This window comes from Salmo salar, chromosome 16 (assembly GCF_965601325.2).
Source record: "Salmo salar chromosome 16, fSalSal1, whole genome shotgun sequence".
In the NCBI taxonomy this organism is placed as follows: Eukaryota; Metazoa; Chordata; class Actinopteri; order Salmoniformes; family Salmonidae; genus Salmo; species Salmo salar.
The window spans coordinates 26,430,053-26,685,503 of NC_138306.1; the positions used below are offsets into that span (position 1 = coordinate 26,430,053).

General features: G+C 42.5%; 2 protein-coding genes and 1 non-coding gene across 3 annotated transcripts; 1 reads left to right on the forward strand and 2 right to left on the reverse strand.

Moving 5' to 3' along the window:
• Nucleotides 1–3,778: 3,778 nt before the first annotated feature.
• Nucleotides 3,779–43,686, reverse strand: LOC106573447 (hepatocyte growth factor). Its single transcript, XM_014148499.3, has 18 exons — nucleotides 43,484–43,686; nucleotides 41,931–42,087; nucleotides 39,744–39,856; nucleotides 39,214–39,328; nucleotides 38,090–38,232; nucleotides 37,287–37,407; nucleotides 26,939–27,057; nucleotides 25,608–25,773; nucleotides 25,326–25,459; nucleotides 17,254–17,347; nucleotides 8,714–8,850; nucleotides 8,530–8,562; nucleotides 8,320–8,425; nucleotides 8,077–8,151; nucleotides 7,816–7,965; nucleotides 7,604–7,710; nucleotides 7,358–7,500; nucleotides 3,779–7,244 (listed from the first exon to the last, which is right to left on the reverse strand). The coding sequence occupies exons 1-18, from the start codon at nucleotides 43,530–43,532 to the stop codon at nucleotides 7,065–7,067; spliced, it is 2,142 nt and encodes a 713-aa protein (XP_014003974.1). The 5' UTR covers nucleotides 43,533–43,686; the 3' UTR covers nucleotides 3,779–7,064.
• A 30,543-nt stretch (nucleotides 43,687–74,229) lies between these two features.
• On the reverse strand, nucleotides 74,230–234,832 carry LOC106573448 (voltage-dependent calcium channel subunit alpha-2/delta-1). The gene is made up of 39 exons (XM_082962632.1): nucleotides 234,348–234,832; nucleotides 211,292–211,373; nucleotides 211,054–211,170; nucleotides 184,460–184,519; nucleotides 181,952–181,987; nucleotides 181,236–181,365; nucleotides 161,619–161,750; nucleotides 161,100–161,169; nucleotides 158,416–158,466; nucleotides 157,192–157,291; nucleotides 147,549–147,707; nucleotides 146,862–146,966; nucleotides 146,160–146,238; nucleotides 145,991–146,040; nucleotides 145,776–145,865; nucleotides 145,579–145,653; nucleotides 145,244–145,318; nucleotides 144,912–145,023; nucleotides 143,427–143,446; nucleotides 137,300–137,371; nucleotides 136,761–136,832; nucleotides 136,482–136,543; nucleotides 136,086–136,162; nucleotides 131,384–131,444; nucleotides 131,049–131,143; nucleotides 130,210–130,291; nucleotides 127,897–127,959; nucleotides 116,268–116,371; nucleotides 113,701–113,787; nucleotides 113,456–113,523; nucleotides 113,308–113,346; nucleotides 113,131–113,202; nucleotides 88,963–89,115; nucleotides 88,745–88,797; nucleotides 88,614–88,669; nucleotides 86,718–86,844; nucleotides 76,937–77,049; nucleotides 75,913–75,995; nucleotides 74,230–74,624 (listed from the first exon to the last, which is right to left on the reverse strand). Exons 1-39 carry the CDS (start codon nucleotides 234,434–234,436, stop codon nucleotides 74,514–74,516), a joined length of 3,282 nt encoding a protein of 1,093 aa, XP_082818758.1. The 5' UTR covers nucleotides 234,437–234,832; the 3' UTR covers nucleotides 74,230–74,513.
• Nucleotides 123,024–123,097, forward strand: trnav-uac (transfer RNA valine (anticodon UAC)). The gene has a single exon. It is a non-coding gene; the product is annotated as a tRNA-Val (tRNA).
• Nucleotides 234,833–255,451: the final 20,619 nt, after the last annotated feature.

The window sequence follows — 255,451 nt, forward strand, 5'->3', positions numbered from 1 at the left end:
GCTAAGAAGCTATTTTGACAATTGTATTTTAAAACAATCACAGTGAGGTACTTAATTGTTACCCAGAAATGATTTGAATTTGAGATAAAAATGGCTGCATTGGACCTTTAATGCTACATCAATAGATTCAGCATTTAATCCCCTCTCCCTCTCTATCTCTCCCTTCCCTTTCCACCCCTCCTCCCCTCTTTCTCCCTTGGGTTTCAGTGTCTCTCAGTCATGTCCCTGTTTAAGCGTTTTTTGGATGCAGAGTGGGTTATGTGGGCCATGATGTGGGTGCAGGGCTATAAGAGCAGCCAACATTAAAGACACAGTTAGGGAGAGAACCCTGCTCTAGCTCAACATCACTGCTGTGACAAACACACAGTCCTGAGCCAAAGAGAGCCCTGAACGTGTGTTCCTGTGTGTGTGTGTGTGTGGCTCAAAGATATTTAGGTCTTATTCATCCTTCACATATTGCCTGTACGCTAGCACAGCCCAGTGGCCACCCAGTGTCTCTACAGCAGAGTTCCATAATGACTCCACACATGCAGTAGTTGTTGGCCTATAAATAGGCTAGACGGGTGATCCTTCTCACAGCATTTCAGTCTAACTAGCTTAGAAATAATACCATAATTTAGGATGCAACTGAGGAGGGTTTGACCAGCTTCTGCAGCTCGTCCGCTATTGAGGTAAAACATGAAATATGTCATTTCCATACTGGGAGTAGGCTAATGATGAGATACACTTCAGGCAGCTGATTCACAACCAACTGTAGACTAGCTTACTCAGCCAACAACCAGCCCCAAGATACGACCAAAGGGCGCTATTATTCCTGACGTTGTTTGACCTCTGACGTCCCAACTCAGCCTGCCCAGTGGGTTATACACTTGTGTCCCCTGCGACCAGCTCGTACATAAAACATCCTCCATTCAGGGTGCAAATATGTTGGTTTTCTCCTTTACTATACTGAACAAAAATCTAAATGCAACATGTAAAGTGTCGATCCCATGTTTCATGAGCTGAAATAAAAGATTCCAGAAATAATCCACACGCACAAAAAGCTTATTTGTCTAAAATTCGTGCACAAATTTGTTTCAACCACTTTTAGTGAGCATTACACATTTGAAAAGATAATCCATCCACTAGACAGATGTGTCATATGAAGAAGCTGATTAAACAGCATGATCATTACACAGTTGCACCTTGTGCTGGAGACAATAAAAGACCAATGTAAAATGTGCAGTTTTGTCACACAACACAATGCCACAAGTTTATATATTTTTTACCTCTTTTTCTCCCCAATTACAATCTTGTGTCATTGCTGCAACTACCCCAATGGCCTCAGGAGAGGCGAAGGTTGAGTCATGCATCCTCCGAAACATGACCCGCCAAACCACGCTTCTATACATCCACCCACTTAACCCGGAAGACAGCTTCACCAATGTGCTGGAGGAAACACCGTTCAAATGATGACTGAAGTCAGCCTGCAGGAGCCTGGGCCGCCACAAGGAGTCACTAGAGCGCGATGAGCCAAGTAAAGCCCCCCTGGTCAAACCCTCCCTTAACCCAACCCAATTGTGCACGGCCCTATGGGACTCCCAGTCACAGCTGGTTGTGACACAGCCTGGGATCGAACCTGGGTCTGTAGTGACACCTCAAGCACTACGATGCAGTACTTTAGACCACTTCGCCAATTGATGTCTCAAGTTTTCAGGGAGCGTGTAATTGGCATGGTGCCTGCAGGAATGTACACCAGAGCTGTTGCCAGAGAAATTAATGTTAATTTCTCTACCATAACATTGTTTCAGAGAATTTGGGAGTACGTCCAACCGGCCTTATAATCTCAGACTACGTGTAACCAAGAAACCTTGGGACCTCCACATCTGGCTTTTTCACCTGCGGGATCGTCTGAGACCAGGCACCCAGACAACTGATGAAACTGTTGGTTTTCACAACCAAATAATTTCTGCAGAAACGGTCAGAAACCGTGTATGGGAAGCTTGTCTGCACGCTCGTTGTCCTCACCAGGGTCTTGACCTGACTGCAGTTCCGTGTCGTAACCTACTTCAGTGGGCAAATGCTCACCTTCGACGGCCACTGGCATGCTGGAGAAGTGTGCTCTTCACGGATGAATCCCGGGTTTCAACTGTACCAGGCAGATGACATCGTGTGTGCGAGCGGTTTGCTGATGTAAACGTTGTGAACAGAGTGCCCCATGATTGTGGTGGGGTTATGGTATGGACAGGCATAAGCTATGGATAACGAACACGATTGCATTTTATCGATGGCAATTTGAATTCACAGAGATACCGTGAATAGATCTTGAGGCCCATTGTCATTCCATTCATCCGCCGCCATCACCTCATGTTTCAGCATGATAATGCACGGACCCATGTAGCAATTCCTGGAAGCTGAAATGTCCCAGTTTGTCCATGGGCTGCATACTCACCAGACATATCCTCCATTGAGCATGTTTGGGATGCTCCGGATCGACATGTACGACAGCGTGTTCCAGTTCCTGACAATATCCACCAACTTCACACAGCCATTGAAGAGGAGTGGTACAACATTCCACAGGCCACAATCAACAGCCTGATCATTTCTATGCAAAGGAGATGTGTCACGCTGCATAAGGCACGCTGCATGGTGGTCACACCAGATACTGACTGGTGTTCTAAACACATACACTGCATCGCTGTATCTGTTCCATTATAGCAAATGTGAGAGCTCGGGCAGCGCCATTGAGGCTATCTCCATTTTGAAGTAGTATATTTTCTTCTTTTTCTACTTCTATGAGTTCGCAAACAAACTGAGCGGGTGCATACTGCCACCTGGAGTTTCTTCTTTTACTACTTCTATGAGTTGGAAAACAAACTGAGCGGGTGCATACTGCCACCTGGAGTTTCTTATTTTACAACTTCTATGAGTAGGAAAACAAACTGAACAGATGCATAGTGCCACCTGTAGTGTGTTGTTTAATGGGTATAAAGCCAAGGTTGGCTGTTTACAGCCAGCTGTGGTTATGGAATGTTCATGGGTATAATTCATTGGCTGATCCCTCCTGGTGACCTGGATGGAATTATATGATCCTTCCTTAACAACTAGACGGGTGGGTTGTTTAGCAACAAAACCGTTGCGTGCACAACTATGTGGCAAAACAGATGGGGTTGGCTTAGATTGTTGACAACATGTAAACTATATTTTGTCTCCACATATTTATTGAAAACCGAAACACATTTTCACAATGAGCACTTGTTGTCTCTCAAATACATTGTTACAGTTCTTTGTTAGCTAGCTAACAATATTTTTGCCATATTAGCATAGACTTCACATGAGTCAAAACACCACAAAACAAGACATGGTATCAATGATAATGAGTTGAAACGAGCCACCATAGATTCCTCACATGGCAGCTTGTATAATTTTAGTGACGTTGTCAACCAACCCGTCGATAGGAAGTCCCACCCAGTACTTCAAAATGGTGAAAGTCCTCAATGGCGCAGCCCATGCTAAAATATGTTTTTTGGGCATTATAGTTCTCCATCTAGATCTATGGGTAAACAACAGACTGCTGCAACCTGACTGAACTCCATACGCAACCTCAGGAAGTAGAATTAGCCACTAGCATGGTGTTTTATTAAGACATATTTTCTACATTTTAATCTTGTTGCATTGGGACATCACGGGGCAAATGTTGTCAGGAATAATAGCACCCTCTGACAGACCTTGAGGCTGGCCAACAATTTGCTCCCAGCTTCTTCTACAGTAGGCTACACATTCAACGCAAAAGCAAACATCCACAAAAAATCCTTTATTCCTTTATTCCATATAAATTTTTATTAATTTATCAGACGCTATTATCGGTGTTCAGCAAAGTCTCGGTGAAACATAAGATATTACAGTTTTTAATGTACCGTTTGTAGGATAATCTTAATCGCAGATTGTTTAGTTTGTTTTCCAATGATAGCACATTGGCCAATAATACCGAGGGTAGTGGCGGTTTACCTACTCATCTGTGAATTTATACAAGGCACACCGCCCTCCTCACCCTTTTTCTACGTCTTTTCTTCACACTGACAGTGATTTGGGCTTTTTCTTGACAAAGCAGTATATCCTTTGCATCGGACTCATTAAAGAAAAATCTTTGTCCAGTTCGAGGTGAGTTATTGCTATTTTGATATCCAGAAGCTCTTTTCGGTCATAAGAGACGGTAGAAGCAACAGTATGTACAAAATGACTTGCGAAAAAACAAAATAGCACAGTTGGTTAGGAGTCCGTAAAATGGCAGCCCTCCCCTCCGGCGCCATTATTATTGTTGTTTTATTTGACTTACAGTAGTGAGTGCATACATTTTCATACTTTTTTTAAGACATTAGCGCCTACCTTTTTATTTTCTTGTCCCATGTATGTCAGCGTTGGAGTTTTCAATGTGCATTACAGACCTATGTGAGATATGCGTCAGACATCTTCCTTCCATCCTTTGATGGATTCTTTCTGAATCGAATTGAATAGACACCTGTTAGAAGCCTACTGTTATAATGCCTGGTTGTGAACACATCAAATTCTCGCTGAAACATTGAAATTGAAATTAGGCCTAATGATTGCACTCACAACCACCTAATGCAAATTAAATGAACAAACTCATTGTATGTGGGTATGGTAATATACTGTAACACTAAAATATAAACACATTAAAACAGTATTCAATGATTGACTTACAGATACATTAAGATAGGAACACGGTGTACTACAGGTATATCATAGTACTGTAATATTGACATGGAGTATTCAAATTAAAAACAATATATGAACATTAGCCTATAGTATACATGTACATATAATGTAATATTTACAACCTTGTATAGCAGCATAAAAAATTCACATCACACATATACACACAGACACAGAATGCAACTTCACTACATTTACAAATACACCCACATAAACAATTAAAGCTATAAAGTAGGGGTTACTTGTTTGAGGGACCACTCACATTCACAGGTGAAATAGTCAGATCAATGTGTGATAGAGATAGAGGCTAATATTCTCACAATAACACTGAACATACAGTAGCCAACAGCTCCATTTTGATAACAGTTTGCGGTGACAGATTCTGTGAAAATTCATTTCCAGAGTAGATAGTTACTGGATGTCTGCCAGAGGCTGAGGGAGGTGAGGGAATATAACTCACTCTGATAGAATTCACAGATCCCACTCGCACACACACGCACATACAAACACACACAGACACGTAATCAGTCATACTGATTGTGTGTGTCAAACAGAATACATCACTGCAGGAAGAGAGAAGGGGAGAATAGATGACAAGGAGAGTTAAAATTGATAGAAAGGAGAGGGAGAGGGTCCGAGGAAACTGGAAAGGCTTGGAGCTGCATACCCTTTTACCTTTACAATACATACACAGAAATAAAACATATATACACATGTATTTACCTTCAATGGCTTCATATTGATCTTTCCATGTTCCTAAAAAGGCCAACGTCCCCATCCTCTCACAGGTCTATAAGACCCATATCACATTCCGCCTGTCAGATTTACACTCAGAAAACTATTTACACTGAGACACTTATAGGCATAGTATAGTATAATGCCCTCAGATGTACAGAGCTGGGTTGTTCCACAAAAAGAGAGCCTTTTTCTTCCCTTTGATATTAAAGTAGAAATGGTGCACCAGTATTGCATTTTAAAAGTCTGTTACATTAAATGAAGTGCCCTTTAATATAGACCACATGGAGAATTCAATATGTCAATATATTCAATATATCAGATTTTTATATAAATAAAGACTTGATAAAGTCAGCATTTTTACATGTTTTTTCATGAACCCTCTGTGACTTCTAGGACGATTTTTAACCCACTTAACCACAACATTTCTCCATGTTTTCCCCATCATTGTAAATCCCTAGTTATGTTTTTGCTTTGTAAAGTCATTTCTGAAGATTATTATTTATTTCATGTAATTTGTGATTCATTTACCTCTGTCCCTCATTTTAAGGTCAAACCTGTTACGTGAACTGAACTCTAATTTTAATATGGTGAAACTATTCCTACATAAATATTTTAATCAAAAGAAACATTGAACATCTAATAGTCAAATCATAATGTAAAAGCAGGTGAGCTGGTTATACTCTTTTTGGAAATGTTCTGGTGTTTTGTGGTGGAAAACTGAGCCGGTCAAGCATAACACATCAACCCTGTTACCCATAGATAGACAGGCTCGAAATGTTTTAACAATTTAGAACATTTTGTGAAGCTGGCATTCAATTGCCACTCCCTGTTGCACACAACAAGCTTCCATCCCCCTTTCACAAGGGTTTTATGACTGATTTAAGATGAAATCATCAACCCTTTTTTTATTTAACCTCTTGAGATGGGGAAATGTTTTATTTTTTAAGTTGAACATGTGCTCTTTGTGGCAGAATGTTAAAATTTTGTCAAATTAAATGTTTTACACTTCTCAAAAGGTGGAACGACCCAGCTGTATTTTAGATCCCTTGACAGTGCCCTACAGAAGCACACTACAGAAGTGGAGAGCTACTGCTACTTTTGGTTTTCAGTATATTCAAGTAACGTCCGGAATCAAGTGTATTCCCACTTTTACCGTCTTATCTACAGCGTCTTTCTGACTCCAAACCTTACCAGCTTCAGGACATGGTCGTTGGCCAACCACATATCCACACATCTGTTGCCCTTAGTAGCATGTTTGTAACAATACCTATTTATATTATCTAAAGATCAATCCAGCAGTCTTATCAACACAATTATGTTCCACTCCGCAGACATATAGAAGCCCATGATGAGTATTTTAGCAGTCCAGCATCAAGTCTGGAGTTGCATCTGATATTTACAATACGGCTGGATTTTCCCCCCTTTCAAATGCACAAGGACTCAGCTGTTCCTTACTGGACTTACACAACAATGTGTCTATATCAAGGTGGTTCTAGTTGGTCAGATCAGGGTAAGGGTCAGGATAGTATCTGAAGATCTTATGGATCCACCGGTTGTAGGACGTCTCAAGGTTGGGTCTAGTCTGTAGTTGATGATGGGATAAAGGTTTGTCTCTAGTTGATCTGAGGTTCAGGGTAGTGTCTGAACACCTTGTGGATCCACTGTGTGTAGAAGGGGATGTTGATGAAGATGCCAGGGCGGTTGGCACGGGCACAGCCTCTGCCATGGACACTGACCCCCACTATGACCCTGCTCTCTCCTTCCTGGCACACCAAGGGGCCGCCATAGTCCCTCTGACGGAGCGAGACATAAAACATACGTTAGTCAGTACTCTCCTGGTGAGAGCAAACTCTGTTCAAGTGTTTCAGTGCAGAACATTTCATTAGCAGTTCACCAGCCTACTTACCTCACAGACCCCCTCATCCCTCCTCCCCCCAGCGCAGATCTTGGTGTCTGTGATGTGGAGGTTCCCTCTGTGTTGTTCTCTACACCTCTCATTACTGACCATGGGCAGATGGACCACCTTCAGTACACCCTCATGACCCGTCCCTGAGAGAGCGAAGGGGGGAGATTTTGATCAGTAGAGCTAATGAATAACCAGTTCCTTATCTAGATGATAAAATCTGATGGGTATGATGGTATGTGTGTGTACCTTTGGTTTCGCCCCATCCATACATGCTACACATCGTACCCTCAGCAATAGAGCACCCAGCCACTGGCAGCTGAATGGTGTGAACACTGTCTGCAGGGAGGGCAGGCCTTACAGAGACAAAGACATAATCATATCAACAAAAAGTTACTTCAGGAGTAGAACACTATGTAAACCGACCAGCTGTGTTTGTATATTTCTGTTTATGCACTCACTTGGCCAGCCGTATGAGGGCCAGGTTGGAGCCCTCGGGACCACAGACCACATGGGAGATGGAGACTTCCTGTCTGAAGGAGTCGTTAGGAGCCGAGCCACGGAGGTCTGACACACCCAACCACACACGGTACTCACTCAGGTCTGGAACACTGGGTGGAGACAGGTAGATGTAAGTATAGTAAAGAAATAGGTACAGCGGAAGAAAGGAAAAGAGCTAAAAATAAATATTGAGAGGGAGAGAGAGAGAGAGGTCCAGTTACCATGAGGAGAAACACTGTCTGTCAGTGAGAACCCACTCCTCCCGTATAAGAGAACCTCCACACCAGTGACTGGACCTGGTGAAGGAACACAACACACATGATATCACACACTGGGGATGGATCTTCGCTAACTCCAACACTGGGACAGATGGTCTATACATCTGACACAAGAGCAGTTTACCCTCTATATAATACAGAGATGCAAAGCCAATTGTGTGTCTATGTGTGTTTGTGTGTGTGTACCCTTTCTGTATGCTGACCATCCAGCTTCCGTCTGTAATGGCAATTGGAGCTCCTCCTACTATCCTGGTCCTCTTATGAATGAAACACAACACCTTGGACACCTCCACTGACAAGTTGAGAAAGAGGAAACTATGTTGAAAAAACATGGTTTACCCGAAGAGGTTCAAGATGAAAACATGAAAACCAGAAGGCGTGAGTTGAAGGACTGACCTCTCTGTGGAATGGTGTTCTCTGATGGTTCACCTGTATGACAGAGGATGAAACACGAGGTCTTAGTGACAACACAGTGATGATGCCACTACAGCAGTTGTGTGTGTGTGTGTGTGTGTGTGTGTGTGTGTGTGTGTGTGTGTGTGTGTGTGTGTGTGTGTGTGTGTGTGTGTGTGAGACTCACATAGTTTGATGCTGCAGTAGTCCCAGGGTATAGCAGTGCTGTTAGTGTAACACCAGGGGCCGTATGTATCTCTGTCTGGGTTCCTACAGAAACTCCCCTCCTGTCTGACAGTCAGCACCGCCGCATCTCTGTCACCACTAAACACACGCAAAGAAGAAGCGTAGAGTTTATATAACAGTGTAAGAGATACAGTCAGCCTAGCATATTGAGCCTACCACAGGTGTGTATGGTTTCTCACTGTCGTTTTCTCTCCCTCTCTCCCTTACATACACCCACACACCTCCACTGACAGAGAAATGATCGTAATGTTTGGAACGTGACCAACAGAATTCTTTCCCAGACATTCCTGGATGATAAGAAGAGGGGAATTCAGAGGAGGACCCATCACTGACGCACAGCGAGTGTGTGTGTGAGTGTGAGTGTGAGTTTGAGTGTGAGAGAGGGATGATCCCTCTGAGTCTCTTTAACATAAACAATAAACCGCTGATCCCTGACTAGGGTTGAATACCGGGAAATGGGTTACCGAGATTTCCTGCCCTAACCCACTTCCTTTTCACGGGATAAATAACTGCGAGAAACTGGTATATCATAATAATTATTTCTATGAACAGCATGATGTGAAATGGAACTGTTCAATTATATGCAATGTCTAAATCTGTCTTCTCTATGGCCTTCTATCTGCATGCTCAATTCTCGAGTGGCACAGCAGTCTAAGGCACTGCATTGCAGTGCTAGAGGCGTCACTACAGACCAAAGTTCGATCCAAGGCTGTATCACAACCGGCCGTGATCGGGAGTCCCATAGGGTGGTGCACAATTGGCCCAGCTTTGGCTGGGGAGGCTTTACAAGTAGGCCGTCAGTGTAAATTAAAATGTGTTCTCATTAACTGACTTGCCTAGTTAAATAAAGGTTAAATACATTTAAAAATCAACGCGCAGGGTGGGGACAGACAGCTCGTCTCAGTATGAGCGCAGTTTACAATGCATGTATCAGCTCATCATGGTAACTTTTTTTCTGTGACAGGTAGGCCTACATTTGCTGCAGCATCAGCCACATCACTCTTGATACAAGTTAGTATTCGACGTCCGTCCATGCCTGAGGACGTCGGGAGATGATGTGGAAACCGGCCACTAGATGCAACAGTGAGTGCTGTTACCTTCAAGTAGGTTTCAGTTGTAGACGGGGATAGGTTTCGGTTGTGGACAGGGATGGTGGATCTACCTCTGATTCCAAAAGTTGGAAGTTCGAATCCAGCGATAGAAAGCCTTTCCCAAACCTTAACCCTTACATTAACCATTCAGAGTTAATGCCTAACCTTAACATTTCAGAGTTAATGAATAAACTTAACCCAAACCTTAAAAATGTTGAGTTAATGCCTGTACTTAACCTTAAACACTTTGAAATTTGATGTTTGCAACAACCTCGAAATTTGACATTTGAGAAACATGGATGAACGTCTAATTCTGAAGTGTGACTTTGAGAGCTGGTTGGCAGCATAGATTATGCTACTGTAATAAGGACCGAATGCGCATCTAATTTACACATCTCCATCTGGCTTTCGGGGGTCACCTTACCTTTCTAATTGTAAAGACTTTTTCTTTTGTTAAAACAGTCTATCACTCGAACATCATTGCTTTAAATCAGTGCATAAGCAAGCACACTATCGCAATCTTTCTCGCAATCTTTCTCACCATCAATTGCTTTAAAATTGCCTACAAAACAGATAATACTGTTCAAGATTCATATATATGCACTGATATACACTGCTCAAAAAAATAAAGGGAACACTTTAACAACACAATGTAACTCCAAGTCAATCACACTTCTGTGAAATCAAACTGTCCACTTAGGAAGTAACATTGATTGACAATACATTTCACATGCTGTTGTGCAAATAGAATAGACAACAGGTGGAAATTATAGGCAATTAGCAAGACACCCCCAATAAAGGAGTGGTTCGGCAGGTGGTGACCACAGACTACTTCTCAGTTCTTATGCTTCCTGACTGATGTTTTGGTCACTTTTGAATGCTGGCGGTGCTTTCACTCTAGTGGTAGCATGAGACGGAGTCTACAACCCACACAAGTGGCTCAGGTAGTGCAGCTCATCCAGGATGACACATCAATGCGAGCTGTGGCAAGAAGGTTTGCTGTGTCTGTCAGCGTAGTGTCCAGAGCATGGAGGCGCTACCAGGAGACAGGCCAGTACATCAGGAGACATGGAGGAGGCCGTAGGAGGGCAACAACCCAGCAGTAGGACCGCTACCTCCGCCTTTGTGCAAGGAGGAGCAGGAGGAGCACTGCCAGAGCCCTGCAAAATGACCTCCAGCAGGTCACAAATGTGCATGTGTCTGCTCAAACGGTCAGAAACAGACTCCAAGAGGGTGGTATGAGGGCCCGACGTCCACAGGTGGGGGTTGTGCTTACAGCCCAACACCGTGCAGGACGTTTGGCATTTGCCAGAGAACACCAAGATTGGCAAATTCGCCACTGGCGCCCTGTGCTCTTCACAGATGAAGCAGGTTCACACTGAGCACATGTGACAGACGTGACAGAGTCTGGAGACGCCGTGGAGAACGTTCTGCTGCCTGCAACATCCTCCAGCATGACCGGTTTGGCGGTGGGTCAGTCATGGTGTGGGGTGGCATTTCTTTGGGGGGCCGCACAGCCCTCCATGTGCTCGCCAGAGGTAGCCTGACTGCCATTAGGTACCGAGATGAGAACCTCAGACCCCTTGTGAGACCATATGCTGGTGCGGTTGGCCCTGGGTTCCTCCTAATGCAAGACAATGCTAGACCTCATGTGGCTGGAATGTGTCAGCAGTTCCTGCAAGAGGAAGGCATTGATGTTATGGACTGGCCCGCCCGTTCCCCAGACCTGAATCCAATTGAGCACATCTGGGACATCATGTCTCGCTCCATCCACCAACGCCATGTTGCACCACAGACTGTCCAGGAGTTGGCAGATGCTTTAGTCCAGGTCTGGGAGGAGATCCCTCAGGAGACCATCCGCCACCACATCAGGAGCATGCCCAGGCGTTGTAGGGAGGTCATACAGGCACGTGGAGGCCACACACACTACTGAGCCTCATTTTGACTTGTTTTAAGGACATTACAAAGTTGGATCAGCCTGTAGTGTGGTTTTCCACTTTAATTTTGAGTGTGACTCTAAATCCAGACCTCCATGGGTTGATAAATTGGATTTCCATTGATTATTTTTGTGTGATTTTGTTGTCAGCACATTCAACTATGTAAAGAAAAAAGTATTTAATAAGATTATTTCATTCATTCAGATCTAGGATGTGCTATTTTAGTGTTCCCTTTATTTTTTTGAGCAGTATATATATATATATATATATATATATATATATATACAGTTGAAGTCGGAAGTTTACATATACCTTAGCCAAATACATTTAAACTCAGTTTTTCACAATTCCTGACATTAAATCCAAGTAACAACTCATTGTTTTAGGTCAGTTAGGATCACCACTTTATTTTAAGAATGTGAAATGTCAGTATAATAGTAGAGAGAATGATTTATTTCACCTTTTATTTCTTTCATCACATTCCCAGCGGGTCAGAAGTTCACATACACAAAATTAGTATTTGCTAGCATTGCCTTTAAATTGTTTAACTTGGGTCAAACATTTCGGATAGCCTTCCACAAGCTTCCCACAATAAGTTGGGTGAATTTTGGCCCATTCCTCCTGACAGAGCTGGTATAACTGAGTCAGGTTAGTAGGCCTCCTTGTTCGCACACGCTTTTTCAGTTCTGCCCACAAATGTTCTATAGGATGAGGTCAGGGCTTTATGATGGCCACTCCAATACCTTGACTTTGTTGTCCATAAGCCATTTTGCCACAACTTTGGAAGTATGCTTGGGGTCATTGTCCATTTGGAAGACCCATTTGAGACCAAGCTTTAACTTCCTGACTGATGTCTTGAGATGTTGCTTCACTATATCCACTTAATTTCATGATGCCAACTATTTTGTGAAGTGCACCAGTCCCTCCTACAGCAACGCACCCAGACAACATGATGCTGCCACCACCGTTCTTCACGGTTGGGATGGTGGTCTTCGGCTTGCAAGGCTCCCCCTTTTTCCTCCAAACATACAGATCGTCATTATGACCAAACCGTTCTATATTTGTTTCATCAGACCAGAGGACATTTCTCCAAGACGTACGATCTTTGTCCCCATGTGCAGTTGCAAACCGTAGTCTGGCTTTTTTTGGGCTGTTTTGGAGCAGTGGCTTCTTCCTTGCTATGTCGAAATAGGACTTGTTTTACTGTGGATATAGATACTTTTGTACCTGTTTCCTTCAGCATCTTTACAAGGTCCTTTGCTGTTGTTCCGGGATTGATTTGCACTTTTCGCACCAAAGTACGTTCATCTCAAGGAGACAGAACGCGTCTCCTTCCTGAGCGGAATGACGGCTGCGTGGTCCCATGGTGTATATACTTGCGTACTATTGTTTGTACAGATGAATGTGGTACCTTCAGGCATTTGGAAATTGCTCCCAAGGATGAACCAGACTTGTGAAGGTCTACAATTTTTTTTCGGAGGTCTTGGCTGATTTCTTTTGATTTTCCCATGATGTCAAGCAAAGAGGCACTGAGTTTGAAGGTAGGTCTTGAAATACATAATCAGGTACACCTCCAATTGACTCAGATGATGTCAATTAGCCTATCAGAAGCTTCTAAAGCCATGACATTCTTTTCTGGAATTTTCCAAGCTGTTTAAAGGCACAGTCAACTTAGTGTGTGTAAACCTCTGACCCAGTGGAATTGTGATACAGTGAATTATAAGTGAAATAATCTGTCTGTAAACAATTGTGTGAAAAATTACTTGTGTCATGCACAAAGTAGATGTCCTAACCGCCTTGCCAAAACTATAGTTTGTTAACAAGAAATTTGTGGAGTGGTTGAAAAACTAGTTTTAATGACTCCAACCTAAGTGTATGTAAACTTCCAACTTCAACTGTATATAGATCCACACACACTACATGACCAAAAGTGTGTAGACACCTGCTTTTCAAACTTCTCATTCCAAAATCATAGGCAATAATATTGAGTTGGTCCCCTTTGCTGCTATAACAGCCTCCACTCTTCTGAGAAGGATTTCCAATAGATGTTGGACCATTGTTGCGGGGACAGGCTTCATTTCAGCCAGAAGAGCATTAGTGAGGTCGGGCACTGATGTTGGGTGATTAAGCTGGCTTGCAGTTGGTGTTACAATTCTTCACAAATATGTTCGATTGGTTTGAGGTCAGGGCTCTGTGCAGGCCAGTAAAGTTCTTCCACACCGATCTTGACAAACAATTTCTGTATGGACCTCTCTTTTTGCACGGGGCATTGTCATGCTGGAATAGGAAAGGGCCTTCCCCAAACTGTTGCCACAAAGTTGGAAGCACAGAATCGTCTAGAATGTCATTGTATGCTATAACGCTAAGAACTAAGGGGCTTTGCCCGAACCATGAAAAACAACCCTCAAACCATTATTCCTTCTCCACCAAACTTTACAGTTGGCACTATGCATTGGGGTGGGTAGCATTCTCCTGGCATCAGCCAAACCAAAATTAGTCTGTAGGGCTGCCAGATGGTGAAGTGTGATTCATCACTCCAGAGAATGCATTTCCACTGCTCCAGAGTCCAAAGGCAACGAGCTTTACACCACGCCAGCTTACTCTTGGCATTGCGCATGGTGATCATAAGTTTGTGTGCAGCTGCTCTGCCATGGAACCCCATTCGATGAAGCTCCAGACGAACATTTATTGTGCTGACATTACTTCCAGAGGCAGTTTGGAACTCGGTAGTGAGTGTTGCAACTGAGGAGAGACGATTGTTACGCACTACACCCCTCCTTACTCAGAGGTCCCGTTCTGTGAGCTTGTGTGGCCTACCATTTTGCGGATGAGCCGTTGTTGCTCCTAGATGGTTCCTCTTCACAATAACAGCACTTACAGTTGACCAGGGCAGCTCTAGCAGGGCAGACATATCACAAACCGACTTGTTGAACACATATCCTGCACCAGCATCGCATGTTCTCTCCGAGCTTCATTGAAAGAGGTTCGTAATTCAAGTCCTATAATACAGTATAATACAATACAATACAATACAATACAGAAATACAATCCACACTCAAAAATATTAGCCTACTGGAGCTTAAAACATTTATAAACCAAAGAGAGCATAGCTACATTTATGGCCTTTTATGTTTTTCTGTCATGCTTATTGTGCGGTAGCATAAACAGTATATTATACAGTGCATTCGGAAAGTATTCAGAACCCTTGACCTTTTCCACATTTTGTCATGTTATAGTCTTATTCTAAAATGCATTAAATCAAATCCAATCCTCATCAATCTAGAGACAATGCCCCATAATGACAAAACATAAACAGGGTTTTAGAAATGTTTGCAAATGTAAAAAAACTTAAAAAAAAACTGAAATACCTTATTTCCATAAGTATTCAGACCCTTTGCTATGAGACTCAAAATTGAGCTCAGGTGCATCCTGTTTCCATTGATCATCCTTGAGATGTTTTTACAACTTGATTGGTGTTCACCTGTGGTAAATTCAATTGATTGGGCATGTTTTGGAAAGGCACACACTTGTCTATATAAGATCCAACAGTAGACAGTGCATGTCAGAGCAAAAACCAAGCTATGAGGTCAAAGAAATTGTCACTCTGACAGAGCTCTACAGTTCCTCTTTGGAGATGGGAGAACCTTCCAGAAGGACAACAATCTCTGCAGCACTCCACCAATCAGGCGTTTATGGTAGAATGGCCAGACGGAATCCACTCCTCAGTAAAATGCACATGACAGCCCGCTTGGAGTTTGCCAAGTTGGTACCTTAAGGACTCTCAGACCATGAAAAAAAAGATTATCTGGTCTGATGAAACCAAGATTGAACTCTTTGGCCTGAATGCCAAGCGTCATGTCTGGAGGAAACCTGTCACCATCCCTGCGGTGAAGCTTGGTGGTAGCAGCATCATGCTGTGGGGATGTTTTTCAGTTGCAGAGAATAGGAAACTACTCAGGATCGAGGGAAAGATGAAAGGAGCAAAGTACAGAGAGATCCTTGATGAAAACCTGCTTCAGAGCACTCAGGACCGCAGACTGGGGCGAGGGTTCACCTTCCAACAGGACATTGACCGTAAGCACACAGCCAAGACAACGCAGGAGTGGCTTCGGGACAAGTCTCTAAATGTCCTTTAGTGGCCCAGCCAGAGCCTGGACTTAAACCTGATCGAACATCTCTGGAAAGACCTGAAAATAGCTGTGTAGCAATGCTCCCCATCCAACCTAATAGAGCTTGAGAGGATCTCGAGACTGTAATTTCTGCCATAGGTGCTTCAACAAAGTACTTTGTAAAGTGGCTGAATACTGATGTAAATATGTAAATTCCCTTTATTATTTTTAATTCATTTGCAAAGATTTCTTAAAACTTGTTTTTGCTTTGTCATTATGGGCTATTGTGTGTAGATTGATGAGGAGAAAAAACTATTTCATCCATTTTAGAATAACGCTGTAACGTAACAAATTGTGGAAAAGGTCAAGGTGTCTGAATACTTTCCGAATGCACTGTATATGCTGTCTTGGATAACTGCACAATCTTTTACACTTTTTTGGGAATGGGCTCATAAAATGTTTATAATGTATGGCTAATCAGGCTCAGGTGGCATCATGCTTGAATTTTAATGCCGATTCAAGCTCTAATCAAATCGAGACACATTTATATGCTTTATTTGTTTTAGAATGACACTTCCGGTTTTGACTGGAAATACCAGGTCACCCAGGGGAAAAGTGATTCATTTTCGGGATGAAACATTTGTAAATTACCCGGAAAATATTAAACTCTATCCCTGACCTCTGACGTCTAACCCCTGGGTGGGAGCCAAGCAGAGGAGCTGTCTGGCTTTGAAGTGTGAAGTGTTCCCAAAAAAGGAAGAGGCTCAGGTTCAGAGGTGAGGCTTGAAGCATGTCCCCCAGATGCTTTCACACACACACACACACACACACACCACACACACACACACACACACACACACACACACACACACACACACACACACACACACACACACACACACACACACACACACACAGCATATGTTTTCCCTAACCCCTAACCCTAAACCTAACCCCTACCCCTAATTCTAACCCTAACTGTGACCCTAACCCTAAACCTAACACCTACTGTAAGCTTAAGATAGCCTTTGTCTTTATGGGGACATGGGGAATGTCCCAACGAGGGGGTCAACTACAGGTTAAAGATGCACTCTCAAACTTTTGTATGATTTCAGACAGTAGTTTTGAAAGTGGTGCTCACATTTTTTGTTCACTACGTCATCAAATTGTGTACTACGTCATCCATTTTGTTTCATATGTCAGGTCACGCAAAACAAAAAGTGTTTTTGGGACACTTCATCCGTTTACATGCGGAATTCATGTGGTTTTCCGTATAGGTAGGGCACTCCCTCTGGCATCCACCCACACACACACACAAAGATGTGTAGCGTGTGGTTTTGTTACCTGTTGCTGTGGTCACTCCAGAGGGAACAGGGAAGACCTGACCTGGTCCTGGAAACCTCGCCTCTGTAGTTCTCTCCACTACCCGTGTAGCAGTCTGCAACACATACATGAGACCTAGCTAATGAAATATGAAAATATATTTATGTTAATGTAATAGAATACTACAAACCAGCCCCAGGGGAATATATTGGGAAAACTATACTGAGCTATGTTGTCCTGACTGGTAGACCACAACATGACTGTTCTGGACCTGTTAGTTGTTTAGCACCCCCTAGTGGCAGTTTAAGTGCAGCAGTGTAGAATTCACCTGTTTGTGTCATGTGACAGGAAGCCGTTTCAAATGTTTATCGCAATGGGTAAGTGTGACAGAGTAGTTACAATCATTCAACATCATTCTTTATAAGCTTCATATGACGCAATGTCTGTAAGTACATGCGTTTATTAACACAATATAAATGTTTATCACATATAATGTTCATGTTTCTGTAAAATATGAATAATTGAGTTAGCTGTTAGCTACTTTGCATTAGCTTCACTGCTATTTCTCCCTAGGGACACCTAGCTGAGCAATATCAAGCATACAGTTGCATTCTACTAACTTTATTTTATATGTGGCTCTAGATTGAGTACTCTTATTCCTTATTTCATACATTTAGTACAGTTATTGTGGATGACATTCTGTGCTCTATACTACTGTAACTGAAAACATGTACTTTTGTGTTTGTTGCAGTTTCACACTGTGATTCAAGTAAACTTCCAAACCGCCACCCTGCTTCTCACTGAGTTATTTGAATGAATGTTTAGCTAACTGGATAGCTGGCTAAGGGCTACTGTACATTTAGCGAGTCCAGTATAGTGAAAAGACAGGCACGGCTACCCGTAAGAGAGAAACCTCCACGTTTAGCAGCAAGGACTAAAGATGTAACTTCTTAAGGTATAAGGGGGCAGTATTTTCACGGCCGGATGAAAAACGTACCCAAATTAAACGGCCTACTACTCGGGCCCAGGAACTAGAATATGCATATTATTAGTATATTTGGATAGAAAACACTCTGAAGTTTCTAAATCTGTTTGAATGATGTCTGTGAGTATAACAGAACTCATATGGCAGGCAAAAACCTGAGAAAAATCTAACCAGGAAGTGAGAATTCTGGTGCTTGTAGTCCTTTCAAGTCATTGCCAATCGAACACACAGTGATTTAGGGTTCATTTTGCACTTCCTAAGGCTTCCACTAGATGTCAACAGTCTTTAGAAAGTTGTTTGAGGCGTCTATGATGAACAGAGAGCGAACAAGAAGGTGGGGAATTTGGTGACCCAGGGAAGGACATCAGTTCATTGGCGCGCACTCACGTGAAGGTAGCTCTGTTCCAAAACGTTTTTCAAGACAATGGAATCGTCCGGTTGGAATATTATTTAAGTTTCACGTTATAAAGGCCCTAAAGATTGATGCTTTTAGAACTTTTTTTACTTTTCGTCGTGACATTTTCCGTGCGCTTCCTACACTTGGAGTAGCTAACTGAACGCGCTAACAACAAGGAGCTATTTGGACATAAATGATGGACTTTATCGAACAAAGCAACATTTATTGTGGACCTGGGATTCCTGGAAGTGCCTTCTGATGAAGATCATCAAAGGTAAGTGAATATTTCTAATGCTATTTAATATTTTAAATGACTCCAAAATGGCGGGTATCTGTATTGCCTGGTGTTTTTTTCTGAGCGCAGTACTCAGATTATTGCAAAGTGTGCTTTCCTCTTGAAGCTTTTTTGAAATCTGTCACAGCGTTAGCATAAAGGAGATGTTCATCTATAATTCTTTGAATGACAGTTTAATATTTTATCAATGTTTATGATGAGTATTTTTGTAAATTGTTGTGCTAATTCACTGGCAGTATTGGAGGCAAAATATTTTCTGAACGTCACGCGCCAATGTAAACTGGGGTTTATGGATATAAATATGAACTTGATCGAACAAAAAATATATGTATTCTGTAACATGATGTCCTAGGAGTGTCATCTGATGAAGATTGTCAAAGGTTAGTGCTTCATTTAGCTGTGTTTTGGGTATTTGTGATGCATCTAGTTGCTTGGAAAATGGCTGTGTGGTTATTTGTGTCTATGTACTCTCCTAACATAATCTAATGTTTTGCTTTCGCTGTAAAGCCTTTTTGAAATCGGACAACGTGGTTCGATTCAGGAGAAGTGTATCTATAAAATGGTGTAAAATAGTCCTATGTTTGAAAACTTAGAATTATGACATTTTGTGGTTTTGAATTTGGCGCTCTGATTTTTTACTGGCTGTTGAATAGTGTGAACCGTGGGTGGGACGATAGCGTCCCACCTCTCCGAGAGAGGTTAATGGGCTGTCATCTCGGCGCAGAGCAAGCCATCATGACATCGCCAGCTTAAGTCTTCACCTACATACCACGCTTACCTCACATCATGGAGGAAAGTAGTAAGGAAAATTCTACACAGAAAGATGAAAACATTAAAGAGAAACATGGAGCATTCGATGCACAGTATATAAGTTCGCGCTCTTACAAATCATCAGTCAGTTCGAGGTCGTCAGCCAGTTCAAGGGCTAGTATAATCATTTGGCTTTGTCTTTGGAAAGGCCAAGCTGGCTCCCCAGCCAGAACTCACTATCCCTAGACTGGAACTATGCGCAGCCGTGGTGGCAGTCCAGATTGCAGAGTTGATAGTTGAGGAGATGGATCTGAAGTTTGACAGCATCACATACTATTCGGATAGCAAAGTGGTACTTGTGTACATCCACAACCAAACAAGGCGGTTCTACATCTACGTGAGCAACAGAGTTCAGTGCATCTGGCAATCCACGTCCCCAGACCAATGGAGGTACGTGCCCGCAGATCTCAACCTAGCTGACCATGAGTTTAGATCCGTAACAGTAGCCCTCCTCAGCAACACGACATGGCTGTCTGGACCAGCTTTTCTTCAGAATCCTGCCCTGCACTCTTCCAAATCTCTAGAGTTGTTTGGCCTTTGTGACGACCCTCCCACTCTGTCTGCCATATTCTCTCTCTTTGCTCTTGTTTCCTTATTAGGATGCCGGTGGGCGGAGCTGGGAGGGTCGTCAGCGACATGGGAAACACCTGGGCCCGGGTGTGTCCCAGGATAAATAGACCTCTTCCACATTCATTGGGAGACTCTCTCCATGCAGACACACTATTGTGTATTTGTATATTGGGTTACTTCAGTTAACCTGTTGGGGCTAGGGGGCAGTATTTTCACGGCTGGATAAAATAAACGTACCCGATTTAATCTGGTTACTAATCCTACCCAGTAACTAGAATATGCATATACTTATTCTATATGCATAGAAAACACCCTAAAGTTTCTAAAACTGTTTGAATGGTGTCTGTGAGTATAACAGAACTCATTTGGCAGGCAAAACCCTGAGACATTTTCTGACAGGAAGTGGATACCTGATGTGTTGAATTACCTTTAAGCCTATGCCATTGAAACACACAGTGGTTGATTAATGTTTTGGCACTTCCTATTGCTTCCACTAGATGTCACCAGCCTTTACAAAGTGTTTTGAGTCTTCTGGAGGGAGATCTGACCGAACAAGAGCCATGGAACGATGATGGCCCATTAGACACCTGGCGCGCGAGTTCATGTTGGGTACCCTCGTTCCAATACGTTATAAAAGAGAATGCATTCGTCCACCTTGAATATTATTCATGTTCTGGTTAAAAAAGGCACTAATGATTTATGCTATACAACGTTTGACATGTTTGAACGAACGTAAATATATGTTTTCCCCTCGTTCATGACGAGAAGTCCGGCTGGCTTAGATCATGTCTTAGCTCCCTGCCTGTGCCATTAAACCCCTACAACTCATCCAGAACGCTGCAGCCCGTCTGGTGTTCAACCTTCCCAAGTTCTCTCACGTCACCCCGCTCCTCCGCTCTCTCCACTGGCTTCCAGTTGAAGCTCGCATCCGCTACAAGACCATGGTGATTGCCTACGGAGCTGTGAAGGGAACGGCACCTCCATACCTTCAGACTCTGATCAGGCCCTACACCCAAACAAGGGCACTGCGTTCATCCACCACTGGCCTGCTGGCCCCCCTACCTCTGAGGAAGCACAGTTCCCGCTCAGCCCAGTCAAAACTGTTCGCTGCTCTGGCACCCCAATGGTGGAACAAGCTCCCTCACGACGCCAGGACAGCGGAGTCAATCACCCACCTTCCGGAGACACCTGAAACCCCACCTCTTTAAGGAATACCTAGGATAGGATAAAGTAATCCTTCTAACCCCCCCCCCCCTTAAAAGATTTAGATGCACTATTGTAAAGTGGTTGTTCCACTGGATATCATAAGGTGAATGCACCATTTTGTAAGTCGCTCTGGATAAGAGCGTCTGCTAAATGACTTAAATGTAATGTAAATGTAAATCATGTGCTAACAACACGGAGCTTTTTGGACATAAATGATGAGCTTTTTTGAACAAAACTACATTCGTTATGGACCTGGGATTCCTGGAAGTGACATCTGATGAAGAGAATCAAAGGTAATGGATTATTTACATAGTATTTTCGATTTTAGATCTCTCCAACATGGCCGTTTGTCTGTATAGCAAAGCGTATTTTTCTGGGCGCAGTGCTCAGATTATTGCAAAGTGTGATTTCCCAGTAAGGTTATTTTTAAATCTGGCAAGTTGATTGCGTTCAAGAGATGTAAATCTATAATTCTTTAAATGACAATATAATATTTTACCAATGTTTTCTAATTTTAATTATTTAATTTGTGGTGCTGACTTGACTGCCGGTTATTGGAGGGAAACGATATCCTGAACATCAACGCCATAGTAAACCGCTGTTTTTGGATATAAATATGAACTTGATAGAACTAAAAATGCATGTATTGTCTAACATAATGTCCTAGGAGTGTCATCTGATGGAGATTGTTAAAGGTTAGTGCATCATTTTAGCTGGTTTTATGGTTTTGGTGACGCCTGTTTTTGAATTGACAAAACATTACACACAGCTATTGTCAATGTACTCTCCTAACATAATCTAACTTTATGCTTTCGCCGTTAAACCTTTTTGAAATCGGACAACGTGGTTAGATTAAGGAGATGTTTATCTTTCAAAGGGTGTAAGATAGTTGTATGTTTGAAAAATTTGAATTTTGACATTTATTTGGTTTCAAATTTGCCGCTCTTGAAATGCACCTGCTGTTGATTGGGTGCACCACGGGTGGCACGCTAGCGTCCCACATAGCCCCAAGAAGTTAATAAGTACATTTTGTTATTCTTTATCTCCATGTTGTCTCCCTTTTTGTTACAGGCTTCAAGCCGGTTCGTGACACCTTATCAACTCTGCTTCCGACTCTGAGATACGGCCACAGGTGACTTACAGGTGACCAAACGCTTTGAGCGTTTCTCCAAATGGAACAGTCTCATAAGGACAGTAGCACGCTTATTCCACATAGCTTGGACCTTCTCTCAGTCTGCACAAGAGAGCAGCTGCCATGGATGGAACATCTGTCTGAAGAATCCCACTGAAGAAGAGCTGGAAAGAGCTGGAAAGATCCAAAGTCCTTGTGATAAAGAGTGTCCAAGACGAGTGTTATGCAGAGGAATTTAGGTGCATAACTGCAGAACGCAGTTTTCCTACTGCCAGCAGTCTACGAAGTCTGCATCCTATCGTTGACAGTGACGGGCTGCTCAGAGTTGGAGGCCAAATCAAGCAATCTAAATTAGGAACAAACAATGTCAACACCATCATCATTCCAGGTCGTCACCACCTGGCAACCTTGCTTGTGCGTCACCACCATGAAGCCATGAAACATCAAGGGAGACATTTCACAGAGGATGCCATGCGAGCAGATGGACTCTGGTTGGTTGGCACTAAGCGATGTATCAGCGGTGCACTCTTCAAGTGTGTCGTGTTCAAGAAGTTCCACGGGAAGATGGAACACTAGCAAATGGCGGAACTGACAGCTGAGCGGCTACAGGTAGCACCACCTTTCACCTACGTCGGTGTGGATGTTTTCGGCCCATGGGAGGTGGTCTCACGCAGCACCAGAGGAGGACATGCCAATGGCAAATGGTGGGTGGTGATGTTCTTGTGCTTGTGCACAAGAGCTGTACACAAAGAAGTAATTGAATCACTAAGTGCTTCCAGCTTCATAAATGCCCTGAGAAGATTATTCTCAATCAGAGGTATAGCGAAGCAGATACGTTCAGATTGCGGTACAAACTTTGTTGGTGCTTACTGAGGATGAATGGATCAAGCTCCAGTTCAGAGAGCATGGAGAGTTATCTCCAAGAACAGAAATGTACCTGGGTGTTCAACCCACCTCACTCATCCCATATGGGTGGTGCATGGGAGCAGATGATTGGTATTGCACGTCGTATCCTTCACTGCATGATCCTCTAAGGTGGAACTTCACGCCTTACACACAAAGTCCTGACAACACCGATGTTTGAGGTCACTGCTGTGATGAATGCCAGGCTCTCATCCAAGTATCTTCAGACCCGGAATCACCCCTCATCCTCATCCCAGCTATGCTCTTGACACAGAAGACTGGTGTCCCCCCTCATCCACCAGCCATGTTCAGGGAAGTAGAACTCTACAAGCAAGATTGGAAGCAGGTACAAAGTCTGGCTGACACCTTTTGGAACAGGTGGTGGCAGGACAGAGGACAGATCTTAAAGAAGGGGAAGTTGTCTTAATGAAGGACAGTCAGGCTAAAATAAATAAATGGCCTATGGCCAACGTTGTGAACACCCTTAACAGCTGGGATGGGATAGCGAGGAAAGTCAACGTGAGAATTGTCAAGGAAGGAACTCTGAAGGTCTTCTGTCAGCCTACCTCTGAAGTGGTTCTCCTTTTTTCTTCAGAAGACCCCAGTGGTCAGAGTTAGGTTTATGGGGGATCGTTAAAAACCCCAGGCGGGGAGTGTTCTGGACCTGTTAGTTGTTTAGCACCCCCTAGTGGCAGTTTAAGTACTTTGCATGAGCTTCAATGCTATTTCTCCCTAGGGACACCTAGCTGAGCAATATCAAGCATACAGTTGCATTCTACTAACTTTATTTTATACTTGGCTCTCGAGTGAGTACTCTTATTCCTTATTTCATACATTTAGTGCAGTTATTGTGGAAGACATTCTGTGCTATATATTACTGTAACTGAAAACATGTACTTTTGTGTTTGTTGCAGTTTCACACTGTGATTCAAATAACTTCCAAAATGGCACCCTGCTTCTCACGGAGTTATTTGAATGAGTGTTTAGCTACCTGGATAGCTGGATAAGGGCTACTTTACATTTAGCGAGTCGATTATAATGACCACAAAACAACTGTCACAAAACTGTCCCAGCCCCGAGGTTCTCATCTGAGTGTGAGAAAAGCACAACCCTACATAATATGAATCCCACAGAATCCCTCACAGCTCCTCCCTTTTGATACTATCCAATGGGACATACAGTAGCTTCTTTCTCCTCTCTATCCAATGGTTCATAGCTTCCTTCTTCTCTCTATCTGATGGGACAGAGCCTCACATCACTGTCCAATCTGTCAGAGCTAGTTTGTTTATGTGTAGTGGGCTGTCATTACCAGAATTCTACAGATGTGGCATCTTAATTTGACGTATATTGTTACAGCAAAATAATTCACAGTCGTGGAAAAAGTAGCCAATTGTCATACTTGAGAAAAAGTAAAGATAATTTAATAGAAAATGACTCAAGTGAAAGTTACCCAGTAAAATACTACTTCAGTAAAAGTCTAAAGGTTTTTGGTTTTAAATATACAGTACCAGTCAAAACTTTGGAAATATCTACTCATTCCAGGTTTTTTCTTTATTTTTTACTATTTTCTACATTATAGAATAATAGTGAAGACATCAAAACACATGAAATAACACATATGGAATCATGTAGTAACCAAAAAAAAGTGTTAAACAAATCAAAATAGATTCTTCAAATTAGCCACCCTTTGCCTTGATGACAGCTTTGCACACTCTACAGCACTCATCGAACTATGATTGTCTGAGACCTGAAGACTTGTATCATCTCCTGGAGCTATGCTACAATAGGCTCTCACCTTGAGGTTCAGTGTTCTGTTTGCCACAGCGGGGGATGTTAGTGCAGAATGCTGTGCGAACGTTAGGGTCTGAAGTGAAGCACCATGGGAGGTCACGTCCATCTGGGTTCCTGCAGTTGTTCTCCCTCAGGTCTCTGAAACACACACACACACACACACACACACACACACACACACACACACACACACACACACACACACACACACACACAATAAAGATATATTCACACAAAGACAAACATATTGTGTGTAGGGCTGTCGATACAAGTGTGGTTCACTCACTTGCAGCGGTAGTTCTGGGGAACGTATGAGTGGTTGTGGGGGTACTGTGAGTCCCAGCGCTGACAGATCACCCCACTGGGTGTTACTGCTACTGACCCTCTGTAGCCCTCACCTTGACCCCGGAAACACCTAGTAGTCACATCCACCTCTACAACACTGTCTGTGGCTGAGAGAGGGAGAGAGAGAAAGAGACAGAGATTAAACATAGCCATATCACCTATACCCTCTGTTAAACTGAAATAGTTTCTCCTTGAGGCCAACGTGCCACTCAGACACTGTAACAAGGACAAGGCTGACTTGGACTTAACTGCTCTATACAATACATTGTAATCAATTAGCTGATCAATTAAGTTGCAATAAGAAGGAAACAATTCTGACTCAATTTTCCCAGAAATATACGGTAGCATATTAGCTGTCCAGAATTTAAACCGACAGTTTTCTGTGGATCTGTCTGAAAATAGACTGCTACTAGTAAGGATAATAAAGACAGATACAGGGAATAGAACAGGCCAAAACAATATAACTCTTTGTTTCCATGTCTTTCTTTCTGCCTTGGTTTCAATAACACCACGTTTAAGGGTTAGACCATAAAACTAGACTGGGTTGACTTCCAAGGCCTGTACCAGATACTACAATGAGACAAAGAAAGAGTCCAACTGAAAAGACGCCGTCTTGTAAAGACCCAGTTCCAGAGCTCCTGATTACTCGATCAGAGCAGAGAAGAGCCAGACAGAGAAAAACAAAACACATTTGCAGCGTTTAAGTGCTGTTCTCTGTCAACTTTCTATAGACTCTCTTCACTTCAGCCCTCAACAAGCAGAAATATGATGACTATAGAGATGTATTTCTCTCTCTTCGACTCTTGCATAAACAGGTACACACACACCCCTCATCTTGTATGTAACTGGAGCATAATGTGTGTGACTTCTGTGTGTCTGACATTAGGTTTATATAGCAGAGTACCTGAGCTTTCTAAAGTGTGTGTGCATACACGTTTGTGTTTGTGTACGCATGTACTGTATGTGTGTGTCTTTGTGTGAGTGTGTGCATGCATGTGTGTGTGCTTGTGCGTGCGTGTGTATTTGTGTGTGTGTGTGAAAAGTACTACAATTACAGGACAGTCGCAAGGGCCTGTTTAGAACAATAAACAGTGAATGAAGCAGGACACCAGAGTAAAATGAGAGGGTGTGTGTTCCTTCAAACAGCATTCCTCATCCTTAGCCAATCAGAGAGAGAGGAGGGGGCGGAATGACAGGTAAAGGAAGCTGTAAATTTGGAGTAGTTACTCACAGCACACACAGACACACATGTATGCACACACAGACACTCACAGCAGGCTGTGATGTTGCAGTACTCCCAGAGTGTGTGTGGGTCCGTGGTGAAACACCACGGTCGTTGACGTCCATCTGGGTTCCTACAGTAGTTATCAACCAGGCCTTTATCAGGATACCTGCAACACAACACACAGAGGGAAGAGTAGGATTTCAACAAGTCATTGGGACAGATGGAGATACATATGAGCAATGAGGTTATCTGGTTATCTGGTTAACTGGTTAACTGACTTGTTCACGGGATTCGATCCAGCAACCTTTCAGTTACTGGCCCAATGCTCTAACTACTAGGCTACCTGCCGCCCCGCTGCCGCCCCGTGGGTGATTGAAAGATGAACTGAGGTCCACACTCCAGTCCAGTTGGTGGCGGTAATGCACCTTAAAGTTGGTGGCCAATCACCATAAAAAGTCCACAGAAAAAGAAGAAAAAGACTGAAGGAGGAAGATTACTAGAAACTAACTAGGTTTCCCTTTAATTTGTGGATTAATTGTCTGAGTAGAGAACACACAATTTTGTATGACTCAAAATGGGTCCAAATTCTACAAAGACTCAGAAAAAAAGGACCTTGTGCATGTCAGGTAAAATGTGACTCATTTCAGGAAACTAGGCATATGTCGCTGGTCACTACTTCACAGCAGAGCCATTTGAACGTAAACTTTTTTTTCAATCAAAATTAGTTTTTTGGCAGAAATGACTTCTGGAACAGGTAAACTTTCCTGTGCCTTAATAACAAACCCGTATGTCATCTGTAAATATGAGTAAAATTGTTCAATTACGAGCCTAGTTGGTTTAGCCACAGAAAAGACAGCAATGATTGGCTGAGATAGCCATGATTGACTGAGATAATGAGTGGGCTGGACATGACGAGAGATGAGTTTGGATTGGTCTGCCATATACTGTAGCTCGCTTCTGTCTATTTGAGCTGGTCAGTATGCGTAGATAATCCTGTCTAACGCAGCTTTTAGAACTGCATAGGTGTTGCTCGCCAGCTAACATTACGTGCATGATCTTATTATTCGTATCTCAGAGCCAATTGCTTTGGTAGTTATAGCCTAATGTTAGCTAGCTAACATTGAACCTGGTTGGTTAGCTACCTGCAAATTCATGCAATGTAGTAATGTCATGAGTTGGGATAATGGTTCATTGTTTAGCTAGCTAGCTACTTGTCTTAACAAAAGACTCCACTATGCAAGTATCCATTTCAATAGAATGTCACTGCGACAACTGTTGATAGACGTAGCTGGTAAAGTCACTCTGGCTGTCTTCTCCAATTTCAGTGCACTCTCGTCTGATTGTGCCAGAGTGCAGAATAACTGACAAATTTATGAACGCCCAACACCCTTTGAATACGGCCGGTGTCAGTAAACGTTGGGGAAAAAGTGTTAATTGTTGCCAGGAGCACAGCTGCAGTCACCAATGCTCTGGATAACATAAAAATAGCCTAACCAGCTCTGCTAGGGCGAGTATAATGGTCAATGAGCTCTCATTTGTGTCTGGAAAAAGCCAACTTTAGCTAGTTAGCTTGGGTGCTTGACTGCTGTTGTTTGGACAGAACGCTTGGATCAACCCTTAAAGAGATGGGTGGGGCTAAAGCTGAAGAGGGTGTAAACAATGCTGAATGGGTGTAGACAACTATGAGGTCTCCAGTGCATACCAAAACGTTCATAGGCCATTTTCTCAAAAGTGAGGTTACAAGGATCTGACCATTTAAAAAAAAAAAATCTGCCTAAAATTACATACCCAAATCTAACTGCCTGTTGCTCAGGATCTGAAGCTCAGGATATGCATAATCTTGATACCATTTGAAAGGAAACACATTGAAGTTTGTGGAAATGTGAAATTAATGTAGGATAATATAACACATTAGATCTGGTAAAAGATAATACAAACAAAATAACATGCGTTATCTATTTTCTTTCTCCATCATCTTTGAAATGCAAGAGAAAGGACATAGTGTAATATTGCAGTTTAGGCCCAATTTACATGTTGGTCACTAGATGGCAGCAGTGTGTGTGCAAAGTTTCAGATTGATCCAGTGGAGCATTGCAATACTGCACAGTATTTTGTATCAAGTCTGCCCAATGTGCCAAATTGGTCAATTGATACATTTTCAAGTATATAACTACAGAGAACATACAAAAATGATATGGTAATACAACATGTATGTTTACACACTCCCAGGAATGTCATACATGATGGATCATTAGCTTACACACTGACTTTCACACATCTAGATGGCCGGGCAGGGTGGGTGTGGAGCCAAAGACAGCAGGTGTTCAAACTGTAGAACCCAGTTCCTACATTTGAATATAAAAATGTATTTTAGCAAACAAAACTATGCTACATTTTATCGCTGGGACCCTCAGAATGACAAATCAGAGCACGGTTACTGAATGTAAGTACATTGTATACCTTCAGAGGTGAATGTATCAAACCAGTTGCCGTGATAAAAGCTTTTTGTTGTTGTGCACTCTCCTCAAACAATAGCATGGTATTTTTTCACTGTAATAGCTACTGTAAATTGGACACTGCAGTTAGATTAACGAGAATGTAAGGGTTCTGCCCATATAAGACATGTCTTTGTCCTGGAAGGTTTGCTGTTACTTACAAAATCATGCTAATCACATTAGCGCACGTTAGCGCAACAGTCCTGTTATAGGGACAAAAATCCCATAGAGGTTATCAATTTTCAAAGTAGAATTACTTTCCCTTTGGTCCTCAAATGCAGTGTATGATATACCAGTTTGTAGCTCTGTGTCTCTGCTTTTCTCCAATGTAAAAAACACTGTTAAAATGTTTGCTACATATGACCGAATCAAGGCGGTCGGTCACAAATAACAACCCAATGTTTATATCCCAGGGCAAATTAGCTAGCATCAGCAAGCTAGCTAGCTAAATGTCCATGACGGTTTAATGTGTTTCAACCTGTCCCCAAATTAATATACACTGCTCAAAAAAATAAAGGGAACACTTAAACAACACATCCTAGATCTGAATGAAAGAAATAATCTAATTAAATACTTTTTTCTTTAAATAGTTGAATGTGCTGACAACAAAATCACACAAAAATAATCAATGGAAATCCAATTTATCAACCCATGGAGGTCTGGATTTGGAGTCACACTCAAAATTAAAGTGGAAAACCACACTACAGGCTGATCCAACTTTGATGTAATGTCCTTAACCTGTTAGGGCTAGGGGGCAGTATTTACACGGCCGGATAAAAAACGTACCCGATTTAATCTGGTTATTACTACTGCCCAGAAACTAGAATATGCATATAATTATTGGCTTTGTATAGAAAACACCCTAAAGTTTCTAAAACTGTTTGACTGGTGTCTGTGAGTATAACAGAACTCATATGGCAGGCAAAAACCTGAGAAGATTCTGTACAGGAAGTGCCCTCTCTGACCATTCCTTGAGCTTCTTGACTCTTTTTATTGAAAACTTAGGATCTTTGCTGTAACGTGACACTTCCTACGGCTCCCATAGGCTCTCAGAACCCGGGAAAAAGCTGAATGATGTCGAGGCAGCCCCTGGCTGAAAAACATTAGCGCGTTTGGATAGTGGTCGGTCAGAGAACTATGAGACTGAGGCGCGTGCACGAGGCGACCCCATGTTTTTATTTTCTCTCTCTTTGTACTCAAACACAGATTCCCGGTCGGAATAATATCGCTTTTTTACGAGAAAAATGGCATAAAAATTGATTTTAAACAGCGGTTGACATGCTTCGAAGTACGGTAATGGAATATTTAGAATATTCTTTTGTCACGAAATGCGTCGTGCGCGTCACCCTTCTTTACACTTCGGGTAGTGTCTTGAACGCACGAACAAAACAGAGGATATTTGAACATAACTATGGATTATTTTGAACCAAACCAACATTTGTTATTGAAGTAGAAGTCCTGGGAGTGCATTCTGACGAAGAACAGCAAAGGTAATAACATTTTTCTTATAGTAAATCTGACTTTGGTGAGGGCTAAACTTGGTGGGTGTCTAAATAGCTAGCCCTGTGATGCCGGGCTATCTACTTAGAATATTGCAAAATGTGCTTTCACAGAAAAGCTATTTTAAAACCGGACATAGCGAGTGCATAGAGGATTTCTGTATCTATAATTCTTAAAATAATTGTTATGTTTTTTGTGAACGTTCAATCGTGAGTAATTTAGTATATTCACCGGAGGTTTTCGGGGGGTATGCTAGTTCTGAACATCACATGCTAATGTAAAAAGCTGTTTTTTATATAAATATGAACTTGATTGAACAAAACATGCATTTATTGCATAACATAATGTCCTAGGTGTGTCATCTGATGAAGATCATCAAAGGTTAGTGCTGCATTTAGCTGTGGTTTGGGTTTATGTGACATTATATGCTAGCTTGAAAAATGGGTGTCTGATTATTTCTGGCTGGGTACTCTGCTGACATAATCTAATGTTTTGCTTTCATTGTAAAGCCTTTCTGAAATCGGACAGTGTGGTTAGATTAACGAAAGTCTTGTCTTTAAAATGGTGTAAAATAGTCATATGTTTGAGAAATTGAAGTAATAGCATTTCTATGGTATTTGAATAACGCGCCACAGGATTCCACTGGCTGTTACGTAGGTGGGACGATTTCGTCCCACCGACCCTAGAGAAGTTAAAACAAGTCAAAATGAGGCTCAGTAGTGTGTGTGGCCTCCACGTGCTCCCTACAATGCCTGGACATGCTCCTGATGAGGTGGCGGATGGTCTCCTGAGGGATCTCCTCCCAGACCTGGACTAAAGCATCCGCCAACTCCTGGACAGTCTGTGGTGCAACGTGGCGTTGGTGGTTGGAGCGATGTCCCAGATGTGCTCAATTGGATTCAGGTCTGGGGAACGGGCGGGCCAGTCCATAGCATCAATGCCTTCCTCTTGCAGGAACTGCTGACACATTCCAGCCACATGAGGTCTAGCATTGTCTTGCATTAGGAGGAACGCAGGGCCAACCGCACCAGCATATGGTCTCACAAGGGGACTGAGGATCTCATCTCGGTACCTAATGGCAGTCAGGCTACCTCTGGCGAGCACATGGAGGGCTGTGCGGCCCCCCAAAGAAATGCCACCCCACACCATGACTGACCCACCGCCAAAATGGTCATGCTGGAGGATGTTGCAGGCAGCAGAACGTTCTCCACGGCGTCTCCAGACTGTCACGTCTGTCACATGTGCTCAGTGTGAACCTGCTTTCATCTGTGAAGAGCACAGGGCGCCAGTGGTGAATTTGCCAATCTTGGTGTTCTCTGGCAAATGCCGAACGTCCTGCACGGTGTTGGGCTGTAAGCACAACCCCCACCTGTGGACGTCGGGCCCTCATACCACCCTCATGGAGTCTGTTTCTGACCGTTTGAGCAGACACATGCACATTTGTGGTCTGCTGGAGGTCATTTTGCAGGGCTCTGGCAGTGCTCCTCCTGCTCCTCCTTGCACAAAGGCGGAGGTAGCGGTCCTACTGCTGGGTTGTTGCCCTCCTACGGCCTCCTCCACATCTCCTGATGTACTGGCCTGTCCCCTGGTAGCGCCTCCATGCTCTGGACACTACGCTGACAGACACAGCAAACCTTCTTGCCACAGCTCGCATTGATGTGCCATCCTGGATGAGCTGCACTACCTGAGCCACTTGTGTGGGTTGTAGACTCCGTCTCATGCTACCACTAGAGTGAAAGCACCGCCAGCATTCAAAAGTGACCAAAACATCAGCCAGGAAGCATAGGAACTGAGAAGTGGTCTGTGGTCTCCACCTGCAGAACCACTCCTTTATTGGGGGTGTCTTGCTTATTGCCTATAATTTCCACCTGTTGTCTATTCCATTTGCACAACAGCATGTGAAATTTATTGTCAATCAGTGTTGCTTCCTAAGTGGACAGTTTGATTTCACAGAAGTGTGATTGACTTGGAGTTACATTGTGTTGTTTAAGTGTTCCCTTTATTTTTTTGAGCAGTATAGTTGGTTCAGAGTTCATTTTGATATTTCAAGCTGTGTGTCCTGATCGTGTCTAGTGTGAATGAACATAATCAATATGCGCGTGTTGGCGCATGCAAACCTACGCGCGTTCCCGGTCTAGTCAGCATGTAAGAGCTTTCGAAAACCTGGTGCAATATTTGCCCATTATTCTTTATAAAAATCTTCAAGCTCTATCAAATTTGTTGTTAATTATACCTAGACAAGCATTTTGAGGTCTTGCCATAGAAAAAATGAATTCAAAAAACTTTAACAAGAGCAAGGTATTGTTTCATTTGAAAACAGCATAAACATTTTTAAAAGCAGAATATTTCAGATCATCAAAAGTATTAATGAACAAAAACAAATGTAACATGCAACATTTTTTTTTTTTACTGATTTACAGTTCATATAAGGAAATCAGCCAATTGAAAAAAAATATATAAGGCCCTAATTTATGGATTTCACGTGACTGGGAATACAGATATGCATCTGTTGGTCACAGATACCAAGAGCTAGGGTCGTGTATCAGAAAACCAGTCAATGTGACCACCATTTACCTAATGCAGCGCGACACATCTCCTTTGCATCGAGTTAATCAGGCTGTTGATTGTGGCCTTTGGAATGTTGTCCCACTCCCCTTCAGTGGCTGTGTGAAGTTGCTGGATATTGGCGGTTCAGAGCATGCCTAACATGCTCAATGGGTGACATGTCTGGTGAGTATGCAGGACATGGAAGAACTGGGACATTTTAAGCTTCCAGGAATTGTTTCCAGATACTTGCGACATGGGGCTGTGCATTATCATGCTAAAACATGAGGTGATGGCGGCGGATGAATGACACGACAATGGGCCTCAAGATTTCGTCATGGTATCTCTGTGCATTTACATTGCCATAGATGAAAATGCAATTGTGTTCGTTGTCCGTAGCTCATGCCTGCCTGCCCATACCATAACCACACCGCCACCATGGGGCACTGTGTTCACAATGTGGACATCAGCAAACCGTTCGCCCACACGACTCCATACACGTGGTCTGCGGTTGTGAGGCCGGTTGGCCGTACTGCCAAATTCTCTAAAATGCAGTCATCATGCCAATTGCACGCTCCCTCAAAACATGAGACATCTGTGGCATTGTGTTGTGTGACAAAACTGCACATTTTAGCGTGGCCTTTTGTCCTCCCCAGCAAACGGTGTACCTGTGTAATGATTATGCTGTTGATATGCCACACATGTCAGGTAGATGGCAAAGTATCAATGCTCACTAAAAGGGATGTAAAGAAATTTGTGCGCAACATTTGAGAGAAATAAGCTTTTTGCGCGTATTGAACATTTCTGGGATCTTTTATTTCAGCTCATGAAACATTGGATCTACATTTTACCTGTTCTGTTCATATTTTTGTTCAGTGTAGATTTAAGTCAAAACTTTAGCTCTGCCACTCAGGAACATTCACTGTCTTCTTGATAAGCCAGTCCAGTGCAGATGTGGCCTTGAATTTTAGGTTATTGTCCAGCTGAAAGGTGAATTAATCTCCCAGTGTCTGGTGGAAAGCAGACTGAACCAGGTTTTCCTCTAGGACTATGCCTGTGCTTAGCTCCATTCCGTTTATTTTTTATCTTGAACAGCTCCCAAGTCCTTAGCAATTACAAGCATACCCATAACATGATGCAGCCATTATGCTTGAAAATATGGAGAGTAGTACTCACTAATGTGTTGTATTAGATTTGCACCAAACATAACACTTAGTATTCAGGACATAAGGATTTGAAGTGTTACTTTAGTGCCTTGTTGCAAACAGGATGCATGTTTTGGAATATTTGTATCTACAGGCTTCCTTCTTTTCACTCTGTCAATATTGTGAAAAAATACAGTTTTGTTGATCCATGCCCAGTTTTTATTCTATCACAGCCAATTCTATCACAGCCAATTCTATCACAGCCATTTCTATCACAGCCATTCTATCACAGCCAATTCTACTTTAACATTATGGAGTATTGTGTATGTAGGACAGTGACCAAACATCTACATTTACACCATTTTAAATGTTTCCACAACAAAATGTGGAAAAAGCTAAAGGGTGTGAATATTTTGTAAAGGCACTGTAAGTGTGTGTGTACACTGAGTGTACAAAACATTAACGAAACCTGCTCTTTCCATGACACAGGCTGACCAGGTGAATCGAGGTGAAAGCTATGATCTCTTATTGATGTCAGTTGTTAAATCCACTTCAGTCAGTGTAGATGAAGGGGAGGAGACAGGTTAAAGAAAGATTTTCAAACCTTGAGGCAATTGAGATATGGATTGTGTATATGTGCCATTCAGAGGGTGAATGGGCAAGACAAAATATTTAAGTGCATTTGAACGGGGTACTGTAGTAGGTGCCAGGTGAACCGGTTTGTTTCAAGAAATTATTGAGTAAATATACATTTATTTATTTGTGTTCTGCTAATCTAAAGTCATTGAGTTTTTGCAAGTTATTATTATTTATTTTTGAGTCAATTTAATATTTATTAAATAAATTGTTCTTACTTGATTGTATTATTTTTTAGCGTCTTTAATAAAAATAATAAAGTATTAGTCCGAGACATGGATTTTGGGGTAAAAACACTTGATTTATTTATATGGGTTGTATGTTTTTGGAAGTTATGAATACTTATTAGTGCCTTGGAACTGTTTTTAGAAGATTGTGGGTAATTCAATATTTTTGGACTTCATGATACTTTTACACAATGTTGTATTGCATGTTTGAAGCAAGAAAAGTAGATTTATAAAATAGTATTAAACAGTTTGCTGTGCAATTAGTGTGTAATTGATCATGATGACTGGATATCAAAACAATCGGTCAAATGTACGTGCAATAAAAAGACAAGCCATTCCCACCATCAACAAAATCATGTGAGCCACTCTTAATGACCGGGGCTAATGCATTATCATGTAATGCTTACAGCTCTTCTTCCAGTTACTGCTAGAGGAATGAGCACTGTGTTGAACAATTCCTGCACAGGTGGGTTAAAATGACAAATCTTCAAACACATAAAACAACATTAAACATGAAGACACAATCACTGAAAATGTGTAATCAGAACTACTTACTACTTACACTTGAAAAGAAAATGATAATGAAGGTTAATCCTTTAAGAATGGACCCTACATTTCTATGTTCACTACAACACATATTCATGTTCAAGCAACTTCAATCTTTATAGTTCAGAATAGATTTTGTATTTGTAAACTTAAAAAGGGAACCATAATATTCATCATATAGTTACTTTATGTATTGAACACTGAAATACATTGAGTTGGGTTACTTGAATGGTTCTAGGCAACTGGTTTCCAGCCAAAAATGTTGTTAGCAGAACTAATTAGTTTTTATAGTGCAGGTGTTCTCCATCTCATTCCTCCTGGTGATAGATTTAATACTCATCCCTGCATCCTGTATCAAAAGGTTGGCTGGCCCTCATTAAAGTCCCTTAGATCAATGCATTACTCCATTTTTGTTTACAAAGCCCTACTACACAAGCTTCCAACTTACCTAACTTCATTGCTAATGTATAAAAGAATGAGATAACCAACCCTGTGAACGGGTTTGGTAACTATTCAGATTCCTTGAGTCTCCATGGAATTTGGTAAATCAGCTTTTAGTTTTCATGCGCCACGTTTTTTGGAATCACTTATACAATGAATTACATTTGGATTCCCTGGTGCCACTAGGGCATTTTAAAACCCTGATGATAAATGAGTTCACCGAGGTGTGCATTTGTTTTGAAACATTGATGTAATAACTTGTTTATGATGGCTGTGATGTTGGTGATGTTCTGGTGTAGTGTACTTGTTCTATTACTTTATGGTCTCAGGGCACCATTGGAAATGAGACCATGGTCTCAATTGGGCTCCCCTGATGAAACAAATATCTATATATAATAATAATAATAATAATAATAATTTTCAAAAAATTAAATACTAACAGAGATTCAGAGGTGCTGAGGGCATTTTCATCACAGAGGTGAAGGGTATGTGTGTGTGTGTGTGTGTGTGTGTGTGTGTGTGTGTGTGTGTGTGTGTGTGTGTGTGTGTGTGTGTGTGTGTGTGTGATTGTGTGTGTGTCCTGCCCCAGCAGCAGGTGGTGTGGATTAGTGTTAGACTTGTTAACACGTCTTTAATCATCCCTTTGTTTCTGTAATGAAGAGGCCCCAGAGCCTCATACTCAACCTCATACTGAGAGAAAGTGAGAGTGTGTTTCTGTGTGTATGTGTGTGTGTGTGTGTGTGTGTGTGTGTGTGTGTGTGTGTGTGTGTGTGTGTGTGTGTGTGTGTGTGTGTGTGTGTGTGTGTGTGTGTGTGTGTGTGTGTGTGTGTGTGTGTGTGTGTGTGTATATGTGTGTGTTACCTCTTGGGGTGGAAGAGGTGTTTGTGTGGTTCCTCCAGGTCCCAGCGCTGACACTCCCATCCGGTCTCTGTGTGATCCATGGGACCTCTGTAGCTCTCCCCGTTACAGCTCACACACTCCACTGGACACACACAGGGGTGATATTTTAATTTTCTCACATGCAATGGACATTATTTTTGCATATACTGTACTTCATAAACAACATGAGGTGCTGTACTGCAAATGTTTCCGGATAATTGTCCTGTCTATCTATTTAGAATGTAATGTAAAATGAGTCAACAATCAGGGGTGTGTGTGTGTGTGTGTGTGTGTGTGTGTGTGTGTGTGTGTGTGTGTGTGTGTGTGTGTGTGTGTGTGTGTGTGTGTGTGTCCGTCCCTCCGTCTGTGGGTTTGGTTGTCTTATGTTCCAGTGTTCGTCATTACTGGAAACTTATTTTGAAATCAACCTAACCAGTCATTTTTCCTTTGACCAGAACACACACTCTCTCTGGACAGACCCACTACATTTCCTCAGGCTCTGAAAACAACCCAGTAGATTCCTCACTCACTCACACACATCCCTGATAGTCTTGTATATTCTCATACACACCTAATCACATCACTGTCAGATGTTTATTAACTATACATATAACAAAAAAATATCCACAGAGGATCATTTATCCTGTGACAGTTTGCGTCATTCAGTTTTAGATACCACAGCAGGCTATGGTCCAGCGCCACAGGGAGAAGGGAGAGCTCATATCTGACAGTACACTTAAATGGTGTTCTGTAAAAGGAAATGGACATGTGTGTATGTGTTCTACCTTGTGAGCATTGAGGTACTCCACAGTCCTGGTGTCTGACATTGGGGTCTGTAGTGAAACACCATGGTCCTGAGGTAGCGTTGTCAGGGTTACGACAGTAGTTCTCTCTCAGGTCCTTCTTCCTGTTCCTCCTCGGTAGGAAACTGGAGCGAGAGAAGGACTTCAGTTAGTGTTAATTAATATCTCCCAACATCAGGACAATATTCCCTTTCTATCTGGTGCAGAAAGTTGAGAAGCAGAAGGGAAATCTCCATTGTGTAGTGTAGATCAGGCCTGCTCCATGTGTTGTGAAATATGTGGTAGTTAAACAATACTGAGTCATACACATCTACATACTGACTGAGGTCCTCACTAGATTGTGGTTTTGTTTGCTGAGTCACATGATCATTTGGTTTATATGGGTCACAGCTGAAACAGTTTGGAAGGCACAGAGTTAGGCAACATAATGCAACATATGGTAATGGTGTGATGGAGGTGTGTGTGTTTGCCCCAGTGTGAGCTCACTGGAGAGGAGAGAGGAGAAAAGGAGAAAAGATGAGAATGGGGAGGTAAGAGGGCAACACGAGAAGACATGGGAGGAAAAGTAAGCATGAGGAAGGCGGGGGTTGTTATGGTTGGTTGTCCTCTGGTTGTGCTGCTCTAATGAACTTCTGGCACGAGACGTTTCTGTTATCTCTCGCTCACTTTCTCTCTCGCTCTCTCTCTGTTCCCGTAACAAGGCTGCATGTCATCATCCTCTGCTACTATCTCTGTATCAGGGCTGCTGTTTGTCACAGGTTGTATACTTTATCACAAAATTAATTAGGTTTTAATACAGTTTAAACTCTCTCTCTCTCTCTCTCTCTCTCTCACACACACACACACACACACACACACACACACACACACACACACACACACACACACACACACACACACACACACACACACACACACACACACACACACACACACACACATATATATAAACAGTGTGACTACAACAGGAAATGATCCCTGACTGTGTAGTGTTAGAGTGAGGTCAGAGAGGACTAGTACTGATGAATAACTGGTCCTTTAGGACTAATCACCATCCTATATATACACACACACGCACGCACACACAAACACAGGTTCTAGCTTACTTGTGTTCATGAGGGAGAGGAGAGGCCCATGCCTGGCACTTTATTCCACTGGCTGTTACTGACCTCCTCCCTCTGTAGTTCACTCCTGTCCCTACTATGCACTCCTGCACATAGGCTACAGAGAGAGAGAAAGAGTTAACAAAAGGAATGGAAAAACAGACTGTGAGTGTTTGCAAGAACAGAATCTGAAAAAATATGCTTTTCTGTTTTACTCATCTAACAGAGCATATTAAGACAGGTCTCACATCTACCATAATGCTCCATTTCACTGTTCCAATATGTGAGAATACTAACCCGGCTACCAAACTCTGATGAAAGGAGAAAGAGATGCAGCCCTGCTTTAGACACATATTGTAAGCACTGCAGTGCCTTTCTACTGACGCAGAGAGAGAGAGAGAGAGAGAGAGAGAGAGAGAGAGAGAGAGAGAGAGAGAGAGAGAGAGAGAGAGGAGAGAGAGAGAGAGAGAGAGAGAGAGAGAGAGAGAGAGAGAGAGAGAGAGAGAGAGGAGAGAGACACAATAGTACAATACATTTCTTCTGGTAGAGTTGGTAGTTGAAGTCGTGTTGGCTATGGACTCCTGGTGAGTTCCTGTCGAATGAAAGCCACTGGCATTTCTTGTTTTTCTGATCGTACAGAAATGCTCTAGTGAGAGAGAGACAAACAGAGAGAGAAAGAGAGATATTGATCGATTTACGTAATATAATAATTTAGCAGGCAAAGCAACTTACAATTAACATGCAGATAGTAGACTATTAACATGGTCTCAGTCTCACTGAAGAAACGTCAAATTTCGAAGGCTAAGTTTAAGCATTCATTCTGAATGGTTAAATTAAGGGTTAAGGTTTGGGTTAAGGAAAAAAAATGACATAATGGTTATGTTTAGGCATTCATTTGGAATGGTAAAGGTAAGGGTTAAGTTTTGGAATAGGTTTTAACCTCTCTTGGGTAGGGGGCAGTATTTTGACGTCCGGATGAAAAGCGTGCCCAAAGTAAACTGCCTGTTACTCAGGCCCAGAAGCTAGGATATGCATATAATTGGTAGATTTGGATAGAAAACACTCAAGTTTCTAAAACTGTTCGAATTATGTCTGTGAGTATAACAGAACTGATATGGCAGGCAAAACCCCGAGGACATACCAACCCCCCCCAAACAAATCAGCCAACCCCTATTTTCAATGGCTATCACTTTTATTATAAGGCCAAGTCCTCCCAGTTTGTAGTTCCCAGGGCTTCCACTAGATGTCAACAGTCTTTAGAAAGAGTTTCAGGCTGGTTTTTGGAAAAATGAGCCAGAAATGGTAGTTTTTCTAGGTGGCTCCTATTTTGGCTGTAGTGTTTCCAAGTGCGTGGAAGAGAGCGCGTTCTTTGGTATTTTTCTCCGGTAAAGACAATAAAGATTCTCCATCTTAAATTGTATCATTTATTTACATATTAGGGTACCTAAGGTTTGATTATAAATGTTGTTTGACTTGTTTGGAAAAGTTTATTAGTAACGTTTGGGATTAATTTTGTATGCATTTTGATGGAGGGAAACTGGGTGGATTATTGACTGAAGCGCGCCAGCTAAACTGAGTTTTTATGGATATAAAGAAGGACATTATCGAACAAAAGGACCATTTGTGATGTAACTGGGACCTTTTGGAGAGCCAACAGAAGAAGATCATCAAAGGTAAGGCATTTATTATATCTCTATTTCTGACTTTCGTGTCGCACCTGCCTGGTTGAAATATGTTTTTCATGCTTTTGTATGCGGGGCGCTGTCCTCAGATAATCGCATGGTTTGCTTTCGTCGTAAAGCCTTTTTGAAATCTGACACAGCGGCTGGATTAACAAGAAGTGATGCTTTATTTTGATGTATTACACTTGTGATTTTATGAAAGTTAAATATTTATAATACTGTAGTTTGAATTTCGCGCTCTGCAATTTCACCGGATATTGGCCAGGTGGGACGCACTGGCATTGAACACGTGACCCTTGGAGCCGGAGAAGGTTCACGGTTAAGTTTAAGCATTAATTCGGAATGGTTGAGGTAAGGGTTAAGGTTTGGGATAGGGTTAAAGCCCCCCCAAAAAATGAGTGCCTAGCACTGAGATTGAACATGCGAACCTCAGAGCCGGAACTCATGGCTTGCGTCTATCCACCATCCCCGTCCAGAACACCCTAGCAAACCCCAAGCTACTTGATGATAATAGCGCTCACCATTGGCCCTAGTGGCCAGTTTTGAAGTCATCTCTCAACGTCCTGCTTACCTGGACGGATGTCGGATTTCGAAGTGGATCTTGAGCAACCTGGAGGAGACTATACAGTATGTGTCCTGAAATGAAATAGGATTGACCCTGAGCCTGCTACTGCTGAGAGGAGATGTCAGAGAGGACTCAGTCTGCCAGGGAAACCTAGTCCTGCACACCAGACTCAAGCTTGCTGCTGCTGAACGACACTAAGAGAAACCAGACTTCTCATTAGAGAATGGGAGGGTATTAGACTGTAGTAAGAGTTAGAGCTGCCATATTTACAATGGAGAGTTTGGATTGCTGCTAAGGAAAGCCAGGGGATGATGTCATACTGGCTTGGACAATAAATATATTTACCTACAGGTGAAAAACAATCCCCAGACAAGCCAAAACATCATAAGGAGATGGGAAAGTTATAGAAACACAGCAGGTGAAGCTACAGGCACAGAACCCCAGGAGTTTTTTCTCAGATGCACCACACGTACCTGCAGGTGAAGAGTAGTCGCTTGTTGCGGCTGCAGCTCCGGGCACACTTCACTACGCTCAACTTCCTGCTTATAGTCTGGAGGGCGGAGTCTGGCAGCTGGAGCAATCGCACACTATCGCTTCTCTGGTAGTCCTGCAATGCATTCCTCCTGCACTCTAGTGCACACACACACACACACACACACACACACACACACACACACACACACACACACACACACACACACACACACACACACACACACACACACACAGCATGAAATAAAGGTGTTGAATGCGGTGTCCATCCCCTGGCCAGTGAGGTAGTGGTTAATGTTCCCATCAGGACTGAGACAAAACCAGCAGCATCATGATGTGTCAATTAGCCTGGTTCCACTGCCACATGACTTAATGGGATGCATTCCCTCTCTCTCTCTCTTTCACATTCACACACACACACACACACACACACACACACACACACACACACACACACACACACACACACACACACACACACACACAGTTTCTCTCAATCCCCCTCCCTCTCCAGCAGGGATTGATTGACTAATTATGTTGTTTCTCATCACCACACCATGCTGAGTTGACTCATATGTGAATACATAAACAGCCCAGTAGCAGACAGTCAGGCTATGTGTATGTTTCTTAATACTCCGGTATTTTCCTCCTCAATAAAAGTAATAGAGAAAAAAGTGCGTTACTTAATATGAACCATATTATGGATAAATACCTAGCCTACACACGTATTATCAATAGCCTATAACAAATATGATATACTTTCCTTCTAAATAATGAATGCACTGGGATCAGAGAGTCCATGTCAGACTCGTCTAGAAGCTTTAGAATGAGTGATTATCGTGAGAGAAAACTGCAAATTTACATCGTCCATAGTTCCACCAGCACATCTATAGCTGAGTGGAGATATGAGAGCTGGAGATGCACGTGCTTCTACCTGAGAGGCTGTATCTTGTGCTACAGATCGTTAGACACAGTTTTATATATATATAATTCATTCATTCAAAATTCATTCAAGCACACAGGGTTCTCTGGGATTTTCAAAAATAAAATGATGTTATGCAAGTTTGCTGTAGAATCATCACAGAAAGTCTATAGAGATGGGAGTCACAGTTTCTCCATTCCCCACAGAGAGCGTCACAAAATGTTTTTGTTGTTTATGTTTACAGTTTAATTTTGTAGGATGACAGTTTTTTATCTAATCAAAGCTCATCTGCCCTGACATGTTACATTTGCAAGATGGAGAGATGGTAGTCTGTTAAAATGGAAAACTTGCTCAGCTGACTGCAAGGTAACAGATTTTACGCAGGTTATTGTGCTGTGTGCTGCAAAAAAAAATTAAAATCAATAAACTCCACCAATCGACATTAGGCTCAGGGCCAACCTTCGTAAAATAAGATTTTATTAAATCACAAATGCAATGTAGGCTGAGCTAAGTTTTGGTGGGACCAGGCTGGAGAAAAGTTAAACAACTATGCTGAATCTCAATAACAAGCTGCAAGGCTGAATTCCTATTACGACTGTCTCCTCAACTTACCAGAATAGTGGACAATTAAGAGCATAAAAATAATGTTGTAAATCCACATGGTTGCTTCAAAGGCTGTTCACGATATCCAAACTATTACTGATATGATATCCCAATAGTAAAGGTATTGCCGTCCGTTGATAAAGTCCAGACGACGGTACGAAGAGACTGGGGATTTTCACTCAGCTACAGCAGAGATGCCTCTGAGTAGAAACACACTGTGTGGACCTCTCTCTCTCTCTCTCTCTCTCTCTCTCTCTCTCTCTCTCTCTCTCTGTCTCTCTCTCTCTCAGCACCAGCCATATTACACACTGTCAGTTCTCCTCCCACTTTACTCCTCTACCCCACTCACTCACTGTTGAACAATATGTTGGGTAGGTATATCAGTGGAAAATCAGCGGAAAAGTCCCAGTGATGATAGCATGATACACATGAGCAAAAGTATGAGAGTTTATTTTCTATAAACAGCTCTGTCTTCATGGGTGACACACAACATCTTCAACCAGGATGAACTACCTCCTCTTCTCCATATCTCCTGGGACTTGGGGAATCACCTCACCTCCTTTATAATCGATCACACACACACACACACACACACACACACACACACACACACACACACACACACACACACACACACACACACACACACACACACACACACACACACACACACACTATGCATCTTCATTTTTATCTCTCTCTTTTTGTAGATGACTAATAGGAGGTTTTTTTGTTACTTAGAAAGAAACCGCAGTCACTTGACATGATAATAAACAATCCCTGCCAATGAATCAGGGACTTTCACTCTCATAACCACACACACACGTACACGCGCACACACACGCACACACATACACACACACACACCCTCGTACCCTCGTAACTAGAAGCAGATGTGTACAGATCACTCACATGCTTTGGGTTGAGTAAATCTCCATTAGTTCAATCTAACGATCTGATAGAAGCATGTGTGTGTGTGCTTTCAGATATTAGACTGAGATTAGAGCTCTGGTAGCGCTCTGTTACATACCACTGGAACCATTTAAGACTGCACGATTTAGTGTTCAGCACCTTGGTTTGTTTTGCTTCTGTAAGATATGGCTAAGAATGTCCACTTAACAGCTCCTCCACATGCACTCTGTTACCATCCAATTCAACCTGTCACATTTAGGAGTTAATAAAGGTGCAGGAACATTCTATTATTTTTTATTAAAAATTTTATTTGGTTGTTAAAAGGTTGGTTTGGAACTGGGTATCCTTTGCGGAGAAGGGGCGCAGGGTGCTAGGACAGAGGGGTCCATTTGATTTCCTCCAGATTTGCAGGCACCAGGGCAGTGTGTGTGTGTGTGTGTGTGTGTGTGTGTGTGTGTGTGTGTGTGTGTGTGTGTGTGTGTGTGTGTGTGTGTGTGTGTGCACGCACACAAAGGTCATGTTTCATCTGCTATAAATTATCTGGACCTCAAGCTGACCCTTACCCTTCCTCCCTTTCTGTTTCTTTCACTCTCTTCCTTGCTCCCTCTTTTTTTCTCTTCTTCACTCCCTCTTTTCTCTTCTCTCTCTTCAGACCTGGAGTGACCCACCAGGCCTGAGGAGAAAGGGAAGGAAGGCAGATGAGAAATGAGGGAGCAAGAGAAGAGGGGAGTGAGATGGCGAGATTCTGGAGGATAAGGGGTTCGTCCTCAAACAAATACAATGTGTGTGCATGTGTGTGCATGTGGGTGCATGTAGAGGGTGTAATCACAGACACAGTATCAGAAGATCATCCTGTAAACAAACACTCAGATCCTGTTGTCAGACCTCTACTGCTAATTAACACGTGCTGACAGGGACTGTCAACTCTATACACACACACGGACAGGACAGTGGAGTCAGGGATACCGAGAGAGGGAGGGGTTTGCCTCTTCATCAGTAACAACTGGTGAGCTGACTCAAAAGTGGTGCAAGTGTCAGCCCATTGTTCACCCGCCTTGGAATACCTGATAGTCAAATGCCGACCCTTCTACCTCCAGAGGGAGTTTTCAGCTGTTATTGACTGTTGTATATATTCCACCTCAGGACAATAAAAATAACAAACTGTCACTTTACGAACTGTATGAGGCTATAAACAAGCAGAAAAACGTACATACAGAGGCTGCTTTTCTGGTTGCCGGCGATTTAAATTCAACACGTCTCCCTCGCTACTATGGGCGATAAAGTCCTAGACCACAGTTACTCTACTGACAAACAAGCATGCAAGGCCCTCCCTCAGCCGCCTTTTGGCAAAACAGATCATGACTCTGTACTCCTGCTTCCTGTTTACAAGCAGAAGCTCAAACAGGAAGTACCTATGACTCGCTCCATCGAGAAAGGGTCACCAGAATCAGAGATTATGCTACAGGACTGCTTTGCTATCGCTGATAGGAATATGTTTTAAGACTCTGCCGATAACATCGACGAGCAAACCACCTCCTTCATCAGCTTCATTAGGAAATGCATCAGCAACTTTGTCCCCATAGTGATGGTTCGCTACTTCCCAAATCAAAAGCCCTGGATTAACACAGAGGTTGGTGCTAAACTAAAAGACATGGCTACTGCACACAGGGCTATAGCAGACAACCCTGGGGCTACAGCGGAGGACAGGAACAAGTGCAAGAAGTCCCACTATGACCTCAGCAGTCATCAAATGAGCAAAAGGAACAAATAGGGAGAAGGTGGAATCATATTACACAGGCTCCGATGCTCGCCATATGTGGCAGGGACTACAGTCCATTATGGATTACAAAGGAAGACACAGCCTTTAGCTGCCCCACGATGCCTCTCTACCATATGAACTCAATGCATTTTATGCACACTTCGACAATAACAACATCATGCCTGGTGTGAGGGCTGCCACCGACCAAGAGGATTGGGTGATCTCGATGTCCGAGGCTGATGTGAGTAAAGTCTTTAATCAGGTCATAACCATGCGCAGAACAGCTGGCAGGCATATTCACGGTAATTTTCAACCTCTTCTTGTCCAGCATGTTTTAAAATGACCGCCATCTATCAGGTATGAAGGTAAGACCCAGATGCAGACAACGTTGAATTAACAATGGTTTAATAATCCAACAGGGGCAGGCAATAGACAGGTCAAGGCAGGCAGGGGTCAGTAAACCAGAGGTGGGGCAATGGTACCGGATGGCATGCAGGCTCAGGGTCAGGGTAGGCAGAGGTCAATAATCCAGAGGTGGGGCAAAGGTACAGGTTGGCAGGCAGGCTCAGGGTCAGGGGCAGGCAGAGTGGTCAGGCAGGTGCGCTCAGAGTCAGGACAGGCAAGGATCAAAACCAAGAGGGCGAGAAAAAGAGAGACTGGAAAAAGCAAGAGCTGAGACACAAAAACGCTGTTTGGCAACAGACAAACAGAGAACACAGGGGATAATGGGAAAGATGGGTGACACCTGAGGGGGGTGGAGACAATCACAAAGACAGGTGAAACAGATCAGGGTGTGACAGTACCCCTCCGTCTAGGGGTGCCACCTGGTGTCCTACCTGGGCGCGTACCTGGTTGACCGGGGTACCGGCGGTGGAAGTCGGCGATGAGGGCTGGGTCCAGGATGTCTCTAGCGGGGACCCAACACCTCTCCTCTGGACCATAACCCTCCCAGTCAACCAGGTACTCGAAACCCATGCCCCGTGGTCAAACACTCAGGAGGCTTCCCAACGTGTCCCCTGGATGGCCATCAATGACTCGGGGAGGGGTGGGAGGGCCGGGAAACTGAAGACAAAGGGCTGTGAGACATGGGCTTAATCCTAGACACATGGAAAATAGGGTGAATATGGAGGGTACGGGGTAACAAAAGACAAACAGCAGTGGGGCTAATGACCCTAGAGATGAGGAACGGGCTGATGAAACGTTTACGGGACTCCACCCAGAGGGGCAGGTCCTGGGTGGAGAGCCATACCCTCTGCCTGAGCCGATAGCGTGGAGCAGGGGTCCGGGGGCAATCTGCGTGTCGCCTATACTTGGAAGTGGTCTTCAACGGAGTGGCCCGGGCTCTCTTCCAGGTACGGCGACAGCGGCAGATGAACATCTGGGCAGAGGGATTGATGACTTCCTCCTCTTGCTTGGGGAAGAGTGGAGGCTGATATCCCAAGGAACACTCAAAGGGCGAGAGACCTGTGTGTGAGAAAGGAAGGGTGTTGTGCGCGTACTCAACCCATACCAGTTGCTGACTCTAGGTGGTAGGGTTGGCGGAGACGAGGCAGCGAAGAGTCCTGGTTGGCTCGTTTCGACTGGCCGTTGGACTAGGGGGTGGAATCTGGAGGACAGGCTGGCCAACGACCCAATGAGCGTACAGAACGCCTTCCAGAACTGGGACGAGATCTGTGGACCCCGGGTCGGAGACCATGTCCACCGGGAGTCCGTGGATCAGGAAGACGTACGCACCATAAGCTGGGCCGTCTCCTTGGCCGAGGGTAGTTTGGGGAGAGGAATGAAATAGGCCACTTTGGAAAATAAGTTGACCACAGTCAGGATGGCAGTGTTGCCCTCAGACAGGGGGAGACCCGGGACAAAATCCAGGGATATATGGGATTTTCATAGTGGCCGCTGGCCACATTGAAGGCGGTCTTCAACTCGTCCCCCTCTAGTATCTGCACCAGGTGGTAGGCGTTTCGTAGATCCAGCTTTCAGAAACAGTTGCCCCCTGGAGCGACTCGAAGGCCGAGGAAATTAGTGGTAGTGGTTAACGGTTCCTCACAGTAATGTCATTGAGTCCCCGGTAGTCAATGCATGGGCACAGGGTCTTGTCCTTATTCTCCACAAAGAAGAAACCTGCAGGAGAGGAAGAGGGACGGATAAATCCTGAAGCCAGGGCTTCCCCAATGTAGGTCTCCATAGCCTTGGTCTCCGTTCCCGCCAGAGAGTACAGACGTCCCCGGGGTGGTGTGGTGCTAGGGAGAATGTCAATCCCGCAGTCATAGGGGCGGTGCAGATCAAGGGGAGTGGCCCGGGGCAGGTTGTGCCAACTTCAGACAATGGGCGTGGCAGAACGGTCTACAGCCTGTGATAGCACCGGTAGACCAGTTGATGAGGGGATTGTGTCGCTGGAGCCAGGTGAATCCCAAAACCACAGGAATCTGGGGGAACTTGATGAGCAGGAATTGAATGGTCTTGCTGTGATTCCCTGACACATGTAGGTGGGTGGGAGTGGTGTTATGGGTGATCCGACGTATAGAGCGCACGTCCAATGCTCTAGCATGCATGGAAACGGAGAGGGGCTGAGTGGGGATGTTCAGCTCGGAAGCCAGTGTGGCGTACAAAAAGCTCTCATCGGCCCCAGACTGAATGAGGACCCAGAGAGATTTGGACTGGTTTCCCCACAGCAGAATGACATGAAATGGGTGCAAGTAAGGGAAGCAGAAAAGGTCTCCATATGGCCCACCAGAGAACTCGCTCCTACCGGTGAGCCTGGTCTTTTATCAGGCAAGAGGAGACAAAATTACCAAAAGTCCCGCAATACAGATTGCTCCTTGTGTTGATCCTGTGTTGCCGTTCCGCTAGCGACAGCCCAGCTCTGCCTAGTTGCATAGGCTCGGGAAACAGTGCCTCGGCCGTCTTCGGTGACTCTCGAGGAAGGTCGGGAAACCTCGGGTGCTCTCGGCAACCGGACCGTCGAGGACTTCCGGGATGACTCGGAGTTGAGGTGGAATCCCTGGACGTGCGAGCGAAATTGCATTTCCTCTCAATCCATCATTCCCGCAATCGCACATTGATGCAGATGGTCAAAGCGATGAGGGAGTCAAGATCCGTGGGTAACCCCCGAGCAGCAAGCTCATCCTTAACTTCCTCCGAGACGTTGTGCAGGAACATGTCGAACAGATCTTCCTGGTTCCACGCACTCTCCACTGCCAACGTGCGGAAATCCACCGCATAGCCGGTCACCCTGCGGGCGTCCTGCCGGAGCTGGATTAGCTTTATGGCAGCTTCTCTCATGTAGAACGGGGCATCAAATACCTTCCTCACATCTTGACTGGCTGCATCACTGTATGGTATGGCAATAGCACCACACTCGATCGCATGGTGCTACAGAGAGTAGTGCGGACAGCCGAGTACATCACTGTTGCTGAGCTCCCTGCCATCCAGGCCCTCTATATCAGGCGGTGTGATTGAAAAGCCTGGAAAATTGTTAAAGACTCCAGCCACCCACTGTTCTCTCTGCTTCCGCATGGCAAACGGCACCGGTGCATAAAGTCTGACACCAGCAGGATCCTGAACAGCTTCTATCCCCAAGCCATAAGACTGCTAAATAGCTAACTGAATAAATAACTACATTTCTACATGGACTATGTGAGTTGGCCCTTCTATTTTATTTTCACTTTTGCGCACTGACAGAGCCCTACACACTTACACACACACACATACTATGTATTTATTCTGATTCTAGACACACGCAGACCCACTTACATGAAATCCTCATATACGATGCTGCTACTCTGTTTATCATACACTGAAAGTACAACACGTTAGAAAGCGTTCCTAATGTTAAGTTGCACCCGCTTTTGCCCTGAGAACAGCCTCAATTCGACGGGGCATGGACTCTACAAGGTGTCGAAAGCATTCCTCAGGGATGCTGGCCTATGTTGACTCCAATGCATCCCACAGTTGTGTCAATTTTGCTGGATGTCCTTTAGGTGGTGGACCATTCTTGACAAACACGCAAAACTGTTGAGCGTTTAAAAACCCAGCAGCGTTGCAGTTCTTGACACACTCAAACCGGTGAACCTGGCACCTACTACCGTACCTCGTTCAAAGGCACTTCTTTTGTCTTGCAATCAACCTCTGAATGGCACACACTCAATCCATGTCTCAGTTGTATGAAGGTTTAAACATTGTAACTGCTGTCTTCAGAAACGGACCAAAATGCGGCGGAGTTAGTGTTCAACATGATTTAATAAACAGAACACTATGCAATTTACAAAAACAAGAAAACTGACATCCAACACAGTCCTGTCAGGTGCAACCACTGTGACAAGAACAATTACCCAAGAAACACAAAGGAAACGTAGGCAACTTATGTGTGACTCCCAATCAACCACAACCCTCTACAGCTGTGCCTGATTGGAAGTCACACGGCCAAAATCAACGAAACAATAAGAAACACACACTCCCTTCTCCCACGTCCTGACCCAACTACACCCTCTACTGGTCAGGACGTGACAACCATATTTTTTTACCTGTCTCCTACCCTTCATCTACAATGATTGAAGTGGATTTAACTTTGGAAAGTATTCAGACACTTTGACTTTTTCCACATTTTGTTACGTTACAGCCTTATTCTAAAATGTATTTAAAAAAAAGAAGCCTCAGCAATCTACACACAATACCCCCTAATGGCACTGGTTATTTCAATTTTTGCTAATTCATTAAAATAAAAAACAGAAATACCTTATTTACATAAATATATAGACCCTGTGAGACTCCAAATTCAGCTCAGGTACATCCTGTTTCCATTGATCATCCTTGAGATGTTTCTACCACCTGTGGTAAATTCAATTGATTGGACATGATTTGGAAAGGCACACACCTGTCTATATAAGGTCCCACAGTGCATGTCAGAGCAAAAACCAAGCAATGAGGTCGAAGGAATTGTATGTAGAGCTCCGAGACAGGATTATGTCAAAGAACAGATCTGGGTAAGGGTACCAAAACATTTCTGCAATATTGAAGGTCCCCAAGAACACAGTGGCCTCCATCATTCTTAAATGAAAGAAGTTTTGAACCACCAAGACTCTTCCTAGATCTGGCCACCCGGCCAAACTGAGCAATCGGGGGAGAAAAACCTTGGTCCGGAAGGTTCCCAAGAACCTGATGGTCACTCTGACAGAGCTCCAGAGTTCCTCAGTGGAGATGGGAAAACCTTCCAGAAGGACAACTACAGTATCTCTACAGCACTCTACCAATCAGGCATTTATGGTAGAGTGGCCAGACCAAAGCCACTCCTCAACCCGATTGGAGTTTGCCAAAAGGCACCTTAAGGACTCTCAGACCATGACAAACTAGATTCTCTGGTCTGATGAGAAAAAGATTCAACGCAGAACGAAGGAAGGGCTCGGTTTTGTTTGTTTGGAAAGTTTGTTGTTTAAAAGTATATTGGAATGTTCTTGGTAGCTACCTAGCTTCGTATGTTGGATCCTGCATCGCAGTTGGCATCAGTTGCTGGGACTGCTTGTATCTTTACAGTGATCCTGCCAACCAAGAATGGGTCTGAGAAGCAGACAGCCTAGCTGCTGTGACCTGCCCTGTCTAGAACTGCGAGGAGTAACAGCTTAACATACGTTGCTAGCTACCATGACAAAGACCAAAGCTTGCGGGAGTACCTTTGAGGACAGTGCCAGTGGTGTCGCTCTATCACACGTGATGGATCTTTTAAACTTACAAAAAGAGACCTATAAGCAGTTGTTACAACAACAAGAAAATATTTTCAAGTGTTTTGTCCAAATACGCGTGGATTCTACTAATAAAAGAATGGACAACCTGACCAGAGAGGTCCAGGACCTGAAGAACAGTTTGCAGTTCTCCCAGGGTCCCCTCGACGAGTTGAAACAGGAGAATGGCAAGATGACAGCAATCTGTAAGTCATTGAGGGAGGACATCAGTTTTGTGTGTGAATCCATGATAACAATGACAGATAAATCAGATGAGGGATAATCCCGAGGGACAATCAAGGCGAAACAACATGGTTGTGGACAGAATTGCAGAATCTCCACATGAGACCTGGATGGAGTCTGAGGACAAAGTGAGGGAAATGATCTCTGAGAAATTGAAGATGGACCATAGGAAGATTGAGGTGAGGCGTGCCCACAGGACTGAAAAACCCACCACCGGCCCAGGTGATAGGCCCAGGCTGATAGTAGTTAACCTGTTAGGGCTAGGGGGCAGCATTTGCACGTCTGGATAAAAAAATGTACCCGATTTAATCTGGTTACTAATCCTACCCAGTAACTAGAATATGCATATACTTATTATATATGGATAGAAAACACTCTAAAGTTTCTAAAACTGTTTGAATGGTGTCTGTGAGTATAACAGAACTCATTTGGCAGGCAAAACCCTGAGACATTTTCTGACAGGAAGTGGATACCTGATGTGTTGTATTGACTTTAAACCTATCCCATTGAAAAACACAGGGGCTGAGGAATATTTTGGCACTTCCTATTGCTTCCACTAGATGTCACCAGCCTTTACAAAGTGTTTTGAGTCTTCTGGAGGGAGATCTGACCGAACAAGAGCCATGGAACGATGATGGCCCATTAGACACCTGGCGCGCGAGTTCATGTTGGGTACCCTCGTTCCAATACGTTATAAAAGAGTATGCATTCGTCCACCTTGAATATTATTCATGTTCTGGTTAAAAAAGGCCCTAATGATTTATGCTATACAACGTTTGACATGTTTGAACGAATGTAAATATATTTTTTCCCCTCGTTCATGACGAGAAGTCCGGCTGGCTTAGATCATGTGCTAACAAGACGGAGATTTTTGGACATAAATGATGAGCTTTTTTGAACAAAACTACATTCGTTATGGACCTGTGATACCTGGAAGTGACATCTGATGAAGAGAATCAAAGGTAATGGATTATTTACATAGTATTTTCGATTTTAGATCTCCCCAACATGACGTCTAGTCTGTATCGCAACGCGTATTTTTCTGGGCGCAGTGCTCAGATTATTGCAAAGTGTGATTTCCCAGTAAGGTTATTTTTAAATCTGGCAAGTTGATTGCGTTCAAGAGATGTAAATCTATAATTCTTTAAATGACAATATAATATTTTACCAATGTTTTCTAATTTTAATTATTTAATTTGTGACGCTGACTTGACTGCCGGTTATTGGAGGGAAACGATTTCCTCAACATCAATGCCATAGTAAAACGCTGTTTTTGGATATAAATATGAACTTGATAGAACTAAAAATGCATGCATTGTCTAACATAATGTCCTAGGAGTGTCATCTGATGGAGATTGTAAAAGGTTAGTGCATCATTTTAGCTGGTTTTATGGTTTTGGTGACCCTGTCTTTGACTTGACAAAACATTACACACAACTCTTGTAAATGTACTGTCCTAACATACTCTAAATTTATGCTTTCGCCGTAAAACCTTTTTGAAATCGTAAAACGTGGTTAGATTAAGGAGATGTTTATCTTTCAAATGGTGTAAAATAGTTGTATTTTTGAAAAATTTGAATTTTGACATTTATTTGGATTCAAATTTGCCGCTCTTGAAATGCACCTGCTGTTGATGGAGTGCACCACGGGTGGCACGCTAGCGTCCCACCTAGCCCATAGAGGTTAAGTTCCTGAGGTTCAAGGACAAGGTAGCTGTTCTGGAAAGAGCCAAGAACTTGAGAGGAATGTATATCTTCCTCAACGAGGACTATCCTGAAGCTGTGCGCCAGAAGTGGAAAGAACTGATCCCAGGCATTAAAGCTGCCAGAGCGCATGGGGACATTGCGTACGTCCGCTACGACAGGCTCATTGTCCAACCTCCCCCCCAGAAGCCTGGAAGGGATGAGAGAGCCAACCCTATGGCTTCGTAGCCTCAACCCCGCAGCACACACACACACCAACCTGTTATGGCTAGGGGGCAGTATTTTCACGGCCGGATAAAAAAAACTACCCGATTTAATCTGATTATTACTCCTGCCCAGAAACTAGAATATGCATATAATTATTAGCTTTGGATAGAAAACACTCCAAAGTTTCTAAAACTGTTTGAATGGTGTCTGTGAGTATAACAGAACTCATTTGGCAGGCCAAAACCTGAGAAGATTCTGTACAGGAAGTACCCTGTCTGACCATTTCTTGGCCTTCTTGATTATTTCTATCCAATACAGGGGATCTCTGCTGTTACGTGACACTTCCTACGGCTCCCATGGGCTCTCAGAAGGCGGCAAAAAGCTGAATGATATCGAGGCAGCCCCTGGCTGAAAAACATTAGCGTGTTTGGATAGTGGCCGGTCACAGTACTATGAGACTCAGGCTCGTGCACGAGGGGATCCCATGCTTTTATTTTCTCTCTCTTTGTACGTAAACACGCTTTCCCGGTCGGAATATTATCGCTTTTTTTACGAGAAAAATGGCATAAAAATTGATTTTAAACAGCGGTTGACATGCTTCGAAGTACGGTCATGGAATATTTAGAATTCTTTTGTCACGAAATGCGTCGTGCGCGTGACCCTTATTTACACTTCGGATAGTGTCTTGAACGCACGAACAAAACGTCGCTATTTGGATATAACTATGGATTATTTGGGACCAAACCAACATTTGTTATTGAAGTAGCAGTCCTGGGAGTGCATTCTGACGAAGAACACCAAAGGTAATCAAACTTTTCTAATAGTAAATCGGAGTTTGGTCAGGGCTAAACTTGGTGGGTGTCTAAATAGCTAGCCGCTATCTACTCAGAATATTGCAAAATGTGCTTTCACCGAAAAGCTATTTTAAAATCGGACACCTCGATTGCACAAAGGAGTTCTGTATCTATAATTCTTAAAATAATTATGTTTTTTGTGAACGTTTATCGTGAGTAATTTAGTAAATTCACCGGAAGTGTTCGGTGGGAATGCTAGTTCTGAACGTCACATGCTAATGTAAAAAGCTGGTTTTTGATATAAATATGAACTTGATAGAACAAAACATGCATGTATTGTATAACATAATGTCCTAGGCGTGTCATCTGATGAAGATCATCAAAGGTTAGTGCTGCATTTAGCTGTGGTTTTGTTTTTTGTGACATTATATGCTAGCTTGAAAAATGGGTGTCTGATTATTTCTGGCTGGGTACTCTGCTGACATAATCTAATGTTTTGCTTTCGCTGTAAAGCCTTTTTGAAATCGGACAGTGTGGTTAGATAAAGGAGAGTCTTGTCTTTAAAATGCTGTAAAATAGTCATATGTTTGAAAAATTGAAGTTTTTGTATTTTTGAGGAATTTGTAATTCGCGCCACGCCTATCATTGGATATTGGAGCAGGTGTTCCGCTAGCGGAACGTCTAGATGTTAATGGACTGCTGAATGTATATTTTTTCTCTTGCTTTGTCTGCGCTTTTCAATATTATGTCTATCTCTGATAAGCTACCCAAGAAAGGGCTGAAAGTAGCCCATATTAATATATGTAGCCTTAGAAATAAGATTCATGAAATCAATAACTTGCTAACATCAGATAACATTCATATATTATCCATTTCTGAGACTCAGATAATTCATTTGATGATACATCAGTAGCAATACAAGGATATAACATCTATAGAAGAGACAGAAATGCTTATGGGGAAGGAGTTGATGTATATATTCAGAGCCATATCCCTGTAATGCTTAGAGAAGAACTTATGTCAAGTGTTATTGAAGTGTTGTGGTTGCAGGTTCACTTGGCACATCGAAAGCCTTTCCTTTTGGGATGTTGCTATAGGCCACCAAGTACTAACAGTCAGTATCTAAATAATATGTGTGAAAATCTTGATAGTGTATGTGATGTAAACATCATATTGACTGTTTTTTTGACTGAATATTGACTGGTTTTCATCAAGCTGTCCGCTCAAGAGGAAGCTTCTTACTGTAACCAGTGCCTGTAATCTTGTTCAGGATATTAATCAACCTACCAGGGTGTTTATAAACACTACAGGAACAAGATGATCCACATGTATCGATCACATTTTTACACTGTAGAACTTTGTTCTAAAGCTAATCACAATATAGTGGCTATATCCAGGAAAGCCAAAGTTCCAACAGCTGGGCCTAAAATAGTGTATAAGAGATCATACAGAATATTTAGCTGTGACTCTTATGTGGATGATGTTAAAAATATTTGTTGATCTGATGTGATTAATGAGGAGCATCCAGACGCTGCACTTGATGAATTTATGAAATTGCTTCTTCCAGTTACTGATAAACATGCACCTGTTAAGAAACTGACTGTTAGAACTGTTAAGGCTCCATGGATTGACGAGGAATTGAAAAACAGTATGGTTGAAAGAGATGGGGCAAAAGGAGTGGCTAATAAGTCTGGCTGTACATCTGACTGGCTTACTTACTGCAAATTTAGAAATTATGTGACTAAACTCAACAAAAAGAAGAACATTTATGATGAAGCCAAGATCAATGATATAAAAATTGGTGGAAAAAAACTTTGGAGTACTTTAAATGAAATTATGGGCAGAAAGACAAATTCAACTCCATCTTTCATCGAATCAGATGGCTTATTCATCACAAAACCATTTGATGTTGCCAATTATTTTAATGATTATTTCATTGGCAATGTGGGCAAACTTAGGCAGGAAATGCCCACGACAAACAGTGAAAAATGATATTCATGCAATAAAAAAAGAATGAAAGAAAAGCAGTGCAAGTTTGAATTTTGTAAAGTTAGTGTGGGAGAAGTGGAAAAATTATTGTTACCGATCAATAATGACCAACCTCCTGGCATTGACAACTTAGATGGAAAGCTACTGAGTATGGTAGCTGACTCTATAGCCACTCCTATCTGTCATATTTTTAATCTGAGCCTAGAGGAAAGTCTTTTTCCTCAGTCCTGAAGGGAAGCCAAAGTAATTCCGCTACCCAAGAGTGGTAAAGTGGCCTTTACTGGTTCTAACAGCAGACCTATAAGCTTGCTACCAGCTCTCAGCAAACTGTTGGAAAAAATTGTGTTTGACCAAATACAATGCAATTTCTCTGTAAACAAATTAACAACAGTCTTTCAGCGTGCTTATAGAGAAGGGCACTCACCATGTACTGCACTGACTCAAATGACTGATGATTGGTTGAAAGAAATTGATAATAAAAAGATTGTGGGAGCTGTACTGTTAGATTTTAGTGCAGCCTTTGATTTTATTGACCATAACCTGTTGTTGAAAAAACTTAAGTGCTATGACTTTTCAACCTCGTGGATATATATCGTGGATTCAGAGTTATCGATCTAATAGAACTCAAAGGGTTTTCTTTAATGGAAGCGTCTCTAATGTCAAATATGTAAAGTGTGGTGTACCGCAGGGAAGCTCTCTAGGCCCTCTACTCTTTTCTATTTTTGGAACAACGCCTCTCCCCTATTTGACCTAGATAGTTTTTGTTTATGCATTGATATCAAGGCTATGTGTGCCTTTTTAAAAATGTATGTAGTTCTGTCCTTGAGGTGTTCTTGTCTAATTATGTTCTGTATTATGTCACTCTGTATTATGTTTCATGTTTTGTGTGGACCCCAGGAAGAGTAGCTGCTGCTTTTGCAACAGCTAATGGGGATCCTAATAAAACACCAAATACCAAACTCTTTGGCCTGAGTGCCAAGCGTCATCTCTGGAGGAGACTTGGCACCATCCATGCGGTGAATCATGGTGGTGGCAGCATCATGCTGTGAGGTGTTTTTCAGCGTTAGGTACTGAGAGACTAGTTAGGATCGAGGCAAAGATTAACAGAGCAAAGTACAGAGAGATCCTTGACGAAAACCTGCTCCAGAGCGCTCAGGACCTCAGGTTCACCTTCCAACAGGACAACGACCCTAAGCACACAGCCAAGACAATGGAGGAGTGGCTTCAGGACAAGTCTCTGAATGTCCCTGAGTGGCCCAGCCAGAGCCCCAACTTGAACCCAATTGAACATCTCTGGAGAGACGTGAAAATAGCTGTGCAGCAACGCTCCCAATCCAGCCTGGCAGGTTCTGCCTGACAGGTTCTGCTTGAGAGGTTCTGCAGAGAAAAATGGGAGAAACTCCCCAAATTCAGGTGTGCCAAGCATGTAGCGTCATACCCAAGAAGACTCGAGGCTGTAATTGCTGCCAAAGGTGCTTCAACAGAGTACTGAGTAAAAGGTCTGAAGACTTATGTAAATGTGATTACATTTTTTTTTATTATTAAATAAATTAGCCAGCATTTCTAAAAACCAGTGTTTGCTTTGTCTTTATGGGGTATTGTGTGTAGATTGAGAAAAAAAAAACTATTCAATACATTTTAGAATAAGAGAATGTGGAAAAAGTCAAGTGGTCTGAATACATTCCAAAGGCAATGTATGTCATGGAAAGAGCATGTATTACTAATGTTTTGTACACAATGTATATCCTGATGCCTAATCACCTTACCCCTATACATACTACCACTATCACTCCAGTATCCCTGCACATTGTATGTATGGTTCTGGAACTGACTGACCCTATAAATAGTATGCTTACTTACTTTCTTGTGTTCTTCTTATTTTATTTCTTGTGATTTTGTTCTACCTCATGTTATTTATAGTATTACATTGTTATTGATTACTGAATTGTTGGGTTTAGAGCAAGAAAGGCATTTCACTGTACATGTGCATGTGAAAATGAAACTTGAAACACACACACACACACAAACCTCTTTTAAACATGATGTGTTGTCCTGTAGCTAATTATAAACTTAACTACTACATTTTGATGTTGCAATGATCATCTTTGTCTGTAAACCTTAGGCTTTTAAAATCCATAACAGTCTAAGGTCGGGGGAGGGGGGGTTCTACTAAGCTACATGGAATTGTTTTAAGAAGGTCATACCAAAGATAGTTTTTGTATTTAATTTTGAATTTTAAGACCCCTTGACATTTCAAAAAAAGTATTTTTGTCCTTACTGCTATGAGCCAATACAAATGCATTGATTAACATATTCACTACGTGAAACAAAAGATAGTCCCCCCAAAAAATCTAAAGGAAGTTTGTTCTGAAGGTTCTGTCCTATAGCTGAGAGATATAATAAAGATCAGGAAACATGTATTTAAAAATTATATATATTTTATCCCTTATTTTGGGGGGGGCAACCTCGTGGCGCAGCGGTTTAAGGCACTGCATCTCAGTGCTAGAGGCATCACTACAGACACCCTCGTTCAAATTCAGGCTGTATCACAACCGATCATGATTGAGGAGTCCCATAGGGCGGCACACAATTGGCCCAGCGTCGTTCAAGTTTGGCCGGTGTAGGCCGTCATTGTAAATAAGAATTTGTTTTTAACTGACTTACCTTGTTAAATAAAGGAATAAAAAATTATTTTAGCACTAATCAGTCTCCATATATAAAGTACCAGTCAAAAGTTTGGACACACCTACCAATTCCAGGGTTTTTCTTTATTTTTACTATTTTCTACATTGTAGAACAATAGTTAAGACATCATAACTATGAGTTAATACATATGGAATCATGCATTAACCAAAAAAGTGTTAAACAAATCAAAATATCTCACAAAGACAGTGGTTGGAACCGAAAATCTAAAATGTGACTCATCAGACCAAAGGACAGATTTTCAGTTGTCTAATGTCCATTGCTCATGTTTCTTGGCCCAAGAAAGTCTCCTATTGTTATTGCTGTCCTTTGGTAGTCATTTCTTTGTAGCAATTTGACCATGAAGGCTTGATTCACACAATCTCCTCTGAACAGTTGATGCTGAGATGTGTCTGTTACTTGAAGTCTGTGAAGCATTTATTTGGGCTGCAATTTCTGAGGATTGTAACTCCTCTGCAGCAGAGGTAACTCTGGGTCTTCATTTCCTGTGGCGGTCCTCATGAGAGCCAGTTTCATAATAGCGCTTGATGGTTTTTGCGACTGCAATTGAAGAAAATTTCAAAGTTCTTGAAATGTTCCGCATTGACTGACCTTCATGTCTTAAAGTAATGATGGACTGTCATTTCTATTTGCTTATTTGAGCTGTTCTTGCCATTTTATGGACTTGGTCTTTTACCAAATAGGGCTATCTTCTGTATACCACCCCTACCTTGTCACATCACAACTTATTGGCTCAAACGCATTAGGAAAGAAATTCCACAAATTAACTTTTATCAAGGCACACATGATAATTGAAATGCATTCCAGGTGACTACCTCATGAAGCTGGTTGAGAGAATGCCAAGAGTGTGCAAAGCTGTCATCAAGGCAAAGGGTGGCTTCTTTGAAGAACCTCAAATATAAAATATATTTTGATTTGTTTAACACTTTTTTGGTTACTACAGGATTCCATATGTGTTATTTCATAGTTTTGATGTCTTCACTATTATTCTACAATGTAGAAAATAGTCAAAATAAAGAAAAACCCTAGAATGAGTAGGTGTCCAAACTTTTGACTGGTACTGTGGGCATCCTAGAACAAAACATGAACGTGTTCATAATAGTCTTGCCTTCGGATTGAGACGCAGCCAATGTGCGGACATCGACCTTAGGTGGTTCTGTTGTCAGACACACACACTCCCCAAAGAAATACAGCAGCTCCTTTTCAATCTGCCAGATACAGACATGCACACACACACATGCACGCAAGCATACACGTGTACACACCCAATGACACACCTTATCTCTCTTTCAGACTAGTGTTTGTCCTTCATCTCCTGTGTTTATGGGTGTTGATGTGAAACAATCCCTGAGTAGAATACCATGTCCTTTTGTATATCACACTAACCATAACTGTTTAAGACACACATCCTTCAACATACAATACATATACGTCACACACACACACAGAATAGGTCCCATTTGACATAAAAGACCATTACAATTGAAGAGGAAAGAAATATTTTTTCCACTATTGTTTTGCTAGCTGATAAAGATTGTGTTGTAACTTTCAAATGGGTGTGGTCTATACCTACAGTCTCCTCAAAATGTGACTTTGGTGACTAATAACTGGCATCACTTCTACCATTATAATACTTCCTTACTTCTATTTCACAATGGCCTGTACTTATGAGTGTGTTTATGGTTTATAACCACTTACACAACTGGTAACAATCAGCTTATGTTGTCTGGTGGACACTGCTGTGAAGGGAGAGAGAGAGAGAGAGAGAAATAGCTCTATCTGGTCAAGCGGTTTTCTCAGCACGTGTGTGTGTGTTTGTGGTTTTGCTTGTGTCAGAGCTGATATGTGTATTTAGCATGTTGATGCTTAACATTGTGCATGCCAAGCCAGACAAGGTGCAGCTGGGGTCTCACACACATCTGCTTTTGGTTGTGCACCCCTCTCTTATGTGTGTATAGTGTGTGTGTGTGTGTGTGTGTGTGTGTGTGTGTGTGTGTGTGTGTGTGTGTGTGTGTGTGTGTGTGTGTGTGTGTGTGTGTGTGTGTGTGTGTGTGTGTGTGTGTGTGTTATTACCATTTGATGAAGCAGGAACCCAATAGCTGGGAAAGATTTAGCTACTACATACGCTTGCACCCCCCTCTACACAAGCATTGCTCAGTCTCATGTTTGTGTGTGTCTGGTGGGAGGGGGGAATCTAATTGGCCTTTACAGGTTGGTAGCCAGAGGCAGACCACTACACTATGATGACTGCCATGTACCTTAAACCACCAACAGATCACTCATTATAGTGCGTGTGTTTTTGTATAGTAATGGCCAAACTACAGCTAGTCATCACGTAGTACAGAGAGTGCTTGGGCCCCATTCCAAACAGATTGGAAATGCAGAGATCAACTCCACTCATTGTGCCACTGAGAATACTCACCTGGAGAGAGTTCTCTGTTTTCCACTGACAAGGGGAACACGCATGCGCACACACCTGGGGGACCCTGTGTCCCGCTGGTCCTGTAGGTCAAGTTGGGAATCTTGACTGTAATTCCAGCCCTCACAGAAGAATAGAAGGAATACTGGGGAATGTTGGGATTTATTGTTGACTGATTGTAAATTAATGCTGGGACATCCAGGATGAAGCTAAATTCTGGGTTAGGAGAGGGAGGAAGAGGGTGAAAAGAAAGCAAGGACGAAGCAAAAGAGAGTAAGAGCAAGTGATTATGTGGTCAGGTTTAATGTTTTGGCAAAGTCTGTGGTCTCTGAATGTGTGCAGAGGCTTAAGCTGAACCATAAATTCCTAAAGGGATGGTGTTAGGGATAATAGATGGAGACAGCTCATACGCTGCGTCCAATATGCTCACCTCACACGTAGCAATGTGGAGGGAGCCCTCTGACTAAAGGAGATGGCAAAATACCCTTACATTTAATGTTAACAGTGTTCAATAAGTGGTGATCCATTCTATTCTATTATTTTCTATTCTGTCCTGTTCTGGACCCTGCTTACGGGAACAACTCCCCCCACCCCCCTCTTTGCTCTGACTGGAAGAACTAATCTACAACCAATTTGAATGAAGGTCAGAGGTCAACTAAATTAGGGCCACTTGATAAGAGATGTTTATACAGGTTAGGTCTAATGGCCGTATGGTTACAGTTAGGTTCATGTTAGTTTTGGCCTTAGGGTGGTTGTGGCCTGTTTTACTAATGAGGATCAAATTACAATATCAATGGTCAATGCTTAGTGCGGAGATTGAGCTTGTCTTTCTCTCAGTTGAACATCATATTTCCTACATTCAGTATATCGTAACTCAGATACACATAGCAGTGTGCTGACTCTTTATGTGGAAACTTTTATTTGGGGTAATGTTACTTCATTCAGAAATAAGTTTTTTTTACTGTGACCATTTGTGAAGTTGATGAGGTAATTCCTTCACCCCCCCTCTCTCTTTATCCCTTTTTCTCATTCTCTGTTAATGCTTAGCACTGGCATGTGAGAAGATGGCAGCCATGGCAACAGCTAAGACCCCCATCACTACAGACCAGGATATCACATTACACACAGACCCCCCCAGTCTACATTGTAAAACCAAGTGTTTAGGATCTGAAAACATAACTAAACACTTTTCCCAAACGGCTTAGACTTTAAGAGGTAAAACGCATCAAGGCATTTAGAATTTCAATGAAAATGCATCAGTGTTTAGATTGTAAACACCATAACGTGTTTATCCGCTGTAACACTTTTTAAACACATTAACATGTTTTTTTTTAACACAAGGCATTTAGGTTTGAAAGGTAATAAACAGTCAAAAACATGTTTGTCATGAAATTGGATGATATTTGGATGAAACCTGATCAAAGTATGATGACCAAAGTATGAAATATTACTGTTGCATCTACGTTTCATCACAAAGTTACCGTGTGGCTAAAGGCATATTTGCATAAAGTCCTACTATAGCTCTGATTGACTATGGCGCACCGGTCTGCGTAGACTCTGGTCCTGGATGAGACAGACGTTTTTATTAGGTTTTACAGTGAGGGAAAAAAGTATTTGATCCCCTGCTGATTTTGTACTTTTGCCCACTGACAAAGAAATAATCGGTCTATACTTTTTATGGTCGGTTTATTTGAACAGTGAGAGACAGAATTAACAACCAAAAAATCCAGAAAAAACGCATGTCAAAAATGTTATAAATTGATTTGCATTTTAATGAGGGAAATAAGTATTTGACCCCTCTGCAAAACATGACTTAGTACTTGGTGTCAAAACCCTTGTTGACAATCACAGAGGTCAGACGTTTCTTGTAGTTGGCCACCAGGTTTGCACACATCTCAGGAGGGATTTTGTCCCACTCCTCTTTGCAGATCTTCTCCAAGTCATTAAGGTTTCGAGGCTGACGTTTGGCAACTCGAACCTTCAGCTCCCTCCACAGATTTTCTATTGGATTAAGGTCTGGAGACTGGCTAGGCCACTCCAGGACCTTAATGTGCTTCTTCTTGAGCCACTCCTTTGTTGCCTTGGCCGTGTGTTTTGGGTCATTGTCATGTTGGAATACCCATCCACGACCCATTTTCAATGCCCTGGCTGAGGGAAGGAGGTTCTCACCCAAGATTTGACGGTACATGGCCCCGTCCATCGTCCGTTTGATGCGGTGAAGGTGTCCTGTCCCCTTAGCAGAAAAACACCACCAAAGCATAATGTTTCCACCTCCATGTTTGACGGTGGGGATGGTGTTCTTGGGGTCATAAGCAGCATTCCTCCTCCTCCAAACATGGCGAGTTGAGCTGATGCCAAAGAGCTCCATTTTGGTCTCATCTGACCACAACGCTTTCACCCAGTTGTCCTCTGAATCATTCAGATGTTCATTGGCAAACTTCAGACGGGCATGTATATGTGCTATCTTGAGCAGGGGGACCTTGCGGGCGCTGCAGGATTTCAGTCCTTCACGGCGTAGTGTGTTAGCAATTGTTTTCTTGGTGGCTATGGTCCCAGCTGCCTTGAGATCAATGACAAGATCCTCCCGTGTAGTTCTGGGCTGATTCTTCACCGTTCTCATGATCATTGCAACTCCACGAGGTGAGATCTTGCATGGAGCCCCAGGCTGAGGGAGATTGACAGTTCTTTTGTGTTTCTTCCATTAGCGAATAATCGCACCAACTGTTGTCACCTTCTCACCAAACTGCTTGGCGATGGTCTTATTGCCCATTCCAACCTTGTGTAGGTCTACAATCTTGTCCCTAACATCCTTGGAGAGCTCTTTGGTCTTGGCCATGGTGGAGAGTTTGGAATCTGATTGATTGATTGCTTCTGTGGACAAGTGTCTTTTATACAGGTAACAAACTGAGATTAGGAGCACTCCCTTTAAGAGTGTGCTCCTAATCTCAGCTCGTTACCTGTACAAAAGACACCTGGGAGCCAGAAATCTTTCTGATTGAGAGGGGGTCAAATACTTATTTCCCTCATTAAAATGCAAATCAATTTATAACATTTTTGACATGCGTTTTTCTGGATTTTTTTGTTGTTATTCTGTCTCTCACTGTTCAAATAAACCTACCATTAAAATTATAGACTGATCATTTCTTTGTCAGTGGGCAAACGTACAAAATCAGCAGGGGATCAAATACTTTTTTCCCTCACTATATTTACTGCAGTGTCTATTAATTGTACAAACACACGGTCGCTTTCCCGCTCTATATTACTATAGAATTCTCACAAATGCCTTAGAATGTTTGAGAATTACGTATCTCAAAAAATTATGAAAACGTGAACATTACCATGTTTAACTGCTCGCAGATTATTATTTTTTTAATTGCCAAATTTCTGTATATGAATAGATTAAATAAGATTTCACATTTCTAAAATGTTGTCAGTTCTACTTTCAGGGATATGCACACATATATAATTCTAAAATCTTTTTTTGGTAGAGTATTTTATTGACTTCAAATAATGTTCAATTTGGCCAAAATTATAATGAAATTAATTATATAAAAAAATATTTATATCGTAGGTAAAGAATCCAAGCAGTACATCTCTCCGTGATAGGGTACAATCTTCATAAATATGATCAGCTGTGTTTGTTAGTGACATACAAATGATTATTGCATTTAATAACTTTCTGTTAATTTAGTTTTCACCAAGTGACTGCCTAAGTGAATGTGTTTCAATTAAAAGTAAACCCTTTATGAAAACATATTACACATTTCATAAGGCCTTCAGTTACAGCCTAGTTATCCTCAACAATGTGGTCTGAAATCACTGGCTCATGTGCAAGAACAGACCTTCAAGTCATAGGTCCGTGAAGTGATTAATAGTTCCCATCAGAACCCAGCAAGAAGGAGAATATTCAACAATTTGAATATCTTATCACCCATAACTTGCACTAGGCATGACTGCTGTGGTAAAATAATTAAATATAAAGACTACCTAAATCATATAAACTGGAACAACCATCTCAGTAACAGGTGCAATAAATCCAACCCTTTACAGATTAAATTAGCATTAGAAAAACGTTATTTATTTATCTTTGTATAGTATAAGATAAATTAATCAATCAATATGTATGAACAACTATAGATATTAAAACAAAATATGAAAAAAAATCTACCTGCAGCAAAGCATGCTGGGAAATATGATAATAGCACCCCTACCACATCTTTTTCACTCTGAGTTAATGGAAATTAACTCAACAGAGTAACAACAACACCATGCGATTGAAAATATTTATTGAATCAAATGTCCTGTTCAGTTGTGCAGAAATGTAGGTAGGGTGACAGACATTCCTAACTCTAATCTGAATAAAAGGCATGGGAAGTCACATATATTTTTATGATTAAATGCACTCTAAATAGGACGATGGGAAAGTTAACACTAGCGTTTAAAATCTGAACATCTAGGAGATATACAGTTGAAGTCGGAAGTTTACATACACTTAGGTTGGAGTCATTAAAACTCGTTTTTCAACCACTCCACAAATTTCTTGTGAACAAACTATAGTTTTGGCAAATTGGTTAGGACATCTACTTTGTGCATGACAAGTAATTTTTCCAACAATTGTTTACAGACAGATTATTTCACTTATAAATCACTGTATCACAATTCCAGTGGGTCAGAAGTTTACATACACTAAGTTGACTGTGCCTTTAAACAGCTTAGAAAATGCCAGAAAATGATGTCATGGCTTTAAAATCAAAAGGCTAATTGACATAATTTGAGCCAATTGGAGGCGTACCAGTGGATGTATTTCAAGACCTACCTTCAAACTCAGTGCCTCTTTGCTTGACATCATGGGAAAATCAAAAGATATCAGACAAGACCTCAGAAAAAAAATTGTAGACCTCCACAAGTCTGGTTCATCCTTGGGAGCAAATTCCAAACGCCTGAAGGTACCACATTCATCTGTACAAACAATAGTATGCAAGTATAAACACCATGGGACCACGCAGCCGTCATACCGCTCAGGAAGGAGACCTGTTCTATCTCCTAGAAATGAACGTACTTTGGTGCGAAAAGTGCAAATCAATCCCATAACAACAGCAAAGGACCTTGTGAAGATGCTGGAGGAAACAGGTACAAAAGTATCTATATCCACAGTAAAATGAGTCCTATATCGACATAACCTGAAAGGCCGCTCAGCAAGGAAGAAGCCACTGCTCCAAAACCGCCATAAAAAAGCCAGAATACCGTTTGCAACTGCACATGGGGACAAAGATCGTACTTTTTGGAGAAATGTCCTCTGGTCTGGTGAAATAAAAATAGAACTGTTTGGCCATAATGAGCATCATTTTGTTTGGAGGAAAAAGGGGGAGGCTTGCAAGCCGAAGAACACCATGCACGGGGGTGGCAGCATCATGTTGTGGGGGTGCTTTGCTGCAGGAGGGACTGGTGCACTTCACAAAATAGGTGACATCATGAGGAAGGAAAATGATGTGGATATATTGAAGCAACATCAAGACATCAGTCAGGAAGTTAAAGCTTGGTCGCAAATGGGTCTTACAAATGGACAATCACCACAAGCGTCTTTCCAAAGTTGTGGCAAAATGGCTTAAGGTCAACAAAGTCAAGGTATTGGAGTGGCCATCACAAAGCCCTGACCTCAGCCTATAGAAGATTTGTGGGCAGAACTGAAAAAGCGTGTGCGAGCAAGGAGGCCTACAAACCTGACTCAGTTACATCAGCTCTGTCAGGAGGAATGGGACAAATTCACTCAACTTATTGTGGGAAGCTTGTGGAAGGCTACCCGAAACGTTTGACCTAAGTTAAACAATTTAGAGGCAATACACTCAATTAGTAGTTGGTAGAATGTAAACTTCTGACCCACTGGGAATGTGATGAAAGACATTAAATCTGACATAAATCATTCTCTACTATTATTCTGACATTTCACATTCTTAAAATAAAGTGGTGATCCTAACTGACCTAAGACGGGGAATTGTTACTTGGATTAAATGTCAGGAATTGTGAAAAACTGAGTTTAAATGTATTTGGCAAAGGTGTATGTAAACTTCTGACTTCAACTGTATGTGTTCTCCTGTTTTTAAACTGACTGGAAAAAGCTGACTATCATGTTTAATCTTGCATTCTGAACACCTGTGTTTAAGATGAGAATACTTATTGGCAAATCTAAATGCCTAATGTTTATGTTTTAAACACTGACGTTTACAGTGCTTCATGGTTTTACAGTGTAACCATCCCTTCACACATAGACAAACAGCAAGACCCCCAGTACAGCCCAACGTTATCCTTTTGAGGTTTTGTTGCCCAGTATAACAAACACAAAGCTCTTAAAATGAGCTGTGGTTGCATTCATCCAAAGATAACATCAGATAAACAACAACATAAACCTAACAACACTGTGTCCTATCAGAGCTGTGATGCTGACATCTGGTCTGTAAGAAAGACCAGATCAGAAAATAGGCCAGGCCTGTCTCTGTGAATCCCCGTCAGGAGAGTGGAGACACAGTCTGGTATAGGGGACATGCTATGTCACCACACATCTCTCTGGCTTTCGTCTGCAAGCATGCCTGTCCTCTGTAATGCTGTGTACTGTATGTATGTGCGGCAAAGAAAGCAGCACTCACATCGCAATATACTTAGATATTAGGAAAAGCATTCTGCTTAAAGAAAGGAGAAGGCATATACACTATCTTTCTCCAATAGCACCTTATAGACAAAATTTGCATCCATAAATATCACACTACATAAGGGTAGTATGAGAGTTTGCAGGCCTTTTAGAGTGTGGGTCACTTTGTGGTTAAATAATGTCCCATTGGAACCAGGTCATTCACAGTGAGAACCCTTGTACTATGACTAGAACCATGATGTATCATCAGTTAGGGAGTCCAGGAGTTATACAGTCTAATTATCATTCTGAGAAAATGTATGGAAATTAAAGTTGTCATAATGAATCCCAAGCCTTGAAGAATAATACAGAAAAGGTATGCCATAGGCAGACTCACCGTAACTAATGTTTGCATAATAACATATTGCTCTTTCAGGTAATCTGAGCAATATGAGGAACATTGCATTTTGAAAAATGTATTATCAGTGTGCTGGAGAGCACAAGAACATGTCATATTTGTTTTGTCTATTAGCTAGACCGCCATGGTCATTTCATGTCTGCCAGTACCATATGATACTAAACCCAACACTGCTAGATGGCAGAGATAAGTGATTATAATTGCATACAGTGACCTTCATTATTAACTGACAGGTAGTCTAGCGGTTAAGCGCATTGGGCTAGTAACCAAAAGGTCGCTGGTTGAAATCCCTGAGCTGACTGTGTGAAAAACCTGTTGATGTGCCCTTGAGCAAGGCACTTAACCCCAGTTGCGCTGGATAAGAGTGTCTACTAAAATGTAAAAATCATTATTTCATTATTGCTTGTGAGAACAGGGGAGCCTCAAACAATAAGCAGTCATTTTACGCCAAGTTGGATGTCCATAAAATACTCTCCTGTTGAATGAACAGACCATAACAATAATACACTTTTATTGTGAATATATCATATTTGCACAAGAATCAACACCTTGTTATGAACATTATTTTCTAATTTTTTCTGTTTCTTTTTTATACACTAAATGTCATTATTGTACAAATATATACAAAATTGTATCAGGCTAGTCAAGTTCCACAAAATAGTAAGTCATGTATTAAAGCACAATCAGAGATACTCCAGGGACATGCCCGTACCATGGCTACATCATGCTGTTGGCGTTATACACACATCAACACGCTACTCCAATAAACAGGCATGATCCTGAACGCACCAATGCAGGTGGTCACTAGATGGCAATGGCAGAAGGGACAGTATTGGCAACAATCATACAGTAAGTACTTCATTTTGGGTTAGGGTTACAGTGCTGCGGTTTTGTAATGTGTAACTGAGAACTTAACTCTCATTTACAGATTTTAGAGAGCAACACAAAGAATAAACAAGCAGAAGAGGAACAAGAAGAAGATGAAAAAGAAACAGTCTTTAGATATGCTGATATCATTCTCCAGTTGTCTGCTCACCAGGGTCTGTGATACAACTTAAACCTTTTTGAAAGCTTTTCTGTCTTTCAGGTTCCTGAAATCCTGAGTCTGGGGATAGAGCAGGAAACTAACTTCAGGAGCATATTGTTCAAGCCTAGCTGCCAGTCTGAAGCTGAAACAGACTGCCACCCAGGCTAGGTTGATATCAGCTAGCTACGGAACATAAGAAACATATCTCTGAGCTACTGCTCCTGCTCTACTACTACACATAGCATACAGTACGGCATGCAACTGGAACACTTTGGGACATAATTCCAATGACTATCCATCAAAGAATAACTTTGGATAAATTAATGGTATGTTGGAGCTACATAGGCACTGGGAATCTGATGCATCAAATGAAGTTATACTGTATCAGTATCTATACTGTATCTATACAGACCTGGTTCATATGCATACTGTACTTTCAAAGACTTGAGTTGCACTAGATATAGCTTGCCTGGTGCAATGGAACAAATTGAATAGTCCCAAAAGTGCAAACGCCTGCCTACCCTGTATGTGAAGTTAAACGAAGCACACCAAAAGTATTATAAAGCAATTGGCCTAGGTGACTGATTGGTACCCCAGGAATGCTAACGTGACCATAAAGATATTTGACCCTGCATGTTAGTTGAGAAAGATCTATCATAGGTCAACTATCCCCACTCCTGGAATGGTGTCATAGTGTTCTACAGCTCTCTATTGAGTAAACCCTACTCTAGTCTACTGAATCTATTCACATACTGCTGTTTGACCGCATGAATAAATAAATACAGTTGAAGTCGGAAGCTTACATAGACTTAGGTTGGAGTCATTAAAACTCGTTTTTCAACCAATCCACAAATTTCTTGTTAACAAACTATAGTTTTGGCAAGTCGGTTAGGACATCTACTTCGTACATGACACAAGTAATTTTTCCAACAATTGTTTACAGACAGATTATTTCATTTATAATTCACTGTATCACAATTCCAGTGGATCAGAAGTTTACATACACTAAGATGACTGCCTTAAACAGCTTGGAAAATTTCAGAAAATGATGTCATGGCTTTAGAAGCTTCTGATAGGCTAATTGACATCATTTGAGTCAATTGGAGGTGTACCTGTGGATGTATTTCAAGGCCTACCTTCAAACTCAGTGCCTCTTTGCTTGACATCATGGGAAAATCAAAAGAAATCAGCCAAGACCTCAGAAAAAAATTGTAGACCTCAACAAGTCTGGTTCATCCTTGGGAGCAATTTCCAAACGCCTGAAGGTACCACGTTCATCTGTACAAACAATAGTATGCAAGTATAAACGCCATGGGACCACGCAGTCATCATACCGCTCAGGAAGGAGACGCGTTCTGTCTCCTAGAGATTAACATACTTTGGTGCGAAAAGTGCAAATCAATCGCAGAACAACAGCAAAGGACCTTGTGAAGATGTTGGAGGAAACAGGTACAAAAGTATCTATATCCACAGTAAAATGAGTCCTATATCGACATAACCTGAAAGGCCGATCAGCAAGGAAGAAGCCACTGCTCCAAAACCGCCATAAAAAAAGCCAGACTATGGTTTGCAACTGCACATGGGGACAAAGATTGTACTTTTTGGAGAAATGTCCTCTGGTCTGATGAAATAAAAATAGAACTGTTTGGCCATAATGACCATCATTATGTTTGGAGAAAAAAGGGGGAGGTTTGCAAGCCGAAGAACACCATCCCAACCGTGAAGCACAGGGGTGGCAGCATCATGTTGTGGGGGTGCTTTGCTGCAGGATGGACTGATGCACTTCACAAAATAGATGGCATCATGAGGGAGGAAAATGATGTGGATATATTGAAGCAACATCTCAAGACATCAGTCAGGAAGTTAAAGCTTGGTCGCAAATGGGTCTTACAAATGGACAATCACCACAAGCGTCTTTCCAAAGTTGTGGCAAAATGGCTTAAGGACAACAAAGTTAAGGTATTGGAGTGGCCATCACAAAGCCCTGACCTCATCCTATAGAAAATTTGTGGGCAGAACTGAAAAAGCGTGTGCAAGCAAGGAGGCCTACAAACCTGACTCAGTTACATCAGCTCTGTCGGGAGGAATGGGCAAAAATTCCCCCAACTTATTGTGGGAAGCTTGTGGAAAGCTATCCAAAATGTTTGACCCAAGTTAAACAATTTAAAGGCAATGCTACCAAATACTAATTGAGTATATGTAAACTTCTGACCCACTGGGAATGTGATGAAAGAATTAAAAGTTGAAAAAAATAATTCCCTACTATTATTCTGACATTTCACATTCTTAAAATAAACTGGTGATCCTAACTGACCTAAGACAGGGAATTTTTACTAGGATAAAATGTCAGGAATTGTGAAAAACGGAGTATAAATATATTTGGCAAAGGTGTATGTAAACTTACAACTTCAACTGTAAATCAAAACTGTTGGATTATCAATAACGTTGCTTTCCATTTCAGTTACAGGTTTTGTTGTCTTCATAGTTATATTTGTTTCTGTACTGTACAGTTTAGTAAACATCCTAAACAACACAAACTAAGCCTATAGAAACCATTGGTATCAGTGAATTATAATATTATGTTTGCATGAAAGGACAGACACTCGACCGACTTCTTACTCCAACCAAAACATATACAGTATCTCACAAAAGTGAGTACACCCCTCACATTTTTGTAAATATTTGAGTATATCTTTTCATGTGACAACACTGAAGAAATGACACTTTGCTACAATGTAAAGTAGTGAGTGTACAGCTCCCCTCAAAATAACACAACACACAGCCATTAATGTCTAAACCGCTGGCAACAAAAATGAGTACACCCCTAAGTGAAAATACCCAAATTGGGCCCAAAGTGTCAATATTTTGTGTGGCCACCATCATTTTCCAGCACTGCCTTAACCCTCTTGGGCATGGAGTTCACCAGAGCTTCACAGGTTGCCACTGGAGTCCTCTTCCACTCCTCCATGACGACATCACGGAGCTGGTGGATGTTAGAGACCTTGCACTCCTCCACCTTCCGTTTGAGGATGCCCCACAGATGCTCAATAGGGTTTAGGTCTGGAGACATGCTTGGCCAGTCCATCACCTTTACCCTCAGCTTCTTTAGCAAGGCAGTGGTCGTCTTGGAGGTGTGTTTGGGGTCGTTATCATGTTAGAATACAGCCCTGCGGCCCAGTCTCCGAAGGGAGGGGATCATGCTCTGCTTCAGTATGTCACAGTACATGTTGGCATTCATGGTTCCCTCAATGAGCTGTAGCTCCCCAGTGCCGGCAGCACTCATGCAGCCCCAGACCATGACACTCCCACCACCATGCTTGACTGTAGGAAAGACACACTTGTCTTTGTACTCCTCACCTGGTTGCCGCCACACACGCTTGACACCATCTGAACCAAATAAGTTTATCTTGGTCTCATCAGACCACAGGACATGGTTCCAGTAATCCATGTCCTTAGTCTGCTTGTCTTCAGCAAACTGTTTGCAGGCTTTCTTGTGAATCATCTTTAGAAGAGGCCTTCTGGGACGACAGCCATGCAGACCAATTTGATGCAGTGTGCGGCGCATGGTCTGAGCACCTACAGGCTGACCCCCCACCCCTTCAACCTCTGCAGCAATGCTGGCAGCACTCATACGTCTATTTCCTAAAGACAACCTCTGGATATGACGCTGAGCACGTGCACTCAACTTCTTTGGTCGACCATGGCAAGGCCTGTTCTGAGTGGAACCTGTCCTGTTAAACCGCTGTATGGTCTTGGCCACCGTGCTGCAGCTCAGTTTCAGGGTCTTGGCAATCTTCTTATAGCCCATGCCATCTTTATGTAGAGCAACAATTCTTTTTTTCAGATCCTCAGAGAGTTCTTTGCCATGAGGTGCCATATTGAACTTCCAGTGACCAGTCAGTATGAGGGAGTGTGAGAGCGATGACACCAAATGTAACACCCCTGCTCCCCATTCACACCTGAGACTTTGTGACACTAATGGGTCACATGACACCGGGGAGGGAAAATGGCTAATTGGGCCCAATTTGGACATTTTCACTTAGGGGTGTACTCACTTTTGTTGCCAGCGGTTTAGACGTTAATGGCTGTGTGTTGAGTTATTTTGAGGGGACAGCAAATTTACACTGTTATACAAGCTGTACACTCACTACTTTACATTGTAGCAAAGTATCATTTCTTCAGTGTTGTCACATGAAAAGATATACTCAAATATTTATAAAAATGTGAGGGGTGTACTCACTTTTGTGAGATACTGTAAATACATTTATGATGAAGAATTAAAGGGTTGGTTAGCTCCATAGAATACACCATATAATAGAATAGCTCAGTCAGCATGGTGGAGAAAAGAGGAGAGGGAGGAAAGAGCACCCCTTTGGCTTTGGAGAATGATTGGAGAACAGGAGAGTGACTCCTCTTCCATATTGGCAGTGAGTTAACAGATCAGTGATGGCATTCAGGAGATGGAGCGTCAGAAACAGTCCAATGTAAAACACTGTCTGGTTGAGATGTGATGTGTGTGTGTGTAGGGGTCATGAGTGTCGGGGGCCAGTGAGGAGCCACAGCAGCAGTAGTTGGAGTCCCAACATGGGCCAGAGGGAGGGGCTTAGAGAGGTCCCGCCCCCACAGTCAGAATCATCCTCCTGTTGGTCACAACAACCATTAATCAGACAAGCAGACAATCAGACAATTCAAACACAGATTATGCTGGAAAATAATAGATAACACACATTTTTGCATTCAGAAGGGTGCAACATTATAGAATTTTCAGTGTGCGTGTGTGTGTAGCCTCCTGTTGTTTGATGCCAGTGTTCAGGATATCCGTGCGTGCCTTTGGCCATCATGTGTGTGTGTTTGTGTCATACAGTACTGCACACCCTCAAAGGCAGGAAACCCATCTGGCACTTCCTCTATTTACTCTAGAGGGAATATAGACTGCAGAGCAACTTCCATAGTTCAGCTGTGGGGAGAGAGTCGTACTTTCACTCTCCATAGAGGATTTACATCTGCTGTACAATACCCGTACCTTCCATTCCCAGGCCACCCTAAACATCACTACCGGCCTGTGTGTGTGACAGGTCTATAACAGGTAGTACATCCCTTTTACTCTACAGTACACAATTCACCTGGTAGAAAATAACATGATATACTGTATTGGTACCTTATTTTCCTTTTGCTCTGGGATTATCCAAGTATGTTTAATTATTTGAAGGAAGTAGCTACAGTGCTAGAAGCCAGGTCATCATTATTACCACAAAGATAGTAGTGGTTGTGTTTAAGGCCTATCAGTAGATTTCCGGTCAGTTAGTAGTTGCTGTATGTAACACCTGACTATCAACAGTGGTGGAGAGACACAGGTCTCAGTTCAGTTTTTATTGACAGGCACTGTCCCTGGGCCCAGCATCAACTCCTGCAGCAACATGAGGAAGGGGACAGGACTCAGACCAGAGACATTGCTGATTGAACACAGTGGCTCATCCTACCATGACAGACATGAGCAGCAGCCAATGGAGATGCAAAATGAAGGATGAATTATGGAAATAGAAGGACAGAGACAAGGAGAAAGAAAGCATGTAAAATAAAGATGAGAATGTGGCTGTCACGCTAAAACACAAAATGACAGTCAGTAACAATTAATGAAAGTCAGTATAAAGGGTATAAAATGCAGGATAATATAACTTCATAAAATATATGAGAGAATTAACATGAGAACACCTGTCATGCAAGCGATCAGTTCGTTAGTTTTCACACAAAAAATATCCCTGAGACCAAAGTATGAATTAACAAAAAGATACAAACCAATTCATGCAATCAGGCAATGAGGAACATCCAAACCAAGAGATGGAAAGAGAGAGAGAGAGAGAGAGAGAGAGATAGAGATAGAGAAAAATAGAGAAAAATAAAATATGTGTGCGCACGTGTTTGACTTACGTCTACGTTGTTGTCAAAACACACGTCAGGTCCTTTCCTGTACCTGGGGTTCTGAGCTAGCTCACAGCGATCTGGACCTTGGGCTGCACACACACACTAAGGAAATACTAACACACAAACAAATCTGCAACACACACCTCAAAAATACACACATGCACACTCTGATCTTAAATACAGATGCATCTTGGTCAAACATATATCTCTAAATCACATCTATAACACACTCCCTTACAAACTCACATGTATCACCGGCAGGTTGATGTTTATTGGGGTAAGTCTTGTCCTGGAGGCAGAACTGAGCGATTTCCACTAGATGGCCCAGCTGCAAAGTCAAAATAGTCTTTTTTGTAAAAAATAATGGGGGGGAAAAAATTGCTTTTGATCTAAATTTAAGGTTTGGCATTAGGGTTAGCAATGTGGTAAAGGTTAGGGTTGAGGTTAGTGTTAGGTTTAAAATCAGATTGTATGACATTGTGGTAGTGCCAGCTAGTGACCACTCTGCAGAGCTGCCTCCAGAACCAGATTTATAACATAAAACACTAACCTGTGTATCACCCTGTCTGTGGAAGAGTGTTGCCCTTTAACAATTCCATTATAAATATCACCCCTACGATTGAACATGACACTGTGATTGGACAGCCTCTTAGTTGTGTGCAATAGAGTGTAGTGTGTATGTTTTAAATGTTTGCTGTGTGTGCGTGTGTGTGTGTGTTTGTCCTCATTAGCAGCATACTGAGCTGTAATGAACTACAGGCCTTTTGTTTGAACCCTCTCTGACCTGGGATGATGACACTTTACATCAGCAGGAATCTAAAGCCCCAAACACATATGTCTCGTAGACATGCACACACACACTTACACTTTACACTGATTGAAAGTGATCCTAACATGGGTTCCAGATGTTCCATTCAGATACACAGCTCCATATTCATTTATACTATGAGACTAAAAGTTTTAATCGAGCAGTAATACTGACTAAAAAATGAATGCAATAGGATGTGTGTGGGTGTGTGTGGAAGGAAACATGGTTGCTCTGCCTGTCGTAGTGGTCTGGGGTCACAGGACAGACAGGTGGTCTTGGCATCAGTGATCAGAAACACCAGGTTAGTGTTGGGCAGCTTCTCAGCTCGATACATCCTGAAACACACCCACGCACGCACGCACGCACACGCACGCACGCACACGCACACACACACGCACACACACACACACGTTTTAGTAAGCTACTCAGCATTATACTGTACATACTAAAAGGATGAGAGGAGAGGAACGCTAACCATCTAAATACCTCACACGAGAGAACACTTCCCCAGTATCGGTGCGTGGGCAAAATCAATGGGGAAGCCAAACATATATATTTCTTTCCAACATATGTTTTGATAATTGTGTTATTTGCTCTATTAAAAATGCATTTCTAAGGCACTGTGATAGCTGATATAAGGCCGATAATGCCATATCACAGACAATGTTCTAGAATTGTAACAACCGTCGTTAGGAATGGACCAAGGCGCAGCGGGAATGTGGATACTCATGTTTATTGATGAAAAAACAAGTAAAGTATCCACTGGAAAACCAAACAAAACAATACTCACGACGGCAACAGTGTGACATGCTAAACAAGCAGTGATCACAAACACAACTACCCACAACCCCAAAGAAAAACACACACACCTATATAGGACTCCCAATCAAAGGCAACTCAACACACCTGCCTTCAATTGGAAGTCCCAATCACCAACACAAACATTCACACACACAAAACTGCCACGTCCTGACCCCAAAACTAATACAATAGCTCCATCTGCTGGTCAGGACGTGACAAGAATACAGGTGTCACAGAGTGGCAGAATAAATTGAACCACATACAGTGCCTTCAGAAAATATTCATACCACTTGACTAATTCCACATTTTGTTGTGCTACAGCCAGAATTCAAAATTGATTAAATTGATAATTTTTTCACTACAATCAAAACAACACAGGACGTCTTACTTAGTTAAAGTGGTTCCAGTCTGCCGTTGTCACGACTTCCGCCGAAGTCGGTCCCTCTCCTTGCTCGGGCGACGTTCGGCGGTCGACGTCACCGGCCTTCTAGCCATCGCCGATCCACTTTTCATTTTCCATTTGTTTTGTCTATGTTTTCAATTCCCCAATTACATGTTCATTATTTAACCCTCTGTTTTCCCCATGGTTTTTGTGCGTGATTCTTTTATGTATGTTTGGTCTGTAATTGTGGGCTCGGTATTACGACATGTTATTGGAATATTTGAGTAAAGTTACTTGTGTTACTCATCTCTGCTGTCCTGCGCCTGACTCCTCTGCACCAGCTACACCCAGACCACTACAGCCGTGAAGCGTTCATCTGTGTATACGGGTAAGAGTCTAGCTAGCTACATTTTCAGATATTATGCATTTCAAATTTTGTCAGGAAGTTGTTTTCATTGCAAGTTAAAGTGTACTGTTAGCTAGCTAGTGAATGTTAGCTTGCTGGCTCGCTAGCTAATGTTACGTGCATGATCTGTGTAGTAATATTATTGGTTTCTCAGAAATGTATTTGCATTGTATTGCCAGTTATAGCCTAATCACAGAAAATGGCGCCAATAGATATGGCAGCCATGCATCTAGCCCCTAGGCAAATTTGCTGATTTTTTTGTGTGTGTATTTCTTATAGTACTAGCCCAGAAAATGTTTTGTGTTATTACATACAGCCAGGGATAACTTTTGGATATAAGAGAGGTGGTAACTCACCAGCATTACTAGCATTACAAACAGGAATAAGACTTTCCCAAATCTGATCCTTTGTTCTTACCCCCCAGGGCAATTGAACTGATTCCAGAGGCTGATCCAAAACATCGCCGGCGGAGAAGAGGTATTCGGAGTGGACTTCTAGTCTGATTCAGGAAACGCACACACCACCCACCGAGTATATTACTCGTTAATGTTCAGCCTCTGGATAATAAAGTTGACGAGCTCATGGTGAGGATTTCCTTCCAGAGAGATATCAGGGATTGTAACATACTCTGTTTCTCGGGATATACTGTCTGAGTCTGTACAGCCAGTTGGTGTTATAGTGATAACATACAGGAACTCAAGTCCTTTTGTTCACCCAACCTAGAATACCTCATAATCAAATGCCGACCGTATTACCTCCCAAGAGAATTATATTCAGTTATAGTCATAGCCGTGTATATTACCCCTCAAGCTGATACCACGACGGCCCTCAAAGAACTTCACTGGACTTTATGCAAACTGTAAACCACATATCCTGAGGCAACATTTATTGTAGCTGGGCATTTTAATAAAGCAAATTTGAGGAAAATACTACCGAAGATCTATCAACACATTGACTGAAGTACTCGCGCTGCTGAAACAGTCGACCACTGCTACTCCAACTTCCGGCATGCCTACAAGGCCCTCCCCCACCCTCCCTTCTGCAAATCTGATCATGACTCCATTTTGCTACTCCCTTCCTATTGGCAGAAACTCAAACAGGAAGTACCCGTGCTAAGGACTATTCAATGCTGGTCTGATCAATCAGAATCGACGCTTTAAGATTGTTTTGATCACGCGGACTGGGATATGTTCCGGGTAGCCTCTGACAATAACATTGATGAATACACGGATACGGTGACTAAGTTTATCAGGAAGTGTATAGGAGATGTTGTACCCACTGTGAATATTAAAACCTACCATAAGCAGAAAACGGGGATAGATGGCAGCATTCACGCTAAACTGAAAGCGCAAACCACCGCATTTAACCATGGCAAGGTGACTGGGAATATGGCCGAATACAAACAGTGTAGTTATTCCTTCCGTAAGGCAATCAAACAGGCAAAACGGCAGTATAGGGACTAAGTGGAGTCACAATTCAACAGCTCAGACAGGAGACGTATGTGGCAGGGTCTAGATACAATCACGGACTACAAAGGGAAAACCATCTACGTCACAGACACCGACGTCTTGCTTCCACAAGCTAAACACCTTCGCCCGCGATGAGGATAACATAATACCACCGACGTGGCCCCCTACCAAGGACTGTGGGCTCTCCTTCTCCGTAGCCGACGTGAGTAAAACATTTAACTGTGCTAACACTCGCAAGGCTGCCAGCCCATTCCTAGCCACATCTTCAGAGCATGCGCAGACCAGCTGACTGGAGTGCTTAAAGACATATTCAATCTCTCCCTATCCTAGTCTGCTGTCCCCACATGCTTCAAGATTGCCACCATTGTTCCTTTACCCAGGAAAGCAAAGGTAACTGAACTAAATGATTATCGCCCCGTAGCAGTCACTTTTGTCATCATGAAGTGGTTTGAGAGACTAGTCAAGGATCATATCACTTCTACATTACCTGATAGCCTAGACCCACTTAAATTTGCTGACCGTCTCAATACATCCACAGACGATGCAATCGCCATCACACTGCACACTGTCTTATCCCATCTGGACAAGAGGAATATTTAAGTAAGAATGCTGTTCATTGACTATAGCTCAGCATTCAACACCATAGTACCCTCCAAGCTCATCAATAAGCTCGAGGCCCTGGCTCTGAATCCCGCCTTATGCAACTGGGTCCTGGACTTGCCCCGCAGGTGGTGAAAGTAGGAAACAACACCTCCACTTCGCTGATCCCCCACAAGGGTGCCTGCTCTGCCCCCTCCTGTACTCCCTGTTCACCCATGACTGTGTAGCCACACACGCCTCCAACTCAGTCATCAAGTTTGCAGATGACACAACAGTAGTAGGCCTGATTACCAACAGTGACGGGACAGCCTACAGGGAGGGCCCTGGGAGTGTGGTGCCAGCAAAATAACCTCTCACTCAACGTCAACAAAACAAAGGAGCTGATCATGGACTTCAGGAAACAGCAGAGGGAACACCAAACTCAGGAGGCTGTATCACTGCCTGGTACGGCAACTGCACCACCCACTCTCCAGAGTGTGGTGCGGTCTGCCCAACGTATCACCGGGGGTAAACTACCTGCCCTCCAGGACACCTACAGCACCCGATGTCACAGGAAGGCCAAAAAGAACATCAAGGACAACAACCACCTGAGCCACTGCCTGTTCACCCCGCTATCATCCAGAAGTCGAGGTCAGTACAGGTGCATCAAAGCTGGGACCGAGATGCTGAAAAACAGCTTCTATCTCAAAGCCATCAGACTGTTAAACAGCCATCACTAGCACATTATAGGCTGCTGCCCTATATACATAGACTTGAAATCATTGGCCACTATAATAATGGAACACTAGTCACTTTAATAATGTTGACATATTTTGCATTACTCATCTCATATGTATATAGTGTATTCTATTCTATTCTACTGTATCTTAGTCTATGCCACTCTGACATTGCTTGTCCAAATAGTTATATATTCTTAATTCCATTCCATTACTTTAGATTTGTGTGTATTGTGTGTATTATTGTGAAATTGTTAGATAATACTTGTTTGATATTACTGCACTGTTGTATTACTGCATCATTTCGAAACACCCGCAATAACATCTGCTAAACATGTGTACGTGACCAATACAACTTGATTTGATTTAATGTTAGCTAGCTAGCTAGCATTGAACCTAGTTGGTTAGCTTCATCTACCTGAAGATTCTTACTACAGCATTTCATGCATGGTGGCTAGCTTTGACAATCCATTTGAACTGTATTGGTTGGGATTATGGTTCATTGTTTTGCTAACTATTTGTCCTAACTACATTTTCTCAAAAGTGGGGTTACAAGTTTATCAACTTTCAAAGCAGAATTATTTTTCCATTGTTCCTCAACTGCAGTTTATGATATACCTTTTTGTAGCTCTGAGTCTTTACAATGTAAAAACAGAATTACAAATTTTGCAACATAAAACAGAATCGAGGTGGTCGGTCAAACGTGGAAAAAGTCAAGAGGTGTGAATACTTTCTGAAGGCACTGTACATTTGTGTTTCATCACTGTTAAAACCGGAGAGCAACATCTGTCATGTTTAAGTGTACAAAGAAAATATTGCATTTAACAAATAGTTACATGACCTACACAGCATAGGCAAATGCAAGTTAAATTTAGTTGGCAAAGTTAATTTCACCACCGGTTTTCTCAAGTTGTAATAATGTCATTACTAAAATGTCTCTGTTTTTCTTCACCCGTTCATTGTGCCTCTGGACATTGATCACTGCAGCCTGGTCGAAAGTCTTGTTGATCCGGACTCTACCAAAGGGCTTAAGTTTTAGGTTAGCCATAATGTGTTTTTTTGATTTTCCATGTCGGTCAAGGGACCTGCCCTGGTTTGCAAGATCAGAAAAAACAGTGGTGGCTCAATGGTTGTTGAGCAAATATGTACTTTTGTCAAATAGAAGGCATGGCCAGCAAACAGCTTCTTTTGCCTAGCACTCCCAGCTAGCCAGTCGGTCCTATTGTAATTCTCAGTGTTAAAAGATTGGGTCCCACCCCATGCTCCTCTCCCCTGCACAATATCCTATTTTGGAGTCGGCCTCCCATTCTCCTTGATTTTCAGCTGCTACAAAATCGTTTTTAACTAGAAACTCTTCATCCCCATCTCTATCCATAGCTAGCTACTGCAGGACAACGACACACACCATAAGCTAACAATTACATTTTTCTTTGGTGTGATTTGATTGGTGGGAAGTCAAATCCAAACTGGCCTTCCTTGACATTATATATGTTTTGCTGTGCCAGGACCATTCACAGTTGAGCTCACTCAGCTCAGATCAACACTGATTGGTTATCGAAATTATCAAGGGGGGCCAAATGCTAGCTGGCATCACTTGCTATTGAATTCAATGCTACAGATACATGGGCTCTGATTCCTCAAGCTGATTCCTCAGTTGAGAAAGCCACTTGCCAATTGAAGGAAAATTATGAAACAGAGAGACGAAATATACATTTTTTTATTTATTTTATTTTAAATGGGGAAGCTTGGCCTCCCTTGGCATCCATGAACACATGCCACTCTACTTCCCTTCTATGGAATGTCCTATTATTCCTTCAATGGAATTCACTATTATTCCAGGAGAGAGCCGGAGAGAGACAGCTCTACCAGATTCCAACCCAAACACATAGGGAAACACACTCCCAACAGACTAACGAAGCTTTCACAACATGTTCTTCAACTGCCTCAGATGAGAGTAAATTAAAAAAGCTGTCCGTTCCTGCCGCCCGCATCATCACACACATGTGCTTACCGTGGTGATATATAACATGTTCTTCAACTGCCTCAGATGAGAGTAAATTAAAAAAGCTGTCCGTTCCTGCCGCCCGCATCATCACACACATGTGCTTACCGTGGTGATATATATCTGGTTCAGACATACACACAGCCAATACTAAATCACACACATACTACAGGGCAATGGAGCAACCCTCTCCGTCTGTGGAATGGCTCTTTCTTTATGGCACTCATTAAAGTTGAAGTGTCATTAGTTGTTAATGTTGAAGAGAAAAAAAGTCAGGCACATGTGGCTCATATACCCACTGCATTTCTACCTACATTCAACATCCACATCATGTGTGAGTTGCAGCACATAAACAGGGGTAAACGGTTGGGAGAGAGCTCTCAGTAAACAGTGTTTCCCTCTGTGTCCAGCTCCTGACAGATCAAGGTAACGTGCATCTGATCAGAGCCAAGCCGGCAGCAGCTGCCTGGAAAGAGCAGGAAAACACAGAGGAGGGCAGGAAGCTGACCTCATTCTGGATCTACCCCACCAGAGGATGACATATCGGGATGAGCTTGTAGGCTCGGCCCTAATTTATGTGCTCTCTGACACCTGCATGGCAAATGGTGCAGGAACAAAGGACAATGCCCAAATACTAGTCAGCCCTTCCCTCTCTGAAGGGTCAACATGTAAATATCTCTGTTACAGTATTCAGAACACTGAATTTTAAATGTGATATAATAATAGTATAGTATCCATGTATGGTATCTATCTTAAACTTGTTCACTGAGGATAACTTTTATGTTATCTACATGTATGTATAATCTCGGGGGTTAGTTGTATCTGTATAGGGTGAACTCTGAATTACTAAATGCAAAAAGATTTTATGATCTTCTCAGGAATTCTGTCTTATTTACATTGGTCTCATTCCCCACACATACCTTTAAATGCTGTCACATCCTGTGGAGATTGGGCCTGGGAGTGTTTAAGTTACTGGTATCATTTGATTGGTCAATGGTGGTTGGTTTTGGGTTGAAAGGTTAGTTCTTCAGATGCTATAAATGAAATGAAATGCTTTTGTATGATACATTCTCATTTGCTAGGCTTCTAGACCTCTGGTCTACATTTTAGTCATTTTAGCAGACGCTCTTATCCAGAGCGACTTACAGTAGTGAATGCATACATTTCATACATTTTTTTTTTTCTGTGCTGGCCCCCCGTGGGAATTGAACCCACAACCCTGGTGTTGCAAACACCATGCTCTACCAACTGAGCTACAGGGAAGGCTTAGTACGCATATCTTTATTCATGCTTTGTCCTGTAATATAACCTTAGGGACCTACAGTAGCAGTCAAAAGTTTGGACACACCTACTCTTTCAAGGGTTTTTCTTAAAAAAAAAAAAAAAATTCTACATTGTAGAATAATAGTGAAGTCACCAAATTACACATGGAATCATGTAGTAACCAAAAAAGTGTTAAACAAATCTAAATATATTTCATATTTGAGATTCTTAAAAGTAGCACCCTTTGCCTTGATGTCAGCTTTGCACACTCTTGGCATTCTCTCAACCAACTTCATGAGGTAGTCACCTGGAATGCATTTCAATTAACAGGAAGACCTGATTCACGCAGTCTACTCTGAACAGTTGATGTTGAGATGTGTCTGTTACTTGAACTCTGTGAAGCATTTATTTGGGCTGAAATTTCTGAGGCTGGGAACGCTAATGAACTTATCCTCTGCAGCAGAGGTAACTCTGGGTCTTCCATTCCTGTGGCGCTCCTCATGAGAGCCAGTTTCATCATAGCACTTGATGGTTTTGCGACTGCACTTGAAGAAACTTTAAAAGTTCTTAAAATTTTCCGGATGGACTGACCTCCGTGTCTTAAAGTAATGATGGACTGCCATTTCTCTTTGCTTATTTGAGCTGTTCTTGTCATAATATGAACTTGGTATTTTACCAAATAGGGCTATCTTCTGTATACCACCCCTACCTTGTCACAACACAACTGATTGGCTGAAACGCATTAAGAAGGAAATAAATACCACAAATTAACTTTTAACAAGGCACACCTGTTAATTGAAATACATTCCATGTGACTACCTCATGAATCTGTTGAGAGAATGCCACGATTGTGCAAAACTCTTATCAAGGCAAAGGGTGGCTACTTTGAAGAATCTCAAATACACTTTTTTGGTTACTACATGATTTCATATATGTTATTTCATAGTTTTGATGTCTTCACTATTATTCTACAATGTAGAAAATAGTAAAACACAAAGAAAAGCCATGGAATGAGTAGGTGTGTACAAACCTTCAACTGGTACAGTATTTTTATTAAAAACGTTATTTTAATGAATTTATTCAAACTATTTCATCCACAAGATATAGTCCTGACACAAATCTAGGGTTGCTACCCAAGCCGGCTGGTCGTTCGGTCTATCGGTTCCGATGCCAGAGACGTTACCCAGTGGTTATGTCTTTTTGTTCTGTATCTATGGATGTGACCCAGTCGTTCATTCTAAATGTTCTATCGCCATACTGGCTTGCAACGTTATCATCCCTTGCTTGATAGCTAGCCAACTAAGGCTAATTTACAGTCCCGTGAAACAGTGCAGCCAGAATAACAACAAAGTAGCTTCATTTGCAATTATTTAAGCTGTTTTCTAGTGACGTTTATTTGGATACATCCATAATCATGAGCTAATGATGCACAATTTCACCTGGCAAAGAAAATGTGCTCTCTCGTCAGGACAATGTTGTTCAGAGCTATCCAACAACACAGCTAACACAATCACTTCAAACTGAAGCTGGAAAGACTGCAAACTAGCTGCACTTAGTTTTGTTTGACCTGTTTTCTATTGATCTTTCTTTGTATATATCCATAAAAATTATGCTGATTCATGATTTCGGCTGGCTGAGAAAAGCTGCCTGTCTGTCTCATCCCAACTCCAGACGTGTTCATTGTGGTTAGAGCGTTGGGCCAGTAACCGAAAGGTTACCGAATTGAATCCCCGAGCTGACAAGGTAAAAATCTGTCGATCTGCCCCTGAACATGGCAGTTAACCCACTGTTCCCTGGTAGGCTGACATTGTAAATAAAAATGTGTTCTTAACTGACTTGCCTAGTTAAAAAAAACAACATTTAAACAGCTGGAGATCGAATTTGTATATTGAAACAATGTTGCAAATTTCTAAATCAAGGTTTAAAGAAATCTTCGCTGTTGAAAACTAAATGTCAGTAAAAGAAATGTGAGATAAAATCTAGATGCTTTTTATAGTGGAGATCACGTTTATATAATTGTCTGGCTGGGCTGATGAGACAGTGGATTGCGCAGTCAGATGGAACAGTATAAAAAGGTATTAAAGCGTCTAGGATTTATCCAGTGGTAACTTGCGGAATAAACACCGGCTGGAATGCAGTTTAAACCAATCAGCATTCAGGATTAGACGCACCCGTTGTATAAAATATCACATATAATATATATTCACATTTCAAATAGGAGACTGGAATCGACCCTTACATCACTTACACACACACGTGGACACACACACACACACACACACACACACACACACACACACACACACACACACACACACACACACACACACACACACACACACACACACACACACACACACACACCTGGAGCAGTTTCCACAGTCGAGGACTCCCGAGTAGGATCTCTCTTCGTTGTCAAAGAAATACTGAGTCTGCTCTGTGATACAACTCTCCTTAAACATGTTAGCAGACATGTCATCATCTGAGTCCACTAGAGAGAGAGAGAGACTACATAACTGTTACCATACACAACCAAAAACACAAATCAACAAACACATCTGTGCTTACATCTCCTCCAAATAAATAGTCCAAAGCCCCTTCACTTTTTCCACATTTTGTTACGTTACAGCCTTATTGTAAAATGTATTTACTAAAAAAGTACCCTCATCAATATACACACAATACCCCACAAAGAAGAAGAAAAAACAGGTTTTTAGATTTTTTTGCTATTGTTTTTTTTAAGTAAATAAATTGAAATATCACATTTACATAAGTATTCAGACCCTTTACTCAGTACTTTGTTCAAGCACATTTGGCAGCAATTACAGCCTTCAAGTCTTCTTAGGTATGATGCTACAAGCTTGGCACACCTGTATCTGGTGAGTTTCTCCCATTCTTCTCTGCAGATCCTCTCAAGCTCTGTCAGGTTGGATGGGAGCGTCACTGCACAGCTATTTTCAGGTCTCTCCAGAGATGCTTGATCGGGTTCAAATCTGGGCTGGGCCACTCAAGGACATTCAGAGATTTGTCCCGAAGCATCTTCTGCATCGTCTTGGCTGTGTGCTTAGGGTCGTTGTCCTGTTGGAAGGTGAACCTTCGCCCCAGTCTAAGGTCCTGAGCGCTCTGGAGCAGGTTTTCATCAAGGATCTCTCTGTACTTTGCTGCGCTCATCATTCCCTCGATCATGACTATTCGCCCAGTCCCTGCCGCTGAAAAAGATCCCCACAGCATCATCCTGCCACCACCATGCTTCACCGTAGGGATGTTATTGGCCAGGTGATGAGCAGTGCCTGCTTTCCTCCAGACATGATGCTTGGCATTCAGGCCAGAGAATTCAATCTTGGTTTCGTCAGACCAGAGAATCTTATTTCTGTCCTTTTGGCAAACTCCAAGCGAGCTGTCATGTGCTTTTACTGAAGAGTGGCTTCCATCTGAACACTCTACCATAAAGGCCTGATTGGTGGAGTGCTACAAAGATGGTTGTCATTCTGGAAGTTTCTCCCATCTACAAAGACGAACTCTGGAGCTGTGTCAGAGTGACCATCGGGTTTTTGGTCACCTCCCTGACCAAGGCCTTTCTCCCCCGATTGCTCAGTTTGACCAGGCAGCCAGCTCAAGGAAGAGTCTTGGTGGTTCCAAACTTCTTCCATTTAAGAATGATGGAAGCCACTGTGTTCTTGGGGACCTTCAATGCTGCAGATATTTTTTGTACCTAACCCCAGATCTGTGCCTCGACACAATCCTGTCTCGGAGCTCTACGGACAATTCATTTGACCTCAAGGCTTGGTTTTTACTCTGACATGCACTGTCAACTGGGGGACCTTATATAGACAGGTGTGTGCCTTTCCAAATCATGTCCATTCAATTGAATTTACCACAGGTGCACTCCAATCAAGTTGTAAAAACATCTCAAGAATGATCAGCGGAAACAGGGTGCACCTGAGCTCATTTTCCAGTCTCATAGCAAAGGGTCTGAATACATTTATACATTTGCAAAAACCTCTAAAAACCTGTTTTCGATTTATCATTATGGGGTATTGTGTGTAGATCGTATGAGGACAATTTTTCTTTAATACATTTTAGAATACGGCTCTAACATAACAAAATGTGGAGAAAGTGAAGGGGTCTGAATACTTTCCAAATGTTCTCAGAATCAAGAAAGCCATTTTAGCCACAACAAACATCTTGTACCATTATGACTACAAATTCACTGTTTTGGAAACACATATTGCATCCAATATATTATCCTCTACAACTGACCTGCCTCTAGGAACCTTGGGAATATGAGACTGTAGAAGAGCTGCTGCATTATCGACCTACAGAGACAAACACATTATGCTTGGTCCAAACAGCAGATGACAGTAGTTAAAGTATCCAGCCAGTTAACTCACCAGGCACCTGTGGAGGCCCACCAGCTTATACTCAGCATGTCTGCTATAGTGGGCTGGAGAGGGGAGAGGAGAAGAGCACTGAGTGCACACTTCATAATATATGGACAAAATATACACATACAGTACATGTAGCATGAAAGGTAACCAAAGCAAGATCATGCATTAATGCATTCATGTGGGTGTGTGCTGTGTGTGCGTTCTGTGTGTGTGTGTCTCACCACGTAGACAGATCGTGGCCCTGCAGCAGCCTTGCAGTCTCTCTCAGGGTTGCAGACTGACTGGTAGTCGTAGGTCTTGTTGAAGGAGTACAGAGACGTGTTGACCAGACTGATCATCACGACTGGGTCCACCTCCCCAAAGAACTGACCTATCTGTGTTCAGGGAACAGAGAGCTGTGTTCAATGTATGAGCTTTGAGAGGCTGGTCATGGCTCACATCAACACCATCATCCCAGAAACACTGGATCCACTGTTATTTGCATACCACCCAAACAGATCCACAGATAACACAATCTCTATTGCACTTCACACTGCCATTTCCCACCTGGACAAAAGGAACACCTATGTGAGAATAATGTTCATAGACCACAGCTCAGCATTCAACACCATAGTGCCCTCCAAGCTCATCACTACTTTTTGTATATTTTTTTTATTTAACCTTTATTTAACTAGGCAAGTCAGTTAAGAACAAATTCTTATTTACAATGACGGCCTACCCTGACCAAACCCAGACGACGCTGGGCCAATTGTACACCGCCCTATGGGACTCCCAGTCAGGGCCGGATATGTTACAGCCTGGTTTCCAGCCAGGGGCTTGCATTGAGATGCAGTGCCTTAGACCGCTGCGCCACTCAGGAGCCCTAAGCTAAGCTAAGGTCCCTGGGACTGAACACCTCCCTCTGCAACTGCATCCTGGACTTCCTGACGGGACGCCCCCAGGTGGTAAGGGTAGGCAACCCATTCACATCGATTGGGCTGTCGTGGAGCGGGTCGATAACTTCAAGTGCCTCTGTGTCCACTCGCTAATCCATACATTGTAGAGTTTTCTTATTACAATGATGAGGAATAAATTGTGTCGTTGTCATGGAATAAGTTGACTGAGTTTTGAAATCAGTGGAATTCCCAGTGGAAGCAGAGAGATGATTGCCAAATGTGGAGAGTCCAAAAAGAGAACTCTGAAAGAAGAATGTTGTATAAAACACCTGTCTCCGGATAACATCTTCAAACTAAGGGCAACCGTGGCATCCATAACAGAGGGACAAGCGTTCATCCATGTATACGGGTAAGAGTCTAACTGCCGTTTTACGGGCTCCTAACTAACTGCGCTATTTTGTTTATTTTTTCGCATTGTTTGTCACTTATTTTGTACATAAAGTTGCTGCTACCATCTCTTATGAACGGAAATAGCTTCTGTACATCAGAACAGTGATTACTGACCTCAAACTGGACAAATCTTTTTTCTTTAATCAGTCCGACGCAAAGGATATAGTGCTCTCTGGAGACCAGGTCCAAATCCCTGTCATTTGCGTGAAGAAAAGGTGGAGACAAAGAGGGAGAAGTTGGGGTGCCTTGTTAGGATTCATAGACGAGTGAGTAAATCACCATTACGATCAGTTCTACTGGCTAAAGTGCAATCACTGGAAAACAAACTCGATGATCTACAGTCGAGACTATCCAACCAACAGGACATGAAAAATTGTAATATCTTATGCATTGGTAGGACAGAGCAGCTACGTCTGGTAAGATAAGGGGCGGGGGGTGTGTGTCTATTTGTTAATAACAGCCGGTGCGCGATGTCCAATATTAACGAAGTCTTGATTATTGCTCGCCTTATGTAGAGTACCTCATGATAAGCTGTAGACCACACTATCTACCAAGAGAGTTCTCATCTATATTATTCATAGCTGATTCTGGCACTAAGACCGCACTCGACGAGCTGTATAAGGCCATAAGTAAACCAAAAAATGCTCATCCAGAAGCGGCGCTCCTAGTGGTCGTGGACTTTAATGCAGGCAAACTTAAATCCGTTTTACCTAATTTCCACCAGCATGTCACATGTGCAACTAGAGGAAAAAAACTCTAGATCACCTTTGCTCCACACACAGAGACGCATACAAAGTTCTCCCTCGCCCTCCATTTGGCAAATCTGACCATAATTCTATCCTCACGATTCCTGCTTAGAAGCAAAAACTAAAGCAGGAAGTACCAGTGACTCGCTCAATATGAAAGTGGTCAGATGACGTGTATGCTATGCCACAGGACTGTTGCTAGCACAAATCGGAAAATTATCCAGGATTCATCCAGTGGCATTGAGGAGTGTGCCGCCTCAGTCACGGGCTTCATCAATAAGTGCATGGAGGACGTCATCCCCACTGTGACAGTACATACCTATCCTAACCATAAGCCATGGATTACAGGCAACATCCGCACTGAGCTATAGCTAGAGCTGCCGCTTTCAAGGAGCGAGACACTAATCCGGATGCTTAAAAGAAATCCCGCTATGCCCTCAGATGAACCATCAAACAGGCAAAGGGTCAATACAGGACTAAGATTGAGTACTACTACACCGGCTCTGACGCTCGTTAGATATGGCAGGGCTTGCAAACTATTATGGACTACAAAGGGAAACCCAGCCACGAGGTGCCCAGTGACGCGAGCCTACCAGACAAGCAAAATGCCTTTTAGGCTAGCTTCGAGGCATGCACCACTGAAGCATGTGTCATGACGTTGGCCTCTTTTGGTACAGGGAGGACAGTTGACCCCTCCCTTTTGCACACAATCCACCCTGTGTGTAAAGGGTCGTAAAAACTCTAAAATTCCAGGAGAGTCTCTGGCCACATGGCCCATAGAGAGACACAGGAAATTCTTCCAACTCATAGAATTGGAGAGCCAAGCGACATTTTGTGTTCTGGAGAAGGTATGGAAGATTGGTGAAGAATCCAGCTACGAACTGATCCGCTTGGTACAATTTTGTGATACTCAGAAGAGACAATATAGCCATATTACCATAAAACTGTTTATAAAATAGACTCAGCTTAAGACTTGCATCATATGGGTGTATGGAATGTATTAATAAGGATAAAGCTTTTGTAAGACATTGAGATGCTATGTACTGATGTAATGTGATAGAATTGTATTTCTGTAACCAAATCTAACTCAGTCATAGGCACGCCCCCAGGGACCCATACAGGACCAGGCGTCATTTGACAAGCTGTTCTATGGGCACTATAAAACACCCCCTGATTTACATTTCCCCAGACCAGGCCTACACTCCGTTGGCTAATAGGTTTTACCTTCCAATTCCTCTACTGAAAGTGAACCATACCACGTGGTTAACTTTTAGACTATCGATACTGACAGAATAAGAACAAGTCTTTGATATTAATTATTAGTCTGCAGCTAAGTAAATTATATCATTGAACGCGAAGACCAACGAAACAACCATTCGATGACGACATTAATGAATGTCGCTCTGAAAGATCCATTCTAACCGAGAGAGAGAGAGAGAGAGAGAGAGAGAGAAGGCGGACAAAACTTCCCAACAGAACCGAACTCTCCAACAAAGAACGACGACACACTGAGCGTAAATATATATTGATTGCAATTGTTCCCGAATGAGTGAGCCTTCAATTGTCAATTGTTAATATTAATGAACTCTGTGTAACTTCTGAGCCTGACCGTTTATGATCCATTGTTCAACAGGCCGACCTGTCTGTTTAGCCCACAAGGGCACATTCCGATACCAATCCTTTGTGACAATAATTACTGTTTGTATGTTTTTCTGTTAATTACTTAGTGTAGTAAATAAATTATTTTAAGACAATTGATGTATGGATGATTTTAGTAAAGACTGGGTTCGTGCAGATACAACAATTTACGACGTTTGGGATGAGACTGGACTAGAGGTAAAATGCACCAATTAAACTAGAAGATAATCTGCCTATACTATAATAGAATATAATATTATAGTACAGGAAAGTTATATTAGGAAAATTATAGCTTTGTAATCTGAATATTCTCCTTGGTGCCCCGATCTCCTAGTTAATTACAATTAAACGATTAATCAGTTTAATCACGTGATAATAATTACAGGGAGCTAATTGATAAACATATCTTCCGTTTAATGGTAACCCAAAGACACGACATTTGGAGCCCCCGTGCGAGGAATCTAAGATAGAATTGGACTTTGCTGTGAAATTCTATATATCAATTGTGCAAACAGAATTGTACAAACAGCCTGCTATGTAAACAAAGTGATTGTGCATTTTCCATTGAGAGAAGCTATTTGGAGTAGCTCCGGTCTTATGTCGATAGCAGTGAGGATTAAATTCCAGATTTAGTCCGTTAGGCCAAACGGTACTATTTCTGTCGGTCAATATTAACTTCTAGAGTAAGGTTAGAAATTAGAAGTTAACTGTCCGGTAAACCGAGCCGAATAATTTGCCTACCGCACTAAGACATTGTGGGCAGACCGTATGTGCATCGATATTTAAGTACCGTGTCGCTCCGGTCAGCATAAACGCTAGCAGAATATGCTGAATGGGGTTAAGGTGAGACGTCACTAGAAAACCCACCCTTTCCTATTTTGGTGCTTGGAAGGATACTCCTGAACCAAGTAGCAATAGCTTAGCATTACGGGTAAGCTAACAGAGAGGGAACATTTTACCCTCCACCGTAACACGTTTAAAATTTCTCCGTTAGCGCGACGGAAGTCCGACCTTTGTACTTCCGTTTAATTTCAGCATTCTGCACCCTGGTGGTGAAGAATTGCCAGTACATCTCTAGGGGAAATTCAAACGTAGAGCACGGTAACATATCCAGACAATCACAATTGACTGGATATGGCGTCTCATTCAATTTAACTAACAAGTGAAATTGCCAGATTTACCTTTTCAAGTGGATCTTTCAAATAATATCCAAAATTGATTGGGCGTCTACAATGAGACATGATTAACTTTTTCCAAACTTAACTTAGATGAAGCAATGCTCTCAGGTTAATTGAAAGTTAATTCCCAGATAGCCTATACAGGTTTGATATATCATAAATTAATCAGTAAAATCTGCTTTAGCAAGGCACAGTCAGTAAAACCCCTTTACTGACGTTCAGCCCCAGTGAGGAGCGTACCCTAGTGGTGAAGGGTCCCAACATTTGAACTACGGTTTACACTTCTGATATCCAATCAATGGAGATTGTATGGATTATCGTCTCATTCAATTTATTTAGTTAAATTGTCGAACATACCTTTCTAGGTTCTTCCAATTAAATGAGACAACTTAAACTTTGCATATTAACCTTGATGAAGCAAACCTCTCAGGTAATTCAAAGTTAATTCCCAGATAGCCTATACAGGTTTGATATATCATAAATAGATTAATCAGTAAAATCTGCTTTAGCAAGGCACAGTCAGTAAAACCCCTTTACTGACGCTCAGCCCCAGGGAGGAGCGTACCCTAGTGGTGAAGGGTCCCAACATTTGAACTACGGTTTACACTTATGATATCCAATCAATGGAGATTGTATGGATTATCGTCTCATTCAATTTATTTAGTTAAATTGTCGAACATACCTTTCTAGGTTCTTCCAATTAAATGAGACAACTTAAACTTTGCACATTAACCGGGATGAAGCAACCTCTCAGGTAATTCAAGTTTAATACCCAGATAGCCTACCCAGGTAGGACTAATCATTGGCATTGATTAATTCAATTTGCTTTTGCAAATTCATTCACGTCCAACTTGCACAGTACTGTACAGTACTGATGGTTCATTAACGTCTATAAATAGATTAAAATCGTCTTTGCAGCTCCCCACATTCCAAAATTTTGGAAAATTAGGAAAAACATTTTTTCCTTTTAAATGTTCTAATAATGTGCAGGCTATCAGAGGGGGTGGTCCCCACTCGCCCGCTAATTAGTGAACCTCCACCCGTAAATGGATTGATCTCTGACCTCAGCAGCGATAACAACCCTAATTATGCCATTAGTGAAAAAGCAGACAACGTTTTCCAAAATCAACCATCGGGCGCAGGCCTCGTAAAGGTTCTCTCCAGTCTATCTCTGATGTCTTGCCATCTGAGATTGCCATCTGTCCAATACCGCAGTGCACAGCTGAAGCACGAGCAGGTAACGGTAGACATAAAGGGACAGGTGGAGAGAACCGGGAAACCAATGACAAATGCAGAAAAGGGAAAAATTCTGCTAGCTATGGAACTGCGTTCGAAAACTGAACAATTAAATGTAATTGCAAAAACGTATGACGATGAACAAGCACAAGCTCTTCAACAAAATCGTTTTCTACAGGAACAACTCGATTTAGCCAAAACTAAATACGATGATGTCCATGCCAAACTAGATAAATCTGAAGAGTTATCTACAAACAGGAGCGCTCAACTTGACAACATGCATGCTGTTTTGTTGAATGTTACTCAAAATAACACGGTGCTCCTCAAAGCGCTGCAAACCAAAGACGATCAGTTAATGAACACAATGACAAAGTTGGATGATAAATCAGCAGAACTTATTGAAGTCGCTGACCAAATGAATGATGAGAGAACTCAGGTGATGAGGTTGGAAATATTGATTTCTAAGCAAGCAGAGGAAATCTCATCACTGAATCTCTCGCTACGTACTCAAGACCTCTATCTGCAAACCATGACAGATAAGTTTGAGACCGAAAGGAGCAGGTGTGACACTCACGTGTCCAAAATCAGTACTCTAAGCGCTCAAGTGGACTCTGCAATGCAGCAGAATTCCACCCTTAGGTACCATCTGGAGGAAATCCAGAATGGTCACGCTCTACAGCGCGACTTCCCATCCAAGCAACCGGAGCCCTGTACTCACAGGAGTGAAGACAATAGGTTTCAGACCTTGCCTCCCTCATGTGTCCCTAAGTCTTCTCCTCTTGGCCCTTCGGCACTGAGTAATATGGCGCCTCTTGGCCAACAACAACAAGGCTTGGCTTCTTCTCTTGGCCTTTCGGTCCCAATCTCTCAACAGGATGAAGCCAACCCTCTCCGCCCGCTTGGCGCGGAATACCTTGACAAACTCGTCAAGAATTTCCCCACCTTTGACCCCGTTCCAGGTCAGCCAAACGATACTGAGACGTTCCTAGCTGACATAGAGGACGCGTTGGGTGGCTACCCGAACGCTACGGGTTCTGACAGGGTTTACCTGTTGAAGCGAACGTCGAATAGACACGTGACGAGGTTCATTCGTCTACAACAGCAACACGTGCTAAATGACTATGCTAAACTTGCCACAGCTTTGAAATTAGAATTCAGTGGTTCTGCGACTCGCAAACACGATAGCTCACTAGCTAACACCGTCAAACAAGCTCGGAACGAACACCCACAAGCTTTCTATCATAGGCTTCGTTCAGCTTACTTTGGCCTACTCACAGAAACAGGAATGGAAGAGCTGTTACCATTCAAACAAATGTTTCTGTCGAACATGTATCCCACCTTCATTACCTACTTGGGCCCTGCAGCCCACGTTGGCTTGCCTATCTTACAACTCAGAGAGCTTGCAAGCACAGCTTTTGAGGCATCAAAAGTTCACAACGCTAAGAGCCCTGACCACTCAGTTTTGAAGTTTAACCAGGAGCACTCACTCCAGTTAGAGGGTGCATTATCAGGTATTGGAGCGTCGAGAGATGACGCACAACAACAGTTTCTACCACAAAACCCTGATTCCAATAACCTCCGCGGTCGAAATAACTGTAAAATACGTAGCCATCAACATGACTACCGCTACAATCGACCCGTTCGCTACGTTCCTGCACCCAACCCACCAAAAGTGTCAGAGCACAAGGGTAACAAAGGGTTGAAGGACGATCAAAACGTAGACCAATGTTCTCCAGAAGTCCCACTACGGGAAGAACTTAAGCGAGAACCATTTGAGAAAAGGGTAAAAGATAAGTCACAAGGACTAGACGGGGCATTACCGGACACCAGGTCCGCAGGAATTAACACCCATAGCATGGACGTTAAAGTTCAAATTTCTCCCGCTCTCATTCAAGACCCTATCCAGGGCCCGCTTGATCAAGAAACAAGCCCCCGGGCTCTGTCCATAGACTCTGATACAAAAGTTGCGAAGAAAAAGGTCAAACGCTTCGTTAAAGCCAAGCCCACTCAAAATCGGAAAAGTCAATCTGCTTCCATCTTGAACAGACATGGCACATCACGTCGTTGCGAACGACCACTCCACTTTGTGGGGAATATGTCCACTAACCACGAATCTAAACGGCCATACCTGGAAACAGTCCTGGAGGACTGCTTAGCTTGTCATGCGCTAATTGATTCGGGTGAGACAATATCACTCATCTCTCAAACATTGTTTGATGATCTCAAAAGGGCTTTGAAACCAACTAAACGTTGGTTAAAAGTGGAACGATGCGACAGTAAACTTCGAGGGGTCACTCAGACTACCTCGCCTCTCACATTGAGAGTCATGCTGAAACTACACTTCCAGGACGTATCGCTCGTTCACCCTGTGTATGTTACCAGCCTCGAAACTGTAACCCTGCTACTTGGAGCAGACTTGATGGATCGGTTACTCCCATTGATGGATTGGAAAACCAACCAGGTATGGTCACAGGCCACAGTGCCTTCTCCACTGACCACACCGTCTCCCCCTAACGCTAGCTGCAACGCAGTCCTTCACGAGGGGTATCTGTCGAAAGCACCCCTTGAGAAAAAGACGTTTAGAAACCTCTTGGTACAAAATCCGATCCACGGAGATCAGCCAACCTGATTGACCATTCTTTTCGCGATTTCGAGCCAGCTGTCTCTGTGAATAAGCAACTTCCCTCCTCCTTGCAGTCATGTAATACGGTAGTTGAGATGAACTTTTCTTTCCCTTTGGACACTTCCGCAAGCACTGCGGCCGTCCCAGCAAGAAAAACATTGATGCGCAGAGTATACTCTGCTTCCGATGATACACCTTCCGCTTTGTTGGGGACTGTCACCCCTTACAATGACACTAATGGCGTCAGTCCAGCAACTGACCCGATGACTCCCACTTGTGAAACACTTTGCGATATCACAGACCGATATCCTCGTCTCAGTTCACAGGTAATGAAGAGGTTGCCACACGCGGACACGGTGGTGACTGACATGCCTCGACAGCCACTGAGCGTTTTGAAGCACAAACACCAGGAGATTTGGTTGAAAGGTTACAGCCACTCTCATAAAAACTCGGCCGCTGACAACTCGTACATAGGGTCCGACCTTTTCATTTGCGCATCGGACACCAACACCACCCGCTGGTGGGGGGGTCTCGAGGCACAAAGGGGGGGAATAGTAGCCCAGACCCATGATGAGCCTCATCGAGGCCGGGGGGGGGGGGGGGGGGTCAAGACTACGGACAACACCGTACGAGGCCGCCAGAGCATAAATCAAATCTAGTTGTAAACTCTCCTATGAGAACAGTGAGGAGCAGACAGGCCCCTAGACGGGGATTATCTTAGAAGACATCTAAGATAGTACTGAGGTGTACCACACTGGTCGTAAAGGAAGTCCAGTGGACTTGTCCACCTCCAAAACTAATGGCATCAATAATCATTCTTTGCCATGTGTAGGTTCAACTACAATACAACTAGTAAAATGCTCCAATCATGCGTTCCGGTAGATAATATTTCAGAATAAATCGGTAGGATAACTGGTCCCCTTGAGTACCAGTACCAATACTATCAACAGTCAGTCCAGCTACAATCAGTAAGAAGGTTAGAGACTTAACCAATCAAATTACCATTGACAACAGCGACATAGGAGTCACTCAGAGTGCAACACGTGGAGGGGAATCTCCAGTGCACTCTTCCAATGGTTAACACACATGTCACTAATAAATAGGACCCTCCATTCAGGAGTAAAATTATTAGAAGTCATGAACCATGATCACACCACGTTTGACTGGTCCAATACTTAAAGAGTACTTCCGTCGTGAGGTTAGCTCCTCCGTGGATAACATAGCTATGAAATAGACTTCATACCTATCACCACTACAAAGTGGAAGAAACAGTGACTTGTAGAAAAACTACTACAGACTCCCTTGACACCAATTCTGACTGACCTCCAGGCATTGACTTGAAAATTAGTGCATTACAGCTGTAGACTTATCATATAGTTATCAACTTAGGATAGCGCCTAAGCAACACACCAAGTAGGAAAACCCTAGATATGGCATTAGAGACAATGCCATGATAATCATTTTGCCAGAACATTGGACGTATATAGAATACAGTCCAATTAGATGATTTTTTTGTATGAACTATATTTTGTATATTTTTGTTTTGTTTATGCTTTCATTCCTTTTCGGTTCAGTTCCTTTGACACTTAGGAAGTGATAGAGCCATAAACAAAGTCCCCATACAACCATCACTTAGTGCCACAACGCCGCTCATTGGGGAATGAATGTAATTATATATATTTCATGAGTGTGTGTGCGTTGTTAACATCTGCCTAAGTTACTGCCCAGATCTTCCAGTCTGGACGACGGGTCCGGAACGGCGACCCCAAATCCGGACACCCACAGCCTATCCTTGTGGCGGCATGCCCGCTGTCAGAGAGACTACCAAGGTAAACCACCAGAGGGGGGGACCGCAACGGCGATCACCAACCAGGACATCCCCTGGCCCTTCCTGGGGTACTTTACAGCTTCCAGGGAACCTACCAAGGTACACCAATTGAGGAGACCGCAACGGCGATCACCAACCGGACATCAACTGCCCATCCTTGTGGTGGACGGCTCCGCTTTCAGAGAGCCTACCAAGTTCAACCACCAGAGAGGACTGCAACGATGATCTACCAATGGGACATCACGTGGTCATGATTTTATGTTGATTTGTAACTTGCAGGATAAACAAGATCCAAACCACCAGGGGGGGGTATGTCATGACGTTGGCCTCTTTTGGTACAGGGAGGACAGTTGACCCCTCCTTTTTGCACACAATCCACCCTGTGTGTAAAGGGTCGTAAAAAATCTAAAATTCCAGGAGAGTCTCTGGCCACATGGCCCATAGAGAGACACAGGAAATTCTTCCAACTCATAGAATTGGAGAGCCAAGCGACATTTTGTGTTCTGGAGAAGGTATGGAAGATTGGTGAAGAATCCAGCTACGAACTGATCCGCTTGGTACAATTTTGTGATACTCAGAAGAGACAATATAGCCATATTACCATAAAACTGTTTATAAAATAGACTCAGCTTAAGACTTGCATCATATGGGTGTATGGAATGTATTAATAAGGATAAAGCTTTTGTAAGACATTGAGATGCTATGTACTGATGTAATGTGATAGAATTGTATTTCTGTAACCAAATCTAACTCAGTCATAGGCACGCCCCCAGGGACCCATACAGGACCAGGCGTCATTTGACAAGCTGTTCTATGGGCACTATAAAACACCCCCTGATTTACATTTCCCCAGACCAGGCCTACACTCCGTTGGCTAATAGGTTTTACCTTCCAATTCCTCTACTGAAAGTGAACCATACCACGTGGTTAACTTTTAGACTATCGATACTGACAGAATAAGAACAAGTCTTTGATATTAATTATTAGTCTGCAGCTAAGTAAATTATATCATTGAACGTGAAGACCAACGAAACAACCATTCGATGACGACATTAATGAATGTCGCTCTGAAAGATCCATTCTAACCGAGAGAGAGAGAGAGAGAACGCGGACAAAACTTCCCAACAGAACCGAACTCTCCAACAAAGAACGACGACACACTGAGCGTAAATATATATTGATTGCAATTGTTCCCGAATGAGTGAGCCTTCAATTGTCAATTGTTAATATTAATGAACTCTGTGTAACTTCTGAGCCTGACCGTTTATGATCCATTGTTCAACAGGCCGACCTGTCTGTTTAGCCCACAAGGGCACATTCCGATACCAATCCTTTGTGACAATAATTACTGTTTGTATGTTTTTCTGTTAATTACTTAGTGTAGTAAATAAATGATTTTAAGACAATTGATGTATGGATGATTTTAGTAAAGACTGGGTTCGTGCAGATACAACAATTTACGATGTTTGGGATGAGACTGGACTAGAGGTAAAATACACCAATTAAACTAGAAGATAATCTGCCTATACTATAATAGAATATAATATTATAGTACAGGAAAGTTATATTAGGAAAATTATAGCTTTGTAATCTGAATATTCTCCTTGGTGCCCCGATCTCCTAGTTAATTACAATTAAACGATTAATTAGTTTAATCGCGTGATAATAATTACAGGGAGCTAATTGATAAACATATCTTCCGTTTAATGGTAACCCAAAGACATGACACATGCATGAGAGCACCAGCTGTTCTGGACGACTGTGTGATCACGCTCTCCGTAGCCGATGTGAGCAAGACCTTTAAACAGGTCAACATTCACAAGGCTGCGGGGCCAGACGGATTACTGGGGCGTGTACTCAGAGCATGCACAGACCAACTGGCAGGTGTCTTCATTGACATTTTCAACCTCGCCCTGACCGAGTAAGTAATACTCACATGTTTCAAGCAGACCACCATAGTCCCTTTGCCCAAGAATGCAAAGGTAACCTGCCTAATGACTACCGCTCCGTAGCACTCACGTTGGTAGTCATGAAGTGCTTTGAAAGGCTGGTCATGGCTTACATCAACACTATAATCCCGGAAACTCTAGACTCACTCCAATTCGCACACCGTACCAACAGATCCACAGATGACGCAATCTCAATCGCACTCCACACTGCCCTTTCCCACCTGAACAAAAGGAACACCTATGTGAGAATGGTGTTCATTGACTACAGCTCAACGTTCAACACCATAGTGCCCTGAAGGGCCGGCCCCAGGTGGTAAGGGTAGGCAACAACACATCTGCCACGATTATCCTCAACACCGGGGCCCCTCAGGGGTGCATGCTTAGTCCCCTCCTGTACTCCCTGTTCACCCACAACTGCGTGGCCAAGCACGACTCCAACACCATCATTATGTTTGCTGATGACACAACAGTGGTAGGCCTGATCACCGACAATGATGAGACAGCCTATAGGGAGGAGGTCAGAGACCTTGCCATGTGATGCCAGGACAACAACCTCTCCTTCAATGTGAGCAAGAAAAAGGAGATGATCGTAGACTACAGGAAAAGGAGGGCGGAACAGGCCCCCATTAACATCAACGGTGCTGTAGTGGAGCGTGTCGAGAGTTTGAAGTTCCTTGGTGTCAACATCACCAACAATCTATCATGGTCAAAACATGCCAAGACAGTTGTGAAGAGGGCACGACAACAGCTTTTCCCCCACAGGATACTGAACAGATTTGTCATGGGTCCCCAGATCCTCAAAAAGTTATACAGCTGCACCATCGAGAGCATCCTGACTGGTTGCATCACCGCCTGGTATGGCAACTGCTCGGCATCTGACCATAAGGTCATAATCTATTTCTTGAACTGCAATGTTGGTTAAGGTGTTGTAAGTAAGCATCTCAGGGTAAGGTTATATTCGGTGCATGTGACAAATAACATTTGATTTGATTTGAATTTATTTGTTTCTAATTTTGTCAGAAAGTTGTTTTCATTGCAATTTAAAGCATACTGTTAGCTAGCTAGATAAAGTTAGTTGGCTGGCTCACTAGCTAAAGTTATGTGCATGATCTGTGTAGGAGCTCTAGAAAGAGGCCAGAGTTCCCGAGTTGTTTTGAATGCGACATTAGAGTTGGGATTATGGTTAATTATTTAGCTAGCTAGCTAGATGTCTAAACAAAATACTCCACTATGCAAGTGCCCTTTTCACTGTATCGTTTACACCTTTTGAATCCTGTGCATGTGACAAATTAACTTAGATTTTATTTGATATAGTGTGTGATTACCAGAGATGTAATGTGAAGAACAACATGACCTGCACCACAATCAGAATGGTATATAGGCCAAGGAGTAGATAAAGTACATTTTTATTACTACTTTTTGCTACTACTTTCCCCACTTTTAGTCTTGAAATCTTTGGTTGTTTACTACACTGAGAATCCTTAAAGAGATGGATGGGGCTAAGGCTTAACCTGTTGGGGGTAGGGGGCAGTATTGACACGGCCGGATAAAAAACGTACCCGATTTAATCTGGTTACTACTCCTGCCCAGTAACTAGAATATGCATATAATTATTGGCTTTGGATAGAAAACACCCTAAAGTTTCTAAAACTGTTTGAATGGTGTCTGTGAGTATAACAGAACTCATATGGCAGGCAAAAACCTGAGAAGATTCCTTACAGGAAGTGCCTTGTCTCTGTTTATTGAAGACTGAGGATCTTTGCTGTAACGTGACACTTCCTACGGCTCCCATAGGCTCTCAGAGCCCGGGAAAAAGCTGAATGATATCGAGGCAGCCCCAGGCTGAAACACATTATCGCTTTTGGCAAGTGGCCGATCAGAGGACAATGGGCTTAGGCGCGTGCACGAGTCGACCCCGTGCTTTATTTTCTTTCGTCTTTTTACCTAAACGCAGATTCCCGGTCGGAATATTATCGCTTTTTTATGAGAAAAATTGCATAAAAATTGATTTTAAACAGCGGTTGACATGCTTCGAAGTACGGTAATGGAATATTTAGAATTTTTTTGTCACGAAATGCGCCATGCTCGTCACCCTTATTTACCCCTTCGGATAGTGTCTTGAACGCACGAACAAAACGCCACTATTTGGATATAACAATGGATTATTTGGGACCAAACCAACATTTGTTATTGAAGTAGAAGTCCTGGGAGTGCGTTCCGACGAAGAACAGCAAAGGTAATAACATTTTTCTTATAGTAAATCTGACTTTGGTGAGTGCTAAACTTGCTGGGTGTCTAAATAGATAGCCCTGTGATGCCGGGCTATCTACTTAGAATATTGCAAAATGTGCTTTCACCGAAAAGCTATTTTAAAATCGGACATATCGAGTGCATAGAGGAGGTCTGTATCTATAATTCTTAAAATAATTGTTATGCTTTTTGTGAACGTTTATCGTGAGTAATTTAGTAAATGTTTAGTAAATTCACCGGAAGTTTGCGGGGGGTATGCTAGTTCTGAACGTCACATGCTAATGTAAAAAGCTGTTTTTTTATATAAATATGAACTTGATTGAACAAAACATGCATGTATTGTATAACATAATGTCCTAGGGTTGTCATCTGATGAAGATCATCAAAGGTTAGTGCTGCTGGTTAGTGTCTTCTGGGTTTTTGTGACATTATATGCTAGCTTGAAAAATGGGTGTCTGATTATTTCTGGCTGGGTACTCTGCTGACATAATCTAATGTTTTGCTTTCGTTGTAAAGCCTTTTTGAAATCGGACAGTGTGGTTAGATTAACGAGAGTCTTGTCTTTAAAATGGTGTAAAATAGTCATATGTTTGAGAAATTGAAGTAATAGCATTTCTAAGGTATTTGAATAACGCGCCACGGGATTTCACTGGCTGTTACGTAGGTGGGACGAAATCGTCCCACTGGCCCTAGAGAAGTTAAGAGGGTGTGAACAATGTTGAATGGGTGTAGACAATGAAGAGCTCTCCAGTAGGTGTACCAAAACATTTACGTGCCATATTCTCAGAAGTGGGTTTACAAGTTTATCCACTTTCAAAGCAGAATTACTTTCTCATTGTTCCTCTGCAGTGTATGAAATACCATTTTCTAGCTCGGAGTCTCCAATTGTATCCAATGTAAAAAACAAAATGTCTAATTTTAATACATAGGACCGAATCCAGGTGGTTGGTCACATATAGACATAAATAACTGAGCTCTCTGTAAATAGACGGGTTGGTTGTTTAGCATAAAAACAGAGGTGTGCGCAACTATGGGGCAGACGGGGTTACCTTAGATTGTGGACATGTAAATTATATGTGTTTATTGAAAACATAAATACATTCGCACAATGAGCACTTGTTGTCTCACAAATACATCGTTACAGTTGTTGGTTAGTTAGATAGCGATTTTTTGCCATATTAGCATAGATATGATATCAGTCAAAACAACTCAAAACAAGACATGGTATCAAGAACAAGATAAAACTAGCTGAAACGAGCCACCTACGATTCCCCACATGGCAGCTTCTTGTCATTGTTGCAAGCTATCTAGCCATCTGGAATCACAACAACACACTGACTTCTGCGTCATTGAATCACGTGCATTGTTTTTGTGACATTGTCAGCTAACCTGTCTATTGGGGAGCAATGGTGCAGTTGAGGGTAAATGCACCTTTTTTTGACCCACGCTAACAGAACATTTTTATTTATAGAGTAATTTGAGTTATTATCAACAGTTAAAAAAAATGCTGAAACACTTTACTGCCGCTTACTGTAAATGATTGTGCATTGTGGGAAAATTGCTGTATTTCAAAAATGTACTGTAATTCCAACTCACAGAATACAGTACTGTATCTTTGGAGAGCCAAATACATTTTGACCACGAGTGGGTGAATGGTATTGTTGTTTCATTAACATATTTTGGGGCATGCCTTGTAACAGGCTATATTTGTTGCATCTGTGAGAGGGGATGCTTACCAATTTAAATCCTGTGGTTATAGTCAGGAGCGAAAATCTGATTTCAACTTTGGAGGGGACAATTACATTACATTTTCTCAAGAGCAATTCCTGAGGGGGACACCAAAAGTAGTGCTGTTACACATAGCCTACATTGTAATATGGTAAATGTATATTGAGGAACCAAAGAAATAAGGTGTTTGCCGTACTCCTAACTACCGGTACCCAAAACTACACAACTAATCACAACAGCAATACCATTGCCTTTAACAAATCTTAGTTCAGTCACCAGTTTAAGTTGAGAGTGGGGGTATCCATGGCATTTTCCAATTATGTTCCTATTTTACAAGTCAAAAAAATTGAGAACCTTTCATAATGTTGCCAAACAAAGACTCAACAAACTTAACTGAGACTCCCTGTCTCTGCCAGTCTGTCCCTGCATATCTGTCCCCAACTCTGCTGTCTGTGTGCCATCTGTTGCCTGCTCTGCCTAATGACATCATTGTGAAACATTTCCATTAGAATTTCATTTCTTTATTATGAACATTTTATCAACTAGTCTTTGAGATATTAGGCTACTAGGGTTCTTACTTTGCGTTTTGGTGTACTGAAAAATACTCTGATGTCCGTCTTTTATTTTTCTGCCATTTTTCTACCTGGCTGGCTGGCTACACACACACACACAGTGTGTAGGTTATTTACAGTAGGAGATGGGCTTCTATCATCTTATCTTTTATCATTCTATTTGGGCTTTGATCTAAAAGGTACCTAGCAAATGTGAAACGGATTAAAATGACAAGAGTTGACAGTTGTATGAGTTCACCATTTACACAACATATGCTGCAACCTTTTGTAATTTTAATAGTTTGCTTCATATTGGCTGGCTTCCAACAATAGCTGAATTTGCAAAGCTAGCGAGCACCAATTCCGTTTCAGTGGTGTTTGCTATAATCTTTGCTACCTGGGTTAAATAAAGGTGAAATAAAATAAATAAATAAAAGTTCCCTTGCGACAATTTAGCTTTTGTACCGAGACCATTAAATATATTTAAGACAATGGTAGAAGAGAGTGTAGTTCTGTTCAGTTTGGACTTCAGTTTATCGCTAACCTTATCACAAGGACTTTGAAGCACTAATTTACATCATCTGCATGCTGATCTTGGAATAAATTGACGATAGCAAAGATTCCATCTTTGACGAGGCCACATAAATGGTATAGGTACTAGCTAGCTTAATAGTTAATATTTGCGCGCTAGCTCTGCATATTCACCTAGTGTGTGTGCGCGATTGACTGGATTAACCTCACGTCAGTTACGTTCATTGAGTGCCTTTCAGACAGTAGACACAACCCCTCTGTTACCTTGCCAACTAAGGAACTGGCAGTGGATCAAACCATTGTGAGGCAAAGGGTGGCAGGGTCTTAATCTTTTGAAACTTAAAAACGCGCTATTAAGTGTCTATAATCAGCACAATTGCTTTCATTGCGTATTATTAATATTATATAAATTACATAGTTATGTTTCAGTGATATATTGGGGGGGACAAATCATATTTTTCCCAGGATGGGGGGGTCGTGTCCCCCCCGTCCCCCCCGGGATTTCCGCCCCTGGTTATAGTGTCAGTCAAGTTATGATGTATAGAGGACATATTGATGCGACAGCTAGCTTTTTGCCATGTCTGTTTTTCCCCTGTAGTTGCTGCCAGTTTGGAAGCCTTTGTTAAGGCTTCTTGAAGTGAAAGTTATATAAAATGCCAACTCGCCATTAATGTTCTGTAATGTGTAAACACTTAGCAGTCAACCTTCTTTCACCAATCTCTTGTAATTACAGTAAAATACTGTGAAAACAAACCCTTCAGTTCCTTGGCAATTTCTCGCATGGAATAGCCTTCATTTCTCAGAACAAGAACAGACTCACGAGTTTCTGAATAAAGTTATTTGATTCTGGCAATTTTGAGCCTGTAATCGAACCCACTAATGCTGATGCTCCAGATACTCAACTAGTCTAAAGAAGGCCAGTTTTATTGCTTCTTTAATCAGGACAACAGTTTTCAGCTGTGCTGATAATGATCAATTAGCCATAATGATCAATTATATATATATATATATATATATATATATATATATATATATATATATATATATATACACACACACATTTTAGAATAAGGCTGTAACGTAACAAAATGTGGAAAAAATCAAGGGGTTGGAATGCTTTCAATATGCACTGTACAAGCATCATACAACCTCTAACACAATAAATTCATTTGACTTGGTTAAAATCAGTTTTCTTTCGACCTAATGTGTTTACCACTTTTACCATGTGGGTTCTTCCTTCACAGACTCCATGAAATTATGACCTCCTCCTAAATATTTTGTCAAACGTGACCGACCGGCTTGATTAAGTCTTATGAAGCAAAATTTGAAATGGTGTTTTTTACATTGGGTAAAAGTAGAGGCTCAATTTATTTTTAAAGGTTCTGGACACAGTGAAACATAAAGAACACACACACACTGGAATATTCAGTTCATGCAACTTTCTGATTTGTCTCGATGGTCTCTTAGCCTCTTTTGTTGAACTGTGATTGGTTTCTGTGTGTTATTTTGGTTCCCAGGGGCGGGGTCCTGGCCAGGTTTGAGCCACTGACGGAGGGATCACTAGAGTCTATCCCAGAAGGTACGCTCAGATTTCTCCTTCTCAGTCCTACACTATTAGTTAGTTAGCCTCATGCTCCCATACTATACAGTATGTGCCATGGCCAACTCCTATTGTATAAAGCCATGAAAACAAACAAATACACTGGCTCGCTTCCGTCTTAAGTAGCAACATTTTAAATTGTATTTTTTACATGATCTAAAACAGACTCAGAGCAAGAACATTGTATATCATACACTACAGTTGAGGAACAATTGGAAAGGAATTCTGCTTTGAAAGTTGATATACTTGTAACCCAACGTTTGAAAAAAATAAAAAGTATAAACACAAAAACAATAGGCTGCATGACATCAGCAGCCTATTGTTCCAAAATAGCATAGCTGGTGTATTTTAACACCAATAAACCCATCCTTTCAAAAAAATATGTTTTTGTATATGTCAATCTAGCAAACCAGGCAACTAAAAGCAACTTTCTAAACAATTTTATGGTTCGTTTCAATCTTATTAGCTAGCTAGTTCACGTTAAGTTAGCTGGCTAGCCAGTTTATATAATGAACATATCATATAGCTGACAACATTTTAACTTTAGCTAATTTGTTTTCATTATTAAAGGAAAGTAAACAAGATAATCATTTACAAGTTAATGCCGAGCTAATTACATAAAATAGCTTACGGTTATGAGTGTGACAAAATAAAAGCAGGGCATTCTACAAAATAATTTTAGAACTTGGACACTCTCTTGTTGGCCTAACATTATATCCTAATTTGACTTTGGTGAAGGTCATGTTGTTCATCACAATACTGCCTCTGGGAAACACACACTATATCAAATAAAGCTCCAAGTTTATTTGTCACATGCACAGGATACAGAAAGGTGTAAACGGTACAGTGAGATGGTTATTTGTATAGTGGAGTCTTTTGTTTAGACGCGTAGCTAGCTAGCTAACTAAACAATGAACCATAGTCCCAACTCATAACGTTACTACCCTGCGGGAATCTGCAGGTAGCTAACGCTAACCAACTAGGTTCAATATTAGCTAGCTAACATTAGGCTATAACTAGCAATGCAAATGGCTCTGAGACGCAAATAATATTACTACACAGATCATACATGTAACATTAGCTAGCGAGACTGCCAGCTAACATTAGCTAGCTAGCTAACAACACATTTTAACTTGCAATGAAATGAACTTTCTGACTAAATTAGAAACATTTGATATCCCAAAAATATAGCTAGCTAGACTCTCTTACCTGTATACATGGATGAACGCTTCTCCCTCTCTGTCATGGATGCCTTGGTTGCCCTTAGTTTGAAGATGTAATCCGAATACAGGTGTACTATACAACAGCCTTCTGTGTGTTCTCATTTCAACTCCCTTCGCATATTTACAATCAAACGCCAGAATTTTCTCCATCTCCTTAGCTATCATACTTTGCTTCCACATTCCACTGATTTCAAAACACAGTCCTCCAGAAAGTGGAGAGCATTAGCAACACTTGTTTAGTCTTTGTGATATCTTTCAAAAATGGCACATTAGAAAGGATTACCTACACATGCTGAGCAGCTCATGTTATAGATAGAAGCGTGCTACGTCGCAGACCAATCCGAACTCATCTCTCAGCATGTCCAGACAATCCATTATCTCAGCCAATCATGGCTAGCGGGAAGGTTCCTGACTTTTTCTGTGGCTAAACCAACTAGCCTCATAATTAAAAATTGTATTCGTACTTACAGATGGCATACAAGTTTGTTATCTAGGCACATGAAAGTCAATCTGCCCCCCCAAAATATTTTTTATAAAAATTAAATGTTAGAGTTCAAATGCCTCTCCTGTGAAGTAGTGACATGCGACATATGCCTAGTTTCCTGAAACAAGACACAAATTATTAATTTTGTGTATGGTTCCTTAGAAACAAGGGACTCAACTTATTCCTTTGGCTCAACTTACTCCACTCCCCTATATGTCACTTTCCAAATCACATAAAAATGTATCTGATCATTTATGCATACAAACTTTGGATTGTGCTCTCATTGATTGTGACCCCGCTTATTAATATCTGGGCATCTGGATTGACGAAAATATGTCTTTCAAAAAGCATGTTGATGATACATTTTTTGTGTAGGCTTCTTTAATAGGAACAAGTCCTGTCTTTCGTTAAACAGCAGGAAACTAAACAACATTCATTCCGGTTATTGACCATGGCGATATCGTCTATGTGAATGAAGCTTCCACTGTGCTGAAGCCATTGGACATCGTTTTTCATAGTGTATTGAACTTTATTATGGCCGATACACATCATTGCATTTTGTATCAGAAAGTAGGTTTGCCCTCTTTGAAGTCTCGTCTTCTGTAGATCAGAGAAGGGCAACTGGTGACCTTTTGCAGGCCCGCAGATCAAAATCAAAAACTGAAAACATTTTTCCCCTATGGCAAAATGTGTAGAATTGCAGGAAATACAGTGCCTTCAGAAAGTACTCAGACCCCTTGACTTTTTCCAAATTTTGTTACATTACAGCCTTATTCTAAAATGGATTTTAAAAATATTTGAAAAATTCTCTCATAAATTTACACACAATACCCCATAATGACAAAGCAAAAACTGTTTTTTAGAAATGTTTGCTAATTTATTAAAAATAAAAAACAGAAATATCAAATTTACATAAGTTTTCAGACCATTTACTCACATTTGGCAGCGATTACAGCATTGAGTCTTCTTGGGTCTTCTTGAGTCTTCTTGGGTACCTGTATTTGGGGAGTTTCTCCCATTCTTCTCTGCAGATCCTCTCAAGCTCTGTCAGGTTGGATGGGGAGCGTTGAAAGCGCTGAAAAGCTATTTTCAGGTCTCTCCAGAGATGTTTCATCGGTTTCAAGTCCGGGCTCTGGCTGGGCCACTCAAGGACATTCAGAGACTTGTCTCGAAGCCACTCCTGCATTGTCTTGCCTGTGTGCTTAGGGTCGTTGTCCTCTTGGAAGGTGAACTTTGGCCCCAGTCTGAGGTCCTGAGCACTCTGGAGCAGGTTTTTATCAAGGATCTCTCTGTACTTTGCATTTTCTTTACATTTTCCACAGACATGTGCCTCGACATAATCCTGTCTTGGAGCTCTACAGACAATTCCTTCTACCTCATGGCTTGGTTTTGCTCTGACATGCACTGTCAACTGTGGGTCCTTATATAGACAGGTGTGTGTCTTTCCAAATCATGTCCAATCAATTGAATTTACCACAGATGTACTCCAGTCAAGTTGAAGAAACATCTCAAGGATGATCAATGGAAAGGATGCACTGGAGCTCAATTTCGAGTCTCAAAGCAAAGGGTCTGAATACTTAAATACTTATGTCAATAAGGTATTTCTGTTTTTCTAAAAACCTGTTTTCACATTATCATTATGGGTTATTGTGTGTAGATGGCTGAGGAAATGTTTTTATTCAATCAATTTTAGAATAAGGCTGTAATGTAACAAAATATTGAAAAAGTCAAGGGGTCTGAATGCTTTCTGAAGGCACTGTAATCCGTAAAACTGAAACAAGCAAAATTTGGAGAATTGCATGAAATTAGTTCTAAAATTGCAAAATCTTCTCTCCACCCTCCATAGCAAAATGTGAGGTGGGCAGAGGACTCAGTCGGGTTCTCAACTTTTTTATTTCTTTATTGGTACAGTAAGTTAGTCTAGCGGCTAGCTATCCAAATTTGTATTAATTATGGTCAAATAACCGACTGGGGAGCCCCTATTCATTTGTTGGTCACTTTCACTCAGATATCATATAAAAAACTGCAAACATTTCTCCCCACCCTATTGCAAAATGTGTACAATTTAAATATTGCTCAATTTTCTCTCACTCACCCCCATGGCAAAATGTATAGATTTGTAGCAAACTTTCGTTACAACTGTTACATGTTCTCTACGCCGCATGGGAAAATATATAGAGTTTCAGAAAATGTACTCTAAAACAATTGTTTCTCTCTGCTGTCAAGAGGGGGGGGGGGGGGGGGGGGGTCGCTAAAATGTTTGATAGCAAGGTGGGGAAACAATATTTTGCTTAGGGTCCCCAAAAGGCTAGGGCCGGCTCTGACTACATGTATGGATGTGGGCACGCAGACCCGCGAGCCACTGTGGCCCGCTATGATAAAATAACAGATTTTTTTGTGGACCCCACACCCATCAAAGTTGCCCATCCCTGCTATAGATCAATGCATTGCACATTTTTTGTCAATAAAGCCCTCTTGCATAAACTTCCACCATACCTTACTTCATTGTTAAGTTACAAGACAAAGACTCTGGGATGGCTAACCCTGGAGATGCTGTCAATCTACACCGATTTAGGTAAATCTGCTTTTAGTTGGTGGAGTTGGTGCCTCTAGGGCAATTCATGCAGACATTAGAGGGCCTTTTTACTGACGAATGTGTTTGTTTTATTTGATTGTGTTTTGCTTATCGTGTTTGCTTTTCATGTATTGTGTAACTGATGTATATATACTGTAGATACTGTATGAATAATCTAATTGTTGTTTATTGATGTGTTCATGCCGGGCTCATCTGTGAAAGAGACCCACAGTCTTTCGCTGTTAAATAAAGGTTAAATACAATAAAATAAAAAAAGATCGGATGAAGCAGGGATGGAGAGAGGAGCAGGAGAAGAGATCTGGTGGCCAGCCAAACCACAAAAACCTTTTAGCTCTCATTCCAAAAGGAGTGTCTTGGCTTTGGGACTATGGGTTTATGTTCTACAAACTTCAGAATACTGTAGATGCTATGGAGCCATTACCGCTTAGATCTGTGCTTTAAAAACTCTGTTTTGTTTGTTGTCATGCCAAACATGATATGACATTGGTATTAAAGAGTTTTAGAGACGCAAAGGAAATGTCTGTGGAAACAGGCAAGAAAATATTATCTGGCTAGTCAGAGCTAAATACAGATCAGGTCAACACATTTTATAAAGGCTAGTTTCCCTGTCCCAAATTGACCATGTTTTTATTCCAGGACTAGACTTAGTCTAGGTCCGGAAAATCAGACAGACAGACAGACAGACAGACAGACAGACAGACAGACAGACAGACAGACAGACAGACAGACAGACAGACAGACAGACAGACAGACAGACAGACAGACAGACAGACAGACAGACAGACAGACAGACAGACAGACAGACAGACAGACAGACAGACAGACAATAATATTGACCCTGCTCTGGTACGACAAATGTACATGTCTGTGACAGAGTAATCTGATTAGGTGACAGAGACTCACCTGTGTGATATACTCCTCCTGATTGGACATCAGCAGAAAGCCTCCATCATCCAAGATGACACAGTCAACATGCTGCAGAGAGTGAGAGAGAGTGACAGATAGAAAGAGAACATCAGTCAGTATAGAACATTATCAACATTTCAAAAGATTTTCCATGAGTGAGATAGTCCATTGTACCTTATCATTCTTCAGACAGCCACAGATTTCATCCTTGCACTGCAAACGCCATCAAAGCACACACCATCATGAATGAATGGTCACAACTTTAGCAAACACAATGGGATGTGAATAAGAAATCCTAAACTAAAGAAAGTGTTTCTCTTACGTTGACTTTAATGGTGGCGTTCATGAAGCTGTTCATCCAGGCAGAGACGTTCAGTTTCACTCCCACCACTACAGGACATTGAAACAACAAAAAGGATATTCAGAAACATGTTATTGAATAATCCTGTACAGAAGGAGCTATGGATGTTTCATCTTATTCTCTAGGCTGTCAGTTTTAATTCAGAAGTACCCAATACAACAACTAAGCACCCAGCTAAGGAAATGTGGACGGTTCTGTCCACTCACCCGCTGGTTTGAGGTTGACTCTGTCTATGTTGAGATCTACAGCCTTGCTCACCAGAATACCTGACTCATAGCCTGACTCCCTGCTCTCTGCAGCAGAGAGAGAAGGAGGGAGAGTGAGGGGGAGCAGAGGTAAGAGTGTCAACACATTCACATGTAGTGACACTTGCATGACAATGACAGTGACAGTAATTGTGTGAGGCTTTAAAAACCCATTTGGTGGAAATCATGTTTCATGAAATAACAAATATGATAAAATATATCATATTTCTTTGTTTGGTCTCATTTAAGTGGGTAAATGGTCATGTGTCTGTGGCAGTGCAGTAGGAGCACATACAGTACAGCTGTAGATAGAATACAAATGGAATAGTCCCAAAAGTGCAAACACCGGCCTACCCTGTATGTGAGGCTAAACGAAGCACACCAAAAGTATTAGAAAGTAATTGGCCTAGGTCACTGATTGGGACCCCAGGAATGCTAACGTGACCATAAAGATATTTGACTCTGCATGTTAGCAGAGAAAGATCTATCATGGGTCAACTCTCCCCACTCCTGGAATGGTGTCATAGTGTTCTTCAGCTCTCTATTGAGTAAACCCTACTCTAGTCTACTGGATCTACTCACATACTGCTGTTTGACCTGGAATGAATAAATAAATACAGTTGAAGTCGGAAGTTTACATAGACTTAGGTTGGAGTCATTAAAACTCGTTTTTCAACCACTCCACAAATTTCTTGTTAACAAACTATGGTTTGGCAAGTCGGTTAGGACATCTACTTTGTCCATGACACAAGTAATTTTTCCAACAATTGTTTACAGACAGATTATTTCACTTATAAATCACTGTATCACAATTCCAGTGGGTCAGAAGTTTACATACACTAAGTTGACTGTGCCTTTAAACAGCTTAGAAAATGCCAGAAAATGTCATGGCTTTAAAATCAAAAGGCTAATTGACATCATTTGAGTCAATTGGAGGTGTACCTGTGGATGTATTTCAAGGCCTACCTTCAAACTCAGTGCCTCTTTGCTTGACATCATGGGAAAATCAAAACAAATCAGCCAAGACCTCAGAAAAACAATTGTAGACCGCCACAAGTCTGGTTCATCCTTGGGAGCAATTTCCAAACACCTGAAGGAACCACGTTCATCTGTACAAACAATAGTACGCAAGAATCAACACCATGGGACCACGCAGCCGTCATACCGCTCAGGAAGGAGGCGCGTTCTGTCTCCTAGAGTTGAACGTACTTTGGGGTGAAAAGTGCAAATCAATCCCAGAAAAACAGCAAAGGACCTTGTGAAGATGCTGGAGGAAACAGGTACAAAAGTATCTATATCCACAGTAAATCGAGTCCTATATCGACATAACCTGAAAGCCCGCTCAGCAAGGAAGAAGCCACTGCTCCACAACCACCATAAAAAAGCCAGACTATGGTTTGCAACTGCACATGGGGACAAAGATCGTACTTTTTGGACAAATGTCCTCTGGTCTGATGAAACAAAAATAGAACTGTTTGGCAATAATGAGCATCATTTTCTTTGGAGGAAAAAGGGGGAGGCTTGCAAGCCAAAGAACACCATCCCAACTGTGAAGCACGGGGGTGGCAGCTTCATGTTGTGAGGGTGCTTTGCTACAGGAAGGACTGGTGCACTTCACAAAATAGATGGCATCATGAGGGCGGAACATTATGTGGATATATTGAAGCAACATCTCCAGAAATTAAAGCTTAGTCGCAAATGGGTCTTCCAAATGGACAATGATCACAAGCATACTTCCAAAGTTGTGGCAAAATGGCTTAAGGACAACAAAGTTAAGGTATTGGAGTGGCCATCACAAAGCCCTGACCTCAATCCAATAGAAAACGTGTGGGTAAAATCTTGTGCGAGCAAGGAGGCCTACAAACCTGACTCAGTTACACCAGCTCTGTCAGGAGGAATGGGCCAAAATTCACCCAACATATTGTGGGAAGCTTGTGGAAGACTACCTGAAGCGTTTGACCAAGTTAAACAATTTAAAGGCAATGCTAGCAAATACTAATTGAGTGTATGTAAACTTCTGACCCACTGGGAATGTGATGAAAGAAATAAAAGCTGAAATAAATATTATTCTGACATTTCACTTTCTTAAAATTAAGTGGTGATCCTAACTGACCTAAGACAGGGTATTTTTACTAGGATTAAATGTCAGCAATTGTGAAAAACTGAATTTAATGTATTTTGCTAAGGTGTATGTAAACTTCTGACAACTGTAGATTGCTGCAATACCACAGGGACATATAGAGAAGGGGAGTGGAAAATACCAGAGAGCATTAGATACAGAAGTACGTTAAAATAGTGAGTAGAGAGAGTGAGAGAGAGGGAAGAGAAAGGGGTCGGACAGAAGAGGGGGGTAGATAGAGAGATGAGAGGGAGCAGCATAGAAAGGAAGTAAAGATAGAGGGGGACTAGAAGGCCTCTCTTCTCTTACAATATACAGTAGAGCAGGCCATCAGGGATTTTCTGGAAGACCACACCGAAGAGAGGATCCGTGTGTGTGTGTGTGTGTGTTTCGTTGTGTGTTAACATACTGTTGAAATATGGAGCAGTGAAAATATAGATGTCGTTATCCAGAGTCCTCTTGTAGAAACTTGAGTCATAGGTCTCGGCATTCTCTGTCCACTCCTCCCCAGCACTGAAACACACACGCACGTGCACACATACAGAACTTTTTAAGATACAGATGTCTGAAAGATTTATTCAACTGTAAGGCCAAACTTTGATAAATATAACAGTCACACCCAAAGCACAACACATGGGAAAAATGGAATAGAATTGGCCCAGAGATAAAGAAAAAAATATGTATGTTTTATATAAAAATATTTCAATGTTTTTTTCTGTGATTAACTGCTGTACTCTAACAATCACCAAGGCAGAGAGAAAGAAAGAGAGAGAGAGGGAGGGAGAGGAGAGAGAGAGGGGGGAGGGAAAGTGAGTGGAGGGAAGGAGGGATAGACAGAGTCCATATTTACTGAGTATGTCTCCAGTGTATGTGTGGATGGGAATCATGTTCTGGTGATTTAGGAGGACTAACTGTCCATGCAATGTGAAGAAAGCCAGCTGAACAAGTTGGGGAGTAAAACAGTATCATATCCACCATATCCAAAACACTGTACCCTTTAAAATGGCTTTGTGCTTTAGCCAACTCCTATCTGTGACTCGTTTCAGGAAACTAGGCATATGTCGTGCATCACTACTTCACAGAGAGGCATTTTACAAATAGATTTTTTATCAAAATGCATTTTTTTGTTAGAAATGACTTCTGGAACATGTGAACTATGCCCTAATAATAAACTCGTATGCCAACTGTAAATACAAAAAATATAAAATAATTACAAGCATAGTAGGTTTAGCCACAGGAAAAGACAGGAACGTTCCCGCTAGTCATGATTGGCTGAGATAATGGATGGCTGGATGTGCCGAGAGATAAGTTCGGATTAGTCGTCGATGGAGCACGCTTCTGTCTATAACATGCTCAGTATGTACAGTGGGGGAAAAAAGTATTTGATCCCCTGCTGATTTTGTACGTTTGCCCACTGACAAAGAAAGGATCAGTCTATAATTTTAATGGTAAGTTTATTTGAACAGTGAGAGACAGAATAACAACAAAAATATCCAGAAAAACGCATGTCAAAAATGTTATAAATTGAATTGCATTTTAATGAGGGAAATAAGTATTTGACCCCCTCTCAATCAGAAAGATTTCTGGCTCCCAGGTGTCTTTTATACAGGTAACAAGCTGAGATTAGGAGCACACTCTTAAAGTAGGAGCACACTCTTAAAGAGAGTGCTCCTAACCGCAGCTTGTTACCTGTAAAAAAAGACACCTGTCCACAGAAGCAATCAATCAATCAGATTCCAAAATCTCCAACATGGCCAAGACCAAAGAGCTCTCCAAGGACGTCAGGGACAAGATTGTAGACCTACACAAGGCTGGAATGGGCTACAAGACCATCGCCAAGCAGCTTGGTGAGAAGGTGACAACATTTGCTACGATTATTCGCAATAGCAAGAAACACAAAAGAACTGTCAATATCCCTCGGCCTGGGGCTCCATGAAAGATCTCACCTCGTGGAGTTGCAATGATCATGAGAACGGTGAGGAATCAGCCCAGAACTACATGGGAGGATCTTGTCAATGATCTCAAGGCAGCTGGGACCATAGTCACCAAGAAAACAATTGGTAACACACTACGCTGTGAAGGACTGAAATCCTGCAGCGCCCGCAAGGTCCCCCTGCTCAAGAATACATATACATGCCCATCTGAATTTTGCCAATGAACATCTGAATGACTCAGAGGACAACTGGTGAAAGTGTTGTGGTCAGATGAGACCAACATGGAGCTTTTTGACATCAACTCAACTCGCCGTGTTTGGAGGAGGAGGAATGCTGCCTATGACCCCAAGAACACCATCTCCACCGTCAAACATGGAGGTGGAAACATTATGCTTTGGGTGTGTTTTTCTGCTAAGGGGACAGGACAACTTCACCGCATCAAAGGGACGATGGACGGGGCCATGTACCGTCAAATCTTGGGTGACAACCTCTTTCCCTCAGCCAGGGCATTGAAAATGGGTCGTGGATGGGTATTCCAGCATGACAATGACCCAAAACACACGGCCAAGGCAACAAAGGAGTGGCTCAAGAAGAAGCACATTAACCTGTTGGTTGTAGGGGGCAGTATTTACACGGCCGGATAAAAAACGTACCTGATTTAATCTGGTTATTACTACTGCCCAGAAACTAGAATATGCATATAATTATTGGCTTTGGATAGAAAACACCCTAAAGTTTCTAAAACTGTTTGAATGGTGTCTGTGAGTATAACAGAACTCATTTGGCAGGCAAAAACCTGAGAAGATTCTGTACAGGAAGTGCCCTCTCTGACCATTCCTTGAGCTTCTTGACTCTGTTTATTGAAGACTGAGGATCTTTGCTGTAACATGACACTTCCTACAGCTCCCATAGGCTCTCAGAAGGCGGGAAAAAGCTGAATGATGTAATTCCAGCCACTGGCTGAAAAACATTAGCGCTTTTGGCAAGTGCTCTATCAGAGGACAATGGGCTGAGGCGCGTGCACGAGTCGACCCCATGTTTTATTTTCTTTCGTCTTTGAACCTAAACACGCTTTCCCGGTCGGAATATTATCGCTTTTTTACGAGAAAAATGGCATAAAAATTGATTTTAAACAGCGGTTGACATGCTTCGAAGTACGGTAATGGAATATTTAGAATTTTTTTGTCACGAAATGCGTCGTGCGCGTCACCCTTCTTTACCATTCGGATAGTGTCTTGAACGCACAAACAAAACAGAGGATATTTGGATATAACTATGGATTATTTTGAACCAAACCAACATTTGTTATTGAAGTAGAAGTCCTGGGAGTGCATTCTGACGAAGACAGCAAAGGTAATAACATTTTTCTTATAGTAAATCTGATTTAGGTGAGTGCTAAACTTGGTGGGTGTCTAAATAGCTAGCCCTGTGATGCCGGGCTATCTACTGAGAATATTGCAAAATGTGCTTTCACCGAAAAGCTATTTTAAAATCGGACATAGCGAGTGCATAGAGGAGTTATGTATCTATAATTCTTAAAATAATTGTTATGTTTTTTGTGAACGTTTATCGTGAGTAATTTAGTAAATTCACCGGAAGTTTGCAGGGGGTATGCTAGTTCTGAACGTCACATGCTAATGTAAAAAGCTGGTTTTTGATATAAATATGAACTTGATTGAACAAAACATGCATGTATTGTATAACATAATGTCCTAGGCGTGTCATCTGATGAAGATCATCAAAGGTTAGTGCTGCATTTAGCTGTGGTTTGGGTTTATGTGACATTATATGCTAGCTTGAAAAATGGGTGTCTGATTATTTCTGGCTGGGTACTCTGCTGACATAATCTAATGTTTTGCTTTCGTTGTAAAGCCTTTTTGAAATCGGACAGTGTGGTTAGATTAACAAGAGTCTTGTCTTTAAAATGGTGTAAAATAGTCATATGTTTGAGAAATTGAAGTAATAGCATTTCTAAGGTATTTCAATAACGCGCCACGGGATTCAACTGGCTGTTGAGTAGGTGGGACGATTTCGTCCCGCCGACCCTAGAGAGGTTAAGGTCCTGGAGTGGCCTAGCCAGTCTCCAGACCTTAATCCCAGAGAAAATCTGTGGAGGGAGCTGAAGGTTCGAGTTGCCAAACGTCAGCCTCGAAACCTTAATAACTTGGAGAAGATCTGCAAAGAGGAGTGGGACAAAATCCCTCCTGAGATGTGTGCAAACCTGGTGGCCAACTACAAGAAACGTCTGACCTCTGTGATTGCCAACAAGGGTTTTGCCACCAAGTACTAAGTCATGTTTTGCAGAGGGGTCAAATACTTATTTCCTTCATTAAAATGCAAATCCTTTTATAACATTTTTGACGTGCGTTTTCTGGATTTTTTTGTTGTTATTCTGTCTCTGCTCTCACCACTGGTGACCCCCAGGGCTCTGTTCTTGGCCCACTCCTATTCTCGCTATACACCAAGTCACTTGGCTCTGTCATATCCTCACATGGTCTCTCATATCATTGCTATGCAGATGACACACAATTAATCTTCTCCTTTCCCCCTTCTGACAACCAGGTGGCGAATCGCATCTCTGCAGGTCTGGCAGACATATCAGTGTGGATGACGGATCACCACCTCAAGCTGAACCTCGGCAAGACGGAGCTGCTCTTCCTCCCGGGGAAGGACTGCCCGTTCCATGATCTCGCCATCACGGTTAACAACTCCCTTGTGTCCTCCTCCCAGAGTGCTAAGAGCCTTGGCGTGACCCTGGACAACACCCTGTCGTTCTCCACCAACATCAAGGCGGTGACCCGATCCTGTAGGTTCATGCTCTACAACATTCGCAGAGTACGACCCTGCCTCACACAGGAAGCGGCGCAGGTCCTAATCCAGGCACTTGTCATCTCCCGTCTGGATTATTGCAACTCGCTGTTGGCTGGGCTCCCTGCCTGTGCCATTAAACCCCTACAACTCATCCAGAACGCCGCAGCCCGTCTGGTGTTCAACCTTCCCAAGTTCTCTCACGTCACCCCGCTCCTCCGCTCTCTCCACTGGCTTCCAGTCGAAGCTCGCATCCGCTACAAGACCATGGTGCTTGCCTACGGAGCTGTGAGGGGAACGGCACCCCCGTACCTTCAGGCTCTGATCAGGCCCTACACCCAAACAAGGGCACTCCGTTCATCCACCTCTGGCCTGCTCGCCTCCCTACCTCTGAGGAAGCACAGTTCCCGCTCAGCCCAGTCAAAACTGTTCGCTGCTCTGGCACCCCAATGGTGGAACAAGCTCCCTCACGACGCCAGGACAGCGGAGTCAATCACCACCTTCCGGAGACACCTGAAACCCCACCTCTTCAAGGAATACCTGGGATAGGATAAAGTAATCCTTCTAACCCCCCCCTTAAAAGATTTAGATGCACTTTTGTAAAGTGGTTGTTCCACTGGATATTATAAGGTGAATGCACCAATTTGTAAGTCGCTCTGGATAAGAGCGTCTGCTAAATGACTTAAATGTAAATGTAAATGTCTCTCACTGTTCAAATAAACCTACTATTAAAATTATAGACTGATCATTTCTTTGTAAGTGGGCAAACGTACAAAATCAGCAGGGGATCAAATACTTTTTCCCCCACTGTATAGGTAATCCTTTCTAACCCATTTTTTTGGAAAGATATCACAAAGAACTGCAAAAGTGTTCCTCTCCACTTTCTGAAGGACCGAGTTTTGAAATCAGTGGAGTGCCCTGTGGAAGCAGAGTATGATTGCTAAGGAGATGGAGAAAATTCTGGCGTTTGATTGCAAATATGTGGAAGGAGTTGAACGTAGAACACACAGAAGGCTGTTATAAAGGATCACGATGGCACCAGAGGGGAGGGCTGCCGTCTTATTGGCTCTCAACGAACCATGCTATTTTGTTAGTTTTTTTCGTTGTTCGTAACTTCTTTTGCACATAATGTTGCTGCTACAGTCTCTTATGACCGAAAACAGCTTCTGGACATCAGAACTGCAATTGCTCACCTCAAACTGGATGAAGAGTTCTTCAATGAGTCATACAGGAGGGATATACTACTACAGATACCTGACCAGGCCCAGATCCCCGTGATTCGCTGGAGAAAGAAATTGAGATTTTGTGGGAAAAGATCCAGGTGCCATGTGAGGATCAGTGGCTAATCTGCCCTTGCCTTCGGTCCTGCTAGCTTATGTTCAATAGCTGGAAAATAAATTGGACAAGCTGAAAGCACGTATATCCTACCAACGGGACATTAAAAACTGTAATATCTTATGTTTCACCGAGTCATGGCTGAATGACAACATTAAGAGCATACAGCTGGCGAGTTATACACTCCATTGGCAGGACAGAACAGCAGCATCTTGTAAGACATGGGGCTTGGGCCTATGCATATATGTGAACAACAGCTGGTGCACGATATCTAAGGAAGTCTCGAGGTTTTGCTCGCCTGAGGCAGAGTATCTCATGATAAGCTGTAGACCACACTATCTACCTAGAGAGTTTTCATCTGTACTTTTCATAGCTGTCTACATACCACGATAGACCGATGCTAGCATTAAACCTCGCTCAATGAGCTGTATACCGCCATAAGCAAACAGGAAAACACTCATCCAGAAGCAGCGCTCCTAGTGGCCGCGGACTTTAATGCAGGGAAACTTAAATCAGTTTTACCTCATTTCTATCAGCATGTTAAATGTGCATCCAGAGAAAACAAAAATTCTAGACCATCTTTACTCCAATCACAGAGACGGGTACAAAGCTGTCCCTCGCCCTCCATTTGGAAAATCTGACCATAATTCTATCCTCCTGATTCCTGCTTAGAGGCAAAAATGAAAGCAGGAAGCACCAGTGACTCGGTCTATAAAAAAGTGGTCAGATGAAGCAGATGCTAAACTATAGGACTGCTTTGCTAGCACAGACTGGAATATATTCCGGAATTTTTCCGTTGGCATTGAGGAGTACACCACATCAGTCACTGGCTTTATCAATAAGTGCATCGAGGACGTCACCCCCACAGTGACTGTATGTACCCCAACCAGAAGCCATGGAATACAGGCAACATTCGACACTGAGCTAAAGGGTAGAGCTGTCGCTTTCAAGGAGTGGGACTCTAACCCGGAAATCCCGCTATGCCCCACGATGAACCGTCAAACAGGCAAAGCATCAATACAGGACTAAGATTGACTCATACTACACTGGCTCAGATGCTCGTCGGTTGTGGCAGGGCTTGCAAACTAGTCCCGTATAGCTCAGTTGGTAGAGCATGGTGTTTACAACACCAGGGTTGTGGGTTCGATTCCCACGGGGGACCAGTATGGAGAAAACAATTTATGAAATGTATGCAGTCGCTCTGGATAAGAGTGTCTGCCAAATGACTAAAATGTAAAAATGTAAAATTACTACAAAGGGAAGCACAGCTGAGAGCTGCCCAGTGACACAAGCCTACCAGATGAGCTAAATAACTTCTACGCTCGCTTTGAGGCAAGTAACACTGAAACATGCATGAGAGCATCAGCTGTTCCGGACGACTGTGTGATAACACTCTCCTCAGCCGATGTGAGTAAGACTTTCAAACAGGTCAATATTCACAAGGCCTCAGGGCCAGATGGATTACCAAAACATGTACTGTGAGAATGCGCTGACCAACTGGCAAGTGTCTTCACTGACATTTTCAACCTCTCCCTGTCTGAGTCTGTAATACTAAACATGTTTCAAGCAGACCACCATAGTCCTTGTGCACAAGAACACTAAGGTAACCTGCCTAAATGACTACTGACCCGTAGCACTCACGTCTGTAGCCATGAAGTGCTTTGAAAGGCTGGTCATGGCTCACATCAACACCAATATCCCAGAAACCCCAGACCCACTCCAATTTGCATACCGCACCAACAGATTCACAGATGATGCAACCTCTATTGCACTCCACACTGTCCTTTCACGCCTGGACAAAAGGAACACCTATGTGAGAATGCTATTCATTGACTACAGCTCAGCGTTCAACACCATAGTGCCCTCAAAGCTCATCACTAAGCTAAGGACACTAGGACTAAACACCTCCCTCTGCAACTGGATCCTGGACTTCCTGACGGGCCGCCCCCAGGTGGTAAGGGTAGGTAACAACACATCCGCCACACTGATCCTCAACACGGGGACCTCTCAGGGGAACGTGCTCAGTCCCCTCCTGTACTCCCTTGTTCACTCATGACTGCACTGCCAGGCACACATCCAACACCATCATTAAGTTTGCTGATGACAACAGTAGGCCTGATCACCGATAACAATGAGATAGCCTATAGGGAAGAGGTCAGAGACCTGATCGTGTGGTTCCAGGACAACAACCTCTCCCTCAATGTGATCAAGACAAAAGAGATGATTGTGGACAACAGGAAAAGGAGGACCGAGCACACCCCCATTCTCATCGATGAGGCTGTAGTGGAGCAGGTTGAGCGCTTCAAGTTCCTTGGCATCCATATCACCAACAAACTAACAGGGTCCATGCACACCAAGACAGTCGTGAAGAGGGCACGACAAAACCTATTCCCCCTCAGGATACTGAAAAGATTTGGCATGGGTCCTCAGATCCTCAAAAGGTTTTGCAGCTGCACCATCGAGAGCATTCTGACAGGTTGCATCACTGCCTGGTATGGGTATGGGCCTCCGACTGCAAGGCACTACAGAAGGGTAGTGTGTATGGCCCAGTACATCAGCGGGGCTAAGCTTCATGCCATCCAGGACCTATACCAGGCGGTGTCAGAGGAAGGCCCTAAAAATTGTCAAAGACTCCGGCCATAGCATGTTCTCTCTTTTACCGCACGACAAGCGGTACCGGAGCGACAAGTCTCGGTCCAAGATGCTCCTAAATAGCTTCTACCCCCAAGCCATAAGACATAAGATTATTTGCATTGCCCCCCCCCCCCCCCCCCTCCCCTTCTGGAACGCTGCTGCTACTCTCTGTTATTATCTTTGCATAGTCACTTTAATAACGCTACCTACATGTACATATTACCTCAATTACCTCGACACCGGTGCCCCCACACATTGACATTGACTCTGTACCAGTACCCCCTGTACCGGTACCCGCTGTACATAGCCCCGCTATTGTTATTTACTGCTGCTCTTTAATTATTTGTTATTCTTATCTCTTACTTTTTTTGTTGTATTTTCTTAAAACTGCATTGTTGGTTAAGGGCTTGTAAGTAAGCATTTCCATGTAAAGTCTACACCTGTTGTATTCTGCAGATGTGACAAATAAAATGTAATTTGATTTATAAAACACCTGTGTCCAGATTACATCTTCAAACTAAGGGAAACCATGGCATCCGTGACAGAGAGGGAGAAGCGTTCATCCATGTATACGGGTATGAGAGTCTAGCTAGCTACATTTTTTGAATTTTTTTCAGAAAGTATTTTTCATTGTACGTTAAAACCTCTTACATCTAGACGTTCCGCTAGCGGAACACCTGCTCCAATATCCAATGATAGGCGTGGCGCGAATTACAAATTCCTCAAAAATCCCCAAACTTCCATTTTTCAAACATATGACTATTTTACACCATTTTAAAGACAAGACTCTCCTTTATCTAACCACACTGTCCGATTTCAAAAAGGCTTTACAACGAAAGCAAAACATTAGATTATGTCAGCAGAGTACCCAGCCAGAAATAATCAGACACCCATTTTTCAAGCTAGCATATAATGTCACAAAAAACAAAACCACAGCTAAATGCAGCACTAACCTTTGATGATCTTCATCAGATGACACGCCTAGGACATTATGTTATACAATACATGCATGTTTTGTTCAATCAAGTTCATATTTATATCAAAAACCAGCTTTTTACATTAGTATGTGACGTTCAGAACTAGCATTCCCACCGAACACTTCCGGTGAATTTACTAAATTACTCACGATAAACGTTCACAAAAAACATAACAATTATTTTAAGAATTATAGATACAGAACTCCTTTATGCAATCGAGGTGTCCGATTTTAAAATAGCTTTTCGGTGAAAGCACATTTTGCAATATTCTGAGTAGATAGCACGCCATCACAGGCTAGCTATTTTGACACCCACCAAGTTTGACCCTCACCAAACTCAGATTTACTATAAGAAAAATTTGATTACCTTTGCTGTTCTTCGTCAGAATGCACTCCCAGGACTTCTACTTCAATAACAAATGTTGGTTTGGTTCAAAATAATTCATAGTTATATCCAAATAGCGGCGTTTTGTTCGTGCGTTCAAGACACTATACAAGGGTGACGAAGGGTTACGCGCCCGACGCGTTTCGTGACAGAAAATGTCTAAATATTCCATTACCGTACTCCGAAGCATGTCAACCGCTGTTTAAAATCAATTTTTATGCTATTTTTCTCGTAAAAAAGCGATAATATTCCGACCGGGAGTCGTTGTTTTCGTTCAAAGACGAAAGAATAAAAACATGGTGTCGCCTCGTGCACGCGCCTCCAGTCTCTGTTCTCTGATCGACCACTATCTAAATGCGCTAGCGTTTTTCAGCCAGGGCCTGCAAAGACATCATTCAGCTTTTTGCCGCCTTCTGAGAGACTATGGGAGCCGTAGGAAGTGTCATGTTACAGCAGAGATCCCCTGTTTTGGATAGAGATGATCAAGAAGGCCAAGAAATGGTCAGAGAGGGCGCTTCCTGTTTGGAATCTTCTCAGGTTTTGGTCTGCCAAATGAGTTATGTTATACTCACAGACACCATTCAAACAGTTTTAGAAACTTTGGGGTGTTTTCTATCCAAAGCTAATAATTATATGCATATTCTAGTTTCTGGGCAGGAGTAATAATCAGATTAAATCGGGTACGTTTTTTATCCGGCCGTGAAAATACTGCCCCCTATCCATAAGAGGTTAAAGCGTACTGTTAGCTAGCTAGCTAATGTTAGCTGGCTGGCTCACAAGCTGATGGTACGTGTAGGATCTGTGTAGTAATATTATTCGTATCTCAGAGCCATTTGCATAACTGCAGATTTATGCAGGGTAGCAATGTTATGAGTTGAGATTCTGGTTCATTGTTAGGTTAGCTATGTAGCTACATGTCTAAACAAAAGACTCCACTATGCAAGTAACCATTTCATTTGACCATTTACACCTTCTGTATCCTGTGCATGTGACAAATAAACATAGATTTTATTTGATATAGTGTGTGTTTACCAGAGACAGTAATGTATTGAACATCATGACCTGCACCAAAGTCAAATTAGGATACAACGTTAGGCCAACGAGACAGTGTCCAAGTTCTGAAATTCTCCGGTAGAATGCCCTGCTTTTATTTCGTCACACTCTGATATGGTCATTATTTGAACTGGCCAGCCAGATAACTTAACGTTACCTAGCTAGCTAACAAGCTATAAACGAACCAAAACATTGTTTAGAAAGTTGCTGTTAGTTGCCTGGTTTGCTAGATTGACATATACTAATACACCAATTGTGCTATTTTGGACCACCAGGCTACTCATCCAGCCTGCTGTTTTTGTGTTTATACTTTTTCATAAGGATAACAACAAGTTGTCGTTATGTCGGGGGACAATAAAATGTTCATGATATCACTGCGACAACTGTCTACAGACATATCGATAGACGTAGGTTAAACAAGCCTTCAGTCTTAATCTTTGGTTATTTAGTACACTGCTGTACTCATTCTGTTCAGCACATACAGTAGCCTCACATTTGAATCCTTAAAGAGATGGGTGGGGCTAAGGCTTAAGAAGGTGTGAACGATGCTGAATGGGTGTAGACAAAGAAGAGCTCTCCAGTAGGTGTACCAAAAACTCAAGGGACATTTTCTCAAAAGTCTGGTTTATAAAGAAAGTTTATAAACTTTCAAAGCAGAATTACTTCCCCATTGTCCTTCAACTGTAGTGTATTATATAAGATTTTCTATCTCTGAGTCTCTACTTTTATCCAATGTAAAAAAAAAAAAAAAGCAATTCAAATGTTGCTACATAAGACCGAATCGTGCCGGTGTATTTGTTCGTTTTCATGGCTTTATACAATAGGAGTTGGCCAAGGCACATACAGTAAAGTATGGGAAAATGAGGCTAACTAACTAATACTGTAGGACTGAGAAGGAGAAATCTGAGCGTACCTTCTGGGATAGACTCTAGTGATCCCTCCGTCAGTGGCTACAAACCTGGCCAGGACTCCGCGCCTGGGAACCGAAAGAACACACAGAAACCAATCACAGTTCAACAACAGAGGCTAAGGGACCATCGAGACAAATCAGAAAGAGGCATGAACTGAAAATTCCAGTCTGTGTGTGTGTGTTCTTTCTGTTCCTCTGTGTCCAGAACCTTTAAAAACAGATTGTTATATTTCCGGAGAGTCACTTCTCTTGATGTCCCAATTCTGAATAGAGTTCTTTGTTCAGTAAATTGATTATGTTTGTTTGAGCTTGTGTGGATTATAATGGACAAATGTGTGTCTATGGTATAATGAATGCATGTTGATATACAGTTGAAGTCGGAAGCTCACATACACCTTAGCCAAATACATTTAAACTCAGTTTTTCACAATTCCTGACATTTAATCAGAGTAAAAATTCCCTGTCTTAGGTCAGTTAGCATCACCAATTTATTTTAAGGTGAAATGTCAGAATAATCGTAGAGAGAATGATTTATTTCAGATTTTATTTCTTTTATCACATTCCCAGTGGGTCAGAAGTTTACATACACTCGATTAGTATTTGCTAGCATTGCCTTTAATTGTTTAACCTGGGTCAAACGTTTCGGGTAGCCTTCCACAAGCTTCCTACAATAAGTTGGGTGAATTTTGGCCAATTCCTCCTGACAGAGCTGGTGTAACTGAGTCAGGTTTGTAGACCTCCTTGCTCGCACACACTTTTTCAGTTCTGCCCACCCATTTTTTCTAGGATGTGGTCAGGGCTTTGTGATGGCCACTCCAATACCTTGACTTTGTTGTCCTCAAGCCATTTTGCCACAACTTTGGAAGTATGCTTGTGGTCATTGTTCATTTGAAAGACCCATTTGCGACCAAGCTTTAACTTCCTGACTGATGTCTTGAGATGTTGCTCAATATATCCACATCATTTTCCGCCCTCATGATGCCATCTATTTTGTTAAGTGCACCAATCCCTCCTGCATCAAAGCACCCCCACAACATGAAGCTGCCACACCCGTGCTTCACGGTTGGGATGGTGTTCTTCGGCTTGCAAGCCTCCCCCTTTTTCCTACAAACATAACAATGGTCATTATGGCCAAACAGTTCTATTTTTGTTTCATCAGACGAGAGGACATTTCTCCAAAAAGTACAATCTTTGTCCCCAAGTGCAGTTGCAAACCATAGTCTGGCTTTTTTATGCCAGGTTTGGAGCAGTGGCTTCTTCCTTGCTGAGTGGCCATTCAGGATATGTCGATATAGGACTCGTTTTACTGTGGATATAGATACCTTTGTACCTGTTTCCTCCAGCATCTTCACAAGGTCCTTTGCTGTTGTTCTGGGATTGATTTGCACTTTTCACACCAAAGAACATTCATCTCTAGGAGACAGAACGCGTCTCCTTCCTGAGCGGTATGACGGCTGCGGGGTCCCATGGTGTTTATACTTGCACACTGTTGTTTGTACAGGTGAACGTGGTACCTTCAGGCGTTTGGAAATTGCTCCCAAGGATGAACCAGAATTGTGGAGGTCTACAATGTCTTTTCTGAGGTCTTGGCTGATTTCTTTTGATTTTTCCCATGATGTCAGACAAAGAGGCACTGAAGTCTTGAAGGGAAGTCAAGGGAAGTCTTGAAATACATCCACAGGTACACCTCCAATTGACTCAAATGATGTCAATTAGCCTATCAGAGGCTTCTAAAGCCATGACATCATATTCTGTCATTTTCCAAGCTGTTTAAAGTCACAGTCAACGTAGTGTACGTAAACTTCTGACCCACTGGAATTGTGATACAGTGAATTATAAGTGAAATAATAATCTGTCTGTAAACAACTGTTGGAAAAATTACTTGTGTCATGCACAAAGTAGATGTCCTAACCGACTTGCCAAAACAATAGTTTGTGAACAAGAATTTTGTGGAGTTGTTGAAAAACGAGTTTTAATGACTCCAACCAAGTTTATGTAAACTTCCGACTTTAACTGTAATTACTGTGGTGTCTTCAGAACACACTAATTATTGGCATGGCTTGGCATGGCTGGTCCTGTGTCTTTCTTTCATCATGTTTTATTGTCAAAACAAGGCCAAGACTCTCAGAGCAACAGACCTATACATTAGACTGTAGCAGTACTAGCTGCTTTGTGTTTCTCCAATAAGACATCAATAAAACAGGGAATAGCCTGACTGTCTATATGACTCATTTAACTGACTCTCAATGTTTACATGATCACTGTAACGCAATGCAGTGATGACGGGAAGTGTGTGTGTGTGTGTGTGTCACTCACAATGTCTGCTCCTTCCACAGTTTGACCAGATCAGCTGTCAACCCAGCATCCAACAGCAGCCTACTGACCAGAGCCATATTACCTAGAGAGGAAGACATTGTTACTGAAGTACCATCCACAGTAGACCCCATGGCAAACTGCAAAGTTGACACATAGGAGAAGATAGCTTGACCTTGCTTAGACAACACGAGGACATTGAGCTCCATTAGCTGACTATGAGGAAGATGGTAGGATCTACAGTAGCTGATACCCATTAGATGATGACCACTATAGAGGTTTTGAGTCACATAGAAGCATGACAACATCAGGTTCTAGGAAGTTCAGTCGATCAGGATGATATCACCCCCTGGCCAGACTAGACTAATCAAACGTCTATACCTCATTCGATCAGGCTGATGCCACCCTCTGACCTTCACAGGGCTATGGAACACCATGATATCACAGTGGCGGGAAACCGGCCTGACTCACCCCACTAACCACTCCCTCCTGGGTGGGTGTACTGCCTATTAATGACTGTATTGATCTAAAGCTACTCTTTCTTTAACCTTGACTGGCTATCGAACAAAACAGGCAGAGGAATTCCATCTGTGTGTGTGTGTATGTGTGCAGAGGAATTCCATCTATGTGTGTGTGTGTGTGTGTGTGTGTGTGTGTATGTGTGTGTGTGTGTGTGTGTGTGTGTGTGTGTATGTGTGCAGAGGAATTCCATCTGTGTGTGTGTGTGTGTGTGTGTGTGTGTGTGTGTGTGTGTGTGTGTGTGTGTGTGCGTGCAGAGGAATTCCATCTGTGTGTGCGCGTGGTCATGTGTGTCAGTGCGTGGGACAGGCATGGTAACTTACAAGGCTCTTCCACTGTGTTCCTGTCAATGAACTGGTTGAAGTCTAGGAGGAACTGGGTGTTGTTGTCCTTGTCCTTCAGGCCTTTGCAGTACTCCCTATTTCAATATGACATACATTAGATACGTTACAGTAGTCTCAAACATAACTCAACATCTGCACAACATCATACTCAACCCCTTTTATAACTTGTCCTCAATGCTAATCAGTGCTCCTCAACGCTGGCATAAACTGTGGATTAACTAGCTACTCTTGGCTGTAAGTAAACTACAGGAGTATCAATGGTTGTATATGATCTGAGGTGGAGGAGATTCATATATGCTGTTGTAGCCAGTCACCTGGGGGCAATGAAGGTGTGCCCCAACTCATCAAACCTCTCCACCTGCAGAGTGTCCATGGCTGAAGAAAATAGAGAGACATCTTTAGAACCTTACACTGTGGAGGTGGATACATGGCCTACACAGTACATAGACTGATCATTATGAAAAGAGAGAACTGAAAACAAAGATGAATGAGTGAAACAAGACATGACAGAAAGAGAGACAGTGATTATGGAGCTAAACTCCTATCCATCGTTCCATCTTTTAAGCTTGGTATTGCCACTAGTCTGTCAGCATGACTTTTCACGGCTGATAGGACAGTACACTTTGCTGACTGTCTCTGTCAGGCTTTTCCTAGAACAAGGCAATCCTCAACTGACACTGGTTCATAAAATCAAATCACATAAAATGGTATATAACATGCTTAAATAGTGACACAAGGAATACATACACTGAATAACGAATAACATGGCTATATATAGGGAGTACAAAATAACATGCTATATACAGGGAGTACCAGTACCAAGTCCATATGCAGGGGTGCGAAGTAATTGATGCATCTATGTACTGTATATATACTGTAAGTAGGTATAAAGTGAGTAGGCAACAGGATAGATAATAGACAGTATCAGCAGTGTACAGTGCATTCGGAAAGTATTCAGACCCCTTCACTTTTTCCACATTTTGATACGTTCCAGTCTTATTCTAAAATGGAAAAAATCAACATGCTTCCTCATCAATCTACACACAATACACCATAATCACAAAGCAAAAACAGGTTTTTAGAAAATATTTTAAATGTATAAAAAAAATACTAATAGAAATACCTCATTTGCATAAGTATTCAGACCCTTCGCTATGATACTTGAGACTGAGCTCAGGTGCATCGTTTTTCCATTGGTCATCCTTGAGATGTTTCTATAACTCAATTGGAGTCCACCTGTGGTAAATTCAAAAGATTGGACATGATTTGGAAAGGCACAGTTGACAGTGTCAGAGTAAAAATCAAGCCATGAGGTCAAAGGAATTGTCCGTAGAATGCCGAGAGAGGATTGTGTCGAGGCACAGATCTGGGGAAGGGTACCAAAAAATGTCTGCAGCATTGAAGGTCCCCAAGAACACAGTGGCCCCCATCATTCTTAAATGGATGAAGTTTGGAATCATCGAGACTGTTCCTTGAGCTGGCCGCCCGGCCAAACTGAGCAATCGGGGGAGAAGGGCCTTGATCAGGGAGGTGACCAAGAACCCGATGGTCACTAACAGTGCTCCAGAGTTCCACTGTAGAGATGGGAGAACCTTCCAGAAGGACAACCAGAAGGGCAATCTCTGCAGCACTCTACCAATCAGGCTTTTATGGTAGAGTGGCCAGATGGAAGCCACTCATCAGTAAAAGGCACATGACAGCCCACTTGGAGTTTGTCAAAAGGCACCTAAAGGACTCTCAGGCCATGAGAAACAAAATTCTTTGGTCTGATAAAACCAACTCTTTGGCTTGAATGCCAAGCCTCACGTCTAGAGGAAATTAGGCAATGCTCATCACCTGGCCAATACCATCCCTAAGGTGAAGAATGGTGGTGGCAGCATCATGCTGTGGGGATGTTTTCAGCAGCAGGGACTGAAACTAGTCAGGATCAAGGGAAAGATGAACGCAGCAAAGTACAGAGAGATCCTTGATGAAAACCTGCTCCAGTGTGCTCAGGGACTCAGACTGAGGTGAAGGTTCACCTTCCAACAGGACAATGACCCTAAGCACATAGCAAAGACAACGCAGGAGTGGCTTTGGGACAAGTCTCTGAATGTCCTTGAGACGCCCAGGCAGATTCCGGATTTGAACCTGATCAAACATCTCTGGAGAGACCTGAAAATAGCTGTGCAGCGACGCTCCCCATCCAACTCGACAGAGCTTGAGAGGATCTTTAGAGAAGAATGGGAGAAAATCCCAGAATACAGGTGTGCCAAGCTTGTAGTGTCAAACCCAAGAAGACGCAAGGCTGTAATCGCTGCCAAAGGTGCTTCAACAAAGTACTGAGTAAAGGGTCTGAATACTGATGTAAATATGATATTTCAAAAAAATGTAATATACATTTATATTTATTTATTCTAAAAACCATTTTTTGCCTCGTCATTATGGGCTATTGTGGGTAGATTGATGAGTTAAAAACAACAAAAAAAAAAATAATCAATTTTAGAGTAAGGCTGTAATGTAACAAAATGTGGAAAAAGTTACGTGGTCTGAATACTTTCCAAATGCACTGAATGTATTGTGTGTGTGTGCGTGTGTGTATGTGTGGCATCTGTATGCATATGCATGATATAAGGTTGTGTGGGCGTATGTAGTGTGTGTGTGTGTGTGTGTGGGTGTGTGTATATGTGTGTTGGGGAGTCAGTGTAAGTATGTGTGAGTGTGTGGGTAGAGTCCAGTGCTTGTGCATAGAGTCAGTTCAAAAGAGTTGGTGCAAAAAAGGGTTAATGCAGGTAGTCAGGGTAGCCATTTGATTAGCTATTTAGCGGTCTTGTTTAGATGTCCTGTGGATTTTCAGGGTCCTGTTGGTTCCAGACTGAGTGCATTGGTACCGCCTGGGCCTTACTCTGACACCGCCTGGTATAGAGGTCCTGGATGGCAGGGAGCTCGACCCATGCACTACCTTCTGTAGCGCCTTGCGGTCAGATGCCAAGCAGTTGCCATACAAAGCGGTGATGCAGCCAGTGAAGATTCTCTCGATGGTGCAGCTGTAGAACTTGTTGAGGATCTGAGGGCCCATGCCAAATATTTTCATCTCAACCACAGACCGGTTACAGTGGTGACAAGTCAATGTGTGTCACACACACGCACACACACACACACACACACACACAGTTTTGGACAGAGATGAAGTGTGGTGTGGAGAGTTAGAGAAGGTGTGGAGTGAGACTGAAGTGATCGAACAAACAGAAGAGGGGAAGATGAATACTTGCCCTTCTGCCCTGTAGTGACCCCAGAGAGAGAGAAAGAGAGATGGGGGGTAGATAGAGAGAAAACAGAACCATTGGGATTTCAGATGTCTTGCCAAATTGATATTACACCAATTAAAAAGTCTAGAAATGGAAGGAAAACTGATTTAAAACAACAGCACTATCAAAACTGTGATGTGCTACCATGCAGAGACATGCAATAAAGCATAGTTGGTTCACAGACATCCACAGTTACTCCAGCACAGTGTTTGTCTCTCCTATCATTTCATACGTGACAATCCTTGGCTTGGGATTTTACTTTGTTCTATAGTTTCTACACTCGTAAAGACATCAATGTTCATCACCCCATCTTTTAAAAGAAGACATCATGAGAAACAATTCCATTAAACTCGATACAGTCATGTCAGCAGTCTGTGAAATCGTTTACTGATGGTTCAGTATCAAAAGGTTCATGAGTATCTGGTCCATAATCAAGGAATTTCTTATGGACTCCCGAGTGGCGCAGCGTTCTAAGGCACTGCATCTCAGTGTTAGAGGCATCACAACAGACCCTGATTTGATTCCAGGCTGTATCACAACCGGCGGTGATTGGGAGTCCCATAGGGCGGCGCAAAATTGGCCCAGCGTCGTTAGGGTAGGCCGTCATTGTAAATAACAACTTGTCCTTAACTATCTTGTCTGGTTAAATCAAATAACGAAATAAATCATTTCAATAGCATGTTAAACATGACAGGTAGATCTCCTCTAAGGACTTGGCAGGACAGGGATCACATGGACCTTAACTGCTCTTTCTATTACTCCCTACCACCGTAGATTAGTCATTCATTTTCCTGTCTTAAACTCTTTTCACTTCCTCTTGTTTCCCTCTGAATTAATATACTTCATCAAGCAAACACAGACACATGACCATGCAGAGACTGGAGGAGAGATAATGAAAAGTGAGATACACCAGAGAATACACTGAGTACTTGCCCCATGGAGCTGTATGGATCCAATAAAGGAGCAGATAGAGAGAGGACAGGAGGGGAACATTAAAGTCAACAGAGAGTTGGATGTAGAGGTGGATTTATCTTGTACATCAGAGGTACATGGTCCATGTGATAAAGCCACTATGAGCAGCTATAAACCAGGTCTGGGTAGAGAAAGAGGTACAGACAGATTTACAGTCCAGAGGAAAGCCCTGGAGCAGAGTCAAGCTTTGTAGAGGGTAATATGTCCCCTCTGCCCTTGGATTCCAAGAGAGAGAACAGAGGAAAGAGTAATGGAAAGGATGAAGGTAAAGAGTGAGAGAGGGAACAAAGGAAGTGTGAAGTGGGAAAGGGTTGGGAGACGGGGAGGGAGGAGAGAAACTCCTGAGCCCAGGAGAGAGAGGGAGCAGGAGAGGTAGAGCGGGATGGTAGGATGGAAGGAGAGAGCGAGACAAAGGGAGAGACTGCAGGGAGGATCAAAGTATGTGTGGTTAAGTCTATGAGTAGGAGGACTGGAGACTGGTCTAGAGGGCCACTCATTTCAATTCAATTCAAGGGGCTTTATTGGCATGGGAAACATATGTTAACATTGCCAAAGCAAGTGAAGTAGATAATATACAAAAGTGAAATAAACAATAAAACTGAACAGTAAACATTACACTCACAGAAGTTCCAAAAGCACTATAAATAAGGGACATCGGCAAAACTCACTGATCTGAGAGCAGAGTCGTTGAAGAAGGTTTTGTTTGTGTTGATGTGTGTGTGTGTGTGTGTTTGTTTGTCTGTTTGTCTGTACTCACCCATAGCCTGTCTGATGGTGTCTCCCAGTTTGGCCTGTATGTAGTGTTCACTGTACATTGGCAGGACTAGGGCCAAGCTGGGGAAATAAAGGTATGGTCCCTGTTGACAGACTGATGGCGATGCTTGAAAAAACATGTTCATCCAGAAGGTGACAGAACACTGATAATCTGCATAAACACATTTGAGTGATTGTTTTACTGTGATGGAAAGGGACATAGAGTGCCCCCTACTGGCCAGACGTATATTATTCATGAAGGCGAGATCTAAGACAACTGTAATACTACAGCAACCTATCCAATGCTTTCAGATGCCCACTAGTTTCTAGGGCTACAGTTACAGGGTTAATAAGGGTTGTTTCTGAACTGGCAACAACATCTGTCAGTCCTCCTGCTCACCTATAGTCTGTTCCATTGACCTGAGCCCAGGTGTACGTCCTTACTCCTATGTCGATGTATCTCTGTCAGAGAAAACACACATGCACACAAACACACACAGAAGCACACGCACATGCACAATGTACGTGAAAACACATACACACACAAACAGAAGCGTTAATACAGTCCTAAACAACATATAACTCACTTCCCCGGCAACCTTTCACTGATTTCACTGAGAGATGACATCATTGAGTCAGTATTAGTAACATATTTATCTGTAATTTGTGCTGATCTCACCTCATCCTGAGTTTTAACCAGAGTCTCTATGGTCTCTTCACCTGGGTTCCCATCTATCATAATTCTCCTGATCTACAGAGAGAGAGGAGAGAGAAATAACAAAATACATCTAAAAATGTTTCTTCTTCAACTGTACCCTGTGTCAGATATCTGAATGGTTACAGGGTTTGATCTCTATACCATTCTCTCTATAATCTAAAACACAGTGCACATCTGTACACCAGAGAGCGAAAGAGAGAGAGCGATAGAGCGAGAAGAGAGAGGAATAACAACAAGGAGATTGTAGCACATACTGTATATGCTGAACTTCACTCCAACAGTATATATTAAAGGAGAGGGAGAGACAGTTGTGGTGTCCACTGCTCCTGTAAACATGTCCTCTCATTTACAGCCAGTCACTGTGTAAATCACACTCAATTAGATTTAGTAGGAGACAGGACACAACTAACACCTGTGTGTGTGTGTGTGTGTGTGTGTGTGTGTGTGTGTGTGTGTGTGTGTGTGTGTGTGTGTGTGTGTGTGTGTGTGTGCGTGTTTACCTGGACTTTGACGTCGTTCTCCAGTTCCGCATCGAGGAAGTCCAGAGTGACAGGCTCCTGGAATTTAGGGTTCTGAAGAGAGGAGGGTGTTTAGTCTGGTGGATGAGTTAGCATGACACACGCTCACGCACACAGACAGGCACACGCACTCAGGCAAGCAAGCACAAACTCAGGCACATGCACACACACACACACACACACACACACACACACACACACACACACACACACACACACACACACACACACAAGGTGCCCATATACACATTTATTCAATATTTACAAGAAACCAGTGAATACAGCATTATTATGGAGAGAAACACTGGGTTATTGTAGTAAATAAAGCTGGTTAATTCAGTAGAATGACCCTGTTTATATTGGTCCCTCTGAAGCATGTTGAGTTGTTACAGTGAGTTGTATGTTTTTCAGTGCTGGGTTCTCATCATGGCTTCAGGCCAAAATGTAAAACTCTGCTCCTTAACCCTTTGAATCATGTTCGACACAAGAGGATAACCTGGATAGTTGTATATACAATCAGACAGTTTATAAAGCTGAGAATCAATGCCAGGTAGGGGTTTACCACTGACTTGAATACTTAAAATCAAATCAAAGTTTATTTGTCACGTGCGCCGAATACAACAGGTGTAGACCTTAGTGAAATGCTTACTTACAGGCTCTAACCACCAGTGCAAAAAAGGTATTAGGTGAACAATAGATAAGTGAAGAAATAAAAAACAACAGTAAAAAGACAGTGAAAAATAACAGTAGCGAGGCTATATACAGTAGCGAGGCTATAACAGTAGCGAGGCTACATACAGTCACCGGTTCATCAGGCTGATTGAGGTAGTATGTACATGTAGATATGGTTAAAGTGACTATGCATATATGATAAACAGAGAGTAGCAGTAGCGTAAAAGAGGGGTTGGCGGGTGGTGGGTGGCGGGACACAATGCAAATAGTCCGGGTAGCCATTTGATTACCTGTTCAGGAGTCTTATGGCTTGGGGATAAAAACTGTTGAGAAGCCTTTTTGTCCTAGACTTGGCACTCCGGTACCGTTTGCCATGCGATAGTAGAGAGAACAGTCTATGACTGGGGTGGCTGGGGTCTTTGATCAATTTTAGGGCCTTCCTCTGACACCGCCTGGTATAGAGGTCCTGGATGGCAGGCAGCTTAGCCCCAGTGATGTACTGGGCCGAACGCACTACCCTCTGTAGTGCCTTGCGGTCGGAGGCCGTACCAGCAATTGCCGTACCAGGCAGTGATGCAACCAGTCAGGATGTTCTCGATGTTGCAGCTGTAGAACCTTATGAGGATCTCAGGACCCATCCCAAATCTTCTTAGTTTCCTGAGGGGGAATAGGTTTTGTCGTGCCCTCTTCACGACTGTCTTGGTGTGTTTGGACCATTCTAGTTTGTTGGTGATGTGGACACCAAGGAACTCGAAGCTCTCAACCTGCTCCAATACAGCCCCATCGATGAGAATGGGGGCGTGCTCAGTCCTCCTTTTCCTGTAGTCCACAATCATCTCCTTAGTCTTGGTTACATTGAGGGATAGGTTGCTATTCTGGCACCACCCGGCCAGGTCTCTGACCTCCTCCCTATAGGCTGTCTCGTCGTTGTCGGTGATCAGGCCTACCACTATTGTGTTGTTTGCAAACTTAATGATGGTGTTGGAGTCGTGCCTGGCCATGGAGTCGTGGGTGAACAGGGAGTACAAGAGGGGACTGAGCACGCATCCCTGAGGGGCTCCCGTGTTGAGGATCAGCGTGGCAGATGTGTTGCTACCTACCCTCACCACCTGGGGACGGCCCGTCAGAACGTCCAGGATCCAGTTGCAGAGGGAGGTGTTTAGTTGCAGGATCCTTAGCTTAGTGATGAGTTTTGAGGGTACTATGGTGTTGAACGCTGAGCTGTAGTCAATGAATAGCATTCTCACGTAGGTGTTCCTTTTGTCCAGGTGTGAAAGGGCAGTGTGGAGTGCAATAGAGATTGCATCATCTGTAAATCTGTTTGGGCGGTATGCAAATTGGAGTGGGTCTACGGTTTCTGGGATAATGGTGTTGATGTGAGCCATTACCAGCCTTTCAAAGCACTTCATCACTACGGACGTGAGTGCTACGGATCTGTAGTCATTTAGGCAAGTTGCCTTCGTGTTCTTGGGCACAGGGACTATGGTGGTCTGCTTGAAACATGTTGTATTACAGACTTAATCAGGGACATGTTGAAAATGTCAGTGAAGACAACTGCCAGTTTGTCAGCACATGCACACGTCCTGGTAATCCGGCTGGCCCCGCAGCCTTGTGAATATTGACCTGTTTAAAGGTCTTACTCACGTCGGCTACGGAGAGCGTGATCACACAGTCGTCTGGAACAGCTGATGCTCTCATGCATGCCTCAGTGTTGTTTGCCTCGAAGCGAGCATAGAAGTGATTTAGCTCATCTGGTAGGCTCGTGTTCCTGGGCAAATCACAGCTGTGCTTTCCTTAGTAGTCTGTAATAGTTTGCAAGCCCTGCCACATAAGACGAGCGTCGGAGCCGGTGTAGTACGATTTAATCTTAGTCCTGTATTGATGCTTTGCCTGATTGATGGTTCGTTGGAAGGCATAGTATGTTTCTTATAAGCTTCCGGGTTAGAGTCCCGCTCCTTGAAAGAGGCAGCTCTACCCTTTAGCTCAGTGAGAATGTTGCCTGTAATTCATGGCTCCTGGTTGGGGTATGTACGTACAGTCACTGTGGGGACGACATCCTCGATGCACTTTTCCCTGGTATGTGTGTGTGTGATTTTGTGTGTTTTGCTTGTGTGCGTGATGGTTTAGTCTGTGCGTGTGTTGTCTGCATGCCTGTTTGAGTCTGTGTGTGTGTGTTTCATACAGACCGACTGTACACAGTGTTAATGTCAGCAGTGAAACCCTCTGTGTGTATCAGTGACTTTATAATGTTATAATGTAAGTAGCAGCAGCAGCAATCCACATCTACTCTGTTAAAGCACCAGTAAATGGATGGAACCTGACACTCTGGTCTAAAACAACGCTGCTCTACCTTTAGACTGTATACCCTTTATAGAAGGTTCATATGGATTTAGTTTCTGCAAAAGCTACAGACACACACTGTGATGATGGTGGTTAATAAATGATCCTTACATTGGATGGAGAGAAAATACAGATGGAACAGTGGAGAAGGAGGAGGAAGATGAAGAGGATCTTAGCATGAAAAAAATAACAAAATCTATTTTGTTAGGAGCCAGGTCATTCGTGATACAAGTCAGTATTCGACGTCCATCGATGTCTGAGGACATCATGAGATGATGTGTAAACCGGCCACTAGGAGCAACAGTGAGTGCGGTTACCTTCAAGTAGGTAACAGTTTTGCTAGGGTGTTGTGAACGGGGTTGGGCATAAGTGTCTGCCTCTGATTCCAAAGGTTGCAAGTTTGAATCCGGCAATAGAAAGTTGTTTAAGAGATTTTTTTTCAAGCCTATCCCAAACCTTAACCCTTACCTTAACCATTAGGAGTTAATGCCTAAACGTAACATTAAACACTTCAAAATGTGACATTTGCAACAACTTCAAAATCTGACGTTTGAAAAATGTCTAATTCTGATGTGAGACTGTGAGAGCTAGTTGCGTTAGAGGCCATTAGATGATACAGAAAATATATGCACAATGATAAACAGTCAAATCGTTTAGTCTGTGGGAGGATGAAAGTATATGGCAGAGAAAGAAAGAGAGGGGTAAGTGAGTGGGTGGAGGAGAGAGATCAAAATCCAACTCCAAATGTAGCGAGGGATTTATGTGATGAATATGAAACGGGTTTCCTATACAACCATAATCACATACAGACCGAAACACAAGAAAAAGAGAGAAAAGAGAGAATATGTTCAAATAGTCAAAGGTCACCCTCAATATTCACACACCCCTCTGTTTCTCTGATCACACATTTGCACAGACACACACACATGCACGCACACAGGCACAGACACATCATACACAGTAAGATTGACAGGGTGTGTGTTTCAGGGTGGGCCCCCATAGGAGAGACCATAGACAGCACAGGGGTCCATGAGAAAATACTCATGCCCTTTCACTGGATAATGGACATAATTTAAAAAGCATGTATATGATGTGAATATCAATAGGAACTACAGTTTCATAAATTGATCCAGGGAGAAAGGCAAACCAGCAGCAGTACTAAGGAAGGAGCCGCTATAACCCTGGAAATGTCATCATGCGTTAGTTTAGTCACTGCTTCTCTCTGCCAGACAGCTGTAGCTCCAATGACTTAACTCATCACAGGAAACTAACTGCCTTATCTACAACATCTATCATTTCCTCTAGGACCCACCCTTCTCTCTCTCCCACTCCCTCTCCCTCTCACATACACGCACACACACAGAACCGCACACCCAAACGTCTCTAGTCACTTACATAACATAATAACAACGTGACAGATAGACTGGAGGAAAGAAACCGTTACATAGAAAATTTGAAAGGGTCTAAATAAACAGTGTGAAACATTGAGCTAATAATGTGATGTTAGTTTACTGGAGGTTAGTAACTAACTAATAGGTACTAGTCACTATTCTTATCTATTCCTCCTGGAATGTAGGAGTATGGCTGCTCATAAGGCTATAGCATCAGGAAATGCCATCACTTGACCACATTTTACTGTACACACACACTCTACTCAATGGTCTTACAGTTAATAAAGATCTGCCCAATGGGCTAATAATCTAAGTCTATACTATATTCTACTATAGTACATCAGTGGAGGCTGCTCATAATAATGGCTGGAACAAAGCAAATGAAATGGCATGAAACACATGGAAACCATATTTGATACCATTCCACTCCTTCTGCTCCAGCCATTACCACGAGCCCGTCCTCCCCAATTAAGGTGCCACCAACCTCCTGTGTAGTACATCTACTCTCTTTCTGTCCTACTGTCACCTCATGCAGAGTGACGGCACATGCCTTACTGAGTCTTGTCTTGCGGTTACAGATCCTTTTCTAACAGACACATACTGTAATGAGAGTGATGCATGGAGTATTTCAGTGGGAGACATATTATTCTCCATTTGATAATAATATGAATTAATAGGCCTGGCTCTTTTATCGAAATAGAATAAACGTTTAATCATATGTGGCCAGGCAGGAATCAAACCATGACTGTTGCAACCTTCAGCAAAGGGTTTCATGTGCCCCGCCTGTATGGGTAGTCTGTAGCATACGCTGATTATACCAAACATTAGGAATACCTTCCTAACATTGCCCTCAGAATAGCTTCAATGCATCGATGCATGGCCGAGGTGTCGGAAGCGTTCCACTGGGATGATGGCCCATGATGACTCCAATGCTTCCCACAGTTGTGTTAAATTGGCTCGATGTCCTTTGGTTGTTGGATCATCCTTGACACACATGGGAAACGGTTGAGCGTGAAAAACCCAGCAACATTGCAGTTCTTGACACAAACCAGTGTGTCTGGCACCTACTACCATACGCTGTTCAAAGGCACTTAAATCTTTTGTATTGGCCATTCATCCCCTGAATGGTACCCAAACACAATCCATGTCTCTATTGTCTCAAGGCTTTAAAATCCTTTTTTGACCTGTTTCCTCCCCTTCATCTACACTGATTGGAGGGGATTTAACAAGTGACATCAATACGGGATCATAGCTTTCACCTGGATTCATCTGGTCAGTCTGTTATGGAAAGAGCTAGTGTTCTTAATGTTTTGTATACTCAGTGTATATCCAACTAGCTCTCAGTTTCACATCAGAATTAGATGTTCATTCATGTTTCTCAAACTTTTTAGGGTTAAGGTCACGTTTTTAAGGTTAGGGTTAAGTTTAGGCAATAACTCTAAAATCTTAAGGTTAGGCATTAACTCCAAATGGTTAAGGTAAGGGTTAAGGTTTGGGATAGGCTTAAAACAAAAGTAACTTTCTATCGCATGATTTCAACTTGCAACCTTTGGAAAAAGAGGCAGATTCTTACGCCATCCTGGTCCACAATGCCCGAGCAAAACCAAAACCTACTTGAAGATAACAGTGCTCACTGTTGCCCCTCGTGGCCGGTTTCCACATCATCTCATGATGTCCTCAGACATCGATGGACGTTGAATACTGACTTGTATCATGGGTGACCTGGCTAGTATATCAGCTTGGTTAAAATCACATTAGTCAGACCAAGGCCAAGGCAATCTTTGATCGCCTCTCTGTAATGTGAAGCCTGCTCCAAAACCTGACTGACACACTCACACAGATGGTTCTTCCTTAGGAAACGTAAACAACACTCTACAAGAACCCCAGTCACTTTGAAATGGTTCCCATGTGTATGCTGTGTGTTGGTCAGTGCCTGTGTGTGTATGTATAGATTGGATCCATGAGTGTGTATCCATTTTGATTAGCCTCTACTATAGTAGAACATAGTATAGGCTGTGGCTGGATGAGATGTGAACATGTGTCCCAGCAGAACTAAAATTCAGATCCAGAGAGGCCCCCCTCTGAACACAACATGCCCCAAAAGAGAGCCAGGGCCTGGGCCACACATGCCCCTCTGTAGCCTGTCAAGACCTGGCCTACGGGTGTTGAGGAGGAGGTCAGGAGAGGAGGAAAAGAACGGGGAGGAGGAATAGGAGAGGTAGGAAGGAATAGAAGAGGTAGGGAGGAGCAGTGGGTTGTTTTTCTCTAAAGGTCGGTCAGGACCATCATGGTGGCCTTGTGGCTAGATATACTGCTACGATCATGTGTGTGTTCACCGTCTATCACAGTGCCATCCGTTTTGTCACCAAAGCCCCATATTCTACCCACCACTGCGACCTGTACTCTCTCATTGGCTGGCCCTCGCTTCATACTCGCCGCCAAACCCACTGGCTCCAGGTCATCTACAAGTCTCTGCTAGGTAAAGCCCCACCTTATCTCAGCTCACTGGTCACCATAGCAGCACCCACCCGTAGCATGCGCTCCAGCAGGTATATCTCACTGGTCACCCCCAAAGCCAATTCTTCCTTTGGCCGCCTTTCCTTCCAGTTCTCTGCTGCCAATGACTGGAATGAACTGCAAAAATCACTGAAGCTGGAGACACATATCTCCCTCACTAGCTTTAAGCACCAGCTGTCAGAGCAGCTCAAAGATCACTGCACCTGTACATAGCCCATCTGTAAATAGCCCATCCAACTACCTCATCCCCATACTGTATTTATTTATCTTGCTCCTTTGCACCCCAGTATCTCTACTTGCACATTCATCTTCTGCACATCTACCATTCCAGTGTTTAATTGCTATATTGTAATTACTTCGCCACCATGGCCTATTTATTGCCTTACCTCCCTTATCCTACCTCATTTGCAAACACTGTATATAGACTTTTTCTACTGTATTATTGACTGTATGTTGGTTTATTCCATGTGTAACTCTGTGTTGTTGTATGTGTCGAACTGCTTTGCTTTATCTTGGTCAGGTCGCAGTTGTAAATGAGAACTTAAAAAAATATATTAAAAAAAAATATATATATATAAAATAAAATATATATATAAACATGCATAAGATCCACAGTAGTCATATCAGCACCTCAGGATCATCAGTCTAGTCTGTATGAGTTTGGATTGTAAAACATGTTAACAGAAAAGAAGAGGTAAGAATAGAACATACCTTAGGTTGGAGGTTGGGGTGTAGCAGCACATATCCGTTGGGGTCGATGGCAAAATAATATCCATTAGGTCCAATCTAAGAAACGGAGGCACAGAGAGGGTTGGAGGAGACGGTTGATCATAGGCTGTACACTATAGGGAACATTGATGTCTTCTCAATACATCACTGTTCTGGATTATTAAAGTATCATCAACATGATTTAGTTGATATGAGAGAGGGTACGGCTGTCAGAGTAACACAGACTGAAGTAAGAGAATAAGGAGTATTCTGGTGTGTTAGTGTGTGTGTCACTCACAGTGTAGCGCGGTGTGAGCTTCTTGATGTCATCTAGTGACACGTCAATCCCCATCACCCCTAGGATCAACTGGTTCTGAATCTGAGAGAGAGGGAAAGAGGGGGAAAGAGGCAAAATTAAAATGTCAAATCACAGTCTGAATAGTAAGAGTAGTGCTGATTTAGAGGCTATTGGTGTCTAATGCTGTGATGGCGTTTGCAATGGTAGGGATGTGGGTTTGATTCCCATGCGGGACCAGTAAAAAAAATTATACACTCACTACTGTAAGTCATTCTGGGAAAGAGCATCTGTGTAAATGTAAAGAGTTTGTTTTCCTGTTTGTGTATGTGTATTACCTCTATGCCCAATTCATCTTTATACTTGGTCTTGTTGAAGACAGGTAGGGTTCCTGTGATGACCAGACCTAGCTCCTAACACACACACAGACAAAGAAAGCTAAATTAAAGTCATCGTTGTTGGGTTTCAGAAGCCTTCAGCGTAGAGGTAGATTTTGGTGAGGTGCATTGTGGGATAGGAGGAAGTGATATCATACCAGAGCGTCGAGGTAGACATTAGTCCACTGGACCTGCTTGGCCAGCTGGTCAGCTAAAACCATGGGTCTGCCCAGTACATCCAGGTACTCCTAGAACACACACACATACATACTCTCCTTCAAATACACACCAAAATTAAAGACAAAGTCAACCACAGACACACGTCTGGGACAACATTAAACACACACACATGTTCATGCACATTGCTTCTCACTTGAGTGTTGATGCGTATGGCTCCAATTGAGGGAATCTCATAGAAGTATCCTGGGAGAAACAGAGAATGGGCTAAGATCAGGACATTAACTATATGAGTAGACCAAAATGGACCTCAAATCATACACAGCTGTAGCAGTGCTTCAATATTACAAACAACAACAACATACCTTTATTAGCGCAGGCCATCCACTGGACTGGACCTTTATCATAGTTGTGCTGACCTACTGAGAAGGTGAAGATACGCACCTAGAACACAGGAACATATGAATCTGTTATAGCAACATCCACATTGAACCGTATTGTGTGTGATGGAAGTTAATCAACCATTGTTAGGTATTGAATGAACCAAGCCACTGAGGTTATTATGAGCCATAGAATGTTAAATCTTGCTCGTGGGAGGCTTACTGTTACAGTGCACGCAGTGGGTTGTTTTGTTAAGACCTGGGGGTGGTGTTACCATGCTCTCTCTACCCCCCATCATGCCCATTTCCTTTCATGTGCTGAGCAGAGAGAACAGCTTTAGCTTTGGTAGAGTTATCACCACACTTCATATCTGCTTGTTCGTCCCCACAAGGTCAAACGCTATTTCTAGGGGGTTTAGGGTTAAGGTTAGAATTAGTGTTAGGTTTAGGGTTAGGGTTAGGAGCTAGGGTTAGTTTTAGGGTTAGGAGCTAGGGTTAAGGTCTAGGGTTTTGTATGTGTGTGTGTGTTTGTGTGTATTTGTAACAATCATCTTCCCTCCACCTGTATACCAAAGGTTCAGCACAGAGAATACTTCCTCTTGATCCAACCCATTACTCTGTGTTTACTAGAAGGGTCATCGACTAGGTGGATTATACATTAAAGTGTGTGTGTGCGTTCAGCTGTACCTTCTTGTCAGAGTTGTATTCCTGAAGTATGGCCGATGCTCTCTCCTCTCCTCCGTCAGTGAACAGCATGATGATCTTGTTACAGTTGGCTCTGGTGATGTTAGTCTGCACAGAGAAAACACACCAGGTAGAGAACAGGGGTTGCTGACCCCCATCCTAACACACCACCACCAAATCCTGTAATCAAGGTACTGGTAAGAAGCAGATGACAAAAATCAGGGTTTTAAAAGACTGGAGGAGGGTTGGACACGCAGGTTGGCGTTTATTGTCATGAAACTTGCCCTGGAGTCAGAACTGCAGTAGTCACTAGCTGGCACAGCCACATAGTCATATAATCAGATTTTAAACCTAATCCTAACATTAACCCTAACCTCATGCACACTGCTAACCCTTACATTAAGATTAAAAAGCACATTTTAGTTTTCATACATTTTTACAATATAGACAATTTTGACTTTGCAGCGGGCCCATCTAGCGGTAATTGCTCAGTTCTGCAGCAGAGGTCAGTGTCTGACAATAATCTATCATACGAGAAAGAGCAGAGCTCAAAGGTAACAGTTTGTACATTTTACATGAAGTGCAGTATGTTCCTGAAGTATCAAAGTAAAATAACAAGGAGCAGGGCTGTCATTATACTGTACATCTGTTATTACTACAGTGTTATGAACAGAGCATAGGGCCTCTTACTGCATAGAGCTGTTCGAAGGCAAACTCAAATCCCTTGGTGTAGTTGGTGATGCCTTTAGCAGAGATGTTCTGAATCGCATCCCTCAGGATCTTCTTATTCCTCACGTTGGCCTGGACCAGGTGGTCAAAACACGCTGTGTTATTCACCCTGGTGTTGAACTGGTAGAGGGAGACAGATAGAGGTTAGGCAAACGCACACACACAGACACACATACTAATTACCCACACACACACCTGGCCTTGACTATTATCACCCAGTGGTAAACAGACACATTCATCAAGTGTTGCTAATTACTTTGCATCCTATCAGGATCATGAGCTGGTACCATGGAAACGAGACTCCCTCTACCAACTCACTCTCATTAGAGTGGAAATACCAAGCATGCACAAACGCACACGCACACACACATGTACACACACATGGCGGCAGGTAGCCTAGCGGTTAAGAGCATTGAGCCAGTAACCGAAAGGTTGCTGGTTCGAATCCCAAAGCCAGCAATGTGGAAAAATATGCCATTTTGTCCATGAGCAAGGCAGTTAACCCCCAACTGCTCCCAGGCGCTGATGACGTTGATTAACCCCCTAGGGTTGATGCCCTCGCCCCTGTGAAAAACTATTCAGCATCATATAAAAATCGATCAGCTTAAGATAGAGATACTGTGTCTGTTTTCTTGCATTGGATGAGTCTCAATCCGCCGCATCTGCCTATGTAACACTTCCATATCTACGGTGAAATGCGACAGAGCTAGAGCGGTGTTTGTCAGACCATGAGACAACCCGAAAATCGGTCTTCTCACAAAATCTTCTGTAGTGTCCAACCGGTTTGGCCTACAAACTATTAACCCTCTAAGGTAAGATGAGACTCTTACGAACACGACGGTATTCTACGATTTGCTTTAAGACCCTTACAAGCGTCGTGGGACTCATCTGAAGTCGACACAGGTGATCTACCAACCTTTGTCTGTAGTGTTCGAACAGTTTGGGCTACACACTAATATGACTCATCTGTGTAAAGGTGAGACTCTTGTTTTGCTTTAGAAGGCCCACAGGCCTCAAAAGACTCGTCTGAGGGTCCCCCGGTACCAGTCAAAAACATTTATGGAAGTACAGAGCATTCGAAAAGTATTCAGACCGCATTAACTTTTCCACATTTTGTTAAGTTACAGCCTTATTCTAAAATGGATGAAATAGTTTTTTTCCTCATCAATCTACACACAATACCAGATAATGACAAAGTAAAAACAGGTTTTTAGAAATTTTAGCAAATGTATTAAAAATAAAAAATTGAAATATCACATTTACATAAGTATTCAGCCCCTTTACTCAGTACTTTGTTGAAGCACCTTTGGCAACATTTACAGTCTCGAGTCTTTTTGTGTATGACGCTAAAAGCTTGGCACACCTGTATTATGGGAGTTTCTCCTTTTCTTCTCTGCAGATCCTCTCAAGCTCTGTCAGGTTGGATGGGGAGCGTCGCTGGACAGCTATTTTCAGGTCTCTCCAGAGATGTTCGATTGGGTTCAAGTCGGGGCTCTGGCTGGGCCACTCGAGGACATTCAGAGACTTGTCCCGAACCCACTACTGCGTTGTCTAGGCTGTGTACTTTGCTCCGTTCATCTTTCCTTCTATCCTGACTAGTCTCCCAGTCCCTGCCTCTAAAAAACAATACCACAGCATGATGATGTGGTAATGTTTTCACCGTAGGGATGGTGCCAGGTTTCCTCCAGACATGACACTTGGAATTCATGTCAAAGAGTTCAATCTTGGTTTCATCTGACCAGAGAATGTTGTTTCTCATGGTCTGAGAGTCTTAAGGTGCCTTTTGGCCAACTCCAAATGGGCTGTTATCTGCCCTTTACTGAGGAGTGGCTTCTGTCTGGCCACTCTACCTTAAAGGCCTGATTGGTGAAGTGCTGCAGAGATGGTGGTCCTTCTGGAAGGTTTTTCCATCTCCACAGAGGAACTCTAGAGCTCTGTCAGAGTGACCATTGGATTCTTGGTCACCTCCATGACCTAGAACCGCTCTAGGAAGAGTCTTTGTGGTTCTAAACTGCTTCCATTTAAGAATGGAAGGCCACTGTGTTCTTGGGGACCTTCAACACTGCAGATTTTGTTGGTAGCCTTCCCCAGATCTGTGCCTCGACACAATCCTGTCTCGGAGCTCGGAGCATCCTGACTGGTTGCATCACTGCCTGGTACGGCAATTGCTCGGCCTCCGACCGCAAGGCACCAGAGAGGGCAGTGCGTACGGCCCAGTACATCACTGGGGCTAAGCTGCCTGCCATTCAGGACCTCTACACCAGGCGGTGTCAGAGGAAGGCCCTAAAAATTGTCAAAGACCCCAGCCACCCCAGTCATAGACTGTTCTCTCTACTACCGCATGGCAAGCGGTACCGGAGTGCCAAGTCTAGGACAAACGTGCTTCTCAACAGTTTTTACCCCCAAGCCATAAGACTCCTGAACAGGTAATCAAATGACTACCCAGACTATTTGCATTGTGTACCCCCCCCACCCCTCTTTTTACGCTGATGCTACTCTCTGTTTATCATATATGCATAGTCACTTTAACTATACATTCATGTACATACTACCTCAATTGGCCTGACCAACCAGTGTTCCCGCACATTGGCTAACCGAGCTATCTGCAATGTGTCCCGTCACCCACCACGCACCAACCCCTCTTTTACGCTACTGCTACTCTCTGTCCATCATATATGCATAGTCACTTTAACCATATCTACATGTACATACTACCTCAATCAACCTGACTAACCGGTGTCTGTATGTAGCCTCACTACTTTTATAGCCTGACTACTGTATATAGCCTCGCCACTGTTATTTTTCAATGTCTTTTTACTGTTGTTTTTATTTCTTTACTTACTTATTGTTCACCTAATACCTTTTTTTACACTATTGGTTAGAGCTTGTAAGTAAGCATTTCACTGTAAGGTGAAAGGTGTTGTATTCAGCTCACATGACAAATAAACTTTGATTTGATTTGATTTAATTACAATTCCTTCAACCTCATGACTTGGTTTTTGCTCTGACATGCACTGTCAACTGTGGGACCTTATATAGACAGTTGTGTGCCTTTCCAAAACATGTCCAATCAATTAAATTTACCACAGGTGAACTCCAATCACGTTGTAGAAACATCTCACGGATGATCAATGGAAACAGGATGCACCTGAGCTCAATTTCGAGTCTCATAGCAAAAGGTCTGAATACTTATGGAAATAAGTTATTTATGATTTTAAATATTTAATAGAAATTTCGAAAAACCTGTTTTCACTTTGTTATTATGGGGTATTGTGTGTAGATTGATTACGATTTTTATTTATTTAATACATTTTAGAATAAGGCTGTAACGTAGCAGACAGTGGTAAAGCTCAATGGGTCTGAATACTTTCCGAATGCACTGTATACAGTAACAGTCAAAAGTTTGGACACACCTACTCATTCAATGGTTTTTCTTTATTTTTACTATTTTCTGCATTGTAAAATAATAGTGAAGACATCAAAACTTTTAAATGACACATATGGAATCGTGTAGTAACCAAAAAAAGTGCTAAATAAATCAAAATATATTTTTTATTTGAGATTCTTCAAAGTAGCCACCCTTTGCCTTCATGACAGCTTTGCACAATTTTGGCATTCTCTCAACCAGCTTCATAAGGTAGTCACCTTGAATGCATTTCAATTAACAGGTGTGCCTTGTTAAAAGTTAATATGTGGAATTTCTTTCCTTCTAAATGTATTTCAGCCAATCAGTTGTGTTGTGACAAGGTAGGTATACAGAAGATAGCCCTATTTGTAAAAGACCAAGTCCATATTATGGCAAGAACAGCTCAAATAAGCAAAGAGAAATGACAGTCCATCATTACTTTAAGACATGAAGGTCAGTTAATGCATAAAAGTTCTAGAACTTTGAAAGGTCCTTTAGTGCACTCGCAAAAACTATCAAACGCTATGATGAAACTAGCTCTCATGAGGACTGACACAGGAAAGGAAGACCCAGAGTTACCTCTGCTGCAGATGATAAGTTCATTAGATTTACCAGCCTCAGAAATTGCAGCCCAAATAAATATTTCAGAGTTCAATTAACAGACACATCTCAACATCAATTGTTCAGAGGAGACTGCGTGAATCAGGCCTTCATGGTCGAATTGCTGCAAAGAAACCACTACTAAATGACACCAATAAGAAGAAAACACTTGCTAAGGCAAAGAGACACTAGCAGTGGACATTAGACCGGTGGAAATCTGTCCTTTGGTCTGATGAGTCCAAATTTGAGAATTTTGGTTCCAATCACCATGTTGTAGTGAGACGCAGAGCAGGTGAACGGATGATCTCTGTCACGGGTCCCCCTGGTGGTACTGCTGCTCATTCTGTTCACCAGTTCCCTGAGGTAGACATCACCGGCCTTCTAGACTGCACTGAACTGTGTTATTATGCACGCCTGGTTCCAATTCCTCACTGATTGTGTTTGTATAAATCTGCCCTTTGTTTCCCCATTGGGCTGTCGATTATTGTTCCCATGTCTATTGGTCGTGTGAGCACCTATGCGTTGTCTCAACCTGTGCTGCGTGTTTTATGCATTGTTTATTACGGGTCTCGTGCCGTGTTGTTCTACGAGGTTTACCCTCGCTCTTTTGTTTGGGTACATCCCAGTGTTTTGTATATGTGTTTGTTTTGGGTGTGTTAAAAACCCAGATGATGTATTCCTGCGCCTGTCTCCAAATCCTTTATACCAGCGTGACAATCTCTGCATGTGTGGTTCCCACCGTGAAGCATGGAGGAGGACGTGTGATAGTGCAACCAGCAAAGCACCCCCACACTGTCTGTGATTTATTTACAATTCAAGGCACACTTCACCATCATGGCTACCACAGCATTCTGCAGCAATACGCCATCCCATCTGGTTTGCGCTTAGAGGGACTATCATTTGTTTTTCAACAGGACAATGACCCAACACACCTCCCGACTGTGTAAGGGCTTTTTGACCAAGAAGGGAAGTGATGGAGTGCTGCATCAGAGCTCTCGAGTGGCGCAGCAGTCTAAGGCACTGCATCTCAGTGCAAGTGGCGTCACTATAGTCCCTGTTTCGTATCCAGGCTGTATCACATCGGCCTTGATTGGGAGTCCCATAAAGCGGCACACAATTGGCCCAGCGTCATCCGGGGTAGGCCATCATTGTAAATACGAATTTGTTCTTAACTGACTTGCCTAGTTAAATAAAGGTTAAATGTAAAATGTTTTTTTATAATATTCAGATGACCTAGCCTCCACAATCACCTGACCTCAACCAAACTGTGATGGTTTGGGATGATTTCGACCGCAGAGTGAAGGAAAAGCAGACCACAAGTGCTCAGCATTTGTGGGAACTCCTTCAAGACTTCTGGAAAAGCATTCCTCAAGAAGTTGATTGAGAGAATGCCAAGAGTGTGCAAAGCTGTCATAAAGGCAAGGGTTGGCTATTTGAAGAATATCAAATATAAAATATATTTTGATTTGTTTTACACTTTCTTGGTTACTACATGATTCCATATGTGTTATTTCATAGTTTTGATGTCTTCACTATTATTTTACAACGTAGAACATAGTAAAACATAAAGAAAAACCTTTGAATTAGTAGGTGTGTCCAAATGTTTGACTGGTACTGTATCTGTACTGTTTAGTGACAAGAATAAGGGGTCTTTCTTATGTCTCATATATTGGACAGACACTTCAGAACAAACTTTCGGTTGATTTTCTCTTGTTCCATGTAGTGAATCTGTTATTCAATGTGTTTGTATGGGCTAATAGCAGTAAGGGCAAAAATATTTTTTCATCAAATATGTTTCTAAAAATATTTTTGGGGTACTTTAAGGGGTCTTAAAATTCCTAATCAAATAGCAAAATATCCTTGGTATGACCTTCTTAAAACAATTCCATATAGGTTAGTAGTACCCCCACCCCTCCCCCGGCTTAGACTCTTATGGATTAAGGCAGCCCACAGTACCTCTCTGATTCAAAGGGGTTGGGTTAAATGCGGAAGACACATATTAGTTGAATGCATTCAGTTGTGCAATTGACTAGGTATCCCCCCCGCACATACACACACCTTGGCAGCCAAATCAACAGTGCTCTGAAACCTGCACAGACCTATTGTACCTACAGCTACAGATATAAGACAGACAAAACACTGACAATGTTGTGATCATAGTAATTATATGATGCAGAGAGGCTAGGCCAAAAGTTTGCTGTACTGTCTTTCTAAACAGTGCTGCAACCCATTGATCTGAACCAATCAATGTTCCACTGTTAATCAGCCAATGGGGAGAGCAGATACATGCATCCATGGAGACTAGCAGAATCTGGCTAGGTGTGTGCGCGTGCTTATCTGCGTCTGTGTGACAACCTTGATATTTATAACTGAGTGACGGACTCCACTTGGAAGAGTAATTTGAAGGCTTCTACCTGACATGAACACTAAGCTTAGAAGCCAGCATGGACACACATGCACACACAAGTATGTTTTACTATACTTGTAGGTACCAAAAAAGAATATTCCCATTCAAAATCCTATTTTCCTTAACCCTAAACCTAACCCTTAAACTAACCTTAATCCCAAAACCCTAACCCTAACCTATACCCTAACACTAACCCTAATTGTAACACTAACCTTAAATCTAACCCCTAAGCCTAAAAAAAAAAATCCTTGTGGGGACCGGTGAAATGTCTGAATCTTGTTTTACTATCATAGTGAGGACTTCTGGTCCCTACAATGATAGTAAAACCAAACCACACACACATGCACACACACTCTCATAATAGAATGTGCTCTTTTATCACTTAATCTATTAAATGGAGAGGAGGGTGAGAAGGAGGGTGGGAGGGAGAGAAATAGAAAGTGAGAGGGAGAAAGGGAGACAGGGAGGGGATGAGAGAGAGGTGTGTAAATGAGACAGCGTTGCTCTTCCATCAGGGTCTAATTCATTAATGCTAGAATCCATGCTAATAAACACTTCACAGCCTTATCCATTGCATCAGACATTTTAGTGAGCATGCTGAACATTCATGTAAATGTGAACATTTCAATAGGTGGTATATCTCAGACTGGGTTGGGGTTGGATTGCAGATGACACTGAGCAGAGAGCTAATCTCTATTTCCTAATCCCAGTCTATACAGCCTCCCTGTTCACTTAGTGTGCATGTAAACACAAATGTAGAATGTCTTACTGTGGACATGGTGCAGTAGTGTTGTTTTTATCAGGGTTTATTAATGCATTAGTGTTGTTTTCAAACTCTGGGTTTTCTAGTTGGTTCTAGTTGAGTGTAATTTGAGTTAATCTTTGAGAGATAAAGAAAGAGAGAGGGAGATGTAGAAAGAGAGAGTGATGGATAAGTATTTCCCATGGTTCTCTGAATGGCACTCTAGGGCTGGTGTAGCAGCCTGATCACTAGGAATAGACTTTGATTTTGGACATTTGAAAAGGTCCTGAGAACATCGGTATATTCCTTTCTCGGCACTCACCAAAACAAAAGAAAATCAATTGCCCAGCACTGGGCGTGAACTCATAATACTCAGCACCAAAGCACACCACTCAGACCACTGCACTACAGCAATTTACAATGCTTTTGCAAGCCGTGAGAATACTTGATGGTACACTGTGAAAAAAAGGCGCTACCTATTGGGACAACCGAAAAACCCCTTTGGAACCCTTTTTTAAGCACACGCAATTAACCCTGTAACCACGTGGAATTAATATTTCAAAAATAGATGTTCCACCATACGTCAAATTTCAAAGGGAAACTATGAGATCTTGTTGGGTATCGTGGGGGGTTTAACCCATACACGGAGTGGTCCTGGGAAGTTTTAATTGCACTCCCCAAATGGAGCAGATCATTAATGGCCTGTTTTAAAGAGAGGCAGAAAATCTATATTTCATTATTTCTCAACCATCTCTCTCTCTCTCTGTCTCTCTCTCTCTCTTTTCTCTCAAAAGGAAATGTGGATTATAGATAATCAACATTTTAGTAGAAATTAATACATTTATTGTAAGGGAAAATCAAGTCTGAAAGTGTAAATTACAAACTTCGGAAGCCTTTTTAAACCTAAAACACACTACAAGTTTGAACCTTTTACTGCAATGGGCTAAATCAGGGTCATACAGAGTGATTCTTGGTAGTCTAAAACAAACCTACTTTGAATCAAAAGTGTACAACTCACACACTGTCACGCCCTGATCTGTTTCACCTGTCCTTGTGCTTGTCTCCACCCCCTCCAGGTGTCGCCCATTTCCCCCACTTATCCTCTGGGTATTTATACCTGTGTTTTCTGTCTGTCTGTGCCAGTTCGTCTTGTTTGTCAAGCTTACCAGTGTTCGTCCTGTCTGCTCCTGTCTATTCCCTGCCTCGCTTTTTCTCGACCTCCTGATTTTGACCCTTGCCTGTCCTGATCCTGTACCCGCCCGCCTGACTACTCTGCCCGTCCCTGAGCCTGCCTGCCATCCTGTAAATTCATTCAACATTTTAAGCTGAAATGTCTTGAGTCCATAAGTATTTAACCTCTTTTGTTATGGCAAGCCTAAATACGTTTATGAGTAAAAATGTGCTTAACAATTCACATAGTAAGTTGCATGGAATCACTCTGTTTGCAATAATAGTGTTTCATGTGATTTTATAATGACTACCTCAGCTCTCTACCGCACACATAGCATTTTCTGTAAGGTCCCTCAGTTGACCAGTGAATTTCAAACACAGATTCAACCACAAAGACCAGGGAGGATTTCCAATTCCTCTCAAAGAAGGGCACCTATTGGTAGATGGGTAAAAATAAAAAAGCAGACGTTGAATATCCCTTTGAGCATGGTGAAGTTATTAATTACACTTTGGATGGCGTATCAATACACCCAGTCACTACAAAGACACAGGCGTCCTTCCTAACTCAGTTGCCGAAGAGGAAGGAAACCGCTGAAGGATTTCACCATGACACCAATGGTGATTTTAAAACAGTTACAGAGTTTAATGGCTGTGATAGGAGAAAACTGAGAATGGATCAACAACATTGTATTTACTCCACAATACTAACTGAAACAGAGTGAAAAGAAGGAAGCCTGTACACAATTAAAACATTCCAAAGCATGCATCATTTTTTACAAGGTACTAAAGTAATACTGCAAAAAATCTGGCAAAGCAATTCACTTTTTTGTCCTGAATACAAAGTGTTGTGTTTGGGGCAAATACAATAGAACACTCTCCATATTTTCAAGCATAGTGGTGGCTGCATCATGTTATGGGTATGCTTGTAATCGTTAAGGACTGTGGAGTTTTTCAGGATAAAAAAGAAATGGAATGGAGCTAAGCACAGGCAAGACCCTAGAGGAAAGTCTGCTTCCACCAGACACTGGGAGATTAATTCATCTTTCAGTAGGTCAATAACCTAAAACACAAGGCCAAATCTACAATGGAGTTGTTTACCAAGAAGATCGAAATATTTTACTTAAATCTACTTTAAAATCTATGGCAAGACCTGAAAATGGTTGTCTAGCAATTACATTTTTTGTTATCCATTTTGAATTCAAGCTGTAACACAACAAAATGTGGAATAAGTCAAGGGGTATGAATACTTTCTAAAGGTTCTGTATGTATGTATACTTACATAAACTACGTTGACATAGTCATCATCAGACAGAGTCTCCAGCATCTCACTGACTGAGGTCTTTATCAGCTTCAGAGTCAGACCAGACACACTGCCACTCCTATAGAGACATTTAAGCAGTTTAATCCGTCTATCGACATGTCTGTAGACAATTGTCGTAGTAACATCATGAACATTCTATTGTCGTTGTCGTTATGATAAAGTATACACACAAAAACGTCAGGCTGCATGACATCAGTAGCCCGGTGCTCTAAATAGCATACTTTCTCTAGTTATAAACCCATCCGGTTAAAATGTATTCACTAAATGCCAAACTAGCAAGCCAGGCAACTAAAAACTATTTTCTAAACAATATTTTGATTTGTTGCTAGCTAGCTCATTAGCTAGCTGGCTATCCAGTTCAAATAATGACCACAGTATAGCTGACAACATCTTAACTTAAGCTACTTATTAGTCATTATTAGAGGAAATTAAACTCACAACAACATACAGTGAGGGAAAAAAGTATTTGATCCCCTGCTGATTTTGTATGTTTTCCCACTGACAAAGAAATTATCAGTCTATAATTTTAATGGTAGGTTTATTTGAACAGTGAGAGACAGAATAACAACAACAAAAAATCCAGAAAAACGCATGTCAAAAATGTTATAAATTGTTTTGCATTTTAATGAGGGAAATAAGTATTTGACCCCTCTGCAAAACACGACTTAGGACTTGGTGAGAAAAGAAAATAGCTTACTGACACAGTGTGACGAAATAGAAGTAGGTCATTCTATCAGAGAATTTTAGAACTCATGCATCATCTTGTCACAGGAGGATTTGGTCTGGTTGCTGTGGCAGTCCGGTAACCACGACAACGGACGTTGCAACAGTCGCAGAGACTTAAACTTCTTTAATGTCTGTGCGACAAGGAAACTGACATTCGCAGCGACAGTATACAGACATTCCACCATAGTTTACATTAAATGTCATTTTGACCAGTGACACTTCTAATTGTCTACAGACATGTTGTTAGACCAGGTATAAACTGGTCTTTAGATTCAACCCAAAGAATTAGAATGATGAAGTTATATTTATATGATTCAACCTACCCCAAAACTACACTGCAAGATACAAGAGGGAGGTACTCTGGTATACTGTACTATGTTGGGCTAGTATGTTGGGCTAGTAGGGTATAGTGTTACTATGCGGTAATGTCATAGTGAACTGCATGTTGTTACTCACGCGTCCACTAGGATCAGCATGTCCTTGGGAGAGGCAGCTCCCTGAATGTACCTACACACACGTTACATACACACAGAGGTTATAAATATACTCACAGTACAAACAGAGGTTATAAACACAATACATACAGAGGTTATAAACACAGTCGTAGGCGCCTGAGCAATGGAGCAAATGGAGCAGCTGCACCCCGACTTTCAAAATAGGGGAGCAAATATTTGTTTTTGCACCCTACTGTTTTACCAGAAAATTATCACGATCCACTAGGTAATTTGTCATTTTCAATGATTAGCAATGTTTTGAGCTAGTCTGTATTAAAATAGATATGTCCATTTTATATATGATGTACAGTAATAACTAACAGATTGCATTTTGCACCCCTCCCCCATCGCCTCAAGATGAATGGTTTTGACCACTCTAAAGTTTTTTTTCTCTCCAGTGCACCATTGTTTTGGTTCAGTGCAGATAGAAAGCACTAGTTGCACCATTGTTTTGGTTCAGTGCAGATAGAAAGCACTAGTTGCACCATTGTTTTGGTTCAGTGCAGATAGAAAGCACTAGTTGCACCATTGTTTTGGTTCATTGCAGATAGAAAGCACTAGTTGCACCATTGTTTTGGTTCAGTGCAGATAGAAATCACTAGTTGCACCATTGTTTTGGTTCAGTGCAGATAGAAAGCACTAGTTGCACCACTGGTGTTTAAAATCAAAAGGCACTTGCAAAATACAATTATTTATCTATTTTGTTGTGCTGTTGTTACATTTGTATCGTTGTTTCAATTCCGATGGTGTTGGTCCAATGGTGTTGTTACACATACTTTGAGCTGCATGCACCACAAGCAAATTCATTGTATCATTTCACTTTTCCTGTAAGAGCCTTGATCTGATTTGGCTTCACTGTAGCGCAGACTTCATTAGCAGAAAACTGCATGTCCGGTAGCTCGCGGGCTTTCAATGAGCAGCTCGCAAGTAGATAGTGAGAAATAATCAGTAGGCCTAATATTACATTATTAAATCTGTTAAATATTTTCATCTTCAAGCTGTTCAGGAATTTAACACCATTCTGCCTTTTGCCATCTATTTTCCCAACTTCAATCAGTTAAATCACATTGTTAAAATGTTTTGGTAACACGTTACATTAAGTTGCCCCAATTCTATGTAAATACACTGTAATAACTGTTAACAACATAGTAGTTACATTGGTTTTACCATGTAATGACATGGTAATGACATGGTAATAGGGTTGTTGCTGAATCAGGTATTAGATCATTGGAGCAAGGAATATGTAATTACACATTCACTAGCTGAAAGTTTATTCCACATGTGGAACTACTGATGTTACAACACATTCTCTTGTTCGGCTATGTAATTCATGTTTTGTAATTACACATTTGAAATCACCTGTGAATTGCCATGATAATAACACAAACCAAAATATGATGCCCATGAACACAGTGCATACAATGGTTATGAACTCTTATTGACATACAGTATATTTTATGTACAGTTGTGGCAAAAAGTTTTGAGACTGACAAATAATAATTTCCACAAGGTTTGCTGCTTCAGTGTCTTTAGATATTTTTGTCAGATGTTACTATGGAATACTGAAGTATAATTACAAGCATTTCATAAGTGTCAAAGGCTTTTATTGACAATTACATGAAGTTGATGCAAAGAGTCAATATTTGCAGTGTTGACCCTTCTTTTTCAAGACCTCTGCAATCCGCCCTGGCATGCTGTCAATTAACTTCTGGGCCAGATCCTGACTGATGGCAGCCCATTCTTGCATAATCAATGCTTGGAGTTTGTCAGAATTTGTGGGTTTTTGTTTGTCCACCCACCTCTTGAGGATAGACCACAAGTTCTCAATGGGATTAAGGTCTGGGGAGTTTCCTGGCCATGGACCCAAAATATCGATGTTTTGATCCCCGAGCCACTTAGTTATCACTTTGCCTTATGACAAGGTGCTCCATCATGCTGGAAAAGGCATTGTTCTTCACCAAACTGTTCCTGGATGGTTGGGAGAAGTTGCTCTCGGAGGATGTGTTGCTACCATTCTTTATTCATGGCTGTGTTCTTAGGCAAAATTGTGAGTGAGCCCACTCCCTTGGCTGAGAAGCAACCCCACACATGAATGGTCACGGAATGCTTTACTGTTGGCATGACACAGGACTGATGGTAGAGCTCACCTTGTCTTCTCCGGACAAGTTTTTTCCCGAATGCCCCAAACAATTGGAAAGGGAATTTATCAGAGAAAATGACTTTACCCCAGTCCTCAGCAGTCCAACCCCTGTACCTTTTGCAGAATATCAGTCTGTCCCTGATGTTTTTCCTGGAGAGAAGTGGCTTCTTTGCTGCCCTTCTTGACACCAGGCCATCCTCCAAAAGTCTTCGCCTCACTGTGCGTACAGATGCACTCACACCTGCCTGCTGCCATTCCTGAGCAAGTGATCACTCTTCATAACATTCTGGAGTATATGCAAATTGCTATCATACAAACTGAGGCAGCAGACTTTGTGAAAATAAATATTTGTGTCATTCTCAAAACCTTTGGCCACGACTGTACATAGAGAACCTGGTTTCTGGGGGGGGGGTGGTGTGTGTGTGTGTGTGTGTGTGTGTGTGTGTGTGTGTGTGTGTGTGTGTGTGTGTGTGTGTGTGTGTGTGTGTGAGCGAGAGGTTTCTTACCAGGGCCTCCTGCGTACATCGTATAGGTCAATCTTACTGGGGGTCTTCCGAGCATCCATCCATGGAGAGGCTGGATAGGAGAGACAGAGTCTGGGTTAACAACAATACTGTGGAACTGGGTTAGGATCACTGAAATACATTGTGACTCTTTGATGAAGTCTAACGGAGGTTGTTGTTGTTGTTTCATAACGCATACATGACAACAACACTTGCTACAGTATAAAGCTCATTATCATTCATAAACTCAGTCAACAGTAGTAAGGCTGATTAAATATTCATCTGATGCAGTCAGTAGAGTTCAGAAAATATCACTGACTTCCTTTTCTAATGACGTTCTGTATAGCTCCTATCTAGGTTAATGCTTTGTGTATACTGGGTAGAATCCATGTAGGAATTTTTACTCTGTTTATATGCTTACAATATAAACAAATTAGTAAAAACTAGGATACAGTTGGCTACAGGGGCACATTGACATAACAACGATAATATAGCTTCAATGTGCATGTGCGTGTGTGTTACCTGGGTAGTATCGGGCCAGTCCAGTAGCACTACCAAACACCTGCCAGAGCAGAGTAGGGTCATCCTCTCTGTTCTTCTTAAACACATCCTCCAGCGCCTCCGTCCAGTTCAACTCATTCAGCACGATGGTGGCTACCCACACACATGCACACACACAAACACAAACACACAAAACAGATAGTTGGATTTAGATTACGATTCCCAATTACACCAACAAATTGATCAATATTTAGAAAAGTGTAATGTACAAACATGGGGAGAAAAATTCAAATAGGATAATAATAATGTGACTGCTTGAATCCAGTCTGTGCTGTCATATTGAACAAAACCACACAGTGACGTGAACACTGCACTCAAACACATGCAGAGAGGAGAGATGAAAGATCTGAATACAGCAGGTGTGTGTGTGTGTGTGTGTGTGTGTGTGTGTGTGTGTGTGTGTGTGTGTGTGTGTGTGTGTGTGTGTGTGTGTGTGTGTGTGTCATATGCATGAGTATGAGAGTCACAGGGGTACAGTGTAAGAGAACTAAGCTAAGCAGAGCACTGAACTGTGTCAACGATTCACAGATAAACCAATATGTACACAAGGATTAGACATCCACACCCGCACGCACACATCTCTCTCTTCTCTATCCATCTTTCTTTCACACAAACACACACATTGGCATTACAACGAATGAACATAGACAGGAGTTGGCTAACCCCAAAACAGATCTTAACAAAACAGTTCCAGATGAGAGTGCCTCTAGCAAGAGATAAAGCTGCAAACTGAATCCTCAGACAGAGCATTCATTAATAACATTCAGATACGCCCTCTCGTCTCCCTCTTCCATTAGAGTCAGACAAATATTATACCATTTCTCTGCCCAAAGCAAAGACTGACTGCATCAAGGGGCTAGCGTTTAAACCTGACTAACTAAACCATTCTCCACTTCACATTTTAGTCATTTCGCAGAGGCTCTTATCCAGAGCAATTTACAGGAGCAATTAGGGTTAAGTGCCTTGCTCAAGGGCACATTGACAGATTTCCCTAGTTGGCTCAGGGATTTGATCCAGAAACATCTTAAACACTCCTGCTGCCAGGAGATTGGAAAGAACACAAAGGAACGGAGGGACTTTGTGAAAATTAATATTTGTGTCATTCTCAAAACTTTTGGCCACGACTGTACATAGAGAACCTGGTTTCTGGTGTTTGAGTGTGTGTGTGTGTGTGTGTGAATAGAGCGATCAGAGAGGTAATCCCAACCCTGATTGAGCTGAGTCATCCACACCACCAGGGAAGAGGTTAACCAAATGAAGAATACAACATATCAGTCATATCACTCACAATCTATGTCATTATAGTCATTCACAGTCTGGGCAACTAACTGGTTGCCTAACTTCACCCCAATTGCTTCCCTTCTTTCTTAATCTCTCTCTCCCTCTTTCTCTCTGTCTCTCCCTCTTTCTCTCAAGGGTCCACTTAATGCCTTTTTGATGGATAGCCTTCCCTCTCTCCTCTGTGCATGTGTGTGTGTGTATGTGTGTGTGTGTGTGTGTGTGTGTGTGCCCTTACAAAAAAAATCACACTTTGACATGTGAATTACAAGTTCACATGTGAAAATAAGTCACATGAAAATGAATTATATGTGAAAATGAAATGCCCCTTTTTTATTGAACCTTTATTTATCTAGGCAAGTCAGTTAAGAAGAAATTCATATTTACAATGACGGCTTACCCCAGCCAACACTGAGCCAATTGTGCACCAAACAGCCTCCAAACCCTCAAGCTGCATACTGGACCCTATTCCAACTAAACTACTGAAAGAGCTGCTTCCTGTGCTTGGCCCTCCTATGTTGAACATAATAAACGGCTCTCTATCCACCGGATGTGTACCAAGCTCACTAAAAGTGGCAGTAATAAAGCCTCTCTTGAAAAAGCCGAATCTTGATCCAGAAATTATAAAAAACTATCGGCCTATATCGAATCTTCCATTCCTCTCAAACATTTTAGAAAAAGCTGTTGCACAGCAACTCACTGCCTTCCTGAAGACAAACAATGTATACGAAACGCTTCAGTCTGGTTTTAGACCCCATCATAGCACTGAGACTGCACTTGTGAAGGTGGTAAATGACCTTTTAATGACGTCAGACCGAGGCTCTGCATCTGTCCTCGTGCTCCTAGATCTTAGTGCCGCTTTTGATACCATCGATCACCACATTCTTTTGGAGAGATTGGAAACCCAAATTGGTCTACATGGACAAGTTCTGGCCTGGTTTAGATCTTATCTGTCGGAAAGATATCAGTTTGTCTCTGTGAATGGTTTGTCCTCTGACAAATCAATTGTAAATTTCGGTGTTCCTCAAGGTTCCGTTTTAGGACCACTATTGTTTTCACTATATATTTTACCTCTTGGGGATGTCATTCGAAAACATAATGTTAAATTTCACTGCTATGCGGACGACACACAGCTGTACATTTCAATGAAACATGGTGAAGCCCCAAAATTGCCCTCGCTAGAAGCCTGTGTTTCAGACATAAAGAAGTGGACGGCTGCAAACTTTCTACTTTTAAACTCGGACAAAACAGAGATGCTTGTTCTAGGTCCCAAGAAACAAAGAGATCTTCTGTTGAATCTGACAATTAATCTGGATGGTTGTACAGTCGTCTCAAATAAAACTGTGAAGGACCTCGGCGTTACTCTGGACCCTGATCTCTCTTTTGAAGAACATATCAAGACTGTTTCAAGGACAGCTTTTTTCCATCTACGTAACATTGCAAAAATCAGAAATTTTCTGTCCAAAAATTACGCAGAAAAATTAATCCATGCTTTTGTTACTTCTAGGCTGGACTACTGCAATGCTCTACTTTCCGGCTACCTGGATAAAGCACTAAATAAACTTCAGTTAGTGCTAAATACGGCTGCTAGAATCCTGACTAGAACCAAAAAATGTGATCATATTACTCCAGTGCTAGCCTCCCTACACTGGCTTCCTGTTAAGGCAAGGGCTGATTTCAAGGTTTTACTGCTAACCTACAAAGCATTACATGGGCTTGCTCCTACCTATCTTTCCGATTTGGTCCTGCCGTACATACCTACACGTACGCTACGGTCACAAGACGCAGGCCTCCTAATTGTCCCTAGAATTTCTAAGCAAACGGCTGGAGGTAGGGCTTTCTCCTATAGAGCTCCATTTTTATGGAATGGTCTGCCTACCAATGTGAGAGACGCAGACTCAGTCTCAACCTTTAAGTCTTTACTGAAGACTTATCTCTTCAGTAGGTCCTATGATTAAGTATAGTCTGGCCCAGGAGTGTGAAGAGGAACGGAAAGGCTGGAGCAACGAACGGCCCTTGCTGTCTCTGCCTTGCCGGTTCCCCTCTTTCCACTGGGATTCTCTGCCTCTAACCCTTTTACAGGGGCTGAGTCACTGGCCTACTGGTGTTCTTCCATGCCGTCCATGGGAGGGGTGCGTCACTTGAGTGGGTTGAGTCACTGACGTGGTCTTCCTGTCTGGGTTGGCGCCCCCCCCTTGGGTTGTGCCATGGCGGAGATCGTTGTGGGCTATACTCGGCCTTGTCTTAGGACGGTAAGTTGGTGGTTGGAGACATCCCTCTAGTGGTGTGGGGGCTGTGCTTTGGCAAAGTGGGTGGGGTTATATCCTGCCTGTTTGGCCCTGTCCGGGGGTATCATCGGATGGGGCCACAGTGTCTTCTGATCCCTCCTGTCTCAGCCTCCAGTATTTATGCTGCAGTAGTTTATGTGTCGGGGGGCTAGGGTCAGTCTGTTACATCTGGAGTATTTCTCTTGTCTTATCCGGTGTCCTGTGTGTATTTAAATATGCTCTCTCTAATTCTCTCTTTCTCTCTTTCTGTCTTTCTCTCGGAGGACCTGAGCCCTAGGACCATGCCTCAGGACTACCTGGTATGATGACTCCTTGCTGTCCCCAGTCCACCTGGCCGTGCTGCTGCTCCAGTTTCAACTGTTCTGCCTGCGGCTATGGAACCCTGACCTGTTCACCGGACGTGCTTGTTGCACCCTCGACAACTACTATGATTATTATTATTTGACCATGCTGGTCATTTATGAACATTTTAACATTTTAACATTTTGACCATGTTCTGTTATAATATCCACCCTGCACAGCCAGAAGAGGACTGGCCACCCCTCATAGCCTGGTTCCTCTCTAGGTTTCTTCCTAGGTTTTTGGCCTTTCTAGGGAGTTTTTCCTAGGGAGTTTTTCCTAGCCACCGTGCTTCTTTCACATGCTTTGCTTGCTGTTTGGGGTTTTAGGCTGGGTTTCTGTACAGCACCTTGAGAATATCAGCTGATGTACGAAGGGCTATATAAAAATAAATTTGATTTGATTTGATTTGAGTTAGAAAAGCTAAGGCTAGCTTTTTCAAACAGAAATTTGCATCCTGTAAGTTCTGGGACACTGTAAAGTCCATGGAGAATAAGAGCACCTCCTTCCAGCTGCCCACTGCTCTGAGGCTAGGAAACACTGCTACCACCGATAATTCCTCTTAAATTGAGAATTTCAATAAGCATTTCTCTACGGCTGGCCATGCTTTCCACCTGGCTACCGCTACCCCGGTCAACTGCCCGGCACCCTCCACAGCAACCCGCCAATGCCCCCACCATTTCTCCTTCACCCAAATCCAGATAGCTGATGTTCTGAAAGAGCTGCAAAATCTGGACCCATACAAATCAGCTGGGCTAGACAATCTGGACCCTCTCTAAAATTATCTGCCGAAATTGTTGCAACCCCTATTACTAGCCTATTCAATCTCTCTTTCGTATCGTCTGAGTTTCCATAGATTGGAACGCTGCCGCGGTCATCCCCCTCTTCAAAGGGGAGACATTCTAGACCCAAACTGCTACAGACCTATATCTATCCTACCCTGTCTTTCTAAGGTCTTCGAACGCCAAGTTAACAAACAGATTACTGACCATTTCAAATCCCACCGTACCTTCTCCAATATGCAATCTGGTTTCAGAGCTGGTCATGGGTGCAACTCAGCCACGCTCAAGGTCCTAAACGATATCATAACCGCCATCAATAAGAGACATTACTGTGCAGCCTTATTCATCGACCTAGCCAAAGTTTAAGACTCTGTCAATCACCACATTCTTATCAGCAGACTTAACAGCCTTGGTTTCTCAAATGATTGCCTCACCTGGTTCACCAACTACTTCTCTGATAAAGTTCAGTGTGTCAAATTGGAGGGCTTGTTGTCCGGACCTCTGGCAGTCTCTATGGGTGTGCCACAGGGTTCATTTCTTGGGCCGACTCTCTTCTCTGCATACATCAGTGATGTCGCTCTTGCTGCTGGTGAGTCTCTGATCCACCTCTACGCAGATGACAACATTCTGTATACATCTGGCCCTTCTTCGGACACGGTGTTAACTAACCTCCAAACGAGCTTCAATGCCATACACCTCTCCTTCTGTGGCCTCCAACTGCTCTTAAATGCAACTAAAACTAAATGCATGCTATTCAACCGATCACTGCCCGTACCAGCCCGCCCGTCCAGCATCACTACTCTGGACGGTTCTGACTTAGAATATGTGGACAACTACAAATACCTGGGTGTCTGGTTAGACTGTAAACTCTACTTCCAGACTCACATTAAACATCTCCAATCCAAAATTAAATCTAGAATCGGCTTTCTATTTCGCAACAAAGCATCCTTCACCCATGCTGCCAAACATACCCTCGTAAAACTGACCATCCTACCAATCCTCGACTTTGGCGATGTCATCTATAAAATAGCCTCCAACACTCTACTCAACAAATTGGATGCAGTCTATCACAGTGCCATCCATTTTGTCACCAAAGCCCCATATACTACCCACCACTGCAACCTGTATGCTCTCGTTGGCTGGCCCTCGCTTCATACTCGCCGCCAAACCCACTGGCTCCAGGTCATCTACAAGTCTCTGCTAGGTAAAGCCCCGCCTTATCTCAGCTCACTGGTCACCATAGCAGCACCCACCCGTAGCACGCGCTCCAGCAGGTATATCTCACTGGTCACCCCCAAAGCCAATTCTTCCTTTGGCCGCCTTTCCTTCCAGTTCTCTGCTGCCAATGACTGGAACGAACTGCAAAAATCACTCAAGCTAGAGACTCATATCTCCCTCACTAACTTTAAGCACCAGCTGTCAGAGCAGCTCACAGATCACTGCACCTGTACATAGCCCATCTGTAAATAGCCCATCCAACTACCTCATCCCCATACTGTATTTATCTTGCTCCTTTGTACCCCAGTATCTCTACTTGCACATTCATCTTCTGCACATCTACCATTCCAGTGTTTAACTGCTATATTGTAATTACTTCGCCACCATGGCCTATTTATTGCCTTACCTCCCTTATCCTACCTCATTTGCACACACTGTATATAGACTTTTTCTACTGTATTATTGACTGTATGTTTGTTTATTCCATGTGTAACTCTGTGTTGTTGTATGTGTCGAACTGCTTTACTTTATCTTGGCCAGGTCGCAGTTGTAAATGAGAACTTTTTCTCAACTAGCCTACCTGGTTAAATAAAGGTGAAATAAATAAAATAAAAAAAATTAAAAACATGGTTAAAACTATTATTTTGATATCATGGATGGTCAGTCATTGCATCCAGAACGTAGTCTCCAGCACCATCCCTCACCTTACTGAAACTGTGGTTGGGACACACTTTGTTAATCTTTAATTGAAGGATTGCCACTATAAACACCTTCAATAGAGTGATAGTGTTATTATATGATGCAATCCTCTAGTGAGGGAGTTACTTTTGTGTCATTAATATAAAGTAAAGCTTCTGAAGTCGAGAACCAAATTGTTATTATTGCAAACAAAAAGTTATATTGAAAGCAAAACATAAACCCAAAAGAATTGATAGCGAAACAAAATATTGTAAGGCTTTTTTTTATTTGTGAGAGCAAAAAAAAAACTTTTCACTGATTTTCTTTAATGATAACGCAATTAAATAAAACGCCTCCCTCTTTCCTGCAATTCTCCCTATCTTTGGTTATGTTGCCCTGACCTTTGATTTCACTGCCTTTTTTCTAGTTGCAAGATTTGGCACATTCATTCCAGCAACATAGCACCCTGCATCCCACTGCTGGTTTACTCTGAAGCAGAGCAGGGTTGATCCTGGTTGCTCCCTGGATGGGAGACTAGATGTGGCTAGCTGTAAGTGGTGAAAAATAATAATGTGAAAACCACATGGTTATTTTTCTACATGTGATTTGATCACAAATGTGTTCACACACACATTTGTCATAATTTTTTCACATGCACATTTTTATAATTTTTTGCATATATCTTTTTAAGGGTTTGTAGACAGTTTGAGGTTTTCATCCACACTGATGAGGATATGAGAGGCAGGTGGATGGACACAGGTGGTGAGTGGAGAAGAACGGAGAGTGATGTGGTGTGTGTGTGTGTGTGTATTTGTGCGTGTGAGTGTGTAGGGGGCCTTCATTATAAAAACATTACATTCATACATTGCATTGTGGGGATGTGATCTGAGTTAATGTGGTGGCTGCAGTGGCTGTGTCTCTCTATCTCTCTGTGAAATATTTTACAACTGTAGTCTTTGGGTCTCTTACTTCACTCACACCTTGGACAATTCCATTGGTTATCTTGTGCCTAACAAGCCAAATCAAGCTCATATCAAGCAATACAAAATGTGAAATGTTCAGGTCGGCAGCATATTGGGAAAAACCGCAGCCGAAACTCAGAGACAGCTGGAGCATGTTCCTGTAAGTTTGGTATAGATGATAGATGCTCAAGAGAAAGATCCTAAAGATTTCTCTGTATTGGATTGCTTGTTTAACATTTTCTGAGGCAGCAAAGGGAGGTCTGACTATGGCTCCTGCCCATTAGTGAGTTCATAGTGAATGTTATGCACCCTCTCCCTCCCCCTCTCTTGTTTGTGAGGTAGATAAGGTGTGGTTTTCCACCTCTGTTAATCTTCTGTTATAATTTAACATTCTGTTTTTACATCTTCTGCCAAGGACAATGAATACCCACCCGCCCACCCACGCCGCATACACAACCCTCTCGCACAGAGCAGAGATAGGCCAGCCCTGGTCCATTCCTGAAACCTTTATGGACTCTGGGTCAAACTGAACAGTTGGAACCTCACTCACGTATATATAGTTGAAGTATGAAGTTTACATACACTTAGGTTGGAGTCATTGAAACTCGTTTTTCAACTACTCCACAAATTTCTTGTTAACAAACTATAGTTTTGGCAAGTCGGTTAGGACATCTACTTCGTGCATGACACAAGTAATTTTTCCAACAATTGTTTACAGACAGATTATTTCACTTATAATTCACTGTATCACAATTCCAGTGGGTCAGAAGTTTATATACACTAAGTTGACTGTGCCTTTCAACAGCTTGGAAAAATCCAGAAAATGATGTCATCGCTTTAGAAGCTTCTGATAGGCTAATTGACATCATTTGAGTCAATTGGAGGTGTACCTGTGGATGTATTTCAAGGACTACCTTCAAACTCAGTGCCTCTTCACTTGACATCATGGGAAAATCAAAAGAAATCAGCCAAGACCTCAGAAAAAGAATTGCGGACCTCCACAAGTCTGGTTTATCCTTGGGAGCAATTTCCAAAAGCCTGAAGGTACCATACCACATTCATCTGTACAAACAATAGTACACAAGTATAAACACCATGGGACCATGCAGCTGTCATACCACTCAGGAAGGAGACGCGTTCTGTCTGCTAGAGATGAACGTACTTTGGTGCGAAAAGTGCAAATCAATCCCAGAACAACAGCAAAGGACCTTGTGAAGATGCTGGAGGAAACAGGTACAAAAGTATCTATATCCACAGTAAAACGAATCCTATATCGGCATAACCTGAGAGGCCGCTCAGCAAGAAAGAAGCCACTGCTCCAAAACCGCCATAAAAAAGCCAGACCACGGTTTGCAACTGCACATGGGGACAAAGATCGTACTTTTTGGAGAAATGTCCTCTGGTCTGATTAAACAAAAATAGAACTGTTTGGCCATAATGACCATCATTATGTTTGGAGGAAAAAGGGGGAGGCTTGCAAGCCGAAGAACACCATCCCAACCGTGAAGCACGGGGGTGGCAGCATCATGTTGTGGGGGTGCTTTGCTGCAGGAGGGACTGGTGCACTTCACAAAATAGATGGCATCATGAGGGAAGAAAATGATGTGGATATATTGAAGCAACATCTCAAGACATCAGTCAGGAAGGTAAAGCTTGGTCGCAAATGGGTCTTCCAAATGGACAATGACCCCAAGTGTTACAGATACAGGTATCCTGTGTGTATTTGTTTTCTCTCCTTCTGCCCTAGTCACAGGTGGCAGTCATCAGTCACCAATCAGTCACCAATCAGAAGACACACCTGCTCCTTTTCCCTTACCCAATCACATCCCTTTTCCCTTGGTTTAAAAGAAACACAATTAGTTGTCTCTGGAGCTATCTCTCTTTTGTTTGTTTGTTTGTTGGTGGGAAAAGGGGATACCAAGCCAAGTCGCCCATGGGCAGGTTACAAAATAAACCTTAAGTGTTTGACGGTAGATTTAGGTTGTCTGTTGTTTTTATTTCTCACTGTTCCTTTTCACTGTTATGATTTGCATGAGATATGTTCCGGGTCTCGTTTCCATCCCCCCTAGACTGCAGGGCCAAAGGGGTTCGTAACATAAGTGGGGGCTCATCCGGGATCTGTCTTTACTGACACCCATGCCGCTTGTGCAAATAATTGTGGTGGTCTAGTTCAGTATTGAGCGTCACCGCTGGGAATAGCTGATGTAGCATTAGAGTTTGCTATTTGTTGGCTCTTGTGTTTTAGTGGTAGTTCAAAATGGCTACTTTTGATTTGAAATCCTTTTTGGATAACCCTACCGGGGAGGTTTTTGACAAATGTCGTAGAGTTGATTTACTGACCTTGGCTGACCATTATTCAGTATCTATTCCGCAGAGTTTAGTTAAAGCAGAGGTTAAACAACTGGTGTTAAATGTTTTGTTGGAAGAGCAAGTGCTTGTGTAATCGCTGCCTGAAGCCTACTACCCATGTAGGGGATGTTGCTGCTCCTGTAAGCCCATTGGTGTCTGAGAACGAGGCTAAAGCTCCTGCCACATTGCCACGTTTTGATCCACTCCCCACTGTCAAACGGTGATGCCATGAGGGATGTCCAACTGGAGGCGGAAGAGAGAGCCCAAATTTGGCGAGAAAATCTCCAGTTGGAAATGTGTAAACTTGAGGCAGAAAAAGAAAGGGAACAGCAGCAATTGGAAATGTGTAAACCTGAGGCAGAAAAAGAAAGAGAACCACGGCAGTTGGAAATGTGTAAACCTGAGGCAGAAAAAGAAAGAGAACAGCAGCAGTTGGAAATGTGTAAACTTGAGGCAGAAAAAGAAAGAGAACAGCAGCAGTTGGAAATGTGTAAACTTGAGGCAGAAAAAGAAAGAGAACAGCAGCAGTTGGAAATGTGTAAACTTGAGGCAGAAAAAGAAAGAGAACAGCAGCAGTTGGAAATGTGTAAACTTGAGGCAGAAAAAGAAAGAGAACAGCAGCAGTTGGAAATGTGTAAACCTGAGGCAGAAAAAGAAAGAGAACAGCAGCAGTTGGAAATGTGTAAACCTGAGGCAGAAAAAGAAAGAGAACAGCAGCAGTTGGAAATGTGTAAACTTGAGGCAGAAAAAGAAAGAGAACCACCGCAGTTGGAAATGTGTAAACTTGAGGCAGAAAAAGAAAGAGAACCACGGCAGTTGGAAATGTGTAAACTTGAGGCAGAAAAAGAAAGAGAACCACCGCAGTTGGAAATGTGTAAACTTGAGGCAGAAAAAGAAAGAGAACCACGGCAGTTGGAAATGTGTAAACTTGAGGCAGAAAGAGAACAGCGGCAGTTGGAGTTCAAAATGTGCCAGATGGAACTGGAGGCGGAGACAGCGAGGCTATCCTCCATTCCTGCTGTGCCTGTTAGTGAGCCATCCTCACCAGCTGTCTTCCAACACTTTTGACATTAGTAGGCAGATTGCCTTGGTACCTTTGTTCAGAGAGTCAGAGGTTGACTCCGATTTTTGTGTTTTTGAGCGTATAGCCGTAGCATTGAAATGGCCTGAAGAGGTATGGTGCCTATTACTTCAGTGTCCGGTTGGAACATTATAGATTATTTATGTTAAAAATACCCTAAGGTTTGATTGTAAACATCGTTTGACATGTTTCTACAAACGGTAATGGAACTTTTGAGCTTTTCGTCTATTGATTTGCGCTCCTGCATCGTGCCTTTGGAATAGTGTTCTGAGCGCGCCAACAAAACGGAGGTATTTGGACATAAATGATGGACTTTATCGAACAAATGAACATTTCTTGTGGAAGTGGGAGTCCTTCGAATGCATTCCGCCGAGGATCAGCAAAGGTAAGGAAAGATTTATAACACTAATTTAGAGTTTTGTTGATGCCAGAACTTGGCGGGTAACTGTATAGCTTGCATTGATGGCTGAACTCTGTACTCAGAATATTGAACAATGTGCTTTCTGCATAAAGTTATTTTGAAATCTGACACAGCGGTTGCATTAAGAAGTAGTATATCTATAATTCTTTAAATAATTGTTATATATTTTGTCAACATTTATGATGAGTATTTCTGTAAATTAATGTGCACGTTCACAGGAAGTTTTGGGAGGCAAACATTTTCTGAACATCACGCGCCAATGTAAAATGCTGTTTTTGGATATAAATATGAACTTGATCGAACAAAACATACATGTATTGTGTAACATGATGTCCTATGAGTGTCATCTGATGAAGATCGTCAAAGGTTAGTGGTTAATTGTAGCTGTATTTCTGGTTTTTGTGACGCCTCTCCATGCTAGGAAAATGGCTGTGTGGCTTTTCTTGTTTAGGTGGTGTCCTAACATAATCTAATGTTTTGCTTTTGCTGTAAAGCCTTTTTGAAATCAGACAATGTGGTTGCATTAAGGAGAAGTGTATCTTTAAAATGGTGTAAAATAGTCGTATGTTTGAGAAATTTGAATTATGAGATTTTGGTCGTTTTGAATTTGCCGCCCTGCTATTTCACTGGCTGTTGGGAGTGTGTCCCGCAGGTGGGACGGTCACGTCCCACATACCCAAGAGAAGTTAAGATCCTTGTCAATTACGCACCGTGTGGCAAGCGCATATCAACCAGAGTCTCAGGGTGCGCTTGAACGTTGGCATCAGACACTGTAGTCTATGCTACGTAAATATTGTTTGGAATCTGAGAAAGATTGAGATGAGGGAGTTCCTCTAGTTTTGTTTGCTGCTCGTGAAACTGTACAGGAGTCCCTAGAGTTCAGCCCAGCTGAACAAGTGTTTGGTCACACAGTGAGAGGACCAATGAAAGTCCTTAAAGAACAGTTTTTGTCCCGAGAGTTGTGTGCGGGAGACGAGAATGTGTTGGACTACGTTAGTCGCTTTCGTGAGTGCCTACACCAAGCCTGTGTTCTCGCAAAGGAAGCTCTGTCTTCCTCGCAGAGGAGTATGAAAAGACACTATGATAAACAGGCTGAGTCTCGTCCACTACAGCCGGGTGATCAAGTTCTGGTGTTATTGCCTGTTCCAGGGTCTTCACTGTCAGCTCGTTTCTCTGGTCCTTATTTAATTGAAAAGAAATTAAGTGAAACTGATTATGTGCTTCAAACTCCTGATAGAAAATGGCAATCTCGTGTGCGCCACATTAACATGTTGAAAGCATACCACACCTGACCCATCACCCAGTTAGATAGTTGAAAAACAGTGGCAGGTACTGCTGTCTCCTCTGCTTCTGCTGCTATGATAGTGGGCTGTCATATTAATGAGGATGATGGAGATGGATTAGAGTTGCGCAATACTCAGCAGCAATGCGTTAGATTGCCCAACTCAGAAATGCTGCTGTCTCTCCAGTTAGGTCTGGTTCAGTTAACGGACGGACAGGCCGATGATATTGTGAGACTACTACACAGTTTTCCATGTCTGTTTAATGACGTTCCTACTCGCACAAACGTGTTGGAACATGACATTAATGTTGGAAATGCTGACCCTATCAAGCAACACCCATATCGTGTCAACGCTTCTAAGAGGAAGATAATGAGGGATGGGGTGAGATATTTGTTGAAGAATGACCTGGCCATTCTGGTTCCTAAACCTGATGGTACGTCCAGGTTATGTATGGATTATCGAAAGGTAAATTCTGTCACAATGTCAAATTCTGTCACAATGCCAGACTGTATCGACACTGTTGGTGCTGCTACTTATGTAACTGAGTTAGACCTCTTAAAAGGTTACTGGCAGGTTCCGTTAACCTCACGAGCTTCTGATATTTCTGCCTTTGTAACCCCAGACAACTTCCTTCAATACTCTGTCATGACTTTTGGGATGCGGAATGCACCAGCCACTTTCCAACAACTGGTTAGCTCCGTATTAGCTGGCGTTCCCAATTGTAGTGCCTACCTTGATGATCTAGTGATTTATTCGTCTGAGTGGTCAGATCATGTTAACTCTCTAAGGGTAGTATGTGAACGTTTGGCAGCTGCTTTTCTAACCCTGAACTTAGCAAAGTGCGAGTTTGGGAAGGCCACTGTTACCTATCTCAGCAAAGAGGTCGGCCATGGACAGGTGCACCCTGTTGATGCTAAGGTCTTGGCTATAACTGCATTCCCCGCACCTACCGCCAGACGAGAGCTACGCTGCTTTTTAGGGATGGTTGGCTACTACTGTAGTTTCTGTAAAAATGTCTCTGCGGTAGTTGCTCCATTGACCGATTTGCTCAGTCCGGCTAGATTGTTTGAGTGGTCCCCTGATTGTCAGGTAGCTTTTGATACTGCTAAAGCACTCTTATGTAATACCCCTGTACTTGCTGCTCCGGATTTTGAACGACCGTTTAAATTTGAGGTAGATGCTAGTGCCAGAGGTGCTGGTGCTGTTCTACTGCAGCAGGACAAGAGTGGAGTGGATCATCCTGTTTGTTATTTTTCAATTTTTTTTTTTTACAAATGTCCGGCTAACTATGCAACCATCGAACAAGAAGCTCTAGCTTTGTTGTTAGCTCTGCAATACTTTGAAGTATATATTGGTTCCAGTGCCCTACCAGTGATAGTATATACTGACCATAACCCCTTAGTGTTTCTCCACCGTATGTACAACCAGAACCAGCGCCTTATGCGTTGGGCACTTATTGTGCAAAAATATAATTTGGAGATCTGCCACAAAAAGGGTTCTGAAAATGTATTGGCAGATGCTTTGTCTCGTGTTTAAAAAATTATGATTTTTGTACGTGTCGATAGGTTGCCTTTGATTGTTGAACTTGTTGGTATTCTTTGTAAATACTTTGGTCGCAATCCTTATAGGGTTGCTCTTTTAAGGGTGGGAGTGTTACGGATACAGGTATCCTGTGTGTATTTGTTTTCTCTCCTTCTGGCCTAGTCACAGGTGTCACTCATCAGTCACCAATCAGTTGCCAATCAGAAGACACACCTGCTCCTTTTCCCTTACCCAATCACATCCCCTTTCCCTTGGTTTAAAAGAAACACAATTAGTTGTCTCTGGAGCTATCTCTCTTTTGTTTTTGCTCCTACATGTCACATTTGTCCGTTATCCTGTGCGTATGTATTGTTGTGGTATGACTGTTTGTTGGTGGGAAAAGGGGATACCAAGCCAAGTCGCCCATGGGCATACATTACCCGTAGGAAAACATTGTCTAAGAACCCTAGTTACAACTGGGCGGACGACCCATTGTATTTTATTGGTTAGTTAGCTAGCTGTTATTGAAGAAAGTAAGACTAGCTTAGGGGTTTTTGGATATTTATTATTTCTTTCCTTGGGTCCAGCTCAGCCTCTTTCCCCCCATTACCGTGTGTTTAAACAATAAACCTAAAGTGTTTGACAGTAGATTTAGGTTGTTTTTAGTTCTCACTGTTCCTTTTCACTGTTATGATTTGCATGAGATATGTTCCGGGTCTCGTTTCCATCCCCCCTAGACTGCAGGGCCAAAGGGGTTCGTAACATAAATGGGGCCTCATCCGGGATCTTGTCTTGCCACATGCCACACATACTTCCAAAGTTGTGGAAAATGGCTTAAGGACAACAAAGTCAAGGTATTGGAGTGGCCATCACAAAGCCCTTACCTCAACCTATAGACATTTTGTGGGCAGAACTTAAAAAGCGTGTGTGAGTAAGGAGGCCTACAAACCTGATTCAGTTACACCAGCTCTGTCAGGAGGAATGGGCCAAAATTCACCCAACTTATTGTGGGAAGCTTGTGGAAGGCTACCTGAAACGTTTGACCCAAGTTAAACATTTTAAAGGCAATGCTACCAAATACTAATTGAGTGTATGTAAACATCTGACCCACTGGGAATATGATGAAAGAAATACAAACTAAAGTAAATCATTCTCTCTACTATTACTCTGTCATTACACATTCTTAAAAAAAAAGTGGTGATCCTAACTGACCTAAGACAGGGAAGTTTTACAAGGATTAAATGTCAGGAATTGTGAAAAACTGAGTTTAAATGTATTTGGCTACGGTGTATGTAAACTTCCGACTTCAGCTCTGTTTACTGATTTCTATGAGGATTATAAATAGCAACAGCTTGTACTATTACCCAGTAGGCCACTGGGCTGACACATACTCATTACGGTCCACCAATCACAAACCTTCCCCCCCCCCCAGAGAACGCAGGAGGAAACATGGCAGCAAGCCCCGACCCCTGCCAGCAGAGTCTGGGAAGGGACAAGATACTCACGCACTCTAGCTTACACGGACACCTGCACACACACACATACTAATTTCCCACATGCACCCTCTCCCTCTCTGTGAGGTCAGTAGTGGGTAACCTTGAATCCAGACGCTATCCCAGCAGGCCGAGGTGCATGCTGAAGGAGTGACTCCATCCTGCTGCCTCTACGTGTGAGGGCTGACGCAACACACCACACGCTATTGACCCTACACTGACTCAGTAACGAACACTCACGCGTGCGCAAGTAAGTCCAATCACACACACAAGAACACACACAGAAAGCAGCACACCGGTCAATATTAGACAAAGCAGACAGATTTAATGTCAGAAGGACACAGGAGACACACCTTTCAGACAGCAGGTAAATACTAGTGAAACACACTGCTACCAACCAACCCATTACCACACCAACCAACTACAAAACCAAATCTAACACATTCTGTCCCTTAATATTATGCAGCAAACAGGGAGAGGACATGCTGTCTTTTCATGTGTGGAGGTTTTCTCTATAGGGAGCATGTTGTATACCTGAACAATAATACAGGTTATCAATAGAGCACTTTCCACACAGCAAATGTGCAAGTGCTGAAATCTCGTTGTTGAGGTAAAAAGTGTTGTAAGTGTTATATCTGAGTGTTGATTTTAGCGGGGTTAACACCTGTGGTGAATAAATTAAGTGTTATTTGAAACACAGTGGAAACAACACCGCAAGATGTTGGTGTTATTTGACTGTGTTGATTTAATTTCTGTTAACTCTATCAGACATGGGAGGGGCCTCATTATTATGTTTCCCAGCAAGCTTTGTTGCAGGTTGATTTTTAGAATAGTTTGTTTTAATATCTATTCTTAATGCACAATGATTAACTAATTGATCTTATACTATACAAATATAAATAACTTACATTTTTCTAAACTAATCCAATCTATAAGGGGTTGGAATTATTGCCCCGCTACTGAGATGGTTGTTCCAGTTTAGATGATTTAGTTAGTCTTGCTTGTCAAGGTCTTCACCACAGCAGTCATTCTGAATGCAGGTTATGGGTGATACAATAGTCAAATTGTTGGATATCCTCCCTCTGGTTTGATTCTGATATAATTACTAATCACTTCACAAACCAGCATTTATGATTTGCAGGCATGAGCTGTATACCACAAAGGTAACTTGGATTAACAACCAGAATTAACTACAGATACAGTGCCTTGCGAAAGTATTCATCCCCATTGGTGTTTTTACTATTTTGCTGCATTTAAATCTGTAATTTAAATAGATTTTTATTTGGATTCCATGTAATGGACATGCACAAAATAGTCCAAATTGTTGAAGTGAAATGAAAAAAAAAGTATTTAAAAAAGTGCTGCGTGCATATGTATTCACCCCCTTTGCTATGAAGCCCCTAAATAAGATCTGGTGCAACCAATTACCTTCAGAAGTCACATAATTAGATTGCACACAGGTGGACTTTATTTAACTAAGTGATCTGTCACGTGATCTCAGTATACTATATATACAACTGTTCTGAAAGGCCCCGGAGTCTGCAACACCACTAAGCAAGGGGCACCACCAAGCAAGCGGCACCACCAAGCAAGCAGCACCATGAAGACCAAATAGCTCTCCAAACAGGTCAGGGACAAAGTTGTGGAGAAGTACAGATCAGGGTTGGGTTATAAAAAAATATCTGAAACTTTGAACATCCCGCGGCACACCATTAAATCCATTATTAAAACATTGAAAGAATATGGCACCACAACAAATCTGCCAAGAGAGGGCTGCCCACCAAAACTCATGGACCAGGCAAGGAGGGCATTAATCAGAGGCAACAAGGAGACCAAAGATAACCCTGAAGGAGCTGCAAAGCTCCACAGCGGAGTTCGGAGTATGTGTCCATAGGACCACTTTAAGCCGTACACTCCACAGAGCTGGGCATTACGGAAGAGTGGCCAGATAAAGGCCATTGCTTAAAGAAAAAAATTAAGCAAACACATTTGGTGTTTGCCAAAAGGCATGTGGGAGACTCCCCAAATATATGGAAGAAGGTACTCTGGTCAGATGAGACTAAAATGTAGCTTTTAGGCCATCAAGGAAAATGCTATGTCTGGTGCAAACCCAACACCTCATCACCCTGAGAACACCATCCCCCACAGTGAAGCATGGTGGTGGCAGCATCATGCAGTGGGGATGTTTTTTCCATCGGCAGGGACTGGGAAACTGGTCAGAATTGAAGGAATGATGGATGGCGCTAAATACAGGGAAATTCTTGAGGGAAACCTGTTTCAGTCTTCCAGAGATTTGAGACTGGGACGGAGGTTCACCTTCCAGCAGGACAATGACCCTAAGCATACTGCTAAAGCAACACTTGAGTGGTTTAAGGGGAAACATTTCAATGTATTGGAATGGCCTAGTCAAAGCTCAGACCTCAATCCTATTGAGAATCTGTGGTATGACTTAAAGATTGCTGTACACCAACAGAACCCATCCAACTTGAAGGAGCTGGAGCAGTTTTGCCTTGAAGAATGGGCAAAAATCGCAGTGGCTAGATGTGCCAAGCTTATAGAGACATACCCCAAGACACTTGCAGCTGTAATTGCTGCAAAAGGTGGCTCTACAAAGTATTGACTTTGGGGGGTGAATAGTTGTGCAAGCTCAAGTTTTCTGTTTTTTTGTATTATTTCTTGTTTGTTTCACAAGAAAAAATATTTTGCATCTTCAAAGTGGTAGGCATGTTGTGTACATCAAATGATACCAACCCCCCAAAAAATCTATTTTAATTCCAGGTTGTAAGGCAATAAAATAGGAAAAAATCCAAAGGGGGTGAATACTTCACAAGCCACTGTATTCTGGTTAATTAAGTCAGCTAAACTTAGATAGTGTTTTGGGTTGTTGAGTTAATTACACCATGCCCATTCAAGGTTAGCTTTCTAAAAAATATTTGTATTTTATTTGGACAAGTTAGCTGGCTAACTCATTGATCCTGCTTTGTAGTATACCCATCTGACGTTCCCCATTAGTTAGGATTTTCAGACAACAATGTTGAGAATAACTAGGCCTAATGAAATCTATAATACATTGGTAATGAAGGGCTTACTTTCAATTAAAAAAACATTAATTTAGGCAGTCACTTAATGAAACTTAATGAATGCAACAACCATGTCTCTGTCAAAAATAAACACAGTCATGTGTGGGTATCTGTCACATTCACTCGCAAGGCATGCTGGGAAATATGAAAATAATACATTACACCCTACAGTGTTAAACCCCCCCCAAATACTGTAAAACTACATGTTATTCCGTAACACAAAAAACCCAGCAAAACCCATGGCGTTAGGGAACCAACACTCTAGGGGTGGTTGTTTTTCAACACTTTGAAAAGTATTAGTTTAACACTTTTTCAATGGGTCACATATACACACTAAGTGTTACATTTAACACTGTGGGTGTTAGAGTTCTGATCTAAAATTGTCTGTGCATGACCCCAAGGTCCTTTTCCAGTTAAAGACACATAAAGAATACAAACATAAAAATGTTGCTCTGCTGTTAATAAAGGTACCATTTATCTAGGGATTTGTACAGTCTGTGTCATATCTATGGTTACGCTGTGTGTGTGTTTGTGGAGGGGGGGTGTAGTGTGTGTGTGTGCGCGCGTTCATGCATACATATGTGTGTGTATAGTGCAAGTATGTGTTTGTATGTACCAGTGGAGGCTGGTGGGAGGAGCTATATGAGGACGGACTCATTGTAATGGCTGTAATAGAATAGTTGGTAACGGTATCAAACACATCAAACCACATGTTTGATTCTGTACCATTTATTATATTCCAGCCATTACAATGAGCCCATCTTCCTATAGCTCCACCCACCAGCCTCATCTGGTGTGTACTCACAGCCATCGTAGATGTCAGTAGGGATGTGTACAGCAGTGTCGTTATCAGAGGTGAAGCGTTTAAACAACGGGTCCTCCTTAAAGGCTGGCCTGATCCGGTTCTTCCTACCCTCTGTGTGATTCACCTCCAACTAGAAGAGAGGAAAGGAGAATATTAGACAGTGATTTATAACAGACTACAACAACCTATGTCCACTATTAGATTGTATGTGTACATGTCAAATCCACTGTCCCTCATTAGACGCATGTCTAGTTATTATACGACACCGGTTTAGAGAAATAAATGGTGTGTGGAGAAGGCTGGGTTAAACCTGCCTCATTTTCAAGCCAAACATATTTAGCCCAAACTCTGTGGATTAACATGGGGTAGGAAGAGACTCCTAATAAAGCAACAGTAGCAGCTCATACATCTCAAATGTCAATTAAAGTGGAAGCACACCAGGGACCTTTTCACCTAAGAGAGAGGAAGAGGGACAAGGGATATTTAGACAGGGAGGGAGAGAGGGAGGTGTAAGGGAGGAAGAGAGAAAGGGAATGAGGTGGTAGGAAACGAGGAAGAGCAAAGAATGAAAAGAGTGAGTTGGAAAGAGAGGCGGGAGATGTCGTAGACCAAACCACTAGTCTTTTTCTGAGTGAGATTGTGGGTTGATTATAGATACAGTTCTGTGTGAGACCCACGTGTTTGTTCATTGGCAGAAAAGGAATACAAATACTCACATTGTCCTTTGCATTGTAGTAAACAATGTCACCATCCTGTAACAAATGACACAAATATCCTAGTGAGCATTTTGTGTGTGTTTGTGTGTGTGTGTGTTTGTGTGTGAGTGTGTGCGTATATGTGTGTGCGTGTATGTGTGTTTGTTGGAGAGAGTTTCAAGTTTTATTAGTCGTATGTACGGGACACATACAGACACATACATCATCCAACGAAATGCTTACTTACAGGTTCCTTCTCGACAATGCAACAACAATAAAAAATAGTAAAAGATAAGAGAGAGCGAGAGGGGGTACTTGTGAGGTAGAGGCCATCTGTGGACATAAGTGGTTTAATGGCCCACAATATGTAATGAATAATAACAGTTAAAACTCTTGATGACAACAGCATTAAACCATATTGGTTCAACTATTATTAAACAAGATATATGGCCGCTAACTCAAGTGTGCTAGTGTTTGTGAGTGTGAGTGAATATGTGCGTGTGTGTTGAAACCCTACAGTGAGGGGAAAAAGTATTTGATCCCCTGCTTATTTTATACGTTTGCCCACTGACAAAGAAATGATCAGTCTATAATTTTAATGGTAGGTTTATTTGAACAGTGAGAGTCAGAATAACAACAAAAAAATCCAGAAAAACGCATGTCAAAAATGTTATAAATTGATTTGCATTTTAATGAGGGAAATAAGTATTTGACCCCTCTGCAAAACATGACTTAGTACTTGGTGGCAAAACCCTTGTTGGCAATCACAGAGGTCAGACGTTTCTTGTAGTTGGCCACCAGGTTTGTACACATCTCAGGAGGGATTTTGTCCCACTCCTCTTTGCAGATCTTCTCCAAGTCATTATGGTTTCGAGGCTGACGTTTGGCAACTCAAACCTTCAGCACCCTCCACAGATTTTCTATGGGATTAAGGTCTGGAGACTGGCTAGGCCACTCCAGGACCTTAATGTGCTTCTTCTTGAGCCACTCCTTTTTTGCCTTGGCCGTGTGTTTCGGGTCATTGTCATGCTGGAATACCCATCCACGACCCATTTTCAATGCCCTGGCTGAGGGAAGGAGGTTCTCACGCAAGATTTGACGGTACATGGCCCCGTCCATCATCCCTTTGATGCGGTGAAGTTGTCCTGTCCCCTTAGCAGAAAAACACCCCCAAAGCATAATGTTTCCACCTCCATGTTTGACAGTGGTATTCTTGGGGTCATAGGCAACATTCCTCCTCCTCCAAACACAGAGAGTTGAGTTGATGCCAAAGAGCTCCATTTTGGTCTCATCTGACCACAACACTTTCACCCAGTTGTCCTCTGAATCATTCAGATGTTCATTGGCAAACTTCAGACAGGCATGTATATGTGCTTTCTTGAGCAGGGGGACCTTGCGGGCACTGCAGGATTTCAGTCCTTCACAGCATAGTGTGTTACCAAATGTTTTCTTGGTGACTATGGTCCCAGCTGCCTTGAGATCATTGACAAGATCCTCCCATGTAGTTCTGGGCTGATTCCTCACCATTCTTTTTATTTAACTAGGCAAGTCAGTTAAGAACAAATTCTTATTTTCAATGACAGCCTAGGAACTGTGGGTTAACTGCTTTGTTCAGGGGCAGAACGAAAGATTTGTACCTTGGGGATTTGAACTTGCAACCTTTCGGTTACTAGTCCAACACTCTAACCACTAGGCTACCCTGCCGCCCCGTTCTCATGATCATTGCAACTCCATGAGGTGAGATCTTGCATGGAGCCCCAGGCCGAGGGAGATTGACAGTTCTTTTGTGTTTCTTCCATTTGCAAATAATCGCACCAACTGGTGTCACCTTCTCACCAAGCTGCTTGGCGATGGTCTTGTAGACCATTCCAGCCTTGTGTAGGTCTACAATCTTGTCCCTGACATCCTTGGAGAGCTCTTTGGTCTTGGCCATGGTGGAGAGTTTGGAATCTGATTGATTGATTGCTTCTGTGGACAGGTGTCTTTTATACAGGTAACAAACTGAGATTAGGAGCACTCCCTTTAAGAGTGTGCTCCTAATCTCAGCTCGTTACCTGTATAAAAGATACCTGGGAGCCAGAAATCTTTCTGATTGAGAGGGGGTCAAATACTTATTTCCCTCATTAAATTGCAAATCAATTTATAACATTTTTGACATGCGTTTTTCTGGATCTTTTTGTTGTTATTCTGTCTCTCAATGTTCAAATAAACCTACCATTAAAATTATAGACTGATCATTTCTTTGTCAGTGGGCAAACCTACAAAATCAGCAGGGGATGAAATACTTTTTTCCCTCACTGTATATTCCCTCCTTTTTAGCACATAAAGAGAGCAGTAATAAGACACCATGTACTGTAGAGTCATCTGAGTTTTCTGTCTCTCAGCCAATGGGTGGTGAATGTTCGAGTACTAAACAGATGCCACACATTACCCACATTCTTAATACACATTGGTGGTGGGAGGGGCATGTTACACTTACAGTATATCATGTAACTGTAATGTTGGTTATAATTACAATCACAGTTTTACCGCATACTCATCCTCCCACTGGTGTTCCATCTGAAAGTTCTCAGCAGCCGTGGCCAGAGTCTAGAAAAGACAAAGATAACACGCTAAAAATGTATACTTTACATACAGTATCTCGGTACCACTACATTTTTACTTACTATCTGAAGACCAATCAATCCACATTTGGAATGGCACCTAAAACCTTCAAACTTTTACAGATGCACAATTGAGAGCATCCTGTCCGGCTCTCTCAATGCATGGTACGGCAACTGCACCACCCGCAACCGCAGGGCTCTCCAGAGGGTGGTGCGGTCTGCCCAACGCATCACCGGGGCAAACTACCTGCCCTCGAGGACACCTACAGCACCCGATGTCACAGGAAGGCCAAAAACATCATCAAGGACAACAACCACTCGAGCCACTGCCTGTTCACCCCGCTATCATCCAGAAGCCGAGGTCAGTACAGGTGCATCAAAGCTGGGGCCGAGAGACTGAAAAACAGCTTCTATCTCAAGCCAATCAGACTGTTAAATAGCCATCACTAGCACACTAGTAGATGCTGCCTTATATATATAGACTTGAAATCGCTGGCCACTTTAATAATGGAACACCAGTCACTTTAATAATGTTGACATATTTTGCATTACTCATCTCATATGTATATACTGTATTCTATCCTATTCTACTGTATCTTAGTCTATGCCGATCTGACATTGCACACCCAAATATTTATATAAACTCAGTAAAAAAAAGAAACGGCTCTTTTTCAGGACCCTGTCTTTCAAAGATAATTCGTAAAAATCCAAATAACTTCACAGATCTTCATTGTAAAGGGTTTAAACACTGTTTCCCATGCTTGTTCAATGAACCATAAACAATTAATGAACATGCACCTGTGGAATGGTCGTTAAGACGCTAACAGCTTACAGACGGTAGGCAATTAAGGTCACAGTTATGAAAACTTAGGACACTAAAGAGGCCTTTCTACTGACTCTGAAAAACACCAAAAGAAAACTGCCCAGGGTCCCTGCTCATCTGCGTGAACGTGCCTTAGGCATGCTGCAAGGAGGTATGAGGACTGCAGATGTGGCCAGGGCAATAAATTGCAATGTCCGTACTGTGAGACACCTAAGACAGCGCTACAGGGAGACAGGACGGACAGCTGATCGTCCTCGCAGTGGCAGACCACATGTAACAACACCTGCACAGGATCCGTACATCCGAACATCACACCTGCGGGACAGGTACAGGATGGAAACAACAACTGCCCGAGTTACACCAGGAATGCACAATCCCTCCATCAGTGCTCAGACTGTCTGCAATAGGCTGAGAGAGGCTTGGGGCTTGTAAGCCTGTTGTAAGGCAGGTCCTCAACAGACATCACCGGCAACAACGTTGCCTATGGGCACAAACCCACCGTCATTGGACCAGACAGGACTGGCAAAAAGTGCTGTTCACTGACGAGTCGCGATTTTGTCTCACCAGGGGTGATGGTCGGATTTGCGTTTATCGTCGAAGGAATGAGCGTTACACCGAGGCCTGTACTCTGGAGCGGGATCGATTTGGAGGTGGAGGGTCCGTCATGGTCTGGGGCGGTGTGTCCAGCATCATCGGACTGAGCTTGTTGTCATTGCAGGCAATCTCAACAATGTGTGTTACAGGGAAAACATCCTCCTCCCTCATGTGGTACCCTTCCTGCAGGCTCATCCTGACATGACCCTCCAGCATGACAATGCCACCAGCCATACTGCTCATTCTGTGCGTGATTTCCTGCCAGGAATGTCAGTGTTCTGCCATGAACAGTGAAGAGCCCGGATCTCAATCCCATTGAGCACATCTGGGAGTTGTTGGATTGGAGGGTGAGGGCTAGGGCCATTCCACTCAGAAATGCCCGTGAACATGCAGGTGCCTTGGTGGAAGAGTGGGGTAACATCTCACAGCAAGAACTGGCAAATCTGGTGGAGTCCATGAGGAGGAGATGCACTGCAGTACTTAATGCAGCTGGTGGCCACACCAGATACTGACTATTACTTTTGATTTTAACCCCCCCTTTGTTCAGGGACACATTCCATTTATGTTAGTCACATGTCTGTGGAACTTGTTCAGTTTATGTCTCAGTTGTTGAATCTTATGTTCATACAAATATTTACACGTTTAGTTTCTGAAAAGAAACGCAGTAGACAGTGAGAGGACGTTTCTTATTTTGCTGAGTTTATTCTTAACTCCATTACTTTACTTTAGATTTGAGAGTATTGTGTGTATTGTTGTCGTCCCCCCACCCTCTGGCTACCCAGACTATTTACATTGGCCCCCCACCCTCTGGAACGCTGCTGCTACTCTCTGTTATTATCTATGCACAGTCACTTTAATAACACTACCTACATATTACCTCAATTACCTCAACACTGGTGCTCCGACACATTGACATTGACTCTGTACCGGTACCCCCTGTACCGGTACCCGCTGTACATAGCCCCGCTATTGTTATTTTCTGATGCTCTTTAATTATTTGTTATTCTTATCGCGTACTTTTTGGGGGGTATTTTCTTAAAACTGCATTGTTGGTTAAGGGCTTGTAAGTAAGCATTTCACTTTAAGCCTGATGCATTCGGCACATGTGACAAATACATTTGATTTGATTAAAGAAAGATTTTTATGCCTTGAGACAATTCAGACAATGATTGCGTATGTGTGCCATTCAGAGGGTGAATGGGATAGACAAAAGATTTAAGTGACTTTGAATTGAGTATGCCAGGCGCACTGGTTTGAGTGTCAGGAACTGCAACGCTGCTAGGTTTTTCATGCTCTAATGTTTCCTGTGTGTATCAATAATTGTCCACCTCCCAAATGACATCCAGCCAATTTGACACAACTATGGGAAGCATTGGAGTCAACATGGGCCAGCATCTCCGTGGAATGCTTTCGACACCTTGTAGAGTCCATGCCCACGTTGAATTGAGGCTTTTCTGAGGGCAAAATGGGGGCATTGGGAGGTGCAACTCAATATTAGGAAGGTGTTTTTAATGTTTTGTACATTCAGTGTCTATAAACACTGAATTGCTGATGCTATGCACTCCCCAGTAGGAGCAGTCCTCCATAGGAATGAATGAAATTCTACAGTATTTCAATGAAATGTTTAAAATTACATGTATTTAAATATGTATTTGTTGTAGTGGGGAAAGTAACGTTAGTTAAACTTCAGGGAAATTGTTTCAATATATATCTTTTTCTTTTTTAATGTTTTTAATGTTTAGCTCACATGATATAATTTAAAAGTATTGATTAAGATGTCTGTAATAGAAGAAATGTGTCAGAAACTAATGTAGACATTAATAAATACATTTATATAGCTTCCAAAATCTTTTTTTACAATGGTGAGGGAGTGCCAAGAAGTACAACACCCCCAACCAGATGTATGTTCTTGAACCGATTACTTTCAAATCACACAGATTAAGTTAAAAGGCTAATTTAGTTGCTAATGCCAGCCTGCAGTAACTCGTCGTCCTTCAACTTGAGATGCTCAATGAGAGGGGCAGCACTGAGCTGGCATGCAATGCCACTTCCTAGAGAAGCTCAAACTGCCCATCCGATGTTTCCAAAATCTCCTCCATGTAGCAAGATGGTAACATGCTGAAATAACACTTCCTGATCTTCAAACTGAGCATTCTCATAGAAAACAATGGGGTGATGTCATCGATGGCTTTGTCGATATTTTTTTACAGTCTATGATTTAAACACCACAACATGATAGTGAGAGTGAGAGGGTTTCAGTAAATTTGCCGTTTAGACTATCTATATTACTTTTAGCAGACACTTTAATCTAAAGCAACTTGCGTGCATACATTTGCATATGGGTGGCACCAGCAGGAAACAAACCCACTATCCATCCTTGGTGTTGCAAGCACCATGCTCTACCAACTGAGCAACGCAGGAACACTGTTTGTTATTGTTCGTCCATGGATCCAGCTCACATTCTGCACCTGCTTTGCACCCCCCTGACCAAACCGTAGGTTCTATTATTTTACACAGAGAGAGAGAGAACAAGGTAAGGTAGGAAGAGAAATGTAGAGTAAATGTGGAGTAAGACTTGAGACAATTACCCAGCATAATCCTCCAGACAGTCTAGACTAGCTGTAGTAGGCTGCTGGTGCCGTTACAACCCCGTGACATTTGAAATGGCTGTTTTCACATGTTAAGCTTAAATGTAATATGTGGTAGCATATTTTCACATATATTAAATGTAAAGTTCACATGTTAACACCACCTTTCACATGTGAGGAGTAACATGTTTTCATCTCACGTGAATTGCAAGTTGACGTTTGAAAAACACGAACATGTGAAAATCACATTTAAGAAAACATCTACCTGTGTGTAATAATTCAAGTGCGTTAAAAATAATATATTTTTTATTTCTGAGCCATCCACTCCATTATTATTGTAGTCCTCCATGGTGTTGCATTAATGTGCATGCATACATACCGGGGACACACTCTTCTCTTTTTTGTACATTGGTCCGTGGCCGTTGGAAGAAGCCCAGTGAAAAGAACAGAGAAGCTAGCTTTCCATGTCGCCTTGTTTTTTTAAATCTGTTTTTCTTGTATCTAGAGATAACATGTTTAACTAAACTGTGTTAAGTTTTCTGGTTATTTTGATGTATCATTTGTTTTGACCGAGTGAAACATTTTAGAGATTTTCCCATTCACATGAGTGTAGCCAAGCAAAGTAGCTGCTTTTTGTATTTATTTTATTTACTTAACCTTTATTTTAGCAGGAAAATCTCATTGAGACCAAGGCCTCTTTTTCAATAGAGCCACGCATGAACACAAATCATACAATTTTAAAATGTACAAGTTAAACGCAATAAAAACCTACAATATGCTAGTCAATAAGCACAAGAAGCAGTTGCGGATAATTTTTTTTCTTCCTTTATAACATTTTTTTTAAGAACGAGGGCTCAAATTGAGTGTGTTTACTGTACTCTTCTACAAAGTGATGATTTTAGGCTTAGAGCTGTCAGAGTTAATAAGTTAACTTTTTGTCATTTTAGTGCATTGTGATTAATCGCATTGTCTGAAAGTGTTCAAAATACAGTGAAAACATCCAAAATACATAATATGTACAACTAAAAACAACAATGCAATGTCAAAACAAGTTGACATTTAGGTTAAAGTGTGTTTTATCAATTTATTTGATTTTGGTTAGCTTTACTTTGGATAAAATCAAGACGTCAATATTCTTGTAATGCTTTTTATATTAAAAAGTCTTAAATTACACAATTTGAGCAAATCCTGTGATTTTTCTTGACTACAGTTTTACAGCCGTATTTTGAATTGAACAGTCAATATTCTGAGATTGAGAGATATTGATACATTGGAATAGAAACTCAGTGTCAGACCTCTTTGTCTAATGTTCAAGACATTGGCTTCTCCTGTGGAAGACCTGGATTCTAATCCCGCCGGCTACAAAAGCACACATGTGAAACTTAAAATATCACATGTGGAATGTTAGGAAGTCCACAGGCCTTAAACTGCAGGCCTTAAATACCCCCACCTGCCATGCATAGGGTCTCCTGTCAGCCCCAAGTCATTAACGGGAAGTCAAGCACCCTCGTTACTACACAGTAGCCACAGTATGTTAGCATTTGCAAAATGACACAGCAAGGTGCATGTAAGTTGCTGTGGATACGACGTGTTTGTGGAATTACATGGTGTTAGGGTTGTGTGTGTGTGTGCGTGCGTGTCATTGAATTAGGAATTAGAATACTAGAATAGACATGAACCATCTTATGATGGTCCAAAAGTCTTGCAAAACAATGAACGGGCAGGAAAGGGGAAACATTCTGTCACTCTCCTGATTAGAAAAGTAAGACTAGAACAACCTCCCCCGTGCGCTCCTGAAGACCTCGGCTGTGTTCCAGACCTGGTTCTGTTTCCACCTCCTCTGCACAGGCTGCGAGGAGCTATAAATACAGACTCCGGCACAAATACACAGGCAAATATACACACTCGTACATATACTGACGTACACACACATGCACGTGAATACACACTATATAAATATGTCTCCCTCCATTCAGTCCTGCCATCCATTTCCCTCCATACTATCTCATCATTAACGTGTCTATGTGACGTGTAATGATAAGATCAATGACACCAGACCATAACTAGGTTTTACACAGATAACCAAACAGTAAACACACGGAGAGTCCCTACTGCACTGTAAATGTTTAATTGGCCACAAAATCAACATTTTGAAAACGGCCATCTCAATCTCCAAACTTGAATCCCATTGAAAACCTGTGATTTGAATTGAAGAGGGCAGTCCATACGTGCAGAAGGAGGATATCAAGAATCTGGAAGGATTCTGTATGGAGGAATGGTCTAAGATCCCTCCCAATATGTTCTTCAACTCACAAAACATTTTAGGAAAAGGCTCAGTGCCGTTATTCAAGGTGAGGTATTGAACACAGGTTTGTCAATAAACAAAAACGCTTTCTCTAAGCAATTGTATTTGTATAAATTGATATAATTTCCCAATTTTATGGAGCATACAATATAGCTCAGTATTTGAATTATTTATTTTATACAAACATTTTTGTTCATCTTTATAAAGGGTGTGATGTTGTAAGGTTGGACTCAGGTGCAGAGAAGAGACCAGACAAGGAATCAGTGGTTAAGGATAAACATATTACTTTACTGAGATACGGTAGCCGCAGGATCACAGTACACTTGAAAAAACAATAAACTCTAATTCTCGACCACTCACTCAGGAAACGACCACACACGGTAAACAATTCAAGCTTCTGCAAAGGACCACAGAAAACACATCTCTTAATACGCGGACACAATTATGAAATAATAAGACACACCTAAGTCCAATAAAAGTCTCTAGGGCGGTCTCTTCCGCCATCTTGTACCAGGAGGAACCATGACAAAGGGTGTCAACAATTTCGTGACCTCACTGTACATAGACAACCCACTAGACAGATATTCCCCTCAACAAGGATCCAAATGTCAATAAGGGCATCATCATCTACTGTACAGTATTTGCATCATTCTTAAAATACACTTAAAGAGAGATATTTTGGCAATGTCAGATGAACTTGTGGATACCATGTTTATGTCTCTGCGTCCAGTATGAAGGAAGTTGGAGGTAGTTTTGTGAGCCAATGCTAAAAATGGTATCCACAAGTTGACTCTGGGGAAGTAGTTAAAGGGTTTCATTGCCATAAATCGCAAAGTATCCATTTAAAGGCAATACGCATTATATGCTAGCTTGCAAAATCACTTGGTTGCATAACTAATTTTATTAACTTTTAGTTAATCAGGGGAGCCCAACCGAGACCAGGGTCTAATTTTCAATGGTGCCCTGAGACCACAATGCAAAAGATTTAAAAAAATACAATAACAAGTACACTACACCAGAACATCCCCAACATCACAGCCATCATAAACAAGTTACTAAATCAAAACAATTGCACACCTCATGAACTCATTTATCATCAGGGTTTTAAAATGCAATAGTGGCATCAGGGAATCCAAATGTAACGAATATCCTAACCCAGAAAGAATACCATGCATAAACAGATATCAGTGAAGACTAACGTGTATATATATATATATATATATATATATATATATATATATATATATATATATATATATATATATATATATATATATATATATATATATATATGTGTGTGTGTGTTGTACAAATCATCAGACTGATTGAACTAATAGAACAATGTAATTACATGTGTGAAAAGAAGGAACAAAACGGAGATCACACTGAGATCTCAATACTCAAGACAAACAAATGGCTTCAATCACATCACACAGAGAGAGGGAGGAATTATTTCCTTATTCCCACTACAGGAGATGAAGGAGAGTCTGAGGAGCAGAGCGCCAAAAGAGATTTCTACTTTTCAATTCACATCACATCCATGCCTTACCTTTCGTTGTGGCTGGCAACACCACATTCAAATTGACCGCAAATATCACATTAGTCACTAGCCAGTAAGCACAAACTATTTAACAATCCTAGTAACTTTTCTCTCTAAAACATATCACACTATAGAATAATGCAACCAAACCATTTTTCACTCTTGAATAATGCAATAATTCACAAACATGTGCAGACAATTAAAGGGTTTATTTTCTCGCTTTACATATCAAATTAGCTGACAATACACAGCTAACTCCTGCTAGTTATCTAGCTAGCTAACAACATACTTCATGATCAAGTAACATTAGCATATCAATAATTAACATTTACCACTCAAAAACGAATATAAAAGTACAGTAATGTTATCATACAGTGTCATTCATATTATAATATAGCTAGGCCACACAGCTAGCTAAATAAAATCATTTCTGCATCCTTTTGACATCAACGTACTGGCATCTTCTCATATCATTGTGCTGGTTGTTAGCTGAATGCTGACGTAAAGATGAACCATAGCTAGATAGGAGCTCTTAGGCTTATACTAGCACATTAAAGTTACCTTAGAACAAACCAAGCTTAAAATGATACATTTCTTGGAAGTCAATAGGTCTATATGAGGTAAGTTGAAATTTAGACTGAAAACATTAATAATTCTCTGGGGAGTTGCTCTTTGCCTGGACATGGATGTTCGTGTCTAGCGCAGTCAAGCAACAACAACAAAAACACAGTTGAGATTTAAGGCTACGGTAACAATTTCAGAATGTAATAGGCTGTTACTACAATTTCAGGTAAAAACTAAAACAATTAAAAAAAACATTTGTACGTTTCAGCTGTTTCAAAAACATTGCTCCGCTATTAAAATTTCTACTGTATGAGTGTTGGCTCAATGAGACAATTCTGTTTACACTGCCCTGCTTAGAGGGGGGCAACTGTCGGGTGAGTGATGTGCGCTACCTCCTCCTAACTAAATATAGTTCTGAGAACATGTTTCAATAAGACTTTTAATAACACTGCTTGCTTAGTTCGGGTTAACTGTTTTGAACTCCACGTTCTTTGAAAGTTATTATTTTGTCTTCTGTCATGTGGCTAGCTGAGGGTGGAAACTTCTATTGCAGTAACATTGAAGGACCAGGCTAGTATTACTTAGCCAGCTAGAAGGATGAAGTAAGAAGCGAATGTTCAACAGCCCCCAGCCTACCCTCACGCAGGAGCCAACAACACCCATAGGCTCCTCAATGCATGCAGGAGGAAGCAGAGGCAAGACAGAAAGAGAGAGGAAGCAAGCAGAGAGAGGTTTGTACAGTGGTTCCCAAACTTGGGGTGGGGCCCCAAGGGGGGGTCCCTTGAGAAAATCAGAACTAATCTTATCAAACAAGTTAGAAAAATATATAAGATGTTTCAATATAACCTCTCCACTTGGCCTATCCTTCCCTATAGGCCTACTTTAAAATGCAAACGGTTCTAAAAATGTAATATGTTTTTGTTTATATCAGTGGTTGTTCGTCTTATCTCGATCGTCCACTGGAGTTTTTAGTTTACCCATTACCCACCTTTTTTTTTACCACTACATCACTGATATTAATACAGAATCAAAAGTAATATTCTCATAATTCATGTGAATGTCATAATAAGATCATGTGTGCTCCATTGATATCTGTTTGTGCCTAGGAATACAAATGCTAGGAATACAAATGCACAACTTTGGAAGCATGCTTGGGGTCATTGTCCATTCGGAAGACCCATTTGTGACTAAGCTTTATTTTGTGAAGTGCACCAGTCCCTCCTGCAGCAAAGCACCCCCACAACATGATGCTGCCAACCCTACACGGTTGGGATGGTGTTCTTTGGCTTGCAAGCATCCCCCTTTTTCCTCCAAACAAAATGATCATTATGGCCAAACAGTTCTATTTTTGTTTCATCAGACCAGAGGACATTTCTCCAAAAAGTATGATCTCTGTCCCCATGTGCAGTTCCAAACCTTAGTCTGGCTTTTTTATGGCAGTTTTGGAGCAGTGGCTTCTTCCTTGCTGAGCGGCCTTTCAGGTTATGTCGATATTGGACTCGTTTTACTGTGGAAATAGATACTTTTGTTCCTGTTTCCTCCAGCATCTTCACGAGGTCCTTTGCTGTTGTTCTGGGATTGATTTGCACTTCTCGCACCAAAGTACGTTCATCTCTAGGAGACAGAACGCGTCTCCTTCCTGAGCGGTATGGCGGCTGCATGGTCCCATGGTGTTTATACTTGCATACTATTGTTTGTACAGATGAACGTGGTACCTTCAGATGTTTGGAAATTGCTCCCAAGGATGAACTAGACTTGTGGAGGTCTACAATTTATTTTCTGAAGTCTTGGCTGATTTCTTTTCATTTTCTCATGATGTCAAGCAAAGAGGCACTGAGTTTGAAGGTAAGCCTTGAAATACATCCACAGGTACACCTCCAATTGACTGAAATGATGTCAATTAGCCTATCAGAATTTTCTAAAGCCATGACATTATTTTCTGGAATTTTCCAAGCTGTTTAAAGGCACAGTCAACTTAGTGTATGTAAACTTCTGACTCACTGGAATTGTGATACAGTGAATTATAAGTGAAATAATCTGTCTGTAAACAATTGTTGGAAAAATTACTTGTGTCATGCACAAAGTAGATGTCCTAACCGACTTGACAAAACTATAATTTGTTAACAAGAAATTTGTGGAGTGGTTGAAAAACTAGTATTAATGACTCCAACCTAAGTCTATGTAAACTTTCGACTTCAACTGTAAATGTGATATTTACGTTTTTTTTTGTAATACATCTACAAAAATGCCTAAAAACCTGTTTTGGCAGGTTATGGTATTGTGTGTACATTGATGAGGGGAAAAAAAACAATTTAATAAATTTTAGAATAAGGCTGTAACTTAAAATGTGAAAAAAGTCAAGAGGTCTGAATACTTTCTGAATAAACTGTATCTACCTCAATTCAGTGGAGGCTGCTGCAGGGAGGATGGCTCATAATAATGTCTGGATACCTTTCCACCTATCTGCTCCAGCGATTACCACATGCCCGTCCTCTCCAATTAAGGTGCTACCAACCTTCTGTGCCTGAATTACCTCGTAACCCATCACATCGACTTGATACTGGTACCCTGTGTATATAGCCAAGTTATTGTACTCATTGTTTACTTATGCCTTGTGTTATTTTTCTATTATTTCTCTTTTTTTCCTCTCTGCATTGTTGGGAATGGCCCACAAATAAGCATTTTACTGTTAGTCTACACCTGCTGTTTACGAAGCATGTGACAAATACAATTTGATTAGACACACAAAAATGTAACAAATCATGGTATAAAGGAGGTGGTTCACTTGGCTTTAGCTCAGCAGCCCAAAATAGTCTTGTGACAAACCCAAGTCAGTTAGACAGCCACAGACCAACCAACATAACACAGACATCAGGCCACCAAAGTACAAAATATACTATACACCTCAGAGAGGTCCAGCTTCTCTATGACAGAGAGAGGAACATAAGCACACACACACTGCATCTGTGGTGTCTGTGTATGAGGTATTACTCTGGGTGAGGTTTTGGACTGGGCCATTAGTCACTGGCCAGGACCTTTCACCCTACTGTGGGGACTGAGATTACACACACACACACACACACACACACACACACACACACACACACACACACACACACACACACCACCACACACACACACACACACACACACACACACACACGACACACACACACACACACACACACACACACACACACAGCATCTTGAGCTGTGGACAAAATTGCAACAGGAACTGTACAAGAAAACATATGCCATTTAGCAGATGTTTTTATCCAAGGAGGCTTACAGTCATGCGTGCATACATTTTACATATAAGTACCACCGGGAATCAAACCCACTAGCTTAACATTGCAATCATCACGCTGAAATCAAATCAAATTATGTTGGTCACATACACATGTAAAGCAGATGTTAATGCGAGTGAAGCGAAATGCTTGTGCTTCTAGTTCCGACAGTTCAGTAATATCTAACAAGTAATCTAACAAATCCACAACAACTACCTAATACACACAAATCTAAGTAAAGGGATGGAATAATAATATGTACATATAAATATTAGCGATGGCCGAGCGGCATAGGCAAGATGGTAGATGGTATAGAATACAGTATATACATATGAGATGAGTAATGCAAGATATGTAAACATTATTAAAGTGGCATTATTAAAGTGACTAGTGATCCATTTATTAAAGTGGCCAATGATTTCAAGTCTTTATGTAGGCAGAAGCCTCTCTGTGTCAGTGATGGCTGTTTAACAGTCTGATGGCCTTAAGACAGAAGCCGTTTCTCAGTCTCTCGGTCCCAGCTTTGATGCACCTGTACTGACCTCGCCTTCTGGATGGTAGCGGGGTGAACAGGCAGTGGCTTGGGTGGTAGTTGTCCTTGATGATCTTTTTGGCCTTCCTATGACATCGGGTGCTGTAGGTGTCCTGGAGGGCAGATAGTTTGCCCCCGGTGATTCATTGTGCAGACCGCACCACCCTCTGGAGAGCCTTGCGGTTGTGGGCAGTGCAGTTGCCGTACCAGGTGATGATATAGCCCGACAGGATGCTCTCAATTGTGCATCTGTAAAAGTTTGTGAGGGTTTTAGGTGACAAGCCAAATTTCTTCAGCCTCATTATGCGCCTTCTTCACCACACTGTCTGTGTGGGTGGACCATTTCAGTTTGTCCATAATGTGTATGCCAAGGAACTTAACAGATTCCACTGCTGTCCCGTCAATGTGGATAGGGTGGTGCTCCTTCTGCTGTTTCCTGAAGTCCACAATCCTCTCCTTTGTTTTGCTGTTTTGCTATTGAGTGAGAGTTTGTTTTCCTGACACCACACTCCGAGTGCCCTCACCTCCTCCCTGTAGGCTGTCTCGTTGTTGTTGGTAATCAAGCCCACTACTGTTGTGTCGTCTGCAAACTTGATGATTGAGTTGGAGGTGTGCATGGCCACGCAGTCAGAGGCTGAGCACGCACCCTTGTGGGGCCCCAGTGTTGAGGATCAACGAAATGGAGATGTTGTTTCCTACCTTTACTACCTGGGGGTGGCCCGTCAGAAAGTCAGGACCCAATTGCACAGGGCCTCAAGCTTAATGATGAGTTTGGAGGGTACTATGGTGTTGAATGCTGAGCTATAGTTGACGAACAGCAGTCTTGCATAGGTATTCCTCTTGTCCAGATGGGTGAGGGCAGTGTGCAGTGTGATGGTGATTGCATTGTCTATGGACCTATTGGGGCGGTATGCAAATTGAAGTGGCAGGTAAGGTGGAGGTGATATGATCTTTGACTAGTCTCACAAAGCACTTCATGATGACAGAAGTGAGTGCTACGGGCGATAGTCATTTAGTTCAGTTATCTTTTCCTTCTTGGGTACAGGAACAATGGTGGCCATCTTGAAGCATGTCGGGACAGCAGACTGGGATAGGGAGAGATTGAATATGTATGTGAACACACCAGCCAGCTGGTCTGCGCATGCTCTGAGGACGTGGCTAGGGATACCGTCTGAGCTGGCAGCCTTGCGAGGGTTAACATGTTTAAATGTCTTACTCACGTCGGCCACAGAGAAGGAGAAGGGTGACCCGCCGACCTTGGTAGCGGGCCACGTTGGTGGCAATGTATTATCCTCAAAGCGGGCAAAGAAGGTGTTTAGTTTGTCTGGAAGCAAGATGTCGGTGTCCATGACGTGGCTGGTTTTCTTTTTGTAGTCCGTAATTGTCTATAGACCCTGCCACATACGTCTCGAGCCATTGAATTGCGACTCCACTTTGTCCCTATACCAACATTCCGCTTGTTTGATTGCCTTGCGGAAGGAATAACTATACTGTTTATATTCGGCCATATTCCCAGTCATCTTTCCATGGTTAAATGCAGTGGTTCGCCCAGTCCGCGGGATCAAAACAATCTTGAAGTGTGGATTCAGATTGATCAGACCAGCGTTGAATAGTTTTAGTCACGGGTACATCCTGTTTGACTGTCTGCCTATAGGACGGTAGGAGCAAAATGGAGTCTTGGTCGGATTTGCCAAAGGGAGGGCGGGGGAGGGCCTTGTATGCGTCAAGGAAGTTAGAGTAGCAGTGATCCAGTGTATTGCCAGCACGAGTGCTACAGTCAATATGCTGATAGAATTTAGGTAGCCTTGCTCTCAAATTTGCTTTGTTAAAATCCCCCGCTACAATAAATGCAGCCTCAGGATATATGGTTTCCAGTTTGCATAGAGTCCAGTGAAGTTCCTTGTGGGCCGTCGTGGTATCTGCTTGAGGAGGGATATACACGACTAATGATAATAACCAATGAGAATTCTCTTGGGAGATAATATGGTCGGCATTTGATTTTAAGGAATTCTACGTCAGGTGAACAAAAGGACTTGAGTTCCTGTATGTTGTTATGATTACACCATGAGTCATTAATCATGAAGGATACACCACCGCCCTTCTTCTTCCCAGAGAGATGTTTATTTCTGTCGGCGCAACGCAAAAAGAATACCAGTGGTTGTACCGACTCCGACTACATATCCCGAAAGAGCCATGTCTTAAACAGAGAATGTTACAATCCCTGATTTTTTATTTTATTTATTTATTTCACCTTCATTTAACCAGGTAGGCAAGTTGAGAACAAGTTCTCATTTACAATTGCGACCTGGTCAAGATAAAGCAAAGCAGTTTGATACATAGAACACATAGTTACACATGGAGTAAAACAAACATACAGTCAATAATACAGTAGAAAAATTAGTCTATATACAATGTGAGCAAATGAGGTGAGATAAAGGAGGTAAAGGCAAAAAAAGGCCATGTGGTGAAGTACATACAATATAGCAAGTAAAACACTGGAATGGTAGATTTGCAGTGGAAGAAAGTGAAAGTAGAAATATAAATAATGGGGTGCAAAGGAGCAGAATAAATAAATGCAGTAGGGGAAGAGGGAGTTGTTTGGGCTAAATTATAGATGGGCTATGTACAGGTGCAGTAATCTTTGAGCTGTTCTGACAGCTGGTGCTTAAAGCTAGTGAGGGAGATAAGTGTTTCCAGTTTCAGAGATTTTTGTAGTTCGTTCCAGTCATTGGCAGCAGATAACTGGAAGGAGAGGCGGGCGAAGGATGAATTGGCTTTGGGGGTGACCAGTGAGATATACCTGCTGGAGCGCGTGCTACAGGTGGGTGCTGTTATGGTGACCAACGAGCTGAGATAACGGGGGACTTTACCTAGCAGGGTCTTGTAGATGACCTGGAGCCAGTGGGTTTGACGACGAGTATGAAGCGAGGGCCAGTCAACGAGAGCGTACAGGTCGCAGTGGTGGGTAGTATATGGGGCTTTGGTGACAAAACGGATGGCACTGTGGTAGAATGCATCCAATTTATTGAGTAGGGTATTGGAAGCTATTTTGTAAATGACATCGCCGAAGTCGAGGATCGGTAGGATGGTCAGTTTTACGAGGCTATGTTTGGCAGCATGAGTGAAGGATGCTTTGTTGCGAAATAGGAAGCCAATTCTAGATTTAACTTTGGATTGGAGATGTGTGATGTGAGTCTGGAAGAAGAGTTTACATTCTAACCAGACACCTAGGTATTTGTAGTTGTCCACATATTCTAAGTCAGAACCATCCAGAGTAGTGATGCTGGACGGGCGGGCAGGTGCAGGCAGCGATCGGGTGAAGAGCATGCATTTAGTTTTACTTGTATTTAAGAGCAGTTGGAGGCCACGGAAGGAGAGTTGTGTGGCATTGAAGCTCGTCTGGCGGGTTGTTAACACAGTGTCCGAAGAAGGGCCAGAAGTATACAGAATGGTGTCGTCTGCGTAGAGGTGGATCAGAGACTCACCAGCATCAAGAGCGACATCATTGATTTATACAGAGAAGAGAGTTGGGCCCAAGAATTTAACCCTGTGGCACCCCCATAGAGACTGCCAGAGGTCCGGACAACAGGCCCTCTGACTTGACACACTGAACTCTATCAGAGAAGTAGTTGGTGAACCAGGCGAGGCAATCATTTGAGAAACCAAGACTATTGACTCTGCCGATGAGGATGTGGTGATTGACAGAGTCGAAAGCCTTGGCCAGGTCAATGAATACGGCTGCACAGTATTGTTTCTTATCGATGGCCATTAAGATATCGTTTAGTACCTTGAGCATGGCTGAGGTGCACCCATGACCAGCTCTGAAACCAGATTGCATAGCGGAGAAGGTGTGGTGGGATTTGAAATGGTCGGTAATCTGTTTGTTGACTTGGCTTTCGAAGACCTTAGAAAGGCAGGGTAGGATAGATATAGGTCTGTAGCAGTTTGGGTCAAGAGTGTCCCCCCCTTTGAAGAGGGGGATGACCGCAGCTGCGTTCCAATCTTTGGGAATCTCAGACGACACGAAAGAGGTTGAACAGGCTAGTAATAGGGGTTGCAACAATTTCGGCAGATAATTTTAGAAAGAAAGGGTCCAGATTGTCTAGCCCGGCTGATTTGTAGGGGTCCAGATTTTGCAGCTCTTTCAGAACATCAACTGACTGGATTTGGGAGAAGGAGAAATGGGGAAGGCTTGGGCGAGTTGCTGTGGGGGGTGCAGTGCTGTTGACCGGGGTAGGGGTAGCCAGGTGGAAAGCATGGCCAGCCTTAGAAAAATGCTTATTGAAATTCTCAATTATAGTGGATTTATCGGTGGTGACAGAGTTTCCTATCCTCAGTGCAGTGGGCAGCTGGGAGGAGGTGCTCTTATTCTCCATGGACTTTACAGTGTCCCAGAACTTTTTTGAGTTTGTGTTGCAGGAAGCAAATTTCTGCTTAGAAAAGCCAATGCTAGCTTTTTCAACTGCCTTCTAACTTCCCTGAAAAGTTGCATATCACGGGGGCTGTTCTATGCTAATGCAGAATGCTACAGGATGTTTTTCTGTCACAGGATGTCTCGCTTGGGAGCAACCCTTGCCCTCATTTTGTCTACGTTGTTATCTAGAGACTGGACATTTGTGAGTAATACACTTGGAAGCGGTGGGTGGTGTGCACATCTTTGAAGTCTGACCAGGAGGCTGGTCCATCTACCTCTTTTGCAGCGACGTTGTTTTGGGTCGACCTCTGGAATCAGATCCAATGTCCTGGGTGGTGGTGCGAACAAAGGATCCGCTTCGGGAAAGTCATATTCCTGGTCATAATGTTGGTAAATTGACGTTGCTCTAATATCCAATAGTTCTTCCCAGCTGTATGTAATAACATTTAAGATTTTCTGGGCTAACAATGTAAGAAATAATACATAAAAAAACAAAACACTGCATAGTTTCCTAAGGACTAGAAGCGAGGCGACCATCTCCGTCGGCGCCATCTTGCTACCAACTGTGTTACAGAGGACCAATGAAAAGCATAAAAAAACTGCAAAAATGATGGTAAGAGTAGGAAGGCTTCTGGCAGAGAGAGTGTATGTGAATCTCATTGCTCCTTTCCCTGACTAACCCGTCTGCTATTTGCATTAACTTCTCAGGGCTACGTGGGACGCTACCGTCCCACCTGCGGGACACACTATTCAACAGCCAGTGAAATACCATGGCGCGAAATACAAAACATAAAACATCTCATAATTTCATTTTCTCAAACAATCAACTATTTTACACCATTTTAAAGATAAGACTCTCGTTAATCTAACGACATTGTCCGATTTCAAAAAGGCTTTACAGCGAAAGTAAAACATTAGATTATGTTAGGAGAGTACATAGACAAAAATAAATCACACAGCCATTTTCCAAGCAAGGACATGTGTCAATAAAACCCAAAACACAGCTAAATGAAGCACTAACTTTTGACGATCTTCATCAGATGACACTCCTAGGACATTATGTTACACAATACATGTATGTTTTGTTCGATAAAGTTCATATTTATATCCAAAAACAGCAGTTTACATTGGCGCGTGATGTTCAGAAAATGTATTCCCACCAAAACTTTCGGTGAATGTGCACATCAATTTACAAAAATACTCATCATAAACGTTGACAAAATACATAACAATTATTTTAAGAATTATAGATAGACTACTCCTTTATGCAACCGCTGTGTCAGATTTTAAAAAACCTTACAGAGAAAGCACATTTTTCAATATTCTGAGTACATAGCTCAGCCATCACAGCGAGCTATTCAGACACCCGCCAAGTTTGGGGCCACCTAAACTCAGAATTAGTATTAGAAATATTGTCTTACCTTTGCTGATCTTCGTCAGAATGCACTCCCAGGACTGCTACTTCGACAAGAAATGTTGTTTTTGTTCCAAATAATCCATATTTATGTTCAAATACCTCCGTTTTGTTCGTGCATTCAGAGCACTATCCAAAGGCATAACGCGCGAGTGCGGTACGGGAGACGAGAAGTCAAAATGTTTCATTACCGTAGTTAGAAGCATGTCAAACGCTGTTTAAAATCAATCTTTATGGTATTTTTAACGTAAAATTGCGATAATATTCCAACCTGACAATAGCGTATTCATTCAAGGAGGAAAAGAAGGAACAGCGTGCTCGTGTAACCGCGCATATCCAATCCCTTTGTTGCCAGGCAGTCCACTCAGAAACTGAGCTCATATTATCTGCCCAGTAACAGGAGAATGCTCAAACCACTTTCTGAAGGCTTTAGACAGCCAATGGAATCCTTAGAAAGTGCAACGTAACTCCACAGATACTGTAGTTATGAAACGGCCTAGAAAGAAGAACTACATTTCTCAGATCCTACACTTCCTGGTTGACTTTTCTCAGGTTTTTGCCTGCCATATGAGTTCTGTTATACTCACAGACACCATTCAAACAGTTTTAGAAACTTCAGAGTGTTTTCTATCCAAATATACTAATAATATGCATATTCCCGTTTCTGGGCCAGAGTAGTAACCTGTTTAAATTGGGTACGTTTTTCATCTGGCCGTGAAAATACTGCCCCCTATACCCCAACAGGTTAACCGCTCTGCATCAATAATTAAGGTTTTAATTACAGCATGAATGCATGCACACACACACACACACACACACACACACACACACACACACACACACACACACACACACACACACACACACACATGTACATATACAAGCACACGCACTCATACATACTGTACACAGAAACACACACACACACACGCACACACACTGACAAGCTATATACCTCACAAAAAAGGCACCGTACTCCTCTTCCCATTGACTTAATGCAATAGTGATATTGTGTCTGAAAATCCATCCATATAATGTCCAGATTTCTCTATTGGGGTTTGAAGTAAATTTAACACTAGAACTGCCTGGCCTTTCAGCATATACAGTGGGGGAAAAAGTATTTGATCCCCTGCTGATTTCGTAAGTTTGCCCACTTACGAAGAAATTATCAGTCTATAATTTTAATGGTAGGTTTATTTGAACAGTGAGAGACAGAATAACAACAAAAAAATCCAGAAAAAACGCATGTCAAAAATTTTAAGTATTTACATTTTAGTCATTTAGCAGACGCTCTTATCCAGAGCGAGTTACAGTAGTGAATGCATACATTTCATTTCATGCATATTTTTTTTTTGTAGTGGCCCCCCGTGGGAATCGAACCCACAACCCTGGCGTTGCACACACCATGCTGGCGTTGCAAACACCATGCTCTACCAACTGAGCCACAGGGAAGCTGACCCCTCTGCAAAACATTACTTAGTACTTGGTGGCAAAACCCTTGTTGGCAATCACAGAGGTCAGACGTTTCTTGTAGTTGGCCACCAGGTTTGCACACATCTCAGGAGGGATTTTGTCCCACTCCTCTTTGCAGATCTTCTCCAAGTCATTAAGGTTTCGAGGCTGATGTTTGGCAACTCGAACCTTCAGCTCCCTCCACAGATTTTCTATGGGACTAAGGTCTGGAGACTGGCTAGGCCACTCCAGGACCTTAATGTGCTTCTTCTTGAGCCACTCCTTTGTTGCCTTGGGTCATTGTCATGTTGGAATACCCATCCACAACCCATTTTCAATGCCCTGGCTGAGGGAAGGAGGTTCTCACCCAAGATTTGACGGTACATGGCCCCGTCCATCGTCCCTTTGATGCGGTGAAGTTGTCCTGTCCCCTTAGCAGAAAAACACCCCCAAAGCATAATGTTTCCACGTCCATGTTTGACGGTGGAGATGGTGTTCTTGGGGTCATAGGCAGCATTCCTCCTCTTCCAAACACGGCGAGTTGAGTTGATGCCAAAGAGCTCCATTTTGCTCTCATCTGACCACAACGCTTTCACCCAGTTGTCCTCTGAATCATTCAGATGTTCATTGGCAAACTTCAGACGGCCATGTATATGTATTCTTGAGCAGGGGGACCTTGCGGGCGCTGCAGGATTTCAGTCCTTCACGGCGTAGTGTGTTACCAATTGTTTTCTTGGTGACTGTCATTGACAAGATCCTCCTGTGTAGTTCTGGGCTGATTCTTCACTGTTCTTAGGATCATTTCAACCCCACGAGGTGAGATCTTGCATGGAGCCCCAGGCCGAGGGATATTGACAGTTCTTTTGTGTTTCGTCCATTTGCGAATAATCACACCAAATGTTGTCACCTTCTCACCAAGCTGCTTGGTGATGGTCTTGTAGCCCATTCCAGCCTTGTGTAGGTCTACAATCTTGTCCCTGACATCCTTGGAGAGCTCTTTGGTCTTGGCCATGGTGGAGAGTTTGGAATCTGATTGATTGATTATGTGGACAGGTGTCTTTTTTACAGGTAACAAGCTGCGGTTTGGAGCACTCCCTTTAAGAGTGTGCTCCTAATCTCAGCTCGTTACCTGTATAAAAGACACCTGGGAGCCAGCAATCTTTCTGATTGAGAAGGGGTCAAATACTTATTTCCCTCATTAAAATGCAAATCAATTTATAACATTTTTGACATACGTTTTTCTGGATATTTTTGTTGTTAGTCTGTCTCTCACTGTTCAAATAAACCTACCATTAAAATGATAGACTGATAATTTCTTTGTAAGTGGGCAAACGTACAAAATCAGCAGGGGATCAAATACTTTTTTCCCCCACTGTAAGTACCCGCTAGAGAAAGTTGCCAACTGCACTGCCCATTAGCGCAAAACTGAAAGCGCGAACCACTGCATTCAACCATGAAAAGATATCTGGAATATGGCCGAATATAAACAGTGAAGTTATTCCCACCGCAAGGCAATCAAACAAGCGAAATGTAGGTATAGCGACAAAGTGGAGTCGCAATGTGGCAGGGTCTACAGACAATTACGGACTACAAATAGAAAACCAGCCACCGACATCTTGCTTCCAGACAAACTAAACACCTTCTTTGCCCGCTTTGAGGATGTAACGGCTGTCTGTGGAAGTAGACCAAGGTGCAGCGGAGTTAGCGTTCATCTTTGAATTTTAATAAACGTAAGAACACTATACACACAAAACAAGAAAACCGACAGCCAAACAGTCCTGTCAGGTGCAAAACACTAAACAGAAACAATCCCCCACCAAACCCAAAGGAAAAACAGGCTCCTTATGTGTTACTCCCAATCAGCAACAACGAACTACAGCTGTGCCTGATTGGGAGCCACACACGGCCCAAAACAAAGAAATACAAAAACATAGAAAAATGAACATAGAATGCCCACCCAATGTAACACCCTGGCCTAACCAAAATAAAGAACAAAAACCCCTCTCTATGGCCAGGGCGTTACAGAGGATAATACAGTGCCACCGACACGGCCCGCTTCCAAGGACTGCGGGCCCCCTCTCTCCTTCTCCATGACTGACATGAGTAAGACATTTAAACGTGTTAACCCTCGTCAGGCTGCTGGCCAAGACGGCATCCCTAGCCACGTCCTCAGAGCATGCACAGACCAGCTGGCTGGTGTGTTCATGGAAATATTCAATCAATCCCTAACCCAGTCTGCTGTCCCCACATGCTTCAAGATGGCCACCATTGTTCCTGTACCCAAGAAGGAAAAGATAACTGAACTAAATGACTATCGTCCGTAGCACCCACTTCTGTCATCATGAAGCGCTTTGAGAGACGAGTCAAGGATCATATCACCTCCACCTTACCTGTCACCCTAGACCCACTTCAGTTTGCATACAGCCCCAATAGGTCCACAGATGATGCAATCACCATCACACTGCCCTATCCCATCTGGACAAGAGGAATACCTACTGTATGTAAGAATACTGTTCATTGACTACAGCTCAGCATTCAACACCATAGTACCCTCCTAGCTCATCATTAAGCTTGAGGCCCTGGGTCTCAACCCCGCCCTTCGCAATTAGGTCCTGGACTTTGACGGGCCACCCCCAGGTGGCAAAGGTAGGAAACGTCATCTCCATTTCGCTGATCCTCAACACTGGGGCACCACAAGGGTGCATGCTCAGCCCCCTCCTGTACTCCCTTTTCACCCATGACTTGACTGCATGGCCATGCAAGCCTCCAACTCATTCATCAAGTTTGCAGACGACAACAGTAGTGGGCTTGATTACCAACAACGACGAGACAGGGAGCCTACAGGGAGGAGGTGAGGGCACCTCAACAAAACAAAGGAGATGATCGTGGACTTCAGGAAACCCCAGAGGGAGCACCCCCTTATCCACATCGACTGAACAGTACTGGAGAAGGTGGATGTCACGCCCTGACCATAGAGAGCCCTTTTATTTCTCTATTTTGGTTAGGTCAGGGTGTGATTTGGGTGGGCATTCTAGATTTTGTATTTCTATGTTCTATTCTATGTTTTCTATTTCTTTTTTGTTTGGCCGAGTATGGTTCCTAATCAGAGGCAGCTGTCTATCGTTGTCTCTGATTGGGAATCATACTTAGGCAGCCCTTTTTCCCACCTTCAGGTTGTGGGATCTTGTTTTTGTATAGCTGTTAGAAGCCTGCAAGACTTTTCGTTCGTTGTGTTGTTTATTGTTTTTTTTCTGGTTCACCTTAAATAAAATTATGATGAACCCAACTCACGCTGCGCCTTGGTCTACCCATAACAACGAGCGTTACAGTGGAAAGTTTTAAGAACACATCACGGACAAACTGAAATGGTCCACCCACACAGACAGTGTGGTGAAGAAGGCTCAACACCACCTCTTCAACCTCAGGAGGCTGAAGAAATTTGACTTGTCACCTAAAACCCTCACAAACTTTTACAGATGCACAATTGAGAGCATCCTGCCAGACTGTATTACCGCCTGGTACGGCAATTGCACTGCCCACAACTGCAAGGCTCTCCAGATGGTGGTGCAGTCTGCACAACGCATCACCGGTGGCAAACTACCTGCCCTGAAGGCCACCTACAGCACCCAATGTCACAGGAAGGCCAAATAGATCATCAAGGACAACAACCACCCGAGCCACTGCCTGTTCACCCCGCTACCATCGAGAAGCCGGGGTCAGTACAGGTGCATCAAAGCCGGAACCAAGAGACAGCTTCTATCTCAAGGCCATGAGTCAGTTAAACAGCCATCACTAAGACAGAGAGGCTGCTGCCTACATACAGACTTTAGTAAATGGATCACTAATCACTTTAAATAATGCCACTTTAATAATGTTAACATATCTTGCATTATTCATCTCATATGTAAACTCAACAAAAAAAGAAACATCCTCTCACTGTCAACTGTGTTTATTTTCAACAAACTTAACATGTGTAAATATTTGTATGAACATAACAAGATTCAACAACTGAGACATAAACTGAACAAGTTCCACAGACATGTGACTAACAGAAATGGAATAATGTGTCCCTAAACAAAGGGCGGGTCAAAATCAAAAGTAACAGTCAGTTTCTGGTGTGGCCACCAGCTGCATTAAGTACTGCAGTGCATCTCCTCCTCATGGACTCCACCAGATTTGCCAGTTCTTGCTGTGAGATGTTACCACACTCTTCCACAAAGGCACCTGCAAGTTCTCAGACATTTCTGGGGGGAATGGCCCTAGCCCTCACCCTCCGATCCAACAAGTCCCAGACATGCTCAATGGGATTGAGATCCGAGCACTTGGCTGGCCATGGCAGAACACTGACATTCCTGTCTCGCAGGAAATCACGCACAGGACGAGCAGGTGGCATTGTCATGCTGGAGGGTCATGTCAGGGTGAGCCTGCAGGAAGGGTATCACATGAGGGAGGATGGCAGCATTGTATGTGCAAAGTTTTAGACTGATGAAATGAACCATTGCATTTCTGTTCAAAATATTCTATCAAGACTGCCCAAATGTGCCAAATTTGTTTATTAATAACTTTTCATGTTCAAAATTGTGCACTCTTCTCAAACAATAGCATGGTATTATTTCACTGTAATAGCAACTGTAAATTGGACAGTGCAGTTAGATTAACAAGAATTTAAGCTTTCTGCCAATATCAGATATGTCTATGTCCTGGGAAATGTTTTTGTTACTTACAACCTCATGCTAATCGCATTAGCCTACGTTAGCTCAAATGTCCCGTGGAAGGGACACCGACCCCGAATACGTTTTTAACCTCTCTCCCTCTACTATAGCCGCCTTTGGTGATTGGACTGAGATGGATGGAAACACAGACAGCTTGCTGCTACCACATTTTACAACGTGTGATTCATTCACTATTATATCATCATTTAAAAAAAGTGAATGATCTATGTTTCATATTCTTGTTTGTGCTAAGGTTCATATGAATAGTACTGATGAATGTATTACAATTATGTTGGTGAGGTTGACTTGAGTGAAATATTGTTACGTTTTTTTATGCTTTGGTATTGTAATATTTTCTGAAATTGGTCTCATCACCTGTTGCTTCCATTTCAATAGCAAAGTTGTTTATGAATTACAAAATTGTCAGAAAGTGAGGATAAATCAGGCTAAAATGCGCAACGACATTGGACACTTTTGATGTATCTAATACCAATGATTAAGGTAAGACATAGCTATAACTTACTACTTCTGTTTGATGAAATTGTCATGCCATTATGCTATTGTAAGTCGCTCTGGATAAGAGCGTCTGCTAAATGACTTAAATGTAAATGTATGTAATTTGAGCATTGGTTTGATGAGACAATGTAGGTAACTAGCTAGCTATGGTGGAGAGGTTGATTTGAAGCAACAAACGTATATAGCCGATCTGAGCTCATGCCTGCATGTTAGATGGTTCATAGATAACCTTGAATTCAATTCTGAATATGGCTGAGATAATTGAAACAAGATAAGTATTCTGAGGGTAAATGTTGTCACAATGAGTTAGCTAGCTAGCCAGCTAGCCAACTTGTGCCACAGCTGGGCTGCTTGGACAATACGTGAACCCGGGAGCCTGGCTGGCAAGCTCACAACTAACGTTACAATGTCAACTAACGAAACAGATACAATTTCAATAAGTACATTTTGAATATGGCTTAGATATGGCTGAGAACAAAAATATATTGAGCGTCAATGTTGTTGGGATATAACGTTAGCTTGCTAGCTAAAAACCTGTGTAGCTGGCTGCTAAGATACGAGAGAGCAGCTAGGTTTTAGTTTTGCGTCACAGCTCAATACATAGAACAAATAGATTGCCAATAAGGACATGCTGCATTTCTCACTTTGAATGAGACTGCATGATCTGTAATCATTCCGTATTCATCCAGAATGAATCATGAATAATGATGAGTGAGAAAGTTACTGAGGGTCAAGTATCAAACCCCCAAGACATGCTAACATCCCATGTTGGTAATGGTGAGTGCTTGTCTTGGGGATATGATTTTTGACCTTCTGTAACTTTCTCACTCATTATTCAGGATTCATTCAGGATTATCCATAATCATGTTAGCATTCACATTAATGTAGATGTATTTAGAAATATATTGTATTCTTACTCACAAAAAAATTACTCCAAAATGACACTATCAACTATTTACCATTTATTTCTGTTGGGCACAAACTAATCAGAAAACAACCAAAACAAACTGCAAAATGCATCCAACAAGTTTGTAAAGTCACAAGCTTGATGTAATCATTGCGTGCTAGGAATATGGGACCAAATATTAAACTTTTTACTTTATTTCTAAAAATAATTTGTACCCCTGCCTTTTTTTAAATATATTTTTTGGGTATTTCTTGTTAAACAAAATCTCTTAATCTGAACACATCTATTAGTATAAAATAATATAATTTCCCTTTTTTTGCATACAATATAGCTCAGTGTTTGAATTTTTTATTTTATACTGTCGTTATTGCTCGCCTTTATCAAGGGTGTCAATCATTTCACACCCACTGTATTTTAGAAGGGGTTGGAATACAAAAGAGATTCATACTTCATATTCCAGCGGAAGATGAGTCTCTGATCTACTTCTGCTCAAAGGAATACATGCACAGTCATACAGTATATCACTCCTCTCTGTTACCAACCTGCACCTCACATTACCATGGTCTTCTAACCATCCCCTGATCCTAGCCTGTACTGTCACATCTCACCTCAGCTTTCTACAAGTGGAACCTAAAATACAGTACATGGGCCCCCCATAAGATTTGAAATAACATTCATGTGATTACCCCCATAAGATGCGTACACCCAAGAGTCAATGTGTCATTAATTTCAGTCCCTCTCCACTCCATTGTGGTGCATTATAGTAGCAGTGGCATCCTCAAGGCTCAAGCACACCTGATTCAAAAGCTCAACTAGTCATCAAGCCTTTGCTGTTGGGGGTACATGAGGAGCATAGAAACCCTGTGTCTTACTTCCAGAGCAGCAGCCCTCTTCAGTAAAAGCTGTTCTATGTTCCTGGCTGCCCTAGCCACTAGTTCCTCTGCATCGTTCGACTCTACTGTGTACAGGTTCTGGTTGTCCAGGAAGATCTAGAGAGTGAGCATACACACTGGTTACACACACTGTCATAGTGTCCCTTGATAGACATCCATGTTTTATGTTATATAGTGATTACTATGCATTATAACATGTTATGAAGGTTTAGGTCACCTGTGAGAGGCTCTTCCCGGCACTGGCGGTGTCTGCCAGTGTCACCAGCTCTAGCTGTATCTGATCCACCCATTCCTTTATCCTATAGGACAAGAGAGAGGCACAAACAACCAATCAGATCACAAAAACAGACATCAAACATCCCATACCGGTAGTTCGATTAAATAAATCCCTCCTCACCTAAATTAGCCAGCATTTATGTTACTAGTAGCTGCCTATCATCAGCCAACATCCCTGTCAATCAGATGGTTTCAAAGCCAATATAACCACATCAGACGACTCTCACAAAAATGGAACATGGCATCACCTGTCCAGTCAAATCACTCAACAATCACTCTATTACAATGTCACACAATAAGATCACTGGCCTAGCCGTCAACACTGCCAGAGCCAATCAGATCATACTCTCAGGGGTCAAAGGAAAAGTCAAACAATCAAATACTTATTACTAGGTTCACACACAATGTCAACAGGTAGCTGTCTCAAGCTGGGTCAGACCAATGAGATTCAGTGATGTGTGTGGACAGGCCTCCGCAGAAATCTACCTCTGTGTGTGTGTGTGTGTGACCTTGTTAGAGCAACCACAACCAAATGGGTCCACTCCATATCCAAGTGCAGTGGAGCCAAAACTTCACTCTGAGCTCTTGATAATATCACTACTGACATACAGCACCTTTGTCTGTCTCTTTCTCTCCATCTCTCCCAGCCTCTCTCCCTCCCCTTCTCTATATCTCTCTCGCTCTATTTTTCTTTCTCTCTCTATTTCACCAGGATCACATTGATGCCATACCTCCTGACATCCTGGGCTGAGCCACTGTGGTGTTGCTTAGAGTAACAAAGAGCTCAGATGAAAACATCAGGGTCTGCCTAAGAACATTTTTATTCTGTAACCTTTAGAAACATTGTGAAACATTACACACACACACACACACACACACACACAGAGAGCGAGAGACAGGAAGAGAGAATATTGCATGCAGTTGGCTGGGGGTTGGAGTGGGATGTAGATGATATCATTGTCATTCATTGTCACGCACAGACCACGCCACACACACACACACACACACACACACACACACACACACACACACACACACACACACACACACACACACACACACATCCGTGTGTCATTTGCAGCTATTTACACAGTCACTGAGAGTAATAAGTGTAAAGCTGGTTACTTGAATGTGTCCAGACGATTGTGACTGGGGAGAGGGAATGAGAGGGGAGGAGGGGTGAGAGCTGGTGAGGTATACGGAATAATTGTGTCCCTTATCTGTTTCTCCTTTCCTCCCCTCCCCTCTCCTCTCCTCTCTATAGTGCCTGAGATCTAAAGCCCTGAGATCTGAGCAGACAGTGTGTGTGTTTGTGTGCACGTGTGCCTTCATCCATGCATAGATAAATATATATATATATATTCCCTACTAGACGGCACTAAACAGACATGGTCTTCCTTTTTCTATCTCCTAGCCAACTTTGCAGTATTTATTTATATTTTTTTGTGTTTTTTCTTACATTATTTGCTCAGCATTTTCTTACATTATTATATATATATTATATATATCAGTGGTCACTCAGACATTATAGCTGGAATTTGACTTCCCTGTCCTGGATCCTTTGTATGAACTTTGGTGCATCCCCGGGGCTGCACCAAAACACTGATGCCAGATGAGAGGTGGAATGAGTGAGACCCTAGACTCAGACGTTCAGTCCCTGGACAATAAAGTAGACAAGCTCAGGGTGAGAATCTCCTTCCAGAGAGACATCAGAGACTGTAACATACTCTGTTTTACTGAATCATGGCTCTCTTTCCGGGTATATTGTTCCTGTGCATTGTCAGCAGTTTCTTCGACCAGGAAGAAGGAACGCTCAGGGAAGTAGAAAGACGGAGGGGTTTGTTTCATGACTAACAACTCACGGTGTGATTGGTACAGGTACTCAATTCCTTTTGTTCTCCCGATCTGGAATACCTCACCATCAAATGAAGACCGCATGACCTTGCGAGAATAATGTATTCGGTCACAGTCATTGCCGTGTATATTCACCCCCAAGCCGACACCGCGACAGCTTTCAAGGAACTACACTGGACTTTGTGCAAACTGAAAACCCCATATCCTGAAGTCGCATTTACTGTAACGGTGGACTTTAATAAAAGGAAATCTGAGGAAAGCACTACCGAAATAATATCAACTCGCAACACGGACCATAGATCATTGCTAATATCCCTTCCGGGATGGCTACAAGGCCCTCCCCCACCCTCCCTTCGGCAAATCAGATCATGCCTCCATTCTGCTTCTCCCCACCTATAGGCAGAAACTTAAACAGGAAGCTCCCCTGGTAAGGACAGTTTAACTTTGGTCTGACTAATCGGAATCTATGCTTCAAGATTGTTTGATACCTCGGCCTAGAAATGTGCCGGGTCAACTCTGAGAATAGTATTGACGTATACGGTGACTGGGTTCATCAGGAATTGCATAGAGGACGTTGTTCCCACTGTGACAATTAGAATTGATCCAAACCAAAAACCACTGACAGGTGGCAGCATTCGTGCAAAACTGAAAGCGCAAAACACAACATTTAGCCATGGCAAGGTGATTGGGAACATCGACGCATACAAACAGACCAGCTACGACCTCGTAAGACAATTAAAGAGGCAAAACGACAGTACAGGGACAAAATGGAGTTGCGACTCAACGACTCAGACACTAGACGTATGTGGCAGGGACTCCAGACAATCATGGATTATAAAGGGAAAGCCAGCCACGTCACAGACACCGACACCTCACTCCCTGATGAGCTAAACACCTTCACCCACTTCGAGAATTTGTATACAGCCCCATCAATTTGAATACAGCCCCAACAGACCCACGGACGACGCAATTGCCATTGCACTGCACACTGCCCTATCTCACCTAGACAAAATAAATACGTAAGAATGCTGTTTGTCAACCACAGCTCAGCTTCAACACCGTAGACCCTCCAAGCTCATCACTAAGCTCAGGGCCCTGGATCTGTACCCCTTCCTGTGCAGCTGTGTCCTGGACTTCCTGACAGGATGACCCCAAGTGGTGAAGGTAGGCAACAACACCTCTGCCACATTGATCTTCAACACAGAGGCCCCACAGGGGTGCGTGCTCAGCCCCCTCCTGTACTCCCTGTTAACCCATGACTGCGTGGCCATGCACATCTCCAACTCACAACACTGGTAGGCCTGATTACCAACAAAGATGAGCCTATAGGGAGGAGGTAAGAGCCCTGGCAGAGTGGTGCCAGCAAAATAACCTCACCCTCAACGTTAACCAAATGAAAGAGCTAATCGTGGACTACCGGATACAACAGAGAAAACACGTCCCATCCACATCGACGGGGCCGCAGTGGAGAGGGTCAAAAGCTTCAAGTTCCTCGTTGTGGACATCAAAGACAACCTGAAATAGGCTGAAGAAATTTGGCTTGGCCCTTAAGACCCACAAACTTCTCCAGATGCACCATTGAGAGCATCCTGTTGGGCTGTATCATCGCCTGGAATGGCAATTGCAACGTCCGCAACACCAGGGCTCTCCAGAAGGTGTTGCGGTCAGCCCAACGCATAACTGGGGGCGCACTGTCAGCCCTCAAGGATATCTACACTACCCGGTGTCACAGGAAGGCCAAGAAGATCATCAAGGATCTCATCCACCCAAGCCATGGCCTGTTCACCCCGCTACCATCTAGAAGGCGGAGACAGTACATGTGAATTAAAGCGTGGACCGAAAGACAGAGAAACAGCTTCTATCTCCAGGCCATCAGACTTTTAAACAGTCATCACTAGCCAGCCTCCGCCCAGTACTCTGCCCTGCACCTTAGTCACTGTTCTAGCCGGCAACCACCCTGCTTGGCACATATCTCCACTCAGACCACATTCAAACTCCTCCAATATGTCAGTGATGTGGCCAAAAACCTCAACATTTAAACACATAAAAAAGTGATACTTTGTAAACTCATTATGCATTTGTTTTAAAGCACATTGTTGATCATCTCCAAAGCATCTACAAATCGACCTTTTGATTTACAAGTGGATATCTGTCAAACTGACCAATCCAGACGCACCTCTTCTCCATTCATGTTTAATCAGCAAGTTTGTCTGAGTTGGCAGGGATGCTCTGCTCTGCTTATAGAGATAGAACTACTGTGGCTTTTAAAGTCTTGGTCAGAGAGCGCGAGAACGAGATGGAGTGTAATGAGTATCTCAGCGGAATGCTGATGGATCCAAGATGGCGTAGCAGTGCAGACGTGGTTTGTCATCCTGTTTACTTTTTGTATTTTTTGGCATTTTAGTATATATTTCAATTTTTAAATTAAATATACCTTCCAGTAACCTGCCTCACTCAATGTGACACGGATCCAGAATTTATTTTAGACCTTATAGCCAAAACTTGTATCAGAGGCTAGCCAGCTACTTAGCTACTAGCTATTTAGTCATTGTTAGCCACTGCTAGCGACCTTTACCCTGCTCAGGCACCAGACGTTTTTTAGCCTGGATAATCCCTGCCAGCCTCGGACTGTTTTTCTCCACTACAACGGTGGATTCCTGCCGTAAACCCTGGACCATTGATCACCACAGCTACCTAGCTGCCACTGAGTGACCCAGCCCCGAAGCTAGCCCTGAGCCAGGCGCATCTCCCGGCTAGCAAATGTAATTACCACAATTACAATACCTCTTTCGCCATCTGGCCCGGTCCCTTCGTCGACACGGCGCCCCACCGTACCACCACGACTGGTCCGCAGACGGAATTCCATCAGCTGTGCCTTCAACCGGCCTTTGCCGGACATCGGCGCAGACACTCCTACTTAACCCGGACTGCTAACTTTAAATGCCGTGTCTCCCGCATGCTTGCGTAGCAACAACCACCCCGCGGCTTCCCTGTTCCATCTATTCCTGTACAATGGACCCTATGATCACTTGGCTACATAGCTGATAACAGCTGGACTGTTCATTTATCATGTTACTCCACTTTGTTTACCTTTGTTTATCTGTCGGCCCTAGCCCCGAACTCAGGCCCTGTGTGTAGTTAACCGACCCTCTCTGCCCATTCATCGCCATTTTACCTGTTGTTGTTGTTGTCTTAGCTGATTAGCAGTTGTTGTCTTACCTGTTGTTGTCTTAGCTAGCTCTCCAAATCAACACCTGTGATTGCTTTATGCCTCACTTTATGTCTCTCTCAATTGTCAATATGCCTTGTATACTGTTGTTTAGGATAGTTATCATTGTTTTAGTTTACTGCAGACCCCCTAGTCCTACAGTACATGCCTTAGATACCTCCTTCATACCACCTCCCACACATGCGGTGACCTGACACAGTATAACCTGTGTGTCCAGAGATGCAACTTCTCTTATCACTCAGTGCCTGGGCTTACCTCCACTGTACCCGCACCCCACCATACCCCTGTCTGCACATTATGCCCTGAATTTATTCTACCACGCCCAGAAATCTGCTCCTTTTTTTCTCTGTCCCCAACGCACTAGACGACCAGTTTTGCTAGCCTTTAGCCGTACCCTCATCCTACTCCTCCTCTGTTCCTCGGGTAACCCAGGCCCTGCGTGTCCCCAGGCACTCTCATTTGTGGACTTCTGTAATCGAAAAAGCCTTGGTTTCATGCATGTTAACATCAGAAGCCTCCTCCCTAAGTTTGTTTTAATCACTGCTTTAGCACACTCCGTCAACCCTAAATCCGTGAAAATGGGGACCCTCATAGATATTATGCTGACCAACTTGCCCTCCAAATACACTTCTGCTGTTTTCAATCAGGATCTCAGTGATCACTGCCTCATTGCGTGCATCCGCTATGGGTCACTGTCAAATGCTCCCTAAAACACATCTGCGAGCAGGCCTTTCCAATCGACATGGCCCGGGTATCCTGGAAGGATATTGACCTCATCCCGTTAGTCGAGAATGCCTGGTCGTTCAGTAAAAGTAATTTCCTCACCATTTTAAAAAAGCATGCCCCTTTCAAAAAATGTAGAACTAAGAACAGATATAGCCTTTGGTTCACTCCAGACATGACTTCCCTTGACCAGTACAAAAACATCCTGTGGCGGACTGCAATAGCATCGAACAGTCCCCGCGACATGCAACTGTTCAGGGAAGTCAGGAACCAATACACACAGTCAGTCAGGAAAGCAAAGGCTAGATTTTTCAAACAGAAATTTGAATCCTGTAGCTCTAACTCCAAAAAGTTTTGGGACACTCTAAAGTCCATGGAGAACAAGAGCACCTCCTTCCAGCTGCCCACTGCACTGAGGCTAGGCAACACGGTCACCACCGATAAATCTATGATAATCGAAAATGTCAATAAGCATTTCTCTACGGCTGGCCATGCTTTCCTCCTGGCTACCCCAACCCCGGCCAACAGCTCCGCACCCCCCGCAGCTACTTGCCTGAGCCTACCCAGCTTCTCCTTCACCCAAATCCAGATAGCAGATGTTCTGAAAGAGCTGCAAAACCTGGACCCGTGCAAATCTAGCTGGGCTAGACAATCTGGACCCTCTCTTTCTAAAATTATCCGCCGCCATTGTTGCAACCCCTATTACCAGTCTGTTCAACCTCTCTTTCGTATCGTCCGAGATCCCTAAAGATTGGAAAGCTGCCGCGGTCATCCCCCTCTTCAAAGGGGGTGACACTCTAGACCCAAACTGTTATAGACCTATATCCATCCTGCCCTGCCTTTCTAAAGTATTTGAAAGCCAAGTTAATAAACAGATCACTGACTATTTCAAATCCTACCGTACCTTCTCCGCTGTGCAGTCCGGTTTCCGAGCTGGTCATGGGTGCACCTCAGCTACGCTCAAGGTACTAAACGATATCATAACTGCCATCGATAAAAGACAGTCAATCACCGTATTCTTATCAGCAGACTCAATAGCCTTGGTTCCTCAAATGACTGCCTCGCCTGGTTCACCAACTACTTCGCAGACAGAGTTCAGTGTGTCAAATCGGAGGGCCTGTTGTCCGGACCTCTGGCAGTCTCTATGGGGGTACCACAGGGTTGAATTCTCTGGCCGACTCTTTTCTCTGTATATATCAATGGTCGCTCTTGCTGCGGGTGATTCCCTGATCCACCTCTACGCAGACGACACCATTCTGTATACATCTGGCCCTTCTTTGGACATGGTGTTTACTAACCTCCAAACGAGCTTCAATGTCATACAACACTCCTTCCGTGGCCTCCAACTGCTTTTAAACGCTAGCAAAACCAAATGCATACTTTTCAACCATTCGCTGCCCGCACCCGCCTGCCCGACTAGCATCACTACTCTGGACGGTTCTGACCTAGAATATGTGGACAACTACAAATACCTAGGTGTCTGGCTAGACTGTAAACTCTCCTTCGACTCATATCAAACATCTGCAATCCAAAATCAAATCTAGAATCGGCTTTCTATTTCGCAACAAAGCCTCCTTCACTCACGCCGCCAAACTTACCCTAGTAAAACTGACCATCCTACCGATCCTCGACTTCGGTGATGTCATCTACAAAATAGCTTCCAATACTCTACTCAGCAAATTGGATGTAGTCTATCACAGTGCCATCTGTTTTGTTACCAAAGCGCTTTATACCACCCTCCACTGCGACCTGTATGCTCTAGTCGGCTGGCCCTTGCTACATATTTGTCACCAGACCCACTGGCTCCAGGTCATCTATAAGTCTATGCTAGGTAAAGCTCCGCCTTATCTCATCTCACTGGTCACGATAACAACTCCTAACCCGTAGCACGCGCTCCAGCAGGTATATCTCACTGGTCATCCCCAAAGCCAACACCTCCTTTGGACGCCTTTCCTTCCAGTTTTCTGCTGCCAGTGACTGGAACAAATTGCACATTTTCTTTTTAAATAAAATAAAAAACAATTCGCTATAACTTACACTAACTTTAACATCAGCTATCTGAGCAGCTAACCGATTGCTGCAGCTGTACATAATCCATCTGTAAATTGCCCACCCAATCTACCTACCTCATCCCCATATTGTTTTTATTTACTTTGCTGCTCTTTTGCACACCAGTATCACTACTTACACACCATCATCTGCTCATCATCATCTTCTCATCTATCACTCCAGTGTTAATCTGCTAAATTGTAATTACTTTGCTACTATGGCCAGTTTATTGCCTTACCTCCTCATGCCATTTGCACACACTGTATATAGACCAATTTTTTTTTCTATTGTGTTATTGACTGTACGCTTGTTTATTCCATGTGTAACTCTGTGTTGTTGTTTCTGTCGCACTGCTTTGCTTTATCTTGGCCAGGTCGCAGTTGTAAATGAGAACTTGTTCTCAACTAGCTTACCTGGTTAAATAAAGGTGAAATATATATTTTTTAAATGCTGTGTTGAACTATGGACTAATTACACATCCCTATAGAGGCAGACACAGTCTAACACACACACACTCACACTCTTGTGTGACGATGCTTTTATACAACAGATAGGGCTTCAATACAGTGGGGACAGTTCAACAATTTAAGAAACACAACCTCTAGATACAACTATACCAATTTTGTCACCTAATCAAAAGGCAAAGGCAAAACAGACAGATTGCAGTTTAATGTTTGGGACTTCCATTTACCCAACCTGCCACAGATACTTCTCCCTGTGTCGCATCCTATTACATCCCCAGAGTAATCACTGGTCCCTAGAGTAGGGGGTGAAACTAACTGATCACACACAATAATATCTGGCTGTTACCTTCAATTATCAGCTCTTTAACCCTGGAAGATCATTGCGGAACAGAGCATCACCCTCTTCTTCCTAATTTCCCAAAGCTACACTTGGTGTGGTAAGAGTCTAGACCAGGCCATATAATCTGGTATTGCACAGTAATAAACCATATTTGATCTCTGAAATAAACCCATGAAACATATTCTGTGTTTCACAGTATGAACTTGTAGGATTGGTAGTCACAGAATAGCATTAGTCTACAGTATAATAGCATCATTTAATATATTCTACAGTCAGCATTAGTTTAGCGCTGACTAGTTTTTTCAACAAGTTGACACGACATGCATTGGCATGCGCACGTCTTCATTGATCACATAGCTGACCCTAATGAAGGCGACCAGCACGTGGGAATCTGCTAGTAAAAAGTAAGACATGTTCATTAACATTTGCACTTACATAAACAGGCTATACACTGTTAAACCATGAAAGATGTGACATGTTTTAGGGATGGGCATGAGTAATCAAATACTCCAGTACTCAAACCGCCGCCAAAACTCAATCTTTAACCAGAGAACAATTATTTTTCAAATACTGTAAAACTTATTTGGTCGAAGTTGTTTCTTGCTTTGACTCTAGCGTTCCATTTGTGTGCATTTGCAGGACACAACAAAAAAAAGAAACCAAACCAAGTATCACACAGTTTTGCTCCCTAAATTCCTTTCCCCTCTGTGTCTCACTCATTCAAATGTGTTCTGACTGCTACACAGGCATAATGTGTGTGCCTACAGAAATAAATGCCTATAAAAATGTATCTAAAGCGATACACAACACACCCTGATCTGTTTCACCTGTGCTTGTCTCCACCCCCCGTCAGGTGTCGCCATCTTACCCATTGTCCCCAGTGTATTTATACCCGTGTTCTCTGTCTGCTGCCAGTTCGTTTTGTTTGTCAAGCCTACCAGCGGTTTTCCCCTTGCTCCTGTCTGTTTCAAGTTTTCCCGGTTTTGACCATTCTGCCTGCCCTGAGCATGCCTGCCATTCTGTACCTTGTCACCCCACACTGGAGTATTGCCTCTGCCTGCCCTGACCCTGAGACTGCCTGCTGTTCTGTACCTTTTGGACTCTGATCTGGATTACTGACCTCTGCCTGCCCTTGACCTGTCGTTTTCCCTTCCCGTTCTAGTAATACACTTTTGTTACTTCGACACTGTCTGCATCTGGGTCTTCCCTAAAACCTGATAGCCACCTTCCTTGCCAAATGACAACAGCTTTATAACAAATTCTAAATGGACTGGTTTACTTAAGTAGGAAAATAAATGTGTGTTCCAACAATGAGCTGCAGTTTTGGAAAAATTGCGTAATTTCTTGCTTAGGCTACTTTGCGGTTGTAACTAGTTACCACAGCCACAAAGTCTAAATTGTCTATGTCTTAAAAATTCATGATTTTAAAATGTGCTTTTTGTTTTAAATTAAGGTTAGGCATACGGTTTTCAGTCTGGTTAAGTTTAGGGTTAAGGGTTAGGTTTAAAATCAGATTTTAAGATGCGAAATTGTAGAAATGTATGACTTTTAATACTTTCTGGCTGTGGTAACTAACGTCAGTAGGAGAATAATGAAATCCCTACAGGTGTAGATAAAAAAATACCCACGTGAGAGTGGCAACACTGCTCAGTGTTATTGGAAGAGAGTGCCATATGCTTCAGCGTCACCTAGATCTGGGGGAAGGGAATACTAACAATTGAAAGAATATCCTTGACGTTTTACAAAGACATTTGAACCCACCATAATATGATTTCTGAAAGATTCATTTTTAACACGAGAACAAACTCAAGCAGAGACGTCTGGTCAATATGTTGTGAGGTTGCGTCAATTGTCGGATTCATGTGATTTCGGGTTAATAAGAGACGAAATGATCAGAGACAGACTTGTCATTGGCTGTAAAGATAACAGAGTAACACGAAACCCAAACCGGCTGCGCGTGTACGCCATCGTGCGCTATCGTGCATAAATGTATTTTGTCCCCCTACACCAAACATATCAAAAACTCTGAACCAATGACATTAATTTGGGGACAGGTCGAAAAGCATTAAACATGTATGGCAATTTAGCTAGTTAGCTTGCACTTGCTAGCAAATGTGTCCTATTTATCTAGCTTGCTGTTGCTAGCTAATTTGTCCTGGGATATAAACATTGAGTTGTTATTTTACCTGAAATGCACAAGGTCCTCTACTCCGACAATTAATCCACACATAAAACGGCCAACCGAATCGTTTCTAGTCATCTCTCCTCTTTTCAGGCTTTTTCATCTTTGAACTTATATGGTGATTGGCATCTACACTTTCACAGTATTACCACAACGACCGGCAAAACATTTCGTCTTTCAATCACCCACGTGGGTATAACCAATGAGGAGATGGCACGTGGGTACCTGCTTCTATAAAACCAATGAGGAGATGGGAGAGGCAGGACTTGCAGCGTGATCTGTGTCAGAAATAGAACTGACTTCTATTTTAGCCCTTGGCAACGCAGATGCTTGTTGGCGCACGTGAGCAGTGTGGGTGCAATAATTGAATAACGACGTGTCTGGTCTGGTCAGCATGTAAGAGCAAGTATGCTACGCGAACCACAACTTACGCTGAATGAATAAAGCAACTTACGCTGAATAACCTATTTTGGTTAGGTCAGGGTGTGATTTGTGTGGGCATTCTAGATTTTGTATTTCTATGTTCTATTCTACGTTTTCTATTTCTTTGTGTTTGGCCGAGTATGGTTCCTAATCAGATGCAGCTGTCTATCGTTGTCTCTGATTGGAATCATACTTAGGCAGCCCTTTTTCCCACCTTCAGGTTGTGGGATCTTGTTTTTGTATAGCTGTTAGAAGCCTGCAAGACTTTTCATTCGTTGCGTTGTTTATTGTTTTCTTCTGGTTCACCTTAAATAAAATTATGATGAACCCAACTCACGCTGCGCCTTGGTCTACCCATAACGATTGTTACAGCCATAGATATATGCAGAGCAAGTGAACAGATGCAGAGGCAATTAAAAAATATGAAAACTGTCCCTGAACAGACAGAATCTGTCAATTATGCCACTCAAAACAAATACAGAGGCCATGTCGATAGAAAATGGAAACATAATTCATTGGACAGTGATCTAAGGCGGAAAAATACTAAAGAAGGGTGCATGTACTGTGGGTCAACACACGCAAAAGCGAAATGCCCAGCATATGAATAACCTATTTTGGTTAGGTCAGGGTGTGATTTGTGTGGGCATTCTAGATTTTGTATTTCTATGTTCTATTCTACGTTTTCTATTTCTTTGTGTTTGGCCGAGTATGGTTCCTAATCAGATGCAGCTGTCTATCGTTGTCTCTGATTGGAATCATACTTAGGCAGCCCTTTTTCCCACCTTCAGGTTGTGGGATCTTGTTTTTGTATAGCTGTTAGAAGCCTGCAAGACTTTTCATTCGTTGCGTTGTTTATTGTTTTCTTCTGGTTCACCTTAAATAAAATTATGATGAACCCAACTCACGCTGCGCCTTGGTCTACCCATAACGATTGTTACAGCCATAGATATATGCAGAGCAAGTGAACAGATGCAGAGGCAATTAAAAAATATGAAAACTGTCCCTGAACAGACAGAATCTGTCAATTATGCCACTCAAAACAAATACAGAGGCCATGTCGATAGAAAATGGAAACATAATTCATTGGACAGTGATCTAAGGCGGAAAAATACTAAAGAAGGGTGCATGTACTGTGGGTCAACACACGCAAAAGCGAAATGCCCAGCATATGGGGTTATATGCAAATTGTGGGGAAATAGCCATTTTGCTGAACTGTGCAGACAAAGTAAGCCTGTCAATCTGCCAGAACAGGATACATGCAGTGATCATAATGATGATGAAGAAGCAGACATGCTATACATGACAGAGGTTAATTCTGTTCAAAGTAGCAAAGATAAATGGTTTACAAACTTAAAGCTTATCCTACTGACATGTGATAACTGTGATTATGATCCAAGCAGCACTATCAAATGCCAGTTAGACAGTGTCTCAACTGTCAATATGCTCAGCTACAGAGACACTATGCAAGTAATGCAGGATGGAGATGTAAAGCCTCAACCAAGCAAGGCAAGGCTAAGGCTGTACGATGGCTCGGTTATTACACCAGTAGGGGAGTGTGAACTACAAGCCAATCATGATGGGGAAACATATGTGCTAAAGTTCCAAGTGGTGAAAACTTTGCAAAAGCCTCTCCTTTCAGCAGAAATGTGTGAAAAGCTAAAGTTGCTACAGCTCAACTGTCACATCTGTCTGAAGGATCAGACCAAAATGCAGCGTGTTCGTAGTTCCACATATTTATTTTTTCCGTGAAACTAAATGCAATACACTAAATACTTGAAACACAAAAAACAACAAACCGTGACGCAGAGAGGAAACCACACTACTCAAAAGATAACCACCCACAAGAACAGGTGGGACAAACTTCAACTTAAATATGACCTCCAATTAGAGGTAACGAGGATCAGCTGCCTCCAATTGGAGATCAACCCAAACAACACCAACATAGAAATACAAAACTAGAAACTGAACATAGAAATACAAAAACAGACAAACACCCCCTGTCACGCCCTGACCTACTCTACCATAGAAAATAACAACTTACTATTGTCAGGACATCAACCACCAACAAGTCTTTTCACTAAAGAAAAACAAAAGGTCCCATCAGACTCGGAACACCTCAGAGGCAATACTGAAACAGTTTGAGGACATTTTTGAAGGGATGGGGGCTCTGCCAGATGAGCTTCACCTGGTGGTGGATGAGACAGTTAGACCAGTTCAACAGCTTCCCCACGAATCCCCATTCCACTGAAGGAAAATATATTAAAGGCTGTTGATTCAATGGAGGAACAGGGTGTTATTACGAAGGTCACCAAACCTACTAAGTGGATAAGCAACATGGTTGTGGTAGAAAAGCCTGGCAAAATAAGAGTCTGTCTTGATCCAAGTGCCCTGAACAAAGCCTTATGTAGGGCACATTACCAAATGCCTACCATTGAAGAGATACTGCCAAGCCTGGCAAAAGTGAAAATATTTTTGGTTATGGATGTAAAAAATGGGTACTGGCAGGTACGGTTGGATGAAGATTGTAGTTACCTCAACACATTTTGGACCCCCAATGGTAGATACCGGTGGACGAAGTAACCTTTTGGAGTGAAACCAGCTGCAGAGGAATATCAGCGAAGGCAACATGATGCACTTCAGGGACTGCCAGGAATAAGCGTCATAGCTGATGACATCCTGGTATACGGCTGTGGTGCTAGAATGGAAGAAGCAGTGCAGGACCATGACCACAACCTAACTCAGCTCTTACAAAGAGCAAGGGAGATGAATCTAAAGCTGAATGAAGACAAAGTTAAGCCCAGGCTCACAAGTATTACATACATGGGACATCTTCTGTCAGCTGAAGGCCTGAAGCCAGACCCCAAGAAGGTGGAGGCAGTACAGCAAACGCTGCCAGATGCAAAAGCAGTGCAGCGACTGCTTGGCTTTGTAAATTACTTAGCCAAATTCCTACCTCATCTGTCTGACGTATGTGAGCCATTGCGTCGGCTGACCAATAAAGATGTGCTATGGGCATGGCTTCCTCAACATGACGATGTATTGGAGCAAATCAAGAAATTGGTTAGCAACCAACCAATACTGACGTACTATGATGACCTCTCTGAAGATGTGATGCAAGTGACAAAGGCCTAGGGGCAGCGCTCTTGCAGAAGGGGCAGCCCATTGCATTTGCTTCAAGGACATTGACACCCACGGAGCAAGGCTATGCCCAAATTGAAAAGGAGTGCCTAGCTATAGTGTTCGCCTGTGACCATTTTGATCAATACCTTCATGGTAGGGACTTTATCACAGTGCACACTGATCACAAGCCGCTTGAGGTTATCTGAAAAAAAACTATTCGGTCTGCCCCAAAGAAACTTCAAAGGATGATGTTAAAGTGTCAGTGTTATCAACTACAGGAGGTATACAAGAAAGAAATAGAGCTTCACATTGCAGATTTCCTTACTAGAGCAACACTACCAACAACGAGTCACCCGCAATATCGGACAAATGCGACTGTATATGCTCTACAGGCTGAGGTTGAAGATGTGAACCATGCTACTGATCAAAACAACTCCCCGCAGACATGGGATGCTATTAAAGCTCTTTCAGCAGAGGACAAGACTTCTCGAATGCTTCAGTCTTTAATCCTAAGAGGCTGTCCGGACATAAGAAAGAGTATGTCCATCCTGGTGAGGGACAACTGGACATACAGAGACGAACTCACAATGCAGGAAGAGGTTGTCTACTAAGGCGACAGTTTAGACAGTGATCTAAACTCTACACCCAATGATTCTCTCTCGTATCCATGGGCACTCAGGGGTCAAAGCGAGTCTCAGGAAAGCCAGAGACTCAGTATTCTGGCCAAACATGACCCAAGAAATGTTGTGGCTGTGTGCAGCATAAGTAATGCTAATCTACCTAAGCAGCAAAAGGAAACGCTGCAGCCACATGACATACCAACACGTCCTTGGTCTAAAGTGGGAATGGGTCTGTTCACCGTACAGAACGTTCATTTTCTGGTTATAGTGGATTGCTATTCAGAGTTTGAGGTGGAGAAAGTGATTGACACAACAGACAGTTGCATCATTGACTGTGGTAAGCAGCAGTCTAGCAGATATGGCATACAGACCCAGTTCACGAGTCTGTTTGCAAAAGCCTGGGAATTTCATCATGTGACCTGTTCTACTTTCGTTTTTGCCTTAATTTCTTGGCGTTCCCCTAGGATAGGGGGCGCTAAAGCGATTTTTGAAAAAAATTCGTGCCCATTTTAAACGGCCTCCTACTCAAACTCAGAAGCTAGGATATGCATATAATTAATACTTGTGGATAGAAAACACCCTAAAGTTTCTAAAACTGTTTGAATGGTGTCTGTGAGTATAACAGAACTCATATGGCAGTCAAAACCCCGAGACAGATGGAAACAGGAAGTGGAATTCTGAATTGCGAACTCAACTTCATCACGTTGCCTATTAATCACACCGTGAGCTATGGTTCATTGAGCACTTCCTATTGCTTCCACTAGATGTCCCCAGTCTTCACAAATTGGTTTGAGCCTTCTACTGTTAAAATTGAATGAATGAGACGCCGTGGAACGTGGTCACACGGAGAGGGCCATCACCATTATGACGCCGGCGCCCCTGGTTACCCTCCCCTTTCGAAACGTTTTGAAACACAATGCAATCGTCTCCCTCGAATCTTATTGGCTCTCTTGTTGAAACAGGCCCTGAAGATTTATGTTATACAACGTTTGACATGTTTGAACGAACCTAAATGGGAAAAAAATGCTTTTTGTCGAAATGGCTGTCCCGTGGCCGACGGAGGATTTGGATCAGCCTTCAGACGCGCTAACAAGAACAAGCTAATGGAATATAATGGATTAACTTTTTCGAACGAAAATACATTTGTTGTGGACCTGGGATTCCTGGAAGTGCTTTCTGATGAAGACAACCAAAGGTAAGGGATTATTGACAATAGTATACAAGACTAGATGTGATATGCGATTGTTCCAAGATGGCGCTGACATGTAACGTTAGCCTATTTTTCAGAGTATCGCATCCCCTTTCATCGCAAAGTATGATTACCCAGTAAAGTTCATTTTAAATCTGGTATTACAGGTGTTTTCAAGAGATATTCATCTATAAATCTTAGAATGACAATATTACATTTTAAAAATGATTTCGAATAGTAATTTAGTAAATTGTAGCTCTGTTTCATCGGATGCATTTGAGGGAAAATAGTTAGTCAACGTTACGCACCGATGTAAAATGCTGTTTTTATATATAAATATGAACTTTATCGAACAAAAGAATGCATGTATTGTGTAACATGATGTCCTAGGTGTGTCATCTGATGAAGATTGTCAAAGGTTAGTGCTGCATTTAGCTGTTTTTTGGTTATTTGTGATGCATGTGGTTGGTCGGAAAATGGCTATGTGGCTACTTTTACGATATACTCCTCTAACATAATCTAATGTTTTGCTTTTGCTGTAAAGCCTTTTTGAAATCGGACAACGTGGTTCGATTCAGGAGAGGTGTATCTATAAAACGATATAATTTGAAAAGAAAAAAGAAAAAAAAGAAAAAATTTGTTATGCTAATAGCGATATGATTTTTCGCTGGATGTCCGTCCCGAGGCCGCACAGGGGTTTTAAGTAACCTTCTGTCTTAGTACTTAGTACTTTATAGTAAAAAATAATTTGAGTACTCGAACAGTCAAAACAGGTCAAATGCCCATCCTTAACAAGTTTATAACCTAAACTTCAGTTCTTAAAACTTAATCATTAGGCATTTAGATTTGCCAATAAGTGTTCTCATCTTAAACACAGGTGTTTGGAATGCAAGATTATACATGATAGTATCATGTCTACTCCCGTTCCTCCCCTCCGGCGTTTGACGTCGCCGGTTTACTAACCATCGGTCCTGGCATTCATCATTATGTGCACCTGGCATTCATCATCACGCGCACCTGCACTTCATCATTAGGCACACCTGGACTCCATCACTTCACTGACTACCTCCCCTATATCTGTCACTCCCTTAGTTCCATTCCCCAGGCAGTATTGACTATGTGTTTCATGTATAGACGCTGCTCGTGTTTGTCATATTGGTCTATGTTCCTTTTATTATTTATCTCACCACTTACTTTCCGACTCCCAGCGTATACGTTACAGATAGTCAGTCAAATTTCAACCAGGAGAACGTATAGAACATATTTTAAACAATAGTGTTTACTTTCCCATTGTCTTTAGAGTGAATTTAGTCATTAGAATGTGATGTGACTTTCCATGCCTATTATTCAGACCAGTGTTAGGAATGTCAGTCACCTCGCCTACATTTTGGCACAACTGAACAGGACATTTGATTCAAGAAATCTTTTCAATCGCATAGTGTTGTTGTTATTCGACTGTGTTGAGTTAATTTGCAATAACTCTCAGAGAAAAAGACGTTGGAGGGGCCTCACTATCATATTTCTCAGCATGCTGTGTTGCAGGTCAATTTTTACAATAGTTTGTTTTAATATATATGTTTCTTCATGCACACTGATTTATTGATCTTATACTATACAAAGATAAATCATTTACATTTTTCTAAACGAATCTAATCCGTAAGAGGTTGGATTTATTGCACCCGTTACTGAGATGGTTCTTCCAGTTTAGATGGTTTCGGTAGTCTCCTTTGCATTTCTTGTATATCCTCCCTCTGGCTGGATTCCAAAAGGACTTAATAATCACGTCACAAACCAGGAAAGGCAGGCTGTGGAAATACAGAGAGAAATGGGACTGTGCCCATCGTACACCCTCTACCACATCTCCAGACATAATAGCGCAGCGATGTAACAAGTCAACATACTGAGGAATTGGCAAGGTGCTAAACCGCAAGACTTTCTAACCTGCTTGTTATTACAGTCAGGGGTGAACTAGGACAATAATTTGGCCTTGGCATTTTATCCACACCAGCCCACTTCACTGCGCACGACGGCAACCCATACACACACCCCATCCCCACACATACACCCTGACCCTACATACCCTACTTACGCACAGGCTGTGGTGCTGACACATAACACTGGCAGTACAGTACAGCGTTTCTCAACCATCTCTTTACCAGTGACTTGCGAGACATGTTCCCCTTCCTCTTTTTTAACAAGCTCATGTTTTAAACAATTACAATATGCAAAAACCCCACTGGAGATTGCAACTCACCGTGATAACTGTGCCTCTGCTATACCCATTGTGTTATCCTCCCTGTTGTGCTATCTACAGTAGCTGTCTCAGCATCTTCTCTGCTGTTACCCTGTGCTTCTTCTAGTTCTCTGTCAGGTTGTCTGCTTAAGCCTTATACGTTATAAAAGCCAAGCTAACAACTTAGGCTATATTGCAAATTAGTGTCTGCCATGTGTTCCCCTAAATTAACACCGACCCTGAGTGTTACTGTTACAGGGCTCCAGACAAACATTTTCCCCTGGTGTCACTGTTGCCTCTAAACTTTATCGTTTGTGGCACCAGCCCATGATTTGGTCAGACCCATGAGTAATCATCTTATAAGTAATTCACAGTCCTTTATTAAGAAGTACAATAAATCGACTACTGAGGTATTCAATAATTAAGTTATTTCATCTAACACGCCCAAGCAGGAATGCATGATTCAAGATATTTTGATTTGCAATCTAATCCAGTGATTGTCATGAATTTTAGGTTGACAATAGACTATAGTTCCTATATTATACTTTCAAAATAGGACTCCAGAACTTCCAGATTGTTTTGTTTTGTTCAATAGAGATGAATTACATACATATTTATGTGCATTAACTAATATCATAGGCTAATTAATTTGCGGTTCAAAACATGAGGAAGGCAAAACTTTAAACACATTAACTTGATCGCTAACTCTAAATATAATACCCACTGCTAGTAGCCATGTATTCATTCAACAGTAAATATAATGTCCTAAAAATCTTTGCAGTTGTAGTCTTCTACCCATGAGACCTATAGGCCTATGGGCAACACTTTACAATAAGGTTCCATGTGTAAAGGGTTAATAAAGGGTTTGTAATATACATTAACAATTCTTTAACCATTTGTACATGCATTATAAACCATTAATGGGTTATAAGAAATTGGTCAAACCAGTGTGATAGCTAGTCAGTGCTTGCCAAATAGTGAGACACTATGTACCTCCAGCTATTAACCATATAAAACACTTACAAATGTGTATTATATTGGACCCTTATGTACCATCATGTAACCTTATTTTCAATGGTTGTACAGTTAAACAATAGTTATTTTCTCACTTTTGGGTCTGATGCATTGTTACTCTGTCCCAGGAACAGAAATGATTGGTTTTCAGACCAATGGTCTTGCCCCACATTTGAAACGTAATGATGCGTTGGTAAACTTATTTATTGAAGAAATGATGGCTTTATATCAAAATCTCACGCCATATTACTGGTGTAGTTTGCTGGTTTCTGAAAAATTCCTCCGACATGACATTGTGACATCTGCCCACCTGTGAAATAAATACAACCTGGAATGTACCCAGAATGTTGTGTTGACACTGACATCATGTGACAGTGCGTCGTGAAGAATGATGATGGACGTGGCAATGAGAAGTGTGCAAAGGCCAGACAGAAGATATTGCGCAAATGAAACGTTGTTCACAAGACACAAATGTTGACAGAGCAGGGAAGGTAAATTCACTATGCAATTTGTTTCACTTTCAAATACAGAAGTTCTGCTGGATGATATAGCATTCTGCTCAGCTAGTTAAGTAGATGGCTAACATTTGCTATTACCTCTGTCCTACCTACCTAGCTAGCTAGACATTTACATTTTAGTCATTTAGCAGATGCTCTTATCCAGAGCGACTTAAAGGAGTGAATACATAGATTTCAATTTCATTTCATGCATTTTTTTATATATTTTTTTTGTACTGGCCCCCCGTGGGAATTGAACTCACAACCCTGGCATTGCACACACCATGCTCTACCAACTGAGCCACAGGGAAGGCAAAGCTAGGGAAAGCTAGGAAATATTAGCAAGCCAGCTAGAATTAGGTAAAACCTAAAACACTTTTTTATATAGACATTCTGCTAGACGATTTGAAACAAAATAATCTTTGACATGATATAGCTAACTAGCTAAGTAGATCACATTTGCTGGCTAGCTAGCTAACTAGCTAAAATCGACATGACAAGTTTCCATGCAATTTGTTTAGATAGCTTTTTAGGATTAGCATGCTAGCTAGCTAGTTATCTAACCTTAACTTGGGTACGGTCTCTATTTAGGTAACTGGTAAGTTAGCTAGCTATCTAGCATCCTCTGTCAGCACTATAACATGAGTGGTTCTAATTTTAAGACTAACTTACTAACTAGCTAGTGGATTCGTACAATTGTGATAACTAGCTAGCCCCTTTCATCTATGGAAGCTATCTATTAGTGTTAGCAAGTCATGTGAAACACTAGCTATTATTATTATTAGTTAGCAGATGATAACATAACTAGCTAAGCCTAAATGATAGAAATCTTGATAATGATGATAGTAGAATAATGTAGCTAGTGACTATGCTAAATTGTCATGAATACCTCTTCTCTCCCACACATTCCCATACAGTCTCAGACTCTAGGATGGGAAAATGCAAGAAAGAAACCGATGAAGACAGAAGAGAATCATGCGACACTATGTTGTACTTTAAATGGTTAATCTGTTATCAATTTCTATTCTGGTTTGTAATGTTAAAAAAGGGAAGAAAACGATGCCCCGTTTGTCTGAATTAGCAAGATTACTCACTATACCAATAATAGGCTACAGATTTCAGTCACTGCGATTAAAATTGTCTTACCAATGTATCCTTCTTTACATTCAATGTTGTTATTTTTATGTATTGCATGTATGAGGAGATTATATACTGGTATACATTTTTGCAACTTAATTCTTCAGAGTCTAAGACATTGGTGGAGAAGGGGGTGCTAAGCTGACATATGGAAATGTTTTAAGATGGTCATACTATGAATCATTTAGTTATTTGATTAAGAATTTTAGGACCCCTTTGGGCATATACAAAAATGATTGTTTGATAAAATATAGATTTTGGCCTTTACTAATAATAGAAATGCATTGAACAACAAATTCAGAAATGGAAAAAAGGACAGTCAATAATAAATAAATAAGAAACATTGTTTTGAAGTCCCTGCCCTAAATCTAGGAGACATAAAAACTCAAGACTGTTGGAAAAGCATTCCTCATGAAGCTGTTTGGGAGAATGCCAAGAGTGTGGAAAGCTTTCATAAAGGCAAGGTTTGGCAATTTGAAGAATCTGCTTAACACTTTTTTGGTTACTACATGATTCCATATGTGTTATTTCACAGTTTGGATGTCTTCACTATTATTCTACAATGTAGAACATAGTAAAAATAAAGAAAAACCCTGGAATGAGTAGGTGTGTCCAAACTTTTGACTGGTACTGTATATTAATTTTTATTACACATGTTTGACCCTTTTTTGGGCAGTCACAAAACTACCTTCCATTCACTTTTTTAAGCTGGTATCGGTTACCTTCAGATGAGTCACGTGACACCATTAGTTTGTAGCTTAAACTGTTAGCTATTTGGAAAAAACTGACCAGTTATTGCACTATTTTGACCAATGTAATATAACTGTTTATTAATGCATTTACATAAACATTAATAACATAATTAGAACCTCTTTATTTACATTTACATTTTAGTCATTTAGCAGACGCTCTTATCCAGAGCGACTTACAGTAGTATAAACCCTTTACAAATTGAACCTTATTGTAAAGTGTTACCGGCCTGGGTAAACTCAATGACCGGTGCACATTTTGCCACTCCATATCTCAAAGCCATATAAAATATATTGGTTGTTAAATAGTTGCTATTGAGCTGGAGATTGAGCGTTGAGAAATAAAAAGTTTACCTACAGAAAGCTGAGAGCCTTCTCTCTCCGACAGGGACAAGGGGATGAAGCTTCCAAAGCTGTGTTTCCCACAATTGCATTTTGAAATGTTATATGATCAGAACACCTTTTTCTCTTGAGCGCATGAGGGGAGAGGAGAGTTGCTCGCTCATCACTACAGCAGACCCCAGCTAGTGCACAGGCACAGGACAGACAATTTCATTATTGGAATCATGAGGACAATGCATTTAACTTTTTGACCATATCATGGTCAAATCATATCATGGTTTTAGCTAAAGTTTTGAGTGAGGTGACAATGTAAAATGTGCTTTTTCTACATTTACATGCACCCTTTCTGTTTTTTACTGTCCATGATCTTGGCTGTCTAAATGAAGACTGTGGGAGCAGATCTCCTTGCTGATGCCACAGTTAACTTTGAATTTGAGTGTGTGTGACCTAAGGCCGTTGCCTATTGATCAGTCAAAGGCTCATTATAGATTAGTATGGCAGAGAAATCGTGGGAAAAAAGAAATACAAAAATACATCTTAACAATCCCATGGGCAGCTGGCCTTAAAAAACTTTTAATTGTTTTATTTTTATATTTAAAAAAATGTCCAGCCCATATAGCATTAGCCAGAATTGCCAGATGGCCAATCCGCCCCTGATTACAGTATTTCCTCACATACCATTGTTTTAGTTCTTCACCATTAGGAATCACACACACATCACAAACACACATACACAAATAATTAATCAGTTTCACTTACATCAGAGTCACACAACCAACAACTGGGATTTGACAAGCTAGGCGGTAATTTGAATGGTAGCAAGCCTACTTACATGAGTTGTGTTGGAAACTGCGACGGCATACAACTATCCGACGATAACAACAGTACAATCAACACGGCGTGTGGTCTGTAGGTGTCCATTGCCAGGCGTCTACTCCCCGACCAAACACACACATGCACACTCACACGCTGCGCCTCCGCTCCGTCTCTCTCTCCAGCTGTAGGAGTGTAGAATGGTCCACGCCAAGCGAGCAGTTTGTGTCACACACTCGGAAATAATAACCCAGCCCCGCCACAAATAATCTGATCAACTCTCAACCATGCTCTAACAGGTACCGGATTTGTTATTTATGTCGTCTCGCTCGCTCTCTCTCAACCACACCAGATTTGACTCGGTTTCATGTAAAATAATTTCTCTGGAAGTCTTTAATATAATAATTTGGGGGCTTTTAATGCCCCAGCCCTCTAACCTCAAAGGCTACATAAATCCCCCAGACAGACAGACAGACAGTGTGAGTGACAGGTAGCAGTGGACTGATAGCCTGATGACTCACACTAAATTCTTCCACTGCTCTGTCGTTCGCTACATACTTTAGTCTGAGACAGGGGCGGTTCTGGGGGGGGGGGGGGCAGTGCCCCTGTGACAACAATTTTGGACCCCCTTGTGGCCCCCCTAAATGTGGAGTATGAAATAATCGTTCTTTTTTTACATACGTTATTAGACAGTGGCAACGCGGAACACTAATGATTATGAACATGGTCTTTTGCCTGCTAATGTGAAGAAAACGATATGACAACAATAACGTATAATGTAACTGGCCCCTCTAACAATACAACTGGCCCCAGCTTGGCCCCCCCTGTTGAAATGGTCTAGAACCGCCAATGGTCTGAGACTGCCATAATTGAAGTTGTTTATGTACAAAACAAATTCATCAGTAATTGCATCGTCTCTAACCAATCAGAGTATCAAAACCAATGACGTATTTTCAAACCGCCGCTTTATCTACATGTGTTCTGGCTCTGGCCCAACCCATTGGTTTCTGAACCAATTAGATGGCCCGAATGTGTTTGCGTTTGGTGAAGGGTCAGGGAGGTACTTAATTCTAGACTCATTGCGGAGAAAAAAACGAATATCCTTGGGCGTGGCGTAACGTTTGGCCAGAGCAGGGAGTCTGGGGAGCCAGGCCAGTGGACTGATAGCTTATTGAGCGCACCATTGAACAGACTGTTAGATATAGTGATTTATAGCATGGGTGTTCAACCTTTTCTTGCCCAGGGACCCACTCCCATAAAAACCGCCGACCCAGGAACCCCCATCATACATTAGCAAAACGTTTTCTTGTCTTATCATCAGGTGACAATGGAAAGGAGAAGTAATCAACATTTTAAAATTAATAGATTTGGTAGATAGTTTTTCATTTTTTCGATCTGACCACATTATAATTGGAAGAGGAAATGCAAACTCTAACATATGTGACCCGATTCAGGATACTAGGCGTATGTCACAAGTCACGACTTCACAGGAGAGCCTTTTGAACATAAACATTTTTTTTAAATCAAAATGCGCTGTTTGGCAGAAATGCCTTCTCGAACATGTGAACTTTCATGTACCTTAATATTAAATGTGTATGTCATCTTTCTCTGTTTAGCCACAGAGAAAAGCAGCAACCTTCCCGCTAGTTATGATTGTATTGAGACAATGAGTGTGCTGGAGATACCGAGAGATGAGTTTGGATTGGTCTGCGGTGTTTAAAATGAGCTGCTCTTAATGCGTAGATAGTCCTTTCTACTGCAGTTTTTTCGAAGGATATACAGTTGAAGTCGGAAGTTTACATACACTTTAGCCACATACACCCCAGACAAAAACTGTTTTTCACAATTCCTGACATTTAATCCTAGTAAAAATGTTCTGTCTTTGTCAAGTTCTGACCAGTAAAGGGGTTATTTGTTATTGTAGTTTGGTCAGGACGTGGTAGGGGGGGTATTTGTTTTATGTGGTTCGGGGTGTGTTAGTTTATGTGTTTATGTAGAGGGGTGTTTGGTTAGAGTATTCCGGGGTTTTTGGGTTATGTTCTATATTTCGTCTATGTTCTGTCTATGTTGTGTATTTCTTTGTTGGCCTGGTATGGCTCTCAATGAGGAACAGCTGTACATCGTTGTTGCTGATTGAGAGTCATACTTAAGTAGCCCTGTTTTCACCTGTCCCTTTGTGGGAAGTTGTTGTTGCACTGCTGTGTGTTAGCCTGCAATACTGTTTGTCCAATCGTTTTCTTTAGTAAGTGTTCAAATAAAGTTAAGATGAGCACTCAACCCGCTGCGCCTTGGTCCATTACATACGACGACTGTTACAGTCTTAGGTCAGTTAGGATCACCACTTTATTTTAAAAATGTGAAATGTCAGATTAATAGTTGAGAGAATGATTTATTTCAGCTTTTATTTCTTTCATCACATTCCCAGTGGGTCAGAAGTTTACATACACTCAATTAGTATTTGCTAGCATTGCCTTTAAATTGTTTAACTTGGGTCAAACGTTTCAGGTAGCCTTCCACAAGCTTCCCACAATAAGTTGGCTGAATTTTGGCCAATTCTTCCTGACAGAGCTGGTGTAACTGAGTCAGGTTTGTAGGCCTCCTTGCTCACACACGCTTTTTCAGTTCTGCCCACAAATTTTCTATAGGATGAGGTAAGGGCTTTGTGATGGCCACTCCAATACCTTGGCTTTGTCCTTAAGCCATTTTGCCACAACTTTGGAAGTATGCTTGGTGATGGCTTTGTCTATTCGGAAAACCCATTTGCGACCAAGCTTTATCTTTGTCCCCATGTGCAGTTGCAAGCCGTAGTCTGGCTTTTTTCTGGCGGTTTTGGAGCCGTGGCTTCTTCCTTGCTGAGCGGCCTTTCAGGTTCTGTCGATATAGGACTCGTTTTACTGTGGATATAGATACTTTTGTACCTGTTTCCTCCAGCATCTTCACAAGGTCCTTTGCTGTTGTTCTGGGATTGATTTGCACTTTTCACACCAAAGTATGTTCATCTCTAGGAGACAGAACGCATCTCCTTCCTGAGCAGTATGACGGCTGCGTGGTCCCATGGTGTTTACTTGCGTACTATTGTTGGTACCGCTGAACATGATACATTCAGGCATTTGGAAATTGCTCCCAAGGATGAACCAGACTTGTGGAGGTCTACACTTTTCTTTCTGAGGTCTTGGCTGATTTCTTTAGATTTTCCCATAATGTCAAGCAAAGAGGCACTGAGTTTGAGGGTAGGCCTTGCAATACATCCACAGGTACACCTCCAATTGACTCAAATGATGTCAATTAGCCTATCAGAAGCTTCTAAAGCCATGACATAATTTTCTGGAATTTTCCAAGCTGTTTAAAGGCACAGTCAACTTAGTGTATGTAAACTTCTGACCCACTGGAATTGTGATACAGTGAATTATAAGTGAAATAATCTGTCTGTAAACAATTGTTGGAAAGATTACTTGTGTCATGCACAAAGTTGATGTCCTAACCGACTCAGGATGTCTCAAGCTTTCATCCATGTATACAGGTAAGAATCTATCTACAGATTCAGATATTATACGTTTCTAATTTTGTCAGAAAGTTGTTTTCATTGCAAGCTAAAGCTTGCTGTTAGCTAGCCAGCTGCAGTTCGATGGCTGGCTTGCTAACTAACAATGAACCTAGTATTATTTGTTTAACTTTATCTTGCTCTGACAATCGGTTTGTATTGCTAGTGACGTTACTCTATGGATTGGGATTATATTTCATATTTTTGCTAGTTAACGTGACATGTCTAAACCAAAGAGCCCAAGTTAAAGCTTGCTGTTAGCTAGCAAACATCAGCTGAGGTTAGGTGACTGGCTTGCTAGCTAACATTAACTTATGTGTATGAAGTATGTGTAACGTTAGTGTAGTTGTCTCAGAATGCCATTTCGCATTGCTAGTTATAACCTAATGCTAACTTGCTAACATTTAACCTATTGGTTAACTTTAGCTAGCTATGACAATTGGTTTGTATTGCTACTTAAAGCTTGCTGTTAGCTAGCCAGCTGACGTTAGATGGCAGGCTAGCTACAGTAACTAATATTCCCTGTATGAACTGTGTGTAGTGATATCTCAGAATGCCATTTTTTATCTATTGTATAATAATGCTAAAATGTATGTATCTGGAATTTGTCTTTCAGCATCAATCAGTACAACATGCCTAACTCTAATCCACCGGTCATACAGTCATCAAAAAGAGTTGGCCCAAGCAAGCAAAGGCAGCAGCGCAGTCATCAACTACATGCACCATTTCTTCACCAACTACAGAGTTGGGAAAACACCTGTGGACCTGCAACTGTGATAACTCCAGTGGCCAAAACAAGAACAAGTTTGCTCTGGTATTGTGCCTGGTGGACCATGCACAAGCTCCACCACAATCTGGACCTTCACTTCCTGATCACAGGCCACACCAAGTTTGCCCCTGACTAGTGCTTTGGCCTCATCAAGCAGCGCTTCAGAGAGACCAGAGTGAACACTTTGTCTGAGATTGCTGGTATTGTGAAGGACAGCACTGTGACAGGGGTCAACATCCCACAGCTGGTTGGACTGGAGGATGGTACGGTGCTGGTGGAAAGCTATGGCTGGAAACAACACCTGACTCCGTACTTCAGGCCGCTTCTACAGATCAAGCAGTACCAGCACCTCACATGGGAATCCTTAGAGATGGATGGGGCTGGCTTAAGAGGGTATGAACAATGCTGAGGCAAACTTGGTGTGGCCTGATGCTAAATCCCAAGATGGCGTAGCAGTGCAGATGTGTTTTGTTCATCCTCTCGTGTACTTTTGTCTTTTTTGTATATATTTCAAATTTTATTTTCAATCTCTTTTCCATTTTAATTCAATTATACCTTCCGGTAACCTGCCTCACCCAATGTGATACGGAACCGCTATTATTTTTTATTTTTAGACCTTATAGTAAGAACCACCTAGCCATCAGAAGCTAACAAGCTACAGGCTATTTAGTCATTGTTAGCCACTGCTAGCGGCCTTTACCCTTCTGCACATATACCAGCCCTTTTTTTAGCCTGGATAATACCAGCCTACCAGTATCGGACTGTCTCTCCACTACAACGCCGGATTCCTGCCGTAATCCCAGGACCATTACTCCTGATCTTCACAGCTAGCTAGCACCCACCGAGTTACCTAGTACCGACGCTATCCCTGAGGCCCACCTCCCAGCCTACTCAGTTGTTAACCCGGACTCCACCCAAACACGGCTAGAACCAACAACTCCACCGGATCCTCGCCGTAAGCTCTGGACCTTGGCACCGGATCACCGCTGCTACCGAGTGGCTATAGTGGCTAATACCCCTGCCCTGAAGCTAACACCAGGTTAGTCGTGAGCCAGGTGCATCTCCCGGCTTGCAAACTAAATTACTACAATACCTCTTTCGCCATCTGGCTTGGATCCTTGTCAACACGGCGCCCCGCCGCACCACCACGACTGGTCTGCCGACGAATACTCCATCCGCTGTGCCTTCAACCGGCCTCCGTCGGATGTCGGAGCAGACGCTTCTACTAGCCCCGGGCTACTAACTTTAAACGCTGTGTCGCACGCGTGCTAGCGTAGTAGCGACTACTCCATGGCTTCCCTGTTCCAACTATTGCTGGCCCCTGGACCCTATGATCACTTGGCTACAAAGCTGATGCCTGCTGGACTGTCCATTAATCACGGTACTCCATTCTGTTTTTATTTTTTATCTGTCGGCCCCAGCCGCAAACTCAGGCTCTGTGTGTAATTAACCGACCCTCTCTGCCCAGTCATCGCCATTTTACCTGTTGTTGTTTTAGCTGATCAGCTGTTGTTGACTCACCCGTTGTTGTCTAGCTAGCTCTCCCAATTTTCACCTGTGATTACTTTATGCCTCGCTGTATGTCTCTCTCAAATGTCAATATGCCTTGTATACTGTTGTTTAGGTTAGTTATCATTGTTTTAGTTTACAATGGAGCCCCTAGTTCCACTCATCATACCTCTGATACCTCCTTTGTCCCACCTCCCACACATGCTGTGACCTCACCCATTATAACCAGCATGTCCAGAGATACAACCTCTCTTATCATCGCTCAGTGCCTGGGCTTACTTCCGCTGTACCCGCACCCCACCATACCCCTGTCTGCACATTATGCCCTGAATCTATTCTACCAATCCCAGAAATCTGCTCCTTTTATTCTTTGTCCCCAACGCTCTAGGCGACCAGTTTTGATAGCCTTTAGCCGTACCCTCATCCTACTCCTCCTCTGTTCTTCGGGTGATGTGGAGGGTAACCCAGGCCCTGCGTGTCCCCAGGCACCCTCATTTGTTGACTTTTGTGATCGAAAAAGCCTTGGTTTCATGCTTGTCAACATCAGAAACTTTGTTTTACTCACTGATTTAGCACACTCCGCCAACCCTGATGTCCTTGCCGTGTCTGAATCCTGGCTTAGGAAGGCCACCAAAAATTCTGAGATTTCCTTACCCAACTACAACTTTTTCCGTCAAGATAGAACTGCCAAAGGGGAAGGAGTTAGCCTGCAATGTTCCGTCATACTTTCCAGGTCTATACCCAAAGAGTTTGAACATCTAATTTGAAAAATGAATCTCTCCAAAAATAAGTCTCTCACTGTTGCCGCCTGCTATCAACCCCCCTCCGCTCCCAGCTGTGCCCTGGACACCCTTTGTGAATTGATCGCCCCCCATCTAGCCTCAGAGTTCGTTCTGTTAGGTGACCTAAACTGGGATATGCTTAACACCCCGGCAGTCCTACAGTCTAAGCTAGATGCCCTCAATCTCACACAAATCATCAAGGAACCCACCAGGTACAACCCTAAATCTGTAAACATGGGCACCCTCATAGACATTATCCTGACCAACTTGCCCTCCAAATACACCTCTGCTGTTTTCAATCAGGATCTCAGCGATCACTGCCTCATAGCCTGTATCCGCTATGGGTCTGCGGTCAAACGACCACCCCTCATCACTGTCAAACGCTCCCTAAAACACTTCTGCGAGCAGGCCTTTCTAATCGACCTGGCCCGGGTATCCTGGAAGGATATTGACCTCATCCCGTCAGTCGAGGATGCCTGGTCATTCTTTAAAAGTAATTTCCTCACCATCTTAGATAAGCAAGCCCCATTCAAAAAATGCAGAACTAAGAACAGATACAGCCCTTGGTTCACTCCAGACCTGACTGCCCTTGACCAGCACAAAAACATCCTGTGGTGGACTGAAATAGCATCGAAAAGTCCCCGCGATGTGCAACTCTTCAGGGAAGTCAGGAACCAATACACGCAGTCAGTTAGGAAAGCAAAGGCTAGCTTTTTCAAGCAGAAATTTGCATCCTGTAGCTCTAACACCAAAAGGTTTTGGGACACTGTGAAGTCCATGGAGAACAAGAGTACCCCCCCCCCGCAGCTACTCGCGCAAGCCTCCCCAGCTTCTCCTTCACCCAAATCCAGATAGCAGATGTTCTGAAAGAGCTGCAAAACCTGGACCTGTACAAATCAGCTCGGCTAGACAATCTGGACCCTCTCTTTCTATAACTATCCGCCGCCATTGTTGCAACCCTGTTACCAACTTGTTCAACCTCTTTTGTATCGTCCGAGATCCCTAAAGATTGGAAAGCTCTTCAAAGGGGGTGACACCCTAGACCCAAATTGTTACAGACCTATATCCATCCTGCCCTGCCAATCTAAAGTCTTCGAAAGCCAAGTTAATAAACAGATCACTGACCATTTCGAATCAAACCGTACCTTCTCCGCTGTGCAATCCGGTTTCCGAGCCGGTCACGGTTGCACCTCAGCCACGCTAATGGTTCTAAATGATATCATAACCGCCATCGATAAAAGACAGTACTGTGCAGCCGTCTTCATCGACCTAGCCAAGGCTTTCGACTCTGTCAATCACCGTATTCTTATCGGCAGACTCAATAGCCTTGGTTTTTCTAATGACTGCCTCGCCTGGTTCACCAACTACTTTGCAGACAGAGTTCAGTGTGTCAAATCGGAGGGCCTGTTGTCCGGACCTCTGGCAGTCTCTATGGGGGTACCACAGGGTTCAATTCTCGGGCCGACTCTTTTCTCTGTATATATCAATGATGTCGCTCTTGCTGCGGGCGATTCGCTGATCCACCTCTACGCAGACGACACCATTCTGTATACTTCTGGCCCTTCCTTGGACACTGTGCTAACAAACCTCCAAACGACCTTCAATGTCATACAACACTCCTTCCGTGGCCTCCAACTGCTCTTAAACGCTAGTAAAACCAAATGCATGCTTTTCAACCGTTCGCTGCCCGCACCTGCCTGCCCAACTAGCATCACCCTGGACGGTTCTGACCTAGAATATGTGGACAACTATAAATACCAAGGTGTCTGGTTAGACTGTAAACTCTCCTTCCAGACTCAGATTAAACATCTCCAATACAAAATCAAATCTAGAATCGGCTTTCTATTTCGCAACAAAGCCTCCTTCACTCACGCCGCCAAACTTACCTTAGTAAAACTGACTATCCTACCGGTCCTCGACTTCGGCAATGTCATCTACAAAATAGCTTCCATTACTCTACTCAGCAAACTGGATGCAGTCTATCACAGTGCCATCCGTTTTGTTCCCAAATCACCTTATACCACCCACCACTGCGACCTGTATGCTCTAGTCGGCTGGCCCTCGCTGCATATTTGTCGCCAGACCCACTGGCTCCAGGTCATCTATAAGTCTATGCTAGGTAAAGCTCCGCCTTATCTCAGTTCACTGGTCACGATAACAACACCCACCCGTAGTACACGTTCCAGCAGGTATATCTCACTGACCATCCCCAAAGCCAACACCTCATTTGGCCGCCTTTCCTTCCAGTTCTCTGCTGCCAGTGACTGGAACGAATTGCAAAAATCGCTGAAGTTGGAGACTTTTATTTCCCTCACCAACTTTAAACATCAGCTACCTGAGCTGCTAACCGATTGCTGCAGCTGTACATTGTCCATCTGTAAATTGCCCACCCAATCTACCTACCTCATCCCCATACTGTTTTTATTTTATTTACTTTTATGCTCTTTTGCACACCAGTATTTCTACTTGCACATCATCATATGCTCATTTATCACTCCAGTGTTAATCTGCTAAATTGTAATTATTCGCTCCTATGGCCAATTTATTGCCTACCTCCTCATGCCTTTTGCACACACTGTATATAGACTTTCTTTTTTCTACTGTGTCATTGACTTGTTTATTGTGTTATTGGCTTGTTTAATGCTTACTCCATGTGTAACTCTGTGTTGTTGTCTGTGTCACACTGCTTTGCTTTATCTTGGCCAGGTTGCAGTTGTAAATGAGAACTTGTTCTCAACTAGCCTACCTGGTTAAATAAAGGTGAAATACATTTTTTTTTTAAGAATGGGTGTAGACAAAGGCGAGCACTCCAGTACGTACCAAAACTTTCCAATGCCCTTTTCTCAAAAGTGAGTTGCTCAACTTTCAAAGCAGAATTACTTTCCCATTGTTCCTCAATTGCAGTGTATGATGCACCATTTTGTAGCTCTGAGTCTCTACTTTTATCCCATGTAAAAAAAAAACTATTTTCAAATTTTGCTACATAAGACTGATTTGAGCTGGTCAGTCACATATTAGTTAGAAAGGTAAGACTGAACACATGTTCGCTAAGATCAGCTGTTTATCTAGCTAACACTAGAACCGCCATAGGCCAACAGCCACTGACTTTATATTTTGTACATTTAAAAAAATCTGCCCCCCAAAAAACCTGTCTTGCTTTTTCCCTGACTTTTCCTCAATGTTTATATTTTACACTGCTCATTTGTCAGAATTTTTAAATCACAAAAGTATTTAGAGCATTTTACCTGTTTTGTTTTCACACCTATTCCCAATTTATGAAGCCGCTCCTCACTGAATGACAAATGGAGGAATAGGCGATAATTGTGCACCTTACTTCACAATTGAATTTAAATTGCTCCAAAGAAAATGATAAAGAGGATGTTGATTTAATTTAGAAAGAAAATAGTGTAATGATGAGTTTGTGTTATGCTTATTTATCAGGCTGTATCACAACTGGCCGTGATTGGGAGTCCCATAGGGCGGCGCACAATTGGCCCAGCGTTGGCCGGGTTAGGGTTTGGCCGGGGTAGGCTGTCATTGTAAATAAGAATCTGTTCTTAACTGACTTGCCTAGTTAAATAAAGGTTAAATTAAAAAATAAATAAAGTCAGCAGCAAATAATTTGACCGCATGCCTTGGGGGTTGATACCATTCTCCTTTTACATTTCACTTTGTAAAAAGAAGCTGTTATGGGACTGTTTTATTTACTATCTCTATTACTAATCACATTTATTGTAAGGGAAATGAAAATATGCTGCAGCAGGCCTTTAGAATAATGCCAAACAAATCATCGACTCTATCCTGCGAAGCAAACGATGCCAGCCCACTGAATGAATAACAAATGTAGGTAATGGGCGATAATTGTGCAAGTTACTTCACAATCAAATTTAAATTAGGCCTAACTGAATGATGAGGGTGAAGAGGTTGATTTAATTTACAACAATAGTGTAATGATGAGTTTGTGTTATGCCTATTTGTCAGTGTTGTCCTTCATATTAATAATTTGACCACGTGCCTTGCGCGTTGATACCATTCTCTTTAACGATTTACTTTGTAAAAATAATCTGTTACAGGACTGTTTAATTTACTGTAACTCTATTACTAATAAAATGTATTGTAAGGGAAACGGAAACACGCTATGTGTTGTAGTAGGCCTTTAGAGTAATGCAAAACATATCCTTGACTTTTTCCAAGTGGATGAGCGAGAAAAAGAACATCCGGCCCATCAAAACTAGACCTAAACCAGGGGCACAACTTTCACTGGGGACAAGGGGGACATCACCACATTCTAAAATTGCGTCCCCCCCAACATTTTTATCATTGCACTGTGATGCAAAAAGCATCAACGGTGTACTTTAGGGCCATGCGGACACCTCAGAGTGGTCGGGTAAGCTGATTGGCGGTTTCAACCAGCTGGATTTAGGCCATGCGGACGCCTCAGAGCGGTTGGGTAGGCTGTTTGGCGGTTTCAACGGGCTGGATTTAGGACCTGCATGGACACCACAGAGCATGTGAACAGAGGCAGTTGTTGTCTCTGTGTGTTGTGCTTTTTCTCCAAGTCGTAAAAGGAAAGCAGAGCAGAAACTGGCTAGTCTTTATACGACTGATGTAGCTGGCAAGGAAACTGCTGTTTTACTTAACAGAGAAAAACATTTATTTCCAGTGCTGAGCTAGTAGTGTAGCTGACATGTAACGTTAGCTACCACAGCCAGTTCAGCTCTAGCCTCTAGCATTCTGTCAGATAGCACTATTAACAGCTGTTGTGTGTATGGAAATGTTTTGTAGCCTTTTTTTTACCCATTTCAACAGAAGTAAATTAACTTGGCTAGTTTTTGCCAGTTGATGTAGCTACCATTAAAGCTAGCTAGGGAGCTAGCTCACTAACTGTAGCTAGCTCACTAACTGTAGCTCGCTCACTAACTTTGGCTAGCTCACTAACTGTAGCTTGTATTTTTGCCTCAATCACACTAGACCTGAATCAAACAATGAAACCAGCGGCCAAATGTTGAAACCGATAATCTGACATTTCTTTACAGCGCAATGTGAGTTTATATTAAAGTCAGTGTAGCAATATAACTTTAATGACCTGTCAGTTTCCCGAGGTAATTCCCTACTTTTCACGCTGACACGGTATAAACAGCTCTACAGGCTTCAATGTCATGGTGCACAGTCAGTACACAACACTATACCCATCATGTCTTAAGAGGATCAGATGGTGACAGTTGTCCCAGCAGGGTCAGACAGCCAGGGAGGACCAGTATACGGAGATCAGGTGAATTTTACAGTATATTATGACAATCAGTGGATGGATTCAAATTTGAGTTGATGGGTAGGCTACAGTCTGGAATCTGAGAATAATGGTAATTTCAGTTATTGAACCATTGATTTTATTCTTGGACGATATAACGTATAAATGTACACCAAGGTAATTCTTTGTCATGCCTCATCTGAGCAGGATAAGATGGTGACAGGGGTCTCAGCAGGGTCAGACAACCAGGGAAGACCAGTCAGTGACAGCGCTGAGGTAAAGTTTTGCAGATGCAACACTTTATTCTCTCTGTGCAGCAAACACTGGACAAGCCAGAAGCTTCAAAGATTGAAACTATTTTAAAGCCGTCTGACAAACCTCTAAAGTTGATTTCCAAACTGTATCAAGGGTTGATAGAGACTTTCCCCGATGACACAAAACATGTCAAACATAAATGTGAGGAAGACCTGGGAGACACTATTGATGATGATGAATGGATACAGATATGTTTGAATGTCCAGTCATGTTCATATAATCTCAGACATAAATTACAGAAATGTAAGACCTTTCATAGAACATACTATACTGAACAAAAATAAAAACACAATCTGTAAAGTGTTGGTCCCATGTTTCATGAGCTGAAATAAAAGATCCCAGAAATGTTCTCTCAAGTTTTGTGCACAAATTTGTTTACATCCCTGTTAGTGAGCATTTTTTCTGTGCCAAGATAATTAATTCACCTGACAGGTGTGGCATATCAAGAAGTTGATTAAACAGAATTATGATTACACAGCTGCACTTTGTACTGGGGATGACAAAAGGCCACTCTAAAATGTGCCGTTTTGTCACACAACACAATGCCACAGATGTCTCAAGTTTTGAGGGAGCGTGCAATTGGCATGCTGACTGACGGAATGTCTACCAGAGCTGTTGGAAGAGGACTGAATGCTAATTTATCTACCATAAGCCGCCTCGAACTTCATTTTAGAAAATTTGGCAGTACGTCCAACCGGCCTCACAACCGCAGACCACATGTAACCACGCCAGCCCAGGACCTCCACATCCGGCTTCTTCACCTGCAGGATCGTCTGAGACTAGCCACCTGGACAGCTGATGAAACTGAGGAGTATTTCTGTTTGTTCAGTTTATATGCCAGTAAAACTGAATATATTGCACTCAGAAATGTAATTCTTCTGCTGGAGGTATAAAAAAACAAAAGGGGACATATTTGCATATGTTTTGCTCTTGTGAAGGCTGGCTGAATTCTGGCAAAGAGTACGTTCTTTTATCTCAGCATCTCAACAGATTGTCTCTTCTCCCTGTTTTTGTTTGATTGGAAAGGTTGATATTGGAGACTGTTATCTGAAGAAACGGTGTAACCTAGCATTTACTGTATAGTGGCTAATAAATGCATTGCCTTAATTGGAAGGTTGGTCATCCTCCCACAATGTCACAATGGCAAAGTTTGGAATTGAAATCAAACTATGAAGTTAAAGTGCAGACTGTTAGCTTTCATTTTAGGGTATGTTCGTCCATGTCGGTTGAACCATGTAGAAATTACTACACTTTTTGTACATAGTCCCCCCATTTCAGGGGAGCAAAATAATTGGGACAAATTCACTTGAATGTGTATTAAAGTAGTAAACAGTTAAGTATTTGATTCCACATTCATAGCACACAATGACTACATCAAGCTTGTGACTCTACACATTTGTTGAATACATTTGCCGTTTGTTTTGGTTGTGTTTCAGATTATTTTGTGCCCAATAGAAATGAATGGTAAATAATGTATCGTGTCATTTTGGAATCACTTCATTGCTAAAAAGAATATAATTTGTTTCTAAACACTTCTACAATAATGTAGATGGTACCATGATTACGGATAATCCTGAATGAATTGTGAATAGTGATGAATGACAAAGTTACAGAAGCAAAAATATCATACCCCCAAGACATGCTAACCTCTCACCATTACAATATTTTTTTAAATGTTAAATTTTTTATTTCACCTTTATTTAACCAGGTAAGCTAGTTGAGAACAAGTTCTCATTTACAACTGCGACCTAGCCAAGATAAAGCAAAGCAGTGCGACACAAACAACAACACAGAGTTACACATGGAATAAACAAGCGTACAGTCAATAACACAATATTTTTTTTAAAGTCAGTGTGTGCAAATGGCGTGTGGAGGTAAGGCAATAAATAGGCCATAGTAGCAAAGTAATTACAATTTAGCAGATTAACACTGGAGTGATAGATGAGCACATGATGATGTGCAAGTAGTGATACTGGTGTGCAAAAGAGCAGAAAAGTAAATACATTTACTTTTTTTTTTTTTACATTTACGTCATTTAGCAGACGCTCTTATCCAGAGCGACTTACAAATTGGTGCATTCACCTTATGATATCCAGTGGAACAACCACTTTACAATAGTACATCTATATATATATTTTTTTTTTGGGGGGGGGGGGGTTAGAAGGATTACTTTATCCAATCCCAGGTATTCCTTAAAGAGGTGGGGATTCAGGTGTCTACGGAAGGTGGTGATTGACTCCGCTGCCCTGGCGTCGTGAGGGAGCTTGTTCCACCATTGGGGTGCCAGAGCAGCGAACAGTTTTGACTGGGCTGAGCGGGAACTGTGCTTCCGCAGAGGTAGCGGGGCCAGCAGGCCAGAGGTGGATGAACGCAGTGCCCCTGTTTGGGTGTAGGGCCTGATCAGAGCCTGAAGGTACGGAGGTGCCGTTCCCCTCACAGGTCCGTAGGCAAGCACCATGGTCTTGTAGCAGATGCGAGCTTCAACTGGAAGCCAGTGGAGTGTGCGGATGAGCGGGGTGACATGAGAGAACTTGGGAAGGTTGAACACCAGACGGGCTGCAGCGTTCTGGATGAGTTGTAGGGGATTAATGGCACAGGCAGGGAGCCCCGCCAACAGGGAGTTGCAGTAATCCAGACGGGAGATGACAAGTGCCTGGATTAGGACCTGCGCCGCTTCCTGTGTAAGGCAGGGTCGTACTCTGCGAATGTTGTATAGCATGAACCTACAGGATCGGGTCACCGCCTTGATGTTAGCGGAGAACGACAGGGTGTTGTCCAGGGTCACGCCGAGGCTCTTAGCACTCTGGGAGGAGGACACAATGGAGTTGTCCACCGTGATGGCGAGAACATGGAAAGGGCAGTCCTACCCTGGGAGGAAGAGCAGCTCCGTCTTGCCGAGGTTCAGCTTGTGGTGGTGATCCGTCATCCACACTGTTATGTCTGCCAGACATGCAGAGATGCGATTTGCCACCTGGTTATCAGAAGGGGGAAAGGAGAAGATGAATTGTGTGTCGTCTGCGTAGCAATGATAGGAGAGACCATGTGAGGATATGACAGAGCCAAGTGACTTGGTGTATAGTGAGAATAGGAGAGGGCCTAGAACTGAGCCCTGGGGGACACCAGTGGTGAGAGCATGTGGTGCGGAGACAGATTCTCGCCATGCCACCTGGTAGGAGCGACCTGTCAGGTAGGACGCAATCCAAGAGTGAGTGGGATAGGGTCAAGTGGGCAGGTTGTTGGGCGGCCGGCCGTCACAAGATGCAACATTTAATCTGGAGAGAGAGGGGAGAAAGAGGTCAAAGCATGGGGTAGGGCAATGTGAGCAGGACCAGCGGTGTCGTTTGACTTAACAAATGAGGATCGGATGTTGTCGACCTTCTTGTCAAAATGGTTGACGAAGTCATCCGCAGAGAGGGAGGGGGGGGGGGGGAGGATTCAGGAGGGAGGAGAAGGTGGCAAAGAGCTTCCTAGGGTTATAGGCAGATGCTTGGAAGTTAGAGTGTTAGAAAGTGGCTTTAGCAGCAGAAACAGAGGAGGAAAATGTAGAGAGGAGGGAGTGAAAAGATGCCAGGTCCGCAGGGAGGATAGTTTTCCTCCATTTCCGCTCGGCTGCCCGGAGCCCTGTTCTGTGAGCTCGCAATGAGTCGTCAAGCCACGGAGCAGGAGGGGAGGACCGAGCCGGTCGGGAGGATAGGGGACATAGAGAGTCAAAGGATGCAGAAAGGGAGGAGAGGAGAGGAGGGTTGAGGAGGCAGAATCAGGAGATTGGTTGGAGAAGGCTTGAGCAGAGGGAAGAGATGATAGGATGGAAGAGGAGAGAGTAGCAGGAGAGAGAGAGCGAAGGTTGCGACGGCGCAATACCATCTGAGTAGGGGCAGAGTGAGTAGTGTTGGAGGAGAGCGAGATGGAAAAGGATACAAGGTAGTGATCGGAGACTTGGAGGGGAGTTGCAGTGAGATTAGTAGAAGAACAGCATCTAGTGAAGATGAGATCAAGCGTATTGCCTGCCTTGTGAGTAGGGGGGAAGGTGAGAGGGTGAGGTCAAAAGAGGAGAGGAGTGGAAAGAAGGAGGCAGAGAGAAATGAGTCAAAGGTAGACGTAGGGAGGTTAAAGTCACCCAGAACTGTGAGGGGTGAGCCATCCTCAGGAAAGGAACTTATCAAGGCGTCAAGCTCATTGATGAACTCTCCAAGGGAACCTGGAGGGCGATAAATGGTAAGGATGTTAAGCTTGAATGGCCTAGTGATTGTGACAGCATGGAATTCAAAGGAGGAGATAGACAGATGGGTCAGGGGAGAAAGAGAGAATGTCCACTTGGGAGAGATGAGGATTCCAGTGCCACCACCCCGCTGACCAGATGCTCTCGGGGTGTGCGAGAACACGTGGTCAGACGAGGAGAGAGCAGTAGGAGTAGCAGTGTTTTCTGTGGTAATCCATGTTTCCGTCAGCGCCAAGAAGTGGAGGGACTGGAGGGTAGCATAGGCTGAGATGAACTCTGCCTTGTTGGCCGCAGACCGGCAGTTCCAGAGGCTGCCGGAGACCTGGAACTCCACGTGGGTCGTGCGTGCTGGGACCACCAGGTTAGAGTGGCAGCGGCCACGCGATGTGAAGCGTTTGTATGGCCTGTGCAGAGAGGAGAGAACAGGGATAGACCGACACATAGTTGATAGGCAACAGGAGAGGCTACGCTAATGCAAAGGAGATTGGCATGAAAATTAACTAAACAACTGGGGAAGCGAGAGAGCAGGGCCTCCCTCACTAACAATTCACTGAAACAATAAAACGCTAAAATATAACTTTTCTAGCTACCACTAGAAATTTAAATTGATGTAAACTACAGTGGTTCAATGTTTCCAGGAATAGGCTCAAACTTAGTTTATTCCGCTAGATAACTTGGTACAGTATTCTTCCGTGAAAACCCACCTAGTGCACCGTGTCCTATGACGCCGTAGCTAACTAGCATGCTAGCATCCTATAACACACGGTTAGCACCAATACTTGGTAACAACAAGCTACCAATGGATCATTCGTGTCCGTGTCTAGTTCATAACGCAGAAGTAATTAGACGTTGGCTAGCTAACACAAAGTCAGTCCTGCTAGCTACACAAGTGGACTACACATCTCGAATGTTCAGAAAGTTAAGCTTACGTTGCAAAAATCTTATTGACTAAAAATGATACAGCTAGCTGGTAGGGATAGCTAGCTAGCAGTGGGTGCATTGTTGACTATGTTAGAAAATGTAGCTGGCTAGCTAACCTCGATAGTTACTCTGTACTAGACCTTTATCTTGATACAAAGACAACTATGTAGCTAGCTAACATTACACTAGTCAAATTGTTCCGTTGTAATGTATATAGTTCTACAGTACTGCTAATTGGTAAAGTTGGCTAGCTAGCTGTGGTGTTATGGTGTTGACGCCGTTTCGGAAAATGGCGCGAACGAACGAATACAGCTGGCTAGCTAACCTTGTTAGTTCCTCAGAGCTACACCTTTATCCTTGATACAAAGACAGCAGAGACAACTATGTAGCTAGCTAACAATACACTAATCAAATCGTTCCAATGTAATGTAATGTAATGACATGTAGTATTACCCACGGAGCGAGGTGCAGCAACTCTCTTCTGTCTCCTGTAACGTTCAGGACAAACTAACAAAACAGAAGAAACTGGAAATCATTGTGAAAGTGGCTAAAAGGTTCTTGGATCTCCAGGATTTCACGGGTGAAACAAATAAAAACAATATGGGGATGAGGTAGGTAGATTGGGTGGGCTATTTACAGATGGACTATGTACAGCTGCAGACATTGGTTAGCTGCTCAGATAGCTGATGTTTAAAGTTAGTGAGGGAAATGTAAGTCTCCAGCTTCAATGATTTTTGCAATTTGTTCCAGTCACTGGCAGCAGAGAACTGGAAGGAAAGGCGGCCAAAGGAGGTGCTGGCTTTGGGGATGACCAGTGAGATATACCTGCTGGAGCGCGTGCTATGGGTGGGTGTTGTTATCGTGACCAGTGAGCTGAGATAAGATGGAGCTTTACCTAGCATAGACTTATAGATGACCTGGAGCCAGTGGGTCTGGCGACAAATATGTAGCGAGGGCCAGCCGACTAGAGCATACAGGTCGCAGTGGTGGGTGGTATAAGGGGCTTGGGTAACAAAACGGATGGCACTGTGATAAACTGCATCCAGTTTGCTGAGTAGAGTATTGGAAGCTATTTTGTAGATGACGTCGCCGAAGATGAGGATTGGTAGGACAGTCAGTTTTACTAGGGTAAGTTTGGCAGCGTGAGTGAAGGATGCTTTGTTGCAAAATAGGAAGCCGATTCTAGATTTGATTTTGGGTTGGAGATGTTTGATATGAGTCTGGAAGGAGAGTTTACAGTCTAACCAGACACCTTGGTATTTGTAGTTGTCCACGTATTCTAGGTCCGAACCATCCAGATTAGTGATCTTAGTCGGGCGGGCGGGTGTGGGCAGCGAACGGTTGAAAAGCATGCATTTGGTTTTGCTAGCGTTTAAGAGCAGTTGGTGGCCACGGAAGGAGTGTTGTATGGCATTGAAGGTCGTTTGGAGGATAGTTAACGCAGTGTCCAAAGAAGGGCCAGATGTATGCAGAATAGTGTCGTCTGCGTAGAGGTGGATCAGGGAATCACCCGCAGCAAGAGCAACATCGTTGATATATACAGATTAAAGAGTCGGACCTAGAATTGAACCCTGTGGTACCCCCATAGAGACTTCCAGAGGTCCAGACAACAGGCCCTCCGATTTGACACACTGAGCTCTGTCTGCGAAGTAGTTGGTGAACCAGGTGAGGCAGTCATTTGAGGAACCAAGGCTAAGAATACGGTGATTGACAGAGTCGAAAGCCTTGGCCAGGTCGATGAAGACGGCTGCATAGTACTGTCTTTTATTGATGGCGTTTATGATATCGTTTAGTACCTTGAGCATGGCTGAGGTGCACCCATGAGCAGCTCGGAAACCGGATTGCACAGCGGAGAAGGTACCGTGGGATTCAAAATGGACAGTGATCTGTTAATTAACTTGGCTTTCGAAGACTTTAGAACGGCAGGGCAGGATGGATATAGGTCTAGAACAATTTGGGTCTAGAGTGTCACCCCCTTTGAAGAGGGGGATGACCGCGGCAGCTTTCCAATCTTTAGGGATCTCGGACGATACGAAAGAGAGGTTGAACAGACTGGTAATAGGGATTGCAACAATGGCGGCGGATAATTTTAGAAAGAGTGGGTCCAGATTGTCTAGCCCAGCTGATTTGTACGGGTCCAGGTTTTGCAGCTCTTTCAGAACATCTGCTATCTGGATTTGGGTGAAGGAGAAGCTGGGGAGGCTCGGGCAAGTAGCTGCGTGGGGGTGCGGAACTGTTGGCCGGGGTTGGGGTAGCCAGGAGGAAAGCATGGCCAGCTGTAGAGAAATGCTTATTGACATTTTTGATTATCATGGATTTATCGCTGGTGACCGTGTTGCCTAGCCTCAGTGCAGTGGGCATCTGGGAGGAGGTGCTCTTGTTCTCCATGGACTTTACATTGTCCCAATACTTTTTAGATGCAAATTTCTGTTTGAAAAAGATAGCCTTTGCTTTCCTGACTGACTGTGTGTATTGGTTCCTGACTTCCCTGAAGAGTTGCATATCGTGGGGAATTTTCGATATTATTGCAGTCCGCCACAGGATGTTTTTGTGCTGGTCAAGGGCAGTTAGGTCTGGATTGAACCAAGGGGTATATCTGTTCTTAGTATTACATTTTTTTGAAAGGGACATGCTTGTTTAAGATGGTGAAGAAATTACTTTTAAAGAACGACCAGGCATCCTCGACTGACGGGATGAGGTCAATATCCTTCCAGGATACCCGGGCCAGGTTGATTAGAAAGGCCTGCTCGCAGAAGTGTTTTAGGGAGCGCTTGACATTGATGAGGGGTGGTTGTTTGTCCGCGAACCCATAGCGGATGCAGGCAATGAGGCAGTGATCGCTGAGATCCTGATTGGAAACAGCAGAGGTGTATTTGGAGGGCAAGTTGGTCAGGATAATATCTATGATGGTGCCCATGTTTACGGATTTAGGGTTATACCTGGTGGTTTCCTTGATAATTTGTGTGAGATTGAGGGCATCTAGTTTAGATTGTAGGACTGCTGGGGTGTTAAGCATATCCCAGTTTAGGTCACCAAACAGAACGAACTCTGAAGATAGATGGGGGGCAATCAATTCACATATGGTGTTCAGGGCACAGCTGGGAGCTGAGGGGGGTCTATAACAGGTGGCAACAGTGAGAGACTTATATCTGGAGAGATTCATTTTTAAAATTAGAAGCTCGAACTGTTTGGGCATAGACCTGGAAAGTATGACAGAACTTTGCAAGCTATCTCTGCAGTAGATTGCAACTCCTCCCCCTTTGGCAGTTCTATCTTGACGTAAAATGTTGTATTTGGGTATGGAAATCTCAGAATCTTTGGTGGCCTCCCTAAGCCAGGATTCAGACACGGCAAGGACATCAGGGTTGGTGGAGTGTGCTAAAGCAGTGAGTAAAACAAACTTATGGAGGAGGCTTCTGAGGTTAACCCCTGTGCGGCCTCATCCAGTGAAAAAGTCATATTTCCATTAGCATAACAAAATGTAATAATTAAAAAAATAATAATAATATTCAAATTATATTGTTTTATAGATACACCTCTCCTGAATCGAACCACGTTGTCCGATTTCAAAAAGGCTTTACAGCAAAAGCAAAACATTAGATTATGTTAGAGGAGTGTATCGTAAAAGTAGCCACATAGCCTTTTTCCGACCAACCACATGCATCACAAATAACCAAAAAACAGCTAAATGCAGCACTAACCTTTGACAATCTTCATCAGATGACACACCTAGGACATCATGTTACACAATACATGCATTCTTTTGTTCGATAAAGTTCATATTTATATATAAAAACAGCATTTTACATCGGTGCGTAA

What these genes read in the sequence shown, in the direction of transcription:
- LOC106573447 (XM_014148499.3), bottom strand. Translation starts at nt 43,532, where the DNA reads ATGTGGATTTACAACATTATTTTTATGCTCTTAATTGTCCACTATTCT. An exon ending in CCAACTCTACCAGAAGAAAT is followed by an intron (nt 39,329 to 39,743) that starts GTATTGTACTAT and finishes CTCTCTCTGTAG; the next exon opens with CCTATGTGCAGGAGTGCATA. An exon ending in CCTCTCCCTCATGAACACAA is followed by an intron (nt 38,233 to 39,213) that starts GTAAGCTAGAAC and finishes CTCTCGCTCCAG; the next exon opens with TTTCCTACCGAGGAGGAACA.
- LOC106573448 (XM_082962632.1), bottom strand. Translation starts at nt 234,436, where the DNA reads ATGGACACCTACAGACCACACGCCGTGTTGATTGTACTGTTGTTATCG. An exon ending in GTCAATGGAACAGACTATAG is followed by an intron (nt 136,163 to 136,481) that starts GTGAGCAGGAGG and finishes TTATTTCCCCAG; the next exon opens with CTTGGCCCTAGTCCTGCCAA. An exon ending in AGGAGGAGTATATCACACAG is followed by an intron (nt 89,116 to 113,130) that starts GTGAGTCTCTGT and finishes CCCTGAACACAG; the next exon opens with ATAGGTCAGTTCTTTGGGGA.